Genomic DNA, 236113 nt, shown 5'->3' with positions numbered 1-236113 from the left:
ATTAGCCACTAATTTTGTCATTTACTTCCAAATTTTGTTTTTACATGTTAAAAATGCTGCTCTCTAGAGTTATATGATATATAATATGCCACTTTTAATTGAACTTTAACAATGCTTTATAGTGCTACATTAAAATGCAACTTTTAATCCATAAACACTTCATATTAACTGTGCTCTAATGAGGTATAATATTCTGCCTAATCCTGCCCTGACTGGTATATTAGTAAAACTGTATGCTTATAATGCCAGTACTTAATGCCTACCAGTTTCTCTACATGCATAAATGATTTACAACTTTCTGAACCATCTCTGCTTCAGGGCTTTCTGCTCTTGCCCCAGGGAGAGGGAGGGAGACCACATGACAAAGTTTCCAAACCCTGCATCACCCTGAATCATCACTTGGCAAAACTCAAAATATTTTTACATTTATATTGTGCACATCAGCAATTTCCCCTATTCAATTCACTGCATTAATTCAGAATGTAATACTTGATAATGTGCTAATACCTGCGGATACACATGCCAATATGTGAATAAGGGGAGTGCTCGCAATTATTTTCTCCAGTCAAAACACTGGGAGTGAATTATGGCACATTTGGCTTTCCATACAGCTGCGCTTGTTGCAGTGAGCGCGGAGGGTTTGTGCGCTCTCGGGTTACGCGTCTGAAGTTGTGGACAAGAGGATACCGAAGACATCCAGACACTTAGAGAAGAGGGAAAGCACAGGCTCACTTCTGTCGCTTAAATTCTTTAAGCTGGAAAGCACAATTAAGCGCTCGGACAGCGGGTGAGAGGAAAACGTAAGGGAACGAGTTTGTGGCTTTTAACTGGGAGACCACGCATACCCAACAGTATGCGGTGCAGTTATGGCAGGCAAGGGTAAGACAGTCGTGAGGACGCTGGAGGATTTAACGCTTGATTCTGGTTATGGTGGAGCTGCGGACTCGGTCAGGTCGTCCAGCGTGTCGCTGTGCTGCTCCGACACGCATCAGTCCGTCTCGCATGGGGGCAACTGCTGGCATCTGACCGAATCCATGCACAGCAGACAGAACAGTTTGGACACAGTCAACACCGTCCTGGTGGAGGACACGGAGATACTGGAGTGCTCGGGTCAGTGCGCCAAGCTGCCCGAGCTGGAGGACGTGCCATGGAGCCTGGGCGAGGTGGAGGGCGCACTGAGGAAAGACGAGGAGCTCATGGTGGGAGACCCGCCTCCGGAGGTCTTGGCGCGGCTTTCGGCTCTCATCAGCCGCGCGCTGGTGAGGGTGGCCCGGGAGGCACAGCGGCTCAGCCTCCGCTACGCCAAGTGCACCAAGCACGAGATCCAGAGCGCCATCAAGGTGGTGCTCTCATGGACCATCTCTGTCAACTGCATCACGGCGGCTCTGAGCGCCCTGTCCCTCTACAACATGAGCACCGGGGACAAGTTCAGCCGAGGCAAATCGGAGCGCTGCGGGCTGGTGTTCTCCGTGGGGAAGTTCTTCAGGTGGATGGTGGATAGTCGGGTGGCCCTGAGGATCCACGAGCACGCGGCCATATACCTGACCGCCTGCATGGAGAGTCTGTTCAGGGAGGTGTTCAGCCGCGTCCTGCGCAGCGCGCTGGTGGAGAGGGACAACGGGATCCCCAAGTTTACGCTGGAGTCACTGGAGCAAGCGATCAGCAACGACTCGGAGATCTGGGGGCTGCTGCAGCCATACCAGCACCTCATCTGCGGCAAGAACTCAAGTGGTAAGAAACGTTCAAAAAGAAACAAATCTGATGCCAATCAGGGATTAATTGCTGAAATATGGTCTGATGAATCATGATTGGACACCTTGGTGGTCCATGCTGGGGGCTCCCATGCGTTTTGTGTACCCATCATTCACTGTTATATCCACTTAACAAGCCACATAATGTTTCCTCCTGAAAAGAATTAAGCACCATTTAAATCTAATGGATGTCCACCTGTTCCGAGAAACATCCAGAAACAAGTGTCTGCATCTTTAAACAAGGTGACTCAACTGGAAGGAATGGGTCTTGATTGAATGAACTCAATTTCCTTTCCAAACTCCCCCCACATATTTACCTTCATTTTAAGTTCTATTATTTTATTTTGAAGACAAGATGATTCTAAATCCAAGTATTTGATTTGGAAGATAATTGTCACAGTGCACACAGTGATGCTCGGCTTATTTGGAGAGGTAATATGAGTATAAATATGTGTGTAATTATGCTGCTTATCTACCCCACTCCCAAACAAAAGTACCTGACAGTTTGCTGAATATTTATTACCCTCAGCTCAGACCTCCAGGCCCCTCTGAAACAGAAACTGTCTGGGTTATCAAAGCCCCGCAGCAACAAAAGTCAGAAAAGGTGTTTATGGTAGAAAAAGATCAAACAGGCTCGTCTTTCTCGCTCTCTGAAGCTATTACGCTCTCAGACTTCCATTAGAGGCGCTAATGTTAATGCAAAGGATTGTTTCTGACACTGAGGAGGAGTGTGGAGACGTGGTATGTGAGTCGTGATTTAGCAGAAGCAGGATTTGTGTTTATATAGTGCGCTGCCCTTGTTGGTAATGCTATTACTGTCTCACTCCAGAAGGTGTAAGCTGTCAGTGTGGGCCGGCCCGCTCAGCCAGAGCCCTGAATGAGTTGGCTGAAACTATAAAGCAGAAGGGATTTGAAATGTTATTCTCTAACTGAGAGCCAAACTGGGCCACGCAATATTGACCCAAAAATTAATTTCACAGCTTTTTTTATGCTAATTGTTGCAGTGTGATTGTTTTCCTGTCAGCAGTTATGAGACAACTTCTGAGAGGAAGAAAACAGAGAGGAATTTTGTAGCTACATGAAGAGAAATCCCTCCATTATATCACCAGAAAGATTGTTCCAGAAGAAAATGGACCTGAAACTGCTCTATAGGTCCCTCAGTTCAATATCATGGATGCAGCTTCTTCTATATAACAGATGCTAAAGGTACAATAACCCCAAATATAACAGGAAGTTAATACATTTCAAACTAAAAGTCTCTTCATCGGTTACTTTTTGAAGCATAGATTACAAATGTTTTGCTGTTTTAAGCTTCTTAAATGTGGATACACCTTTTTCCTGTCTCCCATCAAAGTAAACTGAATATATGAATTGTGTACACGTCTTCAGGAAGAGAAAATCCTCCATAATAGCCCCAGAAAAGATTGTTCCAGAAGAAAATGGAGCTGAAATTGCTCTATAGGTCCCCCGGTGATGTGGTGTGATTGGAAATTCAATATCATGGATGCAGCTTCTTTTCTGTAATCCACACCTTTTAACCTCTGTCATATAGAACCAATACAACGGGAATTTCAAACTAAAAGTTTAATGATCAATTACTAGATTGACAGAAGTCAATTTCGAAGCATAACTGACAAATAATTTGCTGATTCAAGCTGCCTACAGGGTAATATTTGCAGCTTCTCCTTGTTGACCATCATAGTCTGAAAATATGAATTTTGCACTTGTCTTCAGGAAGAGAAAATCCTCCATAATAGCACCTGAAAAGATTGTTCCAGAAGAGAAATGGGTGTAAGATCGCTCTCATGATGTGGGGTTAATTGAAATTCAAGTCATGGATGCAGGTTTTTCTCACACATCAGGTTCTTTGCTCTATAATCCAGACCCTTTGGCCTCTGTCATGTTCAACCCATTCTATTACAGAAACACCCGTACACAGGAGTGTTACTGAATGCAGAGAAGAAAAGTCGACATTTTTAAGCACAAACGCCTAAAGAATTGACCTCTGACATTCTGATTTTAAACTGTAACGATGATGGACTTTATCAGTAAAACAACAAATATCTCCCAGATAAATCCAAAATGTTTTTAGGTTTGGAACTGTTGGTCAAACACAAGACTTAAAGTTCGACCCAGGGGGACTGTGGTCGGCATTTTTTGACACATCAAGTCAAAAAGATGAATGATTATTGATAATAATGATCGGAAGATAAGCGACAAAGAAAGCCATTGTTAGTCACAGCCCTAAAGACAACACAGAGGTAACATAGAGAAGGAAGTAGGGCTGCGACTAATGACTTTCTTTGTTGATTAATCTGCCAATTATTTTCTTGAAGACCCCCTCCAGGGAAAATCAAGTGTTTAACCTTGTAAACATCTCCATGTGGTGTTCTACATATCAGGGACAACATCAGCAGTCATCTCCATGGCTGGGCCTGTCTGCTTTTAAACTGCAGTGTACCAAGGACAGGCTGAACAACACGTTTTCAGATTGGCAGGTTTGTGACGTCACAAATCGAAGGAGCCAATCCCGTTAATGGACGGGGTGACGCTACGCATATCATTATGCGTAACCACAAGCCAGCTGTAACTGTCATCGTAACTTTTACAAACTAATCACTGACTACTAATGTTAATGTTACTGCTACTAATTACTACATTTCAAGCTAGCTAAGTTTCAACAAGTTGCCGCTAAACGATGGCAGAGACGCGTTTTGTTTTCGTGACAGAGGGGGCTGTTGGAAATTTGCATAGTGGGCGGGGACAATGCAGATTAATGCATTTTTAATGAGGGAGAAGGAAGAGATGCCTTGGGAGGTAATTAAAATTATTATTTCAAGCAGAGCATTTTATATGTCTTATAACATGACTGGAGCTGCTCTTTAATTAATCATAATGCCATGACCCATGACTCTCTCAGACCGTAATATGTCCATAAATGCTGATCACAGTTCTCCCAGAGCTCAGTGTAACGTCCTGTGTGTGACCAACTGTTTCAAAACCCCAATTAGCAACCTACAATTATATAAACCAGTAATTTTCACATTGAGATCCTAGAACAAGAAAATTCTTTTTGCTTAGAAAATATCTAAAATTATTAATTGGTTATCAAAAGAACAATTCAATAACTGGATACGGGAGAATCACCCTCACCTTTTTCATCCCCTCCTCCCTCCGCTTGAACCTCTTTATTTGACCGTGATATTTGGTCTGGGCGAAGATGCGGCACTCCACTTCTCTGTCTCAAAATTGCAGTTGAGCTGAGAATCAGGTATTTCTCTGTAGACGGGACACAGAGCCAAGCATGCATCCCCCTCCACTCCTACCCAAGGAGCGCATCATCACTGTGATGCTGCAGAGGAGGCTACAATCTGCACCAACACAAAACAGCATGATGTCATACTGTCACAGTTAGGCAGGCTAAGGATTCGAAAAGTGCCGTTTGCTCTGTGACCCACCATTTTGATCAAACATTTCACTGGATTTAAGAATAACTCGTTACGATGTCACTTCATTCTTATAATTTGAGTTGTCAGACCAGGGGGCTAAATAACAAACCATCCTTAATCGCACTTTAATCAAACATTGACTCATATGTCTGTAAATGATTATTTTTCTCCGTGTAGTTTTAAAGCAAACAAACCTGATGAGAATGAGTTTAGTCAGTGCAAGCCTTCTGGTGAGAAACATGGTCTCCTGTTGAAAATTTCACCTGGGGAACAAAAGCAGCGCGGCACATAATGACTAAATCCACGTAGCTCTGCACTCCCACTGACCGTACGTGACAGCCTCTTTGCTCTGACTAATGAGCACAGCTCAATGGAGGCTTTTCTCTGCTTGCTTTGTTTTCTGTGGGGCTTGCTGCTGTCAAACCTGTACCTTCTGATTCTTATTATAACATTCACCATGATAGAAAAGAGAGTGTGCTGATTCAAGGTGCTTAGTAACAATCTTACTAACAGTCATTCTGAAACACCTATAGTATGGTTAGCGGCCTACAGGTGGAGGAAAAGTCAGTTAAAGATGAGTTTGCGGTTGTCATTGCTTTTCAAAAACGACTCGTATGAGCATTTTTTCTTTTGCCGCCAATTGCCAGGATGTTGTTGTTTGTCAGTGACCTCCAAAATCTCCCAAATTGTCAAATGAAATGAATTATGAATAATTTGCCACCTTTATGAATAAGGTCAAGTTAGGGTTGAGCAATTTAAACTACTCTGTTAAAGACCAAATGGAAAAAGCTGAATGAGGTTTCCCCCGTCATAGTCAAGTCATTTTTAATCAAACTATCCTCCTGACAGCTAAATGTGTGCAGAGTACAAAACACATTTTATGAAAGGGACAATAAAGTGTTTCGTATGAAATAGCTTTGTGTTGTATCGTACCGTACAGTATTGTATCGTACTGTATTGTATCATATTATACCGTAGCGTATTGTATCGTATCGTAATGTATTGTATCGTATCATACTGCATCGTATTGTATTGTTCCGTACCGTATAGTATCGCACTGCATCTCCCCGTACCGTATCGTATCGTACTGTATCGTATTGTATGGTCCATACCATACTGTATCAGACTGTATCGTTCCGTACCGTATTGTACTGTACTGTATCGTACCACATTGTATCATTCTGTATCGTATCGTATCGCATTGTATCGCGCTGTATCGTACCGTATCGCATTCTGCTGTATAGTTCTATATCGTTCTGTACCATATCGTATTGTATCGTATTGTATCATATTGAATCATGTCCCACTTTATTAGGAAAAGGTATTAGTCAACGTCACGCTACTTCTGCCTTTGATTTTGACAAAACAAAAACAGGCATTATTAACAGGAAAATTATTAAGAAATGAACCGCAGACACTGCGGTTTTGTCTACAGAGGAAAAAGGCGTTTTCAACTCCAACATTCATGATTCATGTCCCGACTAATGTAAAAGTCTTCTACTATGACTCACCTCTAACTTCTGTGACACTTATACAATTCATCTACAACTAAAACTAAAAATGTCCACATATAACCTCAACTCTAAGAACTGTAATGTGTGTGGCTTCAGCCCTTTTTTTTGGTAGCGCCAGAGAGCCAAATACAAGTATAATCACTATAAAAGCGCCACAGGACACCTTTAAATGACGTCTTTAAATATATAAATACACTTTAGATTGCTGTGTGCAGCAAGTTCTTTTAAAATGTTGGCCATTACTACACTATGTATGGACAGCTTTATTTAAACTGTGTACCTGTTCCCTCAGAAGCCTGCAAGGCAGACTGTTGAGATGTCTGATGTGTAGACAGGTCTTGAAGGGCAACACATGCCAGTGGCAAAGGATGCACATCAAATCACATAGTTTTCATTTCATCCTGCGACTATTGCCGTCTTGATTCACGTCATCACAACTTGTCAGTACACGCCACTGTCCTATTTCCCAACAATAACGTTGGTCATCCAGAAAAAGCAGCAGTTGTATCTGATTTGTTTCGATCGATTCGACACGTCCTTGCTTGTGTGACTACTCCTCTGTTTGTATTTGCTACAGAGTGTGTTCTATGATTGAACGGTGCCAAATAACGTGGTACAAATCAGCTCGCCCAACTTTTTATGAGGTTTTGCACAAATTAATCTCCCGACGGTTAATTCTCAGCGAGGATTCACCGTGTTTAACGCTCTTCTCAGTTATGTCAAACCCCCAAATGACAAGTGACGTAATAAACAAACAGTGTGCTCATGAGCTCCTGAACCTGCCGGGGCGGCGTTTAAATTTTGGATCCCAGATGACTTGATTGTATCTGATTATGTCCGTCATTCGCTGTGACCTTCCCCCAAGGAAGCGATCCAACCTCTGCAGGAAAGATGACACAACATAATGGAATTGCATCTCCCGCTATAGTCAGTCTATTAAATTAGCAGCGGGGCGTCCGCGCTCCCCTCCTTCTTCCCTCGCCGTCTTTCACACCATATTTTATTGTGTTTACTGCTAGAGGGCGGGCTTGGTGTTTGCATATTTATTTTTCCACTGTGGTTTTTAATAAGCTCAACTCATAACCGCATGATTCTGGCAAAGGCTTTTGTTGTCCATTCTGTTATTATTTCCCGCCTGTCCCTCTCCTCCATGGGGCGGACTCACAGATGATCTGACAGATTGCCGTCGTTCTGTCGGAGAAGCGGGCAAGATTGCTGTGATGGATCTTTATGTCGGGGTAATTTCATAAGACCAAATGTTGCACCCACATCCTCCACCCTTGCTTTTTTTTTCATTGCTTTTTTTAGCAATGATCAGTGGTTGTGAAGTTACGAGGGGTTATTTTTTGAAGCAAAGATGTATTTTATGAGCTGTATCCGTTTCCACTTCTCCTTTTTGTCAGTGGCGGGCGAGAATATTGACTTTTATTTGCAGGGAATCCAAAAGCATCAATAACTCCGCTCTGGGCGAGTGGGACCAGCCCAAAAAACGCTGTGGTTTTTATTACTTCCATGTCATTGGAGCGTGGATCCCCTTCCATTTTCAGAAACTAGGTGAAAGCACTGGGTCAGGATGAGATAATGAGGAGGGCGAGCGCGCTGAATGCCTAATGTTGTGAGGGAGTGAAGAGATACCAGGCTGGAGTGTCAGCTGGAGGAGGAGGTGGTGGTGGTGGTGAGGGGGCACTGGCGCAGGTCCCTCTGAGATATAATTATGCAGCTCTCTTTAATTAACACTCGTGCTTATCTGGTAGTCATTAAGATTAGGAATTAGCGACGGGAAACACCAGGGAGCCGCAGAGAACAAAGATGATAATTCTTCTCATTCATTTATAATACCCGGTGTGTGCAGGTCTACGTCAGTATCGGTTTGTGTGGCCCAGACATTCAGACTTTGCAAACAAAGAAACTTGTTACATCACCTGTCCTTGATGAAGACTCTTTTCTTACACCCTCAGCAGAGAGGACGTCACGTCTGATGAGAAAGACGGCTGAAACACTGCTTATTGAGTCTACATGCTTTTAAATACAAGAATGCGTTTGCCTCTTCATCTCTAAAAAAACGGCTCATCGTGAAATGTATCAAATGACACTGAATTTTGAAGTCTGATAAAATATTATTTAAACACATTGTGAACAAATACAAGGACACTTAATGTGATGAGTAATTTGACCAAGTATGGGACAAAAAAGTTGATATTTTTCACTTACAAATGTCATTGCCTGTGAGGGCACTCAACCTTTCGGCCCTGTGAGAGTGGTGAAAGAATCAACTCACTGCTATCAGGTGTGTGTGGCACTGATTGGCTTTGATTAAGCTCAGGTGTGGGGAGTCTTCATATACCCTGAGTCTCCAGTGCCCTGGGCTGACTCATTATCTCACCTTCAGAGGTAGTGAGAGGTTCTCCATGTGTCTTCTCTAGTTGTCGGTGTGTCTGCAAACACCAACTCAGAACTTTGTGTGTATTTGTGGTCAATTGTTTCCCAGGGAATAATTTGGGGTGCTGGAGAGTTTGTGTGACTCCACCCTTTTGGGTTATCAAAGGCCTCCCGAGCAGCCTTTGCCTTTAGCTTCGAGTTTTCTGGGTCTCCTGGACAATTTTGGTTTTGAGTCAGCTGCTTGGCAGCGGTGATTTAGTAAATCATTTTAGTGCTTTATTTCATTAAGGAAGCCTTTAGCGGCTCTATACAGTTTCGTTGTCTTTTTCCTCCCCTTTCCAATCTATCGCTACTGGGATAACTTTGAGACACCCCTGGGTCTGCACCTGCGTCCCCCCCCCCCCTTTTCCAGTGCCTCCCTTGAAGTTGTCTCATTAAAGCATTAGCGGCACAAGACTGTTACATTTGTTCATACATGTTGAAAAATGTTAAACACAATATGGTGAACGGCCCTGGTCCATTTATTAGTAGGGCTGTTGTATAAATGCAGATACAAAAACAGAGATACAAATATGTAAATTTGTCCACGTAATGTTTTATATTTGCCCACTCAGCAATGATGATGTTACAGGAAGTAAACACTAGAACGATATGCACCTAAATTCAGACAGCTAGCTAGCTACATAGCATGATAAGAATTTGTTTTCAAATGAACTAACTCAACTTAGTTGAAAGACAAGATGTTGAAACAACTTAAGAATATTTAGGGATAAAAGGAAGGGGGAAGCCAGCCATCAGTACCAGCTAAGCGGTTCACATTAGCATTTAGCAAAGACATCTTCTGCCTTAAGTTAGCTAATGATAATGAATATTTACAAGGGTTTTCTTAACCACTGAATGTATTAATATTACATTTGTGCATAGCTGAGCTCACTATTTCTTGACAATGACACAATTTCCTGTTTAAAAAGATGTTAGCTAACTTTCTGGAACAAAACATTTAGGGGGGGTATTATGCTAATTTCAAGCTTTATATTTCACTCTGTGATACCTGTGGAGTAGCTTAGCATAATTTACAGTAAAAAAAAAAAAAACCCCAACTAAATCAGCTCTGTCCCTTTAAGAAACCCCGCCCCTACAAGCCTACTTTCTTCTGATTGGCCAGCTCTCTGAAGCCTGCAGCGAAACAACTGTGTGAAACCTGGCGTTCACAGCAGCCTGCAGACTGAGCTGAGAAGCCTGGGGATTACTCCAACATACTTTTACCTACAGATTTGAAACTTCACCCACGTTTAGTCTGGACATGCAACAATGTAAAATTATATGTGTGGCTTAAAAATGCATAGTATGCATAGCAACAGCATAATACCCCCTCTTTAATGAAAAGTAGATCACTTCTGTCTGGCATCTTTTTTTGGCTGCGTCTGCATCTTTATGTTGTATTTGTTATCAGTATTGGCTGTTGAATAAAGGCTGAACCATAACCGCAATCAGCAACAGAGCGTTGGGTGCAAACAGGCCACAGTGTGTTTGCCAGGACCTCTTCAGGGTGCAGTATCTTCATCTCTCTTGCAGTTCCTTTGCCCTTCCCTCCCTTTTTAGTTTCACGCTCTGTCCATGGCCATGTCGAAAGACATACTCGAGCTGTTGCGCATAATGAGCTCCATCTGCTGACCTCTGACCTCTGCTTTGGTTGTGAAGAGTGTACAACAGGTGGCCGGTTTGCCGTTGGAGTTGGAGCCGTGTTGATGATTTCACTCTGCGCTCGCACCTCAGCGGGTGATGAAGGAATCAATGGGGACAATACTGCAAAGTCGATATGACCTAATTGTCACGGCTCCAAGTTTACACACATCCTGAAAGTCTGCAGGATGAGACACACAGCGCTCCTTTGATGTCGACACAATTTGTGTGACAGCGGCTGTCAGGACATACTGTGTTATTAGATGTTATCTGTCAGCAGTGCACAAACTTAAAACAATTGTGTCCTTGAGGGACTTTTGAAACAACATCAGATGTGATTTGCTTTTACATCAACTTTACATAATATAAATATTCAGTTTTTACTACATTTCTTTTTAAAAATCACTTTCGGCTTTCAGGAAAGAGTCACAGAAACGCCAGAGGACGACTCACAAGACACGTCAAGGTTCACTTCACCCAAATTACAAAAGCACATATTTTTACACTTTCCCAGATGGTCTCCAGCCAGGCAGAAACTTTGGTTTCACTTCTGATTCGAGATCACAGAGGCCTTTTTGGAAGATTTGTTTTTCCTTCTGCTGCACTTCCAGTGTTCAGTGAACTGAATAAATCAGGGTTCAAGTTATTACTAACATTGGGATGATTTGTTTGGTTCTTTTCCCTGTTTTGGGTCACTTCACCCAAAATACAAAACTCAGATTTGGATGTTCCCGTGTTGCTTAGGGTTGGACGTTACAGCATGACGATACTGTTAGAAAAATCTGACTGTATTTTGTGCTACAAATATAGCCTTTTATTAGCAGGAACTACCTTACTGTCCCAGACATTACCCAAACTTAAAATGTCTTGGTGCGTATGTAGTTTCCTTACTGTGATGTTTAAGCAAGATGGACAGCTGAGACTTCTTTATGAGTGAACAATTATTTATTTCACAAGTTTAGAAAGATGAGAAATGTGCAATGTCTTCAGCAGTTAGACCACATCGTGATCTCGTCATGTACTCAAAGGGGGTAGTGAGGCCGAGAGCAGGATGGGATACCCCCTGATGGAGTCTAGACACTGGTGGTGGTGGTGAAGGAAGAATGCAGGATGAGCTGAGGAGCTGGACTTGGACACTGATGAGATGGATTGGACACGACTGGGCTGGAGGAGGGCCGCAGTGATCGAACTGAAACGACAGACTGACAGCAGAAGAGAGGAGAACAGATTGGAAAGTTGACAGCAGCAGGTTGACGTGTCGACAGAAGTCGAGGCTAAATTTGGTCGGTTTGGTACTTAAAATAGTAAACGCCTATAATCAGCTGATCATCAGAGCGGGAAGGAACAGAGAGGGGGGGGAGAGGGAGCATGACTACGTGATGACTTAATGAAAGAGTATGAAACAGTCTTCCTGCTTCAGGGAATCAGTTCGTGTTCTTCAAGCACGGTAGTTGCTGAAAGAGTTAAATAAAAAATGTTGTGCACATCACACAGGTGCCACTTTCCTCAAACAAAATCAAATCTAGGCAGCGCACCTTTAATGAGGATTTAATGGGAAAGAGAACGATGAGGTTCAAGGTAGCAAACACAGAAGACACGCTAGCTAATAGATGAATTTTAGCTCTGTGGCCCTAAAAGTTAAAGATTGATTGATGTTTGTTATTGGTTCAAACTTGTGTTAACCTAATAGAACAATATTTTTTCTTTTACAAAGTCCACCCACCCCAAAGAAATATAATGAAACTGTTTTTATCCGTTAGCTAGCTAGCAACAGCATGGTATGTCGGTGTGTTTTTGGTGTTTGTTATCTTTTTTGGAATATATTGTTACATAAGTGGAAAATATATCTGGATTTGACATCCAAAGGGGTTAAAAGGGCGTATTAAATTTCATCTCATCTTTAAAGTTGAGCTGAAACGGCATTTCGAGAGTATCTAGCTTCCGTAACGTGACTTTCTTAGTGAAACAGGACGTGCAGGCGGGACATATCATTAGAGGGATTTGACGTGATCGTTGAGAAGTGGGCGTAGACAGATGTTCTCCACAGCGCAGTAGCTAGCTAACTGACCGAGCGTTCTTGGTGCTCTGCGGCTAAATGTTGCAGATTGATTGGTTGAAATTGTTTGGTGCTAACTTACGTAAGCAGGCGTGAAATTAAGTTTTACTGGAAGAAAAAATGATCTGATTTTGACATAAGAATAAGAAGAAATTGATTTTCTGTATTTTTTTTGGCCTATATTGTCAAATAGATGCACAATATTACTGGGGATGTGATCTAAAAGGATTCAAATGACATGTTTTCATCTCACCTGGACTTTAACAATTCTTTTATTTGCCTAACCCTAATGATTTATTGCCTATCCAAAGTCTGCCCTATGATCTTTCAGTGTAGCCTACTCTTATTGTTGAACTCTCCATTGAAAACTAATCACAGGTCTTTGGATGACCCAGAGCCACTTAGGCATTAGTTTAATAAATGCTTGTTAAAAATGCCTTTAACACCACAACTTGACCTCCACTGAGGTTGCACCAGAAACCTAGAAAAATAAAACCAAAAGTAACTCTTTATAGAAACAAGTAGGCCACTAAATGAAGAAGTAAAACCAAAAGTGCTACTTAATCCAACTGTTGTGTGTTTCAGTCACGTAGTGTGCAACGCTGAGCGGTGTGGATCACACCGTTTGCATTTGTGGTAAACGACGTTACATCTCGTCAGCTGTGCTGTTTGTTTGCGTCCTTGTCAGGCGTCTCTAGACTTCTGTGATCTCAGCCGTGTGGGTTTTCTTTGAACTCTTTGATCACATCCTGAGAACAAACTTTTTTCGTAGCTCTCATCTGTGCTTCTAAGCTGGACTTGCGCAGCCCTTAAAAATCATTAACTTATATTTCTTTGAAAACACAACTATGACCAAAGCTATTGATTGGTTTTCAGGTTCAGATGTTGTGTGAGTCAACACATTGAGTGGTTGTGAAATGTTTTTTTTTGTGTCATCCAAGCGGGAATGAGGATGTTGCTGTAAAAAAAAAAATCTCACAATCATTCATTGAGTCAGAAATTGCTTTCTGGGACTTTTCCTGATTGCTTTTTGAACCTTTTAACACAGTTACAAAGTGGTGATACTTGTTTGGTGGTTATTTTTCTGCTGCTGTAGAAGAAAAAGGGGAATTTCTAGCTCAAATCATAAACTATTAGCATAATAAAAGTGTTTATTTTGATGCTCATTTGCAGATTTGGTCAAAAGGAAAATAAACTGATTCTGGCTGATTGCCTTTCTGAGTTTCATTAAATCAATTGTTAGAGAATGCACATATGCCGTGTAGGATGCAATCATATCAATTCAACAATATATCCAAGCTTGGTTTGGTTTCTCATTACTAACCAGCTCTTGTGCTTTTGAATTATGCAGCGGGGTAGATGACTTATATTGTTCCTGCACTATGTGAGTTGTTTTTAGATGCAGCAAGCATCAATCAGAACCCACTTGCTTATTATCCTCTCCCTCCTATTATTTCACACACTTACTACAGACTCCCGGTGTTTAAACGGTTTCTTTTAAATGTAGTCCTCTTCATAGAAACAAACTACACCAAATTTCCTTTGTTCTAAGGGCTCTAGTGCTCGCTTTGTATGCGGTTGTTGACACCCGCCTCTCCGCTGACTGTACTTCAAAATAAAAGAAAGTGACAGTTGCTTATCTCTCCGGACTGTTTCTCCGCTCATCCCTCATCAAACGTCGCTTCAAGTCGAACTGAAATTTGACGTGTGGTGATTTTTATTTAAAAAAAATAAAAACCAGAATGAAAGCGTGGCCACTGTACATGTTTTTACATTTTTCAAAGAGGATGTTTTGGACATATTTGGAGAGACAGTGTCTAAGCCTCAGGCGTCTGGGTGGTTGTTTCCCATGGGAGTGATTGACTGACATCTGAGACAAGCTGACAACTGAGGAGCTTCAAAGCCCCATATAGCCGAAAATATTTAATTAAAATATGTTTCCCTATCCTTTGTTTTATCTATTTGTCTAACCAGCTGCAAAGTCAGCCGAGCTTGCTAACAATACCACTATTTCCCACTACACAAATCATACATACAAACATCAAACTTTCCCTCCCTTTACAATGTGCAGCGCTACATATTTGTGTGGGATTGGATGAATGTTTTGGGTAAATAACCTGTGGAATTCAAAGTCTGCTCAAACAGAAACTGGAAGTTTTTTATGGACGATAGTTGTGCATATTTTTGTTGCGCTGACTTTGGATTTTGACATCTGGAAGTCGGGTTCTGAAATCTGTCTTGATGTCAGGTTCTGACGTGTGTTATGATGTTGGGTTTTGACTTCAGTGTGACGTTGGGTTTTGACTTCATTGTGATGTTGGGTTTTTAAAGATTATTTTTTGGGCTTTTTTCCTTTATTTGATTGGACAGCTGAGATGAGACAGGAAATGGAGGGAGTAGAGAGTGGGGGAAGACATGCACCAAATGATAGGCAGACCGGGAGTCGAACCTGCGATCAGTACGTCGAGGACTGTAGCCTCTGTGTATGGGGCGCCTGATCTACCAACTGAGCTAAACCAGCGCCCCTGACGTTGGGTTTTGACGTCTGGCTGACGTTGGGTTTTGATGTTTGTCTGACGTTGGGTTTTGACGTCTGTCTAACGTTGGAACGTTGGGTTTTGACGTCCGTCTAACGTTGGAACGTTGGGTTTTGACGTCTGTCTGACGTTGGGTTTGACTTCAGTGTGACGTTGAGTTTTGACTTCAGTGTGACGTTGGGTTTTGACTTCATTGTGATGTTGGGTTTTTAAAGATTATTTTTTGGGCTTTTTTCCTTTATTTGATTGGACAGCTGAGATGAGACAGGAAATGTGGGAAGTAGAGAGTGGGGGAAGACATGCACCAAATGATGGGCAGACCTAGAGTCGAACTTGCGATCAGTGCGTTGAGGACTGTAGCCTCTGTGTATGGGGTGCCTGCTCTACCAACTGAGCCAAACCAGCGCCCTGATGTTGGGTTTTGACTTCAGTGTGATGTTGGGTTTTGACGTCTGAAGTTGGGTTTTGATGTCTGTCTGACGTTGGGTTTTTGACGTCTGTCTGACGTTGGGTTTTGACTTCAGTGTGACGTTGAGCTTTGACTTCAGTGTGACGGTGGGTTTTGACGTCTGACGTTGAGTTGTGACATCAGTTCAATGTTTGGTTCTGACATCAGAACCTGTAAGCAATGTACAGTGTAACTAAAATACAGAATAACAACAGATTGCGCTAAAAGAAGTAAGAAGATGCTAGCAATGTTGGCCTCTTAGCTGTTGCTTTTGGAATTTAAGACACGTTTCTTATTAAGAATACATTTTTGCCCTAGTTTTCCATAACACAATATTTATAGGGTATATTTTTGGTACACATTTCATATTGCATCCATTATATTTTAAACATTTGGTGTAAGAAAAAATGTCTCTCCTAACCCTCCCTCTCTAGCCCATCTGCCCCTGCTGCAGCAGCCTCCATCCTTTTTACAAACAGACATTTCTTCTCTCCAGCAGACCTGGTTTCCTGTATATTTTATGAGAACTTCTCACAGAAACAGGAAGTCTTTTATGTCTCTCGCCTTCACCCTGTGCACAAAGTCTCGTGTTTTGTTCTTGTGGTGGCTCTGAGCGTCTTCAGTTGACCTCAGTTTGTTTGTGTTGACGCCTTCCTGTAGCGCTGCATGCTGGCAGATCACATTTAGCGCAATGTGAGCCCTGATATTCAGCTGATGTCTCCCAGCAGCTTCAATAAGCACAGATTAGAACAAACTATGACATGATTACTTGGCTTCCGTCGTCTGTCCATAATGTTCTTGCAGGAGTGATTAAAGGCTTTGCTCCAATCAAAAAGAAAGATTTTTCCACATCAATGTCCATGCTTCTTCATATTTATACAGGAACCAATCCAGAGAAGAACCTCACTTTTCCTGTCATGTGTTTTGAATTAAATTCACACATTGACTTACGAAAGAAGACAAATATAACCAACAGCCAATAATCTTTTTTTAATGTTATTCAGCTGTAATTGAAGTGTGGAGGAGCTGCAATAAGTTGGTTTGAGAGGATCAAAGAGAGATTATGAGCTGAACGTTGGCACCAGTTGGATGATTTCATAAAAAAAAACATCTCACATAAGATGTCAGATGGACTCCAGTGATGATGCGTCTTTGTAGGCTTAGTAAGATAATTTGTCAGCCTGCTTTGAATTGTGTAATGATTGTGTAATACTTGTAAGTTATGTACCAAGAAGAGCCTCTAAATACTGAGTATTGGTTGGGTCTGTCTTTGGTTTAATAGGGTTTAACTGGGTAAATAAATCACCTGTAAAGTACGATTCAAAGCCTGCAGGAATAGAAACAGGAAGTTACAGTTGGGCCATATTGTGAGAGTGCTTGTTGCACTGATTTCTGGAAATGTTTCGCAAACAGTGCAGTGACTAAATGACTAAGGATCAACACATGATTACTAGTGTTATTTTTGCAATGAGCTCTTCATTATTTGCCTTAAATGTAAATTACATTTGGGAGAATGGGGACTCCTTCGCCATCAGTGCGCCACAGATGCACCTTGCTGTTGGATTGACGGTGGTTGATTGGAAGTTTAACATATCTCCGAATCGTTGTAGGTTATCCTGGTCAATTAATTAAACTAAATGAAACGGCTTGTTATCGGCATCTAACTGTCTTCATTCAGCCAACAGGAGATTTTCTGAAGTCCACTTACATAACTGAAGACTTTAAGATGCTAAGAAATGTTTGTAAGTGGACCTTTGAGCCAAGTTAATGTCTTTCATTTAAATATCTGTGTTTTTTAATTGTTTTAAGCGGCGTTTTCTAATATTTTTCACAGTGTTTGCAGAGCTGAGTTGAACATTATCCGCATCGAACAGCCAAATCCGAGCAACTGAAACATTTCTGAGACAGATACAGCCCTTGTTATATTGATCAGGTACAAATGTGCTATATTGTGTATAAAGAAGAGCTTATGAGACATAGGGCGAGGATTATAAAATCAATATACAGCAGGATTCTGTGAGACAAAATGCAAACAGGAAGTGCCGCTCCGCCCCCACTGAGTCCTAAAAATCTGCTCCAAAGACTCAGAGTTTTTCTTTTTCTTTTAGTGGAGTTTAAAGTGAAACTGAATCATTGATTGTTTAGAAGACTTTGAGATGCTAAGAAATGTTTGTAAGTGGACCTTTGAGCATAGTTTATTGTCTCTCATTTAAATATCTGGGTTTTTTAATTGTTTTAAGTGGCGTTTAAGGACATTCTGTGAAATTGTATTGGGGTAATATGATTAAATCGTGTACAAAATTATGTTTTTTCAGTTAAAACAAAAGAAAAGTAATTTAAAAGTAGCAGAAGTTTCAGATATACTGTGTCTCTCAGCTCCTAATTGAATAGTTCAAACAATTACTGAATTATTATTGAAAACAGCAAATTATTTGATAATGAAAATACTCATGGTTTGTTATTGCAGTCACTCTCAGTAGTCGTCACAGAGTGGAGAGTAACAGCCAGAGAAAGACGGGGAGAGGATGGGGTCAGTAAAGTGGACACAGATAAATAGAGCCATGTCCTTGCGTCCAGAGCCGCAGGGCATCACTGTGTCGTGTGTCACATCCTCACAGGTCAGAAAGCCTCCACTGCATGACATTACAGCATTTAATTAATGATGGGTGAGTGCCGGATCGGTTTCTGGCTGTTCCCAGGTGGTGATGGGAAATTAGGCTCCTTGCTCAGGGGAGAACCATCTGGTGCCTAAGTGACACAAAACAAACCAGTGATGGGGATACTGAGCATTCTGGGGAATGGAGTTCAGGGGAATCTTTGAGTTAGGTACAACCCAGACTCGTTGGATTTGGCTGTACAATTTAAAGCTTGGATTTGTTCCTCTTTTGTTTTACTTAGCTACTTTATCATTGTTCATTAGCCTAATGTTTTACCCTAAAGACGTACATTAATTTAGTTTTCTATGAGCAATGGTTGTAAGCTAAATAATTTCTAAGTGTTTCAAGTCATGTCACTGTCTTTTTTAACTTCATCATTTAACCAGATAAAGGATTTAAGTCAGAAAGTGAGCTAAAGTTAGCAGCTTGGTTAGCAGCTTAGCTAGCTCCTGGAAAGTCCATCGTAGGGGCACTAATTTTTTGATACTGCTTTATTCAGTTTTTCTTTTTTTAAGAATTGAATCATCTGGTCTGTTTGTTTTTGGGAGCAAGAGAACTCTGTGGATAATTCTGATCCTGGAAACAAGCTAAGCACCGTCAAACAGGCTAGCAGCACCTCCGCTCATAGCCCCTCCTGATGTCCTGCGTCCGACTGAGAAGAGTGTTGGAGAAACACTGATTTAAAACTGCTTTATTCAGTGTTTTTACAGATTTGAATTACCTGGTCTGTTTGTTTTGGGGAGAAAGGGACCTCTACAGATAATTTGGCTCCTGTTGAAAACCTCAAACAGTGAACACTGAAGGAATGCTAACCTGAAAACAAGCTAGGCACCATCAAACAAGCTAGCAGCAGCTCCGCTCGCAGCGTCTTCCAACTTACTGTGTCGAATAAAGGAGACCTTTGGAGAAGTGCTGATTTTTAACATTAAACTTATTTTTTCTGTGTTTGTAACAGCTTTAATTACAAGGTCTGTTTGTTTTTGAGAGGTGCCCTAACCTAAAAATTAGCTGAGTACCATTAAATAAGCTAACGCGACTCTGCTAGCAGCCCCTGCTGACATTCTTTTTCCGACAAAGACGAGCATTAAGGAGACACTGCTGATTTATTTTATGAAACTGCTTAATTTAGTGTTTTACCGGCTTTAATCGCCAGTTGTTTTTGTTTTGGAGAAGAGGAGACCTCTGCGGAGGTTCAGCTAACGGTAAAAACTCATGAAAACTGATCAGACTCTGTCAACATTTAGGGTAGCAACCCTGGGGGATACCCTTTGTGAGTCAACCCACACTTCTGCTAAAAATGCACTTGAACACTTCCTCCCTCCTGTTCTGCTTTATTTGTACCTACTACTCTACTTAATCCTGACTTGACAAGTGCAAACGCCAACTCACACACAGCCTGCAATTGTTTTAAAGCCCACGCTTACATAAGCTGTTTCTCAATGACCGCCCATTGAGAAACAGCGACGACAGTGACAGTGTCACTACAGTATTACTGACATTCGGAGAGGCATACAACTTGACTCGTATATAAGGATGTAGCAATTTTGTTCAGTGCTTTTGTGTAGGCAGGAACACATCCTCCCACTGACATGAAGCATTTCATAACGACTACAAGACAGACGTTGAAAACAAAAGTTGCAGTCAGTGCACGGGGACTTTTCCTCCTCAAACATTTGCCCGCTTTTTGCACTGAGGGTGTTTAATTAGATATCAGCGCCATCTGAGACCGATCTCTTGTCCTCTCCGCTGTTTTCTCTCTAAACAAGGCAGCTTTAGTGCATTTTTAAAGTGAGAAAATGTCTTGCTATAAAGCTTAATTTTAATCAGGGATCTAAAAGGTATGCAGCTAAATTTGGCTTTTTTTTCGTGTGGGAGTTTGGTTTTAACTTCCAGGGTTCTCTGTTTTCCGGAAAGCGACAGTCGTGGGTGATTTAGGGGGGTTGCATACCGCCAGAAATAACTGTACCTATTATAAATATGTGGTTAGCAACGGAAATAGGCACCTGGCTGCATTAGCTCTGAGGCAATGCCATCTTTTATCAATATGTCATTAAAAAAGACTAATACCAGTTTTGAACAGTGCTCTTGACCTGCTAACATTTACCATATTGTGCTAAGGTGTTTGGATAGAGCGCAAGTGGCCATAAATTGGTAATTTTGGAGTTTATGTTCAGGTATATTGAGGGCAGCCTTTGAAAAATGGAAGACTTGAATCATCAGTCAAGAAGACCCAGAGATAACAAACATTTTGTCAGTCTTACAGCTGCAATTTTTTGCCGAGTCATTGTACACAGAGCAGCGCAGGAGCAATCGCAGGGCAGGATGTATGACGGACCTTTCAAAACAAACTTCAATATGAGTTCATTGCCGACATGTTTTTAAGAGTAGAAAAACGGATTGAAGCAGCGTCTTACTTGCGCCCTTATTTTACAGGACTTCTGGAAGGGCTGCTTACAGAGCTGCTGCTAGCTTGTTTTTAGGTCTTTAGCTAGCTATTAGCTTAGGGTTCCTTCAGTTTCATTGTTCAGTGTTTCTTCTAAGAGACAAATTACCTGCTAAAGCATCCTCCTCTCTACAACAAACAGACCTGGTTCTTAAAAACGCTTAACAAAGCAGTGTCACATTTGAATTGGTGACTGTCCGACCCTTGCTAGCTGACCTGCGCTAACTTTAGCTTGCTAGCTGAATAAAAGCCTTCACCCGCTTCAATGGTAAACTTAAAAACAACAGTAAAGTTAGTAAAAAAAAATAGGCAAGTGATTGCCATGAAAGGATTTAATGTAATGCTTAAACTCTTATAAATGTGCATCTTACGGGTAAAACAAACTGTTGCAGGGTAGCTAGACGAATGGAGGAAGAACGAGGAAGAGAGGCGATGTGCGTTGCTAGCTCGACAAAGCCCAGATTAATTTCCTTGTCGCAGCAACAGCTACCCAGAGGTTGAGGTGTCTCCTGAACAGGTTGGCTAACTGCTTTGCTCTCTTAGCTCTCGCTCGCTGAACATGTGTCTTATTCTTCCCAGAAAGCAGCTTAAAAGTAGCTTTGTAACAAATACTCCCTCTTCCCCCAGAACTACTTCTCAGCCAGTTACCAACTACGGTGGACACCTCCCTCAATGAACAACTGCAAAACAACAGCAAACATAAACAGGAAGTTATACACAGCGTTACAATATGACTCACATAGGCTGATCTAGGTGTTAAAAAAGGTGTCGAAGCTCCGCATCGAGCAGCCAAATCCGAGCAACTGAAACATTTCTGAGACAGATACAGCCCTTGTTATATTGATCAGGTACAAATGTGCTATATTGTGTATAAAGAAGAGCTTATGAGACATAGGGCGAGGATTATAAAATCAATATACAGCAGGATTCTGTGAGACAAAATGCAAACAGGAAGTGCCGCTCCGCCCCCATTGAGTCCTAAAAATCTGCTCCAAAGACTCAGAGAGTTTTCCTTTTTTTAGTGGAGTTTAAAGTGAAACTGAATCATTGATTGTTTAGAAGATTAATATGTGGAAACAACTGATGGTTCCCACTCATCCCTTTGTTTTCTGCCCAGCCTGCGTCCTGTGTTTACACACCGTCTCCTCGTACATGTGTACACCTGTAGCTTCCACAATTACAAATAACTGTTATCTCTTTTATGTATTGCTATGCCACATGTCTGGTTGAACCTGCTTTGCGTCATCCTGCGGCTCTTTGGCCGACATGACAGACGTGTAGAAACACAGACGGTTGTAGACAGGTTGCATCACAGCTCGTGTTTACCGAATCCTGCTTTATTGCCAGAGACCAGCTTACTGAGGGCGTGCAAATTCGACACACAAACAGGTGTCTGGACACACATTGGCGCTCGTGTGTGTTTGTATTACTGCACCTGTGGGACTGTTTGGTGATACAGCAATAAAGCTCAAGGCGACATGAATATTTTAGCTCTTTTTTGAACCTTTTAATCAAACTCAAATTCAAGCTGAAGCTCAAACTAACCCCTGAAAGGAGTGAAAGAGGAACATTTCTTAATGTTGCATTCATTTCCCGCTCTGAAAGCCTCCAACACCTGTATTTCTATACTTGTGAGGCCTTCGTTCACATAATGCAGCCCCTGGCCACAAGGTCGTTTGCGTAGCTATTTGAGGTTATGGCCTTGCTACAGATACGTGGAGATCCCAGAATAATACACCATAAATACGACCACTGAATCACAAAATGAATTAAAAGTGGAATAAGTTATCATAGAGCGTGTAATTAAAGCATCATATATGATACATCCGTCTCGTGGTGACGCTATTAACCTGTGAAATGTGACACTGAGCACTATAGGTTTCTCCAGCGGGACTCCAATTAACCTCCTGCATCAACCAGTTAACTCCTGAGCTAATTATAATTTTAACCTTTGAACCAAGACTATAAACAGTCTGTGTAATTTCTGAGAATAAAGCCGGCACAACCAAACAGGTTTTGGATGGCGCTAAGCTGAGAAATGTCACCAAACTCTATTAACTTGTAAGACTGATAAAGATGTAAGTCAGCCTGCAATAATAAATTTGTTTGTGTTTGAGGCTTTACAGTAATAATTTAGGGGATTCATTATCAAAAGTTGCTTTTCCACTGCAAGAACTTTCCCCAGGAGCTAGGAACCTTTGCAAAGGGGCTCCGCCAAAGGGACCAGGGTCTAGATTAAGTTCCGTTTAGCCCGCTGCTTAGTTGGCTGTACAGGAACTTTTTGGGCGGGGCTTGCATTGCTGAACATTTCTGATTGGTTGAGCACTCAAAACATTTTATTTCAGACACAATTTTAAAAATCTTCCGCCAGAAACGATATTGTTTTTGTCCCTTTGTGCTTCAACACAGTACTGTTACACTGTTTCAGAAGTAAAGACACAAAAGATGGACTAAGGACAAAGTCAAGGCCCTACTGAACATTCATGCTTTATCTGCTATCATCGTGCCCAATTGATTCAGGATTTTTGAGACCAGTACATCAAGATAATTTTTATTGGCCTTTGGCTTTATTTAATACAACAGCTAAAGGAAGACAGGGAGCACAGGGTGGAGACAGTGGGGCTCAGGGACGGAGTCAAACCTGGGGCCGACGCATCAAGGATTTTGGCTCTGTACATGGGGTGCCTGCTCTACCAACTGCCACATGATGCATCCATCCGTGGGAGCTGGAGCCTATCCCAGCTGTCATTGGGCGAGAGGCGGGGTTACACCCTTGACTGATCGCCAGTCAATCACAGGGCTGTCACATAGAGACAGACGACCTTTCACTCACACTTACAGGCAATTTTAGAGTCACCAATAACGTGAGCATGTCTTTGGACTATGGGAGGTAGCAGGAGTACCCGGCGGGAACCCACGCATGCACAGGGAGAACATGCAAACCCCACACTGAAAGGCCGACTACGTCCGACAACACATTACTTATATTCAGACAATATCGCTGAAGGAACCTAAAAAAGTAGTTCCTGGCACTCAAAGTTACTTTTTGGTGGAAACGGGACTTAAAGTATTGATTCTTCTCTTGTCTTTTGATTTCAATTGATTCTCTTAAAAGTCGATGTATGGACCTTAAGTCCTCATTTGCAAATCATTTCTCTACTCTTCTACTCCACTGTAAGACTAATTCTCCCAAAGAAGGTGTACACACCCCAAGGTGAACAGAACAATGCTGCATTGTCACTCAGCTGCTGCTACACCCAGGTGAACAAGGACAGCTTGTGTCGCTCTGTGTTCAGTCTCTGGTTTGTTTTTGTTGGATGTATTTTCCGTCTCCCAACACTATAATTTCCTAACGTGTTACTGTAACGGAAAAACACTCTTAATGCGGCTTCAATCTCGGAGCTCAGCCATCGCTGAGTGCAGAGTTATAGGTATGCAGGCATATCATGCAACGCCAAGTTTATTCAGCCAAGAACTCATCCACCTATGCTAATGCACACCTACACACGGCAGCAGCATGATACCGTCAAAGTACATAATCCTCCGGCTTCTCGGCTGCAGATTTTTTCCCACACTCCCCCTAAAAACAAGCACTCAATCTCACCGGTTACCCACAATCCATCATAATGTCCCAGAGGCTGCCTGGTACCGTCATCAGAATATACAGTTTGTGTGTTTTTGGCTTGTTTTGGCCCGTGAATGCATCATCAGGGGGGTGGCAGCATCCATCTCCCTGACCTGCATTTTGCTCTGTGAAAGCGTCGTTTAAATGTGTGAGTCAGACTGAGTCAATGTGAGTGTGCATAAAACGTGGCAGCAGAATATCAGGGATGGATTTCTGTCTTTCAATAAAGCATCAGAAAAGTCTCACAAAAAGGTGGTTTCTTTTTTGGTTTTGTCTGAGCAAAAAGTCCAAAACCTTAAAATATTCAGTGTTTTTTTATGTTAAACAGACAATTTAAGACACATTTAGTACATAATATTATTGATTTTTCAATCTGCTAATGAATTAATCCACTAATGGGTGCATCTGTGTCCCTAAAATCTTTAAAAACCCATCTCCACCTTGCCTGTTTCTCTCCATCTCCATTAGCTATTTTGTCATTATCTTAAATGAATTTAATGAGAGTCAATGGCTTATGCTATAATGCATTAGCATACTTAATTTGTGCCCAGGCTCTTAATGTATCAAACAGTCTGATTGGGATCATTTCTCAAACCATCCGGCTGTGTTTTGTAGATCTAAATAGCCTCTTTTGTGCTCCATCCATTGACTCCCATTCATTCCCGTTAGCCTCCGTCACTGTGTCTTCATCTATTTCTCTAAAACGCTCACGTAAATCCGCATTAATTGATTTTTTGGGGCAATTGGGAGCCAGAGAAACAAGCTGTAAACACAACCCAGACATATTGTACCTCATAAAGGCGACACGGTGAACTTGTTAGCAAACACTTGTCTGTTTAAACACTCGGCCAACGCTGGGGAGAACATCAGTATTCATTTGGAGTCGTGTTTCTGTGCGCCTGATGAATGCAAGTCCAATATTCGCTCTCCTTTTAGCTCTGTTTGTGATTTCACAGACTCCTGAGGGAAATGTGTGGCTCTGCTAAACGCTCCATTATAATGAGCTAGAAGCCAACTTTCTGTGCGTCTTCCTTCTGCTGCTGCATTCAGACCAAAGACATCACGGTTGGGCATTAACAATGGATCAATGGCCACCAAAGGTTCATCTGTGGCACTGAATATTAAATGTAGGTGCCACAAACTATTATCTCCATACTGAAAACTTTTGCCATGGACAGTTACAGTTCCTCAAACATCCTGATTCCTTTGTGCTAGCATTAGCGTTAGCATAGGCTGCTCCAACGGCTCTGGACTCAGAAGACCTTGACAGTTGTAGCAGACACAAATCGTACAGCGACTGGACAAAGCATCTTCTTGTTTTGTTGCTATTTTGAGCGTTTGGGAGGGAAAAAATCAAGACTTCTTTTGCATCACCAAGCTAGCTGTTGTGCTAACTCCAGTTAGCACTACAGGAGATGGTGCTTCAGCGGACCCAGACCCTCACGCTTTGACCTGCTGTGATGTAGTTGCCTCAGATGAGAGAGATTCATTAAATTACCACATTTTAAACGTATCTTTTCTAAAAACAATTGTAATTTTTCTTTGTAATGTTTTATTTGATGACAGAGAGTCAGTATTAGAGTTACAGTGAAGGAAGGCTGTGTTGAGTTGCGTTCTGTACTGTTGCATATGTTTACTTTTGGGCCACCCAAACTGGTCTTATGGTGCGTTCCATTTGTACTCAGAAGTCGGAATTTCTGAGTTCCCAGTTCAACTGGAACGCCCCCTGAGGTCGGATTTCCGACTCAGAATGTCGGAGGAACCTCACCAACCCCGACATCATGATCAAAGATGGCTGCTCCGTGCATCAACAGTAAATGAAAGCTGTATTATTAACTGTTTATCATCACTTCTGTCTTGTGTCTCATTAAATCGGTCGTACACACAGTGCTGTCCGATTTGTGGACATGTTGTGGACCTCATATGTGTTCTGTATTTGTCTGTATTCCGAGAGAGCAAGCACAACAACTGTTGACTGGAGGGGTCCATATCTTGGTTTTCCGACGAGGTCAACTCATTCCCAGTTGAATTCCGACTTCCGAGGTAAATGGAACGCACCATTCCGCCGCCAAATTCAGGCGCCTGGTGGCCAATAGTGCCATTGCTTGGAAATATTAGCGTCTATTGCTGTATGTTGTTGTTGCTGTATGTTATTTGGTCCTCAAGTGTTCTACTTGTACATCTCCATGACAAAGTAATCAAACCCTAACTGCTGTTAAAGGTTAACGAGATTTGGCTGAAAGCTCAGGGAAATGTCCTGTAGTGCTGAGATTTCAAAATAAAATTAGGCTCTAATGTTACAATCCTCAAGGCTGCTTTGGGAGTCGGTTATTTGATACCACACAGAAAAAGATGGAAATGAATAAAAGGCTGTGACAAGGAAAATGATACAAACAAAAGAGATAAACAGACTTTCTCTTAGTTGAAATTGGAAATAATATTCATAACACTGTTTAACTCCCACAGCTACCTGTTTAAATCTTATTTTCAGACCTTTACATCTTAAGGTGACTCAGATGACTCCCTCGAGTGTGAACGGTTGACAGCTGTCCTTTTTCTGTCTGCCTCTCTCTCTGTCTCTCTGCTGGAAGTCGAGCGCTGTGAAATTGACCAGAAAACATCAATCATGCCTTCATTTCCCAGGCTATACCCCCCCCTCTCCCCCCTCCTCCTCTGGTGGTCTATGCTGCGTCCTCTCGGGAAGACGCTGAGGCTGACGGAGTGTTTTAGTGCAACACGGTGTCGATATATTTGTTTGTTTAGAAACATCATTCAGAGGTCAGACTCAGTGTTACACAGGAGCGATATGAGGCAGATATGAACCTGCTGAGAGATTGACTCGATGTCACACTTATATTTATTATTTATCTGTTTATTTAAAGCCCACATGGGGGAAAAAGCATCATAAAGTATGTCAGGATACAACTGTCGTAGTATGTGGTTGCAAAGGGATGTTTTATGCTCTAAAAAATAAAACAAAACAATCATTAAAAAAATAAATAAAAATAAATATTAAAAAATAATTCATAATGAAAGTAAATGGCCCAAAATTAAATTGTATGTAATAATAATTACAAAATAATAATAGAAGTAAAGATAAAAAAAATTGAAAAAAATGAAAAAAATAAAATTGAATAAAATGTTAAATAATAAAGTGTAGAAATAAAAAATAAATAATTCAAAATAGAAACAAAAATAGAATCAAAGTTTTAGAAAATTGAGAATTTTTGAAAATATATTACAAATAAGATAATTGATAAAAAAATAAATGATAAATATGAATTAATACACAAATAATTAGTTAAAAATAAAATTGAATATAAGATTTAATACATTTTAATACAATAATAATATATTAATAATTTTAATGAAAAAAATATGATACATTTAGAAAATAATAAAAAAAACAATCAAAGATAAAATAAGATAAAACAAAATGAAATTATATATTAAATATAAATTACATTTTTTATTTTGATATGAAGATAATGTAATACAGAAAAGATTATTTCAAATTTAAAAAAAATTATTTTAAATTTTAACATCTGAGAAATAAAATCACAAAATAAAAAGTTAAAATATAAAAAATAATGTACAAATACATTTCCCCTAAAAACAGCGTGTTTCCCCATATCTGCTCTCTCTCTCTCTCCTACAGTGTCAGCATGTAGAAATGAGGCGGCGAAATGGCCGACTCGAAATAGAAATAAATAATAATAATTAGCAATAATAAATAATTCCACAGTTTATATCGTTTCATCAGAAAGGCGACGCAGCAGAAACATGATGTGATCGGACAAGTTACACACAGAGTTTCTGTGTGATGAATTTTAATGAGTCAAATGTTTCCCAGTCGCCCTGCTGCTTATTTTTGACTTGTAAAACTTTTATGTTTGTCATCACTTTGCGTGTGTGTGTGTGTGTGTGTGTGTGTGTGTGTGTGCGTGTGTGTGTGTGTGTGAGGGATCTTTAGCATGACAACAGGGACCGAATGTGCTCAGAGACCAATTTGTGCCTTTATTGTCAGACTGTCCCGAGTGTGAGCCGCTCTCCGTGGCTGCTATTGTGCGTGTTCATCTGAGCATGAGCCGCACAGACAGCGCTCTGTCAGACGTTTTAAAGCTGACACCGTTAATCACTCGACTCTACACGCAGATACACAAACAGCCGGATGTGAAATCACTCAGAGACGAGTCTGTCAGGGGAAATAAGCAAGTTTTCCTCCACCTTCCTTTTGAGACATCACGGAGGTGTCTGAAATGTTTGCTTTTGGCCTGTGCAGGATTAATTGAAAACGCACTTCTGTCATGTTCACACGCTGACAGACGAAAAGGTTCCTGTCGCTTTACAGAAAAGAGGCGTCTGTGTTTTGTGTTGCATTAATCCAACAAATAAACTCTTACTTGAGACAGCAGAAGATTTTATTTTAAGGGGATGTTGTCTGTTTTTACAGTCGAGTGTTTTTACTGCAGGTTTGTAGCTCGTGGGCTTTGGCAGCTTCTCACAGTTTTAAATCACCAGAACTTAAATATTTAATCTCATCGGACAGTTTGTTGGAACCAGTGAGCATTTAAATTTTTCACGTGGGCTCTGGAAAATAGTGATTGACGCGTTTCAGAATCAATTTGACTTTTTACAGACTTAAATTTTAAGATGTCTTCAGGGGGAAAGGAAAAGTATTCAGACCATTTACATAAGTACAAGTAGCAACACGGTACGATTACATAAATACTGCGTTATGGGCAAAATTACAGATATAATCTAAGACAAAATACAGAAAGTAAAAGTTTTATTGTGCAGAAGGACTTCTTGATATTATTAGAGTGCAAAATATGCCTGCCGCCATTTTGGTTTTCTGGAGCCAGGAGTGACCAAATTTGGATGAGAGGGTGGAGCTGGAGAGGAGCGGTATACCTGGTACTTGGCGCTAAGGATATATCAGTACAATAATACTAGAGTTTAACTCACTGAAAAGTAGGAGCTCAGACTTCTTGCACGGCCAGAAAGTTACATAAATCACAGAGAGAGAGATTAGTTGTCCTATTTTTGCGCGAAAAAATCCCCAAAAGGCTCCAACAGCACAAACAGGCGAAGTTAAATTCAGAGTCTGTTGGCATCCAACAGTGTCCACCTGTCAATCAAGTGACCCCGCCCCAATGATTGAAATAATCTCAGATCTCAGTTTCGTTCTCTTTGGCGGCACCTATGGCGATAAACGATAATTGCAGGAGCACACTTCCCAGATATCCAGACAGTGCTGCATGTGTGACGTCCACGGTTGGCTCCGGTTGTAACTCTTGATTTTCCTGGCTGACGGTCGCTTTCCTTTTCAGACTGTTTGCTTCATCTGAGCGTCGAGTTTGTTTCTTCTTCTTTGGATTTTCACTTCTTGTTGAAGTTGTATCTGTAGTCATCCATCTTTTCTTTGTTTGTTCAGCCATAGTAGATTACTGTTTACTCGCAGCACTTGCAGAGACCGGAAAAGCAGCCGCTTAGCTCCGCCTACCCTCTCTGGCAGACCAACCACTGCTGGCTGATGGAAAACCATCTGCTGTAATGTTAGTTCTTGTTTTCCGGGGCCTCAAGTGGCCGCTCGAGGAACTGCAGTTTTTCACACTTCCGCATTGGCTCCATTTTTCGGTTTTAACTTGGAAACATACGAAGCGCAACAGTTCAGATTAATGTAGCTGGGAAACAGGAAGTGGGTACAGGTGTGGAGATTTGGAATGGAAGGGGGGAGTTTAAGGGCCTCTGGTGGAGCGGTGGAAAGTAGAAGGGAATAAAAGAAATGTAGCTGCAGAGGAGAGACCAGGAGACAGACTGCACAAATATTAGAAACAAGCTGGAGCGGAAAAATAGAAGTATGATCCCTGCAGCTCCTCACACAGATATTTTACAAAGGAAAAGGGAGTGTTGGATCCGTCCTCAGAGTCGACTAAAAAGTGAAGGTTTAAAAATCAATACCAGGAATATCATCCCTGCAGCCGGCGTTTATGTCTCACAAAAGTGTTACACAATAATGTTAGACTACAGGGAGAGTTTAAACCCAATAATGCAAAGTTAAACTGGGAAGTTTTTAAGTTATATAACTCACTGAACTCTATAAAAGTAGACCAAACCTGTAGCTGGCCCTTTAAGAGCTCGTCCTTCAACACACATGACAATAACAGACGACTAGCATGTGCTCCAGAGTCACAGGGGAAACGCATCATGAGGTGTTGTGTCATCCTGAGATTGTGACAAAACCACAGATTACAGTTAAATCAGGTGCTTCACAGATCAAGTGCACCAAACAAACAGCGCTTCCTCCCACAGTTAAAGGACGAGCTGTAAAACTGAAGGCTCGAAACAGTCGATAGTTTTAAATGAGAAGGTGTTTGTCTGCTGTAATAGACTGGCAGCCCGTCTCCCTGCTTCCTGCACAGTGCATTGTGGGATTTCACTCCCCTGTGATGAATAGATTGGCTCAGATCAAACCAAATTAGATTTCCAATAGACTTCCTCTTCTCAGAGCGAAGCACATCAAGCAGCCTCCAGATTGCACTCAGAGCCGATCTGCAGCTCTCGCACTGCTTCGGCCTCTCTTTGGAAATCTAAAGTCTCGATATAATCACGCCCAGCGGTGAAAACCTGCAACCTCACGCACAAACTGACAGCAGGAAAAAAACAATAACCGCACTGTCGTAATGTGTGTGTGATGATCTGCAGCTGTTAGCCGGCGCTCATGAGTCAGCGATGTGGGAACAGGAAGAGGGAGCAAGCTTGTGGGGAGGACTTTTATTCTGAAATTTAGTTTAAGGGAATTGGAAAAACTCACATTTACAGGAAGGAATAAACAGAAGGAACATTGAGACGGTTTCACTACTTCAGAGGAGGTTGAAATGTTCCTTGTTTGCCCGGGCAACAAGTTGTTAGCTGTCAAAGTGAAACTGCAAAAAGTGAAGCAAAGAGTTGCACATGTTCAGGGTATAAGACATAGGATTTTGTCAACAACACATTCAAACTGGGCCCCTCCTCCTGGGCTCTTCGTCCCCAGAAGCTTATCTCATTTTCTCGTGCGAGAACACGCCCACCCCGCTGAGCTAACACCGACAGCATCACGGTTACCTTTGCGCTACCATGCTAACTGCCGATAGCTTGTCCCACCTGGTTTGAGGCTCCTACCTCTGCATCGCTCTTTGGCCATGTTTGTCGGTCTGAACGGGGCCCAGTTGCTAATTTAAACCACTCCCACACTCACCTGTACTCTGTGATTGGCTCAGGGAACCACAACAGTGCCCCTCCTGAAAACAACAGAATAGAAGCAGAGGGAAGGGTCTCACAAGGGTCTGAACACACACTCACCAACACACATGTATAGAGGCCCATAAGTGATGATTTATATTATATTATATTTGCAAAATCCTACTTATTATACCTTTACCATCTAATTTACACAAAGCAATAAAGGTATTAGTTTGGAGTTCTGTTTTAACTGCACTCCTAAAACTTCCCGACACGGTCCAGGTGGGCTGCATGTGTGAACGCAAACACCCAATTTTCTCTGCTGATGTGTGATAGTCAGGAACCATGACCGAGTGGGGAGGGGTGGTGACATCTATATCATGTGAAGAGTCTAAAATTTAACATCCATCATCTGTTTCTTAAACAATTTTCTGTTTTTATTGTGAAATCTCCTGAGCTGCATCCTCCACATTCTCCTGCACGATCTCGAGACATTCCCGATGCATGCTGGGATATATAATCCCACCGGTGTGCTTTCAGTCTGCCCGGGGACGTCCTCCCACTTGGACGTGAACAGAAAACCTCCAACATGTAGGCACAGACAGGATTTTTTTCTCAATGTCAGACGAAGCAGCAGAAAAACTCCTTTTTAACTTTCTCTTCGTTTTTCAACCAAACTCTGAGCAGGTGAATATAAAGCGTCGCCTTCAGGGGCTGCTTTGTGTGCAGGTTTTTGATGCTGTTATTTCTACACACGTTACTTTTTCTAGTTTTTGATTGTTTATGTACAAAATAACAAACTTCTAAAATATCTCTCTGTCTTCTTATGAGCAGCAGCTTTGTCTAAAACCGTTTGAAATGATCAAAGGTTTGTTTTAACGTTAAGACAAAGGGAGAAAAGACTTGAGGCATGGTCCTGTCGAGAGTGTCAGAACACCAGCGCTCAGTTTTCCATAGAGTCGATGTACGGTCACGCTTTGATCTAGGGTGTTTGATCTATGGGTGTCGTCTGAGCTGCATGATGCAACTAGAGTGTGACGTTACAAATCCATGTGGGCTTCTGATGATTAGTCTGTTTGTCAGAGATGTGGACTTGAGACTTGGTGACTTGGACTCGAGTCGCTGTTTTGGTGACTTGCAACTTGACAGAAAGTTGAGACTCGACTTGGACTAGCAAGTTAATGACTTGAGACTCGACTTGGACTTGTAAGTTAATGACTTGAGACTCGACTTGGACTTGTAAGTTAATGACTTGAGACTCGACTTGGACTTGTAAGTTAATGACTTGAGACTCGACTTGGACTCGTAAGTTAATGACTTGAGACTCAACTTGGACTTGTAAGTTAATGACTTGAGACTCGAGTTGGACTTGCAAGTTAATGACTTGAGACTTGACTTGAGACTCGACTTGGACTTGTAAGTTAATGACTTGAGACTCGACTTGGACTTGTAAGTTAATGACTTGAGACTCGACTTGGACTTGTAAGTTAATGACTTGAGACTCGAGTTGGACTTGTAAGTTAATGACTTGAGACTCGACTTGGACTTGTAAGTTAATGACTTGAGACTCGACTTGAGACTCGACTTGGACTTGTAAGTTAATGACTTGAGACTCGACTTGGACTTGTAAGTTAATGACTTGAGACTCGAGTTGGACTTGCAAGTTAATGACTTGAGACTTGACTTGAGACTCGACTTGGACTTGTAAGTTAATGACTTGAGACTCGACTTGGACTTGTAAGTTAATGACTTGAGACTCGAGTTGGACTTGTAAGTTAATGACTTGAGACTCGACTTGGACTTGTAAGTTAATGACTTGAGACTCGACTTGGACTTGTAAGTTAATGACTTGAGACTCGACTTGAACTTGTAAGTTAATGACTTGAGACTCGACTTGGACTTGTAAGTTAATGACTTGAGACTCGACTTGGACTCGTAAGTTAATGACTTGAGACTCGACTTGGACTCGTAAGTTAATGGCTTTAGACTCGACTTGGACTCGTAAGTTAATGACTTGAGACTCGACTTGGACTCGTAAGTTAATGGCTTGAGACCCGACTTGGACTCGTAAGTTAATGACTTGAGACTCGACTTGGACTTGTAAGTTCTTGTGGTGTGAGGGATGTTAAGAGTGAGATTTTAATTCCCCCGATCTGCTCGGAAGGCCGTCGTGGCCGCACCGATTTCAAATAAATATTAAACATTTTCAATATTTAGGATCTGTTATCCTGTTGTGTGGGGGGGGGAACCCCGAGGACAGCCGAGCACGCAGTCCGTGGATCGTCACGTGGAACGAAACGATGGCCAATGGAGAAGCGAGCTGACTGAAGAAGGAAGCACAACAACTGCAGCCATGGCGACACAAGCAAACACGTACAGCCCATTTTCACGCCGTCTCCACCACTTCATCCACATTTTCTTCCTGAATTTTCGGTCCAAAAACTATCACCAATTCTTCCTGCCCGCTGTCCGCCATGTTTGTTTTGTTTGGCTGCGAGAGTTTTGTGAGAGTTCCATGTGTGAGAGTCGGGACAGGTAATCGTATCTCTCCACACACTACAGGAGCAAAACTGTTCAACCTATGATGATATATCGTCATGTGTGGGCGCTCTCACATTTTACACATCTATTAGTGTGGGCCAGGCGTAAGGCAAATATAATTTAGCTTCATTAAAACAAACAGAAGAGAAGCCAATCCACATTAAACACGTCCAAACACCTTTAAACTAAATCACAACTAACAACATAAACTCTGCCTCCTCTCTCTGCTCGTTATACTCTCGCCTTGATTGGTTAAGTTGGAACAGGTGAGCTTAATCATCTGCTGCAGGGAAGGCAGAGCAGCACCTGGACAAACATTTATGGAAACAATTGATTAAAAGAGCTTCAGAGGGAGATTTAAGCCTCGCAGTGAGGGTCGACAGTCCCGACTGAGTCTTTTGAGGTTCCACAGTTGATGAGTAAAAACACCTTTTTAAACTCTGCATAAACTTTAAGTATTAAATTGATTGTAGCAGAGAGAATTTTCAATCAGGCTAAACGGAGCAGAAAAAGAATGGGGCCGTTGCTGAAATTATTTTCCCTTTTTGTGTCTTTATGTGATTAAATGGATGAAATTCTATTTGCACCTGTCGCTCTCGCCGCCCTCGGAGGATCACGGTGGAAATGAGCCTGTGGGCTTTATCGTGTCATTCAGCCCTTTAACCGTCCGTAGGTGTATGTGATAACTATATTTAGCCGCATTATGTGTCTTTATGACAAATGATAAATCTATTTCCCACCGATGCATGAAGAGGAAATACTTTTTTCCGGATGTCATAATGGAAATTTACAGAAATCATTGAATGCACCGCCTACGGATTCTAAACTGGGAAGTGTTTGGCGTTGATGGGTTTCAGACGCTCTTAGACAGTCTGAACGCACTTCTGTCGAAGCATGCGGACACTTTTAGACGTCCTGAATCAGCCGCTCTCAACTCATTTTAATTAGCCGATATGTTGTACGCTTATTCTGTGTATTTACTCCCACGAGCTTCCTCAGGTGGTCGGCGTACATAACAAAAGCAGTCACCACTAAGAGCTTTAAGGGTCACATGTCTCACATCATTCAGAGTGCAACCTTTTGGAATTAAGCGGGAAGAATTAAATTAGCAGATTTTTGAATGGGGTTTGGTCTGACATATTTTTTGTGCTTTTTCAGGCAAATAAAACCTGGTTAATGTTCCATGCTTTGTCATTTCACATTCCCTATTACTCATGGACTCATTAATAATGTTCACTGAGGACAACACTGTTCATAACCAGACAAAACCCCTTTTTGAAGCTGCAGAAATCCCCCTATATGCTACCAAATAGCACTGTTTTTCTGTACTTCCTACACGTGTAAGGGCTGATCGAGACAGGAGATGTGGTTTGCCAGGGAATATTCTGAAAAAACAAACAATATAAGACATAAATTGCAAATATAACTCGAGGTTTTTGCCCTTTTTTACCCTTTTGCAGCTTATTTTTCCTGCATGATTATGAGGTTAAGTAACTGTGCTGTATTTTTGGTTTACAACTGCTTGCAGACGGTAATTTAATGCACTGATGCATGTTTCCCCTCAATGCTTATTTGGGCCAGAGACTTGCTACCGCCGTCCAAATGCCCCAAATGACCACTGTCGCCTGCTGTGCCCGTGTGTGTGTGTGTGTGTGTGTGTTATCCTCAGACGGGGTCATGACTTAAACGGACCAGCAGATCCCTCATTGATCTTCCTTACCCTCGTCTGGGGGGCTGGAGATACGGTGTTCTAGCAGGCTGAGAGGTGAAGGAAAGCCGGTCGGTTTATGCAGACGAGGCTGTAAAGTAGGCCAGCTCATGCCTGCGAGCAGACGTGCCAAATGAAACTTCCTCGGTCGCCGTGTGAGGCGGCGTTTTGGAGGCGCCTCGAGGGAGGCGGGGCTGTCAAGGCGATGTGAGGCGCTGGAAATGTAGCAGAAAAGGAGCTCGCTTCGGTTGGGAGAGTCTGGAAAGCTCAGGATTTGGTTTAAGGCTAAATGTGCTTTTATTTTGAAATTAGATCAGTTATCTATCTATCTATCTAGTATCTATCTTAAAGGAGAAATCAGTTGTTAGGAAATACCAGGATTTTTTTTACAAAAACATGTATGTATTGTTTTCCTTAAAAAAAGTTATTTTTGTACATTATGTAAACACCCAACCTTAAATATTTAATACTCAGGGACAAACAAACAAAAAATTAATTTATTTTTTTTTTTAAAGAAAAAAGTTGAAAAAACAGCAAAAAATGAAGAAAAAACAGGAACAAAAAAAAGAAAACAGAATAAAATATACAAAAATAGGAAAACAGAAAGAAATTGGAAAAAGGGAAAAAAAACCCCGGAAAAAAACAAGAAAAAAACAGGAAAACAAAACTGAAAAAAAGGGAAAATTAAACAAATTAAATGAGAAATGAAACGACTGATAATAATAATGTTTTTTTAAATGAATAAATAAGAATAAGTAAAATAAAATGAGAAAAAAAATCTATTTTAATAAGAGACAGTTTTCATTTGTGTTTTCTTGTTCCTGTCACTCATTAATGTCAGAATGATCACTTGAGAGGCGATTGTATATATATTATATTGACTGAGATAAATAACTCAAAGAAACTTCCGCCGGTAGAAGTGAAACATAAACACATCAGATAAGACAGGATCCCCGGAGTCCAGACGCTGGTGTAGGTGGAGTAGAAGTCTGCAGGTGATTGATGGAAACTCTCAGCTTAATCTCCCTGCTCATGGTGGTGATGGAGAAAAGTAATTGCAGCGATGATTTAAAAGCAGAAGCGGAGGATTGATAAGCTGGAGGACGGAGAGCAGAAAGATCGTCGCTCGGATACGGAGATGTCAGGAATGTGGATGTGGGGACTCGGACTGTGACGGAGAGCCGATGTGACGGAGGAGATTAGAGTTGGAAATTCACACACAGAGGACTGACGGCAAAACGTGAGAGAAACAATCGTCCTTATATAACTTAATTTAAGTTATGGTTACATACATGACGTGACATTCTGCATGTAACTTTGGTGTCCTGGGTGTAAGTGTTTGACCCATCCTTCCTTCCTCTCATAAACTTAGTGACCTCACTCCCGCCTGTTCCCCTTTAATACTTCCAACAGCCTTTAAAGGTGTCAACATAACTCTAAACACATTTAAGGGTCATAATAAGCTGTTGCATGGACGACTGAGACGGCCATTTTTTCCCCCAGTTGCAGAAAACCAAAACAACGAGCAACTGTAGAGTCCCATACAACCTTAGTCCTGTTATGGGCAGCTAATGCCATTCTGCTCTGTGCCTTTGGAGGACGCTATCCGCTTCTCCAATGGGCCCTGGTAAACCTCCGGCAGACTACATAAAACACGTCATCTGGCGGAGGCCAGGGAGCTCGCTAAACTACACTTCCTCAATCTAGGACGCCCGCCTCCGATGTCATGTCTCGTTCAAAATCGTCAGGTTTGAAATGTAGACTGCAGACCTGAAGATTCTGTACCGCTCTGAGCCGTTGCCTGCAGTGACACGGTAGTATTTCACTCCAGCGTCTCTCGCTGGGCCGTTCCTTTCAGAGGGAGAGGCGCAATGCACGCTGGGTGTTGTAGAATGTAGAATGGGCGAAACCACAAGCTGTTTGTACAACTTCCTCCACAGCTATGGCGCCAATTTCAAATATTATTGCTTCTATCGATTACAGAGGACACCAGCTTTGGCGCGAACTGTTCCTTTAAGACTGTTTAGGTTCTCACCTGAACCGTGCTTCATTTGGAAACAGAGTCCCGTCTTTTCTGGCAGACCATGGTCCGGTGGTTTGTTCTGCACCAGAGTTTGAATGCGTGTTCTCACCTGTCCAAACGAACCGGACTTTCAGAGTAAAGTCAGAAGGTCAGGACCAAAGCTGTCAGGTGTAACTTCCTCATAAAGGACACAGACAGGCAAAACATTATCTACCTGAGCTCTGCAGCTATTGGATACTTCAGGAAGGTTAAGCCGAATGCTTTAAACCCTCACAGGCGCACGATCCTTTAAAAACAGGAGTATTATCCTAATATTTCCATATTCTTACACAAAACACTGAGCTGCCTCTGTTGAATTTTATATACAAGCGCCCGATCAAAGAGATATCCCCCAGAAGACATCTCCACTACCTCATTATTAAAGGATTGGCGTAGATCTTTCGCCGCCTCTCGCAGCAGGACCGGGCCTCCACACTTATTTAACTGTCAGGATCCACCAGGAGACTCTTTCAACAGCTTCCATGATGAAACAGAAAGAGCTGCTAAACAGCCGGGGAATCCCAGGCTGCCAGACAAAAGCCTCTTTAAATGAACGAGTCGTGCAGCCTGAGGGAGGGGGGGCACACTGTAGACATATACGTCGCATGCAGATGTACACTGTGTAGGAGAGAGGGAAGTGAAGAGGTGACGAGGGGGAGGGGAAATGGGGGAGTGCAATAATTGCTTTGACTGAAGGTGAAACGAATCCAGGAAGACAGGAGGAGAAGAAGATGAAGAATAAGAGGAGGAGGAGGTGGAAGAGGAGGCGACGAAGGCCCCCGAGTGGAAGGCGGTGGGAAGCGGGCGGACGGGGGGGGGGGAGCTCGTTTCCCGGCGAGCAGGCCGGGATAATCAGAGCAGGGAAATGAGCCGAGTCCCACGCAGTGCTCGCCAAACCGCCCCGGAGCGACCGATGACAAGGCTGATGGATGGCGGCGCGCGGTGAGCACACTCCTGTGGGAGCGAGGGAGGAGGAGGAGAGGAGAGAGAGGAGGGAGCTGCAGGTGGTCAGAGAGGTACACCGACACCAGGAGATACCGGGAAAACTGAGGCGGAAAGTCGAGATGAGTTTGCTAACGACAACTGAGAGGAAAATTCACACAAGTAGCATGTGTGAGATGAAAATATTCCCTGACAGGCAGATCTGCTCGTCTCAGCCTCCGTAGCCTGGTTACAGACCTCTGATTTGCTGGCCACATTTTGAGCCTGGTGTTATATCTGACAGCCTTTTCACTGGTTGGAAAAACACCCAAGCCAAGTCAGGTGGGATTAAGAGTCTTATGCCAGTGCCGGAGTCGGCAAAACGGCCGGAAACATGGCGACAAGTGTGGACGATTATGTAGCGTGATGGACACGAAAGATGCTCTCGGTCTGGAGGTGGTATCGATGGTATTGGATATGTCAGTATCAACCAAGAGAAGGCAAAGCCCGCACACTTTATACACCTGGGTCTGCATCCAGTAATCATTTATTTTAATAACAACTTAAAAAATAAGTTAAAAACAGAGCCAGAGCCAATCAAGCCAGAAGGGGCGCTGGTTTAGCTCAGGTGGTAGAGCAGGCGCTCCATGTACTGATGTTACAGTTCTTGACATACTGATTGCAGGTTCAAGTCCCGATCATTTGGTGTATGTCACCCCCCACTCTCGGCTCCCCACATTTCCTGTCTCTCTTCAGCTGTACGATATCATAAAGGCAAAAGCAAAAAATAAAAAATCAAGGCAAAAACTTCCTGAAGTCAACACATTTTCTCGGATACAAAAAAAACTGGTATTTCGACTTCCGGCACTTTATGATCGGCTGAACGTCGGAAAGTGTACGGATGCCGTGAGGTTGCGCCGCAGACTGTCAAATTTTAAAACAAGAGAAGAAGAAGACGATCTCGTAAGAAAACAAAAGGAGTAAAGGACTGAAAATATATCTCCTCATAATTTGATCGTTTTCTTCCCTCGTTTTAAAATCAGCAGCACAACCTCATGGCATCCGGACACTTTCCGACGTTCAGCCGATCATAATGTGTAACGTCACCTGTACTTTTAATAAGCGGGTGTTAAGAAAAAAGGCAAATATAAACGAGTGTTTTGATGTTGGATGTTACAGTGACTGTAGTAACAAGGTCCCATTGTTGTCAGTCGTCGTGTGGTCTTTACACTATGACAGTTCAATCAGGAGAGACGTCACTATGAGTGAACAATTATTTATTTCACAAGTTTGAGAAGATGGGAAATGTGCAAAGCCGAATAAACCCCGTCGTGATGTCTTGATGTACTCGAAGGGGTGAGGCCGAGAGCAGGACAGGATACTAGGAGTCTAGACTCTGGTGGTGGTGAAGGAAGGACTTGAAACGACAGACTGACAGCGGAGGGAGGAGAACAGCTTCAAAATTTGACAGCAGCAGGATGATTGGTCGACAGAGATCGAGGCGAAATCTGGTTGGTTTAGTACTTTCAATAGTAAACGCAGATAATCAGCTGATCACCAGAGCAGGAAGGACAGAGAGGGAGAGAGAGTCTGAAACAGTCTTCCTGCTTGAACTTACCTGAGCTAGCCTTTTCGTAATATGAGATTTAAACGTCGCAAAATATTGCCCTGAGTACAATATCGCAATATATTTCAGTATAATGAATCACCTGTATCGCGACACGCAGCCCTTCCTTCAGGATGGATTTATAGAGCTCTACTGGGTTTCCTACTAAAGGAAGGACGATCAAACTTCAGGGAAAACTGTGAAAGTGCACGGACTGTTTTCTTCTTTAAACTTATCTCTGTACATGAAAGACTTGGATGAAAAAAACCCTGATCCATTGTGATGCAGCTCCATACCCTGAACTCCAAAAAGCAATTTGTTCAACCTTCTGTAAAACAGACACACAGTTCATCCCTCCTTGTACACATGTCGCTACAGAGCACTACTCTGTATCACTCTCTGAAACACGGTGTAAAAGGAGACAGAGCAGACTCCATGAGGGGAATCTGAGCCCGAGCCGTCCTGATTGGCTGGACCGTGTCCCGGCCTGAAGTGCACCTTGAGGGCCTGTTTCAGGGAGATCAGCAGCCAAGAGAAATAAACAAGGCTGTAAACAGTGAGTGCCGAGGGGGACGGCCACGAGGGAGAGCTTATTTTTCACTCACTAAAAGATGTCTGCCCAATCACAATGTGTCCAACGGCCTGCAAATCACACCAATCAGTTCCCAGGAGGGTTTTAAACGATACGTGTTATATATAAATGTGACTCGAGCAGAGGAAGGCTTTTATGAGGAAATGCAATCTCATGAAGTAAATGACCAAATTAGAGTCCAGACCCATCATTTTATTCACCACAGGTGTGTGCTTTTTTGAAGGGAAATTGATGGTGCTACAAACAATTAGGGGCATCATGAATAACCAGGAGATTGATAAATATTCCTTATTTTTTGTTATCCAAGCAAGATGCAAAATATGTCTTGTTTTATTTTTGTATCATGTTGAGTGTATGACTTTTGCGCTTTGGACTTTTAAAGGTGCAAAATACTTTAAAGCTACTTGGAACTTTGATATTTTGCAGAGGGGGTATTATGCTGTTTGACATTGTAAGACATATAATGTTATAATGTTGAATGTCCAGACTAAACTTGGGTGAAGTTTCAAATCTTTAGGTAAAAGTATGTTGCAGTAATCCCCAGGCTTCTCAGCTCAGTCTGCAGGCTGCTGCGGACGCCAGGTTTAACACAATTTTTTATACATGCTGCATTTTGTGACGTCACAACAGGCTTTGGAGAGCTGGCCAATCAGGAGACAGCGGGCTTGTAGGGGCGGGGTTTCTTAAAGGGGCAGAGCTGACTGAGCTGTTTCAGGCAGAGGCTGTATGAGGGCCTGCACAGAGCTTTTTTTACTGTAAATTACGCTAAGCTACTCCACAGGTATCACAGAGTGAAATATGAAGCTTGAAATTAGCATAATACCCCCCTTTAATAAGGCTATGATTAAAATGTTTACACATAAGGAATTACTTTTGATGATGAACCCAAAGGATATCATCATCTTAATTTATTTGGGGTGTTTTATACGGAAGCCCTGAGCGGACATGCATCCATACTTTTCTCCATTTTCCCGTAAGGATGAGTAATTTCCGGTTGTTTTCTTGACATCTCAGCTTATTTATTGTTATCTCGAGATAACAACGCCGCACCGGCATAACGTCAGATGATCATAACTCGTATCCCCAGAGCTGCACAAGCACAAAACAAACACAGAAACGGGCTTAACTCACCTCATTAGTGTGGCCAATGGCAGCATGGGTAATATCGCAGTGACCAGCCCGTTGTTCGAGAAAACAAGCTTTGTTATCTCGAGATAAGAAAAAAACAAGTCAAGATCTGGAAATTACTCTTTATGAAGGGAAAACGGCGTATGAGAAATGTATGGATGCATATCCGCTTTGGGCTTCCGTAGTTTCAGCATCTTTAGGCCTACTTGTTTTGGTCTTTAACCTCCATATTGGCCGTTTTCCTTCGCTCTCACTCTCTTTTAAGGGTTGTTTTTCACTGCTTCTATTTGGCACAAAACTCATTATTGGTGCCAGATGTTTTCTCAGGCCTTATCCTGGACCCCCTCCCCTAAAATAGACGGCTTACTCAAATACATGGACTTAAGCACAGCCCCAAACTGGATGCTAATGTTGCTCTGTTGTTGAAAGTTGAACGCACAGACCTTAAAGTTGATAATATGACAGTGTTGTGTTTAAGGCCACCTTCATGCGACTGAAAGATGTGCTAAAGCAGCCTTAACGGTCGATTAACTTCAGCCATTAAGATCTCATAATAAGCAGGCTTGTTAGTGTGTGATAGCTTTCACGCTTACAGCAGAACATGTGTGTTAACATGTGTGTGGGAGGTCGGTGACATCAGACGCGGCTCATGTTGGCTGCAAAGCGTGTCGACTCATTAGAGAGCGCGGTGCAGTTTGCAGATGGAGCGACGGTGTGTCACGCTGCAGTCAGGACCACGGGCTGCACCTCGCCGCTCTCGCCTCAAACGCGCGGCGGTCGAGCATCGACAGAGTCAACATGTCAGCGATGATGAAAAGTGACTGACGAGTATATCGGTGTCCAAGTTAAACCCAGCGTTTAATCGCCGCTGATGAATGAAGCCGTTAGAGGTTTGAGCAGGAGCCGGCTGGTAGCGAGAGGTACATTAGCTCAACATCTAATGAAGTAAACAGTTTGTGACAAAGTAAACTCAAAGTGACGCCTTATCTTTAGGCAGGCTGACGATCGGTCCTTCTCTCCTCTCTGCATCACCGGTTTTATTATGACAGGCACAGATTGATGCCTTTAATTTCTAATTTACTGCAAATATATCCATCTTATCAACCCACCTTTGTTTGTTATGGAGTCATTATTTCTGATAGATTCAACCTGCCTCCGAATCTAATTCCAAGAAGGACTTATGCCATTTTTCTGTGTTCTAGTTTGGCGACTTTTTCTGTCTCGTTTTAAGATTAACTCACATTTTTTATGGCCACATACCTTTACGTTCTTACAAAGTTTTCAACTGAACATTAGTGAAATTTGACAATGAGATCTAGAACGTTCTTGATATACATTTACATCAACTAAATAAGTTGTTGAAAAAAAAGGAAACTGTTGACTCCTGAACTTATTTTATTAATGAAAAAAGGCCTCAATCTCAGAGGATAAAGAGTTATACTTGCTGCTTGGCCTTCGCACATACAACCTGCTGCATCATGAATGTAATTGTTCACATATCTGTTTTTGCACAATGTGTGGTACTGGTGGATACCTCTAGAGGGCACACCAGAGAGCTCAGGCCGTATGCAACTACCGTATATGCAGGATGTAAACGACAGACATGGCGACGCTCGAGGAGGTTACTGTTATGTTCATTCTGAGATCACGACAGAAAAAGTGACAGTGTGTTCGGTGGACAGAACACAGCGCCCAAACTTCGTTTCTCCAACATGTTCCACCGTGCACGGACGTAACCGTCCCGGACTTGTTTCCATCTAGCTTTGCAGGTTTCCACGACGACTTCTAAAATGAAACTTATCCATTACCAGCTATTTTGACAAATGTTGCTGTGCAGAGGCGATGACACAGACTTGGTCTGTCAGCTTGTCTTTAGAACTTTCTACCATTGTTGTCCCTGCTGCTGTGTTGAACCTGTCACATCCCCTCTGCCTCTACACTGCCCCTATCGGTCGTGTGCAAACTGCGTCTCTCGTATGTGTAGCGTTAAGTTGATGTGCACAGCTGACGCTGCAAACAGACGCAGGGAACGCGTGGCGACCATCATGTGTATGCAAACGCGAAGTTAAAAGCGAGTATATCTCCAGCTCAATGCAATACTCAAGCAAAGCAGTGCTTAGCGTCAAATGCTAATGTTAACATGTTGATAATAAATATAAAACTATATAAACTTTACTTTTTTGTATCATATTTAAAAAAAAAATGTCAGAGTTATTAAAATAATGTTAAAAAAGTTAAAAACTGATTCAAAAGTTATATAATTCTGAGCGATAATGAGATACATGACAGAAAAAATAAAAACAATATAAAATAATTAATAATAATAATAATAATCAAGAGACTTCCATTATATAAAAAAGATATAGGAAGTGATAAAATGCAATCCCCACCATGTAGATGTAGCCACATCAATAATGCTAACACGCTTATAGTTAGCAGGAAAGATGTAAACCATTTTCATCATCTTAGCTTAGCCAATTAGCATGCTAAGACTTGCAAATTAGCACCTAGAATATCCTCTAGCTGGGGATGATGGGAATGCCATTAGTTAGGCCAGACATGAACCAGAGTATCAAACTTTTTGACCTGATGATGGTGACATGAGAAAAGTCAGATGGTCACCAAAGTAAAAACAATTTATTCCAAGGGAAAGATATTTCAATCAAAACCAAGTGTAACGACACTAATAGACATTACTATTACTAGAAACCCAGAGCTACGGTGCTTAGGCATTATGTACTCTTACGTATTTCATTCAGTGTGAGATATTCCCAAAGGCAGAGGGGGCAATTTATGCTGCTCACATTTCTTTACTATATTTAAGTTCAGGCACGCAAAGTCTATGAAGTGAAGCATGAGAGAGTTTCCTCTTATATATTTTATTTCCATCGCCGCATCTCCATCTTCCTCTGCCGGCGTGACAATCACAGAAAGTGTGCATGTGTGTGTTTGTGTGTCACTTTTTTGAGAGTGAAGTCTTGAATTATAGAGAGATGAGGCTGCTTTCCTTCAGGGACTGCACCAGAAATAGTTTGCAGGGATGCTAAAACTCCTGGGTACCTTATCTTTCTGAAGGCAGAAATAAGGAATGTTTTAAGTTACCTATCAGGAAAAAAAGGATTGTTTATTGGTGCCTCAGGCCAGACAGCCACCTGGGATTTTACCTTTTTTATGGCCCAATTATACTTTACTTTCTTTTAACTTTGTTTAACTTTATTTTCTAACCTGTTTGGTTATAAGTATCTTTACAAAAACTCTGATACATGGGCCTTAGCTTTAATTTATGATGCTCACATGAAACACAAGTAACCTCATACTTCAATAATATGTTCAATAATATGTCAACAATATCAGATAGTGTGCACTGACACCTGAAAATATCATCAAACGTCAAAAACACCAAAATACATCAATGATTAATATTGTGCGTTAGCTAGCTTACTTACTTACTTAATGTTAGCGCTAGCATGTTGGCTAAAATGTTTTAACTACTGTTAAAAGAATTTAAAAAGTCATGCCAACACAGAAGTCAGAACAATATATGTGTGATTAATACTATATTCACTGGCTGGTGTAGCTTCATGACAGAAGTTTGCTAGCAGTTAGCTAAAAGGCTGTAGTGTTTTTGCTAGCACTGTTTTTACTTTAGCTAGCTTGCGTTACAGACTGTGACTGCTCCACCCGCACACAACAAAACAGTGACATTTGAAGTGTTTCTTGGACAAAATAGATGATTAAATATGTGCCCAGACCACAAACATTTGATAATGAAGGCGTTTAGGAATTAAAAGAGCTAGTTAAAGTTTTATAGAGGAGTAAATTGGCTTTAATTTATTCAATCAACTGATTGGTTGTAAAAAAGCTAGTAAACAACTTTTTATTTCTTTAACCAACTGTTGTACGGTTAACAGAAACATTCATGTGTAATATATTTGATATTTGAATCAATTCTAAGACTCTAATCATTCATTTTTGACATGTCTGATGACCTTTTGCTACATTTGTATTGTTTTTGAGTTCCCTTGTTGAAATATAAAACACACATTGGAAGTTGGAGTAAGTGTTACAGACTGTTAAAGTTAGATTATATTTCTGAAATGAAACACCAGCTGGTGGCACCTAAAAGGTCCCTGAATGCTAGTTTGGTAAAGCTGCAACAATAAATTGTTGGTTTGAGCCACACTACCAGATGATGTAGTGGAGGTGAGGAGGCCAGCTCGCTGGTGAGAGCAGCACCAGGCAGGGTGTTTTCAAAGCTGAGAGACTCTCGCTGAGGAGTGTGGCGGTCAATGTAACCTCAGAGAATAACCTTCCAGCCCTGCAGTTACACCACGATGACTGTATTTCTACAGGAGAGGAGATATAACATTTAACAGCAGCCATCGCCACCGGCCTCATAGTCCAGACCCAGGGGCTCCACAGAGCCTTATGAATATTTCAGTGGAGCAAAACGACCCTGCCTGACACTTCTAATCCTCTAATTGACCAGAACACGGGCCCCAAGGCCAGTTCTTGAGATGATGTTGCCCCTTTGTTCAGTGATACTCACACCTGATTAAGCATGCACATGTGATCTTTACTGTGAATGGCGAGCACAGCCCTTAGCCGGGTCACACCGAGCCGATCTTGACATTTGCGTTTGTGAAACAAAATCACCAAGTGGTTTTCTGATAACACGGACGAGATAATTATTAGGGAAGTTCGCAGAGAGGGGATCATTTTTACTCTTGTACCAGTTTGTCCAAAACAATAGTATATTATTATTCAAAGAGTGCAAGCACAGTCCGCTTGGTCCACACAGACTGCATTTACGTGGATATAATTATGAAAATCTAAATATCATCGCACCAGCGTCACTGTGGATGTGTAGGGCTGCCTTCTAAAAGTACACAAAATTTTGATTGCAAGAGACTCGGTTGGCCAAGTTGTCCTTTGTCGGGTAGTTGAGAAAAATTGAGCCTCAAACTTAATCCAGGAAGTGCTTCTTGTTTGTTGTCTGTGGATCTGTTGGCCCTTATTGTCCTGTTACTGGTGGAGCCTTTCCTTTCAATGAAGTCCTTATAGGTAATGCAGGGATGTGATGTAGTTTGGCAAGTTTTTTCAGGTCCCTGTTGTGTGTTAGTAAAAGTAAAATTGAAGCACGTTTTCAATGGGTTGTTAAGTAACAGTACTTAGCAGCAACTATCCAGATATACTAATATGTAGATATGTTGTTACGTCGTCTCACCACCATTCTTTACTTGATTCATTCGCTTATTTGCAGCTGCAAGCCTGGCCTAAAGATATTATGTTAGCCTCAAGAACCCAGCAGTCTTCAAACTACTTAAGCTAGTTAGCAGCTACTAGCAAGATTTAAGCTAACTGAATCAGCCTAGAGAAACCAGCAGTCTTCAAACTACTTAAGCTAGTTAGCAGCTACTAGCAAGATTTAAGCTAACTGAATCAGCCTAGAGAAACCAGCAGTCTTCAAACTACTTAAGCTAGTTAGCAGCTACTAGCAAGACTAAAGCTAACTGAATCAGCCTAAAGAAACCAGCAGTCTCCAAACTTCTTAAGCTAGTTAGCAGCTACTAGCAAGACTAAAGCTAACTGAATCAGCCTAAAGAAACCAGCAGTCTCCAAACTACTTAAGCTAGTTAGCAGCTACTAGCAAGATTTAAGCTAACTGAATCAGCCTAGAGAAACCAGCAGTCTTCAAACTACTTAAGCTAGTTAGCAGCTACTAGCAAGATTTAAGCTAACTGAATCAGCCTAGAGAAACCAGCAGTCTTCAAACTACTTAAGCTAGTTAGCAGCTACTAGCAAGACTAAAGCTAACTGAACCAGCCTAAAGAAACCAGCATTTCCCAACTACGGTTCAGAGGACTGAAAGTGGTGTTATACTGAGTTGAAAGTCTCCTTCCAGGTTTTTCTGACACATTCACAATTGTTACAGCTTTTTCTGTTAGCTTTGTCATTAGCAGGAGGCTCATTTAGTGCGGGCACTTGTTAAAGTTACATTGTACAGGCTTATAAATCGCTATTTCCGCAGTGATCTCAGAATTAATATAATAGTAACCTCCTCCAGTGTCGCCATGCCGCACATATGGTTGTTGTGTATGGCCTGAAGTCTGTGTTGTGCCCTCTAGAGGCGTAGTGCATAGCCAAGTAAGTGGAAAATTATGTTCATGACGCAGCCGGTTGTGTACTCGATTGCAAGGTTAGAAAGCATAAAGAAAGTATATCTCTGGCCTAATAGTTAACAAGGAACAATTTTAGTTGGTGGAAGCCCTACTCTTATGTACCTATTATGTAGCTCTATGACAGGATGCTTCTTAAGGTCCTTGAAGAGGAACAAACGGTATTTTTTATTCCGTACTTACAATATCGGCTTCCCAGGTGCGTCTAGCTTCTATCAAACGTGAGACCAACCCTTCTGTTGGATTTCATGTGCTGACTTTTTGATTAAAATCAAACTTCTACTTTTACTTTCTCCAACTCGTCACCACATGAAATCATTAGCTTTACCGTTAGCCACCATTCCATCACACTGACATAAATCAGATACTAATGAGGCTATCTGTATGCTAGACATGTCAAGAGTAAGATTGTAAGATTTACTGCAGAGAGCGTTGACACTGTGGCATCTTTAGTTTAGCGTGCTGCAACAGTTAAATAATTTCAGACATAACAACACATAAAAGGTTGTTTATAAAGCCGTTTTCTTCTGGGCTGCAGGAACATTTTCTCTAGCATGTGATTAGCTCGCTCAGCTGGGGTCCTTTCAGAAGCTTCACTGACTGATTTGCAGCCTCCAGGTGGGTTAGATTTATATTAATGTTGCTAAAATCAGCCAGCTGTCTCACTCACTCACCCTGCAGCAGGTTCAGGGATGTCAGTCTAAGGACTCGGAGGAGACGAAAGCAACTATTTGTTGAAGTTTAAAAAATTCTTTGGTGTTGGTTCTCTTTTAATTTTAAGTTGCCCTGAAGATAAACAAATGCAGAGCCAAACGATGTCGTGTGAAGCAAAAACAAAACATCAAACAGGCCACAATGCTGCACTGTTTGAGGACTGGACTCAAATACTAAGGATGTAAAGATGTTCTCCTCATTAACACTAAACGTTTGCTGAAATAGTAAATGAAATATAAAGACAACTGGCAAAAAAACGCCCGAAAATTAATAAAAACCAGCCATGCTTGTTACCCTTTGATATAAAAAATAAGATGCACTTTCAATACTTTTTTTTTCATCTAAAAAGTGGGCTGCGTCCTACATATATACCAGTATAAAATGCAGAGAGAGGTATTTTATTGTTACAGTATTTTACCCAGATGATGGCGCTATAAGCTAGATAACGCTTCCTCACGGACATGCGTCGTAACGGACATTGGGCGCCAATGCAGCCGCTACCCTCACAACAATCAACGTTACCGTGCGCTGCTAGCTATCGCACCAGTTGCTAACAGGATTAAAAACTCGACATGGTGAAAACAGATGGTAGGCTGTAGTTTGTGTGTGTTTTGAATGTGTTTTAAAAGAAAATAAATTGAAATAGTGTTGAAATAACTTGTATACACGTTTTTATTAATAAATAGCTGTAGAAAACCTTTGTCCCTCTGGGATAACCCCAAATACAGACTGCGTCTCATATTCTATTGAGACCTATATTCCGGTATATATTTTTCTATTTTTCATTTATGAGGTTTTGCTAATAATTTTGTTTTTGTATGATTCTCATGCTCTATGATTTTGTTTTATTGATCTTTTTTTCAAGGTGTCATGCCAATAAAATCTTGGAATTAAACTAGTGCAGGGAACATGTACAGGTGTAACACTCTAAATAAGAAGTGCAGCTTAGATCAGTGGGGATCTAATTAATACTGTGGGTTTCTGGCCACAAATCAAGATTTAAATTCTTGAAAGAAATCAAAATGTTTCACAAAGAGGACACTAGTTTGTTAATTTGAGACAAATGGTGACCAGCGGGATGTGTCAGAGGAAACGCCCGGTGATCAAAAGTCATTGGGTTTATCCTCTGAGGACCATGAAAGTCTGGACTGAATTCAGTGGTAGTTGCTAGTGTTGGTCGTAATCTGAACACTATCTCATGTCAAGTATACGACCTGTGAAATTAATTTCCTTTGGGACATGAAGATATTTCCTCTCATGCTGAGAAACAGAACTTGCAGAGTAAATAAGATAATTCTGCAGTCGTGCACTCTCTTTCATTTTCCAGATCCACAGGCATCAAACTGGAGCCATGTGCCAGATTATCTCCTCCATCCTCCCCCCGTGCTTTTCCGCTCCCTCTCGCTTTCTCCGCACAAACTAAGCCGTGCGGAGGGCTTTTGTACCTTGGGGACTGACATCGGCGTGTAGGAACGCTGCCAAGCTGGTACAGTAAGATAGGCACGCAACGCTGTGCTACTCCCAGCAGATAAGCCCCCACTGAAAGTAAGCAGAGAGGGAAGCAGGCGAGTGGTTGAGTCGAGGATACTACAGGGGTCAGTGGCTCGATTATCTACCCTCTCTGAGGCCCTCCATTGTTGCCGAGGGCCCCGCTTATCTCCAGGCACTAGATCTCTGACACAAATGAATAATCACACCCCTTATCGCCACGTGGGCTCAATCCGTCCCCGGGATACGGCGCTTCATGGGAACACAGAGAGCCATATTTTATCTGTCGTGATAGTGTAGCAATGTGTGCATCTGCGTGTGAATGTGCGCACAAAACTTTACAGAGGAATCCATGCGCTGGAAACACTCCTTTATGGGAACACTCAGCTGCTTTTAATCTGTTGTGGTGGCGTACGAACGACTGCATCTATGTGTGAATGTCGTACGAAGTTTACAGAGGAATCCATCCCCCAGAAACGGCGCTTCAAGGGACCGCAGAGAGCTGCTTTTTATCTGCAGTGGTGGAGTACGAATGTGTGCATCTGCGTGTGAATGTGCTTACGAAACTTTACAGTGGATTCCGTCCTGAAATACAGCGGGAACACTCGGCTGCTTTTTATCTGTAGTGGTGGCGTACAAATGCGTGTGAAGGTTAAGAGAGGAATTCATCGCCCGGTAACAGCACGTCATGGGAACACAGTTGTTTTTTATCTGTAGTGAGAGTACGCGTGAACGTGGGTACGAACTTTACAGAGGACTCCACGCCCAGGAAAGAGTCCTTTAAGGGAGCACTCAGCTGTCTTTCATATCTGCAGTGGTGAAGTATGAATGTGTGCATCTGTGTTGAACCTGCGTACGAACGTTAACGGAAGAATCCATCCCGTGGATACAGCACCTCATGGGAGAACATGGCTGCTTTTTTTTCTGTAGTTGTACGAGTACGAATGTGTCGATGTGCGCGGAGGAATCCCGTCTCGGTATACACTGTTCATGGGAAGACAGACAGCTGCTTTTTATCTGCAGTGGTTGAGTACGAATGAGTGCATCTGCATGTGAGTGTGCGTACGAAAGTTTACGGAAGAACCCGTCCACCTGGAAATGGCGCTACATGGAACAAAGAGAGTTGCTTATTGTCTGTAAAGGTGGCGAACTAATGTGTGCGTCTGCGTGTGAATTATGAAAGTTTACAGAGGAATCAGTCGGCGCTTCGTGGGAACAGAGAGCTGCTTTTTATCTGCATGTGTGCATCTGCTTGTTAAATTTACAGAGGAATCCATCCTGATGTACACACTTCATGGGAACACCGGGAGCTGCTTTTTATTTGTAGTGGTTGAGTACGAATGTGAGCATCTGCCTGGAAGTGCGTATGAAACGTTTAAGAGGAATCCATCCCTGGGATACAGAGCTGCTTTTAATCTGTGCTGCCGGCATACGAATATGCGCATCTGCCTGTGGTCGTGCATCCGGACGTTTACAGAGGAGAAAAAGGTGCTTTCAGTGCGTAACAGTGAATGATGAGGAAGAAGTGGACATTTGTTAAGGTAATGGTAATGGACCCCGCTGCCCTCAGTCGTACCCCTGCTATAATTTCCCTGCTGGTCTTATATTGACTGGCTGTCATTGTGCTCCGCGGCCCTAAAGGACCCAATCTGTCAAACATGTAGTTGCACAGGACTTGCAATTCTGCGCTGATGCCCGATTAAGTCATCTCGAACAGCCTTAGATATTTATTTCCGGCTGTACAGGAGCTGAATTGTTTCATAAATATTGCTCATACCTTCCAGCGGATTGTCTTTGCTTCTGATTGCTGAAGTTTGAATGGCATTATATGTTACATTGTTGTACAATAAAAATGCACCACTGGCTAATTATTCCAGCACAAAACATTTGATCCATCCTGCTGCTTTAGACCCTGCACAGACCCTCACTTAAACTTTTGTCAAACTTTTAGAACAATTGTAAAATCTATCATGAAAAACTGTTAAATGACATATACATTTATATTTATATTATATATATATTTATATATTTTCAACCATATATTTCGACACTGTTTATTTGCTGGTTTGCTTCCTCTATTTTTCCACTCAGAGGTCACAGAACACATGCAAGTAGAAATACAGAAAAAGACCAAGATGACAGTGGAGAGGCCCAATCTTTTCTCACAACATGCAGTTGGCAATCAGTAGAGCGTCTGATTTGGTGAGTCATTCTAACAAGGGAAATTACAGCTTTTTCTAAAGAGGAAATTTGCAATTCAAGAGTCAAAAAGGAAAACAGCTTTTTTTTTTTTTTTTTTACATGATAACATGTTTTGTGCTGCATCGGTTCCTGCGGGAGCTCAGATTTCCTCCCTCGTGAGAGGACAGCCGTGCTTATGCAGCTGAAGAGGAATCTCCTGCTATCGCCAAAGCATTTACCTCATAGCTGAACCAGGACAGTTTAAAGGCAGAACACACTTTTAATTAGGGCCCGAGCACCGACGGGTGTTTGCAAGGATTATTATTATTATTTGACTGCAGTTTTGAGGGCCTTACCATGCTTCAAAACGAATTAAACTGCGCAGGCACATCAGAAGTGGCGAAAAATGTGATATTTTAGGGGTCTCTGACATGGGCACAGTAAAGTGCCAAACGGGGTCCCCATAGAGGTCACTTTCACCTAGGTGCATGACATTTGGTATGTATATTAACCATGTCCATCCCTACAAAAAAGCCTCTTGCACCCATACCTAAAACCCAACAGGAAGTCCACAATTTTATGATGAATATGAAAAAATGGCGAATTTTGGCCATTTTAAGGGGTTAAGCTTGGATGAACTCCTCCTCCACCGAATCCACTTCAAATTTGGTGTGTGTGTCATCCCCACTTCCCCCGTGTCCAAGTCTATCCACTGTTCTCTCTCTCTGTCTATAAAGGCAGAAATGACCCCGCATTTAAAACCACTTATATTTCACAATTAAATGATTGGGTTAAGTAGCAGCTGGGTAAATTATACCTCAAACAAAGCGTGTAACTTCGACATCAGAGCTTGTTGTTCATTTCTCTAATGAAGACAACAATCTTAACTTTTCCAAAGTATTTTTAAGCCCCACCTTAACTGTAGTGGTTTCAGATTATCCAATTCTCATGGTGAAACTTTTTGTGACAAACATTTAACAGATGTGGTCGGTATTCACAAGAAGAGAAAGAACCTAAAAAACAAAACAAGCTTTTGACCTGATACTTTTTGCAGCTGCTTAATTGTCGAACATCTTTGTCACAAACTCCCGCGATGTCTTTAACTTTAATTGCTTAATTAGTTTTAACCACGGAGACGAATTTTAGGCACAGAAGGTGGATTTTAAACCACAATCATCCAGCTGGTGGGAACAATCACAGGCAGCTCTGCGGCATATTAACCAATTAGGACCCAACTTTAAATCTGAATGATCCACTCTGCGGCATTTAAGAAGCACTCACGACAGCTTTAAAGTAAGTAATAGATCAAGATGACGATGTGCAATGGAAAGAAGTCCCAAAGAGAATTATGACCCAACTTTGCAACTCGACTTTTTGTAGGGTCTTTAAGCTTATTTGGTTAATAAAGTTGTAAATACAGAAGAAAAAGTCCCGCCTGCGTGAATTAAAAGCAGGACACAGCTCTATCCCAGATGTACTCTGCTACTTATATAACTGAATCAGTTATTAGCTAAGTAAGTTGGAAGATTTAGTGTTATAAAGACTTAATGGACAGAGCAAACAGGGGGCCACTTCAAGGGGTACCACACACACAACACTGTAACAGAATGCCACCAGAATGGAGGACTAAAAGACACTGTATATGAACGATATATATGAAATAATTAGAAAAAAAATAATTTAAAGGGGGGGTATTATGCTAATTTAGCTTAGCATAATTTACAGTTTAAAAAAACTCACATTGGTGCTCTGTGCAGGCCCTCACAGAGCCTCTGCCTGAAACCACTCAGTCAGCTCTGTCCCTTTAAGAAACCTACAAGCCTCTACAAGCCAGCTTTTTTCTGATTGGCCAGCTCTCCGGAGCCTTGTGATGTCACAAAGTGCAGCATGTAGAAAAAAACGGTGTGAAACCGGACGTTCACAGCAGCCTGCAGGCTGAGCTGAGAAGCCGGGGATTACTCTGACATACCTTTACCTACAGATCTGAAACTTCACCCATGTTTAGTCTGAACATCCAACATTGTAACTTTATGTATAAGTCTTAAAATATGAAACAGCCCCTCTTTAAGGTAAAGAGAAAAAAAAGGTATGCTGTAATCTTATGTGTGCTTCCTGTTTGGCTCCCCCTCTGCCTCCCCTGATATGGTGCGATGTTGGATGCTCCTGCAAAAGCCCACAACCCATTATCATAATAAGTCCACTTACAGGGAAAGAAAAGGCTCATTTCTGCCTTTCTCTTGATAAGAAAAACAGCCAAGGCACTCAGAAGATGAAAGGAAACGACAGAGCAAGGAGAAGGTGGGAATTAGAGAGCGAGGCGGAGAGAGACGCAGGTAGCTGAATTGACAAATCGAGCGACTCCTCGAGAGGCCAGCGCGCCCTGTTGAATGAGCCTGCCGAGGTGCAGAATGGATTCTGCCATAATGGAACGATTACCCTCATGAAGGACCCAGTGTGACGAGAAGGCAAAAACAATTATGTTGAAAGGGAAGAGGTCAATTTCAGCACATATCTGTGGTTAACCCGGCAACCTGCCAACAAAAGCCTTGTTGGTGCTGTTCTGTCGTTCTTTGGATCAATGATGAGATGCTTTTTCTGTCCTCGCAAAATAAATAGATTTGATGATCAGGTTGAGTTTTAACATGTTGTCAGCAGGTCGGCCATTATAAACACTCAGCTTCTCTACTTCTGTCACAATTAGCTACAGATCAGACACTTCCTGTCAGCTTCACGTCGGCAGCTGACGGTTTGCAGCTCCTGATGGCTTTTTAATTAAGTCTGAGCTTATCAGGGCTCACTGTTTTTAATTTGATTATAGAGCGTAAGAAGTAAAGCAACACTCCATGAGAGGACACTTCCCAAACTTTATTGGCTCCTCAATTAACAAGTGTTGAATCACTCGGCACTAAAAAAGCAAGAGATGGTGTGAAATTGAAGGTTGAGGCTGCATGGTGCTGCGGTAATTAATGCAGTCGCCTCACAGAGGCCTGGTTGTCCCCTGTTCTCCCCGTGCATGCGCGGCTTCCCTCAGTGTACTCCAGCGTCTTCCCACAGTCCAAAGACATGCTCGTTAGGTTTAATGGTGACTCTAAAAATGCCCATAGGAGTAAATGTTAAAGGTTGTCTGTCTCTACGTGTCCTGGTGATTGACTGGCGATCAGTTGTGGCCGAATGACAGCTGGGATTGACACCAGCCCCCTGCGACCCTGAACAGGATAAGCTGTAAAGAAAAAGGTTAGCTTTCTGCATCAACAACTCCCAAATCATCAAAATTGGCAGCTTAAAATATGACGATTTAGGCACCACTGTTGTGTTTCACATTTTATGACTTTTGGACGTCCAACAGTAATCACCACGTGGTTTTAATGTTCTAAAACAGTCGAGTTTGTTCATGTTTAGGCATCAAAACTTCTTTGTTAGTTTTTGAGAAAATATATTTTTTCTGTTTAAAGTTAGAATCTCGAAGATCTCCGTTTCGTTCTCTTTGGCGACACCTGTGGCGATAAACGGTAACTGCGGGAGCACACTTCCCAGATATCCAGACAGTGTTGCATGTGTGACGTCCACGGTTGGCTCCGGTTGTAACTCTTGATTTTCCTGGCTGACGGTCGCTTTCCTTTTCAGACTGTTTGCTTCATCTGAGCGTCGAGTTTGTTTCTTTTTCTTTGGATTTTCACTTCTTGTTGAAGTTGTATCTGTAGTCATCCATCTTTTCTTTGTTTGTTCAGCCATAGTAGATTACTGTTTACTCGCAACACTTGCAGAGAGCGGAAAAGCAGCCGCTTAGCTCCGCCTACCCTCTCTGGCAGACCAACCACTGCTGGCTGATGGAAAACGTGTCAGTAACTGGGCGCTGCTTGTGATTCTTTTCCACCATTGTGTTGCCTCATTCGGCTATAGATAGTGACTTAACAGACATTTATTTTAATGAAAATCTTTGAGATTATATCTATAAATAATTTCGTAACTTCAAATCCAAACAGACTTCAATCAAACCTCCATCTCCAGGATGAAAGTTTCGTGTTTGTTCGACCCATCCAACACCCCTGACCACCACCCTAATAAGACTTTCCCGCTCTTCGTTCTACGTCACCGGACTTCAACACCCAACTGAAACAATTAGCTAGAGAATAGCATCCACAAATTGTGCTACAGAGAACCCTACAGTTTCATATTTTGAAGCTTTGGGCCATGTACCAAGCTGCCGTGTTTGACGACTTTGGCGTGAGAAAAAGGCTGTCGTTTCAACATGTTTTATTTGTTTTCAGACGAATACGTGAGCAAAAGAGCTCAATGTATGTGGCTGTTATGAAATGCAACAACATAAATTATATAAGAGCTCCAAAATAACCCAGAATAAGTGGATCACACACTTTACCACAAAGGTCACGCAGGCCTCAGACTGTCACTCTGTGATGCATCTCGACGTGCAGCCTCTGTCATCAAAAAGTCAAACAGTAAGTCAGAGCCAATCAAAGTGTGCTCTTTAAAGATCAATAGGCCGTGACCTTAAATCTGCAGGATGGATATAAAGCTTCAGTCAGTCAGTCAGGAAGTCACAGCTCCAACACGACACGTTCACAAACTTCGCTGAGCAAGCAAACGATCGCTAACGCCGAGCCCTGCAGAAGCATCCTTTACACACCAGCAGCTCTCATGTTGGGCAGCTGCATGGCGTGATCACATGCAGCAGCAGTCATTTTAACCCCGCGTGCATCTCTTTTACAGGTTGCTGTAACTGTGTGTGTTTGTGTAATTGACAGGCGCACATCACACACTGACCGGCAGAGTAGCCTGAGGGGGAGCTTCTGCAGGCGCTCGCTGTTTGTCCACTTTACAGCCTGTTTGTTCAGGTCTTTGGGCAAATCAATGAAAGCGAGGTGGAAAAATCAAACAAATGATCGCCGGTGGTTTGAAAAGAGAAGCTGCTGAATAGTCGGGTGTTCGTGGTGTTTTATTGATTGGTTTGTTTATTGGTTTATTTGTGTGAAACTGTGAAATCTATGCTTTATATACGCTGACATGCTGACACATTTTCAGCCCACACACATGAGACATTTATATTCAGTTGTTTGTACCGGTTTTATTATTTAACAGGTTTCTTTGATCTATTTTATCCGTAAACCATCAATCAAACATACAGACTCTGCATGCACAGTGTTCAGGTCACTGTGCTCATAAAAAAAATCAGACCAACTTGTTCTGTAGGTGAGTCGTGAAAATCAAGAAAGCGGCGCGTTTTCGTTTTGCACCGAGCAACTACTGCACATACACACATCACAAATCTAGGAGTAATATTTCTCAGTTTTGACGCTCATGTTAACCATGTTGTAAAATCCTGTTTTGATCGTCTCAAACAAATTAAAAAAATTCAATCATCCCCGTCTCCCAGCGATTTGCAAAATCTTACTCATGCTCTATTTTCTCGCGCCTCAGAGCTCCATCACTCCACTACTTGCCAGCCTCACTGGCTGCCCGTTTTTTATGGTATTGATTTTAAGATTTTATTAAATACTTTTAAAGCTCTAAATGGCCTGGCCCCAAAATATATTAAAGATCTTTTGACCCATTATGTACCTGGGCGTTCGGTGGATGCAGCTCTGTTGGTTGTTCCAAAATCTCGACTGGTAACCAAAGGTGACGGGGCTTTTGCAGTCAGAGGCCCATCGACTGTGGAAGTCTCTGCCAATCACAATAAGACAGGCCACAACTTTAGCTCCTTTAAATCCTCTCTCAAACCTTCTTTTACTGGAAGGCTTTCATGAATTCTTAATTTATCTTCTGTCTTTAACTGTCCTCTAACTAATGCAATGTCTTTTTCATACACTTTCCTTTGATCTTTTTGTCAAGCACTTTGGAACTTTGTTTAAAAAAGTGCTATATAAATAAATAATTATTATAAGTGTGACTGATAAACGATATATCGTGCAGCCCTAATGGACACATGGCTAAAATGAAAATCAGTCCAATATCTTGTCCACCCTACTTATGGAAATGAAGTAGTCAAAAATATTGAATCCCTCTAAATTAGGGCTGCAACTTCGGAGAATTTCAAGGTGCAAAAAAAGAAAATATCATAGTATAACATGGTAAAAACTTTTGGTTGAACGCCAGCTTTTTTATAATCTGAAAAAAATTATGCCCAGTTCGGATCAATGATTTGCAAGCAACAAAACAGTTTTAGAATGTTGCAGAGAAAATTGCAGCGGTGTGAACTGGTTAGTTGCAGAGCGTCGGAAGCTGCTGTGTGGAGTTGCAAAAGATGTGACTTGTCAAATTTCCAAATGCAGTTTTAGAACGGAATGATGTACCTATTTCACTTCAGCCAATCAGGAAACAGTTTAAGTTGGCGTAGGCACCCTGTCTCTGGATGGAAGATGGCTCCAGATCCTCTCTGTCCAAACTCTTCGTCTTCAACATTTATTAATCAATGTTACAGCTTACATTGCGAGCATGTCACTGTCATTTCTTTTTATAACGATAACAGAAATCCAGCTAGTTAATTCATGTAACCTAGGCCTAATTCTAACGTTACAGTATTAATTAATGTTATAGTATTGACGCAGTAGTAGTGGGGTATGTCGTTGCTATGGAGACGGTCAGCTGCCTTGCGTTGCTTTGATGTGAATGGCGCAGTTTTAGAATGTTTACGATCGGATGTCGAGGGATTCTTTTGGCAGTTGCATCTAGTCTCGTTGCGAATCATTGATCTGAAATAAATAAAATTCTTTAATTATCACACAGAGCATTTCTACTGAGTTGTGGAATTCAATTTAACAAAACTAATTAAAGAAGTTAAAGGATGGAGGTAATTGGAAAGAAACTAATATTTAATGTGTTTTTTTAAAAGAAGACTGGTCTTTGTTCAAAGTCTGTTTTTCTCTGAGTTTGTCTTGGTCTGCAGCACATTTGAATTGTGTTGCCATGGCGACCAAATCAGTGGTAAGATCCCGGGCAATTATGGGAAAATTCACCTTCATCACCGAGCGTGGGAGTGAAGTCGTAGCTGGTCGGGGCTGCGAGGATGTGAAACCGCCTTTTATTTAATTTGAGTGAAATCTACTCGTGTGACAGATTTACAGCGTTCAGAACTTTTCAGATTTCCTTTTTTATTCTATTTAAAACGAGAATTTTAATCTGATTGTGGTTTATGGAGAGCAGAGGCGTGTTTCAGCCTTGCAGAATGCCTCAGGAAGCCTATTTATGACTCTAAGAGGATGAAATTCAGCTCCTCTGTCCGCCTCTCTGAACCGTTCTCAGCAGATTGTCTTTAAATTTATGTCCCTGTTATGGCGTCTTAATTTGAGTCGCAGCCAGTCCTCCTGGCCCGGTTTAGTTCCTGTGGAGGAGGCCATTCCAGCCCTTGACTGGGTTCAGACATGACCCGGGTCGTGGCTGACATCAGAAAGTCTCATTTCCCTTTCGCCGTTGACTTCCAAAAGTTTGCAATGAGGTGGCAAAGCTGGCAGAGCGTCTGCTGCTGCTGCTGCTGCTTTCGTCATTTAACTCTGCTGAATGACTCTCAAACTGTATTTTTGGGCCTGAAACTTTGTGCATAGAAACTTTCCCTGCAGCAATTAGAGCTACAGAACAAAAACGGAAAACAATTAGTCCAAGACAGATTTTAAATTGATTGTAAAAAAGCATTTAACAATGTCTGACTGCTCGGTTTCCCCGCTGCTGCAGTAAACGGAAATGAATGTTATCTCCAGTTATCATCTGTCGCTCTGCTTTAGGGAATAAACTCCCACTAGACGCGCCGGGACAGGTTTAATCCCTGTGGTCAAACTGGGGGTTTAAACTTACCAGAACCACATTATATCAGCTGTGTGTTTCACTGTACACACACACATATACATGTGTGTTCTTATGCTCTTCATTCATCATACATTGATACACTATCCTACACAGAATCTGGATCCAACTCCAAATTTGGAGAAAAACAGACATTTTCAGATACATACTTATTTGCTTACATGCTGAGGGTTAAGCCTGATTTAAACTTGTGTGTTGGTGTGATAATTTCTACTTGTGCGCTGGTGTGTCAGTATCACTTGGCAATTAAACTGCCAAAATACTAGCTGGCGACGGGGTGTCTATGCCACTGTTTGGTGCCTTTTGGCTTCTTTAATTGGGGGCTGGAGCAGAGTTTAGAAGCAGATTCTGTTACAGTTTAAGCTAACAAATGTAAGAAAAAGATTATTTTGTAAGTGAAATACAAGTAACAGAAAAATACCGCCGCAAACACAGAGCGGCAATCAGCACTTGAGTTTTAGCTGAACCAAAAGGCTAAAGCAGCTAGCTAAAAACTAGCATCAAGCTCGGTACCCCATAGTTTGGTACAATGCTAACAACCAGATCAGTGATAATAACTTAGCATTAACTTTATTTATCTGGCACCTTTAAAGACAAGAGCTTACAGTGCTTTGACAAACGAGCAATCACAGAAGGTAACGAAAGTACCCAAACAACATGGCCGACACAGCAAGACAATACAAAACTACAGTCAATCTCAGTTGTCGCGGTAAGCTTCGCTACAACATGTTACATTCCAAGATTTAGCTTAAATTCAGTGTTGAAATTTAAATCTGCTTTAGATGGGAAGAAGGATTTTACATCTGTACAGTTGATATATTACAGACAGTAGCCAGTTAGCTTGGCTTAGCTTAGCATTAAGAGAGGAAAGAAGGGGAAACTGATAGCTTTGATAGATGTATAAAAAACAAGTACCAGAGGGTTATGTGCCAGACTACTTCCTGGCCGTGTGAATTGACTTCCTGTGCTCGCAGCTCATTGACTGAACACTTCACATAAGTGACATTTAAGGGGGCTTGTAGCTTTGTTGTCATTGGACAGACCTAAGCTAGCTGTTTCCCGCCATTTCCAGTCTTACTGCTATGCTAAGCTAAGCTAATCGGCTGCCGTTTGTAGCTTTACATTTACTATACTGATGGGTGGTGAGTATCAGTCCACCCTTCATAAACCTACTTCTCAGAATACTGAACCTTTGACCTGTAAACTAGATCTAAAAACAAACAGGCCGTCCTCATACTCCAAATATACTCTCTCTGTCTACGTCTAAAACAAAAGTCCCCACAAAGATAGAAGCACAAGACGACACAGACACACTCCCCTCCCTTGCCCTGCGCACAGCCCTGCTCATCACTCACTATTACATCATGCAATTAAAGTTGAACATAGGAACTCTGGCTGGGCTCATTTCCAAACACAGTGTAACTCAAAATTGATTTCCCCTCCACAAAATCCCACACTGGCTGAAGTCAAAAAAACAACCCTGTAGATTTTGCGATTAACGTTGCAGAACGGATACCGCCGGTGCCACAGCACACTTGTTACAGACTCGGATTGAGCACACGCCCGACCACATGGGATCAGCCATCATAATGGAATAAGTCGCAGAAATGATGAATTATGGGTAATTACGGGGCCGCTGCAGCCGGTTCAGAACACTTAAAATCAAGTCTCTATTTATGAACACTTTATGAATATTAATTGTTTTGTCCATGAATCAGAGGAATCTAGGTGAAGGACTCATTAAGTGAAACTCATTTGTTGGAGGCGCAGCTGCCCGGAGGCAAAGAGACCTCACCGGTGGAGTTAAAAGGTTAAAGCTTAGTGGACAGAGATAAAGAATCAGAGCAAGACAATTAGCGACTGAGGTGATTCAAAGCTAACAAAGAATTTGACTTTTAAACCAACATTTTCCCATTTTCTATCTCCCATATATGACGCAAGTAATGAACCATCTGTAAGACATAAACGGTAAAGATGGCGCTCTCATTAAGCCTTAAGCCAGGGGCTTAAATCTGAAGCTTTAATTTCCTAGTTTACCCTTACACAACAGCTGACAACAATCAGCTTTACAGAACAATATAATATTTAAATTTTAGGTACAAAGCTGCACCAGGCACACATAATGACAGGTATTTCTATTATTTTGTCCAACCCATTTATACAGTATCAATGATGGTTGGCTAAATAATTGGAACCCATCTTTCTTGTAGACTGTAATAGAGTCAAAACAGTGCCTCAAAAATGCAGCATCCCAAATTATATCAAAGTCAACCATACATGGTGACATGGGACCTATTGTGCCCATTGCGTTATAAATAGTGTTTCAATAAACACAGCCAAAGTCAGACTTGAGTAAAAATGATGACTCAAAACTTTAAAAAAATTGGGAACCAAGTATACAAAGTTTAGATTTTACGACGTTAGCGCCACATGAAAGCATTTATTTAAAGCCAGAATCCATCAAACTATGAAATTCTTGGTAAATGTGTTTACACTTACTCTAAAAACAGCCTAACTGTGTAGTGGTAGGCATTTAATGTGCTCCAGCATACAAATAACCAATGCAACAGGGAGATACTACACGGTTTGGCGACATTACTCATAGAACTAGGGTTACATTTAGTAACTTAAACTAGCATTTAAGTGCATTTCTGCCATTTAAACCTATGAAAATTTATAGTATGTATAGTATAGAACAGTTTTTATGTACTACTACAACTTGTGATTAAAAGACTAAATTTACCGTTATGTCACAGGTAGTAAGCGTAATATTGACCAATCAGAGACGCACGGCTGTAATTTGTTGCTTCGAGATTCTGGCTTGAACAAATGGATTCAAAATGTTGCCATTAGCAATTAAGAACTAGAAATGATGCAACTTAGGTTTACAGTTAACGTTTGAAACGGGAGCAGGATTCCGGAATTCTGGCCTGGAAGAAAGTGGGCTTTCAGGGAGGGGGGCCTTAAAGAGGCAGTAGCTAAAACGGCTTGTTTCAGATGGATGATGAACTGAGGGGCTGGATAAAAGGCTAGTATGAGATAAATAAGGATTTTTTAAAACTGTGAATGATGCAAAGCTACTCATATTGAGTCCCAGAATAAAAATATAGAGTTGAAAATGAGCATAATAAGTCCCCTTTAAACTCCTATTGAAATTTGACTCGGTTCAATTTAGAGCCTTCAAAGGGATTATTCTTATCCACGCTCTTTTCTTCTATCCCCCTGCAGAGATTCTAGCTTAGATACTTATAGCTGCATTGTAATGAAGTGAGACGGCACTCACTGAAACAAACAGTACAAGGACAAAGGATCTCATAGCCCATATAATGCAGGAGTAGACAGTGAAAGACGCCCACCGGGGACAGCTCCTTGGCCAGTTCTCACTTATTAGGATGGCTGGCTGAGCATGCAGACACCCTGAGGGAAGAGGATGTTGAGATGGTGGGTGGTGCCGGGCGGAACGAGCCACTTCTGGATTCCTCAGGATAGTTTTTGTCTAGATGAGAGGGGTCAGGGTTGATGTATTGTGTGCACTTCCTGGCTTCAGCTTTGAACGGCCTCGTTGGAGGTCAGCTGGCACCTGACCTTTATTGTTGGAGGAAGTTAAAAGGGAAAACCAGCAGGATGTCATGAGTTGGACAAAGAAGTATGTGAAGTTATTGCTTCGTTTAAGTGTTTCAGTTTTGTAATGGCTCTTCTCCTCTTTGAAGACTTTTAACTTTTCCCAAATGCTTTTTTGTTAATATGTGTTTTTCTTTATTTTTATCCACACTAGCAGCATTGCTCTTTTGGGTTGAAATATTTTTTTGTTCAAGGATGAAACACCACAACAACTACTGGATGGACTGCTTTGAAAATTGACCAAACATTTTGGTATCTAAAGGATTTATCCTGAAAACATTGGTGAACTTCTGACTGTTCCTGTAGTGCCTGCATCGAGTCAAACTTTTTACTTATCCACTGAAACGTCTTCAAGATAGTCATTGTGTCCTGTAGGGACGCACCAATCCGATTGTTATAAGTAACGATATGATAAAAGTTATCTTTGCTAATCGGCCAATACCACTTACCAATCCTATACTAGAGTTTAAGGGTTTAGTCGGGTAGTTTACCAGTTCATTAAACATTGGCTTTCCAGAGAGAGCTCGGAGTAGAGCCGCTACTCCTTCCCACTGGAAGGAGCCAGTTGAGGTGGTTCGGGCATCTGATTAGGATGCCTCCTGGGCGCCTCTCTGTGCAGGTTTTCCGGGCACGTCCAACTGGGAGGAAACCCCAGGGCAGACCCAGAGGATTATATATCGCGTCTGGCTGGGGAACTCATTAGAATCCCCCATGAGGAGCTGGAAAACATTGCTGGGGAGAGGGATGTCTGGGTGACCTTGCTTAGCCTGCTGCCACGGCGACCGAGGCCCAGATAAGTGGACATGGATGGATTGGCTTTACAGATATTGCTCGCTGTAGAGCAACATAACAAGCGTGAAATATCTCCAGACAGCTAGCTAACTCGTGTTGCTGCATTCTTCTTCCTGTGAGCAAAATGGCGGCCTAAGCATGGATATAGATGTGACCACCTTTACAAGAGAGGAAGAAGAGCAAACGCAGAGCTTAACAACAGGCCTAGCATGCAACATGAACTTTCTGCTACATCTGTGTCATATTTCAGATTTTTATCCCTCTTTTTTTCTTCTCCCTTCATTTTATACTAATGTCTTCTACATTTCTCCTCTCCTTTCAGTCATTGTCTCACCCTGCAGCGTGGATTGATCCGTGCATTACTTTGAATTATCGAAGGTCAATATTTCCTCTCTTGATCTGGATTCAAGTGAAGGGCTGCAGTGTTTACTGGGTGGTGCAATCACGGAGCTGGCTTGAATCAGCGCAGCGCAGAGCAGAGCAGATGGGATTAGTTATAATGCATGAAAAGCCAACATAATTGTGGGAAATTTTGGAGTATAGCGAGACAGTAGAAAGACATGTAAGTGCTGTAGTTAAATTAGAGCACTGCTGCAACACTGATGCAGTTTTAGTGCCACATTTTGGTGCAAGCACTGCAATATCAAGGGTAGATTTTAACGCACGGTCGATAAACAGATAATAGCACGTCTGGATGAAATAAACACAGACATGCTGATAGTCAACCCTTCCCCGCAGACTTTATGTGGACTGCATCATTGACCCAACAACAGCGGTGATCAATGTCCCATGTGATCGAGTGTGACATTACTTCCTTTGGGCAACAGGCAGCGATCGCACGTGTCCGCTGCAGCAGCGCAGAGCAGATGGGTTTCAGCGCTGAACACATGAGAAGCTTTACGTCAGAAACATGAGGCAAAAGGTGAAGCTGGAGGTGGAAGTGTGAAGAGAAAATGTCAGCAGGTGTGACTCGTGCGAAGAAGTGACCTTTGGAATGTGATGTACAGAAAGAATGAAGTGGTTACATAAAACCACGTTAACAAGAATGAGTGAGGTTACAGTCAGAGGAACTTTGGTTTTAGTTATTATCTCAAAGATTTTCATGTCAATAAATGTTTGTTAAGTCTCTATCTATCGCCGAATGAGGTAACACAATGGTGATTGAGCCTATGGCCCACTGATGAGAGCCTTTGTATTTGCAGTTTTACAGACTGGCTGTCTGGTGCGACTTTCGCGGAAAAAATCACAAGCGGCGCCCAGTTAGTGACGCGTTTCCCATCAGCCAGCAGTGGTTGGTCTGCCAGAGAGGGTAGGCGGAGCTAAGCGGCTGCTTTTCTGGTCCCTGCAAGTGTTGCGAGTAAACAGTAATCTACTATGGCTGAACAAACAAAGAAAAGATCGATGACTACAGATACAACTTCAACAAGAAGTGAAAATCCAAAGAAAAAGAAACAAATTGGACGCTCAGATGAAGCAAACAGTCTAAAAAGGAAAGCGACCGTCAGCCAGGAAAATCAAGAGTTACAACCGGAGCCAACCGTGGACGTCACACATGCAGCACTGTCTGGATATCTGGGAAGTGTGCTCCTGCAATAACCATTTGCCGCCATAGGTGCCGCCAAAGAGAGCAAAACTGAGATCTTCGAGATTACAACTTTAATGAGACTTTTAATCTGACAAATTTTGTCATGTCACAATTGAATCTTTTCTGATCACTTTCTAAACAAATCCAGAGTGAATATATATAATTTACGGATATAAGATTACAGAACATATCTGACATTAGGGTTTATCTATGCACGTCTCCTGTTATTAATAGTAATCAGTCCCTCCAAGAAGTTGCAAATTTGCGTTCCTGCAAACATATTCTACCAATTGCAGCAACTTTTCCTCGACCTAGCAATTTTGACCAATCATCTATATTTTCTCTAGCGTGTGACGTCACTTATGTCACCAAATATTAAACCCCTTGAGGTCAGCAATGTTCTTTAAATATCATTAGTCGTTGTACAGTGAGAGTACTGCTGCAGCTGCTAAAATATAGTAGTAATGAATCTGTTATAATGGGAAAACCAGCTTTGATATCCCGTTATAACGAGATAAATAAGTCGAGATCTCCAAACAACTGAAATTAAAGTAAATAAAATGTGTGGATGCATGTCCACTTAGGGCTTCCTTAGAAATGAATAGCTTAGATAGTTTTTAAGTCGTTGGCTGCTTAATATGTAAATTTTTTTAAACGAATAAATGAATGAATGTCTTGCTAACTTTGCACTCTGTGGATTTCAAAGAGAAGCTGTTGACTTTGTTACCGTTCTGACTCCAGTACTCGACCCAACACTGGAGGTTGTCAGGAGGTATTTTAAGGCGATAATCTGCCAAATTCACTCACCAGCATTCGAATATAAATCATGTTGTCAGCTTGTATGGTTTGGTAAGGTCACTGTCATTCTTTTGGTGTTAAAAAAAGACACAACGGCACACAGAAAGCCACAGGGGAGACACAGACACAGACACACTACCTACAGAACAGAGGAGGATTGTCTGGCAGCAGTTCTGGTGCTTATCACACTCCGGGGGAGCTCCGGGTTTAATCGACAAATTCAGCTTTGTACCTGCTTTCACAGGGGCACTTTATCACACATTACACTCATGTTGTGATTTTTTATTTTGGCTTTTATTAGAGAATCACAGCAGCGAGAGGGAGGGAAATGTTTGGCGATAGATGAAGCTCCCTGGTCAGTTACATGATCCAAAATCAGGGAACAGGTGGCGAGTGCGCAAATGTGACGACAGCAAACAGCCAAAATATCTCAGAAATACCAACACATGTATTAATCAGTCTTTTGATATGATTAATTGTTCTCATAAATAATTAGAATTATTTATAAAACACTCACCTTAAGGTAAATTATGTATAAGATGGTGATTTGAAACTCTCAGTGGCTCAACACAGAGCAAACTTCATCCAGACTGATGGAGAGAAATGGAGACAGAACGTTCCAGAACAGCTGCTGCAAGGACCTTGAGGTTCGACTGCTGTTTTGAAGGTCAAGAATAAAGTTATGATTAATTTAAGGGTTATTTTTAGACATTTTAAGGTGATAGTTGTTAAAAAAAATCTGTTAAGTTGAAAAAAAACCTAGTTTTTAAGTCGATTTTGTGAGAGCTGTACACCAAAAAGCAGGTGCTGTATATGAAATAAAGTTCTAACGTTAACAGCATAGATGGTTTGTGTCATTTGAGTGGCTAAGCAGACATGAAACAACGCTAAAAGTGTACAGCCATGCTATCAGCTCTGCGGTGCAGCGTTGGTTCTAGCTGAATGCTCATGCTAGGAGTCAAACATGCTAACAATGACTAGGCTAACATGCTGATGTCTAGCAGATAGCATGTTAGCATCCAAACATTTTTATAAGCATTTAAGTTTCAATATGTAAAGTGAAGATATATTTATCACATCTTCCATTTGCACTTTGCCAACGATCGTAAAAAATAAGTGTTATGGGTATTTTGTAGCATTAGCCTCATTTAGTTTTATTGGTGTTTTTAATGGAGGAGTTTAGAGTTTGTCTTTAATTGGAAAACATTAAAAAAAAGTTGATGAGTCATGCTGCACTTTGGGGCATTTATTAATTTCTATTTTTATTTTAATGAAACTATTTCCCTGTCAGTTTTTGTCCATCCACTGTGACTGTAAACTCTGCCGGTTACCCAGGAGGGCAGCATCGACAAGCTAGCTAGCTAGTTAGCTTTACACGCCTGCTAACTCTCCTGATTTTCCTGGCAACATACCTTGCTGTTGTCCTGGATATTTAATACCCCCAATTTAATTCCCTTTTTATTCAAACTGGTGAAGGGTGAAACACATTTCAGTGCAGTTGGTTAGTCAATTAGCTCTATGCTAGCCAGTTTATCTGTACCAGTTATTAGTACAGCTGAGGCTGATGGGAATATCACCAGTGTTGCAGATGTTTGGCCTTACTTCAAAGTTGTTAACAAACTGAAATTTGGACCCTGTGATGGCGCAAGAACTGATAGCAATTTTCCCTTAAAGTGAAACTGTTGTAGTGTGAGAGGAGGAGTCAGTGGCAGGCAATGTATGCACCGCATTTTGTTCTGTTCTCACTTAAGGAACATTTAGATCAATTTTCAAACGCTATAGAAGTGTAATTGTTGACACTGACCTTGAGGCCCAATCTGTAACTGTAAAAGTCCTGCAACTCTTTTTTTCTTTTCCTAACCAAATACTGACAGTCAAGGCTAGAAGTTTGGGGAGGTCAACAGTCTGGATAATGATTTTTACTACATTTAGAATCCAGCTGTATTTTCTTTTCTTCCTTTTTATCTACTTTATGTGTCTGACTCAGCACAGAGTAATTCAATGCTGAAGTCTCACTTTGTTCAGCAAACTTTCCAAATCTTGCTCTCGGACTTGTTCAAACACGGCTGACCTTCGGCCTGAGCAGAAATATTCTGTCCTCGCGATTCTCCACGGAAAACATCAAAGCTAAAATTTGTCATTTCCTCCTTCCTGCCTCTCTTCGGTTCAGTTTCTATTATGTAGAACAAAGAGTCGAATATTTTAAAGCTCATTGGCTGGTTTAAGATGGAAAAATCTTCTCAGAAAGGTAGTAACCTTTTACCTCCTAACTCCGACAGGTTTCTACACATTTAACTCTTCCCGCAGTCGTGTCTCGGTTCAGCTGACCTCCTAAACCACATTTTTCTACAAGCAAATCTTTGACCTTCGGCTGATTTATTAAGGCGCTTCCTCTGTTTCCATTTGTACTTAGTATTCATGTCTCCTCTCAGGCCTGTCTCCTTGGGTACTTTCTGCATCCGCGGGGAGTCGAGTAAATGTCATTTTTTCTGGGAGATAATTGGACGCAGGAACATAGCGGGAGGGATTTTCTACGTGCTTCACTCTGACAATCTGACATCCAGGTTAACGTCTGTTCACATCAGCTCTGTTGCACCAGGAAATTCGAGGCCTGACACGGACAAACTCTTTTTCCCTTCCATTGTGCTCTCTTTACCCTTTTCAGTCAAAGTTCTCATTAAGATTCAGAGCAGATGAATATTACAGAGGTGAACGGATAAACATCTCTTTGGGACTTTCTTGAGAGGTAAAAGTTCTTCTGGCGGTCAAACAATCCTGAAGCGCTTAAAAGGTGTAGATGATGGTGATGTAGAAGCTCAGTTTACAATGGCACTGATAGTTTGTCTTTAACTGTGCTTGGATGGACAATCTACAGCTTAATATAAGGAGAGTGTTGTCTATCAGAATCTAGCAGTACAGATCTACAGCAATGGTGGCAGACGTGGTTGTTTGGAAGCATCAGCCACGCTCCAACAAAATCTGACACGAAGGGAAACATTACTGATCATGAAAACACAACCGTGTTGAGCCCCGGTGGATCTTCTGTTTAACTCACAACAAAGGGAGCGCGATAAGAGAGCTGTAACATTTGGGACGTGACTCGCACTGCTAGGACAGGTAGCGAGCTAACCACCAACCTTCTAGCCAACATGCTAATGCTAGTCTATCACAAATCTATCCATCCATCCATCTAGGGCTGTACAATTAATCCAATTTTAATCCCGATCACAAATTTGGCTTTCCACGATTCAATAATTGATTGACGGCAATATTGACTTTAGAATGTGTGCTCCACCCGTAGAAAACTCTCCTTCATATCTGGCATGTCACGACATGAGCGACTACCCTGCAGAGGCAGTTAAGAGGAGTAAACAACAGAGACAGGTGTTTCGGTTCAATGAGTGACCATTTTAACTGGGTACTTTCAGCTGAATGTGTCTGTGGTTGTGGTGGTTACAGCAGCTGTTGAAAGTGGGAAGAGAATACGTAGCTAACCTCGTGAACGCCTCTTTGTTGTTTTTCATTACGACCTCAAAATAAACTCATCTGTCACATCTTTGAAGTGTTGTTTGTGCAAACGTGTCGAGTAGGCGGCTAACGCTCAGTCGCGCTTTGAACGCTACAGGAAGAGACAAGTCACGGTGAGGACAAGAGGTATTTCAGGTTTAGGGCGAGTGATGTTAAGAAGAAAAAATAATCAGCAAAGAGGTCATGAAACCTGAGTCTGTGCCGCAAAGCAACACAACTAATTTGTTCAACCAGCTTAAAAAACACCACAAGAGGAATTACGATGAGTGAATGAAGGCCGTCCATCCATCCGTCCATCCTTGGATTGTGTGGCTCTTATTTCTTGCAGAGATCAGCACAGTTTAGATTGTTTGCTGTCGGTCAATGGAACAGAATATTGATTTACTTTGCTCCCACTAGCAGGTTGATTTCTTGCGGCAAATCCACTGAAATTAGTTTATTGTGCTAACTGGGCATCAACAAATGACTTCAGGACTCCAACATAAATCACAAATATAAACACCATATAATTTGAAGCAATGGTGCAGAACTTGTACTCATGCCTGTTTTGGAATGGATTCTTTATGATTAATTCATGGATGTTAAAAATATTTTACATTGCCACATTTGTGGGTGAAAAAACATTGATGAATCAGATCAATCTGCATGTGCCACAAACTGAATTTGGGCCACCAGTCTGAGTATAGCCCCGGTGAATTTGTCCCATATCCTAAAAATACATCAAATTACTTCAGCAAGCGTGTTTTGTTGAAGACTGAATATACCAGCGAGGTATTTATAGTCAAAGCAACATTTTCATTCTGTACGTGCTTCAAGTTTTGCTGCTAATTAACTTATGGCTGTAAATAGTTTTGCATAAAAATATCTCCTGGCAACAAAAACAACCAGCGTTGAATCAGAACGACACACTTCTTGCCACTTTGGCAGAGAAAATACATGAATGCAAGCATATGTTGTCATTTCAAAGGGGTGGAAAAGCAGTTCAAGTCATGAACAGCCGTGTTAAGCGTGAGACCTTTTCTGATCTGATTAAAGGTCGGTAGAAACAATGTGAATTTTGCGATTTGAAGCTGCGCTGATGACCTCAGGTGTTCGAACTTCTCTACACCTTCAAGAGTCATGATTAAAGATATCTGAGGCTTATTTCTTAACAACATGAAACTATTTGACCTTTTTGAAACTTGCTTCCTTCATGCTGCTCTGAAAGCTGAAATTTGCGGTTGTTAGATCTATTTTAAAGCCACACGTACAGAAAATTGGCCTACCACCTGAGCTGCCACGCTGTGATGTCGTCACTTTAAAGCCCTGTTTTTATGGTGTGTTATTTTACCCTTCCATTTTATTCCTCTGAATAATGATTTTACTCTAAAAGGTGTCAGTACAAGGAGTGTTAATGAACCTCGACGGTGTTTCTGTCTCTGTAGCACATTTTTCTCTTACTCCCCCACATCATCTGACCGTTTGATTGACACGCAGGCGTCCTTTTATTTCAGTGGGTGGTGAGTTACATAAGGCGGAGAGTTGATGGAGGGATGACTGCCCTCTGAGCTGCTTCTGCCCATACAGCGCTGCATGTAGCCTTGGACATCTAAGGGCTGCAAGTACTGCATTTCAGCCCTAAGCAACGAGCTATACAGGAAACAGGCCTGACACTTTCTTTTAGTTGCTTTTAAATCAAGTAAAATTAGCCTTTTTATGCTTTTTAAAAAAATACTCAGATGTGGTTCCAGGACTTCCCCCCAAAAAAGTGTCAACAAACTGAATAAACACTGAATTTTTTTCTGCTAAAATAATAATTTCTCAGCAGAATGTAAACCAAAAATTAAACCCGTCCTTGTTGTGCATCATGACACGCACTCAGAGCTGTAGCTACTTTTATTTCTTAGCACCAAGGTGGGAGTACATACACCACTTCATGGATCTTTTATAAATTATTTCCACTATTCTGTAGACCATTTTTGAATACCTAAATTTGACTACTTTTAGGTCAGTAAACAAGAAATATATCAAGTATTTCCCCAGTAGAGTATTACTCTTGGCATTAAACAGGGCCGGATTAATCCTCTAGCAGGCCTCTGGGGCAAAAAGTGATGCGTGGGCCCCCTTTAAACCCCCCATGCTTTTAAAGAGAGATTATTTTGCCGAGCCGCTTTACAAGTCAGAATACAGTCGTTACCCTTACAAAAACAAAGTAACATAATACGCTGAATATGTAAAACCCATCCTTTAATACAAGCTGATTTCGCAACTACAGCCTTACTTGGTCTGGTAAGACTCGTAGCTTACAGTGGCTAATCAGTTCAACTTGTCTTTTTGCTGTAATGTCCACTTGCAGCTATACTTCAGGGCTTTAAGGCTCTTTAAAGATTTACTTTGTATTAATCACTCTTTAGTCGTATTACAACAAATAAATTGCAACTTAATAAAGTGAATCAGTGGCCTTTTGGGACCCTGAGAGTCTGGTGCCCTGAGGCGTTAGCCGACATTGCTGAGATGGTAATCTAGCCTTTTGTTAAGTTATGCTTTAATATGCATTTTAAGATAATAGAACAGTAAACTAAATAAAGAATATACCCAAACAATCCAAATAGTTGAAAAATATAAAATAGTCTGGGTGGGGTTGGGTGGCCGACTTGGACCCCAGTGTTTCTAAAATCCTTTCTACGGCCCTGCTCATATCCATCGTCCCTGTAGCATCCTAAGAGAAACCCCAGAGTGTATTGTACTAAAAATGTATTGTCGGAAATGTCCTTCTTGGAATTCTCCTCCATGCGTGCCAGTCTTTAAAAATCATTACCACTTTAATTAGAAAAATTCATAGACATGGTTTGGGCATTTCTTTGTTCATATTATGGGTGTAGTTAAAGCTTCCTCGGGGGGCTTTTAACAGAAAAAACGAGGCATCAATCAACCTCTAATGCTTATGATATCATTGAATACACAATTAACCTCCAGGCCAGTTATGCAACATTCACTGGGAGCAATTACCGAGCAAATGTAGCAGAATGCATCCCTGAAATTTAAGCTAACGCCAAAGCTAGCAAAGCTTTGTTGTCAATTATTGATTCCCAGATAGATTTGTAATTACAGTGTGATCTGACTTGTTATGATCCTACTGTGTGTGTCTTATATTCTCAGCTGGGTATAAGAGTGTAATCCAAGCTAACACAATTATCTCTCTGTTTCTTTTCCATGCTGCTGCACCTGATCTCCCTGCTGTCCACTACAGGTAAGCCTCTTTTCTGTTGCACTAATACTGGTCTGAGTGCTTTCTCCCACTTGCGATGTAATGGTTCAGGCCGCTTGCCAAGCATGAAAACAATTTACCGCAGACTAACAAGTTGTGAAATGGGAATCTGTACATTTTCCAACTGTATTACTGCCAGTGGATGTGCTGGCTTTATTTCATTGCTCTGAGGTTGGCAGCACAAAAAGCAAACATTATTCTGTCGGTATGTTGTGTAACTGATTAGAGGAAACACAGAGAAAATCTTTGTTGTTGCCTCTCAACTATTCGGTGTGTGTGTCATCTCATTACAAGGCTGCTGCTGATTATTCTTTTTATTATGTTTGCTTTTTAACAGTTAAGGAAAGTGTGATATCTCATTACCAGGCTGTTTCTTTTGCTGCTAGTTGGACGTTGTTTTTTAACTCTCAGGTGGTTTGTTATCTAAATTCATGCGTCAGTGAAGCGCTGCACGCCTGCTCTAAATTGTTTATAAAAGCAGCAGAATCCTTTCAAACCTCACTCTTTATATCTGCACTTCATTATTATCTTTGTCTTCTATCCCATGTAGCCTTGTTTGTCGAGCTGTCGTACAATATTTACACTGTTGTTTTCTCAGAACGGAGCATAGGATGAATAACTGAATAGTTTATGTCAAATCAAACTCTCTCTCTCACTTTTGCTCTTTAAATCAGAGGTTTTTACCTGACCTGAAATCGAGAGAGTACGTTTAAATAAAATGATGGTTGTTGAAAAAGGTTAGAAACAGCTGGCTGTGCATTTTAGTTTGGACTGTTAAGTGCTCAGGGTGCTGTGCAGGTCGGCTTTGATGCAAACCTTTCTCTCTCTGCATTAATATTTCTCTGTTGGAGTGCAAGCTGTCCTTCTGTGGAAGATCATTGGTAGTCCCTTGTTATTTTTTGTTATGTGAACCGTGAAGGGTTCAGACTTAATACAGTACAAGAAAATATAGAAATAGAAGATCAAAAAATGTAAGGAAAAGATTAAAGGATAATGTTTGTGTGCCCTAAAATCAGCTACAAGTGTTAGCATGTCTGCTTAGCGAAATAACAAATGCTAACAAGTAGGGATGGGCATTTCAAGCAAAAATACTCTTCGATATTCACTGGGAACTATTGGGATTTAACTCGAAGCTTTGCAAAGTTTTCAAAGCTGCCGTATACGAATGCTCAGTGACATATGAGGTCTGATGTCCGGGTGTATAATAAAGTGCCTACATTTTTTTTAAACCTAATTTTTCTGTAATTAATTAATTAATCGAAATTTACGTTATTTTGACAGCCCTAGTTATAATAAACTGTGCATCTTCCCTACATAGTACACAGACATGGATCATTTCTGTTACGGTGAGAATCATACTGTGTATAGTTGTTGTAGACTTATGATATACCTGCAGTAGTGTTACCTGGAAGTTTGCACTTGTCCTTATTTTCGTTGCATTTTTTTTAAAGAGTTCCACACAGAATCTCACAGCCGCTCAATCTCACCCGCTTTACTGGCACCTAGCGCTCATGCTGTTTTCTTCTCTTGTTATTTAATGGCGGTTAGCAAACAGCTTTCAGATGCGCTACAGCCAACAGTGGAAGATATATTTTTAAGATGAGATAATATTCGCATGAACTCTTTGATTTTTTTTTATAAATGAATGACTATTTGAATATTCGAAATTCATCACCCATCCCTACAACTAAGCTCAAAAGTTAAGCTCATGTTAGCTGCTTTGTCCGGGCTTTAATGGAATTTTGGGACGTTTGCACTTAAGCAATAGCTGCCAAACACATTAGCCATGATCAGCCAAAGACTTTGATAAGTCTTCAACCTAACAGTATTTTTCTTGCAATGATTTAAGTGAAAAATTCCCTTCTGTTGGAACAACAAAACACACATCTGTCTTGCTTTACCGAGTAAGCTATTTAAGCTAGGCATCCAAACCGGGTATTATGTTTAAATAAACCAAGTCTTAGCTTAAAATTTTCCTTATAATACATTTAATACAAGGATTAACTTTGAGCAACGACGTTTCTCTAATTCCATCTCGACTACTTTGTCCGGCATCTTAGCTTTAGCTTCAGTCTTTCAGTACCACATTGCAACACAGTTCTTTTTAGCTTTAGCTTCTTCCTTTAACATGACATCATGTCTGCCACCCTCAAGTGCAGGTTTAGAAGACTCCTTTCTATGGTAATTGTTTTAAAACATTAAAAAGTCAAGTAGAGAAGGAGTTTTAACCGACTCATGAAGCGTACATAAGCTTGATAGGCTAGCTAGCTACAGTTGATAACATCTGCTAGCATGAGTCGACGTTTTTGTTGCAGTTGGCGGCTAGTTTTAAGAGGACTGCATTTATCTTCCTCTACATGAAATCAAGAACACATTCTTTGTGAGATAAATCAGCTACCATTATAACTGTAAACTGCATTATGTGCTTCGTCAGTATTTTATTAGCATAGCAACAGTAAGGCGTGTCACTTTGCTATCGTTGCCCAAAGAGCAATTGGTCAGAAATGGAAATGTAAGGGAAATTCCTGCTCATTAGCTCAACACAACTTTCTTTTTCTTCCTAATTAGTGCCAGATTTCATGGTTGTTTACTGTGAATTTGCTAAAGGGAAGTTACTTACCTGTGTAATAAAGCTCTTTTTGAACAAAAGGGAGAGTTTACACATCCTGCATGTTGATTAAATTGTTGTAGTATCTGTTTCAAACATTCATTCTCTGTCTGCTGGATGTCCCTGGTTTGGATCCCCGTTAGCTGTACTGACTGCTGTTACAGAGTGTTTCATGTATTTGCTTTAATGTTTCTTCCAGGAGGGATTTGAAGCTTTGATCCTCCAGCAACACTGCGCTCTGGCCACCATTCCAAATTATTGCCCACTGAGCGCCAAATGCAGGCAAAAATTGGCTTTGGTGAGAACATAAAATGGGGTCACCGGCTGTTTGGGTGGTTGTTTATTTCTGAATTACTGCCAGCCTGAAATCACTCTGTTTGCTCTGCTCGCACCAGTGGAGTTTATGTTCGGACAATATTATGACCCTCTAAAAGATTGTGACTTTTCCAACATTAAAAAGTCCATCTCAGAGTCTGAAGCAGATGTTTCAAACGCTTTCAGCAGAACAAACAACGTACTCTGGTTTTTTCTGTTTCCGTGAGAGGTGGTTTAATGGCCTGTATAAAGATATGTTTGGATGGTTTATTTGTCAGTTTACCTGCCACCAGCAGATGGGTCAGAAAGTAAATTTTGGTTCCTGGCCCTGCTACAGGCGCTGAAGCATCAGACGGCTGAAATTAGCATGATGAATGCAGCAGGGCTATTCATCATTGCAAGAGGCTCTCCATCACAGTGTAATCACCACTCTGCCAATGTTTGCTCGTCTCACTGATCAAAAGGAAAAGGTGCAGAGTCTCCATCGTCTCACTCATGTTGTGTGGCCTGTCAGAGGATGGAGAAACTTTTGAGCTCGAGTCCGAAAAATACATTAATAAAATCTTGCTGGACCGTCCTTTAATCAGGATGGAGGATGAGAATGACGCACCATTCGCCTCAAGTTTAGCAGCTTTTAAGGGATAGTTTTTAGTATGAAAACCTGCGAAATATGTTTTTTTTCCAGGGCCTTCTTTTGACGTCGTTGGTTTCCTGGAAAAACTACTTCAGCTTGCATTAATAATATCTTTCTTTTCATGGGTTGCAAACTAGCCACACAATTATGCGAGGAGCAGCAAATGGCATCCGATGTTTGAGTGCAAGCGGAGAGAGTTGGTGCAATGCGTCCTGGTACGCCCGAGCTTTGTTGATAATTTGAGCACAGAATGAGGAATTTATCGCTTCTACCATTACCATAAAGAAGATTGCACATCATTATGAAAGGTGGCGAATATTCCCTAAAACAAATATTCACAAATTTGCCATTGTACGGTATAAACGTTTGTTTGGAAGATGCTAAAAGGTTGAGGTTGGGTGGGATGAGAGGGGGTCTAATGGGGTCGAGACTCAGGGTGGGGGCACGTCCTGACACGCTTTCTGATTCAGCATCACCCAATGGTTCCTGTGTTAAGAAAGGAGAGAGGAGAGGAATGGGGTTTGGGGGGGAGGGTTTTGAGAACTGAGACCAAGAGGAAAGAAGAGGTTAGGCAGGCTCATGAGTGTACTCACAGGTAATTGCATTAGGGAGGCACAGGTGTGAGAGTTAACGAGACACAGGTGATGGAGTTAGTGAGGAAGGGGTGGGCCTGTTCCTGAAGCTAGTAAAATAATAGTAATAATAATGGCGCTTTGACTGACTTAAACTTGCAGTAAATAACCTAATGATTTATGTTCAGAACTCCCTTTTCGCTGAATTAGTAAAACTAAAACTCCAACTAAAATTTACATCATAACAATGTTCTTTTTTATGTGACACGCAGTATGATATATTGTATTTCTATCATGTTGTTCCCGGCTCTGTTATTCTGCAGCTCTGAGAGCAATTGGAAAAATATACAAAGAAAACTGTTCTTTATACATTGAAGTCTGCAGTCGCTGTTCAAGGTGATAAATCATAGACTTCTTTCCTGTATCGAGCCACCATAAATAAACCGTCCTACACTGTCGCCTCCACCCACACACACCTTAGGTTTTATTACGATGGACGGAAGACACCTTGAGAATTAATTTGCAGTTCGTGTCAGCTGATGAAAACTAAAGAAATTATTTCATACTTGAAATACCTTTTTGAGTGCAAAACTTCAAGGCACACTTTCTGAAGAGGTAGGAATTCCTCCTGGCATTTTTCAGACAAAAAGAAAAGCTGCGGTAAAATGAAAGAAAAAGACGTATGACTCTGGCTTGTTCCTGCATAGTACATGTCGCTTCTAACACCTTTGTCCCAGGTGTAATGGTATTTCTACCAGTGACCTCGGCCAGCTGGAGAAACGGTTGAACCGCTGCCGCTCCCGTGCAGTATATTACTGCGGGAGTGATTAATCATGAACCCCAGAGGAAACGGAGAAGAAGGGTTAACATTTCTCCTGATATGAAAGTGAATTACAGGGTTGATTTTTTGTTCGGCTCGCTCCCACATCTCATTATTTTCATTTATTCCGTATTCTTCCGGCGTAATCACATTGAAGTAGCACCGTACAGCAGGGAGCCTTTCTCGATTTCTTCCGCGCTATATGTAATCTGCGCTTATAACCACACGGCCAAGTCCTGTTAGTATTCATGTGGCGGCTGCCCTCTGACTCCTGCATTTGTCATTTAAGGGATATAATTAGCTAATGGAGTGTGTTTGACTCAGGTCAGTCAGTCAGAGGCAGAGTTGTAGTCAAAAGATTCAACCAGCCCCTCAATCCCATTTAGCCCGAATATGATTTCACCGGACGGATGTTGGCCGCTGCGGCTGCTTCTGCTTTAAAGAGCCCTTTAAATAAGTGAATGCACACAGAGGAGCAACTGCTATAAATGTTAAAAATGAATATAATATGTGTTGGGACTGTTCAGCTGAATGTTCTTTGCTCTTTATCTAATATTTATGCAAATTTTGGAGGCAAGAAAAAGTCGAATAAGCCCCTAATGTGCATCCAGCGTGCTCTTTTACCCGCTAACTGCTGCAGAGCTGGGAACGACTGCAGGAGGGGGGGAAGGGGCTAGCAGGGTCTTATGCACCTGCTAAAAAGTCTGTGCCCCACCTTAACCACCACAATACCACCTGTAATTTTGGGATTGTAATGTTAACAGAATACAAATTGTAATATATATGTATGGAGACAAAGATCTGGCTTATATTTTTGTGAAAGCAAAATACAATCACGTTTAATTTACGTAATGACGTTCCAGTGACGCGAGTGATGATGAACGTTGACCGGTGCTGCTTTTTGTGTTTGATTGCTTGGTTTGTATTTGATTGCATTTGTGGGACAAACACAAACACAGTTACTCTGACCAGTTTAAATTACTACAAGAGACGAATTGTTTAGGTGAGATGCAAATGATTGTGGTGATTATTGACCGCATGACTGTCAATTTAAAACAAGGGAGAGTAGATGATTTCGGTCAGGATGCTAATTGCTAATGTGTTTGAAAGATGTGTTGCTACATATGGAGGATATGTCATGGTCAGGAGGACATCAAACTAAGCTATATTTGCACTGTAAGTTAACATTATTAGCTGAAACAGTAAGCTTCTCTGGTTATGTGCTCTGCGCCTCGAGCTAACGTTAGCTACAGGCAGCTGCTAGCTAGCAGAAGTTCTGTTTAACGATATTTAACTCAAATTTAAATACTACAGCTGTTTTAGCTTACAGATGAAATATTTGCTTTTGTGTTGGTTTTGATTTGGATCATAATTGTTTTGTTTAGTTGTTAAATACTTGCTGAAGTTAGCTTCATCAGCTGAGAAAGTGAGGTACTACTATCGTGCTGTGTGCCTCAGGCTAACGTTAGCTACAGCTAACAGGCAGCTGCTAGCTAGCAGGAGTTCTATTTCCACCGTCGTGTTTGATAAATCTGATTGACCATTTTTGACTGTAGCGAGAACCACAGATTAAATATTTTGTAAATCAAGAGATGCTTTTTGTGGTGAATTTAATTTCGATCATAATTGTTTTGTATAGTTGATCAATACTTGCTAAAGTTAGCTTCATTAGCTGAGAAAGTAAGCTACTACTGTCGCATGCTGTGTGCCTCGGGTTGATGTTAGCTAACGGCTGGCAGGCTGCTAGCTAGCCAGAGCTGTGTGTTGCCTTTCCCATAGTCATGTTCAATGAATCTGCTTTACCTTACTGTATTTAACTGCAGTTTAATTAATTGTTTTTCACGTCTGAGTTATTTCTTAAATCGACAGATGCTTTTTGTGATTTGAATCGAGATTGTTTTGGATTGTTGTTCTTTTTGAATACGTTTGTTTTAGCTGGGCCTTTGTTGTGTACTTAGTAACGTGCCTGCCTAGACTAGGCTACAACTAGACCCAGCATAATTCAATCGTATTTTTTGTGGTGATATTATTCATTATTGTTTGTTGTGTCTTAAGCCCCTGCTTCAAACAGCCCAGCTCCCACAATCACACTTCCCTGGTGCTGCGACTGAGATGGGTTGATTATTTTGTCATTTCCCTAGCTGTTGACCTGCATTTCACATCAAGACTTACCTTTTCAAAGTGCAGCTCCACAGACCGTAAAGCTCTGCACTTGTAAACAAAGTTACATAACATGTCAGGGAGCCAAGATCCTGCAGAGCCTTTTTCGAAGCCTCCCTGAAACTCTCTGTGTGAATAATTCAGAGCTGAGACCATGAAGATGCATCAACCGCTGCCCCTCGTGTTACGTGTTTGCTGTCATGTTTCTTCGTGAAGGACAAGGCTTCGCGGTCAACAGGGGGTTCACGGAGAGATCCCACATGTCAGGGTTACACAGAGATTTTTGGCTGTAGAGCAAACAGACTTAATCAGTTGGATATTGTTGGACGGCTGCCTGTAGAGGGTTAGCGGTCAAAGTCGTGAAGGAAACTTCTCCTGAAAGATGGAGGAAGTGGATAAAAAGTTTGTAAAAGTGTGTGTAAAAGTGTTTCTTAGAGTCTGTTTGGCTATTGCAAGTCTGTCTGAACTTTGTGGGATGTATTTATTGGACTCGTCATGCTTCATTTAATCCAATCACTTGTAGTGGAATAGCATAGATAAGTTCGTTTTTCAAATGTGCACTCCGTATGGGTTTCATTATGTTTTCAGGAGGCTGCTGTGAGCAAATTTGGTCCTAAATTTAAGTGAATTTATGAGCAAGATGTCCGAGATTTAAAGTTATAATCCTTACTCGTACTTTGAAATCAGCACTGGCAAAGAAGTGTGTGCCACTTTAAATGAAGCACAGCACAGCAAGAAGGAAACAGACGTTTTCAAGCACCCCGTTTGTGGACGGGACGTAAATTAAACCTGCCAGTGATTAACAACTAGCTGATACTTAAAAACGACATAATTAAAAGACAAATACTAAAAAGAAAATTCAAGTCACGAGAAAAAATAAATCATATACTGTTCTTGTAACAACCAGATATGCAACCAAATGATTTACACACCAGCACTACGATTATGTATCCATGTGTAAACTCATGTTATAAACACATTAATCTGACCTATTTGTATGAAATAAAACAGTATCAATACTACAACAGACACTTTTTGAGCGGCAACTTCGTCAGCAACTCAACAGAAGAAAAGGCCTAACGCTGCTTGAACACCTGCATGTTAAGCAGCGGCGGTAACTAAATTTAAAGTTGAAATCCTGACTTCAGAGCCGAGCTGGCCTGTGTTGGACTAGATTCTCAGTGTTACCCATTAGCCTTTCTTTCTTTCTTTTTTTCGTCTTTCCGACAAAATAAAACACTTGATTGATTTGGACTCTGGACGCACCTGCAGCTCCAACGAAACTTTACCAGCGTGCTTCCTTACGTGGTCGCAACTTGGTTCGTTTCTTGTCATATCTGCAACTATTTTCACTGTAAACACTAGACTTTGTTACATTGCAGTTCTACCACAGCGCCGTAACGAAGCTCCGCCGTTACACCGCCTTTGCCACTCAGCATTAAACCATGCAACGCCGGTGAAAAGCCGCCCCAGCGTGTGTTTTTAAATAGTGTTTAAAGTGTGCAAGGTGTATACAAACGGCGCGTGATTCACACATACACGCCCTGTCGGCTCTGCCGTTAACGGCGACATCGTTTCGCCTCTGTCACTACCTCGATGCTAGCTAAAAGACGGAATACCTTGGCCGCACCATTCCGCCTCTGTACGTTTTACATTGAAGACGAAACTTAACAGAGACATTATAATCCCACCTTGAACTTGCAGTGTAAAAGGTGCTTGTGTTAAACGTCCAAATCGACTACTTGACTCACCTTCTTGTTCCTATGTGTGGCGTTAAACCTGCAAATTGTATATTTCTTTTGGGAAATTATGTTTATTAAAGGTCGCGCAAAAACAGAATTATTGACTTAAAAATGCTCTCAGGACATAAAGGGCAAACGACCGTGCTCCAAGGCTGGGTTTTAAATTACTGAATCATTACAAATATGGTTTTTCCCATTATAGTGTTTCCTCCACCCCAAGAAGTTTAGATTACACTTTCGGCTCTATATACAACCCAGGCATGGTGGTAGAGGAGCGAGCAGTAAACAGAGAAGCTATAATCTATGAGATAAAATTACAACTACAAATTCCAAATATATATATTCAGCATTTTAACACCAGGCTGTTATTCTCATATAGTCAGCGTGTTGGTTAAAGCACTCTGGTAGAGCCAGTCTCTTCCCACAATGCCCCTGTGGCCCTGCTGTCTCCCTGCTCTGGGCCGGGCTGTCAGCCTTCCTCACATCAGCTGTGTTAGGCGGGCCGAGCTGAGAGGTCACGGCTGGACAATCTACTGTCCACATGTCTGCTTTTCTCTCGTAACTGTCAGGGCAGACGATTAAGAGGTGTGTGCGTTATTACGTAAGACCGTGTGTGGCTGAAATCTAAACCAATCCCAACCTTAAAAATCCCAATTTCAACCTGTCGCGGTAAAAAAAAAACTCTGCTCTCACTTCTCTGTGGATGTAAAGCTTTGTGACACGTCTCCGGAGATTTCTTCAAGGAAGTGTCATTTTCTCGATAGTAGTGCAGTGATGTGTCTCTGAGCTATAACTACCAGTGAGGACTCAGAGGTCGTGTCCTCTGCTATTTTTTTTGTCACGTCCACTTCCATTTTTCACACATAGCTGAGATTTAACCTGATTTTAGGAGGGGAGTCTGTACAGTAAGAGTGTCACAGTACATCATGGACTCTTGGGTACAGGATCCGTTCGTATGCTCCGTGAACCAAATAGTTCCAGTCTTGTTAGTGTTAGACCCCACTTACAATATCAATCTCTCATATTTGGGTGCAGTCTTAATATGATTGTGCCACCCTGTCACCAATATATAGTACAGGAAGCTTGTTAACATAATGATAATAATAAATAAAATGGGATTCATGGTCTCAAGAAGATGATTCCTAATGACATTGATGATCCTCTGACTTTTCCTTAAATATCACGACAACTACTGGCTGGACTGCAACGATATTTGGCAGATATACTCATGATACCCAGAGGATGAACCCTAGAAACTTTGATGATCCCTGGACTCATCCTATAGCGCCACCAGCAGGTCAAACCTTTCACTTATGCTTAAGAATATCTCAACAGCTACTGAATGGATTTGTACAAACGTTTTTAAGGACATTCACAGTCCTCTGAAGATGAACTCTACCGGTTTTGGCGATAAACAGCAGGTTGACATTTCCCTCATGGTACCCTGGTTTCCTCCCACAGTCCAAAGAAATGCTCCTAAGGTTCATTGGTGACTCTAAATTGGTGTGAATGAGAGCATCTGTCTCTATGTGTCAGCCCTGTGATTGACTGGCGACCAATCCAGAGTGTGCCCCGCCTCTCGCCCAATGACAGCTGGGATTGGCTCCAGCTCCCCCATGACCCTGAACAGATAAGCGATATAGACAATGGATGGATGGATGGTTTATGACCAAGTACCTGCAAATCTAATGACATTCTGATCCACTCCAGGTGTCGCAAATGCTAGCATGCTAACATGCCAAAATAAGACGTGTTAGCATTTTACTTCGACACATGAATGCATTCTTGCTAGAGTAGGGATCTTGGTTTAGATTTACAGACTGTATGCTGACGTGCTGCTTAATGTTAACAGCGAGAACAGTGGACCATGAGTCAAGTAAAATGTTTTTAGTGTAAATGGAAGGAAAAAAAACATAGTGTTCTCTGCTGTACAAACAGAACCATGACCTCAAACTGTAGAGATGAACAATGAATTTAAAATGGACTTTAACCACCCACACACTCTCACAGCGAGTCTCTGGTCCTCAGGCCTGATTACAACAGTTGTTTATAAAGAGTTGTTTACAGTAACAGCAAGAGAAAGTCTTCTTTTACTGACATCCAGTGGTTTAAATTATCACCTTGCTGCCATCATGTACAAATGAACCTCTCTGTGGAGTTATGTGTTTTGAATGCAAGTCAAGTTACACGTCTTTAGTCACAAATAGGACAGAATTTTTTTTGTCATTTAAGTCCTAGACGATTATAATATCGCTGTCACATTTAGTCCTTTCACTGAAGAGGCTTAAAGACTCCACTTCAGTTGGCGTTTTCAAAAGAAACATCAGGACATGTCACTTACCCAAGCTTTTACTAAGTGTGCCTTGTCATTTATTTAAAGTTTTAATAATTTTTTAGTCCATTTGTTTAATTGCTTGTCTTTATTTTATTATTTTCAGTAAGGTTTTTCTGTTTTATTGCTGTGTATTTCTGTTTTTTTATTCCTTTTTTCTTTTGAAAGGCGGTAAATAAAGTAGTAGTAAAATACATTATTTAGCTTTAAGAGTTCTTCCTGTCACTATCCTTCTGGGGTGTTATCAGGTTAAAGACTTGAGTGTCTTCTCCTCTAGTTTTGGGTTAAATCAGGTCTTTAGGGAGTCAGGAAAGTAAAGTAAGTTAAAGCAACCAAATCTTTCTCAACTAAGTCTGGATAAGTCTCACATACGATCTGATCGCTGTGTTCCTGATATCACTTGTTCCCGAAAAAGTCAGTCAGTATCGGAAATTCGATCTATCCTGTCGTGAGAAAAAGAAGAGTCTTAATTTAAAAGAAGTGTGCAACAAAGGCTTTCATCATCATTGCAACAGATAAATAAATAAATCTAATGTGGCAGACATTGTGTCATTTTATTCTCTCACTTTGATTTTCCAACCTGTCAGACAAATGTATCCCGCAGATTTACAAGAACAGGGGACTCTGAAACATATATCAACACTTTTTGTCCCCTAACAAGGCCTCTCCTCCTCCTCCTACCGATGACATAAACCTTCTCTTTTATCTCTCTGCTCCTCCAATCTCTTAATTATCCTCTGTTGCTAAGGCAGCTTTATTCTGACTCTTCAGACAAGCGATTCAACAGATAAGGCAGCTGAGGGATAAGAGATCGATTGGAGTGAAGCGCTGCTGCAGGGGCCGAATTAGAATTTGTCGCAGTCCCCCCCTCGCTTTCACTTTCACACGAGATCATCTGACACACGCACACACACGCTCGCAGAGAGACGGATACTCACATCGAGGGGGAAATAAAACTGAGAAACAGTCGAGTTCAAGAGGAAAGAAAGAAGCTAATTTCCTTTACCCCCGCTGTGTGTGTTAGCAGTGAAGTGTGTGAGTTTCTGTAGAGGACTGAAGGATCATTCTGTCTTTCAAAGGCAGTAAATTAGACAGCTGTGGCGCGCACAGCAAAAGTATTAATCAGGAATCAATGCCTCCAAAAATATTTAATAACTAATGTTTGACAACAGCTACAACCACTTCAGAGCTAGCATTATCATTTGATTATGTTTCACAAACGAATAAACTCAAGCTAGTTAGCTAACCAACGGTTATGTTATTTGGAAGTGGTTGCTAACATCATCATTCAGCTATCATTTAACAACAGCTAACGTTAGCATTCAACTACTCCCCTGCTAACATACCCATTTGAATTTACCAAACAATAACTTAATAGCTAACCTCAGCTAACGGTCATCTTAACTAGGGAGTGGTTGAATTCCAATGTTAGCTCTCGTTACTTTGATGATAGCAACTTATGAGTTGCCAAATATGTTATTTTGATAGGTCATTAGCTACCATTAGAATTCAAACACTTTCAAGCAAACACTACTGATAGAGTTACATGAATTGATAAGGTCATAGCTAGCCTCAAATGTTAGCTAGGTAACGCTGACGTTATATAGAGGGTAGTTGAATGCTAATGGTAGCTTATGAGTTATCAAGTATGTTGTTTTAGCTACAATTGGACAACAGCTAACGTTAGCATTCAACCACTACCTAGATGACATCAATTGTTTGATACTGTTACATGTAACAATAAATTCGTAGCAACCTGTAAAATGTTAGCTAGCACTGTGATGTTAGCTAGGAAGTGGTTAAATGTTAGCTGTTGTGATTCAGCTAATGGTGAGTTACAAGTGATCAAATATGATGTTTTGATAACTTATTAGCTACCATTACACTAAAGGCTAACATTAGCATTCAACTACTTTTTAGTTAGCATTATGTTAATGAATATTTGCCTTAACTATTGTATTGTTTAACAGTACGAAACAGCGATATAAGCATTAGCCACTTCCTTCCTGCAGGCTTAAAAGTAATATTACAGAATTGTTTGAATGGTAGCTAATTGCTTATCAAATATGTTGTTTTATGTAAAATATGTTTATTGTCTCTGCGGTTACAGATTGATCTAACAGAGGTGAAATTATGATTATTTGTCAAAACCAGCCTGAAACACAGCAGTACAACATTATTACAGCATTTTGGCTTCACACCCTGAGCGTGACATCAGAGCAAAGTGGCCGCAGTGTGAATTTGGTCAATTGAATCAGCTGTGACTCACTGGGTGTCACATTGCAGTGATCAGGGGCTTGTCGTAGCTTGACTTGTGGATTTGGAGAGGCGGCAGCAGCAGCTCCTTGGAGACGAGCTGTGGGGATTGCCGGGAGAGAATTGAGGCTTTGCGGAGAGATTTGAATTCGCTCTGAAGATTTTCATTCGGCTGGATTTTGAAATATGCTCTGTTAAGCTCCCGTATTGATCTGAAGAGGAGAGAAGGACAATGGCGTTCTGGCAGTGACAGTGAACAATGGCCTTTCTTAAAAAGCAATTACAGAATCCTTCAGTTTGCTTCTAACCACTGTTTTACCCGACCTTATGGATTATTTGAAAGCACTTTGTTTGTAAAGTGCTGTCCACCTTTCGCAGTTCATTCACCTTACAGTAAGAACAGCCTGGGTAGATTCAACCAATCATATCACTGTAACACTAATGGTGTCTTTCAAGCTTTTCAGAACAAAAACACAAATACAGCAGTGCAGAGGATGGCTATTGTTTACATATTAGTAGACATTGGAAAGATGTTGTGGGCCGATTACACTGACTTAAAAATATACACCCAGTTTAATTCTGGCAAACAGGAATGTTACTGGAGCCAAACGGGGCCACACTGGAGTTACAACAATGTTGATTACTTGATCAAATAAGATATTTTGATTATCAATTAATAGTTTTCAGTAATTTTGGAAGCAGACATGTCAAACATTTAATGGTTCCAGCTTCTTGAAAAAAAACCTTTTCTTTGACATTTTGGACAGTAAACGAAGAGTCTTTGGGTTTTGGATTGTGGCTTGGACCAATTTGAAATCATCAATTTTGGCTCTCAGCAAATTGGGACGAGCATTTTTCAAAAATTATGTCAAAAAATCGATAAAGAGAACGATTGCTTTTCTTGCAACCCTGACATCAAATTAGAAAATGTGTTTTATCTAATTTTGAATTTAATATTTTTCTACTGTTGGTCAAATTAAACGAGCAATCAGAAGATGTCACGTCTGAATCTATGTTGCATTAATACTTACACTGTGCGTTAAGCCGGAGATATACTTGCTTTTAACGACGTGTTTGCGTAATGGCTGTTGTGTCATTACAACTGCACAGCGACAGAAAAAATAGCTGGAGACAAATAAGTTCCATTTTAGAAGTCGACGTGGAAACCTGCAAAGCTAAATGGAAACAAGTCCGGGACTGTTACGTCCGTGCACGGAGGAACGTGTTGGAGAAACGGAGCAGGGGCGGTGCAGACGGTGTGTTGTGTCCACCGAACACAAAAGCTGTCGCTTGCCGTGATCTCAGAGTTAACATCATAGTAACCTCCTCGAATGTCGCCATGTTGGCTGTTTACATCCTGCTCATTAGTAGTTGCATACGGCCTGAGCTCACTGGTGTGCCCTCTAGAGGTAACCTCCAGTAGTTCATAGACAAGTATGTGAACAATTACGTTCATGACGCAGATGGTTATGTAAGCAACACAAGGATAAAAAGCAAGTTGATCTCCGGCCTTGATGACAGACAGATGTTTTTGATGATCACTGCAAGCGATTTAAGTGATTGCTCCAACAATATATGCAAATGCATCCAAGTGTATTCAAACTGAGGCCTTGGTAACATTACTTCTGTGTTACACCATATCTGAAGTAGTGTTTCTGCTGAGTGAACTACGGTAAATATAAACATGATTATTCAGCATCACCTTGCCTTCCAGTGTGCAATTAACCTAAGCTCAACCCAGCGGCAGTGAGCGCGCCTCGCCTGATAATCAGCAGTGACAAATAATCCAAACAGCCACTGCGATGATGAGTGCGGCAGGAGGGGGCGGTTATTGATCCTGAGCGGGTTGTGATGGCAAAAATCATTCAGCTCATCCAGCTTGAGTGGACACCGCCTCGAGGAAACCACGCATCGATCTCACTGTAGCAACACAGAAATATTATCTCTAAATCACAGCGCCTGACACAGACGCAGGTCGGTTTTCTGTGATTAAATACCCATCCTTTACTGTATTACCCCTTTTAGTAGAGGTGCGTTAAATTTATGAAGTTTCAACAGGAGGAAAGTCAGTAAAACATTTTAAAAGGTAAAGCTTTGCATGTAACTGATGGACACTGCACTTAAATGTGCATTAGTCTAATTCAATTACTCCATCAAAGCTGTCATTTTACCATGAGCCCTTGCGTGGGCTGTAATTTGAGTCAAACTGTGCAGCACTCTGACTAAAACATCTCTTACAGTTTTTGATCAGTGGTGCAATTAGAGCACAAACTAGAGAGCCAGAAGAAGAAGAAGAAGATGGCTGCTTTCATGCATTCATTACCGAGAACCGTTGGAAGCATTTCAGACGGAGACGCTGCCAAAGATACAGGACTAAAATCCCCAAGTAGCTTGAAGCATACACAGGAAGTTACTCTGTATTTATAGTACACAGACTGTTTAAAAGACGTGCCAGCTCCCTCATAGTGAAGCCTCTCTGTCCCCCCCTGCTGACTGGCTGCAGTATAGGTCATAAAGTCCGCCTCCTCCATGTTAACAGATGGGACATGAGTCAAACTACAACACATGGTTTCTGTCGTTATAGTTAGTTCTTATCGTGCTGATTTACGTCCAAGAGTTAATTTTTCTGACAAGTTTACTTTTAATTTGATGCTGTAAAAAGGGGGCGTGACCTCATGATGACAGCTCTGTTGACAAATCAGGCTCCTGCAGCGTTCTGTTCCGAAGTAGCAGAGTAGAGGAGGAACGGCAAGAGGAGAACTTTCCATAACCGTAAATATCTATACACCAACATGAGGGATCTTTGTTGTTTTTTTGGTAAGTTGGAGCAAGCGGAGGTGGAGCCGCATCGTCCATCTTTATTTACCGTCAATGGTGCATTAGAGTAGGGGAATTTTCCTGCATTAAGTAAGTTTTCCTCCCTGCCTCTTAGATCCACTTGAAAGTAGTCTGTCTTAGTTGAGAGTTTTAGCATCTTACAATGCTGTTATAGAGGATTTGCTCCTTTTTTTCTCTCTTAATACTTAGTAAAACATACTGCGCTTGGCATATAACATGCAAATATGCTCTATAAATCCGCTTAACAGCTACTTTTATTCTGTAGTTGCGTCAGGTAAGTTTTGATTCCTTAAAAAAAGAACGTATCAGGCTCTTTCGAGGTGTCTACTTGTCTCCCTTGCGTCTCAAATCTCCTTGTTTCGAGATAAAGAGTCTTTTCTCTCAAACTCTTGAAACAATTAGTTTGTTCTTGGAAACGGGCTGAACAGGTGTCCGTGTTTTTCCTCACATGTGGCAAACATCCACCACAAAGAAAGCTCCTTCTCGGATTAGCTGTTCTTCATTTTCAGACAGGAGCCCAGTGAAATGTAGTCCTTTTTGCCAGAGCATTTCAAAAGAATATTAAAGTCATGATTATACTGCAGGAACATGCCGTGCTTCCTTGTTTCAAGACTTATGTCGAGAACATTTCAGTCAGAAGAACAGGTTTCCACAGTTCTCCCTTCACACTGTGGTGGAAATTTTACCTGTAAGAAAGGCGATTATATCGAGTTATTTCAGCCGGTAAGTGAGTCCTTGAAGTCTTATTGTCTTATAACAAATAAACATGCTGTATTGTTTCAAGCATTGTCCAAAACATTTTTTAATTATCCTGGTTTTTATGCACGAATAGGCCTTAATTCCCTTTTTTCAAAGCTCAGACACTCCGAGCGATAAAGCTTTCAGAACAAATTTCTTCTATTCTAACAGGTGACACATTTTTACCTCACTGGCAGAAGAAAAATAATCTATTTGGGGACAGGAAGAAACACTTGAGTACATGTGATTGTCTAATAGACCAACTGGAGTGTCTTCTGCCTTGCCCTGGCATCAGAGGCTGCTGTCATCCAGAGTTATGCTTCTAGTATACGGGGGTTTCCCTACGTTTTGGCCGGGACCCCAGCTTCCTCCCCTCCTCCCCTCTCCTCTCGCCTGTGTGCCTTAGATCAGCCTTCGTCTTTATGAGCTGTCTTTGCCCTGTCTACCTCCCTTAATCTCACAGCAGCTATTAGCAGGGGCAACTCTGGCTCCAGCCTTGCATGGCAACACGGCTGTCTAATCCTGCTGCTGCTGTTTGGAGGGATGAAGCCGACTGCTGACGCACTGCTCAGGGAGAGGGAGGGAGAGACAGTCGCAGCGTCTTCTGAGAAGATGCTTTTTTCCCCCTTCTGTTCCTTCAATAAAAAACATTCTTTGTATGTGCCCTTGGTGCTGTTGTAACGAATGGACGTCTGCTTTGTAAGAGAAGAAAGACACTGTGTTAACAGGATCTCTGTATGGTTTGACCACTGTGTATTCTGATAAACAAACACTCCTACACAAATTCAGTTAATATAGAAAACGTACGTTAGCCCAGTTAGCCGTGACTTTAAGCTAGCAGTAAAACAACTTAACTTAACCAACATTTTGGTTCAATGTCATTTAAATCAATCCATTGACAGGAAGGAACATGATAACAAATTTTGGAATATAACGAATAAAAAGACATAAAAAGTATATGCTTACTCAAAAAAATATTATGGTAACGTACGTTAGCTTAGTTGCTGTAACTTTAAGCTAGCAGCAATCACTCATACATTTTAACATAGTGGGAATTCAATATAGAATTTTTTTTTGTTTCAAAATAGAAAAATATTTGCTTCTAAACAAACTAATCATACAAAATGTACATTAGCCTCATTTGCCGTAACTTTAAGCTAGCAGCTATCACTCTTAAAACGAGTATGTTTCAGCCTGGGGTCATTGACAGGAAGGGACATTATTACATTGTGGCAAATTGTAGATATAAAAGTATTTGCTCCTACACAAGTGAAATAAATGTATAAAACGTATGTTAGCTTAGTTTAGCTTTAAGCTAGGAGTAAACTATCTTAAAACAACAATATCTTAGTTCAACGTAATTTAAATTAATCTATATAATACATAATTGGGAAGAAAAAGACAAAAAATATATGCTTTACTAAATTAAAATTAAGCTAATGTACGTTAGCTTAGTTGCCGTACGTTAAGCTAGCAGCAATCACTCTTACTATTTTTACTATTTTCATTTCATAACATTTTAATATAGCGGTACTTCAAAATAGAAAATATTTCTTAAAAATAGAAAAATATTTTCTCCTACAAAAATTAAATATACAAAATGTACGTTAGCTTAGTTTGCTGTAACTTTAAGCTAGCAGCAATCTCTCTTAAAACAAATACATTTCAGTGCAGGGTCATTGAAATAATACACTGACTCGAAGGGACATTATTACATTGTGGGAAATTATAGATATTAAAGTATTTGCTACTACACAAATAGTTAAATATATAAAACATACGTTAGCTTAGTTTGATGTAATTTTAAGCTAGCTTTCAGTGTTTTATGTAATGCACCATTCTTAGAAAAGCTTGTCCAGACATTAATCGCAATTTTTTTTAAATTTCTTTTTTAAAGCTAGGTAATAGCAAAACAGTGATATAGATTGATTAGAATTTCCCTCATTGATACATCACACACTCCTCTGCAGTGTTTTCTCCTTTGGCTGCAAGAAGAAGAAACTTAAATCTGAGCCTAGAAATGTCAAAACAATTACAGCCCACATAAGTGAATTTATGTCTGAATTTTGGGCTCTCTATGCATCTGGTCAGTGTGTCTATGTGTGTGTGGGTGTGTGCGTGGATGTATTACATAGTGAAGACAAGAAAAGCCCCCCTAATCGGATTATTATACAAAAGCACACTGGTGGAAACAGAGCTCGGTAATTAGCAGGATTTCTGCAGAATTCAATGGTCTATTAAATATCCTGGTCAGTGTCTGTTGTATCTCTGCGTGCCATCCAGTGATAGCTGAAGGCGAGTGGCACAAGATCATTCACTGGCGAATCCAAAAAGAGTATTTAATTAGTTTTTAGAGCTGCAACTCATAGTTATTTTCATTATTAATTCATCTGTCTGCATTTTTGAATGGTTGTTTTAATTCAACATTCAAGAGAGAATTATTATCACGATTTGAGACAACAAAAGTGATGTTTCATCTCAATCCGTACGCCTGAGAACTCAATGTACTTCCACTACAGGAAACAACTGCAAATGTAGGAAACACAACCAAATACAGATAACACTAGAAAACATAGAAATGCTGCTTATTTCCTAAGGAGGCTAAAAACTGATGAGTGCTGCAAGTTGTTGCCATAGTTGTAACTTACACTTACTCCATGAGTTAGCGCGATACAAGCTATCTATGTTAGCTTGCACACTTTATAAACTTGAATTTCAAAGTGCAAAGTGGACTGCATAGTTGATACCTGCAATATTATCTGAATCATGCAATTAGAACCTTAAGTGATAACTTGGCTAAGGCTCAGCTAAAAAATGCACAATCGCCCCCTACTGGACAGGATGGTGTACTACATTTTACAGTCTTCTACAGGCGGTTCACGTGAGGTTATTATGAGAGTGTTGCGTGTGAATTAATGAACATCACGACAGATGATCCTCTGTAAAATCTTTTAAAATGACAGATAGCCCTTACATTTTTTAGTAATTGTTAAAAATAGATTGTAAAAATGAAGCAAAAATATTCGATTACTGCCACCTCTGGATTAAAGGTTCCCACAAGCCATCGTGACCTCTTTAAATTGCTTTTGTTGTGTCCAACCAAGAGTCAAAACACAAGGATATCCAATTTACATTCATTTCAATGAGAGAAAAGCAACAAATTTGCCCATTTTGGAGACTGAAACTGCTTAAAAAATGACTTAAGTGTTTAAACAATAACAGGTAAGGTTTCAGTTGGCTTTCCAACTAATAAATGTATTGTTTCCCCACCAAACTAGTGTAATTGTAGCATAGTGATCAACTGATATGGTACATTATTTACAGTGTGTAACTTTCAATTTGTTGCTGTACTGTGTGTCTTTGATGCCAGTATGAGGCCGCTGGGTAACACAGAGAGGCAATTTTAATCAGCGGCCTACCCTGAAAAAGACCCTGAAGTGTTCAATTGCTCTCTCCTGAAAAATTAAAAGTCAGCAGGATGTCATTGCGAGAAACCGAGGTACGCGCCCGTCTCATTCTTCTTCCCACGAGTGTACCGCACGCACCATCGTTTGGGTTTGTTATCACACTCTGTTATTCTGCGCCTGTCACCCCCACTGTTAATTATTCCTGCTTAATAACCACCTGCATCGTCTTAATTTTGGCCGTGACATTTCATTAGCTAATATCAGACACCTTCATTAGTTTCTTCTGGGATCACAATGCAGGATATTAAGTAGGATGACATTAAGTTTCACACTGACTGTATCTGATGAACCTTGTAGATTATAAATCATGTCATATTTCACCCACTGCAGGTGTCGTCTCAGGTGCAGGTTTTATTGCTGTGCAGTCTCTGGAGTGTGATCTTCTGTTTTGATAGCACGAACGATAAAGTCTGGGGTCGTTTTTCTTGTCTGCTGAGGAAGAAAAGAGTGGAGAAAAGGGGATTGACAGAATCAGAGTAAAAAAGAGAAGACGGTTTTCTTCGTCTGCGTCTCCCAGCTGATCTTTTCGCACCAAATTAACCCCAAACTTTCAGGGTGTTTAGCCCTCGGGTGGACTTACGCAACATCTGACGAGAGGATTGGCATCTCCCGTTGCATAACTTAAAAACAAAATCTCAGGCTTCATTATAAATGACTGCAGCTATGATTCATCAGTGTAAAAATATCCAAAGCTTTCTGGCTTAATTACTTTCCGGTGTAAATGAGACAACTTGAGCAAGAAAAGAATTCCTCTGCGACTGAGTACTGGCTCTGCTCGACTCCGGCCTTGTGTTTTTCTCTTCTCCGTCATACTTTACCTTGACATTGACATAACTGTGTCACTCACTTTGAGCGGTGTTCCTGGCAACCTGACAAATTTAAATCGAATATTCACTCTCATTTAAGTTCCTCCAGCTCCTGGGGGAAATATCTTTAGCATCTAAACGCTCCACTATATGATACCAGCTAGCTGCTCACTGTGTCTGACTGCTGTGATCTGCAGGTATTGTACCGTGCATTATAAACAGGTATTGTACATTATAAACAGTAAAGTTGGGGGCAGGGCCGTGAGACTTTCATGCAGGAGACCAAATGTTGCGTCCATTCACACACCTTTAATTGACGTTTTAGTTTTATAAACAGAAGCCAGAATCTTTCCCTCTAAACGAGCCTTATGTTTCCTAAAGCTAACCGTAGCTTTACTGTTGTTTTTGGCCGTGGTCCCAATCTGTCCCTGAAATTAAATTGGCAATAAACAAGTAATGCCTTTAATGCATTAAGATTGATTGTCTCACTTTGCCTTCCTGTTTGTGACCACCTCCATGGAGAGAGCAACAAGACTTTAGAGGGTTTCATGACATTTGGTCATCATTCTTTCCACTACAGCAGTAAGTTACAAAACCTGCTTAAGTATTAATACTACTGGGTGAATTACTCTTCCTTTAGTAAAGGATTTTGGGGGTTTTAAGTTCAAAATGCGATTCTCATGGTTGTTTTTTGCTTTGGAAATCGGATGGTAAGTGTTGGGACAGCAGCGCCAACAGTTATAGCACTTGAAATCTCTAGGGGGTTAAAAAGTTGTTTGATTCCACTTTATTCAGTGCATGTGCAGATGTTTTAGAAAGCCAGAAATATTAAGATGTTACCGCAGAAAAGGGATTTGCAAATTTATTCAATATGAATGTCCTTGTCTGGCAAAATTGTTGTGCTATTACAAGTATAAATGAGGCCTTAACAGTGTTGTGACCAAGTCATCTTTGCTCAAGTCTCAAGCAAGTCTCGAGTCATTTTTTCTTGGGCAAGTCAAGTTGAATCCTTAGTTAAGGCAAGTCAAGTCCCAGTTTTTCCACCCAAGATCCAGCACTCTTACCTGTAGTATCTGCTCTTTATAAAGAGAAAACACAAGGTGTTAGCAGCCCGTCTAATAATGATATTATTGGCTAATTTGTATAACCTGTTCAAAAAGTATGACAATGAATTGTATCTGTATTATCTTGGCACAGACGCAGCCATGATGATGGTCTGGTCTGAGACTGTATTGAGTAGTAACGAGTACGACTGATGAGGCTTCTCTTTGGGGGCTTGTGTGTTGCCATAGCGAGGAGTTTGACTGACAGCCAGTCCTCCAATCATGACAATCACATACCGGGGAGCTTTTTTGAGTCGTCCAATCATGATTCACAGTTTGTGCTGCGTTCATACTTGATAGTTAGAAACTTGACGGGAACAATATCTTTGCAGGTTCCCCTGGTCTGACCCAGGCCTAGGATGCAAAAAGTAGACCCAGTCCTTCGAGTAAGTTGAGTGTGACTGAACTCCTCGGTAGTGGACGGACTCGACTCACTCCCTGTCCTCTGTACACTGATCAATATGAACCATTCCAACTGATCAAACACGCCGTCGGTGCTGCTATCAGATCAGTCTTCTCTTTCTGCGACACAACGGAGCTCGCTGTGTGTTTCCTTTCATGCACACAACATCCCACTCTGAGAGGAGGAAGCGTGCGTCTGATTAAAGCGAGCTCCCTGTGAGTTGTGACCCAGCCTGACCGTGGCAGCGCTCCAGATCTGCTGATGAGGATGCTCTCTCTCTCTCTCTCTCTCTCTCTCTGTGTCTGTCTTTCTGTGGGCCGACACGGGGGTTTCTGTCGGAGGCGTAGCTCCTCTGTCTATAAACATTTCTTCCCATCAAGTGCCGGCCTCTAATTCACCTGGCAGCTCACTCAGCATTATATAAGACATCCCCATGTTTTTACAGTAAAAGTGAAAGCTGTAACCCTGCGTGCTGGGGGCGCCAGTGAATCAGGCAGCGAAAAGGATCAGCAGCTCGGATGCGACTTTAAGGACACTAATATCTAAGGAGGACGCTGAAATCAATCACATTCTGTTCTTTAACAGCCGCAATGTGAGCACAGAAAACGAGACATCGTTTGACTTTGAATATTTCTTTTAATGAGCAAATGAATTAATACATGATTCCAGATTGTCCTTGTCCTGTAATGTAATAACACGCATCAGTACCTGCCAAATAATTTCATGCAGGCTAATTTAGATGTCGCGGACTCAATTTTAAGATGAAAAGTTTCAGAAATCCCCCAGTGCAGCTTGGGAAACTTTAATCGAGCTCCAAGGTCAAAATCCCGCCGTGCCTTTAATGTCCTCAGAACGAGCGATGGTCTTTGTAACTTAGGAGGATATTTAGGAAAGCGTAGCATGTCACAGGATTTGGATCTGTCACTTAGCGTTAGCTTGAAGGCAAAAGGAAAACAATCAGAGCTGATTAGAAGAGAAAGAGTGAAGTCATTGTTGGAGAAGAAGCAGGAACAGATGTAGGTCTGCAGCAGCTTGTGGTGTAATAACCACCAGAGCGAACTTAGTTTTTAATCTTTGTTACCCAGTGCACATAATTTATACCTGATGGACGCCATGTGAAACACCTTATCATAAGCCTAAATGATTAAATAAAGTAGCTTTTTCTTCTTATTATTTGAGGTGACAATCACAGCTTGAAGGACACATTAACCACCTAGCTGCAGTGACGTAGCGATGTACTTGGGGGCGTGTCAGTTCGCAGTGACATCGCTGCTGGGTGTGGCTACTGGGACAATAACCACACCCTAGAATATTGTACTTGTCACTCCACAACATTTTTATGAAAGCTACAAAAATACACACAATATTGTACGGCCAAATATAAGTACATTTCAGATTAAAATATTGTACTTATTTCTCCACTACATTTATTTGACAGCAATGTTTACTAGTGGTAACTTTAAGATTTAAATGATAAGTAGTATAACCAGCTTGCAAAATATCAAGAACCATGCACTATATAGCTGCTGTTACCGAGCACAATATAAGTTATAATTTTGTATTATATTTTGCTAATACGGTTATGTAGTGAACCTTTGACTGCAGGTCTTTTTCTTGCATTTAGTTTCTTTTGAATGTTGTATTTCTACTTTTAATTAAAGTTGTAATCTCAAAGATTTCAGTTTCGTTCTCTTTGGCGATAAACGGTAATTGCGGGAGCAGACTTCCCAGATATCCAGACAGTGCTGCATGTGTGACGTCAACGGTTGGCTCCGGTTGTAACTCTTGATTTTCCTGGCTGACGGTCGCTTTCCTTTTCAGACTGTTTGCTTCATCTGAGCGTCGAATTTGTTTCTTTTTCTTTGGATTTTCACTTATTTTTGAAGTTGTATCTGTAGTCATCCATCTTTTCTTTGTTTGTTCAGCCATAGTAGATTACTGTTTACTCACAACACTTGCAGAGAGCGGCAAAACAGCCGCTTAGCTCCGCCTACCCTCTCTGGCAGACCAACCACTGCTGGGTGACGGAAAACGCGTCACTAACTGGGCGCCGCTTGTGATTTTTTCCATGAAAGTCACCACAGACACCCAGTCTGTGATACTGCAAATGCAAAGGCTTTCATCAGTGGGCCATAGGCTCAATCACCATTGTGTTACCTCATTGGGCGATAGTGACTTAACAGACATTTATTTCACTGAACTTTTTCTTTCAACACTGTTATGAAATCAATTTAAAGGAAGAGATAAACATTGTTATGAAGTATCTCAGAGTTGATCCCATTTCAGAGGCACTGACCTGCGTTTGACCTCACTGCCTTCCAGCTCTCATTACTGACATCTAAATGTTCTCCACATGTCGGCCATGTGTTGTCGATGTACTTTATATAAACGGTGGCAGTTTTAAACCACACTGGATTTGTTGAGCGGTGTGTGTGTGTTGAAATGTCGTCACTTTGATGGTCCCTTATCTGTTTGGACGGCACGGCGAGCTCAGATTAGAGGTGGGAGATAACAAAGGCTTTCTAAGGAAGACATCCAGTCTGTGATCAGACACTTTTTTGGCAGCTGAACACAGCGAGATGGAGCAGCTACAGCCCAAGAGTCCAGCCAATTTTATCATGTGGATGTTTAAAGGTTGAGTACAGAGCCCTGCAGGTGGAGGCACAAGTCTCTTAGGAAGCTTCTCTTTATATTTGGAAAGAAGCTTGACTAGTTTGGCTCTGGCTCTGGTCGTAGTTATAAAGGGGTTTTCCAGGGTTTTTGTTGCTGCTTCACATTTAAAGCTTTCCATTGGAGATCTTTGGGTATGCTTTTATTTTGAAGGGATGCTATTTGTATGTCAGATATGGACATATTCTGCTTTATTTAATCAAACATATTTTATCCCTTTTTAGACGTGAGTTCAACTTGAAATTTGTTTGGATGAATGACGGTTTTTCTGTCTCTTTAAATTCTGATTATTTGTACTCAGGAAATTGGCATTCTCAGTAATTGATAAAAAAGCTTAACACAGGAATGAATTAATACACTATCTGTGTATACCAGAGCAAATACATTATTTCAGTATGGTTTGGAAGTATTAAATATTATATAACAGTTTCAGGGCGACAGTTTGTAAATCCTACAGTGTAACCTTCCTCTCCTAGAGCTGCCAGCTCACTTTTGAATTTAAATTACTTCAGTAAATGCTGTGTCATGGGATTTCCTACTTTTACCATAACTTCAGTTTGTGGAGAATCACTGAATCCTTTTGATGTGAGTCCTGTCGAGATTTTAGCTGTCAGTCAGTTCATCCTGAAAGAAGTACTTGATGTAATGCTACCAACTAATCAAAAATGCCACAGTATTTGTAAAATGTTGTACTTTTTAAACTGAATTAAGTAGGCTATAGCTTGCTAACATTAGCATACGGACAAACTTACTCGGTAAATGCTAAACAATAGCTCTAACATTAATATATAAACATGTTATGTAACTAAGAAATAATTGCCAACATTTGTTACATGGCAACATCGATTTACCAGCATGCTTTGGTAAGTTTGCATGCTAGCGAAAACAAGAGTGCTAGCTTACAAGGTATTTAGCCAAAGTCATTATCAGGCCAAACTGTAAGCCCATATCTATTTTTTGTCCACATTTGATCATGAATTAACAACAGCACCCATCCAGCTACTTATGTTCTGTGGTTTAATTAGCATTAAAGTCTCTCAGGGCTGCTAGCTTGGCTGTAGCCTAGTCGTTAGCCATGTTAGATTCTTGGTGGCATTAAAACAGTAAAATATAAAGATACTGAACTTTAGAAATACACATATACAGATATTGTACACTAAATATTGGCAGGAGTCTTTATTGTCAGAGAAAGCCTGCATGCTAGGCAACTCAAGAACACTAGCTTACAAGGCATTTAGCTCTAAGAAGCCTATCGGGAATAAACCATTTTGTCCTTGTTTTAATATTGTGTCATTATCAAGCCAAACTGTAAGCCCATATAGGCGATATTTTTTTGTCCACTTCTGATTATGAATTAACAGAATCCATCCAGCAACTTCTTTTCTGTTGTTAAACGAGTATTAAAGTCTCTCAGGGCTGCTAGCTTGGCTGTAGCCTAGTCGTTAGCCATGTTAGATTCTTGGTGGCATTAAAACAGTGAAATAGAAAGATACTGAACTTTAAAAATACACATTTACGGCTACTGTACACTAAATATTGGCTGCCTACAGAGATGCAGCAGTCTTTACTGTCCAAGGAATTTGTCTTCAAAGCACGCACATGAAAAACACAAATACCAGCCATTTCTGAACATATGGTCATATTTACATATTCATGCAGCTACATACTGCAAATGCCAACATAGGGAAGTTATTTCGGGCTGCTATGGCAGAAGAAGCACCTGGTACTATTTGCTTTAACTTTCATGTCTCTGTTAAGCTCCGTTTGTGTGGAGATAATTTTCAAATCTCACTACATTCTTCAATAAAACTCAACTTTTTTGCCCCTCAGACGCGGTTAGAATCAGATCACATCATTAGCGGTAGATGTAAAAGAAAGCACTCGATTTATTGATGCTTGAAATGTTCGCTCCGTATTTGAACATGTGTTTTAGAAGCTGCTGTCAGAGCTGAACTACTGATGTGTTCATTATTGCGCTGGAAAGTATTTGTTGCTACATAACCTAAATGATTATGCTTATTGAACCACTCCTTAAAGTCTTTCTATATTCACTGTTTTATATTCACACATACTGTTCTTCAAGTGGGGGTTCCTCGTATCAGACCAGGACAGAATCAGTCTTGTTTTGACTTTGCAGGGAGGAAGTTCAGCTTTGATTTCTGACCTCTTATAGATTTTTCTTGATTTACCTCCAACCTTGACCGACTGAGGAGAAAAAGCCAATTTAATTACTGTGGCCAGTTTAATCAGGAACATGCTAATGTGGATTGATTTTAACTTTAACCTTAATTAATCTGGCCGGTAGTATGTCAGTTTGACCATCACATCATAGTATCAGATATTTATGACATCAGAAGATGCAGGCACAAAAGTCACGAGGAAGAAAAGCCTTGATGACATTTTATATTAAATTTGGGGCATTTTGGGGGATATGAGTCCAAATCATTTCTATGTTTTCCTCAACGTGATATTGATATCTCAAATGCAGATTATTAATGTACGTTACTACAACTACTTCCCTTAACAGATTCGAACAGAGAACAGACCTGAGGAAACCAATTAAATGATAAATTGTCAATTTTGGTGCAAAAATGACCAAAAATTCTCTATTTTGCTGCTTCTTCTCTCTCTTACGTGATGGTAAATAGATTATCTTTTGACGTTTGGCCTGTTTGTTGGACAAAACAGGCAGTCTGATGGGATTAATGAGATCATGATGTCAATGTTTCATTCATTCCTGATATTTTAAAAACCAAACATGCCCCTGAAATGGATTCATGTTAAGTCAAAACAATCTGACCTCCGTGTCGGCCACGGGCGGACTTGGACGTGGAATTGTTTGTTGCCCTCAGATCAGATCAGCTGTGACCTTCCTGGTATTGAGCCAAATAAACCAAAAGAGCTCCAAACAAACAAAACCTGCTTTTAATCCTTTCTGAATCCAGATCAGGAAAATAAATTACCATTGCCATTATTTTCTGGCAGACAATGACTGCAAGCATTCTTTGATTATATTGCAGCACGTGATCAGCCGTCTACAGAGCAGCTAAACCCATACAGTCTGTAACCCACCATATTCTTGCAAGCTAATGACTTGAGACTGGACTTGAATGGAGGCATGATGACTCGGATGACTTGAATGTTTTTATAAGTTTGAATGTTAGCTGTTAAATATAAAATGATAAAATTGTCATGTTTCTGTCTAACTATCAAGTATGTACGCAGCGCAAACTGGGAATCATGATTGGTCGACTCAAAAAGCTCCCCGGTATGTGATTGTCATGATTGGATGACTGGCTGTCAGTCAAACTCCTCGCTATGGCAGCACGCAACATCAAAGCCCCCAAAGAGAATTCTCATCAGTCGTACTCGTTACTACTCAACACGGTGTCAGAGCAGACCATCATCATGGCTGTGTCTGTGCTAAGATAATACAAATACAATTCATTGTCATACTTTGTGAACAGGTTATATAAATTGGCCAATAATATCATTATTAGACGAGCTACTAACACCTTGTCTCTTCTCTTTATAAAGACCGGATACTACAGGTAAGAGTGCTGGATCTTGGGTAGAAAAACTGGGATTTGACTTGCCTTAACTAAGGACGCGACTTGACTTGCCCAAGAAAAAATGACTCGAGACTTGCTTGAGACTTGGACCAAATGACTTGAGACTTCCTTGGGACTCGAGCAACATTTCTATGGGTACCTTGAGAGCTTTATTCTGAAAGTCTGACCAAACATTTCATAGTTTTTATTGTGTACTTTCCTGCTTTATTTTGAAAATCTACATACTTTTTATTGCTAATATAACTGCAGAGCCCTTCACCTATTAAACTGACGCTACAGTGGTACCAAGATAGTCATATTTTGAAGCTTAGGGATATTGATTAAGCTGCCATATTGGACCAGAGGATGGATAACACACATGCAGGTTATTCTTCTTCTTCTGCTTCTTTCCCAGACTGATTAATGGCCGCCTCTAAAAATCAGACCTCCATTTGTTTTTTACACCAAAATACAATGACCGGGGTTATTTGAGGGATTTGCTCCATTTGGCGCCAGCTGTGGTACATTTCTGGCTCCTCTCTGACTCCAGTGTGTGTGTGTGTGTGTGTGTGGGGGGGGGGGGGGTTATGTAAAGCCTCCACCCATTCAGGCTACGTCAGGGCAAATCAGTAAGAGCAGTGGATTTTAGGATCCTTCTGGAGCAAAGATGTCAAACCTTCAAAGTGAAATATTTACACTCCATGCTGTAGGAAAGATAACCGTGTCACACCATTTGTTTTCATTTCCTGCTCCGGTTTTCCAGCCAAGTAGCGTCGTGTGTGTGTGTACAGCATCATTTAAAAAACAGCTCCAAATGCAGCCGGTACTTTCAGTTCAGAGATGTCACATGTGAAAAACGGTCGGGCCACGACGCACAGCAGGTGGTGGTGGAATACTCTAACATCTTATGCAAATGAACCAAAAGAAAAAAGATGTAGCATTCGGCTACATTGGAGGAAATGTATACTGTGTACAGAGATGGAGAGGGCTGTTGCCTCATTAAGAGAAGTACCTGTCTGAGAGTTTTCCCTGGCAATTCAGTGAATTGACTGTGTGCTTGTGTGAATAATGAGGTGAGACTCTGGCAGTAAACTCATCTGCGAGCAGCCTACAGCAACTTTAATGGAGCTTTTTGTTTCTCACAGAGGATCTCTGACCTCAATAAGAAAAACACGTCCAAAAACTAGCAGGGTCTTTGTTGAGTGAGTCAGCGAGTGAGACGGAAATCTGCTGTCGTCAATCATGTTTTTAAGCATCTAAAGTGCTAAACGTTATTTTTTTAGCCATCTCTGTGTTTAAGATGTACCATTGGATATTTTTGCTTTAGACAGGGGTTCTCAAAGTGGGGTTCACGGACCCCCAGCTGTCATTGATGGGTTTCAAGAGGGTCCCAAGCTATTTATTTCTCAATAAGTAACCCAATACAAACTCTTAAGTGTACGTACGTAGTGAAAATTAATTTATACAACAGTTAGTTACGAGCAAGTATCTGATTGGAGAAGAGGCATTCCATGAGTGCTGATATAGAGAACAACATCACAGGGACTTTTCACTCTGTGTATCACTCCGCCTCAGCCTGGTGTTCTGAATAATGATAAACGTTACAGCAGCTGATACCACACAGCAGACTCTTAAATCACTGATAAATTAAAACAATGCACATGATAAAAAAAACAGCTGATCTGTGGTAACCTTTAGACACAGAGTGCAGGAGAATGTTTGGGTTGCCTGGCAACAACAGTCCAGTTTCAGTTAAGTTGTAGAACTAATTGCGTTGGTGGAGCAAAAAATAAACTGTTGTTGATTATTGCTGTTTGCTACTATTGCAGCTTGTTTAACTGTTTTATAAAAGTGAGCGGGATTTTAAGCAGTGGCGGCGACAGCGCCCGTGAAACATTTGAACGGGTTGCCGCAGTGGTACAAATGTAATGTCGCTAAGCAACGATTTGTTCCTGACTGCTGCTGGCAACGGATGACATCTATAATAAACAGGAAAAACGCACAATCACCAGCAAACCAGTCTTTCTCCTGTAGTAGACGGCTGGGCCACAACGACAGGAAGCCGTCCCTTCAACCATCGCTGCTTAAAGTCCCTGTTATCACACTCATTGGCCATCGGCCTGGGGCCTACGACCGAATCACAGCAGTGCTAATATTCAGTACATCACTTCCTCGAGTGTGATATTGCTTGATTAGTGATATAAAATGAGAGAAAACAAGCAAATTCCAATACTTAGTCCAACAACCAAATTGATTGAACTGTCACGAGGTCAATTTAAGCATTTGTGTTTGAAAAATAAGTAATGTTTAAAAAACTTTTCCACCCATGGGTTCTTTGTTTAGTTGACCCCCAATCTCGGAACCCATCGGCTACCGTTGGATGAAGATGTCACTCGATTTTGGGGTTGGCGGATTACATTTAGCGGATAACCGTATAACGGACGTCCTTTTCAGTGCGCTTATTCTGCTTTACCGTCAAAAGGATCGGAAAAAGAACGATATAGTTACTCTTCTGCTCTCCACAGCGACTGCTCTCCTGCATGCATCCAAAGCCTGCTCATACGCGATTGGTCAATAACACTTGGGACTACAAATGGACTACAAACAGACACAGGAAGGCTGTAACATTTTGTCCCTTGTGAGATACTGTACTCGTATGTAGAAATCTGTTCATAGAGATTGTGTTCACCCAAACTGGACCACATCTAACCCAGTGATTTATGGTGTGTACAGCGCGTGTAGTGTTTCATTTTTAGAGCTTCATCTTTACACATAGTACGAAAAAACAATAAACTCCAGATTTATTTCCCAGTCCTCCTCCCACTAACTCCTTTTCCCTCTCCATAAGCCACATCCCTGGCATCTCCTCTGTATATTTACGGATCATCTATGTATAACTTATGCTAACCCAGTGGGTGAGGTCATGCATGAGCAGCCAGGCGGCCTTCCTGTCCACCGCTGCGGCTGGAGGTTTGACTTGTGCCAAAGAGCTCAGAGCGCAGGAGGAAAAAAAAGAGCAAAGGAGTGTCCGCGCCCTGGGAGGAAAGCTGCTGCTCCTCCAGCTGACCTGCTCCCTAATTGGACGGCGTTACATAATGTGGACTCTCCCAGTGCACTGGAGGAAACACACACAGCATAGCCAGCCCTTCAGTGTATTAGTGTACAGAGGGATTTTAAGCCTTAAATGGAGGTTTACGGCTAAAAGTGAGGAATAAAAATGGTGGATGCTGCGTTTTTTTACACCAAATGATAAACACTCAAAGGTTTACGATGTTATTTTTCAGCTTCGAGCCTGATTGTGTCTCCTCTTAATTGGGCGCCAGTGATTCCCTCTGTGGGCAGTGGATGTTGTCCTTGAAGGCGGCTTTATTCTGCATTCTTCTTTTGCAGGATAAATCCTAACAATGCTCTGTAGTTTTAATGTCTTTGAATCCAGTTCATTAGTTTCAGGACCCACCAACCCTGCAGCTACAGTCTGCTTGGAGCGCAGCGCTTCCCCTGTTTTCTGTTGCCTCTAAAAAGAAGCTATCAGGAGAGTCATCACAGGTTTATCTTAGCAAAAGGTGGTGTGTTTTGTGGACTGGAACATGCCTGATGTTTAGCATAAACACTTTGAGAGGTGTATAGTAATGCCAGGTTCCTGTGTCACGTCTTTAACAATATAGGATCCTCACCACACAGCCAGCGTACTCCACATTTATTTTAAGCCGATTTTGAGTCAAACAAAGTATATTTAAACCAGACAGCGTGCATACTAAATAGTTCCGATTGTCCATGTTCTCCCACACTACGACACGCAAGGGAAATTGAGGAGTTGCTCACAGCTGGAGAAAAATTAAATGATGTGCAGATGGTGGGAAGAGAGCTGCAGAAGCATTATTAGAAACAAACAAAGGGAAGTATTGAATTTTTAACTCACAGTAACTGATTTCTGGTTTAGTTCTGGGCTGTGGAAAAAAAGCAGTGAGAAGCATTAACTTTTAACTCGATATGGAGGACGTGCCAGCAAACAGCTGCTTATTTACATCCAGTAGAGTACAGAACATCATTAATATTCATGTCAACCTGGCCATCTGTTGAATATAAGTCCAGTATTTAGTCTTGTTTTAGCTCTGTTTTTGGTCTCCACCATATCTGACCTTTTAGCTGCTAAATATTCAACTGTGTTCAACCGCTAGTAGGTTACTTTTGACTGTGTTTGGAAGAGGAGGTAGCATCCATTTTGTTTATGAAGGAAAATTAAGCTATGAGAGGGGTAATAGCGAACTAAAACAGTAACTTTAAAGGCTCCATCCATCCATCCATCCACTATCTTCTGCTTATCCGGGGCCGGGTCGCTGGGGGAAGCTGGCTCAGCAAGGTGACCCAGGCGTCCCTCTCCCCAGCAACATTTCCCAGCTCCTCCTGGGGGATTCCGAGGCGTTCCCAGGCCAGACGGGATATATAATCCCTCCTGCGAGCTCAGGGTCTGCCCCGGGGTCTCCTCCCAGTTGGACGTGCCCGGAAAACCTCCAAAGCCTCGCCCAGGAGGCATCCTAACCAGATCCCTGAACCACCGCAACTGGCTCCTTTTGATGCGAAGGAGAAGCAGCTTTACTCCGAGCTCCTTACTCTATCTCTAAGGCTGAGCCCAGACACTCTCCGAAGTAAACTAATTTCTGCTACTTGTATCTGAGATCTCATTCTTTCGTCCACTACCCACAGCTCGTGACCTCAGGTGAGGGTTGGAACATAAATCGACTGGTTAAAACGAAAGCTTTGCCTTCGGGCTCAGCTCCCTCTCAACGGTCTGTTACAACGCCTGCATTACTGCTGATGCTGCCGATCCGCCTGTCAATCTCACGATCCATTTTACCTTCACTCAGCTTTATTTTAAAGGCTGTAAAACCAAAACAATGAGCTGAAAGACACTAAAATCACCTGATATAGGGTTACTGATTTCATACTTTGAAGTCATGACAGTTCAAGGTGATGGATTGTTGGTATTATGGTAGTATTGGATGGTGGATGGGCTGCAAGGTGATGCAATGGTTAGAAGGTTCCTAGATCGGTTCTAACGTAGGCTGCCTTTCTGTGTGGAGTTTGCATGTTCTCCCCGTGTTTGCACAGGTTCAGTTCGGGTACTCCGGCTTCCTCCCACAGTCCAAAGACTGGCTCGTTAGGTTCACTGGTGACTCTAAAGTTGCTCGTAGGCGTGAACATGAGAGTGAAAGGTTGTCTGTCTCTACGTGTCAGCTCTGTGATTGACTGGCAGCGACCAGGTGTAGCCCGTCTCTCGCCCAATGACAGCTGGGATCGGCTCCAGCCCCCTGTGACCCTGAACAGGATAGAGAAAATGGTATAGATGATGGATGGATGGAGTACAGCCCAAAAAGAACAATACAGCTCGTCTGCTACTCTTATTTTAAACTCCAGCTGTAGCTTTCCTTCGTCTCTTCGTCTCTTTACTCCTTCAAAGAAAATCCAAACAATGACGACCATTTTTTCCAAATATCCACTGCTGTTATTTACTTGTTATTGTTTACCCTTGAACTGGCAGCCTTTGAAGATGAAAGCTTGGAAAAGTTTTGGCAAAGCTGCCTTCATGGTGCAGGTGTTTGGGGGAGAATAAGAGGCTTTTTTTTCTCGGCTTTATGCCTTTGTGACTGCTTTCTGTGAGCTCTGAGGGATGGTGATAGAGCCTCGTAAGTGTTCAATTACTCCCTCCGCTTGTTACTCGAGGAGGCTTCTGTTTACAGCACCACCCATGCAACAACTTAATCCGTTACGCAACTTTGAAGTCGTCTCCGCTCGCTGTAAAATCAGCCGTGTGATGATAAAAGACTTACGAGGCTGTCGGCATCATGAATAAATAACAATAAATGAAAGTAGCCTGGAGGGTTATAAAGTATAGATAGAAGGTGGGTTGGAAAAGGTAACCGATCGCTTTGATAGGTGAAATTATCGAGAAAGCAGGATATGTTTACAACTCCTGGATGTGGTCCAGCATGCGGAGAGTTAGCAGCGAGGGACGCTAAGACATTTCCTGCACTTCTTTAATTTTTGACTCTGAAGACAGAAAGAAACAAAATATTCCTGGTATGAAAAGGGAAAGATTGGAGGGACAGCCAGACATATTTTAAACAAAAACAACAGATTTGATAAACCATTAGCTACAGTTACAAACCAGCTAATGTTAGCATTTAGCCATATAAGTTAGCTAAGAAATAAAGTCCTTGTGAACATTACGTTAGCTATAATTAACACCTTTCTTTCACTTCTATATATAAGCTTTTAGCCACTTCCTAGCTATTGGTCATAATAGCTAGGAAGTGACTGAATGCTAACATTAGCTGTTGTCTCCTGCAGCTAGCCTAGCTCTATCCAAAAGGTGACTGCTTGAAAGATAGTCCAGGACATAAGAAAGTAGACTTGCTGTCAGTTTAATTATTTCCTTAGCTAGATTTGAAGGAAGAGTTTGACATCATGGGAAATTTCAGAAGCTCAGAAGGTTAGAAGACTAATCCCACTAGCAAGTCTGCACAAAGACTGTTTAAATAGGCTAAAAACCTAGCCTGGGTCTTTCTATAGTTAATAGTCACAGTCAAGCTAGCTGTTCAACTCTGTTTCTAGTCTTTACGCTAAGCTAGCTGGCTTAAAATGGCTAACATGAACACAACAAAGTCAAGAACAGCTAATAAAAAAAAAACAGCATTCAGTCAGATTAAGTACCTCCTCAGCTACATATGCATACATAGTTTTGGGAGAAGATAAGTACAAGTGGCATGTATTTCCATTTATATGAAGGTAATCCAGCTAGTTAGCTTAGCACAGTGACTGTTAACAAAGCCAGAAACCTCACCTGGCTGTTTGTAATTGCGTGTGAAATAGTCTGGGACATAACTTTTCTGTTTGTACCTTTTATTACATTTGGACACAGTCAGGCTAGCTGTTTCCAGTCTTTATACTAAGCTAGCTGGCTGCTAGCTCTAGCCCCATATTTAGCATCTATATATAAAAGTGTTTTATCCCAATATGTCCAACTATTTCTTTCACTCTTTCATCTAAAGTATTTCTGTTAACAGCCACATTTACTTGATAGTGCTAAGAAGAGCTACAAATTCCAGACTTCTTTAACCATTGATTTGACAACAAAGGTAAGGTTTTCTCTCAAGCGCTGCAGTAACATCCTTTAAGAGTCTAAGAGAAAGCAGGGCCTTGAAAATGAACGATATTCATGAGCTGCAGTGAAGGAAGATTATCCCCAATTGTTCCTTTCAGCTCGCCTAAGCTGTCCTGATTCACTTTCAAATCAAATCCTTCAGTTTGCAGGGAAACACCTTATAGCATGAAGAGCATCAGAGCAGCAGTCTGGCTTTATCGAGCTGCAGCATTAAATGCAGATAGAGTTTTGTACAGTGCGGGCTGACTGAGCCCTGCCTTTTACCCTAAAGTATTCAGTAATAGAAAGCATAAAGCTCCGCCAGGCTCATTTATTAGAGCTCTACTTCTTGTGGAATTGAACTGAATGAAATAGGTCATCAATTTTCATGCTTGGGAAACTCTTTTCATCTTGCGGCCACCGAAAGGACAAGGAAAAAAACAATAATGGAAATCTGTAGAGTGCTCCAGAGGTGTAAAAGGGCTAAAGGGCACCTTTATTAATAAAATGAAAGAAAAAATAAACGGCTGCTTTGATGAGCTTGAATGATGAAGGGAGGCGTCCCTCCCTCCGGGCCCCGTCACATCTCGCAGCTCAGGGGGACAAACTGAACAAATCGATCCATAAAGGTTAAAGAGGTAATAGCATCATTTCCCACATGGTCGCCAAATGTAAGCCTTTATCTGTGAGAGAAATCCTCATTATGTTGGCTGGTAACCCCTTTCAATATCAATATATATCATCTTTATGTTTATACACCGATCAGTTTAAAGTCAATGTATTTATTCCTTAACTCAACATACAAGATGAAAAAGTAAATTAGCAAATAAATAAACATTAGCTGAGGTTAATTAGATTTTAAGGTCATTGGGCGAACATGGTGTCAACAAATTACAATTACAACAAACACCACTTAGCAAACCATATAGGCCAAGAAAAGGCCTAAATAGTATTCTCCCTACAACACTACATAATCATGCGCAAAGAGGTAATTAGCCAGGGTAATTGTAGACGCAACAAATTATACTTTACAATCAACTCCAAAGGTTACATAGCCTGGTTCTTTACGGGTTTACAAACTGCTCTAATACGCGAGATTAAAAACCAGAATACACTTTTTTGCCAAGAAAAACAGAAGTTAGTTAGCGGGTTAGCAAGCTAGCAACCTAAAAAATGACGGCTAGCAGCGGTGAGAGCTCGACAGGATATTTTAAGTTTTTAAGTCCACTTACAGAAATAACTCTGAACATAATCTGCTCCTTGCCGATATTGTAGCTTCCTTCTCAACTGAAAATAGTGTTTGTTGGTGGAGTTATGTGCTACTTGCTTTTTTTGCTTTCTTTACTTGCTTTGTTAACATGGACACAACGTCAGTCAAAGTTTAGTACAGTCACACATTACACATTACAGTCAGATTTACCAAACTAGTTCAACATTTTGGTCATTATGCTTTTTATTTATTTGGCCAAAAGCTACAGTCGATTAGAAAATAAGACCTACTGGCATATCTGTATGCTAACATGAGCCTACTGCAGACAGTTAGCTTAGCATAAACACTAGAAACACAGAGCTGGTCTGGTTTTTAATTGTGTCCCAGAAATAGTCCAGGACATAATGTACCCTTTAGAGAGCGTCCAGCTAGCTTAGCACAGTCTTTGCGCTAAGCTAGCTTACTGCTAGCTCTAGACTTATTTACAGAGTGGTGTTTCCCAAATGTAAGGATATCCCTCACTGCCTTTCATGTAAACTCTCAAATGGATCAAGAGGAGCATTGTATTAAATGGTATGTGCAGATAATTTACCTGTAGGCCTACTGCATGCACTACTTCAGGACCTCCCTGAACTTACTAATTCGAAGAAGAATCACCGTGTCAGGGACGGTTATTATTTGGCTGTCCATGCTGTACCAGCTGCTTCTAATAAATGGATATTAATAGCTCGCATTACTCTCAAATTCAGTGATTGAGGACGGTCATTATTTTCAAATCTTGACAGTCTGGAGCCTCCTGGATAATAACCTGGAATACAAAGTGACTCATACCTTAGATGAAAGTATGTAGAGGAGACGAGAAGTATTATTGTACAGCTTCTTTTTTCATGTAAATGTTGATCAAGCCGGGTCATGCAGGAGGTGTTACAATCTTCTTTCCTCTTTCAAAAGAAGCATGAAATCAATCTTTGGTCACACTGGCTGGCTTCATGTCATGTTTGAAATTCATGTTCGGATCAATTTAAACCTTTTTTCATGTCTAGAGAGCCGAGTGAGGCAGAGGGAAAATTATCACGGCAAGGGGCTTTGTTTAAACACGAGTGAGCCTCCGACAGCAGGGAAGGTAATACAAGAGGACTAATAATCACAGCAGAATACAATAACTGTGTTGTGGGACTGAAATCTCCCTCAGGAGGTGTCATATTAGATGCAATAAGATGCTACTTGTATCATTTGCAGGGTTGTTATTGATAGTGATTCCATTCTCAGCTCTGTTTGTGGGGTTGGTTTTTCTGTGTGATTCCCCAACGAGATCCTGAACGACTTAGGGTCATTCAGTTCGACTATAACAGCTAACAAACTGAGTGTCATGCTTTCAGCTATATATTTATATCACTGCACATCACTGCAAGGCCTCTAGGTAAGAAGAAAATGCAGGGAAGACATGCCAAAGTAGAGAAACAGTTAGCCTGCTAGCTAGCACTAGCAAGTTTATTTTTTAACTGTGAAATGTCTCTCTTAGCACTTATCTTTAAACACACAATATTTTCTAAGAGTATTAACTAAGTTTTTTTGTCAGTGGAAACATGCTGCAACTTGATATAGCAATCGTGCTAGCTGACAGTTGCTAGCTACATGTTTAGCCAACACAGAGCAACATTAGCATTCTTTTGAGCCGTATTTTTGTCTACCTGTCGCCTAACTTAGCCGGAGCAATCTGCAAAAAGTGAATAATCTCAGAACACTTCACATAAAGAGCAGGTCTGGACTGTACTTTTTGTTATATATTTATCTGTATTTTATCTAATAGGATTAAATAGGAACCTGTTAACTTTCGATTAACAAGGGGTGTTCAAAAGGGGCACACGAAAATGTCTGGACACAGTTAAGTCGAGCTAACGTTGTGCGTGTTGTAACATAACTCAACGTTTAATTTTGGTTTAGCTACACATGGTTCCTGCACTAACCACAGTCCCTTAGTGAAACTCTTTGGCCTGTCCATCTTGCCTTGCTTCCAATACGTTGATTTTGTTGTTGTAAATACTGCGACTCAGGACTTTTGTTACCGTCACGTCCCAGCCGGTCGTCGCAGACGTTTGTCCCAAGCGAGTCGATTTCTGCTCAAGGTTTCTGTCTGTTAAGAGGAAGTTGTTCCTGGATACTGTCACCAAGTGCTTGCTCATGGTGGATTAATGTTGGATCAAATATCATTGACGCCTCAGGTTCCCCCAGGAGGACCTGGGAGTGTTGCTAGGGAGAGGGATGTCTGGGCTAACTTGCTTAGCTTGCTGCCTCCGCGACCTGGATAAGCGGATGTAAACAGATGGATGGAGTAGTTAGGACCTGCTCTATATTTAAATAGTTAAAAGATAATATTTGCTAACAGGTTAATTTCATTTTGTCCACCTGATTTATATCAATTCAGTTTAATCTAATATGCTTTATTAGCATGAATGTAATAGTGACAATATTGCCAAAGCGTGAAGTGATATATCAATCATTGTAGGCTGACTAACAAAGATATCTCTCTAAACCTCAGTACAGTTTAAAAGCAGCACAAACTATAAAACACAACCAGAACATTATAAAGGAAGGATTTATAGCAGGACTGTGGAGTTAGACTGCATCAGTTTGAGCCAGGTGTACTAAATAAAATGGCGGCTGAGCGTCATGTGAGTAAATTCCTCCTCTTAAGATCATGACTTGTGACTCAGCATCTTTAAATCTGTCCCTCAGCATGTTTCCTCTTTCAAGAAAACAACTTGACACACTTCTTCTCTCGCTCCTGCTCACACAGTTAGACGTGGGAAGTGAAGTGGTCCCCGCGTCGGCCCACGATGCTTCACTGCACTTCTGCAGAGCCAGGTAACTAGGCAACAGCCGTGCGGGGCGGGCGGGCGGGCGGTGGAGGTGCAAGAGGATGCTGCGGGGAGACGGTGACTTTTGAGATCCTCCTCTTGCGTCACTCTCTTACTGGAAAGACGAGGGGCTTCTGCTTGTGTCTGGGTCAATGAGAGGAGGATATTTTTGTATTTTTTTCTTGTTTTGCAGAAGGAAAATCCTCTCCCTGCAGAGGTGTCAGAAATCTGCTGGCACAGTGAATCTTGTCGTTTTCTTGGCGGTCCCAGACTCCCACAGAGTCGGGCTGCCTGCCATCTGGTGCGGGACGCGGTTGAAAAGGAAAAGTGCTCTGAGGGAGTTTCTGCCTGGAACTGGGTCACTAAGACTAAAACCCACCTGAACTCACTCTTACCTTTCAATATACCACTTTTTTTTTTAACCATTAGACAGTGTAGGGGGTTGGTTACATACAGGTTCCTGGTAGTTCAAATACTTATATAGATATCGATATAGATCAGATTGAAATCCTCCATGTTAACAGATGGGAGTCAAAATACACATCAAACACATTTTTCTCAAACATGGTTTCTGTCATTATAATTAGTCCTTGTCGTGCTGATTTATGTCCAAGTGTTCATTTTTCTGACAAGTTTACTTTTCATTAGTTATTTGATGCTATAAAAAGGAGGTGTGGCCTCATGATTGACAGCTCTGTTCACAAATCGGGCTCCTGCAGCATTCTGTTCCCGAGTAGCAGAGAAGATGTAACTCTACAGCCCAGACTCTGGGGCTGTGTCCCAATTCAGGGGCTGCATCTTTTGAAGGGTGTATTTAAAGAGGGGGTATTATGCTGTTTCGCATTTTAAGATGTATATATAAAGTTACAACGTTGGATGTCCAGACTACGTGGGTGAAGTTTCAGATCTGTAGGTAAAAGTATGTTGGAGTAATCCCCAGGCTTCTCAGCTCAGTCTGCAGGCTGCTGCGAACGCCAGGTTTCACACTGTTTTTTCTACACGGCAGCTTGTGACGTCACAAAGTGCAGCCTCAGCAGGATTAGGGTCGCTGGCCAATCGGAAGAAAGCTGGCTTGTAGGGGCGGGGTTTCTTAAAGGGACAGAGCTGACTGAGGCAGAGGCTGTATGAGCACCAGTGTGAGAAACATGAGGAGTTTTTTTAAACATGTAAATTATGCTAAGCTACTACACAGGTATCACAGAGTGAAATATGAAGCTTGAAATTAGCATAATACCCCCCCTTTAAAGGCTAATTGCATCCCAGCGACGGCTTGAAGGCTGTTCCATTTTGAAGGCTCCTTCGTATGCGGCCGACAAGCGTCCTCTTTTTCCCCGGCGACGAAGGGTGCATCCTTCCTGCCCGTATCAACATATCCCAAGATTCATCCAAACGAGATGGCGGACTCTCAACTGATACAAATGTTAAAAATAACGAAAGTGGCCTTGAAACAAATTATCTTTATAATAGATTAAGTGGCATGAAGTTAGTTACGTTAGCTAGTTAGCCCACTAGCTATCTGCTGCAAGGCGACAGGAGCGGCACTTGGTGATGAAAGGTTAAGGGTGGGAGCAGCTGGTGGCGCAAACAGGAAATCCTCTGTAGATCCGAACCGTCGCATTTCAGTTTGGCGTTCGCGTCTACACAGGCTACGAATGACCCGTCCTCTGTAGGCCGCGTCCTTCGAAGGCTGCAGCCCCTGAACGTAGACGCCGCTCATGTCTAAATGAGCAAGATGTCAGTGCTCGCCCAGGGGAGTATATGACACCTTTATATTCAGTCACCGGTCGTATGCAACATCCAAGTTGCTGTAAAGCTTTCAAAGTCGCTCCCCAAAAAACTGCACTTTGATTAATAATGCAAATTAATGAGATTAAGCAGCTTTAAAGTTGAGTAATTAAATATGCAGATTTGTTCGTCTTCCCGCATTAATCAAAGCTTTTCTGAATAATAATAGATTTTTTTCTCCCTCAGGGGTTGTTTACATCTGATGATTGCAGAGTAGGCGTCCTGCACTCACCTTTACCTCTGCTGTCACAGTGCCAGTGTGTGCTGTTTGTTTATCTGACTGTTTTTAACTTTTAATGAAACTTGAGGGACTGATTCATGCGGCCTCGACGTTGTAGCGTTTGCTGATTAGCTGGAGGGGGGCGTCACAACGATAGGTCAGAGTTATGAATTTTAATAAGCAGCTGAGTCGCCCCCACAAAGTGCAATAACAGAAGTTTGATGCACTTATCCAGCCGTCCTTACGCTGCAGATTTACCTCCCGTACCGCACGTCACCGAGCTTTCCTGCTGACCCATCGCCCGTCTTGTTTGAGTTTCTGAAGGTGTGCGAGTTCTCTGGGATTGTCTCCATGTTTAATTCATGCAGGACTTCGTGTATAACCCACACCGTCTCTGTCAGCTCCCTCTTCCTACTAGAGCCGATCCCGATGCAGGAAGTGCGATCAGGCAAGGCAGGTTTGGTCCCGCCTCCAACCATGTGGATTTAAAGCACTCCTGTACCTGTCGATCAAAGTTCCTCCGCCTCATGGTATTTTTGCAGCTTCAAAGCTTCTGCACAAACAAACAAACTCTGCACTTTGAAGGCCTCGAGCGGTTTCAGAGCAGAGAGAGCTGTTTGTGTTTCAGTGAGAGTGTGATGGTTTTATGTGAGGTGAAACACAGTGTGAGGCCAGGTTTACTGCAGAGCTGCTTCAGCTTTTATACCAGTGATTAAAGCAGGTGCCAGGAACAGGTTGTAATTTAGTCTGATTGGATTCGTGTTTGAAAATATAAAATCTACTTTTCCTTTTGGTGCTTTAAATCTTTTCCTGCATTTATTTGCCTTTCAAAGTGTCTTAAAAGCCTCAGATGTGCGTGTATCACACATTTTCTTCCTAAAATATGTATTTGTTAATAAACGAACAAAAGGCTGTGATGGATTTTATTCTGTCTCATTGAGGAAACACTGTCTGAAGACGACTAGACGCTGTATCTCAGCAGCTCAAAAGAACCACAAACCCTGAGGCGACTTGAATCTTTAATGGTGAAACATCAACACTTTTGTTTGTAGTATTTCCGGCAACTGGGCACTTAAATTGTAACTTTTTTAGTAATTGTTAGGTCCATTTTGTACCCGTCTTATCGTGTTGTCAAAGTTAACACGATAATAACGCATTAACACGCCACTATTTATATCGGTGCGCGATTAACACACTCGCGTTCTATTGTTATGACCCTCCGCCCGCTCCGTAGTTTGTGAAATCAGGAAGCGATGCAGAATCAAACCTCCGTGAGCAGAAATGTTGCTCGTTGTGTTGCCGTGTTTTGCTTTCAGCAGATTTTTTGAGCGTGCAGAACCTTTGAGGTTATTCTGTAGAATATTCTGGACAGTGTTTGTCATTGTTTTGAAATGTTGCAGTAATAATAAACATACATTTGCATAAAGGAAGCATATTTGTCCATTCCCATGTTAATAAGAGTATTAAAAACTTCTCTCTGAGGTACATTTACAACTTAATTATGATCGATTAATCGCAAGTTAACTATGGACAACTATGCGATTAAATTGCGATTAAATATTTTATATATATATTATATTTTTTGATTGACAGCCCTCGTGTATATACAAGGTATTACATCTATTTCAAAGCGTTTTATTAACATGATTTAACACATTTTGTTGTAATTTCAGTTCAGTTTTCATAATTTAATGTCCTAAAATTGTTTTGCAAAATGCATTTTTATTAGAAGGTGTCAAATATAATAAAAGTACAATAATCCAACTAATCCATAAAATCAGTGTGTGATCATAACCACAAAATAACACAAGTGAAGATTTAAAAAGTGCAAAACCACTATGATAATAACCTCTCTTGCTTAATGGGGTCAAAAGGTCAAAACCCAGAATTTAAAAAGAGTCTAACAAGCATTATAACCAACGTTAACATATTCAATTTATGATTTTTAACCTTTAAAGAGGCTTTTTCCCACTTCTCAATCTCTGTATTTTCTCGATGAACAAACAGCCTTTTTGATCATCAGAGTAAAACACTTAATCTGCATTAAACAAGTTCCAAGAGCAAAATCGAACAAATTAGTTTCCAAAACCCAAAAATATTCAATTAAGAACAATTTAAAAAAAAGAAAGAAATGCGAGACAAACTGGGAAAATGTAACATTTGAGCTTGATTGGTTCATCGATTCTCCTTTACACGTTTTATTATCACTATAAAAAGAGGCTACAACAAAGCCTGATAGCTAATGTCGCTCGTAATGGATCAAGTTTTACATGAATATCAGCATTTTCAGACTTTATTTCAGAGGAAACTTTGCTAAACGTTTCCCTGACACATTAGCACCTGCTTGGTCCGTCTGTTTTCGCTCATGCTGAGATACTCCATCACAGAAGCAGAATCTGAACTCAGACACAGATGAAGACAAATGCAGTCACGCTGCCCTTTTCTGATTGTTTTCTCTTTGTCAATTTGGAGATTCCACGGCTGACAGCCGACGCACCTGCTGCTGTGCAGTCACGATCTGCCATTTCTGCACAGTAATTGTCTCATGCTGTCGTAATGCCAGCGTGCTAATCTGCCGTGATAACTGCAGGAAAGCGGCGCAGGGAGAAGCTGCTTCTGTTATTTGTTTCACTTCAGGGTTCTTGCTCTGTTTTGGAACCTCCCTTTTACCTGACGCCTCCATTAAGAGGCGACAGCGGAGGTCAAAGGCAACACATCCGTTTATCTCTGTAAAGGCACAGCTGACAGCGTGCCCCGTCACCCACAATCCCCCTGGGCAGCCTGGCGGTGACAGTAAGTGGCAGACAGAGACGGTGCCCCGATGTGACACCCGCTGCAGCTCTGACCCGGGTTCTTCTCTGTTACCCCCACCCACCCTCGGCCTCTCCTGGAGTCAGCAGCACCCGTCACGTCCGCTGTCAGCACAGAGCCTGACGGGCCGGCTGGGTTGTTGTTGCTCCTCGGGTCCTCCAGCCGGGTCTTCCTGCAGAGCTTGATGCTGCTGTGTGCGCTGCAGATAACAAAGAGCATCCTCATGAAGCAGCAATCAGGAGCATTCTCAGCCTCTGAGTGTTTAAGTACGTCTTCAATTTGATTCATTTTTAGAGGTCAGATGTGAAAGAGGTGAAATTACTCACAAGAAAAAGACATGACTCATAAAAACCTAGAGATAGTAAATCTGCCTCTCAATTATTTAATATTTAAGTATGGAAAAAGAGGTTTACATGTTCGTAATCGTAGGAAAAAAGAATATTTTTAATATTATTTTTATTTTTCTTCATTGTAGGTTTTAGCACTATTGCCATCATCTCTAAATACCAGCAATAAATGCACAATAATGAAGGTAGCTTGTAACTGTGCGTTCACACCCAACATCAGGAGAAGCACGATGTTGATGGGCTTTCGCTACACCACGTGGCGCGAATTCGTCGAGGAAGTTCATTTTTTTCAACTCACGTGAATTCGCATGTCCAGTTTGCACTCCTGCTAACATTGGTAACGGTAACGTTGATTGTTGTGAAGGTGGCGCTTGCAATGGCGATCATGACGGTGCATCCCAGCTTGCAGGGAACGTTCCCATAACATCGGCTAACATTACCTACAAGTTCTCATTACATTTGAAAGAAAATGTTTTAATCTAACATTCAAAGAACGTTTGAAGGATGTTTATCATTTCAAATAAAGTTCTTGCAACGTTAAAACTTAAACGTTTTACCTGCAACGTTCTGAAGATCTTTTCAGGATGTTAGTACGGCCTGAACTATCAGAAAGTGATTTATAAAACGTTCCTGAAATGTGATTTGAACATTCTCACTGCAACTTTCTGAACATGTTTTCAGAGAACGTTCTCCTACCATTAAAAGGAACACTCTGGGAACCAAATAAAAACGTCACGCTCAAAACATTACCAGAACATCGCACGTAACATTTTCAGAACGTTCTTAGAACAAAAAGGCAAAATACCTCTCTCTGCATTTTATACTGGTATACTGGTCGCACAGGTATTAGTATTTATTTGCGCATTTTGTAACATGACAGTCATGTTTAATTAAAGTGCATACATTTTTTTTTAACTTAATGAATTTTTGCCACCAGGGGGCAGCAGCACAAACATGTGAACACATGATTACCTACTAAATCGATACATTGTTAAATTGTTCACTAAACTTTATATTAGTAAGAATCTGACAATAAGATTTGTATCACGATGCAATATTGCATGCGATATTGTACGCAAAGAAATATTGCACCCTTTGTGAGAATGTCTGTTATATAGTCTGAGTTTATACTTGTGATATGTACAAACTACTTCCTGTCTCAGTTAAGTTATATAACAACTATGTTATCCAGCAGACTTTGAGCAATTTAAGTCAATCTTTAGCTAGTTTTGTTTTGGTCTCTGAGGTAGATATGCGGCTCTTTAGCTGCTAAATGCTTCACTAGCTTGTTGCTAACTGTGTGTCTTCTTCCTTTGGTGTTGTTCGGATCGTGCTGGTTTTGAGAGCTGTTTTGCTTTGTCTTTAAAGGGCTGGAAACATGGTGGCTGAGAGATGATAACACGTTTGATTTGAGCTTTAAACGTTGATTGGCGGTGATATGGAAGAGTTTTTCTAAGAGGCAGTGAGCCAAGCGGCTAGTCTCGGTGGAACAATGATGTTTTTCAAAGTAAAAGTCTTGCCAAGGTGCTTTTTTTTTCATTAGCAATTAGCTCTTTGTTGTTACCTTGAAAAGACACCCGATAGCTTCTCCAACAACAGGCGTGTTGCAGTCTCATCCTTCAGGTGCGAGCAGACAGGCAGCGAGGCGACGACGGTGTAACTCCACTCCTCCCGTCGTGTTCATGAAGAGCCGAATCCTCCGGCTTCAAGGCTCCGTCAGAGCCCGACACTAAGCTCCTCGTCTCTCCTTCTTCTGCCACCCATCAAGGATTTATCTCTGTGTCAGCGCTGCAAAGTCACGCAAGGGCAGCTGTCAAAGGAGTTACGGGGAGCCGGGACGGTCTGATTTCAGAGTTCAAAGCACAATGTTGGTGCCAAATCATCTTCCTCTCGAGCTACTATGCTAATCTGACATGTGATACTGAAAAGGGCAGCCATTTTTTTTTCTTAAACTAAATTCCTAAACTTTCCTGGATGCCCCAGTCTGCGAGAGTAAGGGAATGGACTGGACACACTCCAGCCTTCCAGAGGTATAATTACAGCTCCAAAGCTCAACCTCTGTGGCAGACAGAAGCTCTCTGAGTGTCTGGTGTCACTCCACACTTGGTGCTCACTCCTAGAGGCTGTGAAGAGGGTGTAGAGGATTGTGTGGACTTCCTAAGTGACAGGAAAGCCACCGTGAAAAACAAGATACACCCACTTCTTGCTCTGCTTCAGCAAGTTTGATTCAACTTTAACCTACAGAAACTTTAAAGTAAGAATCTGTGGTTTCATGTCAATAAGTTCACCGAAAAATGAACGTGTAGTGGTAGAGATATCGTTGTTAGCTGGTTTTGTATTAGCTATAAGAGACTGAGAGTTGAAGTTTATTTGCTCCAGCTCGACCCCCTCTTGTTCAGGCAGATTTCCATCCGACCGGATTCAAGTCGGGCCAATCACAACTATTTATATAATATTGGGTGGGTTTAGGCCCTTCTGAGGCATTTTTGTAAACAACCAAGTAGTTGTTTACCTCTGTAGTGGAAACTTCTGAATCCCCCTCATTAAATGAATCAATGAATGTTAGTACACGTTACGGAAAATTCGTTAGCGTGGGCTACTTAACCATGTCATGACAATTGTCCGTGTATTATATTGAACTACAGGCTATATGAATTGGATGTTAGCTACAAGTAGCTGCCTAGCCTAGCAGCCTACCGCTATGTCACAAGCTCTGATTGGTCGTAGCATCCAGACACATTTTGGTGGACGCCCCTGGCGTTCCTTCTGTTTCAAAATTGGACTTCAGTAGATTGTTTTATTAGCAAATTACCACCGCATGCTATCATCCTAATTGTGGCAGTGTGGCCATTTAAGGATACAGATGGACACAAATATGACTCCAAATGAAAGCCAATGTTGTTGTGTGGACTGGCAACTATTTGCTGACATGAACCCTTTATCAAGTTATAGTAGGTTGCATTTTAAAGATTTTGGTTTGGTAACTTAATTGGTTAGCTATCTTGAGCTGTCATGATCACTGTGGTTTAAAGCCCCCCTCCAGTGAACATCCAGTGTTTAACCTTATAAACATCTCCATGTGGTGTTCTTCGTGTGCTACAAGACATATCAGGGACAACATCAGCAGTCATCTCCATGGCTGGGCCTGTCTGCTTTTAAACTGCAGTGTACCAAGGACAGGCTGAACAACATGTTTTCAGATTGGCAGGTTTGTGACGTCACAAACCTAAGGAGCCAATCCCGTTAATGGAACGGGGTGACGCTATGCATATCATTATGTGTAACCTATGGCAACCACTTCGGCAAAGCACGAGCCAGCTGTAACCGTCACTTCATTTTTGCAAACTCACTACTGACTACTAACGTTGCCATTAAACTACGGCAGAGACGTGTTTTGGTTTTGCGACAGAGGGGGCGGTTGGAAATTTGCATAGTGGGCGGAGCCTATGCAGATTCAGGAATTTTTTATGAGGGAGAAGGAGGAGATGCCTTGGGAGGATTTTTACAAGGTGATTTGCAGAAAAAACACATCAGACAATGTATTATTTCAAGCAGAGCATTTTATAAGTCTTAAAGCCTGACTGGAGCTGCTCTTTGAAAAGATAATCAAGACAAAAAGATATGTCACTCACTGACTGTTTTATTGAAAACTAAAACAGCTTGCCGTCTCACAACAACAAAAAGAGATCTAACAGAAGAAAATTGCACATTGGACATTGAACAAAACACAACTGGAGGCTCCAGTGGAGAATAATAGAGCATAATTAAATTTAAAAAATGGAGCACAGTGACGGTGCAAAACTTTTAGTAATATCATTGTGCTCCTCGCTGGGAGGGAAGTGAGGCGTAATAATGCGACCACACCTGAGTCCCTGAAGACGCATCAGCCAGAACAGCGTGGCGGTGGGGGCTGTGTGGGTTGATTATTTGTTTCTGGAAAGCTGCAGAGGAAACCGACAAGATAAAAGGCTGTCTCATGTTTTTGCAGAGTGAACGTGCGCTGTAAAAAAAGCAGTTTAACAAGTTATTTTGACATGAATTGATTTAAATCCTCAAACATGTGATAGGCGAAATAATTTCACTCTTTGTCTATGAAAATGAGGATAATTTCCCCAGACTTTTCTCACCCAGATTACATTTTTTCAGACATTAACGGGTATAAAAACCTTTACTCTGTGCAAAAGCAGCTTTCCCCCACAAAACCTATTTTATTTTCTGGTTTAATGCTTCTCCCGTCCACGCAGCAGTGCACACGAGATGTTAATGAAGCTGCTTTTACCTCACTCTATGATTAATGAGCCGCTCCCCTCTGACACCGTGAACACTAACCTAAATTAATAACGTCTAAATTAAGTTATTTATCAGATGCAGCGGCTGATTGTCCTCACGATAAGTCATCAAACCTCTGCCAGTACATTTGCTCTCTGCATGTGCTGCATATTTTATTCATTTTAATACATTTTTTATTATTCACTACAACATTAACACAGATATCTTCTGTTCGTGTGTGTGTGTGTGTGTGTGTGTGTGTGTGCGACATGATCAGACCCGCAGTCAGACGGGACTCCTCCTCAGGTGTCGGTGTCTCCGTTTGAATCGCAGCGACAGTAATGCTGTAAACGCAGACGCTCATATTCCTGCACTCAGACAGGCTTCGTCACGTCCGCCTGAAGGCTGGAAAAAAAAAGTGAATTGAAGTAATTTTCTGTCTTTAAATCCCATATTGACTTTTAGAACTTGTTTACATCCTTGTTAAACTTTCATTTTTATTTGTTCATGTTCAGTTTACGACGTCTTTGCGATTGGAAGCTTTAAAAAAGACGTCTGTTGTTTGTCTCTCTGTATATTTCACGTTTATCGTCCCCCTGCCCACCTCTTAGCTTAATATGCTGAAGGCTGAAGTCGTGTGTTATAACACACTGACTAGACGGTGGACGCAGTCGTAGATTTCCTGCAGGTTCAGGTGAGTTAATGTGGGCGACTTTGCACCAGCGCATCTGTCATATAGACAGTTATAAGTCTAGTATTATTACTGTAACTAACGGGCCTTTTTGCAGCAGGAAAAGCACCAATAAATAACGACTTTAATGCTGGCTGTATTCCATTTAGCTGCTCCCGCTTCTGTCACACCTTCAGGACTGACTGAATAGAGCTGAGTCATAACCTGCACTTCTTCTGCTGCGAAAAAGCTTTTTTGTTTTGCTGATAAATTGTCAGAAAATAATGAAAAAGGTTGTCACAATGTGCCAGAATCCCAAGGTGATTGTTTCTTTTGTCCAATGATCACAAAAATGAAGAGAAAAAGATGAAAGCTGCGACGCTAAAAACACAGAAACGAAAAAGGGCTCACATTTTAGAAGCAGCAAATGGTTTCATGATTAACTGACAGTAATGTTGATGATGTTCGTGTAAATAAATAAAGTCTATGTCTATCGCCGAATGAGGTAACACAGTGGTGATTGAGCCTATGGTCCACTGAGGAAAGCCTTTGCATTTGCAGTATTACAGACTGGCTGTCTGTGGCAACAATCCCAAGCGGCGCCCAGTTAGTGACGCGTTTTCCATCAGCCAGCAGTGGTTGGTCTGCCAGAGAGGGTAGGCGGAGCTAAGCGGCTGCTTTTCCGCTCTCTGCAAGTGTTGCGAGTAAACAGTAATCTACTATGGCTGAACAAACAAAGAAAAGATGGATGACTACAGATACAACTTCAACAAGAAGTGAAAATCCAAAGACAAAGAAACAAACTCGACGCTCAGATGAAGCAAACAGTCTGAAAAGGAAAGCGACCGTCAGCCAGGAAAATCAAGAGTTACAACCGGAGCCAACCGTGGACATCACACATGCAGCACTGTCTGGATATCTTGTTTATCGCCATAGGTGCTGCCTAAGAGAACAAAACTGAGAGATTACCACTTTAATAATGAAAAACATTTCAAGTTTCAGTTTCAGTCTTTGCTGTAAAAACATCTTCAGACAATTAAGTCATTTTTCCACTCAATAAAAACAGTGTGGTTCAGATTTTTCTACGTTTCAGTGAAGTCAATATTTATTTGTTTAGTCTCAAATCACAAAGCTCTCTTGTACAGTCTATAAAAACAACACAGCACGTCTTCAGGCCTCTGGATCAGGAAAAACTAACCTCCCGAAAAGACTAAAACTAACCTCACGCAGAGTTTGGCATTGAGTTTCCTGTCTTGTTTTCCCCGAGAAATGAGAATAACCCTCGTTATTGTACTATTAAGAATGAGTTTAGTCTGAGCGGACATTCTTTCTCTTTTGACCTCTAAAGCAGATTTTCAAAATAAAGGTCGACTAGAGCAGACATTTTTTGGTGTGTTTTATTTTGTGCTTTAGCTCCGCTCTATTATATCACTTTGTATGGGGATACTGGGGCTGCACGGTGGTGCAGTGGTTAGCGCTGTTGCCTCACAGCTAGAAGGTTCCTGGTTCGAATCTCGACTTGGATGTAGTTTGCATGTTCTCCCCGTGCATGCGTGGGTTCTTGCTGGGTACTCCAGCTTCCTCCCACAGTCCAAAGACATGCTCGTTAGGTTTGTTGGTGACTCTATATTGCCTGTAGGTGTGAGCGTGAAAGGTTGTCTGTCTCTGTGGGTCAGCCCTGTGATTGACAGGCGATCAGTCCAGGTGTAACCCCGCCTCTCGCCCAATGACACGTCGGTTAATAAGTGAAAACGTGAATGCCACACTTTTAGGAACAATTGTCTAAACATTTGACCCAAGTTATGAAATAAATCTGTTTAATTTCCTGATGAAATAAGTGTTTTTTTAATCCTCCCACTACAGTAAACATGAATTGATTACTCATCCATGTAGAGAGACCGTGTCGTCCTGGTTTGACTCACTTTGTGGGTGTGATGAAACATTAAGCAACATGAATATTACACGTCTTTTTTAAGTAATGATCCATACACTGTCCGCCGCACTCCGTCGTGTTATTTGCACATAATATCAGATGTCGTCGCCTCAGACTCGCACACGCAGCAGAGGGGCTCTCGGGTAAACAAACTGCGGAAAGTGCTCGCTCCTGTCTGCTGTGTGTGTCCCCGGCTCGCTGTCCGTGCTGCTCGGACATATGGGGACCATCTGTGGCGACCGCGGATGTCAGCAGTGTGAGGCCGGGTGATGTTCGGGGCCCGCGGGTCAGGTTAACCCCTTCAGCAGCGAGGACAGACGGCGGAGCGCTAATAGTCGGAAACCCCTCTGTCCATCACACATGCGTCAACAAACTGTTAAACTTCCACTTCAGAGAGAAGCAGCTGTAAAAGAGAAGCGTTTGACATTTCTATGACTCATTGTCCGTCATTCACCTGGGACCGTTTGTTTATCAGAGCCGCGTGTCCGTACATTAAACGCTCTCATTTAAGCCCCCTGCAAAGCCTCTGATTAACTTTAATGTACTCACTTTTAGAGAGTTAATCCTGCACACACACAAGACTCAGCTGACCCTCAAACCACTTTTGGTAGCTAATTAATGCTAACCAAGTCAACATTGTTGTCCTGGCTCCTGATCATAAAGCAGACTTACTACAAGCCTTAAAGGAGCAGTTCGCCCCTGCACAAAGCCACTGTCAGTCAAAGCTGGTGTTCTCTGTAATCGACAGAAGCAGTAATATTTGAAATTGGCGCCATAGCTGTGGAGAAAGTTGTACAAACAGCTCGTGGTTTCGCCCATTCTACATTCCTACAACACCCAGCATGCATTGCACCCCTCCATCTGAAAGGAACGGCCCAGCAGGAGACGCTGGAGTGAAATACTACTGTTTTCATTACCGGCGGATCGTCTAATCTTCAGGTATGCAGTCTACATTTCAACCCTGACGATTTTGAACGAGGCATGACATCGGAGGCGGGCGTCCGAGATTCAGGAAGTGTAGTTGGCAAGCTCCCTGGCCATGTTTTCAGGGCCCATTGGAGAAGCGAATAGCATCCTCCAAAGGCACAGAGCCAAACTGCATTTTTTTCCTACCATATTGGCGTTAGCTCCCCATGATAGCATGACAGGACTGAGGTAGAAAATTGGCGAACTGGCCCTTTAAAGTGGCTTCTGGTATACATGGTTTGATGGATGTCGTGTTGCTCTGCTGAGTGACCTTGAACTGCAGAGGAAGTTTAGCTGAGCTCACGACTTGTTGTTTTTTCTTCGCCTGTCTTGGTCACTTTCCTTCAGGCCCCGGAAGAGACGATGAGAAGTCCTGAAAAGAAGTCGATCACTGTGAAGCTGAGAGAGAAAAACATGACTTCCTGACTTTCTGTCTCTTTGCTCACAGCTTCCCCTCTTTAAATCCGCACACATCCGTCACTTTTTATCCTCTCCCTCTTTTTCTGTTCTTCGTCCCCATTGTTCCATCTCTCTCTCGCCCTCTTGATCGTCCCTGTCGTGCCGTCGTGTCTCGCTGTGGGATCACAGCGTAATATATAAAAATCACCTGAGGCCGCCCGCCGGGGTCCGACCAGTCACAGCTGCGTAACCTCGACCGCTTCCCAACCTTCCCCCGCCCGGCCCTGACGCCCCGCAGCCCGCTGACCTGTGAGCACGCCGCGGGGTCGATCCGCCATGTCGCCAACCTTAACATCAACACGGAGTCACACCGCCCCCAAATACAGAGCTGCCAGTCCAAATCTGCACGCCGCTTTTGACTCGCGTCACGGCCATTGTCTATGTTCAAAGTGGATTTTCATCCTTTGCTTTCTAAAATATGGCCCGAGGAAGAAAGAGCGCTGCAGTTAATAGATAAATAAATGTGTTTTTTACGGCTCTGCAGCAGCAAATGACCGTCTGTGGGAGAGATGATAACGTTGTACAACAGTCGTAATCACTGCAACCTTTATCATCTGGAACTGCTCTCACAATTTAGCTGCTTTTTCAATTGTCTGAAATAAATTCTTCTTTATTTTGTGGATCCAATTTACCGACAGCTCTGCTCGTAAAAGGATGAAATAAGGCGAGTGGAAATTATATTTGACACTGTTACTGGCTGCTTATTTGAAATGCATTAGCTGCTGGAGCGATGTCTTATAATCCCTGCTTCAAAACGACACAAATTTTTTGCTTTTTTTACACTGAAAAATTTGATAAAAAAGCAGAAAAAGTCATGAAAGTCAGAATTTCTAAAGTTAGAAATGAGAAATTTAGTTGAAACTGTGAAGATTTAAAAGTTTTAAAAGTCCAGGTCGAGCTGGAATAATTTTCTCATCAGGGTGAGTTAATTAAACTTTTACACGTCCACACAGGTGTTTTCAATCCTCTGCCTGATTAGACCTCCAGTCAGGCTGGAGTCAGGTGGAGCTCTGCTCTAATCAGGGATTAAGTGAGAACACCTGTGAAGGCCTGCTTCCTTTTGCTCCTCATACAAAGCTCACCTTTTAACTTTAAACATGTTTTCTGACACGGTTACTAATTAACCTGTTAAAAACTACATTTCAGTACTTTTGCAATGTTTAAATTAATAGCTGTAATTCTGCTCATTTAAATGTACTTAGTTATGTCTGCTGTTCACACCACTTGCTATAAACTTATTGCAGTGTAAGTCTTGTATTTTCACCCACACCATCCCGGCCGCGGCTTCACCACAGTCACAAACTATTTTTCAGTAGAAGAAGAAGATGACAGGTAAGCTAACATTTCTGACTGGAATCCTGTGCAGCTGACGTTAGCGGTCGGTCTTACCTGTAAAATGTTTTTAAACTCGATGTCGAGTCCTTGGGTAATGAAACACTTTCACAGCCGGAAGGCAGAACTCGCACTGTGCTGCCATGTTGCTCCCAGTTTCTCCTTTGAAGATAAAATGAAGGCCAAATTTCCACCCAGTGAAAGCACGTTTTTCACCACAGGCCACGGCAACTGGAGACTGCTGATGAGGAGCGGTTGTTGTGAATCGTGTGTGTCGGGAAGTGTCGTGACGTGTGCGTGCAGGTGCATGGTGCAGGTTTTATCAGAGACGGTCAGACGGACGGGTTAGAAATGAAACTCCAGATGTTACAGAGCATCTTTGGTGTTATATTGTTTTCATTTTAAAATGTGTTTTAAAATTATAATCCTGCTTGTAATTTTAATAAATGTATCTGTAATCTAATTACTTTACTGTAACGAAATACAGTTGCCTTATTTGTATCCTAATTACGTAACACCATTACTTGTAAATCCATTGAAGCCTGCCTTTAACGTGCAGTAAAGCCCAGTTTCAAACATGCACTGACTGCTGAAAATTTCCCAACGTTGTCCGAGTGAACGCTCAATTTACCCCGACTTTACGCAGCATTTTTTCCTGCCAACTTCCTGGTACATTGTCCGCAAGAAGTCGAGTGGGGCCGATGTGTGAACGCAGTCGGGAACATTCACTGTGAGCCAGTGGGCAGGGTGATGACGTTTAAGTCGTCCAACCAGAGCGAAACCAGAAGAGCGACACATAACAGGATGATTAAAAACATCTGAGGTTAAAGAAGACGACAAGAGCAAAGATGTCTGCAAACTGGAGGGATGAAGAGAGGAGGGCCGACGCTAAAAATTGTGCGCCACTTGCAGGGACAGCAGTGTGCTTTGTACGTCATGTCCTGCTTTACACACCTCAAATACACACCCAGATCAATTGCTCTGACGGTCCAGCACGTGGGAATAAAAGTGAAGCAGTACAGAGAGGAAGTCCGCTTGGAGTGGAGTTCAAGTTTATGGTCTTTGACACAGGACTAAGATTTGTTACACAGATGTTCTACGTCTTTGAACCCTGTGTCCTTTCTAGGCTTCCGTAGCGATGGGTTGAAAAACTCCCAGAAGCTTTTGTAGGATTGACGAACAGCTTTGACTCATGTTTCTTCCTTTCCATATGTTTATCAGAAGTAATAGGTTACAGTCCCTCCTTGTTGGTGCTCGCACTTGGGTTAATTGTCCCCTCAGGAGGCCAAACAGGCTGAGCATCTTTGTAGAGGGTGGTTTAATACGGCCACAGCGGAGGATCAAGCCTGAGCCCTCGGTGACCAGAGTCAGGTCCGTGTCCTTCTGCAGGCAGTTTGGACAAATCACCCGATCAATAACGCTCCGTCATGCCGTTTGGTTTTGTTTGAGTCTCTGCCTGATACAGTCCCGCTGAACACAGAGAACACACCAGGTTTTTTTGTGCGTTAGCAGCATGCTAATGTGAGGTCGTTACCCTTCCCACAGGGCAGGGGATCCAAATGTCAACATCGCCCTTCGCCAAATTAGAAACGTGTTCTATCTGGTTACACACGGGCGGCTCAGGAGGGGATGAATGATATCAGTGTACCTCTCTACACCTGGTGCTCTCGCTTTGTGAGAATACCCAGAACACACAAAGGTGGATTCCTGCAGAGGAAGCGGGCTCCTCGGCGTGATTAAAAAGGTGTGAATGTGTGATTATTTGATACCTTGAGGCCCAATCAGATGGTCTATTTATAGCTGAAATGTAATGTGATTCTTTTCGGACTCTGAGCAGGTGAGAAGATGAATACATGACTTTATGAAATCAGTGATTACAGTCCATAAACCTCTGGTGGGTGTCGGCGTATTTAGAGATGTTCTCCATTTGAAACAGGCTGATTTGACAACATACAGGACACCTTAAATCACCTGACCTTTCCTCTCCAATCAGCACGTCTGTTATTAGGTCACAGGGACACAGATAAATGCAGCCGTGCTGATATTCAGTATAACAGCACGTGTTTGAGTGCATTATTGGCTAAATAACGTACAAGGGGTCAGTTAGACTGATAAATATACAAGGCAGCTTTAGTTTAGTGTATTATTATTAATTACTGCAGTTGAGGCAGCTGTGGCTCAGAGGTAGAGTGAGTCGCCCTCCAGTCGGAAGGTTGCCGGTTCGATCCCCAGTAGTTGGAAGACGAGAAAGTGCATATACTATATCAGTATCTATGTTTTTATTGACCGTATGGCTGAACATGTGGAAAATAAACCTTTGTGCATTTGTTTCGACAGATATTAAGATTCTGGTTTGATTTAAGATCACCAGGACGATTTGACATCTGTTTGGGCCGTTTGGATTAACACTGTGTTACGACCCGGATGCAGAACACAGACTCAGAGTCGCTGACGTCGTGATGATGTTAGTTGCCGGTAAAGGGAGAAGGAGATGGGTGCATGTGGTCCAGGAGGTTGCTGAGGGAAAGCTGTTACGGCAGACCGGGGTCGAGGCGACCCAGCTGGAAACGTTTTGTCCTAAGAACGCTCTGAGAATGTTACCTGCGATGTTCTGGTAATGTTTTGGGCACGACGTTTTTATTTGGTTCCCAGGATGTTCCTTTTACTAGCAGCTGCATGTTCAAATCACATTTCAGGAATGTTTTATAAATCTGATAGTTCAGGCCGTACGAACATCCTGAAAAGATCCTCAGAATGTTGCAGTCATGTTCTACCTTTGTTTTTATGTCACATTGAGCAAATATTTTATAAAAGGCGCTCTGACATCCTACGGCCTCAATAACATCCTGAAAATATCTTCAGAACTTTGCAGGTAAAACGGCAAAAGGTACGTTTTAACGTTACAAGAACTTTATTTGAAGTGATAAACATCCTTAAAACGTTCTTAGATTAAAACGTTTTCTTTCAAACGTAATTACAACATGTGAGCGTGGCTGGAGGAGCGGGGTAAGGTGAGGAGTTGAGGATCCAGCGGGCAGGTTAGGGCAGAAGGGCAGAAGGGCAGGGTAATGATCCTGTGGCAGAGAAAGAGAGAGAATACCACGAGCCAACAACGCTCAACTGAAACAACAATCTGGCGACGAGTGGACGGAGAGCCGGGGTGGATACACTGTTGGGTCGATGAGCAGATGGAGAGCAGGTGTGCAGGTCCGAACAGGTGTATCGCATGAGCAGCGAACAGGAGGGAGCCCACGCCCACACACACACACACACACACACACACACACACACACACACACACACAGAGAGGGGAAACAGGGAGATAGGAGGGGATAATTTTCATGCACTTCTCTAAGTGTGTATCTTGGATTGTTTAGATTTATAGTTTACCAGACTTTTATATAAGATTTTTATAAAGATCATAAAACATGTCTAAGTCTGGCTTTTCTTTCTGGCTGTAAAACTCATCAAATAAAATCATTTGATAACTTTTTATTCACATTTGGCATCTAAACTTTAAAACAAAGTCCTGTGGGCTCAAACAAACTTCTTAATGTTCCTTAAAAATACTAAATAAGTCTCACTGAACGTTAAAGTTTGGAAACAGTATCCTTAATTATTATTTATTACGAGTTTTTTAATCCATTCGAGGCTCGCCAACTCAAACTGTAGCTCTGGCAGAAATCTTGTGTTCGTGTCCTTCACAGTAAGAGGCTGATTGGGGAATGTAGTTCTCAGGGCAAACAGAGGCTGTTCTACGGGCAGCTGTGTAATTCTTTTTGAAGCGAGCATCGTGTTTCTTTTGTTTCGTTTCAGTCCTCGCAGATGTTGTTTGTCTTCCTCGGGCGAACGGAGCAAACATGAAACTAAACACAAATGGAAATGTTCTGTAGCTGGTGGCTGGCGCTCGGGAGCAGAGCGGCTGGAGTCGGAAAACATGCACGGAAAGTTTTGTTTAAGTTTATTAGGTTACTTGTGTTTAGCTTTCTGTGTTCAGGGATGCTCACGTTATTCTCTTTTGTTTCTGTACGTAAACTAAGGCTGACTCTTAATACAGAGCACCAAACCATGAGCAGAAGTCTCCCTTTCCTTAAAGGTGTACGTACATCATCCAAATACACTCATATCCATCATCGAGCTAAAACGCTGTCTCTCCTCTTTGTTTCAGTGTCGCTTCATCTGTGCAAACTTTTACTTCCATGTTCTGGCCGTTTTTTGGATATAAAAAAATGGCAAAAATAGGCATTAGTTTGATCAGTTTGTCATACGGGTTAACGCATTTGGGTTTGATATTTTGGCTCCTGCGTTTTCAGGATTGTTTGATATTTCGAACTGGGGTTCGAGTTCCTGGGAGAATTCACAAAAGGGTCCCGAGAGAGTCGGAGTGGTGTGATGTTTTCTCTGCTCAAAGCCGACCGAACACAGAGAGACTGATCGCTACACACAATGACGCTTTAAATACAAAGTGCACATCCAAAAAAACCAAATTCAGCGTCACTGAGGAAACTGTTTGTATCTCTGTTAGGTCTCTAAACACGCCTGCAGTTACTGCTTACAGCCACAGGTGGCGCCAAAGAGAACATAACCAGTGTCAGATCACTTTGACAGCTTCCAGCCCAATTTGATAAAAACCAGCCCAAATCATAACCTTGTCAGAAATGCAATAGAACATAGATCATACGCATGCAAAACTTCAAACCTGCATCAAATAACCAAAGATAAAATGTTAGATATATTTATCCTATAGCAACCCAAAAAGAGTGCAGTTAGACAACCGAATACACAAATTGGTGTAAAGTAATAAAGTGATCAAATACTGCCATGAGATGTAACACCAAGATCCAACATATTTTAAAACTATAGGATTGTGGAGGAATACAACTGCCAAAATCAAACATAAATAATATAAAGAATGCCTTATTTAGGAACTGATTAATGATAAAATGTGACTTATATTGATATTTCTGATTTAAGAAGAAGAATGACAGAATAGGTCCTCCCCTTATTCACAGGATTGAATACAACTCATGTCAATCACAGGGGTAAACAATGAGTGAGTGGAAACAACAAAATCTTTGTGTTGGACCATAAGATGACAGCTGTTTAAAAACTCTCCAAATGTTGACAGAAGCAGCCCAAAATTCATCTACCAGCCCAACGCTGTTTTCCGCAGCCCCAAGGTCTTCAAAAGAAGCCCAAGTGGGCAGAAACCCGGCCAATCTGGCGACACTGAACATCACTGAAATCTTCAAGCTCGCTTCTTTAATGTTTGTCATTAATGAGGCTTTCACCGTTATAGCTTCTTTTGTCTCGTCACAGCTCGTTGCTATTTTAATAGCAGCTTACTTTTTTTTATGTTCCTGATTTTTAACAATATAATTGTAGTTCATTATAATGTTATTTTTCACTCGTGTAGACCCTGAAAGGGTAGTCACCAAGACAGTGGCTAACAGGGGTCCAATTAGAGAAGTAAAATATGAACACCAGACCGATTCGACAGACCGAGGCCTCTCGTGAGATCGTTTCCTCCTGCTGTGTTAGACATGATGGTGGACTGTTTAAAAGTCAGTAAGCCAAAGTTAGGCTGAACTTTTCTGTTTCAGGTTTTATTTATTTATGCCGTGAAAGAGAATCATTTGGTTTCTCAAGTTTTTACATAAACAGCAGAGGATGGAAGGAAAATTTCCTCAGAGGATTTATTGTGTTGTTAAGTCTTTTTACTGTTTATTTTTTTGTACTCGTGAGTGCGTACAGGTGTGTGTGTGTGTTTAATTCTGACCCTCTCTGACTCCTCTGCTTCTCCTCCTCCCCGCTCGTTACACCGTGGCTGATATTTGTGTTGCGCCTGATTGCGTTGCGCTGCCTCCCCGTCTCCTCGGCCCCATGACTCAGAGAAGCTCCATTGAGAACAAACGCTGCACCTCACGCGGCATCCGCACCGGGGAGCGCGGTCCACTCATCTTGAATATATAACACCTGCTTAATTCAAACAGCAGCGTGAGCGAGGGCTGTCGTTTGAAGCGCAGAGGAAGACGTGTGCGGGTTTAATTTGGCTCTGATGTGACCCCCTCGGTCGAGGTTGTAAATATAGTAAGGCAGCTGGCGTGCCACCTGCACGCCAATCCACCTGTCCTGGCGTGATAAAGGTGCCTGAACGATGAAGGATTAGACTCTTCATCACGCTGAAAGACGAAGCAACAAAACTTGCTGCAAACATCACGTTCAGGAAGCTGTTTGCAGAATACTAATGACACAGAACATATGGATTCATCTCATTAAAAACCTGCTTAAAGATGTTTCTGATTGGCTGCTTCCACACAAGACCAGGAAGTAGTTTGGAGGCCATCTGCTGCAACTTCTTCCCCCTCTCCTGGGGTGGTAGTAGCTACAAGTGAGCAGCTCAATTAATATTTAGGGAGTGAATATGCATCCTGCTCAGACTGCCGTGGTCCTGTCTGAGCAGCAGCTATAGGTGTCTGATGTCAGCACACTTTAGATATATGCTGTGTAAGTTAACGAGTAAATCCGCTGACTTCATGGCTCCTCTCTAAATGTGCTTGTGATGACGAGGCCCTCAAAGAAACTGACTGATGACAATCTTGGGAAATCAAAGCAGATTCAAAGTGTCATTATGACTGAAGGCCGCAGTTCAGCAAAACTTACCCCTACTTACTTTAAACTTTTTGTTGCCTGTCATCGGCGTGGATGCAGACACCTGAAAGTTAACGGGGTGCTCAGGAGCTGTCTTAAATGTGTGCACTAAATAAATCCCCTTTGTCACGACGAACACAACCCTGGGAAAAGTTTAACAGATTTCTTCTAGGGCTTCCAGGAGCATTTGGCTGCCAGGCTAAAGGTAAGGTAAGTGGGCCCACCTGTTGTTGACTCTCCAACCTCTTTGCATCTGTTTCGGAGATGATCCCTCTTTTAGTTAAACACTGGCCGCGCAACTAGGTAGGCCCACCCCCGAGCCTGACAGCCATAAAGAACAGCCTATAGAGAGATACAATTCTGTGACACCTAACGTACATAACTTTTGGGACTTAAGGGCCTAAAAACCGAGCGACACAAGACAACATTATAACAGAATAGTAGCACGACATCCTCAGCGTGACATCACAGAAAAAATGGCCGGCATGTGTATCTGGTGAATTGGGATCGAACCCTACGGCCGGATTTTGCTTTTTAACCTTGCGTTCGCGTACACAACCGGCTGCGTCATGAACGTATTTGTTCACATTCTTATCTTTGAACTACGTGTATTACTGGAGGATACCTCTAGAGGGCGCACCAGAGAGCTCAGGCCGTATGTGCAGGAAGGAAACAACGGATATGGCAGCACTGAGTGAGTTATGATTATGTTAATTCTGACTTCTCAGTGGCCCTGTGATGACCGGTGGACAGAACACACCGTCTGCACCATCCCTACTCAGTTTTTTCAACATGTTCCTCTGTGCATGGACGTAACGGTCCCGGATTTTTGCACGTCGAAAATGTAACTTTTATCTGTCAGCAACTATTTTGACAGGCATGTTTGTCGCTGTGCGGCGGCAATGACACATCGTACAGCAGATGTGGATGCTTGCAGACTTGGTCTGTCAGCTTGTCTTCAGAACTTTCTGTTCCATTGTTGTCCCTGCTGCTGTGTTGACCCTGTCACTTCCCCTCTGCCTCTACACTGCCCCTACTGTTCATGTGCATATACTGCATCTCATGTCCATGTAGCGTAAATATGTCTCTAGCTTAAGTTTACTGTCACTTTAAAGGAAGGTTATTTTGGTCACTCTCCCCTCCCCGCTGTGCTGAACTCTGTGTTTCCTTGTGGGGACCTGTCGTCTAAAGTTACATTTGTTTTACACCAAAGAGACATTCATTAGCATTTCAGCCAAACTGTGGCTTCATACTTGTAATGTTGTTTCTCTCCATCCCTTCATTAGCATCAGTCTCTTGTAGAACCTCCCAACAACATGTAAACGTATCCGGCCAAGTGAAGAAGCTCATGCAGATGTGTTTACTCTGGAAGCTTCTGCAGCGTATGCTCCTCCACAGCAAAGCGGCTGCTTCTCACTAACTTCAGAAGTTTGTTTTGCTGCCTCTGATCCTCTCTGGATGTTTGCAGACTTTCTCCTCTCTGCAAATTAGCATATTCGAAGATGCATCACTGCAGTCTTTTTCTCAGCTTGGCTGTGTGCCCTTCGACGACTGTGTCGAGCAAGAAATCACTACAGCTTTCTCTACGTGGACGAAACTTGACATTCTCCAACTCAATATAAATAGGCTTCGAACTTGATGACTTTTTGCTGTCAATATATTCTCTCAGGAAACTCACAATATAATCAGAACTAATGATTCACTTGATATTGAATGTAGTCGTACATGCTCTGTACGTCTGCAGCCGTCCGTGTCCTGACTCTCTTCCAATTATTATTGTTACTTTCTTTGCAGTGGATGAAAACGTATCTACTCTTGTGCATTTCCCAGAGAGAGTATTTGCATATTAGTGAATGTCTTTTGTTTTAAAATACAGAACAGTTTACAGTCCGTCCTATTTGTGCAAAAGACAGGAAAGAATTAAAGTGCATCACATTGAAAATATGTAAGGTTACTCTCCATGTAAGGCCCACATCTTTGCACAGGACACAAGAACCTTGCTAAACAACAGTTGGGATGGATTATTCTGCGGATGTAAAACACACACAGCTTGCTTTGCATCCAGACTCTGACCTTCTGACTCCCCGCGAGGAAGTTCAGAGTGTGACGCCAATAACTTCTCTTCCAAGGTGAGCGCGGACTAAAGAGCCGGCATGACGCCTCCGAATAATATTCAGTCACGGGTGAAATATTTCTTTTTATACTTTCTTTTGATTATCACCACAGTGTGCTGCAAAAGTACGTTTTTCTGTCTTGAATTCAAAAAGGTCACTGAAGTTCAAACTTTTCTGCACATGTTGGTGTGAAGGTTCGAATTACCAAGAAGTGACGGCTCTTGTGTCTCATTTGTCCTCGCATGTTAAACCACTATGTGTATGCAAAGAGCCAAACGTAGAGCTGAAACTATAAATACAATAATCAACAGAAAGTTTAATGTAAATTAACCGGCAACAATTTTTTGAGCAAACTATTCTGCGGACTTAACTTTATATTGCAGCCCTACCAATATTTCTAACTTATTCAAGAGTTGACCTTCTTTAACAAGAGAAGAACATTGAAAAGGTTAAATTATATAAATAATACGTGTGTTTTGACCTGAAAGTTTATTTCTCTTATTTTTTAAACATTCAACTGGCAAAAGAACCCAAAAAACAGCAATGATGAAGCCCTTTTTACACCGCGGTTCAGCCTCTGTGCCATAACGAAGCTCCGCCGCATTGCACCAAGCAACGGCAGCGCAAAGCCGCCCCAGTGCTTTGTCCGACGTTGCGCAAGCAAAACGTACCAAGGTGTAATAACCCCGCCTTGACCTGCCGGTGTAAAAGGGGCTTTACTGTGTATATAACATATAAGACAGTCTCACAGGTTCAGTTGCCACCGCATGGTTAATGTTTCTTTAATGAAGAGATCAAAGCTGCTGATCGATTTAGGAGCCACAAAGCTTGGACCACGTTTAAAACATTTATAACTAATTAGACCTTCACACATTCGTCATAAACGCACAATGGGACTAATGAAACTAGTTTTATTCTTCCTCTGCTCTGTCACCGCTGTGGGCTGCTACCAGCAGCCGGCAGGGTCATGGATCTACAGCTGACATTTGCAGTTAGCCAGTGGGGTCGGCCGTTTAATCATCTTGGCCATTTCACTCCTAATGTGGTCGCAACTACATTCATTCTTTATTGATGAAGCTAAGCTAACTGTCTCCTGCTGTAGCTTAATATTTAAAGACCCCCTCAAGTGAAAATCCAGTTATAACGTTGTTAACATGTCCGTGAGGTGTTTTTTATCTGCATGAAAAATGGCTGAGCAGAGCACACGAGAGTCTGAACATGTTTCAGACAGGGGCATTTTCATTAGGATCAATTGCTGTCCACTTGAGGACAGGTGCAATGTTGAAACAGAGCTGGTGCATGTTTCTGTCACCGTTTATGTATCAAAAGGTCTCGTACTAACACATATGACACGTTTGTTCCTACCTTCTTATACAACACACAAAAACGTTTCCTTAATTAGCAATGGAAGGCGACATGTTCTCATACCTACACTGTTCTACCAGATAAACACACAGTTAATTTAACGTAAAACAATTAAGGTTCAAGGTGATTCAGTCTCAGAAAAGGGATTGAGGTTTGGCTTATAATTCGTACGCTACTTGTTTTCGTTGAGACACATACACAGGTTACGTTCGTGACATAAGTGATGCCACAGCTCAACAGCTTCACAGACGTACGTGCGCCAGGGTGCGCTCCCTTAAAGTGACGGTACGTATTTATAAAAAATGAATGAAATAAGCTATTCTACACCTAATCGTGAAATATTAAACTTATAGTCATGTATAATAAAAACATACTGATTCGTTATTATGAGTTGACATTGTAGGAACAGGATATACGAAAACTATGAGAAAAATTAACGATATAATCCTAGCCTCCTACAAGTACGTCACCTGATTTGCACGTTTTCTCCTGCGTTAACAGCTACTTTTTCGAGTCCACCTCACGTTAAACTAAAAATGTAACGTCTCGTCTTTCCCTCTATCTCCCGTCAATAATTGATGAGCGTCCCCTACAGGCCTGGAGCACTTTGTTGTGTTGACAGCGTTTTTCTTATGCGCGTTTTCTGTGTTTTTGACTTGGCATCGTTTCTGTATTTGCAGCGCGCTTGATGTTAGTGCATTTGTTTTTGCAGCACGTTTCTGTCGTTGCACCTGTTTTGGAATTTGCATCGTTCCTCAATTTGCAGCCTGTTTCTTTTCATGGCAGTTGTTTGGGCCGTTGCAGCGCGATTGCACTTGTCAGCCACCGTAAAAATGTGCTTAATGATCTGTTGCAGAGACGACATATAGGGTTGTATTTTTGGTGACGTAGTCATAGTCTCTATGTTCATAGAGCTGCATATTTTACACGGGCGTAAAGGTTATAGGAGTTATGTTCAAGCTGTTGGAAGGGCTTGTATTTCAAAGAGAAAATTATAAATAAGTTGAGGTTTTCGGGGGTTTTATCGATGCTAGAAGAGGATATATTATGCATGGGTAATATATGAGATAAACCGAGGAGACAAAGGTTGTCATGGCAGATGATTTCAAGCTGCAAAAACGTGAAACTATGGTGCTGCTAATGTATGCCATATAATTTAAATGTGAGCGAACTGACTCCGGAGAGAAGCTTTTTTTCCCTTTACCATAAACTTGCAGATATTCATGAACTTGCAGAACTTTCCCTCCTCTTCCTTTGACTTTGCTCTCACCGCTGTGGGCTCCTACCAGCAGCCGGGTCATGGATCTGCGGCCTGACATTTGCAGTTAGCCAGTTGGGCCGGTCGTTTAATCATTTTGGCCATTTCACTCCTAATGTGGTCTGAGTCCCAAGTACATTCATTCATTATTGATGAGAGAATAAATGTCTCTCTGGTATACTGGATGCAGCAATTACCCAACTGAATCATCCAGCAATGATGAGATGCTTTTTGTTGGACGGCTGGTCATGCATTTGGATTTGGCTCTGGGGTTTAAAGCTCACACACTTTTTCTCGTGTGTGTGCTTTTTCTTTACAGTAAAGAAACAACAAACGCTGCTTTTTCTAGCTCAGGCAATCACTACACGCTGTTAGGCTCCAGTCGCCTGTTTCCATGGCAGCTACCTGTTAATATTCTGGTAGAGTTTCCCACTGACAGGGGGGAGCGCCACTTTTCTTGCTACAGAAAATCAATTGGGCATTCCTGCAGAAAAATAAGGGAGCTGAGCCATGTGGTGCGACGACACTCGCAGGTGCTGGAGCTTCAAAGTGACCTCATTGACCTTGGCTTGTCCTTAAGAGAAGCAGAGACTCGCCACACGCAGCAATCAAAACATCATCCATTCATTATCCTCCTCGTTGGGGCGGCCATTTTGTTAAAAGTGTTTTTTTCTCCAGCAGAAATCTCTGAAGGAGGCTGTTGAAAAGGTCGGGCATCAAGAAATTGAGCCTTTCTTCTGCTCTTGAGTGTGAAAGCCGTTCAGAGGGGATTGGCTGTCCATCATGTAAAGAGATGGCATTGATCACGAATCCCATTATGCCCCGGGTTTGATCTCAAACAGTCCAGACAATCTCGTCCTCCATTTCTCTTCTCAAAAGACCTTTTGTAAACGTTCTCACGCAGACGGCAGGAAAGTCGGTATAATCAGATAATAATTCCTCACAGTCACAGAAGTACTTTTGTGGGTCACGTTGGGCCGTCGGTTTATCCAAAAATCCGCCCTGAAGTACTTTCGCGAACTTAACATGCATTTTTAGGTTGTTTTTTAATGAGAGATCTGTTAAGGCTGAATGTACGACGGCGTATTAGTCGTAAATTTGCCAGAAAAAAATGCAAATTTATGAGATAATAAAGTCAGAAATTTGTGAGAAACAAAAACTAGGAAAATAGTGTTTATAGGAACATTTTAAAGTAGTTCTGAATTTTTGGCTGAACGCCGTGTCAGCCCTACACACGATCTGCAATGGTGGCTCATGGAGCATATTGGACCTCCACTGACGCGACTCTCTGTCTACATGGCTCTGGATACTTTGTTTGGGGAGTATGTTCGTCCACACACCTGCTTTCAAACACATTGTCATCGGCCTCATTAGGACAGTCCTTGACACACATTGCCCACAAAAGCGCACACTGACCTGATGCGGTCAGCCACACACTAGGCTTTGACCTAGTCTTGTTTTTTATCTGTAATATAAGGGTTGTACTCTTTTGCTCGGTCATGAGCACGCAGGGTAACTCTCACGTGTGATGGTAATCCATGGGGCGAACGGGGAGCATAGAAACGTGTGTTTTTGCGGCAGAGGGTCGCCCCGTCTTTCAAGTCTGCTTCTCCTAACCCTAAACTACTTTTTGGGAGGTGGTCGCAGCTTGAAAAGGTTCCTTTAAACACTGTTTCACTAGTTTTTTTTGTCTCGTTAATTTTTTACTTTATAATCTCAGAAATTTGCCATTTTTTTCTGGCAAATTTTAATCTATTTTTTAAATTAAATTTTTTAAAAAATTTCTTGGACTGTTACTATTCTCCTCCTCCGTCTCACTTACGTGTAGAGTTAGCAGGTTAGTCTGCAGATTTGTTTTAGAGCACTCTCTCCTAGAAAAAGGCAAAATACTTTAAACGGTCTGTGACTCAGATAGACTGCAAATTTTGAATTCGAAGACACGATTACAGTTCAAATGTCCATCCATCCATTATCTACACCATTAGAGAGGCACACATGGCTGACACATAGAGACAGACAACCTTTCACACTCACAGGCACCAATTAACGAGAATGTCTTTGGACTGTGAGAGGAAGCTGGAGTACCCGGAGAGAGCCCACCGTGCAGTAAGGATATTCCCTAAAACATACAAACGTTCGTTATGTCAAACAACATTTAACAGCCACATTTGTCCTTGCATGTTAGATTAAAGTTTAAATAAAATGAAATGCCAACCTGTTTTTTGACCAAAACGGATCTCCTCCTCTAGTCTTTAGTCTGTTGGTCAGGAAACAAAACAATTCTGAAGACTTAACGTTCGCTTTTATGTAGCTTACGAATCCTTTTTCAATATTTTCTGATAGTTTGAAGACCAAACTATGAATGGAAAAAGTAACCAATGGATAAATCACTGTTAGTTTTCATTGCAGCCCTGCGCAGAAGAACATCTGAAAAGGTTAAACAACATAGATAAAGTTCAGGTATTGTGGTCTTAACCTTTAACAAAGTCAGCAGCAGAGCGCAGGGAGGCATGATGCATCGTCTAACACCTGGTGAGCAAACCTAACAAAGATAAAACATTTCATGTGAGTAATGGACAAATATGTTTTTCATCTCGTGTCTTCCTTTAGAAAAATGCTCTAATTCAAAATGTCGGGGTGTGCCATTAACCCAGCAGTGTTTTCCTCAAAGCCCTGTACCAAACACTTTGTACTGTCACCTGTGAAAGTGCGCTGCCTCTGAAGTTGGGGTAAAAAAAAAGTCTCTTTGATGCTTCTTGGACTTCAGATTCGTCTCCCTCCCTGGATGAGGTGCTGGATCTGGAACACACTTGAGATTTATTTTAAGTGCTGTCAGGCTCTGAACCTGATTGTCTTGTTTTCCTCCGAGTTCCTGGAAAATGTCTTTGAAGATACACGGCCGTCATCTTGTATATTGAAGGAAAGGGCACATTTGACAGGGCATGCTTACAGTCACCTCCATCAAGGTTCAGTAAATACTGCGTAATGATTTCTTAGAAGGCTTCGCTCCACTGAACTCGGCTCACAGACAGAGCAGAATTTCTTCTGAGATTTTAGAGCAGAGTTTGTCTCATGAAAAGGGCAACAACATCAACAGGAGTGGTTCGTTTCACTGTGTTATATTTAGGTACATGTATTAACTCTTTTTAGAAACTGAGAGATTCAACCTCGATGATTATGGAGCTAGCAAATGGTTGTCTTAGCTTAGCATAAAAATTGAAATCAGTGTGAAATATGCAGCTTCAAGTCAAACTCTGATTAAACAAAGATTTAATATTTTAACAAAGTCTAAAATTGCTAGCTGTTTTCCGCTGCTTGTAGTCCTGATGCTAAGCTAAACTAACTGTGTCTTGCTGCAGCGTTCTATAATTGACACATGTAACTCTCAGCAAGACAGCAACACTTTCCTTAATGTTGAACGATTTCTTTAAGGGTGTTTTCGCATCATGTTTTGAGCTACCTAATCTTTCTAACTGGCTCCTAGCATCCCAGTTAGCCAAGTGGGAGGAGAACAGCAGTGAGCAGGAAGAATATTTGCTACTGCGGTATTAACTAATGCGGATCCTAAATTAATTAATTAATTAATTAATCCACACATCTTTGGTAACAATCTGTTTTTTAATGTTAAGTGAAGTAGTGATGATTCGTAAGGCTAGTTAGTGAACTACTGTAGCTTGAATGCTAACACTTAAGAAGCTAGCAAGGCTACTAACTACACTCCATTTCAGTTGTCCGTACTCTTTACTCCCCTCTAGCATTTAGTTGCGCTTTAACTGTAATAATGATGTAAGCGGAGAATAAAGAACGTAAATAAAGCTGTTAGCTTGCTAATGGTAAGATAGCAAGCTAATAAACCTGGCTGCTAACTGGACAAAAAGCTTGTTTATTGAAATTGAATGTTTGTTATGTTGTATCGTAACTTTCTGCTAATGATTTTCTTTTGGGTGGAGCAATTAAGAGTCAAAAGCTGACTGTCAGATGAAAGTGCTACAAAGCTAATAAGCTATGATAGCTCATTAGCTCTCCTGCTCTCTTTACCCTCAAACGTTAGCTTAGTTAAAGTGTCTGGTACGGGTCAAGGTTTCAACTCTGGGTTTCAGCTTGTTTTCCAAACTTATTAGAAACTCCACTTACTTTTTTCCTTCCTCTAAACCGTGAACTTAGCTGAACTGTGTGCTTTCAGTGTTGCTCCGATCGCCTCGAACCCAAACAGCTCTAAACCAGTGAAAGAAAGCCATATTTGTTTCGCTTCTTCTCTGGCCCTTTTTCCATCTCATCAGGCTCATGTAAACATCAAAAACCTGGTGGAGAAGCTGCTTTATGAACACTGCAGCGGCTGTGGGCTTTAAAGCTGGAAAATATCAAAGCGTAACATCTTTGTTCTGCAGTTTCAAGCTGTGAGAGTTAAATTAATTGCTTTGTTCTGGGTCACGTAATTTAGTTTTGCTTTGTGTTTGTTTCTCTCGTTCTCTTCAAAATGAATTGTCCAAACTTCTCTCTCCAATGATCCAGCCCTCCATACAGACAGCTGTTGTGAGCACAGCTCGATATTCTCTACATTATTTATGACGACTTTCGTGCGCAGCAATATTTCAGCGGGGATGACTCTCGGGGGAGCTTGGTGAACCGCTCGGAGCTTAGAAGTAGTCTTGTCCCCGTGACCCAGTCTCCGTCTTCATCCGCCCGACAGCTATAGATACGGAGGAAGCCCCAGAATAGAAAATATGGGTCATATCTGTTTATCTGGGATTAGACTGCTTCTTATATATATACTGCTGAGCTCATCCAATTGCCTCAGAGGTCGCACAAATACATGGAAGAAGTGACACAGAAATATGAGGTTATAAAACTCGCCTGCTTCGCTTCAGAGTCTCATGTTGCTTGTCGTTTTTTAATCAGACGTCGGTGTCAGCATCCCGTCTTCCCTTCATCAACGCCTTTCCCTTTTTTCCAGCCTCCACAGGGCGAGACTGACTTCTTCCTCACCTCTGATGTTTATTACGCAAACAGCACCTAGGATCAAATATAGTTTTTCTATTCGGCGAAGCCAAGTGTTATTGAGAGATAACATGTATAGAGGAAGAGGGAGGTGGGGGAAAGCGGGAGCTGCAGACTTGTTTACGTGTCTTGATCTGACGGGATGAATAATTCAGCAAAGGGCTCCCCGGCACCCCAGGATTATATTAAAAGAATAGTTTGGGCAGTGGAAAACAAACCCTAAAAAAAAAAATCGGGGGACAGTGGAAGCGAAGATGGGAAGGCTTGATTACGGAGAGCTGTGTGAATTATTCAAACCCAAAGAAAACACACAAGTGCAAAATCTCCAGCAGGGGAAGCCGTGAACGGCAATCTGGTCTCCGTGATTAGAGGAGAGGAGATTTCAGTCCTCACTCTGGGACAGGAGATGGAGCTAGACTGACAGCTTCTTCTTTTTGGAGGAATCCTTGTTTTTTTTATTTGCCATCAAGCCTTCTGAAGTCTTCTTTCAGAATTTCTACTTTATTTTCTGGGCTTTGCTTTCCCCAGGCATCTGCCGAGCGGAGCATATTGCAGCGGGCCAAAACTGATATGTTGTTTACTTCGCAGTTCCTTTTTATGAAAAAATAAAATCCCCTGAATCCCTCTTGATCTGACCTTTAGCTAAGAAACATTTGTGCTAATTTCGCGTCATAAACTCATAGAATAATGTCTTTTTTAAAACTCATGAAATGCCAACCTCAGCACCGTTAAAGATGTGATTATAAAGGTAAAGCTGTAATAATCCATGTGGCCTTTTCAAACGATCCATGGTGTAAAGTGCACTGATGGCGTCTCAAAGCTCCATGTTTACTGGTTAAATGGCGCATAATTACATTTAAAGCGGGCACCTGTAGCTTGCACATTGCTACTTGAATGATGGATTCACTGAGTTGGAGGTGGGTGGTTTCCTGTTAAGCAAACGGATCTGCTTATGCGTGACGTAAAAGCGCATCTAGGGGAGCAGCAGGAATCCTTCAAAGGTGACTCAGGTGCAAGAGGAGATTTGCGAACAACTTGTCTGCTTCTTTTAAAGTGGTATAAAGTTGCATCCCTGTATTTGTAACCAGTAAAGTCTACTAACCTTCTGAACACACTCATGTAGGCGCATTTTACTATCCGAATAAAGCTAACGTAAAGTAGCAGGAAATTATTGCGCCATTTTCTTTACAGCGGGTTTTTATTGGTCAATGGCGCAATCGCTTTCTGCTGCCTCAAGATAAAGATGCACCAATGGGCGCATAAGTGTTGATATACTTACATATTCAATACATAGACGGTATGAATAATGGACACAGCCACCGTGACGTCACCCATTTGTTTCTTGACTGCGTAAATGAAGAGTCCGGGATGTGGCCGCCGCCATGTTGGATTCTGGAGCCAGAAATTACCATATTTGGATGAGAGGGTGGTGCTGGAAGTCGCTGCAGTTGATTCACCAGGCTTAAGAAGCAGCAGACTCATTTGTTGCACTTCCGCATTGGCTTTATTTTTCGAAACTAGAGGTTGCCGCTTGATTTAATACTTTGTGTTGGTTGGTCACCAGCAATGACACCAATGCTGCGCTCTGCACTGCTTTGTGCGGCTTGTAAAACAGGGCCCTGTATCTTTTCCGTTGCACTCTACCTGCCCAGAACCAAAAGGCAAACACACCAATCTGAAACTGCCTCGTAATCATGTTTGAGCATGAAGCAGCCAAATATTTCCCTCTGGAGTTTGTGGAGGGCAACTGACAGTTTATTCATCAAGAAACAGACCTTCAAAAGGATGCAAATGTTGCTCTGAGTCTGCTGGATGTGCAACACTTTCATTACATCAACTTACAAGGTGTTTAAATGTCACAGTTGTGTTTACAGCTTGTTTCCCTCGTTCCCAAATGGCAGGTTTAAGAGAGGTAATTTTATTCCTCACTCAAAATTAAACTCAAGTTTGAAACAAAGTAGTAAAAAGCGTTCTGCCATTATAGCCTCCTCTACTCCCACGGCCTCCCTGATCTCTGTTCAGGAAATCGGTCTCCGTCTCCTCGCAGGCCTGCATGGCGTTGCGCTCTCATGTTCACAGCGAGAGTGATGGAAGTAGTGGGCGGAAACAAATGAAAAACGAGAGCTTTAGAGAGCCTGTGCTCTCACCTCAGTTCACCTGACCATCGCTGCATGAAGTGGGCGTGATTAACAGATTGTTTTTCTGAAAGTTGCAAAAACTGTGCGACGCAGACTGTTCAAAAAGTGGTGGTTCTTTGAGGTTAACAAACAAACACGGAGAGTTCAGACAGGGAGAGTTATTTGGAAAGATCCGCTTTTGACAGCTGTATTGATTTTTTCCCTAATTTTATGCAGACTCCGACACCGACAACATCAGTGTGGTGGAATCTCTAAAACTTTAAACCACCGCTGTTTTCCTCTGATTAATTTCAGCTCATCGAACGTACAACATGATCAATAAATCACACGATGAGCAGATCAGACGGATCAGAGAGCATCTTATCTCTTTATTAATGTGTTTATAAGATTGTGATTCAATATTTCTGTACTCGTGGTTTTTGCTTGTAGATGTATCACCGCTGCTTATTTTTCCTGAAGCTTAATAACCTCAGTACACGGTGACCTTGAAGACGTTACAGACAAGACGTTTCATAAAACACAAGTGGTTTTTATGTTTTCTGAAATGTGTTTTCTTTAAAGACGAGTCTTTTGAAACGTCTTGTGAGATTCGTGAAATGTCGTAATGTTTTGGGAAATGTCTCAGAGTTTTGGTGAGATGTTGTTTCTTGATGTGTTTTGTGAGATGTCGTTGACGCTTTGTGAGATGCATTTCGTCTAATGTCATTGTGTCTTATGAAATGTTTCGTTTCATGCAGTGTCGTCGTATTTTGGGAGACGAGATGTTTCCTGAAATGTTCTCTTTGAAGTCGTGCCTTTTAAAATGTCTCGATTTCGATTATTCCGATGTGTTTTCATCATCGTGTCTTGTGAGATGGTTTGCTTTGTGTAATGTAGTTTTTTGGGAAATGTCTTTGGGTTGGGGTGAAACGTGTCTGAAATATTTTGTTTCATGAAATTAGTTTTTGATAAGTCATTGTGTCCTGTGAAATGTTTCGTTTCATGCAGTGTCGCTATGTTGTGGGAGACAAGATGATGAGGAACAAGATGTTTTTACATTTCCTGAAAAGGTTTTCTCTGAAGTCGTGTCTTTTAAAATGTCTTATTTCGTGAAATGTGTTTTCATCATTGAGTCTTTTGAGATGTTTTTTGTTTTGTAAAATGTTGTGTTTTGGGAAATTTCTTGGGTGAAACGTGTTTGTGATAAGTCGTTGTGTCTGGTGAAATGTTTCGTTTCGTGCAATGTCGGCGTGTTTTCGTGAAATGTTGTCTTGTGAAATATTTTGTTTCGTGAGATGTTTTAACGTTTTCTGTTTTAAAATTCTAAATGTGTATATCATCAGGTCTTGGGAGATGTTTCGTTTCATGTAGTGTCGTTGTGTTTTGGGAGATGAGATGACACGAAACGAGATGTTTTTGCATTTTCCTGAAATGTTTTCTCTGAAGTCCTGCCTTTTAGAACGTCTCGACTTCGATTATTCCGATGTGTTTTCATCATCGTGTCTTGTGAGATGGTTTGCTTTGTGAAATGTCGTAGTTTTGGGAAATGTTTTGTTTCTTGAATTTCATTGACGATCTGTGAAATGTTGTGTTTGGTGAAAAGTTTCATTTGGTTAAACGTGTTTCACCTTCAGAGTCACCATATTGACGCAAGTCTGGGAAAATGTCTTTAATTTGCAGGTCATAAAGAGCGTAGATGTCAAGACTATACTTTTTGTTGTATGCCTTGGTCCCACATGTCCATTCCAAGAGCATTTAAATACCAATAGGCCTATTTAAGTGTGTATGAGCTCCAAACCACACCTTGAAATATAGTAATTTTACCCTCCAGCAAATAATCTCTTTAAGGAGAGTATTTCTTTTCTGAGGAATACACAGTAAAGATACTTGAATTCAGCAGACCAAAAAAGCCCAATTTTATGAGAACATCACAAATAATACTTGAAATTCCCTCTGAGACACGCCCGATGGTACCAGCTGGTCTATCAATAAAGGTCAGTGGTTAAACAGAGATAGAGAAAGCTGTTTCAAACATTATTGGATGCTCCAAATAAAGCTGACCTCCCCGGAAAGAGTGTGGGAAGAAGAGGGAGCGGGACTGTGACTGGGGAATGGTGGAATTTTTAGGCTGGACACTTTAGGAAGAGGTCATGGTGGGAGGAATCCGGAGCGCTCCTTTCCACGGAGGGAAACTCCTCCAGAATGAGTCTCCTGGCTCTGCTGCATTGTGGGTCTTTTTTCTCATGTGCCGGCATCACACACAGACAAATTGACTATGTTCCTCCATGTTTGTAATTACTGTTTGTTGAGGAACGGCGTATTCCCCAGCGCAGTGTCATTAGGATTAGCAACTCGGCAGGGTGTAGCTTTCCATTCTCCTGAAAGGGGAAAAAAAACTCAATATCCCATCTGTCACAAGTCATTCTCTGCAGCTGAACAAAGCCCGGCTGCAGCAACAGCATCTAAATGGATTAATCCTCTCCAGCCAACAGTAACTGCTGCACCTTGTTTGCACTGAACACACCTGAGTTTACAACAAGATGCGAAAGGGAAATAAACATTCTGACGCCGATGTTGTTGAAGGTCGTGCGTTGAATTTACTCTGAAGTTACAAATGTGACTTGAAACATAATTAGCTCAAACACAGCTTCAGGCTGTGAACTAAAAGAAAGTGTGTGAAACTACAAGAGGGCCTGAAATTCACTGGAAAGACAGTTTATTTTGAAGATGACAATTCTGCTGGAATTACGCAGCCAGTCTTTACTTTCATGTCGTTGAATAAGGTGGCCTGGTCAGCGACCCAACGCTTCAAAATATGATGCTTTAGGCAACGACCTAGACCTGGCAATGGACAGGTCCAATAAACACAGGATTTTCAACCAAGAGACAAACGTTCGATTCCCTTGTGAAACAAAAAAGTTAATATCGACATCTTTAAGAAATGTTTTGTGTTAAAGCTCCTGTGAGGAGTTTTTCGCTGGTTGTGAAACAGACTGAAATTAATTCTGATGACTCGATATGACATACAAGAAAACCAAAAACAAACCAGACCATCAGCAACAAGACTGATTATTTCTGTATGGCAGGGGGAAGGTGTCAGACAAAGCGGTTAACTGCCTGCTGCCTTTGTTTACATTTTCCATTGCAAACATTTAAAGTGAGTGATACATGTGGCTGTTCAAGAAAGCAGATCTTTTGTTAAAACCAGACAAAATCAGCAAAGAGATGAGAGGACCGGCTTTGTCCACAGGGGGCGCCAAAAACAACACAAACCTCCTCACGGGAGCTTTAAGATATTTAACACATGTTGATTTTGTAACTAATGTGTGTTTGTTACGTAACATAGGTTAGTAACATCATAACCATGTGTTACTTACACAACAGTCATACCTTGGTTACGTAAGTTTTGCCAGATTCAAACTGCAACCATTTCACAACGCTGACTAAAGTTACTGACATCTGCCTTCGATACAGCCTGATGTGTTATATCGGGTATTGGCGAGCCCGCCAGTCATTGCACCAATCTGATACCATTATTTATTAGTCAACACAAATATAAACTGGTTTTATATAGAATATCGTGAGGATAACACATAATAGCAATGCTAGCATGGAGTGTAATGTTGGTCAAAGCTGGCAGTGGTTTCCCAACAATCGTTCGTGTGTATATTTCTGTATCGGGCCGATACTCAGGTCGAGTTATTGGACCTGGTTTTGTGAAGGAAGAACGTGTGTCAGATCATTGTTCGACAACCATGACTCAAAAAAAAGTAAATCTTTGTGAAGAAGCTTGATTTAAATATCTAATCAGATGTTGCAGGTTTACTGTTGCTGAACTAAAACCACAGTGGTATCTATACAGTCATATTTTGAATCTTAGGGCACAGACCGAGCTGCAGAGAGAACATGCTGAATTATGTACCACGAGTCATCTAAGTTTAATAGTTCAAAGAAGAGCAGCACATCACCAGATAATTTCCTTTCATTTAAACGTTCAGGCTGCGTTTGTATTCCTGGAAGCAGCTGTGATGTTTTCACAGGAAAATGAAGATGTACGTTATTAACCTGCGACTTTGTCTCCACGTTTAATCATTTAAACAAATGTTTGCTCCTCCCTGCTGCATGTGAAATTAATGTGGAATTTTTACATCCAGCTTAGCAGCTCCGTTATGAATATTTAACTCAAAGTGCTGATTTGTGTGTTTCTCTGCTCCGCGTTCCCCTGATATTTCACAAAGTTGGTGATTAATTTGGCTTCAGCATAAAGTGAGAAGCTTTAAAAACTTTTCCCTGAAGAGGAATCCTTCCTGTTTCTGACCCTTTCCCCTCCGCTCTCTGTGTTGTATCTGCAGGTGTCCTGAGTCTGCCGGAGAGTCTGAACCTGCACCGGGACCAGCAGCGGTCGGGGCGGGGCGGGGAGTGTCAGGGATACACGCAGGCCGAGCTCCGCACGCTGGAGCAGTCGCTGCTCGCAACGCGGGTGGGCAGCATCGCAGAGCTGAGTGAGTACACAATACACAATGTGAGCCCTTTAGCCAAGCTGGAGAGGAAACAAACGCACACAGGAGTTTTTAATTCTCTGTAAGCAAACAATGAGCAGAAGGATGTTTGCAGGTTTCCTGTTGCCGACCTCAAGGTGAACTTGCAGGCTTCATGGAGAGCTTTTAACGGTCTACTTTAACAACCTGATTATGAAACGTTCTCGCATGATAACAGGAAGTCTTAAAGTGTGGAAAGAACTCCTGTCCCCTTTAAGTATTCAGATGATTTATTAATATTAAAGTAGAGCAATCACAATGTGCTACAAGTAATAATCCTTCATTCTAATTTTTAGATACGTAAAAGTACAAAAGTATCGGTCTAACAATTTGTATTATTTTACAAACTGATCAAATATTTTCATTTTTTTATTTTTTAAGATTATTTTTCTGGCTTTTTTTAACCTTTATTTGACAGGACAGCTGAAGATAGACAGGACATGTTGGGAGTAGAGAGTGAGGGGTCACATGCACCAAATGATCGGCAGACCAGGAGTCGAACCTGCAATCAGTGCGATGAGGACGATAGCCTCGGTACATGGGGCGCCTGCTCTACCAACTGAGCTAAATGACCCCTCTTTGGAGGTCAAATCTTAAACTGAACAGTGACTAAAGCTCTGAAATAAATGCAGAGTAAAAATATTTCTCTCTAAAATGCAGCAGAAGTATAAATGAAAATGAAATGGAAAGTACAAGCAGTGTTGCCAACTGTTTTCCGGCAAAAGTAGCTAGCGCTAGTTCCAAAAGTCTCCAGATGACGTCATTTGCTAATTAGCATATTGGTGGTGTCATCACGTCTTCATGTGCATAACGCTTTGTGGTCGTAAGCACATGCTGCCCGCTGCCCCAGGCCAGCCCGGCCCGCCCGCCTGCCTAGTGCTGCTGCGCACGGGACGAGAGGAGAAGGAGAGAGGGCAACTCAGAGCCGTGAACTGCGATTACTCTGAGCAGCACACATGGGAATGAATTACAATATAATATTTTATTTTTCAAAAAAAAAAAGTCACCGCGAGGGTCTGAAAAGTCGCTAAATATAGCGAGAGAGTCGCTGAGTTGGCAACACTGAGTACAAGTCTATAAACAAGATGACTCAAACATTAAATTCTGAAAGGATAAAAACAATGTGTTTAAGTACTTCAGTAAATGTTACTTTCCACTGCCAGGAACATTACACAGTAAATCCACAAGAATGTGTTTTACAGTTTGATCAGTTTTCCAGAACACAGTTTTTATGTGTAGACTTTAGAGTGCCTGAAGTTAAGCCACCGTTTGACCTTTACAAACAGGTTTTTGACTGTCTTTTATTAAAGATATGAGTGTGTAAAACCTGCCTTTCTGTGTAAAAGGAGTTGCTAACAGAGCTATTAGCTTAGCAGAATTTCATTAAGAATCTGTGCTTGTAATGTGGAGGTCAGCTGACCTCTAATATTCAGTTTTGGAACTGTTTTCTTCCCTGCTTAAGAACGAATGCTTAAGATTCTTGTGAGTCCAGTTAAACTTAAAACAATCCAATATAAAGACACACTGACCTCGGGTATCTCAAAGCTACATTTATTAGCTCTGTGAAGCTAATGTTTGATGACCTCTCCTATATATTAAACCTCTAAGTTCAGCTGTGATGTTTAATGCACTTTAAAGCTGATCTGCTCCAGGACGTGTTTCCATTCTCATAATAGCTCCATTAGTGTGAAGGAATGCTCACTTCCTGTCCCCGTGGGCCATCACTGATGGTGGTCTGAGTCCGACCCACCGCACCTCTACTGTCCCCTCACCCCTCCCATCGTCCGTCTCCCTGGTCTCTCTCCCGCTCTGACAGTGTGAGGCCAGGAACAGTTCTATTACAGCTGTCCTAACACCTGTTCAAGAGCCCCACCCGGGGACCTTTCAATCCAAGGTCACCGCCTCCGAGGCTTTTAACCTCAGCTTGAAAGAAAGGGCTCCACCTTTAACTCCTCCACCCCCGTCCTCTCGCGCTCTGCAGTCACGTATTAGATCATCCCGTCCCCCGCAGACATCTGCACTCTGAGTCTGTGCGTGTTTGTGTCCACGCACATTTGTCCGATTTCGACCCCACTGCACATTAAACACCAGCAGCGGCTCACTCTGCATCATCGATTAAAGCTTTGTGGTCGTTTCGTGTAAACGCCGTCACTAGCAGCTCTGTCACAGCAGTGATTCAGCCTCTAAGCAGTTTGTGAAGCATGATGGTCCACACTCACTCCTTTCTTATCTTTGGTTTAGTCTCACTAGCTTAATTGTGCTCACTAGCTAGCTTCAGACTCTTTTCTGCCACCTGCTTAGCTTGGTAAATGGTACATATGATGGTGGGCACCTTAAGGGAAAATATAATCAGCATTGCTCACACTTTGAAATCTGAAAACTTTGAAGGCTGTTTGATTCGTCTTTAGTTCACCGTGTGTTTGAATCCCTCCGTCGCGCTGCCTCAGCTGCACCGCTCCAACGCTGCCGGAGGTCCACATGTGGCTCTGACGCCTGCTGCTCTCAGTGATTTAGTGGATATCAGAGATTTTGTCGCATGATTTCCTCCTCATGCTGTGCAAAGTGAACAGATTGATCTAAAAATCACTGAATAACATGAATGTTAATCTGCTCATCAAGCGTATGATGATTGCATTAAAAGTGCTACTTTTAGCATGCTCTGCCATCTGTGCTTAAACTTTAAGGAACAGATTTGTTTGAACTTGTAGACACTTCTTTAATCTCCAGACTTTAAAACTGAACAGGTGCAACAATCTGCAAGAGAAGATAAATGTATGCATGCATTTAAAGGATAAGTCGAGTGGTAGTTTATATTTGTTTTCCCTCCTTTAAAGGCTGCCTAGCTGATATATAGTCCCAGAACTTTTTCACCTAAACACAGATAAATGAGAAATTCTCCTCCTTGGCCCTCGCAGTTTCTGTTCCCACAGACAATATGCTCTCAACTCCTGCCGCAAAAAAAGAGTTCTATTTGACTCTGACAATGAAAAATATCCAGAATAAGATCCTTCTCATCCAGTCCTGATCTCCAAAGACGTTAATACCCTCGTGTCCTCGTGTTTAGGCTGCTGCAACACCTTTTCTCTTTCCTCAGTCGGAGCTCTCCACATCGCCGGCAGCTACGGCAGAATGCAGCAGCTAGACTTATTACCGAGAGGTTTGAACACATCACTCCTGTTCTAGCTGCACTCTACTGGTTACCTGTCCATTTTTCCACTTTAGAAATTGATTTTAAGATTTTATTGTTAACCTTGAAAGCTCTTAGCGCTCTGGCACCTGGTTCTTATAGATCCAATTTATTCCAGTAAACTTGAGGTCCTGTAACATTGGTTACTGATTGTACCTGAGTCTAGGCTGGTGGCAAAGCCTGTCCAAGGAGCTCAGGTTAGCGAGCACGGCAACCACATATTAATCTTTATTTAAAACCACGTCATTGTATAAATTAATTAATAAATCTAATTTTGTTTTGTTTCATTATTTTTCTCCTTTACAAGTACTTTTTGTTAATTTAAGTGCGTCCCACATAAAGATTATACATTTTTCTTTTTGCCAACAAATCCCATAAAAAAGACTAAAATCAACAATTAAATCATTAATTGTGTCTGTCTTTATTTATCAATATCACACCAGCAGGAGTGCTGTTATTCTGAATAACAGCACGCCTGTGATGCGGCCTGAAGATATTCACAGCTGTGCTGATATTCAGTACAACAGCATGACCTGGAGTGTGATATGGCTTTTATACAACAGTTCTACAAGGAGAGTACTAAACGGTAATTATTAACAACATCTTATTATTTTTCGTTTATTTAATCATTCATTTGGCTCCAACAACACAACTAGTTTTGGAACTGGACTCTTGCTACTTCGTCTGCATCTACATGTTACAGCAGCTACTTTGTGTTATGAATATTTATCTACTTATCATGCGACCACTGAATTAAGAATAGTTGATAGTTGTTTTGACAAAGACCGTTTGTTGTAACGTTATTTGACGATATTCAGAACATCTGACGCAGAGTTATACACATAGTTACAAGTCACCGTTCTGTTATACTCAATATCAGCACTCATGGAATGCATCTTGTCCAATCAGATGACTCGGTCAGAACTAACACTTGTAAAGAGTTAAATATGTCCTCAGTATTATGGTTTTGGTCTTTACAGGACGTTTGTTGACAATTAGAAAAGTTATACTTATGTAATAATTTTGTCATATTTTCAGCACATTATTCCTTTAGACTTCTGCTGTAACAGCTGTGTTTCTACATGAGCATAGTATTCATGAAACATCACTACAGCACTATCCCCCGAGTGTTTGAAGTATGAGTCAGAGCTGCAAACACGAGATTGAAGTCTTTTCCAACGAGGGCCTCATCGTTAAATAAATTCCAATGTTTCTTACATGGCAGGCAGATGTAGTGTCTGTTTTATGTCGAAATTTCAATAGCGCACATACGGTATTCATAAAAACACGGTGGTCGGAAAGAAATATAACAAGATGTATTCAAAATAAATTTGAAAAAAAAACGTTATAAAAGAAAACCAAAAAGAAAAGATCTGCTAATGCACGCTTTTCAGGCGTCGTTAATAATTTTGATTACTCCACAATTACCTAAAGATTTTCAGAGGACATCAGCTCTTGTTTGTCCGGGCTTTTCTTTTTCAGTTCAGTTTGTACCTCAGGAAAAACATTTTTCCAATAACAAGTTGTCAAAATGTGTATTTTTTTCTTATTTGGCCTCCCAAAATGTTTTTGTTGTTTTGTTGCTTCACTTGTCAACAAATCAATTTCTCCATCACACGCAGTAATGAAACTGGGATTCAGGCCCAATCGCACATAAGGCAGTGATTCCTGAGAGAAAATGACAGTGTGTGGATGCTGTTCTCCGTCTTTATATATTTATTTAACATTGTAGCAAATAACATAATACTACTTAATGAGCTGTCATGATTTTAAATTCATGTTACTCTGATTAATATTTGTAAAAGTTTTGTAAATTGAAATTCTACTTCTCTACTTACATCATATTTACTTTGTATTGATAAACATGTTAATGAAGATAAATTATGTATTTGCATGTTTCCTTAAAAAGAACTTTAATGCTGAATTTATTGCTTATGGTCACTTAAAGCATATTTTTTAGTGAATAAATACTGTGAATAACTTGCAGGGTAGTTTCCATTTTTAATGTTTTTTCCAGGATTTGGAAGTCACCCGGTGCTGCTCGTAAAGCTCAAAGTGCTCAGCGATAATCGATAATTTAATTAAATGAGCGTATCATCATTTCGCCCATTTGTGGATGCTGGCAGTCGGACGGTTGGAGGAGAATTTAATGAGTAAATCAAACAGAAACTGTAAATGTGAGTGGGAATTGCACCCATATTCCCATAACTGAAGGCGCCAGAGCCAATATGAAATTAATTAAAGTAGTTTTGATTATTAGTGGGGGAGTTCGCCATTCCCATGCTGGATTAAAATCTTTCACACACACACAAACACAAGGGATTTATTGGAAACCATGCAGCAAGTAATCCCCCATTAGCGTTTTAACTTACAGTATATCCCATTGATTTCAGCCTCGTGTAAAAACTGCATTGCATTCTTACTAAGCATTTCCTATAACCAATTCAAATTAACTCCTTTTTTTTCATTTATGACACCTTTTCAATACTTTAATCAATGATTCCAATTTATTGACCTCCATTAATGTATAGCTTTGGTTCTATTGATTCAACTTATATGAAGCATTTGAAGGTACTTTAAAAAATGACGACACTAAAAGGAAAAATCAATGTAGGCAGAGTTCAAATGGTCAAAGCCATTGAAGTGTATCTGATTTGAGTTTCACCCTGTGTGTGAGGTCAATCTGTCGTTGCAAGTTGCAACGTAATGCTCTTAAATTTACATGTAAGTCATGTCAGCTCTTTAAAATCAACACCAGAACAGTTAAGTGTCGTCAATAGCGGCAGCATGCTTCCCGGAAAATTCAAGGACACCACCAGGTCGTTGTTTTTAGAAATGAGGTGTTAAAATGTGAGTTTTTCACAGCTTATGTGGACAAGCTGTTGCATTCAGTACATAAAGCAGAGAAGAGGCCGATAAAGGCTGCCAGTCATCCCAGCAGCAGCCTCTTTGATAAACGTTAACTACACTAATGAGAAATTAGATAATTATAGGTTAACGTAAAAAAATAAAAAAGCGCCACACTCCACTTCTGATAACACAGCAGAGACGTGAAACAAATCAATGACAGGAAGCAGGTGTTTCACGGTCAGACGCTTTGTCCCCTCATAAAGCATTTAAAATCCGCTTGAAATTAACGCTTTAAATGGTTTCAATTTTGAGCTCAATATCTGAACAGTAAACAAGATTACTTGAAAGCAAAGCGGCCGCACAGAGCCGTACGTGAGGGGCAATTTCACGCCCGACTCGTTCTGTAATTAATGGATAATAGAAGAGGCTGTTAAAGAGCGACATTCATCACTTTATCTATAATTTTATTCTCCTGAGGTGGAAAAATAAATGTTTTGCTTCTGAGGTCACCATTATCTAATTTACCATATTCACACAGCAGCCACCTTCCTCTGACGTCACGCTCAGATGCTGTTGTGTTGTAAGTCGTATAAATTTGTTTACCGCTTCTCGATCAATAAGCATGTTTGTGCATTTGTAGATGTTGTTTATGAGCTTGTGATGTGGTAAGTTATAAATGAATTGCCCTCCTTGGAATCAATAAAGTTGTCTGAATCTGAATCAACTGAAAAGAAAATGTTAAGTGAAAGTGAGGAGGGATATCAGGACGTATTTCAAGGGAAAACATCATATCTGATAACTTGTTAGCGGTGGTTAAAGAACAGCTAACGTTAGCATTCAGCCACTTTCCTATTGTGTCATGTGATAAAAGCTTTCAGCCCACTTACTGTAATATAAGCTAAAAGCTAACATTAGCAGTTGTCTTACATTAAGTTAGCTAGGAATTCACTCTTTTTTCATTGTATTGTGTAACTTTCGAACAGCTAGCGATATTAGCTTTTTTTATTAGCTTTCAGCCACTTCCTTATGATAATATGAGCTAGTAGCTAACATTAGCTGATGTTTAACAATAGCTAATGGGTCATAAATGTATTGTAGATTTATAAGTAAATTAAGCAACCGAAAAAAGACACATTAGCTACCGTTAACAGCTGAGTTTAGCTACTATGTTTTACTACCATAAGCTAGGAAATGGCTAGCTTATATATAAGTTTAGTAGCTTTACACGACATAATAGGCAAGGTGTAAATTCTTAGCTAGCATAATGTAAGTGAGGATTTTGTTGCTAACATAATAAGTTAAGAAAGCTATGTGGTAGTTTTATACAATACAATAGAAAAGATGTGAATTCCTAGCTAACATGGTGTTAGACACAACCAGTATTAGCTTCTAGCTTAAGTAAGCTAGGAGTTGGCTGTAAGCTAATATTACTGTTCGGTATATTTTTACACAATACACTAGGGAAGGCGTAAAACCCTAGCTAACGTGATGCTATTGATGTAGCTACTAACTTAATGAAGTGATTGAATGCTAATGCCAGTTGTCAAGTATGAAATATGGCCTGCCGTCCCTCTGGATCTTCACTGTTTGTTGTCTTTTTAGTTGTTTTTCAAATAAGAAGCAGTGAAATTATGAAGATTTGTCAACTACCTTGAATTTACCCTGACATTATAACAGCATGCAAGCTTCCCACCCTGACCGTGTTGTCAGAGGAACATGGCCGCCTTGTGAATGACTTCCATGCCCTCATATTTCATGTTTTTGTCCGAGCGAGAAGAGAAAATCGCCGTCGGCAGATTTGGGCAGTCGACGCTCTGGCTGTTTGCACTTTCCCCTCATCTCTCGTGACACTCTGCCATGAAGGATAACTTTCTCTCTCTGTGTTTTTTTCCTTAACGTACCGAGTTGTGCGTGGCGTATAGGATCCATAGGCACCGAGCTGACATATTGTGACCAGGTGTGACAGAAGGAGAGGTTGTTCATTTGTCAGCAAGGGCGGCTGCCCTGTGGGTCAGAGAGCAGCCACTAGGCAAATAAACGGCGTAATGTAATACAGTGCAGGCCTCTAACAATGAGGCCCTCCATTCCTGGAGCTGGGTGTGCCTCCACCTCTTCTCCAAACACGGCTGAATGCCGCCTACCCACATCAAAAAATCCTAAACATCTCTTTGACCTGAGTAAACCTGAATTTTTCTAACTTCCATTTGATAACAAAATACATAATTGTCACTTTGGGTCTCATGATGATAAGTTGCTGGTTATCACAGCCTGTGTGCTTTAAGCATTCAGGCAGCACTCACTCTGTATTTTCCTGGCTGACAATAGCCGGCATGAAAAATGAGTCACTGTGTATTCTACTGTGCATAGGCAGAGAGGGAAAGTGCTTATTCTTCAGGGCTGAGTGGGTTTCACAAATTGAGGAATCCCTCTCCCTCTGCAGAGCTGCAGGAGCTGTGCACTGGTTTGAAAGGGTACAGAAAATTGCACAGCCAGTGCGTGTTATTTCCCTTTTTCTAGGAAGCAATTGCTTATTGAATACATGTCCTACTATGCATCTGGCAGGGGTGCATGTAAGCGTCTCATGCTTGTTATTTTGACCATGTGCTGCAAATATCTATTCAAAAACAAGTTAATATTGAAAGCAAGAAAAACCCCTTTTAAACATCCATTTCAACAAGAAGTCATTAATGCCCCCCTTCCCGTGTTAAAAGCTGTGACTTCACCTTTCCATCGTCTCCGCTCCATTATCCCACATTCTCCATGAGGATATGAGATAATGGGACGGCACACGGAGGTTGAGGAGAGTCACGTGGAGGTGTTACATTTCATCCCCAGACCATTCCTGCTATTCTCATTTTTCATCATATTAGAGTTAAAATACTTCTTCTACTTCGCCATGCATCATCTTTCCTAATCTCACAGTCTGACCCACTTCTCAGCCCAGGTGATAAAACGAGAAAAATGAGTCAGTCAGACTTATTTTTCTCTTAAGGTGATAAAACGTCACCCAGGCAGGAAGCGGGCTGATGCAGTTTGAGCTTTAAGGTTTAAGTTGGTTTTTTTCTAAACTGAAAAAGCACATTTTACCCAACTTACACTGGTGATGATAACGTCAGCCTATAGATTAACTAAGAAGTGGACTCAGCTACGTTGACGTCACCCTTTGGTTTGTGATTTCTACACTTCGGCTATATTGTTTGTGTTTTAAACCAGAAGTGACCATATTTGGACAATGGGTTGGATACGTGTTGTTACGTCTCCATCTTGGGTAGTGAATTGTCAATCTAAGGAAACCACACCCTAAATAAAACCCTGCTTCATCCAGAATTGTACTCAAAATGGGAATAATTTATAAAAATTACGATTTTACAGTATTTAGTTTAGTTTATTTAGTTTGTTAATTAGCATTTTATTCCCCAGGAATTAATAAAAATAACAATAATATGATTTTCTGTCTTTATTTATAGAGCACTTGTTAAAAAACAAAATTTTTACCTGCATAAAATACAGCAACAGGGACAACAGGGTTTAAAGAACATTTGCAGATATTTAAATAAAGTAAATAATTAAAAAACAAAATTATAACAAAGATTAAAGCAAGATAAGACTTTGATATTTGATTTCAAACTGATAAGGGGATGTTTCACAGAAAGGAAGATGCACATTTTTAGCCTTTTTCTTGAAGAAGAAGCAATACGAAAAATGTTACAGAGGTGGTAGATCAACTTAGGCCATGACTACATGTACACAGGTTTTGTTGAAAACTGTTTTTGCCTCCTTCGTTTCCAAAAAAATCCTTGTCCAAATGAAAACACAAAAACACAACAGAATCGCTGCCACACCAACAGGCGGCGATATAACCCAGTCATGCAAAGAAGAAAAAGAAAATGTCTGAAAGAATCTATCCCGACACCTTGTTCTTCAATATAGTGGACGAGCAACTGAACATATATGTGTAAACATGTAAAAAGTCCTGTTAAGCATCACTGTGTTTGTCACGTCCGTCATTTTGCAAGGAATGTCGCTTCAGTTGTGACGCCTCACCCGTCTACACGTCTCAGCGGAAACTGAGTTTCTGAAAGACTTCACCCTGGCCGGAGTTTTACAAAAGGTCAGTTTTCAGTGACCTTAAATGCTGTTTGTGTGGACGAAAGGTCAAAACACAGAGAAGAAGCTACGTTTTGAAAATACGTCCGTGTACGTGTGGACATGGCCTTGAAGGCAGGATGAGTTTCCCCTCTGGCTGCAAACAATCAGACGTTATCCTGCAGCCAGTGCAGTCGCTCCCTGGTGACCATTAGAAGGAATGCATGTTTAAAAGACTTCCTCGTTCATTCCACCTCTAAACCAGAGGCCACGTCCCCGTCTTATAAACCAGTGTCACCCTCATGTCCTCTCAGTGTCTCTTTAATGGACATGTCAAAGCAGAGCATTATCTCTGCGTGCAGGAAAAGGTTCCTGCTGTCATCTCGTCTTCTTCTCTTCCCTCTCTCCGTCCTCTCAGGGGTCTGCTGCAGTGCCTTTCTTCATGTCCGTCCATCTGAGAGACATCGCGGTTTAATAAATAAAGAATTGTCGACCTGGCTTTAAAGATGAGGCAGAACAGGGTGCGGCATTTTTCCTTATCTGTCCCCCTGCACCTTCAGGAGGACAGCAGGGGCCCGCTGACACAAACAGCCCTCACAATCCTCCCAACACCAAACACACCTCTTCATTCTGCACAAAAGACACATGCTGGAGAATCTTGTAGGCTGCTGCTGCATGCGTCAGTGATTAGGTGAGGCTGGATTCATTACTGTATAATGGTTTAATGTCCCTGGATACCTGCCACGGGATCCCTTCACACCTCCGAGCTGCAAAGATTAGAATATCGATTAAAGAGCCGGAGTGTGTTTCCAAAGGAAGATGTAAGAGCACATTTTCAGGGCTAATTTACTCAAAGTCTTGTGTCTGTTACGTTTAAACGCTTAAGTCTCACGAGCTAATTTCAAGGTCGATAGACAACAAGGTTAAAGCAGGCTAAATGTGCGTCTTTTTAGCCTCTAGTGTAGTTTTAATAACAATAAGCTACTGACAATGATGTCCTTACAACTACTGTCATCTTCCTTTCAATCAGCGCTGCGCTGAAACAACGTCCACATCTAAACCCCATAAAATCAACAGTTAAATGAAGTGGTTCCTCAGCATTAAACAATTCAAAGACAAAAGGCAGATTAACTGTTAATAGAGGATGCCCACTTCCCAGCATGCATTGCTGTAGTCATTTGCAGGGAAAATTATGCAAATATCAAAATTATACAGAACACAATGTTCTTTATTTTCATGTTAATGACTCAGAACTCATGTTGATTTTTATGTGTTTTGTGACTTTGAAACATGTATTTTTTTTATGTTGGCCTGTATGCCTTTTATTTTAGAGAGATGTGGCAGAGGGCCGTGGGTAGGAGCCGAACTTGGGGCCGCTGTATCGAGGACTGCAGCCTCTGTATATGGGATTTTATTTATCTTTTGTGATTACAAAAGCTTTCGTTCTCCATTCTTGTACCTTTGAATGTTAGCATCCACTTGTGTCTTTGAAGTGGCTTCATTAGCTATACCTCTGACAGTAAAATTTGCATTCAATATTCTGAGTACACATGATTTAAGAATCTTGCTAGAACACATACATTTGAAACAGGATTATGGTTGAGCAACCATAAAGTTAAATCTGAACGTGTCTTTCTAAAGACCTCAGAGTCCATCTCACGCTGTAAACGTGCTCCATTGTTTCTCCATGACTACTTGGAAAGCAAGGACACACGCTTCAACTTTGCAGTCGTTTTTTCACCCCCGGTCCGTCTTCAGAACCATTACTGAGCGTGCTTTTGTCCTTCATGATCCATTGACATAACTTCTAAAAGCAGATGTACAATTCCCCAACACAAAGGAAGCACAAGGCCATACGCGGGACAAAGATCTCAGTGGTGTACTTGCCAAATGAGAATGCATCACATGGAGACTTGGCCGGCTGCAGCGAACAGAGAAAACAAATGAGAGCCAACAATTCACTTAAAGAATGACCCAGCACGCACGAACAAGCGTGTGTTTACAAACCGAAACGGCGAGAAAATTGCACATCAGCATGATGAAATGATTATACAACATCGTCTTTTCGTGTTCTTGAGAGGCTCGTTCCACGAGGACACAAACATTTCCTGAGGACTCTTGAGTTTAATAAGTGCATACTTGCTGTTATTGCGGATTAAATGGGGATTACTTTGTTTTCAGTTCGAGCCGAAGGTCAGCGCCCTCCGCTTATGTCTCCAGCTGACAAGGACATCTGATCATGCCGTTGCTACGTTGTCGAACAGCCCGAGTGTTTGATTCTAATTAAACTCTATTGAATGTGTTGCATTTCGAATGAGGCCGGCGTGTGGGAGCGTTCATGTGTGCAACACCTCTTTGGAGAGGTAAAACAGCCCCGGGCAGATGTTCTTCATTAATAATTATTACCCATCAGCCTGACATGCGAGAGCTGAGGATACTCGAGCCGCCGCTCTGAGCTCCGAGAGGAGACGAGCGGGAGTTCTACGTGTTTGACTGTTCCTGCAGGAAAAGTGAGTCCACAAGTGCTAACAGCGGTGTTTTAGTTTATTGTGATGTCATTTCTTGGAGTATTTTACATTGCTTCATATCTGTAGAATTTAAACAACCGACGCTTAAAGGTTTTATAAGTCAGTTAACAATAATAGTTTATAAAACAATTAAATTCTCAAAACTTAATCCTGTTTTTTCATCGGATTTTCGCATTTTTATGTGCAGGGTGAAAATGAATTCTGATAGTCTGCAGTTGAAACACGGATCTTGCGCTGGTGTTTTCGCTCTTTGTGAAGTCATTTCAAGGCGTGTCTTCGAATGCTTCAAACCTCCACAATATTTAAAACCCTTAAGCTTGTAAAGTTTTGGAAGTTTTGCTCTAGCTATCCCGGTTTTTCTGCCAACATCCATATTCCACAGCTAAATCATGGCTGCCCAACGTGTCGCCTTGTTTTCACCACATTTTACGGCATGTTAGGTAGTATGATGACGTCATGAATGAATGTAAAACGTGACGCCTCGAAAGAGCAAAGCCTTAGCTTTCTTTTTTTGGGGCCTTTATTGAGAGAGAGAGGACAGTGGATAGTTTTGGAAACAGGGAATAGAGACTTGGGATGACATGCGGCAAAGGGCCGAGGGTGGGAGTCGAATCCGGGGCTGCCGCGTCGAAGACTGAAGCCTCTGATGCACGATTTAACCGCAGAGCTAAACCAAAGCCTCAGCTTTCTGTGAGACAAAGAATGGAGCCTCTAACCATTTTAGTTTTTAATTTAGATCATTATTAAAAGGAGCATGTAAAAAACAATCTCAAGAGGCCATTTTGGGTTCCCCACGAAACCGTTAAACGCCATCAACAAACGTACAATGATATGACGGACATGGAAGAAGTCTTAGTGTTCGGCTGCAAAAAGAAAAGTTAGGTTAAGTTTTTATTTTAGATCAATTTAAACTTAAAGACGGACCGGTTTAACATCCACTTCCCACTGAAGCCCCTCTGCATTAAGACGAGCATGACACTATAGACTCTCTATTTGTAGCAGAGATAATGCAGACGCACTAATTGAGTGTTCTGGATGCAGCCCAGAAGGCTAATGGGAGTTTTGGGGTAATAAGGCGGCGAATTGAACAGAGAGAACGAGGAGGCCGGGCAGCTGTTCGGAGACAAATACCGACAACTGTTTGCAGCAGTGCTTTAAGGAAAGGGGACTTTACAAGAGAGGCTAATAGCTGCTGTAATCAGGGGTGTATTATTCTCTGGCTTCATACTCAGACACATTATTCATTAAGTTTTATTTAGCCAAGTCCTTACGCACGAGATAAAAGGTTCTGTCAGACTTGTAGAAGATTTGATAAATACTTATGGATGTTTTGTAATTACTTGGGCAGCTTGAATGATTACTTATACTGTATTGATTAACTGATGTCTCTATTTTGAACATGTCCAATTACCCACTGAGTGAAATGACGTGTAACGTAAGAGAACATTTTGATTTTATTTTCCAGTAAAAAGGTGAGTCTTTATTCTTTAGAGGCTCGACGTTCGACCCTGAAAGATATTCTTGGCTTTTCTTCTGGATATTATTTAAAGTGTTTGGATTTTTTTAAACTCGGAAGAAGACAGACAGTTACGAACGAGAACTGGCTTTAGTTTGGTACGCTTCAAAGGATTGGAATAATCCCTGAAAAACTGTCTCGTCATGCCTCCAATCAGTAAACGACCTTCTCTTTGCTCTCACCTTTCTTTGTGATTGTTGCTGCCAATAGCCTTTGAATGTTACCTAACAGTTTAATACAGTTTACATTAAGTAACAGTAGATATATTGCACTGGTATCATTTACAGTGGTGCCTTTCATCTAGTTTAGCTCTACGTCCCTCTGATATCCTTGGTGCCTGGAGATAGCATGCTGATAAAAAATCCTGAAATTTTACTCCGAAATGTCTCCACTACTATGAGATTGATTGCCATAAAACTTGGCACTAAGATCGCTCGTGCCCAGAGGATGAATGCTAATGACTTTGCTGACCCTTGACTTCTTTCGTTTCGTCGCACCACTATTTTTAGTCTATTTTTAGGGGAATGTCTCAACAACTATTAGATGGATTGCCATGAAATGTTGTGCACACAGTCATGCTTCCCTCAGGAGGATTTGTAATAAATTTGGTCATCCTCTGACATTTCCTCTACTCACAAAATCAGGTCAAATTTAGTTTATGACCATACAAATGCAAATTAATGACATTTCCATCAGCCTCAGCCACACTCGGTGCCTTCAATGCTATTTATCTGACAGTAGCACGCTAGGATGTTAAACAAGATAACGTGATACATGGTTAAAATTAGCATGCCAACCTCGTCATTAGCCCTTTCTACAGAAGACCCGTCACTTTGCAGGCTTTGTTTTCTTACACCAAACAAAATTGCTGCCCTTTTGTTTGAGTGTGTAGCGCAACCGCGTTAGCATCTAGCTTGGCATGTAGCATACAGCAAATAACATTACTTTCTAAACAGTACTCTTCTATCCCTGATATATGGTGGTTGATCTCATCTTGTTCTAGGTAGGTAAGGAGGTCCTGGACCTCATTGTTTCCCCAGTTTGTGGATATTTTCAGATGCTGTAAGCTAGCGGCTAACTTCTTCTTCTTTAAATTAAGCTGCTAACTGCTAGTGTCACACACATAAAAGTCCTCAATACGTCACAAGTTTCCCAGCCCTCTTTTTCATTTTCATACATTTAATACAGAACAGACAAGGCTAAATTAAGGTGCAACTTTCCTGACTGTGTAAAACAGCCAGAGCTAACATGCTAGCAGGGCAAGCTAAGCTCACGAGCAGCCTCTAGGAGTCACTAGCATGGCAACGTATATATCGTAGCCCACTCTAAAGTTGATTTAGCTCTTGTGGAAGCTCATTTTCTTTGCCCACACATTTTAATTTACATTATATAAGCTGTTGCTGCCCGTCAATGCAAACATTTACATATAATTGTCCTTAAAATTGTACTTTGGATTTGATTTGTTGCTGCTCTTTTAGTTTACAGCAGGACTAGTAATTTTTGGGGAACAAAAATAAGCCCTCATCCGAAACATGAACAGTGTAGTTCTATTTAGGCAGATTTAGCACAGCGGATAACCGAGACCACACAAAGGAAAGTTATTTATTATACACCGCAGCCGTCTGCAGTGTAGTGCTTCTGCAGATCTCCACAGAAGAGCCGTTAAAGTCCCTAAAAGAGCCATTAGACGGGATAAAGTGGCATCCATTTATGAGTCCCCTCCTGTGAGTTGAAAGATGATGACAAAAGAACGAGAGAGACGGTTTTTGTTATCGGCTGCTCCGCTTCCTCAGACTGGAAATGTGTGGACAAACGAAGGCGAGAGGATGAGATAAAATGAAGCCACGGTTCAGAGGCCCGTTTAGACTGAAGAAGTCATTATCAAGAAGGGTCTCCTATTATTTTCTGCAGATTCATAATAGTTGTTAATGATCAGGCTTTTCCCGGGGATCCCTGGGACTCTCACAAATGAGCCATAACAGGTTTTTTTTTTTGGCTCGGTGAGTTGGGCTTTTCTAGTGTTCTTCCATTAGTTTTCCTCTCAGTCATCATTACAGGAGCGGACAGCTGCGGCAGACAGCCGTGAAGGAATCAAGATGGTTTCTGCTGCACCAGTATTGTCAGATATGATTCAGAAACAGTGCAGAGACACGCGCTTGACTTTCCTAAACAGCTATTTCACAATATTTTGCAGCATCTTGCGTCATGAGACCTTCATTTCACATCTTTGAGTTAGAAATGTACTTCTGGGAGGCCTGAGGGCAAAATAACGACCCTGGTTTGACCCTGGCTGGCCCTGATACGCCACAAAGAGACACATGAAGAAGAAAAAAGGAGTTATAGTGAGCGTTAACTTTTTCAAAGGAATTTATGATTTACACATGGGGTGAGCAATTCAAAGCTTAATATTTCGTTGAATAATTCTATATCCTACTGCAAACGATACTGCAGTAAAACAGATGGTATCATGCTGCTGCTGCTGCATTCAAGTGTTTCCTGTTAGCATCTGACTCCAGAGATACATTATGTTTAGGTGTAGTGGCTGGTTGAAACCGGCAAATTGCCAAAGTTTTAATTAGTTTATCAATAAAGTTGAAGTATAATTGCACTACCTAGTTTTACTCTGTGCGGTGTGTTAAATTTTCTAAATAAATAACAGAATGTTCTCACAATAAATGGAGGTGTTTGGACTTCTTGCTCAGAAGTGAAATTACATGTTTATTTTTATAGAGAGAATGAAGTACCTGGGAAAAGGTAACCTTCACCATCTTCACACGGCAGCCATTTTTAAGAGGCATAAATGTAGTGAAGATGACAATTGTTATCATTTCAATGCGTCTTGATTATTAAGCAACTGAAAAGACCATCAAAAGTACAAATCTGGAGGGACATTGGGCCACAGTTTAAAGGACAACAACTAAGTTGATAACCCATTAGCTACAGTTAGACAACAGCTAATGTTAGCATCCAGCCACTTCCTGGCTACAACTACATTAGCTAAGAAGTATATTGTTCGGTAACGTACACATAAGGTACGCTGGACCTGTTCTATTGTATCAAGTTACCCTACCAAACATTTTAGATTTCTGGCACTTCCTAGCTTACGGTGATATTAGCTAGCAAATGGCTGGATGCTAACGATAACTGTTGACCGCTGGGGTAAGCCCTACACACGGGTCTGTATGTGACTGACTGAGTGACTGACTGAGTGAGTGAGTGATGGTACTTTCACAGACATAGAGAGAGAGAGTTGCGACATCGCAATGGTGGATCATGGAGCATATTGGCCCTCCACTGACGCGACTCTCTGTCTCTACGGCTCTGGATACTTTGTTCGGGGAGTAGGCGGGGCTGCTCGTCCACTGCCCTCACCTACGTCTGCAGCGCACACCTGCTTTCAAACACGTTGTCATCGACCTCATAAGGACAGTCCTTGTAACACATTTCCCACAAAAGTGCACATTGACCTGATGCGGTCAGCCACATACTAGGCTTTGACCTATTCTTGTTTGCTAACCGTCTGGTACTAAGCAGCTAGCATACAGCTCTATAGAGCAGCAGGAATTTATGCTAACTCTCTATGAAGACGACATTATAAGCCTCCCTCTCACATTACGTCTCACCATTACATTCATTGTTAATAAATGTAATAAAGGAGCTGTGACATGAGTCATTTGGGTTAATGGATATTTTCCGCATTTCCTGTGCTCTTGAAAAGTTTTAAAGAAGAAAAGCTGATCATACGTCATCTTTGTTATAATTCATACTTACTGCTTTGGTCATCTGGTGAGCACGCCATGTGAGTATTGTTTGATATTTTCAGCAGCACTCGAAGGCAGTGCATCACTCTGCTCTGCACTGACGTCTGGTGCTTCACAATGAATGAGTCATTGTGTATCAGGGCACTTTGTTTGTTGTCTCTGAGGTTTTTTTAAGCTTCACCTTTGCAGATGGTGCCCTGCTGCTTCTCCATGTTTGTGGGATTTATTCAGAAAAAAGGTTTTACATTATTATGAGTACAGAAAGACAGAACAGAAGATGGGTTCTGTGTTCCTGTGGTGACCATCCCCCTTCTATTCCCTCCATGGAGCCTGTGTGCCGGCAGAAAGGACGAGAAAAAGAGACATTTGGAAATATTTCTACCCTTTTGCTTCATTTCTGTGTAGCCAACAGGACAACTGACCCAGCGGGAAGAATCACAGTTCTTGATTGTCACACAGCCTCTGATACCAGTGGAGATGAGAAGCAACGTAGACCAAAAATCCGCACTGTCTAATCCCTTCATCGGGGTTGTTGGAACTATTTTCTGGGAGGGGGTGCTTTGAAAATGCATCAACCTGGTGCAATTTGAGAGCAAAATTAATCGCCTGGATGTATGACGAACTTTGTGCTCTTGTAAATAATTGAAATCATCTGACTAATAGACTAAACTAAAAGACATTTGCTGCCCGATTAACTCTATGCACACGCTGTCACGCACATCTCACACTCGAGACGTACTCTATTATCTGTCTTTTGCCTGCATTGAACAAAATTTGCCGTCATGTGTGCACACGGTTTATGGAGGCTAACTCAAATGCAGCATTGCACTTATAACGTGTTGGCAAAAATACTTTCACTAGACATATTAAAAGCATATGAAAAACTAATGTAGGCAACAAACTGTAAACATCTAAATCAGCCTACCGAGCCAGGATCACTGCTGCTGCCCTGGTTGCTGTCGGCCGACTGGCATAGGTCTGGGAGGTGCCGGTGCTGGTGTCAACTTGTCAGCTGAGGTTTCTGTTTCTCTCGCTCTCTCAGGCGCTTCGCTGGCTCAGAGGGGGTTGGAAAAGAAATCCAAAATCTGCTTTTTGGACACTGCTGAAGCGCTAGCCTAAGTTGCCCCCACTTGCTAGCTTACCAGGTCGCGTCAAAGGTTTGTGCTCGCATCTCAAAATCCAGCCACAGGCGTCACAGGCGACGCGTGGTGTTTTTTGTTTGGGTTAGGTAGAGTTTATTAGGATTATTGTAACAGTGGTGAAAACTGAGTGTTCGCTCGGACTCTCGGACAAACAGGTGATGTAGATAGGGGGTGCGTTCGAACCCCCCGCACTCCTACTTCCAACGTCTACGCCCTTCATTTAAAACAGGCTCGATACTTCAGAACTATTTCGTTAGCGTTGTTAGCTTTAATGAGGCACATGAATTAGTGTACGTACAGTATATACGCATGACAGATGTAAGCTAACGTAAAAGACGTATCAAGGCGAAACAGACGTGAACGACTGGAGCAAAGTTAATGTCCATTATTTTCATTATATTGTTTTTAACATTTTATGTGAAGCTACTCTCGCTTTGTAATGCTAAGTTCAGTTAGCTTAGCACAGAAACTTCCCCTAGATATGTCCTTCAGAGGGCTACTTTTTACTGTGAGTACATCTTCGAGCCTGTAGTCTTTGGCCTTTAGTATTAGTATTAGTCCTTTTTTTACACAAGTATCTGTCCTTCCAACTACTTTATTTCCTTTGCAGTAAGAACGACTTAAGTTGAATAGCCTCCCAAATATGATGAAAGGTTCAGTAAGCTCTGCAAGGAAATACCCGGAAGAAATGTCCTTCAGAGACTTCTTACTTTTATACTGAGAACGTTTCAAAGCCGGACTTTTTCTACACAAGTATCTGTACCTAAACTTCAGTAAATGATGTGTGTACTTTTGCCATCTTTGGATCCCCGCCAAAATAAAAGTATGACTTTGTATTGTAAAAAGTTAAAGCAGCTCCTGTGCTACATCTTTCAATGGATCTCCCGTCTATTCAATCCCAGACGGCCATCATTCCTTCCCTCACATGTCCAATATTAAATGTGTCTGCTGGTGATTAATTTCCACTTGAGCAGCGCTGGTAAAACTATCTGCTGGTTCTGTGTTGATGATGACATGTCCTGTAATTGACTGTGATTAATAGTCGCCATAGAATTGCTAATGTGCCCCAAAGGCAGAGCTCCGAGTCGGTCGTATTACCCAGTGATGATTAAATGTCCTCAGTTCTTCCCCGGGGAGCTATAGGCCCTGACAGTGTGTCAGAGGACAGCAGAGGAATCTTCCATCTCTGTCCTCCATTATAGGAACACAGCCGCCGACTGGCTGCGATAATCTGGGGTCACATTAGATAAGAAGTTGGCTCTACTCACTTTGTCTGCTTGAATTACAGGCTTTTGTGCTAAATATTATTCTAGTTAGGGGCAATGTGTTCTAAAACACTGAAATCACATCTGGTCAAGTGTCTTCTCAATTACTTTTTATACGTGTGAGAATCTAATTTCTTTAAAATAAGCCTGGTTAGACGCCCAACAGGCCTACAGTCAGTGATCTAGCACGTGAATGGTTCCAATCTTAAAATAGAAAGCGTGGTGTAAACTTTCATGCAGAGATTTTCAAACTGATTTTTCACTCAGGCAAATAAAGAAACATTGGAGGTAAAGTGGGGTTACATTTCCATTAGTTTAAAGTGGCTCTAATTATTATTTTTATAATAACAGTGGATCAAGTATATCAAATTATATCGTATCTAAAAAACTGCCACGAAAACATCCTAAAAGTGTCGTCAGTTTCAAGAGATCGTTTGCACCACCATAATTAAGAATAATTCATGTAATTTTCTGCTCTTTTGGAGTGTATTTTGCACCTGGCATTTCCTCAAAGGTCGGACTAGGTCATTATGAAGCGGTGGGTAATTTGAGGTACCCCATGTGGTATAAAACAGTGTACTTTATTTCCCCACTCCCAGTCTCCTGATTGTACAGCTACCTTTCGACCTGTTTAATAAGGTATTAGGGCCCGATCAGACAGATGGCGTTTTAGCAGCTGGGGGCTTTTTTTTCATTGTTTTAAATGAGAGGGACTTTTTGCGCACTGCTTTTGCGTTGCAGAGCGCCTCGTATTTTTCCGCTCCAAGCGCCTCGAGTTGAAAAAAATGAAAAAAAACTCACAGAAAAGCGCCCGACATCATGGGCGTTTCTTCTCATTGTCCAATCGGATGAAAGGAGTGGTGGGCCTTCTGTCAGCTATGATTCCGTGGTTGCCTTGACAACAGTAGATAAAAGGCGCAGTGAGCGCCTCTTTTTTTTAACTGTAGGCTTCAACAAAAAATGCAAAACGCCCTCTGTCTGATCAGCCCTAATACCTCTCATGCTTTAATTTCTTGTGTCCCATCTGAACAAGACAAAGCAATTCTTTAAAATCATCCATCTATTATCTATACCGCTTATCCTGTACAGGGCTGCAGCGGGGCTGGAGCCAATCCCAGCTGTCATTGAGCGAGGGGCGGGGTTACACCTTGGACTGATAGCTAGTCAATCACAGGGCTGACGCACAGAGACAGACGACCTTTCACACTAACATTCACACCTACAGACAGTTTAGAGTCATCACTTGTCAAACTCCACACAGAAAGGCTCCATATGTTTGAACCTGGATTCGAACCAGGAACCTTCTAGCTGTGAGGCACGAGTTTCATTCAAACCCTGCGTGTAAATTGAAAGCATTATGTGCAGCACAAACTTAACATTAACATTTTAGTAAGCTGTTTAGCTTGTAGTGTGCGTCGAGCATGATAAAGATGGTATAATACCAAATGCTGTTGCGCATCTCATCCATCTCATTACCATGCAGCACTCTGCTCTTATGATGGATTCAGGCTTCCTCTCTCCCAGAGGAGCCTCCACGCTGTGCAGCTGCATGAGCTAAATATCCTGAATTTGCACCAAAATACTATCACAACTCACAAATTTCCACTGCTTCCTGCATATAAATTAGAACAAGGGGAAGAGTTAGAGTAGTAGATCTAAAGCTCTTTACAGTACGTTCACTCCATCCTGAACATCTTGACTTGAAACACCACCTACACACCATCACACGGCGACACGAAAGTATGACCTGCAGGCCGAGGGAGAAGTGCATAATTTACTAATGGCACTGTGCGTGACTCCTGGGTGTCAAAGTCTCTGGAAGTGTTCAAACTTTGTGATTATAAATGTTCTCTTTTAGCATGACTGAGCCCATTACACTCTGCGCGTGTTGCTGCCAATACAGTTTGCTTCAGCGTAATCACATTAACGTTAAATATGCCAATTTTTAGGTAATATTTCAACATTGACTTGAGAGGAGAAAATTAAACCTGATATATGTTATGTGCTTTTTAGTGAATGATTGTGTGCATTATATACAAATATACACTGAACAAAAATTTAAACGCAACACTTTTGTTTTTTCTCCCATTTTTCATGAACTGAACTCAAAGATCTAAGACTTTTTCAATGAACACAAAAGGCTTATTACTCTCACATATTGTTCACAAATTTGTCTAAATCTGTGTAAGTGAGCACTTGAGTGAGCCGAGATAATCCATCCACCTCACAGGTGTGGCATATCAAGATGCTGATTAGACAGCATGATTATTGCACAGGTGTGCCTTAGGCTGGCCACAATAAAAGGCCACTCTAAAATGTGCAGTTTTATCACACAGCACAATGCCACAGATGTCGCAAGTTTTGAGGGAGCGTGTAATTGGCATGCTGACTGCAGGAATGTCCACCAGAGCTGTTGCCCGTGAATTGAATGTTCATTTCTCTACCATAAGCTGTCTCCAAAGGCGTTTCAGAGAATTTGGCAGTACATCCAACCGGCTTCACAACCGCAGACCGCAGCCCAGGACCTCCACATCCAGCATCTTCACCTCCAAGATCGTCTGAGACCAGCCACCCAGACAGCTGCTGCAACAATCGCTTTGCATAACCAAAGAATTTCTGCACAAAGTGTCAGAAACCGTCTCAGGGAAGCTCATCTGCATGCTCGTCGTCCTCATCGGGGTCTCGACCTGACTGCAGTTCGTCGTCGTAACCGACCTGAGTGGGCAAATGCTCACATTCAATGGATTATCTCTGCAAAGGAGAAGTGCTCACTAACACAGATTTAGACACATTTGTGAACAATATTTGAGAGAAATAGGCCTTTTGTGTACATAGAAAAAGTCTTAGATCTCTGAGTTTAGCTCATGAAAAATGGGAGCAAAAACAAAAGCGTTGCGTTTATATTTTTGTTCAGTGTATAATTACACATTTAATTAGTTTTCAACACATTTTATCAGGCTCGTAATTAGTTTTTAATCCTTAAGGCTGTTCTGCTTCTATATTTCAATAACAACGTATCACTGCAGCATTTCGCTCTGTCAAAGTAAACACATTGTTCCAAGTACAATAAATCAAACCTCACTCCCGTGGCCTCACCTCAGGGGAACGTTATTACACTGTGTTTATTGTACCTGTTGCAGAGGAGTACATGTATAGATCAAACAGTACATACTGTGATGTGAAGTATCTTATGTAAGCATCCGTGCGCTCGTACTGACATCGAGGAGAGTAAACAAGCATTAAAGCTTTACCCGCTGAGGTGTTGACACGTTGAAGGTGCAATTAAAGTGAAGCAGGAGTTAGAACAGATTTTATCTGTCATGAGTTGTTAGGTTGAAATGAGTCATGAGTATTGATTATAAAAGACAAGTAGAAGAAGACAGCAGTGTGTAGAGAATCAGCCTTTATTTACTCTATTATATTAACTGTCTAATTTATCTGAGTGGCCAGTATACTGCCCATGTTCATGATCCCCAAAGGCATAACTGCATTGTCATTTTGAGGTTGACATTTGCTATTGTAAGTTCTGTTTCAACAACTTTTAAATGGATTGCCATGAAATTCAGACATTCATGGTTCCCAGGGGAGGAACCCTGCTGACCTCCCGACGCAACCTGTAGCGCTACCTTAGGGTTGATATCTGTGGTTTTGGGTTAAATATTACAACTATTGGATGGGTTACGATTACGTTTCGTACAGACGTTCATGGTCCCCAGAGGATGAGTCCTCTTAACTGTGCTAAGCTCCTGACTTAACCTGTACTGCCATTAAGAGGTTCACATTTGTGTTTTGAAGTGAATTATCGGTTTTGGTATTATGGTTTTGAAAGAAATATCCCAACCGCAATTGGATGGATTGCCACGAAACATGTACATATTGTCATGGTCCCAAGAGGATGACTTCTACCGACTTTGGTTGGCCTTATGATGGCACTACTTAAATTGTAGTGGCATTGTGAGTTTGGCTTTTGAAGTTTTGAAAGAAATATCCCAACAACAAGTCCTCGGATGCCATGAAGTTTTCTGCATGTGTTCATGGTCCCCAAAAGAATGAATCCTACCAACACATTCATAACTACACCACTTAACCTGCCTTGGGAGTTTGACACTTGTGGTTTTGAAAGAAATATCCCAAAAACTATTGGATGGATGGACATGAAGTTTTGTACAGATCTTCATGGTCCCCATAGGATGATTCCTACCAATCTGGGTTAGTCTCACAATAGCACTACTTAACCTGTAGCGGCATTTTGAGGTTGAAATTAGTTTTTGGGTGAACTATGGAAATAACTTTTAGACAGATTGGCACAAAACTTGGTACTAACTAACTTGGTCATAACTAGTAGAGGAATTGCCATGAACTTTTCTGCAAATGTTCAGGGTCCTAAAGGATGAACCATGCCGTTTGTTGTGAGCCGCTGACTAAACCTGTAGTGCCATCAAGAGGTTGACACTTTCTGGAGTGAAATATCACCTAAACTATTGGATGGATGCCACAATATTTTGTACTGATTTGCATGTCCCGCAGAGGATGAACTCTACTGACTTTGGTGAGCTCCTGACTCAACCTTTCTTACCATTGTGAGGTTACCATTTGTTGTTTGAAGTGGAATATCGAAACAACTCTTGGATGGATTGGCACTAAATTTGGTACCGACACTCATGGTGTCCTTGATGATGATTTGTAATAACTTTAATGACCCTCTAACTTTTCCTCTAGCGGGGTCAGAAGGTCAAAATTGCAATCAAATACTTAAAGTGACACGAGCCTCAGCTATACTTTGTGCTAATTAGCAAATTTTGGCATGCTAACATGCTAAATTAAGAGGGTAAGAGAGACAAGGGGGTAATTATACCTACTAAACGTCACATATTACGTTGTCCCTGTAAGCATCCTGCCATGCTAGTAGACACATTTAGCTCAAAGCACATCTGTGTAAAAATACAGCCTCACAGAGCTGTTAGCATGACTACAGGCGTTTAGTCCTTTCCTTTCTGTTTAAGTGGAGTCAGAGGTGAAAAGAGTAACTTTTCTCTTTAATGACTTGTTACATGAAAAGTATTAGCTCCATGAAAACAGTCAGCTAAGGTTATATTGGTCCTTCTGCATTGGTTGTGTAATATAGAGAAAGAGGAGGTAATTACAGGTTCTGTAGCTGCTGTTTGACAGAATTTAAAGTGTTGACGTCTCATTACAGCAGCAAGTTTTCACTCTGTGCTGTTACACTGTTATGTCTTTTCTCTGGGAATAGGGAACAAAGTTTCGCTCCGTAATGAGTCTTTCCAGGAGGGACGGACTTGGCTGGGAGAAAGGAAGACACTAAGCTGTCCCCTGTGATTAATTCAAATGAGATGAAGCATGAAGCCCATAGGAGTGTTGCTTAGATAATTAGAGCAAGGGAGACGGGAGCAAATGTTGTCCTGCCGACAAAACCAAAGTCAAAAGAACAATTAATGAAGGTAAAGAAAGCTGGATGATCGGCTCAGAGCTCAGAGGGACAGCTGCGTTTTGTTTTACCCGTTTGCCTGGTGGCTGCTGTGATGGTAGAAAACTAGATGTGGTCTCTTATTTATGGACGTGGTTTGAGTTCAGAGAGCTCTGCAAACCTGCAGCGATCGTTCAGCTCTCGGTTCTGTTGTCTGTTTTATGGTTTGGTTGTATTGTTTCCGACTGAGCAGAGAGGTTTGTGATGTTAATGCACAAGTTCATCTCCATCTGTTTCTTAATGTGTCTCTTCTTCTCTTAACATTCAGGCCGGTAGCCCACTGCGTACACTCACACTGCAGGGACTTCCTGAGGTGCCTGGAGTAAAATATGTTTCCACTGAATGAATCCACCTGATTAAGGTTTCAAGTTAAGAGCTACTGAGCGCCAAAATGCAAAGCAACCGTCTGCAAACTGCACAGGAGCCACTTCAGCCATGTCACCTTCATGGTGTATGGATTTTCTTTGTTATAAAATAGTGACGCTGACACGTTTCCATGGCCCAAGGTTACACCTTCAGGTGCTTACTTAGTGCGGTCAGCAGTTAAAAGGTGTCCGATTAACACTAATATTAAGCAAAGAGATCAATGAATTCTCAAAATGAGAGGTTGGTCAAACGGACTATTCGGCTGTGTCGTTTGCTATATAATTTAAACAGTAAATCAATTGACAAAACTGTGTATTGATTACTAACAAAGCCTTTTGTGCTCGGGTTACAAAAAGTGACACATCATTGAGTTTCTTAAAGACGTCAAATGCTGAAAACTCCTTTAAATTATACAACGAAACAAGTTGTAACTGTCCAACAGCTTAACACAAGTAATTAGCTGGGTTTACACGGAGACTAATGTTCTGATTATAATCGGTTTAAAAGCTCAAACTGAATAAAAATGTATCCATATAAACACCTTGATCAGAATAAAAGGTTGCAGAGGGGGGTTCAAACCTTTTCATAAACCAATCAAATGAAAAATTGTACCATGTAAACGATTTGACCCGATCACGTCCTGACTGCACTCTTCTGCGCATGCCCTCCGTCTTGGCGCAATGCACGGTGACGTACGTTTCACAAGATGTAGGCATCCAAGTTAAACTTGACAACCTTGGAGAGCGTGTTCCAAGCGTAATCCAAAAGGCAACTGGACTTTTCACCTCTCAAAGACCCTCCGCCAATCAAAAGATTTCCATCTCATGCACAGAAATGAGTCCCCGGGCGCCGATTTGGCTTAGCGGTTAAATCGGCGACCACGTGCAGATGCTGCAGTCCACTCTCTCTTCGGCTCTATCCACTGTCCTCTCCTCAAATAAAGGCATAAAAAGAGTCCCAACACTCACTGAAGAACTCAGTTGTTCTGATTGTGGCAGACAAGTTTGTGTTCTTGTGGGACCTCTTTACTCGCAGTAAGAAGCTGATTGAGGAGTTTTATGGCCTTAAGGCTGCCCCTTACCTCAACCACACACTGGGTAAACTGTTGCCCTCCCTGCAGGCTACATCCTCCTCCGTGTGAGTAAAGGTGTTAATGTGATTTATTTTGTAGAAAGCTCTGAGCACCTTCAGGAGCTGCTCCTGCTTTGTCTGATTAATCGCACCAAGTGGCCATAACTAATCATGTTTGTCCAACTTTTTTTACCTGGAGATTTCAGCGTTATCCTGCCGCACGTCTTCAATCCTTTCAAACCGAATCAGAGAAATGCGGCGTGCTGAGCTTTGTTTATCCACATATATAATTCCTTCTACATAACTGTAGATGAGGCACTCAGGAGTCGGGGTGCAAACTGAGCTGCGAGCTGCGTCTCTGTTTACGTCTGGCTTCCTGTGAACTCTGTCAGGGGCCTCTACTCTGACAGATGGAGAACCTTGGGCGCGCACACGCCGTGTCATTCTGTCGGAGGAATGAGGTTTCGAGACGGGCCAACTTTCCTCACACCGGGTATTTTTGGATCAAACAATCAAACCAGATCAAACAAGATGTGTGTGTTGTGCTGGGGTGTGTTTACCGTCGGGCGTCAGACTTTCACACATAATGTTTTATTCACAAATGTATCAAGTATCCAGTAAGAGAATGCATGAACTCGCAAGGCTCCGGTGGTGTTATTTTTCCTCCGAGCTGAATTCAAATCTCCTTTAAGCTTAAACTTCCAGCGTTCCAGTAAGTCAAGTACATAATTAGATCAACGGGGGATATTAATTTTTGTGAGAAATCGACCCTGCAGGAGCACACTGCAGTATTTCCTCTCCGAGCAGCATCGTTATTCCTAAACGCATCACTAATGACCTCATCGATAAGCTGCAGTGAAGCTGCCAAAACCAGAAATCAGAGAATTATGTCTCTTTAAAAGTCGACTCTGAATAATCTCCTCTCCGGCTCACAGGTATTGAGTTTCAGAGTTTGAAATCCACGCCTCCTCCTGTTTTCAAAACCATTCGAATTGTAAAAACTCCTGACTTTCATTCGCTCCCTGCTCCCGCTGCGTGCGGACACAGCTTGGAGTAAGTTCATACTGACAGCAGCGGACAGCATTTATCATAAAGATAGCAGGAAATGTTGCCCTGAATAAAGGTTTGCTTCATCTCTGGCGTTTGTGTTGTTTGTTTTACACAAAAATATTCAGTGAAACGTTTTTTCATTTGAGTCTGCAGGAAGATATTACATGATTTTCTCCTCATGAATAAATGGAAGTTCATACTCTCTTGTTTTTGTTAGATGACATTGCATTTCCTCTCTGGAAACGCACCCTTAACTCATTTGTATTACCACTATAGGAGGGATAATTTAAGTTTATTATTATTCACAGTTTTGACAGCTGTTCGTATAGTTTCTTATTTACATCTCAGAATTCATAATCTCCTATTTTGTGCTTTAAACAAGAGGTTGTTGTGCCAACTGATAGACATCAAAGAGAATAAATCAACCAATCAGAGCTTTGTAGGCGGGGTTGACAACATAACGTCTTCTGACTACAAAACTAGCTAGCAACGTGCATGAAAGAAGCCCCTCCTAAAAACAACAATTCAGGGGAACGTGCACGCTGAACAGAGAACATTAATACTGCTTTCATTTGTTCATTGAATATGGAGCTGGAGCCAGGAGAAGGTTAGCTTAGCTTAGAGCAAAGTCTTGAAACAGAGGGAAAGAGCTAGCCTGGCTACATCTAAAATTCAATCTGCTGACTGGTACTTTTCAGGCTTACAAATGAGCTGTCTTCTTCTTCTTACAACAATGAGAGCTTGCCAGTTTACGGGAGGTTGTTTCAAGCAGTTGTGCTAAGCTAAGCTAACTCTGCTAGGCTAGGCTAAGTGTTTTTCTAATAATATTGTTCCTCGTTCAACATATTTCTTTGGCCAGTGTGAAAATCCACACCTACTTAATTACTCCAAATGCTTCAAATAGCTTCCATGGCAACTGAAAATGTCGTCACGGCAACAACTACCTCACTGATCACTGACTGGTCATGAAAAAACAAACTAAATGTTTCCCCCAAAAAACTGTCTCTTCTTATCACCCAGCACCTGTTACAGTGTAAATGCAAGACTTGTATTCCCACCGTAGCTACATCCTGTGTGCTTCCAAAAACATTCATCCTTCAAAATAAGAGCGTATAAAAAAAGAACCGTGCTAAAAGCTCTGAACAGAAGACCCTTATCGTAAAGAAATGTAACTATGCATTGATAGAACTACAAATTGAATACATGTGGCCTAAGTACACTTAAACATGCTCTCCAGATTCATTAGATGCACTCTCACACATTTACTGTAGTTTCCCCACGACTGGTCATCTAAGGAAAGTAGGATAAAAAATCAGAGCTTAAGATGAAATGAGGATAAAGTAAGAGCTCAGACTACTAAGTGGTTTACTGAGAGAGTTATGATGTGCGTACGATTTAATTCCAAGGCCACAATCACCCACTCTGCGAGGATTGTGTGGGCATATGTGTGTGACTGAATGCACGATAAATTAGAGGGTGTGAGGATCTACTTTATCACAGAAGTGCTGCGAGTACTCGCATGTCAAAGGAGTTGTGCAGAAAATGAATATGTGCAGAGTAAAGCGTAGGATGAGATCTTCCCTCGCTGCGGCGCACAATGTTATTATTCTATGTGTCATGAATCTTTTTGTGCTATTTTTTATGTTCCCGCTGCAGATTTCTTTATCAAATTACATCAGTAAAATAAAAATGTCTTCCTGCAGGTGATTTGGTGTCTCGGGCCATGCACCACCTGCAGCCGCTGCACATCAAGAACCCCAGCAACGGGACTCCAGTCCACCAGAAGACCAATATCACCACAGTCCACTGGGAGCCCGAGGCCCTCTACACGCTGTGTTACTTCATGCACTGCCCACAGATGGAGTGGGAGAACCCCAACGTTGAGCCCTCCAAAGTCACCTTACAGACTGAAAGGTGAGTGCAACATTAACCCCGGAAAGTGGTGGAAATCCAGGAAAAGTTTGTCTCTAAATGTGGGCACTTCAGTGAAAATTTAGGAGTGGCAGATAATTTTGCATGCAAAGCATCAGTGGTGGATTCTTGAGTTGTTAGCACAAAAGTAGGAGAGATAAGACAATGCATGTTTTTCCCAGTAGAGAAGCAAAACAGCACTTGTTTTTATGTTTTTGTTGTCCGTATGGATTATTCCATCTGTGCTTAAGGGTCTCCTCCCACCAGCAGCTGCTCTCTTGTTTTCCTGTGTACTTAAAAATTGGCCTGACATTATTTCTCACCAATGGATTTACAGTAATTAGCTGCACTATGGGGAAAGTATTCGGCTTACAGCGATAAACATTGGTAAAAGCAGAAGAGAAGGTTGAAGGTCAAAAGGGGAATGATTGAAGTTCGGTTCATGGCTGAGTTCAGAAACCAGTGTGGAAAAGGAAAGATTTACCAGTTTGGACGAGGTAATTACGGATATTTCTTGCAGAGCTGCTCAGGTGGAGACGAAAGCTGTGTCCCAATTAAGCTGTCCAATCCTCCAAGGACATCGAGCTTTAAGTGGACTGTCCTGTGCTACTGATGCGTTTAGGTGCCTCACAGTAACTGAAAGTCAAGTCAATAGTGTTCAAGTTTATCGCAAGAAAGTTACCTTCAAAGAGCCGGCAAGGTGAAAACAACGCAAGTACAAAACCCAACTATCGAGAATGATGGTGATATTTAACTTCAAAGTATATTATTGACACTATGCTATCTTATTGGTGTAGTTCAAGGAAGTTACCTAATTCTTCTGTAGCTGTAACTACTGCAACTCTTATGGGATCTTTCTGTACTGATTACCTAAACTGCTGCTGGACTGGTGCTCCAATATTTAAAAGAGACGCTGCCAAAAGTGCCAATGTCATCCATCAAAATGACCCTATGATAGATGAAACATAATAAAATGTGTGCACAAAAACATGATAAAGTGGCCTTCTAGTGTCCTTCCAGCGGAGAAAAACTGATAGTTTCTAAAGGGTGTCCTTAAAATTGGAGAAAACTCAATGAGGTACCCTCTAGGACGCCAAGGAGAAAACCTGATACAGTACAGCTGCTTGGAAGCTTTTTGCCTGCCCTTATCTTTTCCTTCCTAGCTCCTAAAAAACCCCTAGTCAACCACTGATGTGAACTCTTTTAAACAAAAACCCATGGACACTGGATTGGGTAAAACAAATATTGATTCAAGGCTGCACAGAGCAGCGCTTTTTAAATGGCACAGGCCTCAAAAGACTTGTTATGTATTAGCGCTTGAAATTCAGGCAGTCTCAATATTTAAGTCGGTGTCTTGGGGGCTTTCAATTTTTGTCAGCTGCAAACACTGTGATGTATGGTCTTTGCCTCCACTCATCAAGCTTTTAATAAAACAACAAGACGACTTCTATATCCGAGAAATGTTTGCACAAGTTCAATCCAACTCCCGAAACATCCGTCACCATCATTTCTGGCACTCTGTACACCCTGTAAAAGCTCTATACTCAGTGGGCTCAAAGGTAGACACATCCATCCATTCAGCCATATTTCCTCCAGTTAGTGCTACTCCCGAGCAAGAACAATCCCTGTTGTCAAGGTTAGTACAGACGTTCCTACTTTCTTGCACAAGTTTTCCGCCCCACCAGCGCTCCTGTAAGATGCTGCGTTGGCTGGTCAGCGCTGACACTTCCCTGAGCATCGAGCAGATTGACGGGAACCGGGGGGACTTCACTTGGACGGACGGATGGACAGATATTCCAACATCTTCCCTCCGCACTGAGGAGATAAAACTCCATCCTGACGACTCTGGGGAGCACCGGGAATGTCAGGCGGAGTGACATGTCAGCAGGCTCTCGGGTCCCCGGAGACAGAAAATTCTCTATTTAGCATTCTGCTGAAAGGTTGAAGACGAGTAGAAAGGGCCTGAATACCACAGTGGGATGAGAGGGAGGCAGAATATGATTAAATGAGATGAGATAATCTTTAAGGATTGTTTTGTGAAGCTGCAGATAAGCGTGTGTAAGAAGGATTGAAGGGAAGTAAATCACTGGACTACACCGGAGCTTTAATTACCTGCTGGCCTTAGAAGAAGGAAATTGGTCTGTGGCTCCAATTCAAGTTCATAATAAAGCAGGGGTGGTAGTAGGGGCTGCCCTAGGGTGAAAGGGGCCCCATTTGAAATCTGATTGGCTACCCCATAAACTATAGTTGGCTATCTTCCTAGAAAGAGATGGGAGTTAAGATTAAACCAACTTATTGGCTTTTTTATGACAGCGTTTGCTCGTACTTTTTCCAGAACTTATCGGCGATACATCTTTTTGAGCCCTTTAAGGATTAACCATTTAAGATTTATATGTTGCTATTAATAAAACAATACACAGGGATGTAACGATACCTTACTGTGCGTTCACACCCAATGCGAGTGTTACTCGCGCAAGCTTGACCGCCGGATCAAAATTTGCGTTTAAATAACAGGCAAATATTCGCCCTTCACTTCCGGAATGTTGGAGAAGAAGCGGGGCTTATCTCCATGGCTACCAACGGCGTCAGGAGAAGCACGATGTTGTTCGCTACACCACCTGACACAAATTCGCAGAGGAAGTTAAATTTTTTCAACTCACACGAATTTGCGTCTTCTTGTGTCATTGCATTGACTTTGTATGGAATCTCTGGATTCGCGTCTATTCACGCTCAGTGTGAACGCACAGTTAGAGTAGTTAAATTAGATGTAATGAGATGCTATTCGTACATGTGTTGCGCATTATTCATTCATGACTCTACAAGTCTATACCTGGGTTGGGCCACCCCAGTCAAAACATTCTGTACACACCCCTGTAAGAAACATGAAGAATCTACAGGAATATAACCTAATAACAGAGGTTATGGTATATGATATATTCAGTAGACTTTACGTCCTAAAGAGACATTTTTAGACTGGCAACTGCAGGATGTTGGTTGTCGCTACAGGCCTGCTGCCTGAATCAATGGATATCATCACCCTCAGTGTTTACCTTCTAGACTGGGCCTCCGACTTTCTCGGTGTATATGTCTTTCAGGAAGCAAGCTCTCAAGAAAATGGGGGTTTCTGAATTGTCACATCAGTCAGCCAAGTGCTAAACAGCAATGGAAGCTCCTGCCAGAGTTCAAATTCTTGGCACACTGTAGGTGTAAAGACAAGAGCTCTGGAAACTGACGCACACAACATGTAGACACAGTTTGTCGATATCTAAAAGCTGCTGCCTTAATTAAACATGTGCTTACAGCAAATTTACAGAAGGGCCAGGCAGCTGCAAACATAGTAAACACAACAGTCCCAAATGGCTTCTCTCAGTCGGGTATTGGTTCTGTTTGAAATTGTTTTTTGAGAGATTATGGCCGCCAGAGGGTCATGTCGGAGGAAAGCTCCACGGGGATCTTCACTGATGGATTCATAACATGATTTAAGTGACTATAACCGGAAATTACCCGATTTTATTTGGTGTTTTAGGGTTTTCTAAATCATGGTTTTTAAAACCCAAAGGGAAAAATACATCTTGTTTTATTATCATCCAAAGTGAGAGCTCGTGATTGAGAAATATTACTTGCTCGACCATAATTAATATTTCTTGTAGAAAAGGTACATTTGTTGCTAAAAGAATCCTGAATAGCTGAGTTTATAAAGAAGACATGTCTAAGCATAATAAATATAATGAGAACCTTTCCAGTGAGTCTTATCTACCACTGAATAGCTTTACAGACCAGTTACATTAGAAAGCACTTATTCTAAGGCTGTTTTGTTCCTCATAAGGTCACTAATGTAAAGTATAGAAAAAGGAGCCTTTCTATGAGCCTGAGAGGATTATCATCGTGAAAGAGAAGGATGTTCTAAAGGGGAACTGAACACGGAGGGGCTAAAGGCTACTAGATGTAATTAAGACCTACATATTCAATGAATTCTGTCTGTGTTGTGATAGAAAATATTTTTCATGAGTGGCCAAATTAAAAATAAATACTGCTGATATCAGCGAGTTAATCTAGCAGATAATGAAATAAAGGTTTGATATATTCTTTAAAATGATTAGCAGATCAGAAAGGTAGCTGAAGTGGCCAAAACCAATTGCTAACGTCTAGCTAGAAGTCAAGGCTAAGTGCTTAAACTAACATAAGGCCTGGTCGCACTAGAAGGTTACATTTATACAGAATCTTTGCAAAATATTTTGCTCTGGAAACTTGGTGATGTACTGACTGCATGCAGGGCTATTTGGTGAACTGATGTAGCCTATACGTGGCGTGCTAACAGCTAAGGAAGCTAGCTAGCAAGGCTAGCACAAGTAGTCACAAAAACTTTATTTTTTCTGTACTTGGCCGTTTCTCCCTCCACATGTGGCATATTTTTCGGGATTGTACTTCATAACAAGTTTACTAACGGTCAGTTAGCTAACAAGGTTTTTAGCTCGTTAGCTTAGCTCTATAGAAAATTAGGCCCATCGAGCACAGCTAACAAGCCAGCTAAAAGGCAGAAATCAGAAATCAGAAAGTTCTAGTATGGTTTGATTGTATTAGAAGCAGCTGTAAAACATCTACTAATTATATATCATATTTGTGTATTTATTTTTGCCACTTCACCAATTAGATTTTGTGACTTGAACTTGAAATAAAATATTTATAATGGTCCCAGTGTTTCTTTTTCAATTATAATTTGATGCACCTGAGAAATAGAGAAAAACCTCTTATTTGAAGTACATCTGAAGTACAGCGCTTGCTCTGCTTGTGAACTGGTGTAAAGGGGTTAAACGTCGGATGAATGCCTGACCTGAATTCTGCTGCTGTTGCAATGTGGGTGAAAAGATAAATAGCAGAGAGAACAACATAAAAGTCTGTATGTGTTAACGTGGAAGAGAGAGATGAGGTGATTTACAGGTTATGTGATTAGAGTCTATCCTCACACACACGCACACACACACACACACACACACACACACACACACACACACACACTAGTCCTGCAAATAAATGATGAAATATGAACTTGTCAGGCAGGCAGGCCCCATTACTGATTTTGATTAAAGGAGGTAATAACAGCATTTACAGAGGTTGCAGCATCGAGATCTCTTTCTGTTTTGGGTTATCTGAGTTATAAATTATGAATATTGATTTCTTGTAGCTGCATTTTCAGTTATCTGTGAGGGCATCTTTAATTAGAAAGTTTGTGGCTTTCCGTGTTAGACCAGACTCTCGATATAAAGTGATTTATTTGGCAGGGGAACAGAGCAAAGAGAATTATGAATCCCAACAATGTGTTATGTGATACATATATTATATCTCCATTTATTCATGTCTCTAACTGAGTGGATATACTTTATGCTGTAACTTAACTTTAAAAGGTTAAAGCCCCTGAAAATGTATGTATTTCTCTTTATAGCTAAAATTAAAGTAAACTTTCGGTTGTACATATAAAGAGTTTAACACCCCAAAACTCAGCTTATCTCCTTTTTAAGACTGTTTGGATCAGATTTGATTGACGACTGACAACCCAAACCTCAAACTGTCATCCAATTTTGATTTAAGCGTTGCTAAATCGTGGGTGCTGAATGTAGGTATGTCACCTTGTTCCCAAGGGAGCCCAACCAACTTCAAACCAGTGCACAGAATAAGGATAAAAACACAACATAAGTCAAACTGTCCTAACTTTGGTAAAAATATCATAATAAGAAACCAAAAAAATCTGATTCTTTATGTGCCTGCTCTTTAGGTTTTAATCAACTGTATCTGATTAGCATATTTGACGTTAGCTAACAAACCTCTTTTTCCCCCCTACAGGCCGTTCCTGGTATTGCCTCCGCTAATGGAGTGGATCCGGGTGGCGGTCGCCCACACCGAGCATCGACGAAGCTTCTCTGTGGACAGCGATGACGTGAGACAGGCGGCCAGGCTGCTGCTCCCCGGGGTGGACTGTGAACCACGACAAATAAAGTAAGGCTATGATAAGAAGAACTAATGCCACTGGTTGTGTTTAACCTAGGAGTGTGACCAGACTCACTGTTAGCTGCGGTTAGCTTAGCGACACAAAGAGTCCAGTTATTTGTGTTCAAATCTTTTAGGACAAATTTTCAAGGACAAGAAAGACTTTTATTATTTGAAAGGGTTAGAAAATAAAGGTCAAATAAGATGATTCTTTGAAATATTTAAGGGAAGAAGTAGGTCAATCAGTTGGAGAGCAGAGATTAGCAAGGTTACAAAATGGCACTTTAGGTTCAGACTGAACAACTATCAAATGGATTGCCAAAAAATTTGCTTCACAGTCATGTTTCTCACAGGATTTAGTTTTCATCCTGTCCAGGACTTCAGTTACCTGCTAAATGCTTCCAAAACTAACAACATTTCCATCAGCATTTGCTATATTTTGTATGAGCATGCTAACACCCCAAACTATGGCAGGAAACTGGCAGGTGTTATGATTAGCTTGCTGAGTTAAGCATTTAGCTCAAAGCACTGTTTTCCGTCACAGAAGTATAAGCTACAATTTTTTCTAACTTAAAAGTTTGCTCATGAGATTTGTCTTTTACTAAATGAAGTCTGTTTCCTCCTCTCTCTCTCTCTCCTTCTTTCTCCTTCACAAACACACCACCGCAGTAACATAGCCGTGCACAATATTTGTCTTGAGGCAGCTAAGGCGGGGATTTTCTGTTGGTGTCAGTGGGTTAAGAGTCTTATCGCATTTCAAATACTTTCACAGAAATAATAAATGAAACACTGAGAGGTGTGAATTGCCAATTAATTCCTTACATATGTCAGATAAAATTGTCAGGTAACATTGGACAAATGTCAAGAAAAAGTTCCTCTCTGACCCTGTTAAAGTATCAGCTGTGACAGCTGCTCGCAGCTCGGATTAAGAGGCTTTACAGGAGGCATGAGGGAGTAATAATGAGTCATAGCAAAAGCCTCACCTGGAGGAAAGCTACTTTAGGAAATTAAAAAGCAGAGAAGCACAGGAAGAAAAATGATGTGTTAAGGTTGAGATGAACTGAAAAATGCCTTTTTAACCCTTTTAAATCACATTCCTGGTCATATTGTGCTCCTATAGATAATAATAATAATAATACATGTTTATTTCCTGTGTTACGACCTAGCCAAACGTTAAGCAACCAATAATATCACAACATCCACTTCAATGTTTTTCGGCACTGGACTAAGAGTCATTAGTAAGCTAGCTAGCTAGCAGCACGGTACGTTAGCATGACTTTGGACTAGGGCTGTGCTAAACTCAGGATTTGAGTACGGTTGAATCTGATTTATCTGTTCAATACGAAGCTTCAAATATGTTTTCCTTTTATTCAGCTTAGAGCCACGTCAAAAGAAGCACTACATTCAAACTTCATTCAGCACCTGTCAGCTAGCAGGCTAAAGCTAGCTGCAGCGTGGCTCACAGACCCCAAAACATGAAACTTCTTGTTCTATCATCAGTGTTTTTACCGTTTTAAATAATTTCTTTTGGACAGGCAGAGGGTAATTTGGATCCAGTTTAAAACCTCATGAAGAAATCCTAATGTAGCTACACGCCTAGATTGACAAGACAAGCTAGTAGCAGCTCAGCTAGCTCCTCCTGACTCCTGTCTTTGCTGAAAAGGGCCGAAGAGACGCTGATTATTACATGCAGCTGCCTTATACAGTGCTTTTAATCTGTTTCAATAGTTTATTTTGGAAAGGAAGAGACTTCTTCAGATAATTAGACACATGTTAAAAACCTTATCAAAGGTGATTACTGAAGAAATCCGAGCCAAAATATAAGCCTAGCATGAACAAAACAAGCTAGCAGCAGTTTAGCTCGCCCCTAATAACTCCTGCGTCTGCTGAAGAACGTTTGAGCGACACTGATTTTTACATAACACTGCTCATAACTCTGAAATACGTCATAATACGTACCCCAGATGGTTCTCCAATGCTTCTTCTCAAATGTTTCTTCTCAAGATACACAAATGCAAAAATTAGAAAGGAAACGTTGAATGCAAACAGCTCAACTTATAAAGGTTGCAGCGAAGTTATAATGCCAATAAAGGTATGTTTATTCAGCCAAGTAGCAGTCATTTGCTGCGTGCATTGAGATGTATATCCGCAGATCTCAGAATCCATTTCCACTTAATCACACTAATGGATCTGTTGTTTCCATCTGCAGAGCGGAGGATTGTTTCTGTGCCACCAGAAAACTGGACGCAGCGTCCACAGAGGCCAAGTTCCTGCAGGATCTGGGCTTCAGGATGCTGAACTGCGGACGGACGGACCTGGTCAAGCAGGCGGTGAACCTGCTGGGTCCTGACGGCATTAACAGCATGAGCGAACAGGTCCGGCGCTCCACACACACACTCCCACATTGACAGTATTCAGCTTCACACACCTACACAGGAATAGTGGAGAGTTGAACACAATGAATCGTGAAGTATTACCTGGCAGACCGTCCTGGTTCACACACACACGCTGGGCGCAGGCTGCTCCTGATGAGTCACGCAGGGTGCTGAAGTCTTCTGCCATGATGCGGCTTTTCAAAATTCACTTTATTTACAAGGAAATGTTTCTATTTGTCTGTGTGCAGGCAGGTTTATAGGAATACACATACATCATCCCAATATGTAGATATATGGGCAGAGTTACAACTCAAACTGAAACACAAAGATTTACACAGATCTGAATCCAAGATTAAATCGTGTCAGGATATCCAGCGTCTTGTCGATTCCCAAAAACCTTCAGTGTAAATCCAAACAGATGTTGTTAACAGAAACTTCTTACCTTTGTAGAGTTCATCCAAAACATGAAACGGAAAGGTGTGATCTTTTACCATTTGTACCTGATACTGTCTGCAGCACTTTCCCCGCTCTGAGCTTTGAAGGGTTTGGTTTGACCATCCGGTCGATATCTCGGCCTCACTGCATCCAAGTGTGAACATCATCTGGGGTTTTCTTCCTTCCCCAGTCAGTGGAAATATCGGATATTCCTTGCGCTGCTAAGTGGAAGCTCATAGTGCAAACTGATTTTCCGAGGTCAGAAAGATGTGCTTGGTTAAGCTTAATTGGCTCGTCTCCATTTAGATACTCTGAGCGTGTACAAAAGTCCTTTGTTCCGTTTTTGTTTAAAGCATTAACATGTATTTTTTATGTATTTATTTGTGGTGGGAGTATGTGAAAGCAACCTTATAATTTTGGCAGCTATTTTAGATTTAGTGTTAGTCTTCAGACAAAAATGTTTTCATAGTTTAGTCGTCATTTTTACCCTTTATACTTTAAAGCTATAATAAGTAGGAATCTTTCTTGCATTTTATCAACAACAAATTCACTCACCTGTACGCTGTGATTGGCTCAGGGAACCACAACAGCGCCCCTCCTGAAAACGTCCCGTGCTAAGCAAAACAACAGAATAGATGCAGAGGGAAGGGTCTGCACATGCTGTTAAGTCCTTTCATCCGTTCTTACATGAATTGTTTCCTGACGATGTTCTGTACAGATCCTCAGCTGTGGATGTGTATATGGAAATTTCTGGAACATAACGTCGCACATGTAAAGCCGCAGAACGAAGCCGTGCAGTTACAGGAGCACATGCTGCACATTCCTCTCTTGTCTTATTTGCAGCAGCAGCGTTGGTTTTTACCGTTAAAACGTTTTCTATATTCACCATCGCTTCTTATTCAAACAGTCTGACTGAAGCAGACGGCCGCTGATCGCTCCTTTTTGTGTGGACTGGCCTTTAAAACGCCTCTTTTTCTGTGACCACATAGTCCCGTCCTGTCTCGTTAACGTCAGAGTTTTTATCATCTATTTTTAGCTCGTCAACGTCTCCTCCTCGTCATGGAAGAAAGGTCGTTGACGAACATTTTTCATCATAATTTCGTGAAATTAACACTGGAAGGCAACACAAGTGCTAGACAATGTCAAACTTTACAAATATGGTGTTGGAGGACGAGACAGAGACGGAGTCAAAGCAGAAAACGAACATCGATGGACTTTGAGAAAGTGGAGGTTTCATGTTAACGTGAACTCCTGGCAGGTTGATTCACACTGCGTTAAGTCAGATTACTTGACTGGAACAGATATGAATTGGTCTCCAGTATTTACAGATCCTTGGGGGGTTTAACAGCTTGTATTGATTGCCGCTTTACCTCCTCACTCGTCCCATAAATAACAAGCCGAGATGACACAGCACGCAGGCTTTTATTCACTTGTAAAACACGCTAAATGGTGCTTGGACCAGCCTGTGCAATAAAGTAAAAAGCTGCGGCCTGTCATCTCGGCTGAGAGGCGTTGGAACTCATCATGATGATCGTCAGGGTTCGCCGTCTATCGCTCTTTAGCTCTCGGCTTATTAAGTCGATCAGGAAATATTTAAGCGTGAATCACCACAAAGGGAGATCCGGCTGTAACGCAAAGTGCTCCTGTGTTATGAGCCAGTCGTAAAAGGCCTTTGTTGAACATAATAACCCGCATCAGACATATGATTATGAATGTCTGAAACACTTTAAAACAGTCGGATAAAAGGGGGAAAAACTCGCCGTGTTAAAGTTCTTTTTATATTTTCCTCTCTTCACCCTGCAGCTCGGAGCATAATGTGCGTGGGCGTGTCAGGCTCAAGAGAGCGCTCCGTGCATATGGCCTGCAGAGATATGAGATGTTAAGTTTCACAGCCCACCTTTGCTGCCGCTCTCGTTGGAAGGAGACGGTTATTTTAAGGCGCTTGTGATTATATCCGGAAAACTCGACGCTGCCAGAAACGACAGGAAATATCTGTGATGGATAAGGAGGGAGTGTATGTTATGTACGAGGACTCCGAACATGCACATGTGGCACTTTAGGGGGGATTTAAAGAACATTACGTGAAGAAACGTAATGGTTTCTTGTAGGTTTCGAACTAATGAGCGCAGCTGTTGCTGAGCTCCTCTTACAGCTCCTAATAGTCTCTGTAGGGGTTTGCTGATTGCACTGAAATGCATTTTTCACGGTATAGTTGGAAGAAAAGAGCAGAGAATCCACATGCACAGTACAGTTTCCTGTTTGTTAAGTGTGATTATGAATCAGCATGCTCAAGAACACTTCATTTAATTAGGTTGAAGTCAATTGCAAGAAATTATAAACAGGACAGCGCTACAAGTAATCTGTTAACGAACGTACAAACCGAACATGTACCTCCTTATCGAGGAGACGCCGTTAAAACACGATGTTTTCATCTCTTATCTATTTCCTACACCTGCCACTGCCGCCAGGTGTCTGATCAATCAATCAGATGTACTCACTTTTAACAGCAGCAGCCAAAAGAAACAAGAAATAAGAACCAACAAATACCACCGAGTAATAAAAGAAAAGGAAGAGAAGCAAACATCTAACAGTAACCCTAACCCGTGCGGACAGGCGGGCTCAACATTAAAATATAAACGGAGGACCGACAGGAGGCGCCGGTATAACTCGGTGGGTCGAGCACGTACAGAGGCAAAGTCCTCTACGCATACAGGCCACAGGTTGGACTCCGACTCGCATGTCATCCCCACTGTCTCTTCTCCGTGTTTCCTGTCACTCTTCACTGTTCCATCTAAAAAAAAAAAGGTGAAAGGACAGAAAAACTGCACTTTTGGAGGCCTTTGTCAGACGATCTAAAGGGCCTGTTGGTGATGTAAGGTCACAGACAAAGTAGGTCAGGTCATTCAGGGCAGAAACAAACAGGGCAACCTCAGAATCAATCCGAAATAATAATCTTGGAAGAGAGGCTGAAATAGAGGCAATGTGCCCCCTCTCTCTGGTAAAGCTCTGCAGAACATTGTCGCACCAGTTGCAGGCACGACTGATCCCAGTATGACGGTGGCTGACAACAGCAGTCGCACTGCAACGGCCCATTTTTTATTAGAAGACTGCAAATTCAGAAACGATGGCGATTCAAAAACAAAACATGCAAAAGTCCAAAACATTTGCTGTGACGGAAACGCGCTGCAAATGAAAAAAAAAAACGTGCAGCAAAAGGCCGAAACAAATGCAAATACAGAAACGATGCAGAGTCAGAAAACACACGCAGAAGACAAAACGCTGCAAATCCAGTGAACATAACGGAATGGGCACTCGGTGCAACAGCTGAGAGCAACCCTGAAGTGTTGCTGTCATTAGCTACAGATCAAGCTTAGCCATGTGCAGGTACTATCAGCTGACCCTGCCTGGGGTCGGGCTCTGAGCACAGGGGTCAAACTCCTCTGAACTCCTGAAGCTCCTGTGCTTGTTAGAGGAGTTAACACTTCACTGTGCTCAGAGTGAAAGTAGCCTACCGCTAGCTGCACGTGTGACAGGTAACTGGTAGGTATTGCTTTGGAATAAATGTAGTATGAAGGACAATAATTACCGTCTGAAATGCGGTGTGATTAAGTGAAATATCCTGATAACTGATACCGAGAAGCTGCTGTTGAAATGTTACATAACTGTATTATTTATCATTTTCAATAAGAAGTAAAGTTTGTGACTCATCAGCTGTCCTGTTCTTCAGACTGCAGGAATCAATAATCCTCTGTAACCTTCCTCCCCCTCCCTCCCCCCCCACAGGGAATGACCCCTCTCATGTACGCCTGCGTGCGCGGCGACGAGGCCATGGTCCAGATGCTGCTCGACGCCGGAGCCGACATCAACAGCGAGGTCAGGACAAAGCCGCCGCGTCGATTCGTCTCCACATTCGAGTCGTTGTTTTAAAGCGTTCATTTACATTTGATGTTGTGAATCAGTGAAAACGAGTTGTGTTGCTCTCTCCTCCCTCTCTCTGTCTCCATTGTCTCACCTGCTGTCGGCATGCCCTCTGTTCTCCTGGCAGCTCATTACATGAAGTGCACTGATAAGAAATGAGCCGGCATCATTTGCATAGTAACAATGATAGTTTGTCTCCACACGGATGCAGAATAATAATCGGCTGATCGTTTTTAAGTGTAGGCAGTTTGCTTTACAGCGCATCAATAATGCAGTAATGATGTATGAGCGTGTGCACTTAGTGTAACCTGCTCCCACAGACTGAGCGCCAAGCATGAACTTCATCGCACCCATTTATCGAGGTTAACTAAAAGCTGTGTTGTTATAAATCCTGTGTGTGTGAGTGTGTCCCGTGTGTGTGTGTTGCTGCTTTAACTGCTCAGTTGGTTATAAGAATATTTAAGAACAGAAACGCGTCATTGACTCTCCCCCCTCACATCGACCTCATTGTTGACTGTTGTGTTGCTCCATTGGTTTACTTCCTGTTTTTAGTAAAGGTGTGTTGACTCTAAAGCAAAGCGCTACCTACCTACCTCAATCTGATTGATCAATGTTTAAAGGATTAATTCACCCAAATTACTGGAAATATATTGACTAATGTAATTAAAATGTAGTCAGGCCGTGCAGAAACTTTTATGTGCTGAGGTTTCGAGATACTTCCTCTTCTTTACTCCACTCTACAGTTCAGGGTCAGGGGGGCTATCAGTGGGCGAGAGGCGGGGTTACACCTGGACTGATCACCAGTCATTCACAGGGCTGACGCTTATACACCTTTCCCACCTAAAAGTAGCGTGTTGACGCGGGTTTTTCAGATCCGGGAAGACCTGCTAATCAATGCCAATTGTCTCTTTTCCCATTGCCAGTGAAGTATCCTCTTGTCAGTCTCTTTTCTGCTGAGTCACCGTCTGATGACACAAAACATGCCCGAAACAGGGTTAATAAACAGTGAAGATGTTACGGTGGTTAGATCTTTATTGTCTCTATTACTCATTCAGTCTGTGTATCAAACTTGACGCGACAAATTTGGAACGATGTTCGAGCACTGCTCGGACGGAGACGGGCGGAATTTGTAGCTGAGATGACGAGGAGTTGCAGAAGTTACCGACGGAGCATTAGCGTGTCGACACTGGTTTTGTGTTCCCATCAATGCCAGTCGGAGCCGAGGTGATAATTACCCTGGTCTGAGTCATTTGACCCGCGTCACCATTAAACTTACGAGCATGTCTTTGGACTGTGGAAAGAGAACCCACGCATCCACACAGAAAGGCCCTCTTACGTCCGCCCCAAGATTCAAACCAGGAACCTTCTAGGTGTGAGGCTCCAGCGATAACATCTGCGCCACCGTGCAGCCAATAAAACAACCACTTTTTCCAAAACCAATTACCTGGTCTAACTGGAGTTGTCACCCCAGTGCTGGTTGTCAGGACCAGAAGGGTTCCCAGAATAAATCTGAAAGGTCACACAAGATGATTAATGGATGTCTGTAGGAGAATGTGTTTATGCTTCCATGCAGATGATAGCAATAGCCGGAGCCATTATGAATCCGTGTCCGTTCTTCCGTCACGTTCGTGTGAAGATTAGCTTCAAATTTGACGCATATATCCAGTTGGACTCGGGGAACTGAGATGAGTCGTCTAACAATCACACGCTCTGCAGAGAAACCCAGTGAGACAGAGATGTTCTCTGTGTCCCTCCTGTGTTGATTGCTTCTTCCGCTGTATGTAGTCCCACTTATACTGTTGTTTAGTTTGTTAGGGTACTGCATCCTAACCTCCTTACCTGAATTGTCTTTTATCTTTTATCTTGAAATAAAGGGGTTACTTTTTCCAATTCAGGCCTCTAAAAATACTAGACTCTGACTTTATACTCAAAGCACGGGGTAAACGGACAGACGTTAGGGGTGATGGCATTCTTGTAGTCTCCAGGTTGTGTCTCCATAGCAATGACTGTATATAAAGATGGATGACTCCAGCCCCTCTAGAAGAGCCGGAATACCACCGGAAGCGGACGTTGACATTTGGAGTCTGTGCAGTAGAGATCGGCTGGTGGAGCCGCAGTAGTGACGCCCCGCCCCTTCCTCTACCCAAAACACACATTCACCTTGTGGACTTGACGTGTTGGAGCCCTCAGGTGGGCCCAGTCTGCAGCAGAACAGCTTCTTGTGTTGGTCTGAAGTTACGTCTCCTCTAGCCGCTCCTCCTCTACTCGGCTGCAGGAGCCGGATTTGTCAGCAGAGCTGTCAATCATGACGTAACACCCCCTTTTTACAGCATCAAATAACTAATAACTAAAATAAATAACTATAATGACAGAAACCACATGTGTAATTTAATTTTATAGTTTGACTCATGTCCCATCTGTTAACATGGAGGAGGCGGGCTTTATGAGCTATACTGCAGTCAGTCAGCAGGAGGCGACAGAGAGGGTTTGGCTTCACTTTTAGGGAGCTGTGATGTCGTCTATCTTTTTATACAGTCTATGTTCAACAATATCTAGTTACAGTTTTGAGGAGGTTGTATCCTCTTAGCACCCTTGGCTTTTAGTGCTAAATTGTGCGGCTGAGTCATAAGAAGACAATCTGTATTTAAAGGAGTGAGACGCTAAAACGATTGGGAACCAATGACCTGGATAATACCCTGACTTTTATAGAGCGTGTTTCTTTGGGAGACAACAGTTGTGGGGTCGTGACACAGCACCAAAATCAGCTCCGCTGTGTTCAGCTGGCGACAGAAATCTCCAAACCTCAGCATGAAAAACCAAAACTCTCTGCAGGGAGAACAAATTTTGATTGCACTTTGGGTGAAAGCAGACGATGTTCCACATCACTGATAAAACATCCCACTATGTAAAACATTTAGTTAAACTCTGGAGTTGTGATATTTTAAGCTTTTTGCAGTCAGCGATGCCCTCTGCTCCTGCTGAAACTGCCTGATATTATAAAGCGATTAATAATTCATATCTGCGAACACAAAAACACTAACAGTCCCACTGTTGTTTAGCATCGGAGCTCTAATGAAATGTGACATTACATTAAGCGTCTGTTGGAAAAGAGGCCTCCTCCAGGCGACATTTAGGAATAATTTCTATAATTTACGCAGAGATGAAGCCACTTTAGAAATCACAGAACAGCGTCGGGCTGTGTGGCGGTTTTAATTTTACCCCGACGCCACTTTGTTCATGAGTCAGCACCACCCGTGTTGTCAGTGTTTGTAGTCTGTGCCAATGTTGTGTTTTTTCTCTGGTTTCATTCCCCTTTGAAATGAAACACGATTTAAAGAGGATAGATAGTGCAGAGTGCGGTCAGAGAGCCGTGCCCAGGCAGATACACTCCAACATATAGCGTGAGGATTGAGACGAGAGAGGTAGAAGTCAAGCTGCTCAAGATTTTTTTCTGTGAAACTCAAAGAGGAAAATGTCCCTCTGCCATCCTGCCCTCACTTTGCTTACACTCCTCCTCCTGCATACTGCTTCTCGCTCCCCCCTCCTCTTTACCTCCCCCCCTCCTGAGCTGTGAATGTTAATGGCTGTATATATCTCTCTCCCTGAACTTCACCTATGACTTCCCAGGTGCCAAGCACAGTAAACAAGCACCCCTCAGTTTATCCTGAAACGCGCCAGGGGACGCCTCTCACTTTCGCCGTGTTACACGGACACGTCCCTGTCGTACAGGTAGTGACGCTTATCACCTGTAAACATTAACCTGTGGCCCTTGCCCTGACCTTTGCACCAGAAATGAGGATATTATGATGATGATTATTATTATGATGCATCATAATAATAACAATAATAATTCCATGTCATTATAGTTTCTCCTTTTATATCCTCCTATCTGTGCAATAATTAACTCAGTTATATGGAGAGGCAAACAACGGCAGCCTATTGCTGCCATGCCAGAAAAAACAACAGTGTGAAGTTGACTGTAAAAACAAGGTGTTCTTGGCAATATAACAAGATATTAATAACATGCAAAAGTATTGTAACATAGAAAATCTATTTGTTAGCAAAATATACTTTTTATCTTGTTATAACATAAAATTGTTCATTTTACTGCATGATATCTGAAACATTTCACAATAAAACATGATAATTTATACTGTTATTACCTGAAACCTTTCACAGTAAAACATGATAATTTATACTGTTATATCCTGAAACCTTTCACAATAAAACATGATAATTTATACTGTTATATCCTGAAACATTTCACAATAAAACATGATAACTTATATTGTTATTACCTGAAACCTTTCACAATAAAACATGATAATTTATACTGTTATATCCTGAAACATTTCACAATAAAACATGATAACTTATATTGTTATTACCCGAAACCTTTCACAATAAAACATGATAATTTATACTGTTATATCCTGAAACATTTCACAATAAAACATGATAACTTATATTGTTATTACCTGAAACCTTTCACAATAAAACATGATAATTTATACTGTTATATCCTGAAACATTTCACAATAAAACATGATAACTTATATTGTTATTACCTGAAACCTTTCACAATAAAACATGATAATTTATACTGTTATATCCTGAAACATTTCACAATAAAACATGATAACTTATATTGTTATTACCCGAAACCTTTCACAATAAAACATGATAACTTATATTGTTATTACCTGAAACATTTCACAATAAAACATGATAACTTATATTGTCATAACCTGAAACATTTCACAATAAAACATGATAACTTATATTGTCATAACCTGAAACATTTCACAATAAAACATGATAACTTATATTGTTATAACCTGAAACATTTCACAATAAAACATGATAACTTATATTGTCATAACCTGAAACATTTCACAATAAAACATGATAACTTATATTGTTATAACCTGAAACATTTCACAATAAAACATGATAACTTATATTGTTATTACCTGAAACATTTCACATTAATACATGATAACTTATATTGTTATTACCTGAAACATTTCACATTAATACATGATAACTTATATTGTTATTACCTGAAACATTTCAAAATAAAACTTGCTAACTTTTATTGTCATAACCTGAAACATTTCACAATAAAACACGATAACTTATATTGTTATTACCTGAAACATTTCACAATAAAACACGATAACTTATATTGTCATAACCTGAAACATTTCACAATAAAACACAATAACTTATATTGTTATTACCTGAAACCTTTCACAATAAAACATGATAATTTATACTGTAATAACCTGAAACATGTCAGAATATAACATGATAACTTTTATTGTTATAACTTGAAACATTTCACAATAAAACATAACTTACAACATTATAAGATGAAACATTTAACAATATAACTTGATACTGTTATACCCTGCAATATGTCACAATATAACATGGTAACTTTTATTGTTATACCCTGAAACATTTCACAATATTACATGATAACTAAACAATGAAGGTTCCTTTTTATGAGCTGAAAAAAAGCTGTTTGTTGATAATAACACTAAAATATCTTGTTATAACTGTAATCTTTTTAGGACAATAAACTTTTCACTATTTGACTTAAAACTCATCTATTTTTCTTCTTCTGGCGTGGTAGCAATATGTTTCCGTGGCAAACTCTCCACATTAAGTTTGTTTTTAATAATGTATGCTCTTAAGATGTATAGATGAGTCACTCAGTCCCCTATATAACTGAATCTAAGCATTGGTCCTATAGCAGCAGAGAGAAACTTCCAGAGGCAAAGTAAACAGCACAGAGCTCATACACAGCTTCAGGGATGCTATTTTTCACTGTTCTGTTCATTTTTAATATATAATTCATTCAGCTGCAGTAGTTATTGCTCTGGCTGACACTGGCTGGAAGCTTGATGAACAGCGTCGCCCTCAGGAATTTTTCAATAATTAATCTCCACCAACGCAATCAGAGTTTTTGGGGTTAGAAAAAGAAACCATTTTGATTCCTCCTATCTCAGCTCAGGCAAGTGTGCACCAACAATAAGCCCCCAAGACAGAACCTAATGAGAAGTGTAGCAAGGAGTGTGTTTGGTGTCCAGAGCTAGGACAACCTCTAATTGAGGTGGTGTAGGTTTCCAACAGTTCAGGCTTTTCCTCCTGCCAAGCCTGAGTGTAACACACGGTCTCTCCCTCGACTGTTTTCTCCATCCCTTCTCTCCCCCCTGGTTTGTTTCCCCCATGACTCCCTCCCTCCCTCCCTCCCCTCCACCACATCCCTCCTTCCCTTCCACAGTTGTTACTGGATAATAGAGCGAATGTGGAGGGCGCCCTGCAGGATGGGGCGGAGAACTACACAGAAACCCCGCTCCAGCTGGCCGCTGCTGCAGGTAATCACATACCAGCAGGAAAGATAAGGAGACACGCGTATTTTACCTCCGGATCTTTATTTTCTACACAGCGTATAAGAGATTTGTCGTCTCATGCTTGATTTCGAGCTCACCAGAAGGCATTCTCACTCTGCTTTAATCATATGATTAACTTATCACTTTCAATTACAGTCAGACAAACTGCTTCTCAAGATGCATTGCTGTAAAGTTGTGCAGCCACTTCATATAGGAATTCATATTCACTCATAATTGGCTTGAACTGACTGGAATTGTCTGTAAAACACGCATTTTAAGGAATAGCAACATTTACACCAACATTTAAAGAAGGTTGTTAGCTTTCTTGCTGAGAGTTGGAAACAAGTTACCTTTTTTTTACCCATTTCCAGTCTTTATGCTATGCTAGGCTACATTAAGATTACTGCTAGTTGCTGGCCACGTATAAGTTAGCCTTTCTTACCCATTTTCAGTCTTTATGCTATGCTAAGCTACATTAAGATAACTTCTAGCTTCTGGCCATGTATAAATTAGCCTTTCTTACCCACTTCCAGTCTCTATGCTAAGCTAAGCTACATTAACATAACTTTAGCTGCTGGCCACATATAAGTTAGCCTTTCTTACCTATTTCTAGTCTTTATGCTAAGCTAAGCTACATTAAGATAACTTCTAGCTGCTGGTCATGTATCGGTTTGCCTTTCTTACCCATTTTCAGTCTTTATGCTAAGCTAAGCTACATTAACATAACTGCTAGCTGCTGGCCATGTATCAGTTAGATTTTCTTACCTATTTCCAGTCTTTATGCTAAGCTAAACTACATTAAGATAACTGCTAGCTTCCAGCCACATATGTAATAGAAACAAGTTAGCATTTTTTACCTATTTCCAGTCTTTCTGCTAAGCTAACTATATTAAACTTGTAAGCTACAATGTACTCTAAATTTAGCTAAATGTTGAGCTGTCCCATTAAATACATCACATACTTGTTTAAAGTAAAGATCAGTACACTAAACCTTTTTTAAACATAAATCAGAGTTAATTCCAACACAAACTGGCAGATATACAGGAGTGAATATTTTTGCTACAGTACCTCAGACAGGTATAGGCAGTCCTGTTGCCATAACTACTGATTTAAACACACACAGCCTTGGATAATGAACACTATTAACATCCTACTCATGACATAACACATAATGTAGATGAAATAAAGACCACAATCCCAGAGCTAATTTTGTTCATGAATAAGAATGAATTCGAGACTTTCTAAGCACAGAGTAGTTTTATTTCGCTTCAGGCTCATTCTCTTTTACTCCCTCCTGTTTGACTTTACTGTCACATTAACTTTACAAGGATATAAAATCAAGAATAAGAAATACGAGTCAGGGACTCAGGTCACATTACAATTCATTTTAATAGGCAGCATCTTGACTGTGTCAGATTAGTATTGAGTCATTTAAATCACCTTTAATCTGGTGTAGTTAATGCTGCCGTAGTCCTAAAATTTCTGTTAAAGTCACCGTGTGGAAGCCGGTGGATTTGTTCACTTGAAAAGCTACCTGAAGAACCACTTAGCCTCCTTTCACCTGAGGGGACGACATCGTTAGCAAACCAAAACCAGCAGTGGAATGAATATTCAGACCTTCACTTGTGTTAAAGTGTCAATGCCACACTGCAGAACACAATAAGTAAAAGAAAACCTGAAATCAAAATGTGTTGTATTCATTGTGTGAGTTGTTTATACTTAATTATTGGAATATAACCCATGCATGACTTTATACTTGTTTATTATACAGGTTATATTGTTTATTAATCATTTATGTCATAGGTAGTGAAGGTGAAGCCATTTAGAACTACTGTACAAGACTGTCAGTCTTATTTAAGCCATTTAAATTAATTAAAAAGTAGTAATGCCACAGTCTAAAAGGTACAAATACTGCATTCATACAAAAATACTGCATTTAAACTGTTCCCTAACTAAAGATACGTTAGTATTATTAACAATATGTATCAAAAGATTAAAAAATAAAAGTACTGATCTTTGAAAAGTATTTATGATTAGAAAATACTATAATTGTTTTATTTTGTTTTTATGTTGAAGTTCCTCGATGTGGAGCCAGTTTATGATACTTTGTGTACCACAGGGTATATCAGTTGTAGTGTGCTGTGTCATATCATACAGGTATATTGTGTGTAATAACGTAAAAAGTAACTATTAATGGTCATTTTCAAATAAACTTGGTGGAGGAAAACGTACAGTGTTTCAATGTGAAAGGTAAAGGAGTAGAAGAGCAACAGAAATACTCAAGTAAAGTACAAGTTTGACAAAATTAAACTTACAGTGCAGTGAATGTACCTTGTTACATTCCACCACTGGTAACATCTCAGGACCTGTGTCCATTAATGGCGTTTGTTGCCCACGTCGACCTCATTTTCAGAGCGCTTGTAACCGACACTAACTGTTGCTAGGTTACAAAAGCTGTCTGGCGGAACTTCCGTTTGCCTTTGTAGTGACTGTTATGTCTGTTTTAATTCGCCCTGTATGCTTAATATAAAGACATTTTACAAAGAAAGCGTAAAAACGATGTAAAGGAATCGTGTTCTGGCGTTAGCAGCAGGAGCTGGAAATTATACCCTCAAAAAAATGAAAGGATTAGCTTCTCCTCCGCTGTTGTTTGACAAAGTTGATATCAGAAGTCCCACCCCTTCTTGATTTTGATTGGACGGTGGGGGAGAAGTGACATTGACTAGTATTTTCTACATTTTCTACTATTAAATGTAAAAGTATAAAGTAGCATTAAATGAAATACTTGGATATATTCCACCACAGGTGGTTGAAAGCATCAGTGTAAGCAGTATGTTGGTGTAATAACCCTTTCTTCATCTGTCGTCCTGTTCAGGTAACTTTGAGTTGGTGAGTTTGCTTTTGGAACGAGGGGCCGACCCCATGATCGGAACCATGTGTCGAAACGGCATCTCCTCCGCCCCGCTGGGAGACATGAACTCATACAGCCTGGCAGCGGCACACGGCCACAGGTAACACACACACACTACACACACACAAGTCTCAGCCAGCCAGAGACATATCCATTACCACGGTATTGATCCATTTACACACTCTGCTCTGGTCCATCTGCCGCCCACAAAATCCTGCAGTATATGAGAGGCAGATATCTCGCTCTCACTGTCAGACAGCAGGCGACGATAAGCGCTGCAGTCTATTCAGCGGCCATTATGGCTTCGGTTTGACATCATTTCCCCGCAACTGAGTGCGATGAAGCCCATTAACATTCAGGGCAGTGAGAGCTGTCAGGGAGCGGAGTGGAGCAGCAAGCCAACAAAACAATGCTGCATTATTATTAAGACTATCAATTATAGCAGGATGATCATGCTGCAGCGTGTCGTGAGCTGCTCCATACTGCAGTACGATTGGTTGGTGAGATGACACGGGGTAAAAGTTGTCTCTTCTCTGCAGTTGCTGAGTAAAAATTATACAACACAGGGATTTAAAACATTAAAAACTAGCCGCACAGTGCTACTTACTTTGAACTGTTGGTTTATTCTGCAGGGACAAAGCAACGTTTGAACCACAAAGGGTCTCGTTCATGTCAAAGAAAACGTCTTGTTCTTGAAACGTTGAGTAGTCAAAGCGTTACGATGAATAAAAGAAGAATAGGGAATAAGACTGTAGTGTACACATAGTCTTACACTTTGATGCTGTTTGTTTAAAAGTGTAATTTAAAGCACATCTCGACACTTAATCACAGGGCTGCATTATTTAACTACTTAAAGGAAGTGTCAGATTCTGCCACTCTGTCCCTCCTTACAGCCACATTTCCACTTCCACAGGTCCTTTAATAGCTGCTCTCTACCGCTCCAGCAAACGCCCTGCCACCTTTGCTTTCCTCCTCCTGTTACCTGACTCTTGAAATCTGCACCTCGAAACCTAGAACTTGCACCTGATCCCGTGTATCTGCACCTGCAGCTTTTACCTGCAGTCATTTCTGGTCAGGCCACAGGGAAAGGAGAGAGATGCAAACAGGATTAGTTCAGGGATTTGTTGGTAAAGAACAAAGGGTTATTAGTACATAAGCTTAAAGTAAACACAGAAGCAACGGAGACTCTACAGTAAGAATAGTTCAAGGTAAAAGGCGCAGGCATGCGGGTACAGACAGGAAACAGACAATTTGGCAGGCAAGAGAGGGAATCAGCCATTTAAAAATTCTTCCTAACTGTGCGTTCACACCAAATGCGAAGCGAATATTTGCCTCCCGTTACTCGTGCGAGTTTGACCGCCGGATCAAAATTTGCATTTAAATGACAGGTTAATATCTGCCCTTCACTTCCAGAATGGAGGAGAGGAAGTGGGGCTTATCTCCATGTTTACCAACGGCGTCAGGACTATCTCAATGTGGATAAGCTTTCGCTACACCACGTGACGTGAATTCGCTGAGGAAGTTACATTTTTTCAACTGGCGTTGGTGCGAATTTGCTTCTACTCGCGTCATTGCATTGACTTTGTGTGAAATCTCGCACTGAGCCCTCGCACACTTGCCGGGAATGCACCTCAAAGTCAGAGAGTGTGGAGGTTGGGATTTGGCCAGTGGGTGGAGCAGGCGCCCCATATACAGAGGCCACAGTCCGCGACACAGCAGCCGCAGGTTCGACTCCCGTCCTCGGCCCTTTGCTGCACGTCATTGCTCGCTCCTCTCTCCCCATATTTCCTTTCTCTCTTCAGCTGTCCGATCAATAAAGGCAAAACTGGACCCCAAAAAAAAAAGCTATCTGCGTCCCCTTGCTTCCAGTCTTCATGCTAAGCTAAGCTAATTATGTCACAAAGCTATTTCTGATATCTATTGTCTCAACTAAACCTCAGTAAGAGTGCAGCTAAGTGTATTTCCTTCGAAGGATCACAGTTACACAGTATGACCAAAGGTATGTGGACACCTCTTTCCCTCCTAGTTTGGCCTCTGTCATGTTTCCTCTGGATCTCAGTCAGTTTTCCTTTAGCGAACTAAAACTAAACAATGCAATTATGTTTTAGACAACAGTGCTCTTTCCTGTTTGCCCCGGCGCAGAGAGCCAGTGACCACTCGACCGGCCCGCACAGAGCCCTGAGCTGACGGGCTGACTGCGAGCCAGGCCCTGTCACCGAAAATCAGAGCTGGGTTTAATTGAAGCTCTTGTGGCTGAATGGGAGCAAGAACCCCGCAGCAGGGCTGCAAATATCTTTTGAGAAGCCCTTTAAGAGGAGTGGAGGCTGTTACAGCTGCAGAAGAAGTTAGTGTTAAACAATCGCATGAAGGAGTAAAATGTGGGTGCCACTTAAAGGGCCAGTTCGCCGATTTTCAACCTCAGTTCTATCATGCTATCATGGGGAGCTAATCAGACTTCGTAATACGCGTCATCTGCAACGACGTATTTCACGTCAGCGTCTCTCGCTGGGCTGTTCCTTTCAGAGGGAAGGGCGCAATGCATGCTGGGTGTTGTAGGAATGTAGAACGGGCGAAACCACGAGCTGTTTGTACAACTTTCTCCACAGCTATGGCGCCGATTCCAAATATTATGGCTTCCATCGATTACAGAGAACGCCAGCTCTGACTGACTTTTGTCCAGGGGCGCACTGCTCCTTTAAGACTGTTGGTGACATTTCTCTCTGCTTCAAAGCGTTGACAGTGAGCCTCCCGTCGACGTGTCATCAGTGATCAAACCATCAGAAAAACAGGAAGTGGTGATTTGTTGCTCCTCCTCACTAAAGCAGATGGTGCAGTGATGCATCCTGAGGCTGTGATCACGCTGTATACGCCGAGTGTTCTGCTGCTTCACAACGTTTCAATGTTACAAACAGAAATCTGTTTAAATCACCGCCTCTCTGCTCCAGCTTCAAATATTGTGACTCTGCAGACCGGTGATAGTTTCGAGTACAGATCAAGCTTAATTAAGTACATGAGAATATTTTGAGTGCCATCACAGCTCGAGGGCTTCATGGGCTTAATGTGGAGTTAACACAGTGCGTGTTTGCCTAATTTAGAACCATTTCCCAGTCTGTTATCATCCACTTCACAACTTCTCCTCCTACTATTCAACCTCCGGCCGAGCTAGGTGTTTTATTTGCAGCTCCCCCCTCCCTCGTAGCTCCTTTTGCTTGACCTTAAAACAGTCTGTCACTGCATCTTCACACTCTGCTCTCCTTTAACCTCTGTCTCAGTCTGTTATCGTCTACCTCTCTCCCTCCAGGAATGTTTTCCGGAAGCTCCTGGCGCAGTCGGAGAAGGAAAAAGGGGACGTCCTGTCCCTGGAGGAGATTCTTGCGGAGGGCTCGGATCCGTGCGACAAGAGGCTGCCGCCGCAGGCCAACGGCGGAGGGACCCTGCGAACAGGAAAGGCCAGACTGAGGGCCCTGAGAGAGGCCATGTACCATAGCGCAGAGCACGGCCATGTGGACATCACCATAGACATCCGCAGCTTAGGTCAGATTTACTAATACATGCTTCACTGGCGCACACGCCTCGCTCTGTGCTGCCTCCAGCTGTCCTGGAGGTGTGCTCATGCTGTGCCTGTCCTGTCCCGTCCTGTGCTGTCCTGTACACGCTCAGAAATCACTGCTGCTCATCTCAGCATGAAACAGACTCCTTATGTTTAAAGTGACACTAAAGACTGGTAAAATACACGTAGAAACAAGGGAAACAAGCACCTTTGAAAGTGTTCTAACATCTTGTTTGTTTAAACGTAGAGTCAGAATCTGGTTTAATAATGTGTTAACTCGTGAGCGTCAGACTTTCTGGTCGGCTGATTTTGCCAGGCTGGAGGCCGATTCATGGTGTCCACATGATGGTTTGCGTGATGTCGATTACGTCATCTGTCAGAGTCTGTGAGCGTTACAGCCGACCCCTGTACGGCCGTCCATGTGCAGCCCAAAATGTACCGTCCAGGGGGCTGCACACTCCGCTACACAGGACGCTCGTTCAGAGCTTTGTATGTTTGCAAAGTATTTCACCGACTCTGGTCCTGTTCTCATTCAGCGTATTTTCTGTGGTCGAGCTGAAAAACAGGAAGCTCTTTCTGCAGTGAGTGTGTGGAAAGTGTGCTGAAACTGTTTCCCCTGTTTCTACCCTTTAAGCTAAGCTAAACTAACCGTCTCCTCTGGCTGGAGTTTCAAATTTAACTTTAATTTTGACAGATATAATAATCGTGTTGAACTTCTTTTATAGATGCAAATAAGCATATAACTTCTTGTCTGTCTGTTTAAAAGCAGAGGTTGAAAGTTGATTCTAATTTTCTAATATACTTTAACAATGCAAATAGATTTACAGATCTTCCTCAGAAGAGTCACATGACGTGTCTTATCAGCGTTTTCAACGTGCCCAAAGGACAGTGAACCGGGACGAGGGGGCGTATATGTTGTCCCACACCTGAGACGCTGTTCTCAGGAAACGGTCGGGCGTGATCAAATCTGCACAAACGACAGCTGATAAGACGTCACAGCGACATCATGTGACTGTTCTGAGGAAAACTGCAGGAAGACAGCAGTCGAAACAGGTCAAGGTTAAAAAACACCTTAAAATGATGTTGATAAGAAAAACATTAAGAAGTTCAGAGAAGACTTGAAGAGATTTATGATCTTCATGATTAAAAAAAACTATAATCAAACTTTTAAAGAATGAAAACAAACGAAAAGACAAAAAAAGCAACCAAAAGTGGAGATAAAAATAAAATAAAAACAGGATATATGACAAAAACTTACATTCTGCATTTAATCATGTCCAGAATCAGAGGAAGTTTTCTTGTATGTGGCCACAAACAAAGAATCTGACTCTTCTTAGCTCTCGATGTACAGACACAAACTGATATGCTAAACTTAAAACAAGGACCCGTTAGACAGATGAATATGGATATAGATATGAAAAAGTGAAATACATATACTCTTCTACACACCTACAGATATACAGTATGTTCACACCCACACACACACACACACACACACACACACACACACAGCTCCAGAAAGAATTAAGAGACCACTTCAGAAATGTTGTTTTTCTCTGGTTTTTCTGTTTGTATGTTTGTGTTTGTGTCAAATTAACTTTAGTTCTGTTGTAAATTTGTTCTATTTCTCCTCCTTCCAAATCAAATATTCTCACTGAGGTCTTTTATTTGCAGAAAATGACGCCTGTCGCACACTAAAAGATTTTTCAAATCAGCGCCCACACACGACGATATATAATCATAGATTTAACAGTTTTGTTCCTGTAGTGTGGAGAGAGCAACGATTACGCCAGAACAGCACACCAACAGGTTCATTCACCATCAACCAGAGTCTGACTCGCACAACTCTCGCGGTCAAACGAGACTTTAGAGTAAACAAACATGGCGGACGCCGGGCAGGAAGAATTGGTGATGATAGTTTTTAGACTTCAAATTCAGGAAGAAAAAAGAGCAAACTGTGGATGAAGTGGTGGAGACGGCGTGAACATGGGCTGTTGTGCTTCCTTCTTCAGTCCAGTTCAGTTCTTCAGCTTGTGCCCCTCATGGCTATCGTTTGTTCCACGTGACGATCCACAGACTGCGTGCTCGGCTGTCCTCGGGGTTCTGGAGAGATCATCTTTAGAACCATCAACAAATCGGGGCTTTGCTTACGATTGTTGGAAGGGTAGAATCGGGCCCAAAATCGGCCCAATTATCTTGTAACCAAAAGATGCTAAAAAGAGCTCGAATAATGCAAAGAAAACACGTTCATGTTCATGTTTAAACAACAGAACACTAATATTTTAACTCGGGAAGAGTCGATGACGTCGGGCCGCTCTCGGTCCGATGGCTTGTGACATTCAGGAGGTTTTCAGTGGGAGTCAGATCTGTGTTGGGCTGGCCGTGACGTGCAGAGAGAGAGGCTGATTTAAGGAACACTTGGAGTGGTCTCTTAATTTATTCCAGAGCTGTATATATATATGTGTTAAAAGTTTGGAAGCAGCAGAAAACCTTGACCTTGTAGTGAAATAATTTTGTCTGTCTAAGACTCTAAAATAAAACATTCATGATTTAATGAGACGTAGAAAAGCAGCAAATACTTAAATATGAGAGGCTCCAATCAGGTAATCTTGCACATGTTCGCTTGATATATGACTTCAACATTGAAATAACACATTAATCCATTCATCATTTCAATTAATATTAATGTCACATGACCATCATTCAGAGCTCATCACATTGTTGCAGCCATTTAACAGGACATCCTTTAATTACATTCAAGTGCTTCCTTTATATTCCTGCCTGATCCTCCGACTCTCTGCTAATCCATCTCTCGCCGTGCAGTCGCCCTTCAACTCACTCTCACCCCGTGCAGTGATGGAAACATGGTCGGTTCTGTCGCCCTTGAAAGCTGCCTCTGACTCACACTTCCTTGTGCTTTTTGTTTTTGTATTCACTGTCCGCGTGGTGTCGTTCCCAGGCGTTCCCTGGACGCTGCACACCTGGCTCGAGTCCCTGCGCACCTGCTTCGTCCAGCACCGCCGGCCGCTCATCCAGGGCCTGCTCAAAGACTTCAGCTGCATCCAGGAGGAGGAGTACACGGAGGAGCTCATCACGGACGGCCTGCCGCTCATGTTCCAGATCCTCCGAGCCAGCAAGGTCAGCGCGGCTTCCTTTCATGAGCATGTAAACAAAACGCTTGTTAGAGGCACATCAGACAAAGTGAAGCTGGATTTCTGGGAATACAAACTGTCCTGTGCGTGTGCGCCGGGGTGACATTAACACTCATATTTGCATATTTTCACTTGCACTCCAAAAACTGCATTATCATACATTTGCATAAAATTTTGTCCTGGATAAATCAGGGGGGAGAAAAAAAGGCCACAAAACTTTAATCTGTGTTAACTTCCTGTCCTGACGTGAGTTGGTGTGTGTTTGCAGAACGAGGTGATCAGCCAGCAGCTGTCAGTCATTTTCACGCAGTGCTACGGGCCCTTCCCCATCCCTAAGCTGACAGAGATCAAGAAGAAGCAGTCCTCGCGCTTAGGTAAGAGAGCGCGAGTTAAAAATAGTGGCTGTTCCTCAACTTCTTCTTGTCGTTTCTGCATTAAGTGCAGCCGAGTGACGGGCAGGTGACGGCAGGGTTAGAGTGAAAGTGGCAGCAGAGAGGCTCATGTTTCAGGACGGGTGTGGTGAAAATGAGCTGCTTTATCCTCCAGGAAGTCTCTGTAGGTGTTACTCAGCTCCTTCTTTTCTGACTGAGCTGATTATAGGTAGAATAACTTTGGAATCTTTCCAGTCTCAGACGGGAAAAAAATGCTAATATATACATTAAAATGTCACAGATAATTGCTTCAAACTGCTTACGCAACCACAGATGACAGAGTTATTATTGTGCTACCTTGTTTGCCAACCAAAACACGGGCTTGTTTTTAACCTTTGAGAGTTCATTTTAATGACAAAGCATCGCTTATGGGATCTTCTCATCAAGCTACCGAGGGAGTGTGTGACATTTTGTAATGAGGTCCGAAGAAAATCTTGAAAAATTTGAAGGAGAAAAGTAGAATTTTTCAATTATTCTTATACTTTTTGACAATTAAAGGAGCAGTCCGCTGCTGTCAGTCAAAGCTGGTGTTCTGTGTAATCCATAGAAGCAATAATATTTGAAATTAACGCCATAGCTGTGGAGAAAGCCGCACAAACAGCTTGTGGTTTTGCCCACTCTACATTCCTACAACACCCAGCGTGCATTGCGCCCCTCCATCTGAAAGGAACGGCACAGCGAGAGATGCTGGAGTGAAACACGACTGTTTTTGCTGCAGGCAACGGCTCAGAGCGGTACAGAGTCTGAAATACAACGAGAATATACCGGGGGATCGTCTAGAAAATCTTCAGGTCTGCAGTCTACATTTCAAACCTGATGATTTTGAACGAGACGACATCGGAGGCGGGCGTCCTAGAGTAAGGAAGTGTAGTTTAGCGAGCTCCCTGGCCTCCGTCAGATGACGCATTTTACGGAGTCTGGCGGAGGTTTTCCAGGGCCCGTTGGAGAAGCGGATAGCGTCCTCCAAAGACACAGAGCCAAATTTCATTTTTTGTCCTACCATAACGGCATTAGCTCCCCATCATGGCATTACAGGACTGAGGTTGAAAATCGGCGAACTGGCCCTTTAAAGCAGCGGCGATTCAGAATAAGCATGTCTGACTTTTATTTTCAGATTTTCAGAATAAACATTTGGTTATGAAACATTGATCGTGGTGTGTTTTGCAAGCAGATATTTGTATTCACATGAACGTCATAATGTGATGTATCAGTCTGATCAGGTATTAGAAGCACCTTTGATGCTGGAGAAAGTCAGGGCAGCGTTATTTATAAAGCAGTTCAAACACAGACGGAATTCAAAGTGTTTTGCAGAGGCAAAGAAATGTCAGAGACTTTAAAAAAACAAGGATAAGAAGGAATGAAAACGAGGGATAAAATCCACAGTAAAATTAATTATAAAAGAATTGTGTAAACTGAAATAAATACAGATACAATGCAGATAACTGTAATGAACTGTAAGTAAGATGTACGTGTGACAAACATTTCCACACTTCCACTTTGTCTTCTGATGTTATTTATACATTATTTGAAGCATGATGAGGCAGAAACACTGAGCGACTGTGCTGCAGCACCACCTAGTGTCCGATCGACAGCATGCTTAGAATAACTGGGTTTGTTATTTTGTGTGTGAGGTGGCCGATTAAATGCTTTAAAATCCTTTGATCTTTAATCAATTCAAGGATAAACTTGGAGCTCAAAGTAAAGGACATCAAACCGAGCTGTGCGTCTGTTTGAATACAAATGAAAAAGAAACTGCTGCACTGATAGCCGAATGATGAATCACCCTCACAGTAATAAATTACCACATTAGCTTTATATTTTCCTGTTTGCTGTTCTGCATCCCAAATTATTGTCTCCTGTTTTTTCAGACCCCCACTTCCTGAACAACAAGGAGATGTCCGACGTCACGTTCCTGGTGGAGGGGAAACCGTTTTATGCACATAAAGTTTTGCTGTTTACCGCTTCACAGAGGTAAAGAAGAGTTATTTTATCTATTCATATATTTTCTAGTTATTTCCTCACTTCCTGTGAAGCTGTTGTCCACCCATAATGCGCTCTGTTTCATCCAGGTTCAAGTCCCTGCTCCAGAATCGACCAGCAGCAGAGAACACCTGTATTGAGATCAGTCACGTCAAGTACAATATTTTCCATGTAAGATTTATTTTTAATATAACTGATGCTTAAATTCACTGTAAATCTAGATTATTATTGTCAAATCTATTTAGTTTATTCTGCACGTAATCCTAGATTTGCTTTAAAAGCTTCACAATTTGTTCTCCATACAAGACTTTATATTCTGAGACCCGAGAGTTTGACGAAAAAATACCTAAAAAAGAGGCAAAAACAGGGCGAAATCTCAGGGTAAACAACAGAAGAGCGATTTGTCGTCATGTAAAGAAACTTAAATAATAATGTACAAACTGCACTATGAAGAAATGATGCTCTAAACTGAGCCCGTGCGTCTCTGTCTTTCAGCTGGTCATGCAGTATCTGTACTGCGGAGGCACTGAGATGCTGCACATACGCAACACTGAAGTGATGGAGGTAAGGCAGACTTAACCAAAGCCTGGTGAGTATTAACGTTTCTAATCCCGAGTCCTGTGCCTCATTCTGTGTGGCTGTACTGTTCCCGCAGCTCCTGTCTGCAGCCAAATTCTTCCAACTAGAGGCCCTTCAGAGACACTGTGAGATCATCTGCTCCAAGAACATCACCACCGAGACCTGCGTGGACCTCTACAAGCACGCCAAGGTGAGACCCTGATAACTGAGTATCTAGTGGCAACACTCCCAAGTTTTTACCATAAAAATAACTTTCTGCTGTTGTCTCTCCATCATCTTTTTTCCCTGCAGTTCCTCGGTGCCTCGGAGCTTACAGCTTTCATCGAGGGCTACTTCCTGAAGAACATGGTGCTGCTTATCGAGCTCGACGGCTTCAAGCAGCTGCTATACGAACCTCCTCCCCCCGAGAGCCCCGCATCCAGCCCCGGCATCTGCTCCGACATCCTCCTCGAGCTGGAGAAAACTCTGGCTGTGCGTATCCGCTCCATCCACCTCTCCACATCCAAGGGCTCCGTGGTGTGACGTCAACTTCTCCCAGATGCCCTCCGATCCAGGCACACAGCATCCATGTAACACCATTTTCAACGACCAGTGCCCCCTATTGAACATATTCACTCGGCAGCCATTTTTCTTTTAAATCATGCTTAATGTGGGAAGCTAAAAAGCTGTTATAATATACCGACATATAAATTTAGGGTATCTGACGAATCATAAACACTTCTTGATTGATTTCCAACTGAGAAGGCAATAAACAGTGGAGGAACAGCTGGCCATCTTTCCAACTAATACAACACAGCTACAAACAGCTAATGTTAGCATTCAGGCACTTATGGTACCAGATATGGTTAACATTAGCTAAGAAGTTAGTTAAAGATAAGATGACCATTTGGTAGTGTTACACAATAAAATAACAAAGGCGTAAACTCGTAACGTAATGTTAGCTAGGAATTTAAGGAAGTGGTTGAATGCTAGCTTTAGCTGTTCTCTTTAGCTTTAGCTGGTCTTACGGTAGCTGTTAGGTTATCATATGTGAGTTTACCTTGAAATACGACTAGGTCTTACTGTAAGAGAGAAGGGACATTGCCATGTGTTCGGATAAATTGGCATATGTCATTAGTCATAAGCTAACAGCTAACATAATAATTCAACAACTTCCTAGCTAACATTAATGTTTTAATAACACTGTCAAGCAATACAATTGGAAAGGAAAGATACTATTAGCTAGCTAATAGTAATGTTAGCAGTAATGCCAGCAAGGAGTTCGTTGAATGCTAATGTTAGCTGTTTTAGCTTAGCTGTCTATACTCAATACATTATCAAAAATGTTGTTTAACCTCAAATATGTTGAAATTGTTAGCTAACTAACATACTGGCAGTTATGTTACCTAATAGTTATGTTAGCAGAAATTGATTGAATGCTAACGTTAGCTGTTGTGACTTAGCTATCCTATTGAGTTATCAGATATGTTGTTTCACCTAAATATGTTGAAATTGTTAGCTTACTAACATACTGGCAGCTATGTCAGCTAGCTAATAGTAATGTTTGCAGTTATGTCAGCTAGGGAGTTGTTAAATGCTAACGCTAGCTGGTGTAACCTAGCTATCCTATTGAGTTATCAGATATGTTGTTTAACCATGTTGAAATTTTTAGCTAACTAACATACTGGCAGTTATGTTGACTAGCTAATAGTAATGTTTGCAGTTTTGTCAGCTAGGGAGTTCAATGCTAACGCTTGCTGCTGTGACTTAGCTGTCAAAACCTGATGAGTAATCAAATATGACGTTTTTTATTAGATTATGGCCGAATATCCTCCTGGAATTTCACCAACAAGACTTATTGAGAAGCGGTGAAATGATAACTATTGTCAAAAACCCTTCATTTTTAAGACCTACAACCTGGAATACAGTCGTAAATTCTAACAGCAGTTGAGCTTCCCACCTGAGTGTGGCGTCAAAGGTAAATGACTGCCATGTGAAAATGGTGAATACACCCTCATCCACCTGTCCTGGCCCTGAAGAAGGGCTGTCGGATGTTTTTACATCAGGGATTCCCTTTAATTCTGCCCCCTCAAGAGTTAATTCTGGCAAATGTGACAAAATCTAAGAGAGAACTTTCTCGCCTTGTGTCCTAACGCCTCCCACTTCACACTTAACAACCCTAAAATATATAAAAACTGTAAAAAAAACAAAACAAAAAAAAACCGAACTGACTTGACCCAGCAGTATCACTTAGACATTATAGTGATTATCGTATTTCATATTAGATAAATGCATGAAATACATTCTGTACACCTTTTTTTGCTTAAAAGGGTAGAGTAGAAATTTAACACAATAAAAGCAGCTTATTCATCATCTCTAAAATGAGACTTTCGTTTACATGAAACATCATTTTACAGACAAAGTTTAACACATGCCAAAATATAATCCTCCTATTCATCCAATAAAAGTGACTCGTAGCAACGCCGGGAGACGAACTCGAGGTGGACTCTTTTGGACTTCTTTACTATCATTCTGTCACTTGTTTGTTGGATACGTTTCACTGTGTTATATCTAAACTGTGTGCAGAGGCCAAACTGATCACAGGAACTTCCACTGAGGCCGACACTGCAGCGCTGATTCAACTAAAGTCGGCCCACTCAGTGAAATCTATGCTGACGGATGCTTGAAACACGGATGTCCAACTGGGAAATTAACTTGTGATAACTCCACGAACACTGTTTTTTTGCATGACACCTACTCAACTGAGCTGCCCTGATATTGCTTTTTATGCAGAGCTTACTTCACGGACCACTTTCGCATAAAGGAAGTAAGGGAAAACGCTGCTTATTAAAACTTTCTATCCACTGCAAAACTGACTGAGCGGGATTCGGTGATGGATTTTGATTGGCAGGGACTTTCTCCTTAAAGGATATTTAAAGCAAAGTGTAAATACGTCCTTAAAGTCATCGTGCTGGTCGTTCCTTTTTGTAAACGGATGTACAGTATTCTCCCACACTCGCTTGGCTGACGACACCGGTCTCATTGAATGTGCTCCCTGAACAGTTCGTTCCTGCTGTACGTGTCTGTTTATGCAAAAGTTGCATGTTTAATCTGTTTGTTTGAATCCTCTGTTTTCGCCGTAGGTGTGCTGTCTGTGTAGATCCGTAGGGCTGGGTAAGGTGTTGATTGTTCCAGTTGAAGACCAGTTAGAGGATGTTTCCTTCTTTTATTTCGCTCTTTCTGACACATTCCAAATGATCAGGGTCGATTACAAGATGCATTTTAAGGTCACTTTTTTGTTTCACTTCAGCTGAATATCCTTAATAATATGAATTATTTGGAAGAAAAGTTGTATCACCACAAACTGTCTACACTGAGTTTAAAGGAGACACAATTCTAGTTGTTTTTCAATCTAATTTATCGAGCAAACTTTTAAAATGTTGCAAAAACAAAAGAAGCTTTTCCAGCAACTGGTTTGGAGCGATTAAACTAGTACAGGATCGAAAGATGGCGGCTCTAACATAGTTGGTTTTTAGTAATTATATAACAACAAACATAAAGCAACACATCTTTAAACTAAAGCCAGAAAACCTCACACACCTGAGACAATTACAACCTGATTAGTTAATGAAATATCCTTGAAATCAGACAAACAATAAGTTTTTAGAAGACAAGTAAAAATTGGAAAAAAGAGGAACAGATTAAATGTTAAAATGAGTCCATAAAAAAGAGGATCAAGGGAAGGAGGAGAAATGTTTGTCTCATCATGGACGAGCTAATTGTCTCAGGTGTTGTGAGATTTGGCTCAGGTGTGTGAGGTTTGGCTCAGGTGTGTGAGGTTTGCCTCCCCTGCAGCTTTAGTACAAATACGCTGTGTTTCCTCACGGGCGTTTGATGCCTGACTAAAGTCTGGACAGACTGTGTCTCTGATAAAATCAGTGTGGAAAGCTGTTGGAAATTCAACCTTTTATTTCACATGATGGCATTCTCCCATCAGACCTGTCCACCAGGTGTGCATTAGATAACAATTGTTAAAGGACCAGACGCTCGTTATTCAGCAGCCCTGTTGTTACAATGATGCAACAATATTTTAGTACAACCCAGATAACCTCACAAGAGACACAATAGATCTAAATTAAGGGGGAAATAAATATATAAAAAGTGTATTTTATGAATTAAATTATGAAAAAGTTTAATATTTACAAAATGTGCAATGTCTCCAGTCCAGCAACAAACCAAAAAAAATTGCTTTCCTCTGTTTCCAAATGCTCACAATGCAAATATCTCCTCAAACTTTGATGTTGTTTCTACATAAATCCGACTATAACTTCAGATAAGAGACACATCTTCTGATTTAAAACATTGTAGCACCCTCAAAATTACTTCAACATGTTTTGGGCCAAAAGAAACATTTAAGAAGAAACAAACAGGGCAGAGAAGAGATGGTTTTAAAGTTCTGTAAATAGTTACAGAAAAAGGAAAATAGATATTATCCTACGACTTTATTTTCTTACCTACATACATAGCACTATATATTTTATTTTACATTCCACAGCTATTTTGTTTTACAAAAGTGAAAAAGATTATATAAAAAGATTTAAAGGTTTGAGATTAAGCAATATTTCAATAAGACTGTATGACTATAAATAGTATAATAATAATAATATGCCACAGGAAATGGAGCGACAGTATAAATGTGAAGTTAAAGACAGATAACGTACAAATGAGTGACTGATCAACCTGAATATACTATTTCTGTTTATAGTTTTGTGACATCATGTATTTTCTTTTAAATGTTTTTCACTCATTCGAAGAGAATATCTCCAATTCAAAGGCTGCCAATCTGTTCATGTAACCTTGATATATTTTACCTTATTAAGGCTAAACCCTTACAGCATATTTGCCTTTATATTGAATCATTCTACACGCCCACATTTGATTTGAAACTCGCTGTTCAAAGGTGAAATGTAACTTCAAGATGCAAACCATTTTCTCTCCGCGGAGGTTAAAAGGTTCATAATGATGTCAAGCACTTTTTGTGCCAGTGTTACTGTAGCCTCACAAAAGTATTTTAACAGTGAACTTAGGTTTAATCTTATTGTGATCCTAACAGCAGCTGAATATGGTGTTAGAATATAAATAAGCCAAAAGACTTTAATCTGTTTTTTACTAGTCTTAATGTTACACCGTTAGCAAGAGACTAGCGTTAGCTTGCCCCTGTACTGGCTCTTTTGATTCCAAACTGGGTCAAAGCCGTAGAGTAAATGTCGGTTCGCATGGCTCTTCTTGTTTAATGTTGTTGAGAATGTGCTTTGTACACCAGCTTTGTCTCCACAACTCTCCCATTAATTTGTCCGAGCATTTATTTGCCTGCGTATTTGTTCCTGGTAATAAACAACATCTCTCCTAGACGCAGTGAAAACGTGCATGGGATATTCACTCAAATCCACAGGGGGTGGGATGAACTTTTGCTATAATTTTTTTCCTTTGATGAAAACATGTATATTGTACAAAATATATATATATGAAATATAAATTATACATGGTGTGAGAAGCAGGGATGTGGTGGAGTATAACAACAAACAGGAATGTTACACTCGTGCTACAGTTTCTGTGGTTCCATGACATGCTTTTGTGGACAGCTAATAAACGACCAGAGTTTAAACCGAATGATTGTCATATTTTGATTAATTTCTGACATGTTTCTGCCAAGCTGGTTAAAAGAATTGCCTTTTCCATCAAACATCTCAACCAGTTGAGATAGATTTGACACAGAAGGTGCTATTTAAACAGCTAATATAGCCGCTATGCTAACAGGGCACAGGGCACTGAAGGTGCTAATTTAACAGCTAATATAGCTGCTATGCTAACAGGACACAGGGCTCTGAAGGTGCTACTTTAACAGCTAATATAGCTGCTATGCTAACAGGGGTTATTTTTCAGATGTAGACTCAGTATGTTCATAGAAATAAAACCTAAATACTGATGATTTGTAAGACTGAATCAACTTATGAATACTGGCTAACAAAAGTAATTCCTTACAGCAACTGGGCACTTGTTTTAGCTAACGGGGGAATGCTATATTAAATGGGAACTATTATCAGACGACTGAACACATATTTGATGCTCCACTGGTAATTGGTAAAGGCTAATAGTTACAGTAATCTACATTATAAGGGATATTAAGCAACATTATAAAACTTCCTGACAAGTTATAGGTCTATTGAACAAATGAGAGCAAACAAAGCAGCCCTAGTTTAAAATAACTTTATTCTTCACCAAGGACATTGAAGCATGCCCGGAATAAAAATGTTACACTTCTGGCCACAGCCCAACTCCAGGGTGTTTTATCGATCCCTTAACTTTGACCGAGCAAATGACTCAAGGTACTAAAAGAAACAACAACTCCCTCAAAAAGCCAGTGGGCTGTCTGCAGTCTCACTGATAAAGAAATAAAAGGTCGTAAAAAGTCTGGGGGGCTCCTGGTTTTCTGTCACTACAGGATTACACCAAAAAAGGACGTTGCCTACCCCCATTCCTCTAGGTACTTTATTTTGGGAACTTTCATGGCCATACTATTGATAAATTGATCAAAAAAGACTCAATAGACTTCTTATTTGCAGTCTTTATACATGATTTCTACATCTAGCCTTTTTGTAGAGAGTCACAGCCAACAATAATCACTGGTTCCATAGACATTGGGCTAATCTCTTAACCACTATACGTTTTTTTATTGGCTTTGTACTTCATAAAGCAGTCTTTAATAACTAGTCAAGGTCCTTAAAGAGCAAAATTACTTTTTTGTTAAAAAACAAACAGGGAGAATGTTTTTTTTCTCATTTCCTCATTAGGCCTCTAGGGGGTAGTTATGAGTAAAGCCGCTTCATGTGAGCCTGATATTTCTCAGACGAAGAATAAGCTTCCTTGGCAGGCGATCTCAAAGTTGGTCAAATAATTCCACAGTGCAGTTTTCTGGACATAAGTTAAAATAATAAACGTCTTAGCCTGTTGTATGCGTAGACAGGAACATGCAAAAGACCACGGCCGTGGAAGGAAATCAAGAAAACGCTTGTTTTGCTCCACGCCTGCGCACTAAAAACAGAATATCGAGCCGCCCTTCCTCCCCGCCAGCTTGCACCGCAGGGTCGGGCGGTAGTCGACTCACAACAACCCAGAGTTGATTTACTCATCTATTTGAATATTTTCGGAGGTAAAATGGAGAGCCCACATCGCGCCGAAGAAGGTAAGCCAAAGAGAACTCAAAAATGTATTATCCGTCGCGAGTTATCAGGTTTTCTTTTGGATTGTGTGCGCACGATTTTGAACATGGCGTACCCCGCTCTGAGATGGCGGTGGCTTTTGTGCAACGTTACAGCGCTCGCGAGCTTATGTGTGCGGTGGTTATCGGAAGGAGCATCCCGTCAGTTTAGCTAGGCATTAGCCGGCTTGCTTAGTTGATACACGAGGGTGTTTTTCCATGACAGAACTACTGTTAGCTGTCGATTTCTGATCCCGTGACTTACCACTTTAAAATCAGCACTGTAACGGCTAACAGATGCCGCATTCAAGGATTCAAACGAAAATACACCAGACAACTGACAAACTAATTCAAGTCGAGAAAGCCGTAGAACAGCAGTACTCAATGTACTCAAATGTAGAAATGTGAATATGGTCGTCAAAAAGGGGTACATCTCATGTACCATTTCACCAACTTGGGTCTGTAAGAAAGTTATGGCTAGGGCAGCCATATCTGACAGTTTGTTGGGGTACTCGTGTGCAGTGAGTCATATTTTCGACACAGTTGTGAGTCCGTGAAGGCAACCAGGGCAAGCTTGGCCCCAAAGGCACCATCTTCACTGTCTGTTGGTTGCTGTAGTATAATTGAGAATTTATTTGGTTTGAAATAATTTAGTTTGTCGAAAATGACGTAAAATAACAAGAAATTGCCATATGAGCTAAACTGATACATAATTCTCTTATTTTTGCTCATTAAATCAAAAAAGCTCCCAATATAAGTGATATGTCATCTGTTCTCTGCTAGATAAGCAACTAAAATGTCTGAAATGGTTTTATTTAAAATGAAGCATGTTTGCTTGAACCTGTGTGGTGACTTGGAAGCAATTATAACTTTACTTTGATATACACTGATAATGGTTTGTATGTATACTGTATTATGCCACTATTGGATTCCCATAATTGACGATCTTCATACCTTAATATTCTAATATGTAATTCCTATCATGAATAAACCTCCGGCACCGAATAGTACACACACTAGACTTTGAAAACCCAGTAACTATTATCTGGTATGTAATGATAAAAAGCATCAAATATTTTTTTTATCACTTTGTTGTCCATTTATGTTTTAATTTGCATATGTAACATTTTAAATACTAATATTTTAAATAACAGTTATTGAACTGATTATATGTATCAGATTTTTATTAAAAAGCTGGAATTAGTACATCATAAATCAAACTTAAATTCAAACATATTTCAAAGTAAACTGCGGTGATAGTTTAAGTCCTGACACAGTGAAATATTTTCCAGAGTTGACCCTCTTGCTGCCGTCTCTTCGCCTCTTCATACCCCCCCTGCGCCTGGTGTCTGCAGCCATGTGGCAGGTCGTCCAGAGGGGAAACGTGCAGGACTATGGCATGGTGGAGGAGTTCATCAGCACCGTTTCAGAAATCGTACCTGAACTTTTGAACGCGGATCAGAAAGCTCAGCTCCTCCTGGGACTCAGAGCACGGGTAAGATATTTTAGGCAAAGACGTCTGAGGAAACTCATGAACTCATAAACTCATAAAATTCAAACAACAAGAGCAGCTTGGTTTTGTTCCTCCAGATGTTAAACTGTCAAAACAAAGTGTTAAAAGCGATGGGTGTAATCATACCGACATCATCTTAAAACTCACCGCATCTAAACAACATAAAGCTAAATACCGCCTGACAGACGGTGAATGTGCGGCTGAGGAAGAGCTTTAATATTCCTTTGATGGAAAATGTCAGCATCACCTGCAAGGCACTGTAAAGACTTACTACCTTTTTCCAGAGCTGATTCCAGTCAGTCTGCTGTTAGTGAACAACATGTCCAGGTGCTCTCCTGTCAGTTGTATTCACCCCGAGGGGAAACGGTTTGTTTGCAGGTGGTTCTTGAATTGTGTCGGGCCGAGCAGGTGACAGACACCGAAACAATCGAGATGCACCTGGAGCGGATCAAGGCCCTTGTTTCCACTTGGGCAGCGCAGGTTAGTGTCTTTAAATTGTTATATGTAAGTCAGCAGCAGCGTGGTCATGTTTTCCATTAAAGTATAATTATTCAGCTTAATTAATTATATTTGTGCATTTTTTGTTCCAGCCGTGTTTTGCCGGGGTCGACTTTCCCGAATCAAACTTTGTGGATCAGGTTGAATTGCTGTTAAAAGACGCTGAAGAGAAGGAGAAGTTTTTCCAGGTTTGTTTTTCATTGTGTTTATGAAATGACTTTCTTTATATTCTTAGAGCAATCTTGAGTGCCGCATAGTGTACAACAAGCAGGTGCTGTTACGGTAAAATTGTGATTCCTTTTTTGTTTTGTTCCAGGATGTTTTTCCAACAGATTTTGGACCTGAATACGACAACGCTCTACAGGTGCTAATGCTGGACTTCCTGTCCAGACTGGAGAAGCTTCTTCCAGTACCAGACTTTCAGCAGGTACTGGAACCAGTCAGGAAACGGACCCTTTTTGTCACAATCTCTTTCCTTATATCAGCTCGATTTAGTCCGTGTTTAAAACGTAACAACCCATTTCCAAGGCTTGTTGGAATTGTATTGGTCATTCATTTGTTAATTCGCTGCCACAATTGTTTTCAAAATCAGCCTTCTTCTTACAGACATAACTCAGTCAAATCTTTAATTTTGTTTTGTTTTTTTAAGATTTCTTTTTGTGCTTTTTATGCCTTTATTTTTTTAGAGAGAGGGCAGTGGATAGTGGAGGAAAAGGGGGAAGAAAGAGTGTATAGTCCCGCCCACTATGCAAATTCACAACGGCCAACTCCGTCACGAAAACAAAACATGTCTCTGCCATCGTTTAGAGGCAACTTGTTGAAACGTAGCTAGCTTGAAATGTAGTAATTAGTAGCAGTAACGTTAACTTAAGTAGTCAGTAGTGGGTTTGCAAACGTTGCGATGACGGTTACAGCTGGCTCGCGCATCGCCGAAGTGGTTGCCATAGGTTACACACAATGATATGCGTAGCGTCACCCCGTCCATTAACGGGATTGGCTCTTTAGGTTTGTGACGTCTCAAACCTGCCAATCTGAACACGTGTTGTTCAGCCTGTCCTTGGTACACTGCAGTTTAAAAGCAGACAGGTCCAGCCATGGAGACGACTGCTGATGTTGTCCCTGATATGTCTTGTAGCACATGAAGAACACCACATGGAGATGTTTACAAGGTTAAACACTTGTTTTCACTGGAGGGGGTCTTTAATAACTAATCTGTCTGAGTGTGTCGTATTTTTCTTTTATTCTGGCAACACATGCCGTGCTCTCTATCAGTGGTTTTTCAGATATGTCCTGTGTTGAAACCTGTGGTTAAACTGCCATGCAGTGACTCTGTAAATGAGCTGAGAAAAGAGCAACAGAAAAGCCACTGGTTTAAAGTTAAACAAAGAGGCGTGTTGAGTGTCTTCAGCTCAATTTCCTTTTTTTGTTCTCTTATTTTGCTCTTCCAGACTGCATCTATGCTTAGCGCCGTCCCCTCAGCCATGGAGGAGTGTGTGCACTCTGTTCCAGACCCACGGCACCTGAAAACTGTGCTCCTGCACCACACAACGCTCGGACATTTCGATTTATCCGGTGAGTCTGTGCTGAGTGGACATTTTTACTCCCTACATTTACTCAAAACAAAGTCGTGCTTATGCAGACAAAAATATTTATATGTATGAGCTGATATTAACTTTAGTTGTGTTTTCCCCCCAGATGACACTCAGTCCATTCCTTCTTCCTTTGGGAACTGCATCCTCTCCTCGCTGTCCCTCCCTCAGCTGGAGAAGGTTGTAATCGATACAAGACAGATACAGCTACAGGCTCAGTCAGAGCAGATGCACTCGGGCTGCATGACGGTCCAGGTGGAGGGGGAGACTGTGACTCTGTTGGACTACATACAGATTGAGCAGCCGTCAGGTTTAGACGAGCCTGATGATCAAGAAGAAATGGAAGTACTCGAAGAGGAAACCGCTGGAGAGGACGTCGGCGACGCTCTAAAGCCGGCAGCTTTTCAGCCGCTGAAACAAAGCAAGCGGCTTCAGTTAAAGAAAAAAGCTTTAAAAGAAGAGAGAGACTCGATGGCAGAGAAGAGACCAAGAAAAAAATACCCCAACAATAAGACTTGTCCTGTGTGCAGTAAGAACTTCCTGCGGGCTGCAGCCATGAGGCGACACCTGGAGACTCATTCCACCAATCGGGATCTGAAGTACAAGTGTGCAAACTGTGACAAAAGATTCAGGGACCATTACGACATGAATCGACACAACATGCGCGTTCATGAGAAGGAAGACATGAGTAACAACACTAATGAGGAGGGCTCGGTAGATCCCAGCACTTCTGACATGTCGGAGAACAAAACGTGCGCTCTGTGCGGGAAGTATTTCGCCCGTCAAGTCGACATGGATCGCCACATGAAGTCCCACTCAGAGGACCGCCCGTATAACTGCTGTTTCTGCGAGAAGAAATTTAAGAACCCTTACGTGTTGAAGAGACACCAGAAGGAGATTTGTAAGAGCCGAGAGCTGAAAAGGCCGAAGAAGAGAGAGATGCAGCGCTCGAATCCACAGCCGCCGTCAGAGGGGGCAGCAGAGGGCAAAATCTGCCCCATCTGCAGCCGGGTGCTGCCGTGCACTGCGGACATCGCGAAGCATTTACGATCCCACACGGAAGAGCGTCCTTTCATCTGCATCACTTGTGAGAAAGGCTTCAAGTACAAGGACACGCTGAAGAAGCATCAGATCATTCATGGTCACGAGGGCATCAGAGTGGAGCAGAGCAAGACGCTGGAGCAGATCCTGGCTGAAGCCGACACTCAGAACTGTGGCGACGCAGAGGAACTTGAGAAAAAAGAAAACAACCCGGATGCAGCTGCAGAGACGTCTGAGAAGTCTCAAGAAGTGCAAAAAGTCAACAAAAAAGCTCTTAAAGTTTGTCCCGTCTGTTCTAGAGGGTTCGATAGTGTCAAAACTCTTAACAGGCACATTCAGTGTCACACAGAAGAGCGGCCTTATCACTGCGTCCACTGCAAGAAGCGTTTCAAGCACATGCACGGCCTGAAAAGACACCAGATTTATGCGATCTGTCACAGGAAAATCGCCCGATTCGCGTGGAAGAAGGAGCTGAGAGCGGGGCCCAGCCACTCCGAAGCAACCAGCACCGACTCCCAACAGGCATCTCTGAAAATCCCTGTGTGGTGCTCAAACTGCGGCAAACACTTTGAATATCTTTCAGCTTTGAAGGAGCACCAAGAGAACGTTTGCAAAGTGGAACTGAGGGAGATCATGAAGTGTAACGACTGCGGGAAAGAGTTCAACAGCATGACGATGCTCAAAGTGCACCAGAGGATCCACGACCCGCTCTACTGCAAAGAGTGCGGGAAGATCCTCGCCAACGAGCCCGCTTTCGAGCGCCACAAGCTGATGCACCAGCCGATGCAGTGCACAATGTGCGATAAGACGTTCACCCTGCTGAGACGCCTGAGGGAACACTACGAGAAGCAGCACAACTTCACCGGCCCGTATCCCTGTCCTCAGTGTGACAAATCCTTCATCACGCTGTCCTACCTCGCCATCCACCAGAGGATCCACAAAGGAGAGTTCCCCTTCAGCTGCAGCTTGTGTCCGGAGAAGTTCAGGTCCTCGAACTGTCTCACGGTTCATCTGAGGAAACACACCGGGGAGAAACCCTTCCTGTGCTGGCAGTGCGGGAAGAGTTACCGCTCGGCCTCGGAGCTCACTGTGCACATGGGAACGCACTCCGAGGAGAGACCGTGGGCCTGCACTCAGTGTGACATGGCTTACCGCACAAAGCTGCAGCTCACGAATCACGTGGAACAAATCCACATCGGCGTCCGTTACCCCTGCAACACCTGCGGGAAGCAGTTCATGAAGGAGACGTCGCTGAAGAGGCACGAGCTCATCCACTCAGGCGAGAGGCCGCACCAGTGCACCGTGTGCGGGAAGACCTTCCTGACCTCCAACGAGCTCCGCCTCCACAACCGCTATCACACCGGGGAGCGGCCGTACAAGTGCGAGGTGTGCGGGAAAGCCTTCATTCAGTCCGGGTACTTGAAGTCGCACATGCGCATCCACACGGGAGAGAAACCGTTTAAATGCGACATCTGCGATAAAAGCTTCAGGCTGTCGTATCACATGAAGAAACACCAGCGCACTCACAGCAGGAAGCCGAAGAGCTACATGTGCGAGGAGTGCGGGCTGGCGTTCCTTCATAAAAAGTCTCTGTGGGAACATTCGCTGACTCACGACGTGAAGATTGAGCCAGCGTTCACTGAGGAAGTGAGGATAGAGTTTCAGTGAGATCTTTAGTTCTGAGCCGGGATCATGGTCACCAAAACTTTATTGCATATGAATTTACTCTTTGTTTTTCATTTTGACCAATTTTTTAAGTTAAATAATTGATTCACATGATGTAAAAAGCAGATGGATGATCATGAAGCATGTGTGTATTCGAAGCCAATGAAAATATTTTGCCAACATGGTTTTTTCAAATAAATCTATCATGAATATAATTTCTTTTCTCCCCTTATTTATTCACTTATACAAATGTGAGCATTTAGATCTTTTTCACATTGTCAACACGTCGTCCACGGTTGAACATTTTAATGGAGACCTGTTGTCATTCTAGTTCTAAATGTTAGGGATGCACGTTATCGGTATCTGCAGATAATGGCTTGAAAACGACATATCGGCATCGGCAGATGAGTCACTTTTCTGCCGATATTTTCCTCCCATAAAACTACGCTTTAATTCTGCCTAAATGCTCGATGATGCCCTACAAAAGCTTTACGTTATACTACGACATCTGCACCACGCCTCTTCCGTCAAGCGTGAAGAAGGGTGCAAGGTGTCTGCGGTACGGCAGTTTGTGGCCACTACAATAAGAGTAGGCAGGATGTGAATTCCACTACAGGGGACACTTGATGTTCTCTGCCATTAAAAAAAAAAAAAAACCTGCCTAATATATCGGTATCAAAATCGGCAAAAAGGGTTGGAAAATATCGGCATATCTGATATCGGCAGAAAGTCCAATATCGTGCAGCCATACTAAAATACTTTTCCCCTGGTAAATTCAAGACATAAGTAAAATCAATATAAGAGACACACTTCTAATTCAGAAAAATGACTGTTTCACAGATAGATTTTAACTTTTTATAATATACTCTCCTTATTTCACATTATATTTAATGCTAATAATCCCCTCAGATGTTCTCCCCGCGCATGCGTGGGTTCTCTCCGGGGTCTCCGGCTTCCTCCCACAGTCCAAACACATGCTTGTAAGGTTCATTGGTGACTCTAAATTGCCCTTAGGTGTGGGTGTGAGTGCGAAAGGTTGTCTCTCTCTATGTGTCAGCCCTGTGATTGACTGACGACCAGTCCTGGGTGTAACCCGCCTTTCCCCCAATGACAGCTGGGATAGGCTCCAGACCCTGAACTGGATAAGTGGTATAGATAATGGATGGATGGATGGATTCCCTTTGTTTTGGTGAAGTTAATTCCACAAAATAATCCAGAGGTTATGAATAACAATAATAAAAAGTCTAATTTCTAAACACAAGAAGTCAAACGCTGTCCTGCATTTTGTCAGTACTCTTCTTCCACCAGCAGATGGCAGTGTAGTCGTGATAATGAGCATCAGGAGTCTGCAGCTGTACTCCACAGTGCTGGGGGGGAGCTGTCACCCTCTACTGCCACTGCTTGTGTTGAAGCTTCCTTATACAAAGATACGTTCACGTTCATCTATATCTCAGCATAGGATGCATAGGGACGTCTGTTTACGTTGTAATTAGTGGGGAAGCTTAAGCAGCTTTTTATGCAGCACAAATATCCCAGAAATTGTTTATACAGTGTTACAGACAGTAAATCAATATGCATCCTCTCCTCTTCCTCTCAGGCCGAGCAGACGGTCAGGTGACACAGCCTGAGTGACAGATAAAAACCACAGCAGCTCGAGCAGCATCCCTGCCCGCCTGCCAAGAAGCTGCTCCCATCTCCCTGAGAAATCAAAGGCCGACTGAGTCAGAGCCTCTCCGGAGTGTTGGGAGCAGATCACTTTTTAACCCAGTGCATATTGATTTATATGGGGCTGTAATTGCTTCAGTGTGTCCTGGATTATTCCCCCCAGTAATTGAGGCCTGGCAGAGGTCCCTTTTCCTAGACATAGCTCTCCTGGTGCCAGCTGGTGGGCAGAGAGGAGCACCGCACCCACTCCCCAGCCAGCCGGAGCGAGAGACGGGGAGCGGTGGCACTCTTACCCCCCCAAAAACACATTCCTCGTCGTGGGTAAACAGCACAAACGGTAGACTTCCCTGCATGCTTTGCGGCGTGTCACACAGGCCGCCGTCCAGCTCTAATTGCAGAATTATGAGTGGGTGAGACGGACAATCGCTGAGAGCAAAACTGCAGGTTTTCGGGGATATTTGGCTCCCGTCAGCGGTTTGTCTCTCCAGGATTAGTTGTGTTTACTGACACACACGCTGACTCTGTAATTACTGTTCGTGCTATTGTTCCTGTATTTGTTTTGTGTCTCTGTTCCCGACTCAGAGGGACATTCCTGGATTTTTTAATAGAGGGAAAGCTCGCACGCTCTGACAGGTTTGGGATTTCCCTGGTGTCGGAAACACAAGGGATAGACAAAAAAATGTAAACACTCCACAAACGACCTGACTTACCCTTTTAAACACCGCAAGGATGCTCGTCTTTGCTGTATGTTGCACCTGCAGCTTCTTTATGTTTAAAATACTAAAAACTTTCCTCTTTAAAAAGCATTCAAATAAAACACTCTAAGAAGGAACTCGGAGAGAGCAAACCTCCACCAAGGAAAATATTATTTTTTCGGGATTCAGATTAGTTGCAAATATGCGACTCAAACACACTATTAATTGCTCTTTTCTGGAGCCAGCATCGTCATGAATTTCTTTCTCTTATCACCTTTTGTTCTAGCAGCTTCTGTAAAATGGTCTGACAAACCCGTCCTGCCTCGAACCAGTGAACATTCAGAGTTTCAGAGTTGGTGGAGACCAAAACAAAGCCCAAATAAGTTGATGTGGAGAAAAACATGATATATTTAATAATATCTGTGCCTTTGGAGGACGCTATCAGCTTCTCCAACGGGCCCTCGAAAACCTCCGCCAGGCTACGTAAAACACCTGGCAGAGGCCAGGGAGCTTGCTAAACTATACTTCCTCAATCATGTCTCGTTCAAAATCGTCAGTTTGAAATGTAGACTGCAGACCTGAAGATTTTTTAGACGATCCATCGGTATGTTCTCGTCGTATTTCGGATTCTGTCCCGCTCTGAGCCGTTGCCTGCGGAGTGATCGGTAGTATTTCACTCCAGCGTCTCTTGCTGGGCCGTTCCTTTCAGAGGGAGGGGCGCAATGCATGCAGGGTGTTGTAGGAATGAAGAATGGGCGAAACCACGAGCTGTTTGTACGACTTTCTCCACAGCTATTTCAAATATTATTGCTTCTATCGATTACAGACTCCAGCTTTGACTGACGGTGGCTTTTTGCAGGGGCGGACTGCTCCTTTAAAAACTCGCCTATCAAAGTTCTGCTTAAATATGACACCTGGTTTTTGGCCACTTGGGGGCAGTAGAACAAACAGGAATCATCACGCCTCCATATTGTCACGTTATGAGTTCATTCAGCTTCCATACTTCATTTTGAGTTGTGTTTCCAAACACACGTCCAGAATCCCCCTTTTTAATTTCCCTCTGCTTTGGTCTCCACCACCTCCTGAGCTGTATCTGTCTTGCTGCAGAATGCTCCACTTTGCTCACCACCTGAACGCTTACTGTGAAGTTTGGTAGCCTTCAGGTGGTTTATCTGAGCGTCTTTGCTAACAGCTACCTGTCAGGCGATAATTTGATGTGGGTTTGTTACCACTAGCAACTCCTTTCAAATAACACTGATCCATTGTTTATATAAAAATACTGATTTTTGCAGCTTTAACCGTCTAAACGTTTAAGATTAGACTTCAATGAATCAGCTATTTTACACAAAAGGCTCTTTTTTGTCGACCCCCCTGCTGTATGTTCGACTGCAGAGAAACGAGCTCTTAACAAAGACGCATACAGTAAATAAGCAGGGGCTCCACATTGTGGCTTTCATCAGCAGTAAATGGAGGCGTCCAAGGAACTGATGTGATAACACACAATTTAATGAAAATATGCTACTTCCAGCGCAATCAGCTAAACTGTCCGAGACATATTTTAGGTTCTGATCATCAACAGGCACCACAGAGTTTCCTGGCCTTTGTGCCAAAAACACTGCGACCCCTGTGAGTTACTACAGAAACATAGCGGATCAAAACAAGCGCCCCGTTTCTTGCTCCATGACGCACCTTTTATTTCTTCCACATAAACAGTGTATGGCACAGCACAGGGCTTTGATAACAACAGTGCCACACACACACACACACACTCGTGTAAACCCGCACCACACCCTGTTTAACCACCAAGCTTGGGAAAGTACAACATAGGAAAAAAATCACAAATGACCCTGATAATCACGAGCAATAGATACTCTGCTTTCATGTTTTCACTGCGTTAGTCGATTGATAATAAAGGAAATATGAAAGGGGACCCATCGAGCTGGAAAAAGCCCCTCACACTAATCAAGAGAATGGAGGAGTAATGCTCTCCTAATCAACTGTTTGTACGTTTGCACACTTGCATGTGTCCTCATGTGAACCTGTGTGTATGCCCAGACACATCCCCAGCCTCACACATCCCCTCCCATCTTGGGTACCAGCCCCTCCATCAGCCCCTCGCCGCCGCGGTTTAAAGCAAACCAAAAGCTGTATCTCGTTTTTCATCCGCTCCGACTCTTCCTCCTTTCATGCGCTCGCTTTCATTTGCATTCTGCAGCGCTGTCTGTATCTGTGTATCCCTCTGACTCGGACATTTGTTTGGCAGGAGAGGCCAGACGGGATGCTGTTAACACTGTAAGAAGTGGCAGTCTGCAGGCCTCTTTGTTTGTCCTTCCACACTGAGTGAAAGAACTCAGTGGACTTGGCAAGAAGTGGACATGCCTTAAACCTGCATTCTTTCTAATGGCCAAAAGGGGGCGACAAAAAGAAGTCTGATTGTATTAAAGGGCCAGTTTGCCGATTTTCAACCTCAGTCTTATCATGCTATTATGGGGAGCTAATGCCATTAAAAAAGCAATTTCACTCTGTGCCTTTGGAGGACGCTATCCGCTTCTCCAATGGGCCCTGGAAAACCTCAGCAAGACTACTTAAAACGCGTCATCTAGCGGAGGCCAAGGAGCTCGCTAAACTATACTTCCTCAATCTAGAACGCCCGCCTCCGATGTCATGTCTCCTTCAAAATCGTCAGGTTTGAAATGTAGACTGCAGACCTGAAGATTTTTTAGACGATCCACCGGTATGTTCTCGTCTTATTCCGGATTCCGGAAGGGAGCAATGCACGCTGGGTGTTGTAGGAATGTAGAATGGGCGAAACCACGAGCTGTTTGTACAACTTTCTCCACAGCTATGGCGCCATAGCATTTTGACGGACAGCGGCTTTTTCCAGGGGCCAACTGCTCCTTTAAACACCTCCTTCTCAGTCATTACCTCAGTAAACATTTTCCTAATGAGTTTATGCTCTCAGTCACTAGTTTCAAGTCTTCTTTAATACTGCATGATGTTAGTTTTGTAAACTACGTTCCGGTGATTGAGAAGTAATCAGAACAGAGATGCAGCAAAGCGTATTCCCCCGTCATGCAAACGTGGTCACCAAAAACCAAGAGGGCGACGACCACAATGCCAAACTTTGAAAGGGTTGACGAACGAATGCGTGACGTCACAAAGGCTACGTCCACCTCTTATACAGCCTTTGGTCCAAATTTGTTGCATAGATCTTAAAGTAAGGCACGCAGCCAGCTACTGTCAGTTAAATGCCAAGAAAATAAGTGAAACTATCCTGCTGGCGTCATTTTGAAACACTTCCCCAGCAGAGAAATTGTCATTTTAAGCTCGTGATCAAAGTGACTTGCAAAGATGCACATTTTTTGCAGTGTCCACGTTCTCCTTCCTACACCAGAAGGGAGTGAAAACAAGCCTTTCCCTGGTCAATGAGTTCACCGGGGCGGACGTCTCCTTAGACAAGGCTGCAGGGGGGTTTGGAGGAGGGGGGCGGTTGTGTTGGGGGAGTTCAAAAGTCTTGCAACCGAAGAGAAAAGAGAGTCAGAGGGAGGGAGGGAGGGGGAGAAACCTGGCACCAAGACAGTTCAGAGCACTGGGCATTAGAGACGGCGAACAAGGGAAGGTCAACCCCCCCACAGCCCCTCCTCCCCTTTCTTCTTCTTCCTAATACTGCATCAGCAGATGTACAGCACAATCCCATCATCAATACTGCCAGACCACAGCCCCAGCGATAACAGGAAAGTCTGTGATGAAGCATTTATGTGCGAGATTGTGGGCTTTCTTTTACGTCAGGAGGCCGCGAAAGATGAGATAATTTCACATCTAAGATCGCCGGCCGACCGAGGGGCTTACGGGCATCAGTGACCGGTCACGTCCCTGATCTGATGCTAACAAGGTCACCCTCTGGTCTGAAAGCAGCTTTGTCTCTCTAATCAAGAGGAGCACCATCATCATATTCCACGTTGTATCAGCAGCTTCAGACGGTGACGCAACCCCACCAGGGGAGGCAAACGAGACGCCGCTCGGTGGGCATCTCGCCTCCACGCGGGCAGTCTGGAGGGGGAGATAAGTCAGGTCACAGATTGAGGTCGCGGAGCTGCTGCTGCACGTCTGACGAGGAGGCGAGATTCTGAAAGCTGATATGTTATTGAGTCCCAGCCGCCTGTAAACGTGTGGAGAAAGCTGTGATGCAACTACATAGACTGTAATTATGGATTAATCTGCATTCCGAACCATCTGCTCTTTTTTAACAATGATTTAGCCTCTCGGGGTGACGACAGTACGTGTGGGCTGCCAGTGTGGCCAGCAGAAGTCGTGGCCTCTTGACCTCTTGCAGTCCAACTACCAACCTTAGACGCAGGAACGGAGTTGGAGTAGAAAGACAAAGTCTACGACCAGATTGTTGTAGGAATCGGGTGCAGATTTCTGTTTATAGAAATGAACGAATCTGATTGGTTACAGGATTTCGAATGCCTCTATCACTCAAACGTGATTGGTCGATACCAAACTTTAACGTTTCTGACACCAAAAATCACACCAAAAAAAAGTGTGTCCATAGAGAACAGCTCTGTCACAACTGAGGGGCTGCATCCTTCAAAGGACGCATTTGAAGGCCGGTTGTGTCACAGCGGCGCATCGAAGGCTCCGAATGCGCCCTCTTTTTCCCCGAGCCAGGATCCATCGGGTGCATCCTACCCGGCCCAACGTATCCCGAGATTCATTGCGCGCCGATTCAAACGAGATGGCGGCCGAGGAACACACTTTTATGTTAACGTTTTTGGTTTCAACTCAATCGAATAGCTGCAAGGAGCCTTGAAACACATTATCTTTAAGCTAGTTAGCCTGCTAGCTGCCTGTTGCTAGGCGACAGGAGCCACATTTGGTGACGCAAGGTTAAGGACGGGAACAGCTGGTGACGCAAACAGGAAATCCTCCGTAGACCAGAGCGTCTCATTTCAGTTCAGCTTCAGCGTCTACACAGGCCACGAATGAGTCTTCCTCCAGAGACCGCGTCCTTCGAAGGATGCAGCCCCTGAATTAAGACACAGCTAGTGTGTGTGTTGTATCAGCCGTGTTATTTTTGACCAAGAAAATGATCCCTAACGGTATTGGGGATATTCAGTTCAAACGCACAGGTGGATTGTCTGCCACTAGGGGTCTCTTCAGGGGTCTGGTGATGTCGTAAGGTCGCTTAGGATCATGGGAGTTGTTGCATTCTTTGTTAGCCATCACTTTGAAGAAGAAAAAAAGTCCTGAAAAATGAATTTATTTCCTGTGTTTTTTCTTCTCTTCAGCTTGTGACCCCTCACGTTTCTCTTGCGTCCCCTTCCAGGACCGCAACCCTCATGTTGAACACCACTCATTTACTTTCAGATTGGATGCAAGTCTCCTCCGCAGCCTTGGCTTTCTGGGTGTGATGCAGTGCTGTCCGTGTCATGTGGGGACATTTGATCGTGCCTGCAGTTTTGACCCACTTTACCCCAACGACCCTAACTGTTGCGTGTGTTTGGCTTCGGTCCCCTTTGGATCCGACCACTGCGCTTGTGATGCACTGACACACACCGGCCGAGCATGCTGGGATACGCGCTGGTGTCCTGTTTTATGATTGGGTCGCAGCACTGATCTCATGTTTAGTGGTTGGATCAGTGCTGAAAACAAGTCTCTTTAAGCCCTCGCCTCGTGTGAAGCTGTGGGCTCTCATAGCTGAGGGTTTTTTATTTCAATTTATGCGACACAGTGGGAACACTGGGGCCCTTACTGGGTGCCATCCAGTGTTTGTCCGTTCAGTAGTAAGCTACAACATCCGGCTCTAAAGTTTTGAGGTTGCTGGAATCTGGAAACTAAAGATTCTTGCTCTTAAAATCACGTGTTTTTGTTTTTCCACACTTTTTTCACATCAGTCATGCAGTTCATGGAAGCATCAAATATCATCAGATATCATTTGCAGACAAA

At 41.7% G+C, this 236113-nt stretch overlaps 2 protein-coding genes across 3 annotated transcripts; both read left to right on the top strand.

Annotated features, from left to right (window-relative positions):
* The first annotated feature begins 670 nt into the window (after positions 1-670).
* On the top strand, positions 671-214976 carry LOC138599230 (ankyrin repeat and BTB/POZ domain-containing protein 3-A). Of its 2 annotated transcripts, XM_069670759.1 has the most exons (17): positions 671-1731; positions 152144-152293; positions 182340-182550; positions 188386-188538; positions 190739-190904; positions 195123-195212; positions 198885-198986; positions 201550-201643; positions 204534-204669; positions 207871-208103; positions 211079-211257; positions 211540-211645; positions 213571-213673; positions 213772-213853; positions 214178-214246; positions 214338-214451; positions 214553-214976. In XM_069670759.1, exons 1-17 carry the CDS (start codon positions 867-869, stop codon positions 214781-214783), a joined length of 3084 nt encoding a protein of 1027 aa, XP_069526860.1. In that variant the 5' UTR covers positions 671-866; the 3' UTR covers positions 214784-214976. The 2 variants fall into 2 exon arrangements, with proteins under 2 accessions (XP_069526860.1, XP_069526861.1); XM_069670760.1 differs by lacking the exon at positions 198885-198986.
* A 6434-nt stretch (positions 214977-221410) lies between these two features.
* Positions 221411-227979, top strand: LOC138599540 (zinc finger protein 11-like). Its single transcript, XM_069671257.1, has 7 exons — positions 221411-221483; positions 222791-222993; positions 223390-223491; positions 223602-223697; positions 223826-223936; positions 224958-225081; positions 225205-227979. Exons 1-7 carry the CDS (start codon positions 221456-221458, stop codon positions 227805-227807), a joined length of 3267 nt encoding a protein of 1088 aa, XP_069527358.1. The 5' UTR covers positions 221411-221455; the 3' UTR covers positions 227808-227979.
* Positions 227980-236113: the final 8134 nt, after the last annotated feature.

Source organism: Semicossyphus pulcher, unplaced genomic scaffold (assembly GCF_022749685.1).
Source record: "Semicossyphus pulcher isolate SPU_LCO1_2020_fin unplaced genomic scaffold, fSemPul1.0.p SCAF_20, whole genome shotgun sequence".
NCBI classification, from domain to species: domain Eukaryota; kingdom Metazoa; phylum Chordata; class Actinopteri; order Labriformes; family Labridae; genus Semicossyphus; species Semicossyphus pulcher.
Note: the sequence above shows the minus strand (reverse complement) of the source record. Positions and strands in the feature narration are given on the sequence as shown.

Bases quoted from the DNA above. Each gene is read 5' to 3' on its own strand.
- LOC138599230 (XM_069670759.1), top strand. From the start codon at position 867: ATGGCAGGCAAGGGTAAGACAGTCGTGAGGACGCTGGAGGATTTAACG. The intron at 152,294-182,339 runs GTGAGTACACAA...GTCTTCCTGCAG, and splicing joins GGGCAGCATCGCAGAGCTGA to GTGATTTGGTGTCTCGGGCC. The intron at 190,905-195,122 runs GTCCGGCGCTCC...CCCCCCCCACAG, and splicing joins TTAACAGCATGAGCGAACAG to GGAATGACCCCTCTCATGTA.
- LOC138599540 (XM_069671257.1), top strand. From the start codon at position 221,456: ATGGAGAGCCCACATCGCGCCGAAGAAG. The intron at 222,994-223,389 runs GTAAGATATTTT...GTTTGTTTGCAG, and splicing joins TCCTGGGACTCAGAGCACGG to GTGGTTCTTGAATTGTGTCG. The intron at 223,492-223,601 runs GTTAGTGTCTTT...TTTTTGTTCCAG, and splicing joins TTTCCACTTGGGCAGCGCAG to CCGTGTTTTGCCGGGGTCGA.